Source organism: Rana temporaria, chromosome 5 (assembly GCF_905171775.1).
Source record: "Rana temporaria chromosome 5, aRanTem1.1, whole genome shotgun sequence".
Lineage (NCBI taxonomy): Eukaryota > Metazoa > Chordata > Amphibia > Anura > Ranidae > Rana > Rana temporaria.
Window position 1 is genome coordinate 367,938,584 of NC_053493.1, and position 271,963 is coordinate 368,210,546.

The 271,963-nt window shown below is 44.6% G+C and overlaps 1 protein-coding gene across 1 annotated transcript; it reads left to right on the forward strand.

The window, feature by feature from the left end:
* The first annotated feature begins 117,921 nt into the window (after nt 1-117,921).
* Nucleotides 117,922-240,002, forward strand: GRHL2 (grainyhead like transcription factor 2). The gene is made up of 16 exons (XM_040354795.1): nt 117,922-118,051; nt 158,084-158,270; nt 159,636-159,706; nt 164,498-164,876; nt 167,946-167,998; nt 168,160-168,313; nt 175,276-175,387; nt 180,273-180,367; nt 202,981-203,139; nt 206,434-206,527; nt 209,087-209,226; nt 212,990-213,021; nt 220,872-220,963; nt 223,974-224,059; nt 228,367-228,431; nt 239,155-240,002. The coding sequence occupies exons 1-16, from the start codon at nt 118,032-118,034 to the stop codon at nt 239,270-239,272; spliced, it is 1,857 nt and encodes a 618-aa protein (XP_040210729.1). The 5' UTR covers nt 117,922-118,031; the 3' UTR covers nt 239,273-240,002.
* Nucleotides 240,003-271,963: the final 31,961 nt, after the last annotated feature.

Consider the following 271,963-nt stretch of genomic DNA (forward strand, 5'->3'; position numbering starts at 1 on the left):
GGAATTGCATGGATGCACCGGATATGTTTGGACAGGTTGGGATGCGATCGATATCATCCTTAGTTTGAATGTAGGATGTTAAAGAGAGGAAGAGAGCGTGTTGACCAGTACGGATCACAACCACTAAAGTAGAAGTAAACCCAAACTGAATGATGGCAAGTTTCCTCATGTTTCATAAACAATTGTGTTTTTAACCATTTTCACCCCCTTCCTGCCCAGGCAGATTTTCAGATTTCTTTTGGTGGTATTTAATCACCACTGGGTCTTCTTGTTTCCTAACTATATATATATAAAATTGTATTTATTATATTTTACAAAAAAAAAAAACAACATAAAATGTTGAAAACAAAAGTTTTTTTTTGTTTCTGTTATAAAATTTTGCAAATAATTGTATTTTATTTTTCACTGATGGTACACTGATGGGCACAGATAGGCTGTACTGATGGGCTGTACTGATGGTTACTGATGAGGTTGCACTGATGTGCACTGATGGGCACTGATAGGCTTAACTGATGGGCACTGATGAGGCTGCACTCATATGCACTGATGAGGCTGCATTGGTGGGCACTGAGGAGGTTGCACTGATGCATACCTCCCAACATTTTGAGATGGGAATGAGGGACACCTACTAGAAAACGTATGTAGGCATGGGACACGCCCTCTGCCACACCCCCTTAAAGGAGATTTAACCAAAAAAAAGCTTAATTAAATCCACAAGGGCTTTTTTATACCACTATTATTCCTTTATATTGGCTTTAAAAATGTACAAATGCAGCAATTTCGATTTTGGCTGAAAGGTTTAGCACTGGGAAACACTTTTTGAAAGATAAAAAGTGCATTTTATATACAACTATATAGATCAGACTAGGGCTGCAACTAACGATTATTTTAATAATCGATTAGTTGGCTGATTATTGTTTTGATTAATCGATTAATCGGATAATAGCCTTAAAAAAAAAAAAATTTACATTTTGGGCCAATTTGTTGTTGGGCAGATTACAAAACACAAATTGCCGCAAAAACACATGACATGCTTTTCTGCAGCTTCTCCATTGAAGTATATTGAACCAAAGAAAACAAAATTGCACCATTTTGCATTAAAAAGTCCTTGCCCTTTCCAAATACGCAGCAGCTGAAAAAAAATCACGGATGTGAACGTGTCCCATAGGAAAACATGTAAATGAACTGAAGTGTGTTTCTGCAAAAAGCACCAAAAAACAGGTGTGACCCAGGCCTGAGATGTTTAGTAACATAATGGGGTTAAAAAAACTAAAATAAGTACAAAATGAGCAAATAATCGCTACTGTAAGGGGTTCATTTTTTTTTTACTGTGGGACAGTGAAAGTAATATTTACAGTAGCGATTTGCTTTTTTGTTCTATAAAGGGCTCATTTTTGTTTTTTTAACCCCATTATGTTACTGGACGATTAATCGATTATGAAAATTGTAATCGATTAATTTCATAATCGATTAGTTGTTTCAGCCCTAGATCAGACCAAAATTAGGGACAAAGGAGGGAAGAGGGACATTGCTTCAAATCAGGGACAGTCCCTCGAAATCAGGGACAGTTGGGAGCTATGATAATGAGGCTGTACTGATGGTCACTGAGGATGTTGCACTGATGGGCACCGATGGAGGATCCCCTCACTTTGGAGGGATCTCCCCACTTTCTTCCTGTCTTAGCTATGGGACAGGAAGTGAATAGAAAATCCCCAATAAGACACAGATGTCAAAAAAACTTGACAGGGGTTCTAACTCTCTCTTACTCCAAAATAAAACACGTTTTGCCTTTAGTTTGACTTTAACATGTCAAAAGTAAAAAAAAACACTCAACAATCCACCGACTATAACACATAAAGGCGCTCCAAGATTGCTAACCCCAAGCAAAGACTTGCAAACAAAAGGAAACCATCAATTGGTTGTGCGGGTGGCAGGGGCTTAACCACTTCCATACCATACCTTCCTGCCCAAGCCAATTTTCAGCTTTCAGCACTGTCGCACTTTGAATGACAATTGCGCGGTCGTGCTACACTGTACCCAAACAATTTTTTTATCATTTTGTTCCCACAATTAGAGCTTTCTTTTGGTGGTATTTGATCACCTCTGCGGTTTTTATTTTTTGCGCTATAAACAAAAGAAGAGTGACAATTTAAAAAAAAAACACAATATTTTTTACTTTTTTATTTAATAAATATCACAATTTTTTTTTAAAAAAATATTTTTTTCCTCAGTTTAGGCCGATACGTATTCTTCTACATATTTTTGGTAAAAAAAATCGCAATGATCATATATTGATTGGTTTGCGCAAAAGTTATAGCGTTTACAAAATAGGTGATAGATTTATGGCATTTTTATTTTATTAATTTTTTTACTAGTATTGGCGGCGATTTGCGATTTTTTTACTGTCACCGTGACATTGCGGCGAACACATCGGACACTTTTGACACGTTTTTGGCGCCATTCACATTTATACAGCGATTAATGCGATAAATATGCACTAATTACTGTATAAATGTGACTGGCATTCAAGGGGTTAACACTAGGGGGTGAGGGAGGGGTTAATATGTATACCTGTATTGTGTTCTAACTGTGGGGGAAGGGGGGTGACTGGGGGAGGTGACCGATCTGTGTCCCTATGTACAAGAGACACAGATCGGTCTCCTCTCTCCCCTGACAGGACGTGGAGCTCTGTGTTTACACACAGAGCTCCACGTCCCTGCTGTGTCGTTACCGATCGCGGGTACCTGGCGGACATCGCGACCGCCAGGCACGCGCATCGGCATCTCGGGGACGCGCCGGGCGCGCTCGCGCGCCCCCCAGTGGCCGGAGGAATACAGGACGTCAATAGACGTCCTGTTGACGATGGCCCGGTGCTCAAGTGGTTAATAGAGTACTAAGCACACAGATATACACTTTGGGCTAGATTCAGATAGGTTAGCGGATCTTTAGATCTGCGTAATCTATCTCAATTACGATACGCCGCCACAAGTTTTTGAGGCAAGTGCTTTATTCAGAAAGCATTTGCCTGTAAATTTGTGGCGGCGTATCGTAAATCCCCCCGGCGGAATTCAAATTCCGCGGGAAGGGGGCGTGTAAAATTTAAATCAGGCGTGCGCCGTCCGTAAAATTTCCCAGCGTGCATTGCTCTAAATGATGTCGCTAGGACGTCATTGGTTTCGACGTGAACGTAAATTACGTCCATCCGTATTCTCGAACGACTTATGCAAACGACGTAAAAAATTAAAAATTCAACCCGGGAACGACGGCCTTACTTAACATAGGATACGCCGCATATAGCAGGGGTTACTATACGCTGGAAAAAGCCGAACGCAAACGACGTAAAAAAAAGCACTGGGCGGTCGTTCGTTTCTGAATCGGCGTAACTCCTCATTTGCATATTCATTGCGTATACAAACGGAAGCGCCACCTTGTGGCCAGCGTGAGATTGCAGCCTAAGATCCGACGGTGTAAGTCACTTAAACCTGTCGGATCTTAGGGAGATCTATGCGGAACCTGATTCTATGAATCAGGCGCATAGATACGACGTCCGGACTCAGAGATACGACGGCGTATCAGGAGATACGACGGCGTATCAGGAGATACACCGTCGTATCTTCTTTCTGAATCCGGGCCATAATATATATTTTTTATTGAAAAAGTGCTAAATCATATCCATCAGACCATCTGATTTGACCAACATTAGGCATGTGCAAAAGGGAAAATTTTGTTTCGTTTTAATTCGTTATTTAATTAATTTCGTTAAGTTAGGTTCGTTACATGTGTTAAATTCGTTTTCGGAACTCGTTCGTTTTCGACCGAATTTCGAAAAATCCGGTCGAATTCGAAAATATTTCGACCGTTTTCGGAATTTGTTTGTTTTCGACCGAATTTCGAAAAATCCGGTCGAATTCGAAAGTATTTCGACCGGATTCGACAACAAATAGTCTCTTTTCGAATATAATTTCGAAATTCGATCGGAATTCGAAAAAAAAAAATCGAATTCCAAATCGAAAACCCGCGGACGAAATTCGATCGGAATTTAAAAAAAAAAAAATTTCGAATTCCAAATCGAAAACCCGCGGACGAAATTCGATCGGAATTCGAAAAAAAAAAAAAATTTGAATTCCGATCGAATTTCGTCCGTGGGTTTTCGATTTGGAATCGAAAACGTTCGTTCGGATTCGGTAAATTCATTAATATTGCAATTCGGGAATTCGTATGCATCCGAATGTCCGAATAATGAAAAATTCGTCCGAATTTCGATTCGGAACGAAACGAAATGCACATGCCTAACCAACATTGCATCTCTAAAAACATTTTTATAACAATGGTGTGCATAACCTTTATCATGGGCTGTATTTGCCCCCAACCTTGGGAACCATTTTAAAGCCTTTAACAACCCAGAATCCATTGAGCCCAAAGCAAAATGCATTTCAAAACTTGTTCTTCCTCAGTGGATTTTTTTTTAAACCTTTTAGCAGAACAAAAGAGCAGAAACAAAGAAAAAAGAACTTCTAGGGGACAGAGCTTCACATTTCTTCATGTAGAACGTTTAAGGATGTGTATTTGTCTGTGAGGCAAAACTGGACACTAGTATAAAATTACTTCCACTTTATTGCAAAATAGATACAATTGATGCACAGTAGTTTTCCACATGACAACATAACCTTTAAAATGATCCCACTAACATGTGGGGCACAACATGGTTGTCAATAAATATTGAAAATTGATGGTGATCAGTTTCAACGCGTTTCACAGATTTACTCTGCTTCCTCAGGGAACTTTGATCTCCATCTAAAAAAAAGTCATCATTATTATAATATATAGTGTTGTCCATCGTGCTACATAGGCACCTTGAAGCCACACTTCAACTTTCAAATTTATTTATAAATATATGTAACCTATGTTTTGGAACTAGAAACCCATTAGACAGGTCCTCTTTGCAGATTGGCGCTGTTTAAGCTGCACTTCCTCCCTTGTCTTTAAAACCAGCAGTTAACATTGTATTTGTATATATTAACACATTCACAACATACACAGAGATTTTGTAATGCAATTTATTTTACGGAGTAAAAATATCTTGACAATGTCCAAGCGCAGCGCTGTGTTTCCCTGCCTGATGGCATGCCTGCGCAGTGTAACGGTAGTAGTGTTTTGACATGTTGAAGTGCGGTGGGAAAGGTCTGGTGAATTCCAGACAGAATGTTATCAGATTATGTACTTGTGTCTACTTTGTGGAGTTTACAATGCTGATTGGAACATTTGTATTCTCATATGAAAGGACAAGGAGCTATATCAAGGATGCACATCCATGGCAACTCGCTAACTAGAAGATGCATCTTGTTTGGTGGAGGAGGAATGAGGTGAGAGAGCTTATTATGGGAAAGCAAAACCAGCTGATAGGCCAGTTACACGGGGATGTAATAATTTACTGATGTTTATCCTCGGGATCATGTTGACAGAAAGATCCTGAGAAGAACAATCCTTAAAGTCCTTGTGTAAACGTGCGTTAAAACAAGTCTGCTTATGTACGTGTAAAATGCTTCTTCAATGCCCATGTTGCATTATACGCGTGTTTACATGCGTATACCGTACACGGGTTTAGACACATAAACGCACATATATGTGTAAATTACTGCACGCAGACGTAACATTTTATATTTTTGTTTTACAGCTCTGTACTCATTGCTGTATTACTGATCTATATGCAGCTATGTGCATTGTTTCATAGACAACAATGGGCCAGATTCAGGTAGGAGATACGACGGCGTATCTCCAGATACGCCGTTGTATCTCTGAGTGTGCGGCGTCGTATCTATGCGCCTGATTCTTAGAATCAGTTACGCATAGATTTGACTAAGATACGACCGGCGTAAGTCTCTTACGCCGTCGTATCTTAGTTGCATATTTACGCTGGCCGCTAGGTGGCGCTTCCGTCGATTTACGCGAGGAATATGCAAATTTGGTAGATACGCCGATTCAGAAACGTACGTCCGCCTGGTGCATTTTTTTACGTCGTTTACGTTAGGCTTTTTCCGGCGTAAAGTTACCCCTGCTATATGAGGCGTATCCTATGTTAAGTATAGACGTCGTTCCCGCGTCGAATTTAGAAAATTTTACATCGTTTGCGTAAGTCGTCCGTGAATGGGGCTGTGCGTAATTTATGTTCACGTCGAAAGCATTGGCATAAAAATAAGCCATTCTACCTGAATCTATATTCGAAAACATCTAAGTTATTTAGTGTGCAAGAGGTCCTGTAGTTATCACAGCCTGCAATACCGCTAGCTACCACTAGAGGGACTCTCAACCCAAAATCTAGCTTACTGGACAAATGTAGGCAGATGCAAATCTTGCAAACAATCTGGTGCATGCTAAAGCCCCGAACACACAGGCCGAAAGCCGGCCGACAGTGGATGGTTTTTATTGAACATTTGGCCCGTGTTTAAGGCACTTGGGGCACAAACTAACATCCTCCAAGAGATAAACGGCGACGATCACCCAACCAGCAACACCCCCAACCCTCGGGGGAGACATGCAGCAGCAATAACCCGCCACCCAGCCTCCTCCCACTGCAGGAGACAGACAGCGACGATAGCCCGCCACCCCCCTAGACACTTTAATTGTGCCTTACCTTGCCGTAGAGGGAAGGAAGAGCCGGGTCGTTCCGGCAAGCACACAGTAGAACATCCTCCTCCTGGCCGCACAGGAACAGAAAGTGTGTCCTGAAACATGACTGGCCTAGGGAGTCCTAAGACTCCCTGTCCAATGGGGGCTTCCTGATTGGCGGGGAGGATCAGTGTGTCAATAGCGAATATTCATTCGCTATTGTCACACAACTGGGTGTGCTCAGGGCGCAGTGCTCTGCACCCCGAGCCTACCCTTTTTTTGAAGCCTATTAGAGCCTCTGGCTCTAATCACGTTTACTTTAAAACAGGGGTGCCCAACCTTTTGAAGAGCGAGGGCCACGTAAGTGACTTGGTAACCAGTCATGGGCCACAATGAGCGGAGTGGGTGGATGACAGTTCACTCGGCTCTATAGAGACCATGCTACTCTCTTTTTTTTTTTTGTGTGGCTTGGATTGGAGGCAGGGCTGGACTGGGACAAAAATTCGTCCCTGGACTTCATCCAGATCGGCCCACTTTAATTCAATAAAGCGACTGAAAAACGCTTCCGCTGCAGTCCCAGTGTGAAAGCCTGAGTGCTTTCACACTGGGGCGCTGCCAGGGCATTAAAAAAGTCCTCCAAGCAGCATCTCTGTTTTTAAAAACGGCCCACTGAGCCATCGGCCCACCGGGAAACTCCCTGTAGTCCCTATGGCCAGTCCATCCCTGATTGGAGGTAGGTGTTTGTAAGCGGACACAAGTCCATTAACATCTTCCACTCCTTAGAGGTGAATGGAGGGTCCAATTTGGTCGGACTGACCATGTGAAAGGGGCTTAAGGCTGCTTTGAGGCCCCGTACTCACGACCAAACATGTCTGCTGAAACGTTTCAGCAGACATGTTTGGCCGTGTGTAGGCCCGAGCGGACCATTTTCGGGCGGATCGGACAGGTTTCCAGCGGACAACTGTTTCCTGGACTTGCTTTAAAACAGTCCGCTGGAAACCTGTCCGCCCGGACATGTACGGTCGTCTGTACAGACCTACCGTACATGTCCTGCCGCCCGACATCCCTCGCATGCGTCGAATGACTTCGACGCATGCGTGGAAGCATTCTAAAGGCAGGCCGCCCTCGTCGCCGCGTCATTGTCGCGGCGACACCGCGTCATCGACGCGGCGACACCGCGGACACGCCCCGCGTATTGTTTACGCGCGGACCTCTGTTCGATGGTGTGTACAGCCATCGAACAGAAGTCCCCGGGCAGTCCCCGGCCAGACATGTCCGATGGAAACGGTCCGCGGACCGGTTTCATCGGACATGTCTGCTCGTGAGTACTCGGCCTTACACTGATGCATGGTTGTTTACCCACATCACGGGTGCAGCACAGTTCACCATTGGCTTTCCTGCAGGCTAGCTGCACTTTGCCATAGACTTCTATTATATCCTGTAGGTGTGGTGCACTTTCAGAAAGCTCACAAAACTCGCAGGTAATAACAGAAGTCTATGGCTCAGTGCAGGTAACCCACAGGTGCACTTCTCTGCGCCTGTGGATCAGTTTGAAAGCAGCCCAGTAACCACTGCAGAAGAGAAATGCCCATATATACACTGTGATTTTAGTAATAAACTTACCTTTAATAACAGTCTTCTATTATATTTTATTCCATCCCAGAGCAGGGGGGTCGCGGGCCACATCAGAGGGCTCCGCGGGCCACATGTGGCCCCCAGGCCACTGGTTGAGCACCCCTGCTTTAAAACAACACACTGCCCCCCACTGGAATCCATGGTCTGGCGCCCTGTATGTAGCGGCGGCCATGGAGCGGCTGCCACTGGCCTAAACATCACTAGACCTCTGAAGGTATGCTGTTGGTACCAAGCCATTAGTAGATCCTTCCTGTAAGTTGCAAGATGGGGCCTGCATAGATTGGACTTGTTTTTCCAGCACATCCCACAGATGCTTAATTGGATTGAGATGTGGAGAATTTGGAGGCCACATCAAAACTTGTTGTTGTGTTCTTCAAACCATTTCTAAATTCATCAGACCAGTCCATCTTCTTCCATTGCTCTGTGGTCCAGTTCTTATGCTCACTTGCTCATTGTAGGCGCTTTCGGCTCTAGACCAGGGCCGTCTTTAATATGGTTTGGGCCCTGGGCAAACATTTTTTTGGGCCCCCCTCCAGCTTATTTTGGGCCTTGCTGGTTCACATGTATGTGTTTGGGCGGTCCTCATTTGTGCCGGCACAGCAGCCCATTGATTTGAATGGGCTGCCATGCCTTTGTTTCCTGCAGAAAAAAGGTGCATTCAGCATTTTAAAAATACAGTTGCCTTGAAATCCATTCTGCTTTTGCACCATGCTACTTACCTGCAGTTCTTGCACACACAAACGCACTGGGTTTTTAAAAGCGTGACCTAAACGTCTAAAAATGCAGCAAGTTTGACAGTGCAGGAACTGCAGATAAGTCACAGCAGACAGCAGAATGGACAGACAGTGCTGTATTTCAGTGCTTGATGGGCATAGGTGTGCCATGTGCGCAGCCTATTACATGAGGCATGCGCTTTTCTTTGCAGGAAACGCAGGCATGGCGGCCCATTCAGAAACACATACATGTGAACCAGCCAGGCCCAAAATAAGCCCATCAAGCAGTTAAATACAGACAGTAATGCCATGTGCTCTGAGGCCTTACTCGGCCTGGACTGCAGGTCTGGTCTGTGATTTAAAGAGTTCCTCTATTTTACACATGGCATGGCATGACGGTGCTGTGACCCCCATGCCATGCCATGTGTAAAATAGAGGAACTTTTTAAAAACCTGACCAGACCTGCAGTGAATCATCAAATATTATAAAGACTTTGGGCACACTCTACAGAAAACTTCTATTTACAATATAGATTAGCAAACAGTGACATACCTTGAGGAGAAGGACATGAAGAAGTCAGCCTCGGGAAGAGCAAATTGGGGATGTTATAAAATCACATTCTAATTCACTTTTATATACAAGCAGCACCCAGTGGCAGGAAGGGAGAAGTGCACGTCTAAAGGGAAGCCAGGGGTGCTGTACATTTTAAAACACTAGGAAGGGAAGCAGTACTGTCACTGGCTGCGTGCCGCTGATGATTTGTGGGCAGCACAGGGGCTTAACGGGCAGCAGGGATCAGGAATTATGGGGCCACTTGCACAGCTTCAGGCATGGGCCCCCTGGAGCAGAGAACCGGGGGGGGGGGGGGGTGCTGCCGCCTAAAATTGAGAAGCAGGGGGGGGCTGCCGCGAATTTAGAAGCGGGGGGCTTTTACAAAAAAAGAAATAAAGAAAAATATATATAAAAAAGGGGTGTAGCCATCCGGGGCCCTGGGGACCTCTGGGCCCTTTAATAAAAAGAAATAAAGAAATAAAAAATATATATAAAAAATATATATATATATTTTTTTTAAAAAGGGGGTTGCCATCTTGCCATAATTTGTTTTTATATAAATAAATTACAAAAAAAAGGGGGTTGCCATCCAGGACCTCTGGGCCCTTTAATAAAAAATAAAAAATATATATATAAAAAATAAACATTTATAAAAAAAAGGGGGGGTGCCATCTGGGGCCCTGGTGACCTCTGGGTCCTTTAATAAAAAAAAAATAAAAAAAATATATAAACAAAAAATAAAAAAATAAACATTTATAAAAAAAATAAAAAAGGGTGTTTGCCACATGGGGCCCTGGGGACCTCTGAGCCCTTTAATATATATATATATATATATATATATATATATATATATATATATATATATATATATATATATATATAAAAATAAAAAAAATAATATGAAAAAAAATGATAAAAAAAAGGAGGGTTGCCTGGGTCCTTTAATAATAATAATATTATATATATATATATATATATATATATATATATATATATATATATATAAAAAATAAAAGAAATATATAAAAAAATATTTTTTTTATAAAAAACAGGGGGGTTGTCATCCGGGGGCCCTGGGGAACTACGGGCCCCTGGGGACCCCCAGACCTCTAAAAAAAAATTGGCCCTTTAATAAAAAATAAAATAAAAATATATTAAAAAAAAATATTTTTTTTATTTAAAAATAAATAAAAAAAGGGGGGTTGCCATCTGGGGGCCTCCGGGCTCCTGGGGACCCCTAAAAAAATTGTCCCTTTAATAAAAAATAAAATAAAAATATTAAAAAAATATATATATTTTTTATTTAAAAATAAATAAAAAAAAGGGGGGTTGCCATCTGGGGCCCTGGGGGCCTCCAGGCCCCCGGGACCTCCGGACGCCTAAAAAAAGTGTCCCTTTAATAAAAAATAAAATAAAAATATATTAAAAAAAAATATTTTTTTTTATTTAAAAATAAATATAAAAAGGGGGGTTGCCATCTGGGGCCCTGGGGGCATCCGGGCCCCTGGGAACCTCCAGACCCCTAAAAAAAAAAAAAAAAAAAAAAAAAATTTTTTTTTTTTAAAGGGGGTTGCTTTGGGCCCCCTACAGTGACAGGGCCCTGGGCAGCTTCCCCATTTGCCCTGTGGTAAAGACGGCCCTGCTCTAGACACAGGTAGGCATGGGAACCCTGACCAGTCTGTCTTTATGAAGCCTCAAACGCAACAAACTACAATGCACTGTTTGTTCTGATACCTTTAATTCGGAAACCAGCATTGGCTTTTTCAGCAATTTGGGATACAGTAGTAGCTTTTCAATTGGATCAAATTACATGGGCCAGCCTTTGCTCCCCACGTTCATCAGTGAGTTGGTGGAGTCATGACCCTGTTGGTGGTTTGCCAGTTCCATACCTTGGACCACTTTGAGTAGGTCCTGACCACTGCAGGCCGGGAACATCCCACAAGAGCCACAGTTTTGGAGATGCTCTGACCCAGTCCTCTAGCCATTACAGTTTGGTGATTGTCAAAGTCGCTCAAATCCTTGTGCTTGCCCATTTTTTTCTGCTTCCAACACATTAACTTCAGGCTGTGTTGCCAACCTACCAGACTGAAATTTACTGACAAACCACCCAAAATTGACTGCCACAGCCAAGTTTTTACTGGCATTTCCAAAAGCTTAAACATTTCTGTTTAAAAGTGCAAATTTTAGTATTTAGGCTACAAACAAGTACAATATGCAATTAGCAATATGATTTAAGATACATATTAAAACATAAAAACATATTTCCTATTTTATTTTCGATATAGTAAGTAAGTAGTTCAGGGACAGGAGGGTAAGAAATTAAATTGGGTCAGGCACACATATATGAAACTAACTCTCACAGTGACAATGACAGGAGTGTGCAGCAGCACAAATCATTGACACGGCATGTCTCCTCCTGAGTCACAGCGACAGTCACTCTCCACGCCAGGTGATCCCTCCAGTCCACTCCAGTCTAAACAGCACTGACAGTCCCACTCCCAGCCTGCCTTGCTCCCGACCCACACATGAGGCTCTGGCCGCTCTGCTTGGCTCCCTTGCACCATGACATCACACAACATGCTCAGGTACCGCCTCCGCAAGATCCACCCAAAAAACACTGTAGCAGGCATTTGATGGTCTCGGCTGGCTCCGGACCTAGCCAAGTGTCACAGCCATATTTTTTACTGGCAACCTTTTCCTTTTACTGGCATTTACTGGCAGGAGAAACTGTTTTTGACTGCCAGTAAAAATACTGATGGTTGGTCAGAGGCGTATCTAGTGAAAATAGCTCCTATGGCAAGCACTGAAACTGCGCCCCCTGTGGAAACATTTGAAACCCATCTTTCAGATAACCTTAACAAAAAAACAGCTAACATAACTAGTGATATTTACATCCCTTGTGATACCTTGGGTAGTGACATAATCTCTTTATGGAGAAATCTGCGGTTTATTAGACCCCTGATTCCTCCTCTGCCCTCCAAGGCCAGGTAAATGCAGAACCAATACTGGAAGTGATGAAATCTTAGTCACTTAAGGCCTCAGTTTTCACAGAGGAAAGGGAGAAACTGATGTTCCTCCTTCTTTGTGCGCTGCCAATCCGATCAGATGGAATTGGAGAGCCTGGGAGAACAGGGGAGGGCTGTGGCTGAACGCAGCAGGGATAGCGCTGCCATTGTCCATTAGCAAAGGTGCTGAAAAGGAGATCATGCCTATGCTCGGGAGGAGGGAAGAAGAGACCCTCGGACCCTGGTAAGTGCCTTGCTGCCCAGCCACTCAACAGCGCCCCCTTCATATGACACCTATGGCACTTGCCATGGCTGTCATACCCTAGATACGCCACTGCGGTTGGCAACACTGACTTCAGGGACAACATATTCACTTGCTGCCTAATATATTCCACCCACTTTCAAATGCCATTATAACGAGATAATTAATGTTATTTACTTTTACTTTACCTGTCAGTGGTCATAACGTTATGTCTAATCGGTGTAAATGTTCTTAGTTAGACATTAACTAAAGAGCCATCAAAAGTTTTCAAACCCAAATAGTATTGTAACTTAAGTAGTGTCTGAAGTGTACAAAAGTTCACAAGGGTACCAACACAAAGTCCCATTATCACTTTTAACCACCAGATGGCACAACAACTCTTGTATTTTCCAACCACACAGAAGTGTGAGATATTCTTGGACGAAATGTTTAGCAAAAAGCACAGTATTTTAACATCCTCAAAATTTCTACACATGTTATTCTTAATAGAAGAAATATAATAAGAGGATGGTGATGTGACAACATTGGAACTATATGGATATTTGCATCATTTGAACTCTCCTTGAACATCCTTTTCTTTAAATGCTAGGCCTATGGCATACAAAGAAAGGAAAGCAGATGATACCCATGCCAATGAAAAGTCTTCAGTCTGAGTTGAAGCGTAATTCCAACCAAAACGTGTACTTTTTTTATTTTATATGAAGTAGGGAAAGGAGAAAATCTCTGATCGGTTATGGTCCTTGTCTTTATTGGTAAAAATTTCCCTCAGTTTCTTTTAAGGGGGCAAAAAGCTCTTTGCCAGTTCTTAAACCGGGTACCAATCTGCTGTGAGCTGGAATTAACCACTTGTCTACCGTGCCGTTTATAAATGTACCTTGGTAGACAAGTGGTTAATTAGGGGTGGGGCATTCATTTATGTAGCGCACCCCCTAAGAAATCGCAGATGAACTGGGATTCTCCACCCTGCACAGCCAGACACACCCAATCTAAAGGGGACGTATATATACGCCCATTTGCCTGTCCGTGCCATTCTGCCGACGTAAATGTTCATGCGGCGGTCGGCAATCGATTAAAAGAATCTACACTACAAACCCTATCCTACATTTAGCACACACTAGAGGGTGCTATATTTAAAATGGGCATCATTTTACAAGAGGCATATTATTAGCCCAGTGTATATAGCTGTAGCACCTTCCTAGGTAGGTTGCTATGATAATTGGTACATTTTGTTATTTTTGGCTTCTCTGTAATCACTCGAGAATATAGTGATTTCTCTGGGCTGTTCTACATATCACATCTCACAGCCTGCAGGTTTTATTGCTACCCTCTGCTTACTGGAGCCTTCCAGAACATAGAGGGCTGGAAGAGTCAATGGGCAACTTGACTATGTATGGTGCTGCAGTCAATCCCTGGGGAGGTGTACCCAGTATACAGGCATATCATTAGCATAATGAATATTTTAATTAAAAAAAATACAATATATATATGTAGCACCTTCCCAGGTAAGTTGCTAGGAAGATAGATACATTTAGTTATTTTTGACTCCTCTGTAATTATTTGAGCAGCTATTGATTTTCTCTGGGCTGTTCTACATCTCACAGGCTGCAGGTTTGATTGCTACCCCGGCATTCTGGAGGCTTCCAGAACATAGAGAGCTGGAAGCGTTAATAGGCAATTTGAATATTTATTGTGCTGCAGCCAATCCCCGAGGAGGTGTACCTAGTATGGGAGGAACATAAATAGTCTGGAGCAGCCCTGATCTTGTCACGCTAGAGAGGTTTCCAGCCTCAGGGACTTCTGCCCCTTTGAGTCAGTTCTGCTGGAGTCTTCTGATGTTTATAAGGGTCCCAGCCGCAGGTGTTTTTTTTGTTTGGGGGGGCAGCAAACAACCAACCCCCCCCCCCCCCCCGCAGCAACTCAAACTCCCCCGCTGTCTGCCGGTCGATCCACCGACACTTACCCCATCTAGGCAGCAGTGGGAATCGGATATCTGTGGAGGGGTGGCTCTTCTCCACCTCGCTTCCGCTGTGCGTCTCCTCCCCTCCTCCTAGGCATTCAATAGGATCGCCTGTCCTTTCAGCCAATCTGGTGACGGGTTTTAGACCAGCTTCCTGATTGGCCAGGAGGAGGATCAGTGTTGCAACAGGGAAATATTCATTCGATTTTGCAACACACCTGGGTGGGCTCTGGTCGCACTCTTTGCACCCTGAGCCCACCCTATTATGAAGCCTATTAAAGCCTCTGGCTCTAATCAGGTGCTTAAAAAATGACAGCTGTAATTCATGCTCCTGGTGCCCTGAAAGGGGCCAAACGCATGAATAGGTGGCGGCCATGGATAGATTCATGCTATGCATGAATCTATCCATTGCATATAGGGGGATGGCCTGGAGAGAGGGGGCAGCGCCTGAGTGCCCCTAATGGACGGGCTGCCCCTGGCTATTCTTATCATCTTTGGGGTTAACTAAGCAGTTTCACATAAGGATCTGGTCTGGAGAACTCGTTGAAGAGTGCCTGGGGGAGTCTGGAATGTGTGTAGCTGCATTGTTTGGGGAAGAACCAGTTAAACTCAGCAGCTCCTATCAGGGTAGCTCTACATATCTACTTCAGCCCCGGACCATATTGCTGGTCAATGACCGGGCCACTTTTTGCGATTCGGCACTGCGTCGCTTTAACTGACAATTACGTGGTCGTGCGACGTGGCTCCCAAACAAAATTGGCGTCCTTTTTTTCCCACAAATAGAGCTTTCTTTTGGTGGTATTTGATTACCTCTGCAGTCTTTATTTTTTGCGCTATAAACAAAAATAGAGCGAAAATTTTCAAAGAAAATTAATATTTTTTACTTTTTGCTGTAATAAATATCCCCCAGAAATATATAAAAAAACATTTTTTTTACGTCAGTTTAGGCCGATACGTTTTTTTCTACATATTTTTTGTAAAAAAAAAATGCAATAAGCGTTTATTGATTGGTTTGCGCAAAAGTTATAGCGTCTACAAAATAGGACATAGTTTTATGGCATTTTTATTAATATTGTTTTTTTTACTAGTAATGGCGGCGATTAGCGATTTTCTTCGGTACTGCGGCAGACACTTATGTACCTTATGGCAGACACTTCGGACACTTTTGACACATTTTTGGGACCGTTGGCATTTTTATAGCGATCAGTGCTATAAAAATGCATTGATTACTATAAAAATGCAACTGGCAGGGAAGGGGTTAACACTAGGGGGGTGAGGAAGGGGTTAATTAGGTTCCCTTTGTGTGTTCTAACTGAAGGGGGGGTGGACTGACTTGGGGAAATCACTGATCGCTGTTCATACATTGTATAAACATACGATCAGGCATTTCTCCCCCTGACAGGACCGGGAGCTGTGTGTTTACACACACAGCTCCCGGTTCTCGCTCTGTAACGAGCGATCGCGGGTGCCTGGCGGTGATCGCGCCCGCCGGGCACGCGCGTCGGGACCAGGGGCGAGCGGGGGGAACGCGTGTCTCCGGCGGCGTGCACACGCCCCTATTGGCTGATTTGCGGGATGATGCAAAATGACGTGATCTCGCGCAGCCGAGCCGGCAGGTCGGCAAGCGGATATAGAAACATTTATCATAACTGCCCATGCAGAGTTCCTTCTGAATCAGCTGACATTTGAGCCATAGATGGCCTGGTTCTCACCAGATGCAATCATTGTCCCAGTAACCAGATGGCTGAGGCTGCTGCAGCTATCTGAATACAATAGTCAACAGAGAAGTATCCTCCATACACAGTTGTGGATGGGGGAATCAAGTAATTTCTCTCATTCAGGGCTGAACAAGATACATTTACATATTTATGGCTAGCCTTAAAGGGTCACTAAAGGAAAAAAATGTTTTTGCTGAAATGACTGTTTATTGGATATAGAGACATAAAAGTTAACTGATTCCTTTTAAAAATGATTAAAAATTTAATTTAATCTATCATATAATGTGCCTCTAGTTTCACTTTCGGTTTTAAAGGTACATACATGAAGTTCCGGGTGAGAGGTGAGTCGGGAAGACTCACAGAACAAAAACAAACAAATCCAGGGCAGTGTTTTGTTTTTAAAATGAATCTGTTTGGTTCTGTGGAGTTTTAGACACACAGTAATGACAGCTTAGACCACCGTGAAAATCTCCCAGTATGATGGTTATAAGGAAACAGGCAACCAGGAAGTGTGGAGATCACAGCAGTTTTACAGCTACTTCAAAGCAAAAACGAACAATGAGGACATGAAACCAGTACTGCAGTAAGATAAAGGAAGCTATTTAGCTAAAAAAAAAATTATTTAAAGGGTCACTAAAGGAATTTTTTTTTAGCTAAATAGCTTCCTTTACCTTACTGCAGTACTGGTTTCATGTCCTCATTGTTCGTTTTTGCTTTGAAGTAGCTGTAATTCTGCTGTGATCTCCACACTTCCTGGTTGCCTGTTTCCTTATAACCATCTTACTGGGAGATTTTCACGGTGGTCTAAGCTGTCATTACTGTGTGTCTAAAACTCCTCAGAACCAATCAGATTCATTTTAAAAACAAAACACTGCCCTGGATTTGTTTGTTTTTGTTCTGTGAGTCTTCCCGACTCACCTCTCACCCGGAACTTCATGTATGTACCTTTAAAACCGAAAGTGAACTAGAGGCACATTATATGATAGATTAAATTCAATTTTTATCATTTTTAAAAGGAATCAGTTAACTTTTATGTCTCTATACCCAATAAACAGTCATTTCAGCAAAAAAATGTTTTTCCTTTAGTGACCCTTTAATGACCCTTTAAGTTAGTCATAGAGTAGTAGAATTTTGTTCATTTTTTTTTGTTTTAGGAAACATTCCTTTGATTTCATCCCTCCCAGCATTTTTGCTCACACAGGAGGGACAGCTACAGCAGCCAGCCCCGCTGCAGGCAGCCTGTCACAATCTACAGGAGGCTGTAGCTGGATGGAGCTGAATGCTATACCTGCATCCTGAACAGTTGTCCCTGAATGGAAGGGCCCCTAGATGACTCAGTACAGTTTTTAACTGCAGGTGTCCATCCTGGGCTAGCTCAAACACCAAGAGGGGTGTACTGCACCTGTACAGTCCCACGTGCAAGGGGTGTAAGGTCAGGTGTGGGCTTTATACATACTATTTGACTTTGTCCTGAATAGGCAAGCCCAAACATTTTTCATTGTTTTGGACAGAATGCAGGTTTTTCCTGCTACAGGTACAGTGTCTTGAAAAAGTATTCATACCCCTTGAAAATGTCCACATTTTGTCATGTTACAACCAAAAATTTAAATATATTTTATTGGGATTTTATGTGATAATCCAACACAAATTGGCACATAATTGTGAAGTAGAAGGAAAATTATAATTTCAATTTCAATTTTTTTTACAAATAAATATGTGAAAAGTGTGGTATGCATTTGTATTCAGCCCCCTTTACTCTGATACCTATTGCTTTCAGAAATCAGTTAATTAGTAAATCAAGTGTGTAATTTAAGTACAGCTGTTCTGTGAAGCCTTCAGAGCTTTGTTAGAGAACCTTAGTAAACCATCAGCATCATGAAGGCCAAGGAACACACCAGACAGGTCAGGGATAAAGTTGTGGAGACGTTTAAAGCAGGGTTAGGGTATAAAAAAATATCCCAAGCTTTGAACATCTCACAGAGCTCTGTTCAATCCATCATCCACAGCAACACAAGTTTGAGCCAAAATTCCGTTGGAAAAAAATCCACGGTTTTCTTGTCGGAATTTCCGATCGTGTGTATGCGGCATAAGGCCTCGTACAGACGAGAGGATTTCCGCTGGAGACGGACCGTTTCCAGCGGACATTCCTCCTCCGGATTTTGATCTGATGGCTTGTACACACCATCAGATCAATATCCTCACGGAAAACATCCGTGGTCACGTGTCGCGACGATGACGCGGCGACGTGCGCGACGCTGGAAGGTAAATTCTTCCACGCATGCGTCGAATCATTCCGACGCATGCAAGGGATGGGGATCAGACAGACTTATCCGGTGAGTCTGTACAGACGACCGAATAAGTCCGAGGGACAGGATTCCAGCAGATAGATTTCTTAGCATGCTAAGAAATTTTTATCTGCTGGGAATCCGTCGGCTGGACAAATGTCCGCTGAAAATTGTCCGCTCAGGCCTACACATGACCGGATCTATCCGCTGGAACTGATCCGCGGATAAATCCCAGCAGATAGATCCGGTCGTGTGTACGGGGCCTTAGAGCCTGCAAAATACTTCAGACTGTGACAGAGGTTCAACTTGCAGCAGGACAACGACCCTAAACATGTCCTGCTGGGTCTTTAGCATGTAGTCCCTTATGGTGGCACCTTGGTGGTTCTTACCCTACTCGCATGTTTTGTTTTATGGTGCTCCAATGCACGTGGTATATTTATCTTGTCTATATATTTTGATATATATTGTGTATGTCTATTTAATTCAGATACCAATAATAGTCTGTTTTCTTTCAGAATTATTAATAGCTCCCGAAGAGGCGGTATCCGCGAAACATGTCGAGCTTTTCTGCGTCCTACTATGCACGATAGTCATTACATCTCTTCTGAGATCTGATGCCTTCTTTTGGATCATTATTGGATAATAATTTTGCTGTTAAGCACAGTTGCTACTGTGTTGTTCTTTTGTTTTAATGTTTTAATTTATTTTATTGTTGGTCCAATAACCCCTTTGGGCATTGTATCAATAAACGTATTCATACTTTTACAATTGGTGCCTACTAAGTCCATTTTTGTCCATCCCCAACATCCGTTGTTTCAATATATTTAGGACGTGGCACTGCACTATAAGGCCCCGTACAGACGGGCAAACATGTACGATGAAACCGGTCCGCCGGACCGCTTTCAGCGTACATGTCTGCCCGGAGATTTCTGTATGATGGCTGTACACACCATCATACAGAAATCCGCGCGTACTCGATACGCGGCGATGAGGCCGCGCCATCGCCGCCACGATGACGCGGCGACGTGCGCGGCCCTGGCAGTTCAATGCTTCCACGCATGCGTCAAAGTCATTCGACGCATGCGAGGGATGGCGGCCGCTCGGACATGTACGGTAGGTCTGTACAGACGACCGAACATGTCCGACAGACAGGATTCCAGGGGGCATGTTTCTAAACATGTTTAGAAATATTTGCCCGCTCGAAAAAGGCCCGGCGGGCAAATGTACGCTGGAATCCTGTCCGCTCGGCTATACAGACGACCGAACATGTCTGCTGAAACTGGTCCGCGGACCAGTTTCAGCAGACATGTTCGGTCGTCTGTACAGGGTCTTATAGACACCATAGGTGTGCGCACAGGGTGTGCCTAATCACCTTGTCTGCTGCAAATTCCCCCTGTTTGGACCCATGATATTTCACCAAAGCCCCCTAATGGGGCTCCTAAAAAAGAATCTGGAAAAAAACGAATAAAAAAATTGTAAATAATAATAAAAATATATATATTTAAATAATTAAAAAAATTATTAAAAAAATTAAGTAGTAAAAAATAATAAAAAATTAAATAGTAAAAATAAAAACGACTAACTCTATCCACTGCCCCACTGACACCAAACTCTGCCCTACTGACATTGTCCACTGTTCTACTGACACCAGCAGTATATACTGTATACTCGTATATGTGTTTGAGCTTTGGGGTGCACACCCTAATGCAATAGGCTGCGCACACCTATGATAGACACCCACAGTCCATCCTGTGTGTGGTGTGCTCTTTCTAATAATTTAAAGACCCTAAACATACAGCCAGAGCTACAATGGAATGATTTAGATCAAAACATATTCATGTGTTAGAATGGCACAGTCAAAGTCCAGACCTAAATCCAATTGAAATTGCTGTTCACATACGCTTTCCATCCAATCTGACAGAGCTTGAGCTATTTTTCAAAGAAGACTTGGCAAAAATGTCCCTCTCTAGATGTGCAAAGCTAGTAGAGACATCATCAAAAAGACTTGCAACTGTAATTGTAATTGTTCTACAAAAAATTGACTCAGAGGGGGCTGAATACAAATGCACGCCACACTTTTCACATATTTATTTGTAAAAAAAAATGAAAAACATTTATAATTTTCCTTCCACTTCACAATTTTGTGCCACTTTGTGTTGGTCTATCACATAAAATCCCAATAAAATACAATTATGCTTTTGTTTGTAACATGAGAAAACTTGTAAAATTTTCAAGGGGTGTGAATACTTTTTCAAGGCACCACCTGGAGAGATTCTCCCTGAATATACCTGTCTGTTCTCAGTGAATATGTATTCAAATCATTTTTCTACATGCATAACAATGTCACATATTTCTTTTTTCTGGATGACTGATATTTCTCCTCACTAGTCTGTGCTTGCTTCATCTCTGTGGCAGTTGTTGCCGCTTTTTGCAAATAAAATATACGATGCCTTCATTTGCAAACCTTTCCAGACCCCCGCTGTTCTTTTCACAATATTTTATTTTATATATACACAGGAGCAATATAATGCAAAGCACATACAATGGATTATTGTTGGTCATGTAAATTGTTTATGCAAATGTTTTATACATTAAATGTGGCCATGTCAGGTTGAAACAGATGTTCTCTTTGAAGCCTTTCCCTTCATTCTTTACCCTAAAGCAGAGGCTCACACAAAAAGTGAACCTCCGCTTTTTGGATTCCCCCCCCCCCCCTCCGGTGACACATTTGGCACCTTTCAGGGGGAGGGGGGTGCAGATGCCTGTCTTAGACAAGTATTTGCACCACTTCCGGGTTCTGATCCCCGTGGGGAATCCAGCCTGTTACGTCACCCCCCCCCTGCTGTCTTCTGGGAAACACTGGGCCAGATTCACGTAGAATCGCGGCGGCGTAACGTATCCTCGATACGTTACACCGCCGCAATTTTTCATCGCAAGTGCCTGATTCACCAAGCACCGGCGGCCTCCGGCGCAAGGCGGGCCAATTCAAATGGGCGTGTGCCATTTAAATTAGGCGCACTCCCGCGCCGGACCTACCGCGCATGCTCCGTTTCCGAACTCCCGCCGTGCTTTGCGCGCCGTGATGTCATTTTTTTGAACGGCGACGCGCGTAGCGTACTTCCGTATTCCCGGACAGCTTACGCAAATGACGTTATTTTTTAAATTTCGATGCGGGAACGACGGCCATACTTTACACAGCAATACGATTGCTGTGTAAAGTTAAGGCATCAAAAAAAACGACTAACTTTGCGACGGGAAACTAGACTAGCGACGACGTAGCGAACGCGAAAAACCGCCGGGGATCGCCGTAACTCCTAATTTGCATACCCGACGCTGGTTTACGACGCGAACTCCCCCCAGCGGTGGCCGCGATATTGCATCTTAAGATCCGACAGTGTAAAACAATTACACCTGTCGGATCTTATGGCTATCTATGCGTAACTGATTCTATGAATCAGTCGCATAGATAGAAACAGAGATACGATGGCGTATCAGGAGATACGCCGTCGTATCTCATTTGTGAATCTGGCCCACTGTTCTCAGGAGAGAGCGGGGACCAGTGATCACGCGCCGCGATCCTCGTGCATGCGCAGTAGGGAATCGAGCAGTGAAGCCGCAAGGCTTCACTTCCTGATTCCCTCACCGAGGATGGCGGCGGAAGCAGCCAAGGACCGAACGATTGCTCAGTCTCGGCTGCTGACATCGCGGGCGCGCTGGACAGGTAAGTGTCCATTTAAAAAAAAAAAAAAACATGGAACCTCCGCTTTAACAGGGAAGATTTATATATACAAAATTGCTGGTATGGGATGTTAGCGGTGAATATGGTGAGGTGAAGCAAAGACGGGCAGGAACAGGAAAGAAAACTAGGTACTACTAGGGATGAGCAGAACACTCCCCCGTTTGGTTCGCACCAGAACCTGCGAACAGACCAAAAGTTTGTGTGAACTTTAGAACCCCATTAAAGTCTATGGGACTCGAACGTTTGAAATCTAAAGTGCTCATTTTAAAGGCTAATATGCAAGTTATTGTCCTAAAAAGTGTTTGGGGACCCGGGCCCTGCCCCAGGGGACATGTATCAATGCAAAAAAAAAGTTTTAATAACAACCTTTTTTTTTGGGAGCAGTGATTTTAATAATGTGAAACAATAAAAGTAAAATATTCCTTTAAATTTCATACCTAGGGGGGGGGGGGGTATTATAGTATGCATGTAAAGCAGCGCTTAGAGCTGTCCCTGCACAAAATGTCATTTCTGAAGGAAAAAAAGTCTTTTTTTTTTTTTTTTTTTTTAAAAGTGTATTTTGTGCGTGTACTCGAGAGAGGAGCTGGACTGCAGGAGTTGGGAGTAGGCAGGCCTCCCCCAGAGGCAATCTGCCACCTTTCTCCATGCCCCGGGTGGCAATGGCGGGTGTGTGAGGGGGTCCTCCCACACAGCCCGCCCTACCTGCTCCGCTTTGAAGCCCAACGGGGCAGAGGGACTCCCTATAAGGGAGTGAGAGGATTAGCCCGCTCAACCAGCCCCATTAGTCCTTTGCCTCTCTTTAGAGACCGCGTGGTCAATGTGCGTGTGTTAACCCAATTTAGAGTGCGTGTGTAGGTGTGGTGGTTTTTGTGGGAGGGGGGTGGGCGTACTAAGCACAGGCTTACCTTGCATAGCACACCCACCGGGAGCCGGGCTGAGACCACCAAACTCAATTCACATGAAGCCGAGGCCGGGATCCGAACCTCTAGCTGCAGAGGTGAATGGCTTGTCAGCGCAGTGCCAATCGCGTTGAGCCACCGCAGCTCCCCAAAAAAAAAAAAAAAAGTCATTTAAAATCACTCGCGGCTATAATGAATTGTCGGCTCCCGGCAATAAAGAAAAAAAAACGGCCCCCCAAATATCAACACCGTTGGGAAAGTCCTTTATTAAAAAAAAAATGAAAAAAAAAGAAAAAGATTCCAGCGGTGGTAATCCACTCTCGGTCTACATTTTTTTTATGAATGACTTTTCTCTGTATTGCCGGGAGATGACAATTCAATATAGCCGCGAGTGATTTTAAATGACTTTTTTTTCCTTTATACAGGCACAGTTCTAAGCACGGGAAACAAGTGCTCCTTTACAGGCATACTATAGACACCCCCCAGGTACAAAATTTTAAATATTTTACTTTTATTGTTTCACTTTAAGCATTATTAAATTCACTGCTCCCGATTTTTTTTTAGTTTTTTAAAACTTTTTTTACATTAATACATGTCCCCTGGGGCAGGACCCAGGTCCCCAAACACTTTTTATGACAATAACTTGCATATAAGCCTTTAAAATTAGAACTTTAGATTTCTCCCATAGACTTTTACAGGGTGTTCTGCAGCTTTTCGAATTTGCCGTGAACACCCCAAATTGTTCGGCGAACAGGCAATGTTCGAGTCGAACTCGTGAACTCGAAGCTCATCCCTAGGTACTAATTTTAGTACCAGCTTGAACATCACCCTGTCTCTATTCAATCATTATAAAATGGTTTCCTTGCAAGATAAGGCCACCAGCTCAGAAACTGGTTTCACTTTTGATTAACTTCAGTACGACCAGCCTGTATTTTTTTTTCCGTACGATCACTATAGCCATCAGTAGTAATCACTGTATTTTGACAGTAGGGAAAAATCTTGCTGTCAGAATACAATAGCACCGCAGGAGTGATTTCCCTATCAACACCGACCCGTGGTTGAAGGAAATAAATTTGCATAACCTATGGCCAGCCCAACTCAATGCAATAGAACAGGAACAGGAAATAAAAATTAACAGTTGTAAAGCAGATCAATGAATACATTTGAAGTCGAGAGAAGCCCAAAGTAAAACAAAGAATGGCATAAACGAAGGGCGGAAATCACAGGGTTAAACAGTGGGGCATTGCAGGAGGGTTTATGAGAGAGGGTATGTGATTGGGTGCAGTAGAGAGGGGGAGGAGCTAAGAGGCATGAAGGAAGGTGTGGGCCACTCCCCAGCTCAGTGTTAGCAGGAAGAGCAAGCTTCCCACCCTCCCTCCCCGATTGCGGTAAGTATTGTTATGGTTTTCCATGCTAATGCAAACTGTTTTTTCTATAGAGAAGTTGATGTCGCGGCAGTGGCGGGTGTTGGTCTTTGCAGGTGAAGGAAGAAACCTCAGATACGGAAGAGTTCGGACCCATCGGTGGTATGAGTCCCATTGGTGGTATTTCAGCTAATGATGGATTAGCTGGAATTTGGTTAACGGGTGCACTGCGGTCAGTGTTTTGTTGTCTCCGAGCTAGTGTGTCAGCTGGAGGCCTATTTCAGTTTACGGTACCGCAGTGGCGGATTGGATCGTGTAGCAAGATTGAGGTTTGTTCCTGCAAAGACCAATGCAAGTATTTGACTGATGGGGGTGGTTTTTAAACAGTTAATGTTAATTTACTTGAGTTGTTAATAAAATGGCTTCTACTGCCAATATTTACTCCAGCTTGGTGAGGTCTCCGTTTATGGGTAAAAGGTATGGGGAAGTGGGAGCTGGGGTTGGTCTGGCAGATAGATGGTAAGCGTGTAACATCTGTTATACAATAGTCATGAAATAAAATGCATTTATCCAGTATTAAACTGAAAAAATATTGTATTACAAATTCAAATGTGGATGATTTATTGTCAATCTGGAAGACAAAAGGACTGAAAAGGCCAATGGACTGGCAGAGGTGTTATCTATAAGGAAAACCACAGTGTAAATGAAAGTAGAGAGAGCATTTTTTTTTACTGGGCCACAAAGGCCATCTCTGAAGCTGTAGAGTACCAGTTTATCAAATAAAAAATAATTTAGTGGACCCTCTGTGTTATTTGCATGCTGGAGAGGGCAGGGCGTGAGTCTTAAAAAGAAGGCTCATAGTCTTCGCACACAAACCAGATCTTCACTAGAGCACCCTGCAAGGATTGATGGACTTTAATGGTGGGTATACAAGGTTGCGGCCTTTACACACCAACGCCTAATAGCTGAACAAAAGAAGAACCAGAGCATTGTGCACACATATAATATCTAAAAGACGGACTATCAAAAGGTCAGAGAGGCTGTAAAACAAGCATGGTAAAATTCTAAATGAAGTTCGAAGTTTTTTCTCTTGAGGCTTTCCCTCATAAAACCTTGTAAAGCCAGAAGGGTGGGAGGTTGTCTGTAAATGGAATCCCTTTTGCGGTGCTAGTGCATGGCCTCCTTTTGACACTGCAGATCACAAATTGAAGCTACAGAGCCAATTAAATTATCCCTGTACCATAAGGTGACCAGATTTTTTAAATTAAATCCAGAGACATATTTTTTTTTATTGGCAAACTAGTGAAAAAAAAACACATCTTAGTGATAATCTGAAAATGTATCTACTATAAGATGACCAGATTTTTAAAATGAAATCCGGAGAAATATTTTTTTTTTTGGCAAATGGTAAACTATTTTATAAGCATATTTTCCTCAAATTATATATGCAATATATGTGGTATGTGTTTATGGAATTATTGTATCATATATACGTTATTTCTCACAATTTCATCCATGGGATAAAAAAAAAGATACTTAGAATTTTTGGGGATATGACTACCAAATGTTAAGAAGATAAGATAGAGAAAAAACTTTTCAATGCATATTTTGTATTTTATTTTTACCAAAGAAGTGCAGAGGTGCGCTATGTAGAGAGTGTAAAGTTCAGGGGTGCGCTAAGTGCAGAGTTCAGGGATGCACCCACAGATGGTTTGAATCCTAGCCAGTCCCTGCTGAACCAGGCAGGATTCTAATCATCTATGGCTGGCTTAACTGACTAACTGACACTGACATCAACAGTGACACAAAGATAGGGAGGGTAAAAAAGGGGGAGGGGTATGCCTGTACATCAAGAATGATGTGCAAATGAATGTGAGGGACAATATCACTAATGGAGCTATGGAGGAGGTGGCGTTCTTATGTGTAGAGCTTCAAAGGGAGGAGAAAGTAATACTGGGTGTATAGGCTATAGGCCCCCTAACCAGAGGGAGGAGGGAGAGGAGGACCTCCTATCACAGTTTGGAATGGCGACAAGGATGGGAAGTGTCATTATAATGGGGGATTTTAATTATCCAGATAAAAACTAGGCGGAAGGAACCACGCATTCGTCGAAGGCTCGTCATTACCTAAATATCTTTCAGGACAATTTCATGGGACAGATGGTGAATGCACCAACAAGAAACAATGCGTTACTAGACCTACTGATTACTAACAATACAGACCTGATCGTGGATGTGGAAATATAGGGCAACTTAGGAAACAGTGACCACAGGTCAACTAGTTTCAGTATAAATCACAGAAATAGGAAGCACAAGGGTAATACAAAGACATTGGATTTCAAAAGAGCCAACTTCCCTAAACTGAACTCTTTGCTAGAAGATATTAAATAGAATAATATCCTTAGGAACAAAGAACACGGAGGAAAAATCCCTGAAATTGTAAAAGCCCTAACTTACCAGGAAGAAATAAAATAAAGTGATCTTGCGCTGTATTGTATTCACTATAAACACTGAAATACCCCCAAAGAGGTGTGCAAATGTCCAAAAATAGAATAAGTGCAAGAAAAATGCACAAACTTGGCTAAAAAAAAAAAAAATGTATGAAGAGATAAACGAATGTCCCACAGCATCAATGGATATTGGAAAAATTCTTCCGAAAGATATCAAAGCGAGTGGATGAATCGAAATCCTATAAAAAGTGCTTGGTATCCAAACACTAGTCTCTCAGAACTCAAAATACTGATGCTGGTTCGAAGCCAAATGGCAGTTACACCAAATATTGATTTGATTTTGATTTTTCTTGTGTTTGCTTTTTGTAAATTGATAAAAATAAACAATTACATTTTTAAAAAATATACTTTACAACATTTCTTCACACCTGCCAGAAACTTGTGCACAGTAATATATATTTTACAGTAATACCGTGTTTCCCCGAAAATAAGACCTATTGTAATTTTTGGGAAGGGCTGCAATATAAGCCCTACCCCAAAAATAAGCCCTAGTTTGAAGTGTTGGTGAAATACTAGAGTCCCCTCTATTACAGTGTTATTATAGTGTAGACTGTGGCCCAGATTCATGTAGGAGAGTGTATCTTTGTGCGGGCGTAACGTATCCTATTTACGTTACCCCTCTGCAACTTTGACAGGCAAGTGCAGTATTCTCAAAGCAAAGTTGCGGCGGCGTAGCGTAAATAGGCCAGCGTAAGCCCGCCTAATTCAAATTTGGAAGATGTGGGCGTGTGTTATGTAAATGTATTGTGACCCCACGTAAATGACGCTTTCTCAGAACGGCGAATGCGCCGTCCGTGAAAGTATCCCAGTGCGCATGCTCCAAATTAACCCGCAAAAAGCCAATGCTTTGGACGTGAATGTAAATTACGCACAGCCCTATTCGCGAATGACTTACGCAAACAACGTAATCGACGGGAAATTCGACGCTGGCCCGACGTCCATACTTAACATTGGTACGCCTCATCTACGCCTCATAGAGCAGGTATAACTTTACGCCGGAAAAAGTCTTACGTAAACGGTGTATCTGTACTGCGACGGCCGGGCGTACGTTCGTGAATAGGCGTATCTAGCTGATTTACATATTTCTAGGCGTAAATCAGCGTACACGCCCCTAGCAGCCAGCGTAAATATGCAGTTAAGATACGATGGCGTAGGAGACTTACACTGGTCGTATCTTATACAAATTCTGACGTATCTGATTCTTTGAATCAGGCGCCAAGATACGATGCCTCACACTCCGAGATATGACGGCGTATCTGGAGATACGCCGTCGTATCTCCTACGTGAATCTGGGCCTGTGTGTCTGTGTTTATGTGATCTAGTTGTGCCAAATACCTTCAGTATAGCACTGACCCCTTGCTGCTCTCAGCTGATCTCACGCTACTTACCTCTTCTCCTTTCCTCCCAGCTGTCAGCGGGGGATCTCGGGTTACAGATGCACCCAGCACTATAAGAAGGTATGTGGCACAATTGGATTGCAGAGATATACGTATTTTGCAATATGTGGTGCTGTATGAGTGGATTCTAGGATTTTACAAGCCATTTTACACAATTTCACAGTGGATTTCTGACAGGCAGGGAGAGAGAAGACCGCACATGGCATGATAAGACCTACCTCGAAAATAAGCCCTAGTGTGTTTTTGGTTGCCAAAATTAATATAAGACCCGGGCTTATTTTCGGGGAAACACGGTAGTACAAAAAGGTGTTTACAATAATAAAGGTAACCTCTATGGTTGGGATTATGTAGGCAACAATAGTAAATCAAAAAAATATATAAAAAAAAGATATTTATTATACAAATGTAGAAAAGATAATTATACAATACATATATAGTATATATAGTATATAAACATGAAACAAGGATAATGAACAGCAAAAGATATAATGCCACAATTCTGATTCTCCAGACTGGAGACAATTGAAAGATGGCTCAGCCAAAACAACAATTATGGTTCGTTCTTCTTCAGGGCTTTCAAATTATATCTTTTAGCTATAACAAATCAAAAAGAAGGGCAGAATTTTGTTTATCTTTTAATATTGTTAAAAACTTAAATACATTTTTTTGATTTTTTATAGATAAAAGATATAATTTGACATCCCTGAAAAAGAACAAACCATAATTGTTGTTTGAAACACGTTGGATTCTGCCAGAAGATTTTTTAGAGAAAAACAAAGTACCCCTAACTCCATCACTACCCCTAACTTAATTATGGATGGACCGGTTTGTGGTCATAATGACACAGGGGGAAAACTCAACATTATAAATCTATCTTCTCATATACTAACCCCCATTGAGCACAAGGTATTATCCTTGGGCTTATCTTTCTGTCCCAATTCGAGCACTGATACCTTTGAAATGTCAAAGATATTCACCTATTTGCTCGTAAGTTGTTTTATAGGAGCCTATATGTGAAAAAACAAGAACCAGAAATTGCTCCAAATCAGAAGGCAGCTGATTTTAAGGCCCTTAGGGACCTGAATTCACTGCTGGAAGAAAATGTACCCTTAGATGAAATGTGGGAGGGAAATCTTGAGGAAGACGAAAGTGAGGAGGAAGAGGAGGATTGGATGAATGTCTCTCTTAATTTTTTTTTTTACGAAAATTGCATAATTTCCCTCAATTAAATCGGAATCCAGCATTAGCTTTGTTCATCAGGCAAACTTCCACATAAATTGAAAACTTAGGAAAGTAAAATATCCAGCAAAATCTGAATCCGGAGCAACAATATGCCCTTAAATCCTTAAGGAATAATTCAAATATCACGATTAAAGGGTCGGATAAAGGTGGAAATATCATCCTAATGGACAACTCCAGATATGAGGACATGTGTTTAAGGATGTTAAGGGACACCAAATGCTACCAAAAAATTCCCGCCTCTACAGAAGATAGAATGAATGAGGAATTTTATCAATCGGTCAACGAGTCTTTCCAAGATGGAGCGATTGATCAAGATACTTGAGATTTCATTCATACTCGATATCCACGTACACCTATAATGTATGCTCTCCTGAAAGTGCATAAAAATCTGCACAACCCACCGGGTAGGCCAATCATCTCTGGTAACGGGAGCAAGCCGAGTCATCGGTCGCACGTCTTGGATCTTGCCTCATATACCAAGAATGCAATTAATTTATTACAGATCCTTGAGGACCTGGTAGTTCCCCCTACAGCTTTTTTTTAGTTACAGTGGATGTAGAATCCCTGTACAATAGCATACCACATGATCTAGGTATCCAGGCAGTTATTAGAACACTGCAGAAACGACCTACAACAGATTGGAAACTCAATCGTTTCATTGTGCACATGTTGGAATATATTTTACAACATAATGTTTTCCTCTTTAGGGGCTCCCACTACCTCCAGGTGCAGAGTGTGGCTGTCTATGGGGACGTGCTGCGCACCCTCATACGGCAACCTGTACCTGGGGGAGTGGGAGAAGGATTTCTTATTGGGGGAAGAGGCATCTATGTACGCAAGCCACATTTTGATAATCTGGGATGGATCAGAGGATGATTTAAAGGACAGCTTATGAATACCAACCAGTTAAATCTGTTTTTTACCATGTCCTATGACTTCTGGGAAGTCAGCTTCCTCGATGTTAGTATCTGCAAAGATACTTATGGTATAATCTATAACAAGTTGTACCGAAAAGAAACGGCAGGTAACATTATGTTACATGCAGAGAGTTTCCATCCTGTAACCCTTAAGAAATCCATTCCCTATAGCCAATTCCTTCGTATTAGAATAAATTGTAGCTTGGATACCATTTTCCAGAAGGAATTAGACGAACTCAGTAATCGCCTGTTGGCGAGAGGCTATACCAAAACAAGCCTCAAGAAAGCATTCAACAGAGTATTGGGAATAAAGAGACGTGACCTGATTTTCAAAAATAATAGGAAAAAGAAGAAAGAGGATAATGTTTCTCGCATTATCATGACCTATTCGAATGAGCATTTTAAAATCAGAAGGGTTATCAATAAATATTGGTCTATCCTCACAGAGGATCCTATTCTGAAAGGCTGTGTAACCCCTAAACCCCAAATCACCTTTAGGAAGGCAAGCTCTATTGGAAACATACTTGTACAGAGCGAATACAAGGGGGATGCTAGGGGTGATCCATGTAGAACCTTACTCGTGTGGAAAATACACTCAATGCTCTGTCTTAGGTGGCGGACCCACACTGGCACTCCCCAATGGGGAAACTTTCACATTTCGACACTTTGCCAACTGTAAAACACAGGGAGTAGTGTATATTATGATGTGCCAATGTGGGGCCTTCTATATTGGAAAAACCAGACAGGAACTGAGAAAACGAGTAGAAAAGCAGTATGAAAATAGGAAACCTTTACCTCCCATTAGGGAGGCACGTTTGCGAGGCAGCATAAATACAGGATGCCCAAGGTTACCTTTTCAGTTAGAGAGAGGGTACACATACCCCAAAGAGGTGGAGATTGGAACAAGGTCCTGCTCCAGCGTGGGATGCGCTGGATCAGGCACCTTAAAGCCACCACACATCCAGGCCTGAACTAAATGGAGAGTTTTAGGCCTTTCTTGGAAGGGTTTAGCTCAGGCAAAACTGATTAATACCATCTTTCAATTGATTGCTGGATGATGTATAGCTATATACCTGTATGGGGACCTCTAACATCTTTTTCCTTCGTTTTGATTCTGGCTGACAGTCCCCCCTAAGCTACTTAGCCTACTAGGGGCTGTTTAATGATAAAGATCTTCAAATGTTGATCTGGAGGAATAGAGACTCTGAGAGGCTTTTAGAAGACACAGGCTTATACATACTGGGGTTTTCTATTAATTAAGATTATCATTTATTATTATTGTTGATTTTGATTGTCTATGTATATTGGACAGCTCTGTTAAAGAGCAGCCCAGGTTATAATTTAGATTGCTAACACATTGATACACTTGCATTTATTCCTGCATTTTCTCAGTGATATCGCTGCTTTCTTTATCTAATTTAATTGATTTCCTAAGATTTTGGCTGTTCTGGGTCACTGGGTGCCTTCCTTCCCATCCGGTGCCAAAAAAAGAAGCTGGGTTTTTTTTCAGCTGGTACGCTGATTTCCCCAGTTTTAGTTCTCTCCCAGCTCCAAGATCTGGGAGTTTTTTTTGCACTGCTGGTATATAGTCCCTGGTCATTGGAATCCCTCATCCCCAAGGGGGTTTCTCTATTGATCTTAACCTCCAACTATTCCACTCCATAATTCGGACGATTTACTGCTTTTACACTCAATTCCACTGATCAGGGTTGCTGGTGTAATATAACATCTCTGTTCCCTTTTCCAATATGGCGGCGTCTGCATTTCCGGTTCCGGTCTACGGACGCCGTCTTTTGTCCTAGTGTTATCATCATAGCCGGCTTTTGCGCATCCCTCGATGGTGTTCATGGGCACGCTTTTGCTACGCACGTCCGTGTGGCCTGGGGGACGGGCAAATCTATGGGCTTCCAGCTTTGCCCGTAGGCTCGGTCTGTGGCGTGGCCCACTAGGGGGACGGGCCGCGTCATGACAGATAGGAGTGACACATCTTCCAGCTGATGTGATCACATGACTGATTTCAGCCAATTAGGTAGTGGGGAGGGGTTTAAAAGGATGCCAGAGAGACTAGATGGCGTCATTCCCTCTCCTCTGCGAACCTGCTGAGGAGTGCTATACAGGCTTGCTACATACAGGCTAAATAGAGTCATCGGATGTTTCCTTTTTTTTTTTTTTTGTGGCATTCCAATTTGCTTCTAGACAAGTGATAAGCACTAGAATTGTTACTTACGGTATATACGTGATAGTTAATGCTTGCCTGCTACTTATGAGTTTCTCTTTGAAATTTATTGGTTTACATTATATATATTTTTTATTAGATCTTTCCAAAAAACGCCATCCTTATTGGATAAAAATTCTAGTCTCTGATGGGATTGGTTTGGTACTCTTTGTGACATATGGAAACAGTCCGTAATGAGGAATCTAATATAGCATGCGATCTCTGGGGGAATGCATACACCAGCAAAAGGATTCAATGAAGTGAGTTTTCCTTCCAACCATTCACACCGTATGTGGTGTGAAGGCCGGAATTTCGTTTTTGATATTGTTAAAAACTTTAATTTATTTTTTGATTTGTTATAGATAAAAGATATAATTTAATATCCCTGAAGAAGAACGGACCATAATTGTTGTTTGAAACGCATTGGATGAGCCATCTTTCAATTTGTCTCCAGTTTGGAGGATCAGAATTGTGGCATTATATCTTTTGCTTTTCATTATCCTTGTTTCACGTTTTATACTATATATGTATTGTATAATTATCTTTTCTACAGTTGTATAATAAATATCTTTTTTTTTTTTTGGATTTACTATTGTTGCCTACATAATCCCAATCATAGAAGTTACCTGTATTATTGTAATCATTGAGGGATGATGGGAACTTCATGTCCCAATGCATGAGCTGACCTATTTGTACAAAAAGGTGTTTACTGAAAGTATATAACAATTCATTTCACATAAAAGCTATAAAACTCTTTGTGGTAATACAGTTTCTGCATATATAATTGTATGTGGAACATGGACATCTAGAATTATCTGGGACACTACAGAAGTTTTCTGCAACAGAGTGAGTGTGGGAAGAATGCCCTACAATCCATCTCTGCAACAGCAGTCTAAAAAGTGTTTACTGCTAGAAAAAACAAAGACATTGTAGATTTGCAATTCTTATGGCCCAGCATGAAAAAAAAAAATGCGTCCAAACAAGTTTGTTTTTTTCCCAATGCTTCGTCTTCTGCGCCAGGAAGACACACCCTTATTAAGTCAGTATGATTTGATGGTTCTGTGCTGCTTCTTTCCAAATGAAAGATGAATTGTCAACAGTGACTTGTGCCTGCGGAGTTTGGCTCCAGTTAAAAAGAGGATGTTTGCACTCTCTCTGTCCTGCTCAGCGCTCAAGCTTCAGCCAATCTGCAAACTATGAGAGCAAACTATAGCTCAGCTGTCTTAAAGAGATAGATCCTTGAAAACTGGGTTATTGTAAGAGGTGTAGCTTAACCACTTCAATACCAGACACTTTGGCCCCTTCCTGCCCAGGACAATTTTCAGCTTTCAGCGCTGTCACACTTTGAATGACAATTGCGCGGTCATGCAACACTGTACCCACATTTTTTAATTTTCTTCCCACAAATAGAGATTTCTTTTGGTGGTATTTGATCACCTCTGGGGTTTTTATTTTTTATATAAAATAAAACATTTTGGGCCATATTCCCGTAGAAAGTAGGCGGGCGGCACGTAAGCCATTTACACTACGCCGCCCCAACCTACAGGAGCAAGTGCTGTATTCCCCAAACACTTGCTCCGTAGTTTGGGACAGCGTAGTGTATTTGGCCTGGCGTATCCCCGCGTAAATCCAAGGGGGCGGCTTCTATTTAAATTAAGCGCGCCCCCGATTCTAACGAACTGCGCATGCGCCGGGCTTAAAATAGCCCAGTGCGCATGCTCCAGTTCTCGGTGTAAAACGTCAATGACGCCGACGTGTGTGTCATTGACGTAAAGTCGTATTTGCGGACGACTTAGTAAAACGACGTACCCGACGGGAATACACGACGCGGACCCGACCCCATACTTAACATGGCCTACGTGGGACTGGCGTAAGGTTACCCCTCATATAGCGGGGTAACCTTACGCCTACGCAAACGACGTTAGCGACGGTTACGCAACGCGATTTTGTTCGGGAATCGGCGTATCAGGCTCATTTGCATAAACAAATGAGACCTGAACGTAAACGCCACCTAGCGGCCGGCGGAGTAATTACATTTAAGATCCGACAGTGTAAGTGACTTACACATGTCTGATCTTAAGCGTATCTATGCGAAAATGATTCTAAGAATCACTCGCATAGATACGCGGGCCAAAAAAGAGAGATACGATGGAGTATCCTGAGATACTCCATCGTAACTATACTCAGAATATGGCTCTTTGTTATAATTTTTTCCCCCTTCACTGACGGGCACTAATAAAGTGGCACTGATGAGGCTGCACTGATGGGCACTGATGAGTTGCCACTGATAAGGTGGAACTGATGAGCACTGATAAGGAGGCACTGATATGTAGAATTGATGGGCACTGATATGCAGCACTGATGGGCACTGATATTCAGTACTGATGGGCACTGATATGCAGTACTGATGGGCACTGACAGGCGACACTGATGGGCACTGATAGGCACACTCGCGATCGCCGCGCTGCGCGCCCCCACGGGTGTGCGCCGGCATGTTATCCTGCTGGATGTCATATGACACCCAGTCAGGATAACAGAACCACTTCCCGGCCGTCATTCAGCATATGGCGGGCGGGAAGTGGTTAAAGCTCATAATTTCTCCCCAATGCGTGGCCTCAGTATATGCATGGATGATGGGTTTATCTAATTTCTAAAAATGTTAGAAAATCTCTGCATGCAATAGATTATGTAAATTACTAGTTATAGGGGGCCATATTCTGAGTTAAGTTACGATGGAGTATCTCAGGATACTCCGTTGTATCTCTCTTTTTTGGCCCGCGTATCTATGCGAGTGATTCTTAGAATCATTTTCGCATAGATACGCTGAAGATCCGACATGTGTAAGTCACTTACACTGTCGGATCTTAAATGTAATTACTCCGCCGGCCGCCAGGTGGCGTTTACGTTCAGGTCTCATTTGTTTATGCAAATGAGCCCGATATGCCGATTCCCGAACGAATTCGCGTTGCGTAACCGTCGCTTACGTCGTTTGCGTAGGCGTAAGGTTACCCCTGCTATATGAGGGGGTAACCTTACGCCAGTCCCACGTAGGCCATGTTAAGTATGGCGTCGGGTCCGCGTCGTGTTTTCCCGTCGGGTACGTTGTTTTACTAAGTCGTTCTTGAATACGACTTTACGTCAATGACGCACACGTCGGCGTCATTGACGTTTTACGCCGAGAACTGGAGCATGCGCACTGGGCTATTTTAAGCCCGGCGCATGCGCAGTTCGTTAGAATCGGGGGCGCGCTTAATTTAAATAGAAGCCGCCCCCTTGGATATACGCGGGGATACGCCGGGCCAATTACACTCCGCCGCCCCAAACTACGGAGCAAGTGTTTGGGGAATACAGCACTTGCTCCTGTAGGTTGGGGCGGCGGAGTGTAAATGGCTTACACGCCGCCCGCCTACAATGTAGGAGAATATGGCCCACTAACCATATAAAGCCTGTCACAAGTGGTACTTTAGTCATATTTATTGGGTTGTGTATGGGTATTCTATGGCTCGCTGTATCGTTGGTTGCTAGGACAGCTGAAGAGCACAAAGGGTACACACTGTTCCAAAGCAGCCTGCAAGGAGCCTGCTTCTTTGGGATATTTTCCCATTAATAAATTTAGGCCCACCCGGTCCGCATTCACAACCAATGTCTACGGAGCTCTGATGGGGAACCTGATATAAGGGGGAATCCCATGGGGACACTTATGTAAAGGGGGCTCTGATGGGGACCATAATGTAAAGAGGGACTTTAATGGGAACCCTGATATAAAGGGAGACTTTGCTTTGTTTTACTGAAATTCTTTCTTTTCTTTTTCTTGATTACATCATGCTGATTCCCAAAAAAGATCCAAGTAATATGTATTTATTCCTTTATTTATTTCATTAAATTATAAAAATGGTTTTCTGTTTTTGTAAACTGATTTATTTTTATTTTTTTAATATCTTATTTTTTGTATTCTTTTATCCGCATCTTTATTTATATATTCTTTTTTAACGCTGATTTATTTACTTTATTGGTTTATAAAACAGATTTTCTTTGGCCCTCAAATATTTTTTATAAAATATACAATATGACACTTGTACTGAAACGTTTGGAGACCCCTGGCTTAAAGCATAACAAGCTCCTTTATACAATGCTCAACATAACACCAGACTGTGTCCTTTTCCTTTGAACTTCCTCATATCAATTTAATTTATCTATTAGTGCATCTAAAAACAGAAAGTGGTGTAATAAGCAGACCAATAAAAAAGGTAGCCATAGATCTTAGATAGAATTGAGAAGATAAGACATTTTGGACTAGTTTCTTTCATCTGCTTGGCTCATAAACATGTATGCTGATCATACAAGCATGTCGTTTTGCCCAAAGCTTTGAGGAAGTGGTCGCTCATGTGTGCCCAACCCAACCCATTTCAAGAACAGAAGACTGAGGGTGCCAGTAATTACCATAGGGCAAGCTCACAGATGTGTACCTAAGGCAGCAGAGCAATAGAAACAGACCTGAAGGATTGTAATTATTTTATCTTTTAGGTTTGCCTTTTATCGCCAACTCATGAAGCATGTAATTATTGCTGATGTTGATCAACAGACTGTATAGTCCAGTTGTAGCTCTACAAAAAGACAAATATTGTACAATATCTCTATTGGTGGTTAAAAATACTGTAAATGGAAGGAAGCCATCATCCATTCATATTTAGGGGTGTCGTCTGGACACAGGCCCACTGGGAAAATTTGTGGTACCTCTTTAATTGTCCAAATATCAGTAGAATAATTGAATCTAATATCTAGATTCCAGTGGAGGGGGGGGGTGTGGTTGTTTGCCCTGGTTAGTCGGTGGCACCCCCCTTCCCTCGCACTTATCCTATTTAGGTGGCGGACGGGTCGTGGGCTCCTACGGGCGGTGGTTCCTGTGTCCTCTCCTCCAAAGGCTTTGGTGGCAGACAGGTTGCAGGCAGCGGCTTCTGTGTCCTCTCCTCCTCGGCTTCGGAAGTGGGTAGCAGGCAGGTTGCGGGCAGCGACTCCTGTGTCCTCTCCTCCTAGGCTTCGGCGGCAGGCAGCGGCTCCTGTGTCCTCTCCTCCTCGGATTCGGCGGCGGGCAGGTAGCAGGTAATGGCTCCTGTGTCCTCTCCTCCTCCACTTTGGTGGAGGGCAGCGGGCAGGTTGCAGCTTAGGAGGCGGGCAGCAGGCAGGTTGCAGGCAGCGGCTCCTGTGTGCCTGCCTGCCTGCCGCCGAAGCCTAGGAGGAGAGGACACAGGAGCCGCTGCCCACAACCTGCCTGCTACCCACTTCAGAAGCCGAGGAGGAGAGGACACAACATCTCCAAAATATGCCCCTTTCTAACCAATGACACAACAAAGCTCTTAATTCACTCCCTGGTCATCTCTCGCCTTGACTACTGTAACTCCCTTCTTATTGGCTTACCTCTACATAGTCTACACCCCCCTTCAATTCATCATTAATGCTGCTGCCAGACTCATTCACCTTACCAATCTCTCTGTGTCTGCTATTCCTCTCTGCTAATCCCTCCGCTCACCCAACAAATTTAATTCAAAATACTAACAACTTCTTACAAAGCCATCCACAACTTAGCCCCCAGCTATATCACTAGCCTAGTCTCTAAATACCAACCTATTTGTTCTCTTCGTTCCTCTCAAGACCTCCTGCTCTCCAGCTCCCTCATCTCCCCCTCCCATGCTCACCTCAAGGACTTTTCCAGAGCCTCTCAAATCCTATGGAACTCCTTACCCCAATCTGTCTGATTATCTCCTACTCTATTAGCTTTTAGACGATCCCTGAAAACCCTATTCTTCAGAGAAGCCTATCGTACCCACACCTAACAACTGTATTTTCATTTTCTCCATCACCTCATCCCCCACAGCTATTAGCTTTTGATGCACTTGACCCTCCCTTCTAGATTGTAAGCTCAAATGAGCAGGGCCCGCTGATTCCTCCTGTATTGATTTGTATTGTAACTGTACTTTTTTCCCCCTATGTTGTAAAGCACTGCTTAAAATATTGGCGCTATATAAATCCTGAATAATAATAATAATAATAATAATAATAATAATTGTAAGCTCTAACGAGCAGGGCCCTCTGATTCATACTGTATTAAATTGTTTTGCAATTGTACTGTCTTACCTTATCATTTAAAGTGCTGCATAAACTGTTGGTGCTATATAAATCTTGTATAATAATATAATAGTAATAATATCTATGGCTATTTTAAAGAGCTGATCTGTAAAAAAAAATGTCTACCTAGAATTAAATAGGGAAGTACTGGAGTCATGAAGAAAATGGTAGACCTTGCCATCTTAAACCTTGTGGGTATATTTTATAGCTGCACAATTGCCACCATTGGTCGCTCTGGGGAGAATTGATTCCAAGTACCGATGAGCTATGTTGGTCCGGTTGCACTGGGATATCATTGAGGCTTGGCTCACATATATGCAAATTGGATGTGAATTTCACCGCATCCAATTCATATGACAGGCGAGTATGACCGCTTCTCAATGGAGCCAAGGTGGCCGCAGTCTGAATTGCAAAAGGGTCCTGTGCGTTTTTGGGTCCTGTTCAGGTGCGAATTCAGGCAAAAATTCGGACCTGAATCGCACCTGAACCAGTATACAAAAACACACCAGACCCCATGCTGTGAACCACAGCCACACATATGTGAACCCGGCCCTAAATATTGTTTAGAGCGGACCCAAAGTCAGTAACACATTGGGTTTGATTTACTAAAGGAAAATAGACTGTGCAATTTGCAAAGTAAATGAGCAGAATCTCTGCTGACTTCCATCATCCAATCATGTACAAGCAAAAATACTTTTTTATGTTTTTTCTTGCACGTGATTGGGTTCTCTTTCCAAAGTGAAGCTTTACCTCATTTACTAAGCTCTGGAGCAACTGTACTTGAAGAGTGTAACTGCAGTATATTTGCCTTTAGTAAATCAACCCCATTCTGTGCAATATATACTCAATATATATCTTCCTGCTCCCTGTTTAAACGTGAGATCACAGCATTTAGCAGAAAAAAGTTGTACAGCACCAACTTCCTTTGCAGTCACTAAACTATGTCCTTTAGGAACATTCAACTTTTACCACACTGAGCAATTAATACAACACCATAGCACATTTTGCATGGTACCGTTCAACCCACAGGAATCTGTTCTTACCATGAATTGGCTGGATGATTGGGTCTGATACCTAGATACCTGGATGGGAGTATTATTCAAGTTCTCATTCCTTCCCAACAGCATTCCTCATCCCCATGAATAATGTATAGAGCAATAATCTTAAAAAAATAAAAAATTTAAAAGTCAGCAGCTACAAATACTGCAGCTGCTGACTTTTAAAATTGGCACACTTACCTGTCCTGGAGTCCAGCGCCATCCGCAGCAAAGGACGAGCGATCGCTCGTCACTCTGCTGCCCCCCCACCATCCTCGGTGAGGAAACCAGGAAGTGAAGCGCTCCGGCTTCACTGCCCGGTTCCCTACGGCGCATTCGCGAGTCACGCTGCGCCTGGTGACTGGCTCCCGCTGTGTTCTGGGAGCCGAGTATTCCCAGAACACAACGGGGGGGGGCGGCGGCAAGGTGATGCAGACTGTGTGGCCGGAAGTGGGTGCAAATACCTGTCTTTAGACAGGTATCTGCACCCCCTTCCCCCTGAAAGGTGTCAAATGTGACACCGGAGGGGGGGAAGGTTTCCGATCAGAGGGAGTTCCACTTTAGGGTGGAGCTCCGCTTTAGATTGTATGGAGTGTACATATTCCCTGTGTCGTTTGTTTGCCTTACCTTGCAATGATGGGCTCACGCATTGGGGCTGCAGCTTGTAGTGTCATGGCTGATCGATTTCCCCATGTCCATGCATTCATTTAACTAGCTTGTCCCTATTTGCCAAAGGGACAGGCAGTTTCTTGCCCCAGGTCACAATCCATGTTTCATCATTTCTTCTGTGTTGCATCACAAATGTGGCAGTGCTGATCTAATGAAAACATGTCTCTTCCCACCAATGCTCTGGCTGCTTGTGTCTTTCAGAACTAATTACTGCAGAACACTAGATAAACCTACCATTAAAATTATAGACTGATCATTTCTTTGTCAGTGGGCAAACATACAAAATCAGCAGAGATTTTTTTTTACCCTCACTGTAAGGGGTTAATCCTCTGCGGTGTGTAAAAAGGCTGTTTTATCCTGTCTTCCCTGATCCTCCCCTTCTTCCACTGTCCCAGATATATTTCCTGATAATATAGAGCCTTGGGGAAACACGGCACATACTCAGCTTGATGTGTATTGCTAGAGAGTTTTTTTTTAATTGGGAGAGTGCATGTGATCAGCACAGGACCAATCAGCACTTTCCAGACAGAGGGTCGGGGGTCCTGCAGCCTCATAGGACAATCCGGGGAGAGTGAAAATTCCTCCTACAAGCTTTATCCAGACACTGATAGAAGCCATAAGACTGCTATATACTGCTGATGAGAAAGGGTATTTAGCAGTTTATATTTGTTTACTTGTATTTCCATGTCATTTGTACTGTGGGAGACCAGATATAGTGAATGCAGGGTCCTGGGTTTACTAACACTTTAAATGTCATTAAAAGATATATAAAGCTATCCCCAAAGTTAAAGGGGGAATCTTACCAGGGTGAACTCATTGGAATCCCAGGCTACGTACCTATCAAATTTTGGAGTGTTTACATACTAATGCCGCGTACACACAATCGGAAATTCCGTCAACAAAACCGTGGATTTTCTTCCAACAGAATGTTGGCTCAAACGTGTGTTGCATACACACGGTCACACGAATGTTGTTGCAAATTCCGAATGTCAAGAACGCGGTCATGTACAACAATACGACGAGCCGAGAAAAATTAAGTTCAATGATTCCGAGCATGTGTCGAATTGATTCGGAGCATGCGTAGGATTTTTGTGCGTTGGAATTGCATACAGACGATCGGAATTTCCAACAAGAACTTTTGTTGTCGGAAAATTTGAGAACCAGCTCTCAAATTTTTGCTCTCTGAAATTCAGACAGCAAATGTCCGATGTAAACAAAAAAAACAGAGGGCTGAAGCTGCGCTAGCATAAAATGTTGAATAAATAATGACAAGAAATACAATGAACTGTGAGCTGCTGGCACTAAAAAGTTGTGTACAACAACTCAATAAAGCATAGAAAAAACGAAAAGGAGTGCAGCGCTAGTAAATGATAAATAAAATATATAGTTCATGAAAATATATATAAATATGAGCTCATCCTCAAACTAATAAAGAGAGCAAGGAAAACAAGTGAAACAAAAATTTGGTGTAGTAGAAAGAAAAATCTCCAAAAGCCACTCAGTGATGAAGGGTTAAGTGAAAAAAAGTCCAGCGTTTTATCTTGTGATGAAAACAACAGTCAAGAGAAGTGATCAAGTGAACGCCAATCTTCTACTAATAGGATAGATCTTCACACTGCACCCGTGAGTTAGGACTGCCTGCTTACCAGAAGGAGAGACTGCTTTGCATCAGTCTCATAGCACGTAGGGAAGTCAGGTCTCCCTGGAACCAATCTGTGTGATAGCCGTTGAAGTCCTGTCGTGACGAAACAATCGTAGGGTGCCGTGACGTCATCGCGTTCCGTCCTGAATGTCGGCGGTGTTTTTGTCTGAGTAGCGAGAGGCATCGGAGAGGACACACCACAGCTCTTCAGCACATTTTATGCCACATTTGCATCATCTAATTGTAAGTGCAATACTTATTAAAATCCCTTCGTTTATATACATAATACGCTATGAGAGTCCTTTTCTTTCTATCGTTTTTGCATCTAACCTGGATCCATTGCTGAGTTCCTTCCGGCTATCACACAGATTGGTTTCAGGGAGACCTGACTTCCCTACGTGCTATGAGACTGATGCAAAGCAGTCTCTCCTTCTGGTAAGCAGGCAGTCCTAACTCACGGGTGCAGTGTGAAGATCTATCCTATTAGTAGAAGATTGGCGTTCACTTGATCACTTCTCTTGACTGTTGTTTTCATCACAAGATAAAACGCTGGACTTTTTTTCACTTAACCCTTCATCACTGAGTGGCTTTTGGAGATTTTTCTTTCTACTACACCAACCTTTTTTTCACTTGTTTTCCTTGCTCTCTTTATTAGTTTGAGGATGAGCTCATATTTATATATATTTTCATGAACTATATATTTTATTTATCATTTACTAGTGCTGCACTCCTTTTCGTTTTTTTTTTAAATGTCCGATGTAGCCTACACACGGTCGGAATTTCCGACAAAAAGCTCACATCGAACATTTGTTGTCGGAAATTCTGACCGTGTGTATGCTAATCCCTAATCAACAGAAGGTAACGGTAACTTCATTGTGTGAAATAGATACCTGGTGTCCAAAACCAACAGATACTGTATGTCATAAGCTTCTTTTCCTGTTCTAGACCCATAATGGAACATTCCGATCTGAAACCAAATACAAACATAGTAAAAAAAAAAAATCCCCAGTTTGCATATTTATTACCAGTTAATGAGTTTTGGAGTTCTTTTTTAACAGACGGGAGCTATTTTGTTTTAGGTTCTACTTATATAAAGGATACGGAATACACAGTATATATAGAATGTCATGCGCTTCCTAGGCTTCCACCCAGCCTTTTTCCCTGCAGCTATTCTTGTGTGTTCAGAGACAATTGCTTCTTGGAATGCTATGCATGTATGTACCGATTTCAGCCTTTGTAGCCCACACCTGCCCTCCATGTAAACCAAGTACTGGGTGTTGGGCCTTTGCAAACACATTCCAGCTATTACTCTGTAATTGTTACCTGTCAGACAGGTAAAGGAGCCTTGGTCCTCTGCCACACAGGCTCACATTCCCATGGAACATTATACCCTCCAACCTCTCACCTCTTCACAGCTCTTAGCACAATATCCTTCTTTGATTAACTTGTAAGTGATGATTTTTATTTTTTAGATGAGCCTATAGGAAAATAAAGGTCATTACTTTGATGTTAAATACTGGTTTTATCGCTGCCATAACCCGTTTTTACTATGGCCAATTCTCTGCAAGAAAAAAGTGGTCCCGCAGGCGGATTCGGAGCCCCCGGATTTTAGGAGCCCCCGACACTGCCCAGCCATTCCCGGGCTTACCAGACCCATCGGTAAAGCCCAAGAACAAGCCGATGTGGCCGTTATCTGGACAGGAAGACAAGTGAGGCCAAGATGGGATGTTTACATAGAATAATAATAGAATTAATAATAAAAATAAAAAAAAAGGGGACAGTGAAGGGAGGACTCCCGCTCGCATGCACGGGAGTGATGTCATCCACTCACAGCGGCGAGGGAACATGACCGGGAGGCGGTGTGCTTCATTCTAAGGTAAATATTTCAGAATGAGCTAGTAGACGGTGCCTACTAGCTCATTATGCCTTTGCCTTAAAGGTTTTGTTTTCCCAGGGCATGCAACCGCTTTAACTACTTGCCGCCTGTGCTATAGCTGAAAGATGGCTACAGAGCGGGCCTTAATCACTTTCTTAAAGATAACAATTGAATTTGGGCACAGTGTTGCATGACCGCGCAATTGTCATTCAAAGAGTGACAATACTGAAAGCTGAAAATTGGTCTGGCCGGAAGGGAATTTAAGTTCCCAGTAAGCAAGTGGTTAACATTAGCCGGGATGTTGGTACCATTTTGCATAGATTTCTTAAACAAAAAAAACAACACCTTTAGGTGTACTAGGTGGGATTAAAATCTGGGATATATAAAATTATCATACGGAATCCTCTTCTAATATTACCTTACAGGCTTATTGGTCATTCCATGTGGGATCTAATAAAACCTATGATATAAGTGGACCGCAAGGATTCTGTAGTCTGACAATGTAACATATTTATATGACATATTATGGATTTATTATACAGCATACACATTTTATTCAATTCCTTGCCAATCCCCTGGCAGATAAGTGGACCACTTGATAACGTCCGATTGGACGAAAAAAGCTTATGGGAGCAGACACTTGTGCAGCGGTGAGTCGGTAGAAGCACCGGAGGGCGGCGGGAGGGGGGATGTCCCATTAGCCGCACGCAAGAATGATCAAGCAGCGGAACAGCCGCTATGATCATTCTTATGGTCTAGGGAATCGCTGTCTGAAAATGCCGATATCTGAATGATGCCTGTAGCTGCAGGCATCATTCAGATATAGCCCCACAAAGCCAAGGAAGTTATACATATGATGGCCTCTGGGCGCAAAGTGGTTAAAACAATGTATTCTCATCTCATCGCTGTTCATTTACTTCGGGCTCTACACACTTTTTCTTAAGATTATTTATAAAGTTTGGTATATTAATTATCTTTGCCAGCTGCCACCCCACCACAGCGCAGAGATACATATTTTTTATTTCTAACATTAGGATATGTCATAGGCAAATTAATTAATGAATATGACAGAAGGAAATACGCACCATGATGACAAAGCTCTTAAGATGTACAAAGGCACAAAGCACAACAAAGAAAGCAGCGCCTGTTTTTGCTGTAAAAGGAATGGTCACTTAAAAAAGGACTGTTCTATCTGGAAAGACAAGCAGCAAAAGCTAGAGCTATCCACAAAAGAAAGAGTCAAAGCAATCGCAAAGGAAACTGAAGACACATCATGGAGTGGCACCCTTAAAGTAACACAGAGTGGCAAGCCACGCGGCTGGTAAAGACTCAGGTGCGACAAGTCACATGACTAGCAATGACACCTTCTTCACAAACATTGATTACAGTGCAAAAGACAAAGTTTTCCTATCAAACGGGAAAAGTATCACCACATAAGGTAAAGACCAGGGCTTCCTGAAGGAGGTCACCAGAGTATCCTTGCGAAAAAAGTGCTGTATGTTCCAGAACTAGAAATGCAAGTGCTGTATTGAAGCAAAAGCCATGCATGCTCCCCTTCCACAGGCATCTCAAAGAAAAGCTACGCACCCCCCACAGCTTATACACAGGGATGTATGCGGTCCAATGAAACTCCCACGTCAGGCAGGAAAAGATATCTACTGATTTTCATTGATGACTATTCCAGGTACACAACTACTTATCTAAAGAAACACAAGAATGAAACATCAGAGAAACTTCAAGAGTTCGTTGCCATGTCTAGCAACAAATTCCAATGAAAACCATGAATATTATGCACCGTCAATGGGGGAAAATACGTAAGCAAAAAAGTGGCCTCATACCTGAAGAGACAAGGATTAGTACACCACACAACTGCACCATACACTCCTGAATAAAACAGTGTAGCAGAAAGGAAAAATCACACTCTTATAGAAATGGCCAGGTGCATGTTGTCGTATGCAAACCTACCTCACAAGACAGTGTAGCATGACCGTGCAATTGTCATTTAAAGAGTGACAGCGCTGAAAGCTGAAAACTGGCCTGGGCAGGAAGGGGGTAAAAGTGCAGAGTATTGAAGTGGTTAAAAAAGTAATGTCTGAGGTCTGCAGAGGCATTTGGTGCACACCAAATGGATTTATGTCGTTTGAGGCAATTGAGGAACACATGTGCATTAAAGATGAACCCCAGGAATTTAGCCACTTTCTAAAACTTGCTGGCTTCAGTTCAGTCCAACGGAGTGCATGCCACCTCTTGGACTTGTTTTTTTTTTTTTTTTACAACTGACAGTTTTAGTGAGCAAGGGGAGTACAGCTCTCACTATAATCCCAGTGTTCTGACAAGAGAGATACTGCTTTCTCACACAGCAGCTTCTCTCCCTGTACCTCCCCTTGCTGTTTATTCACAGAATGCTTTGAATTTTGGTGTGACAGGAGTCACTTTGGGTGGGGGGCTTGTCGAGCCCAGCTTACCTTGGAGAGCTCTGGAAACTCTGGCCCAGATTCACATACATCGGCGCATATTTATGCCGCCGTAGCGTATCTTCTTTACACTACGCCGACGCAGTGCAGAGAGGCAAGCCCCGAATTCACAAAGCACTTGCCACCAAATCTGCGCTCGGTTTCTTAGGCGTAAGTCCTCGTAAGTGGAAGTGGGCGTGAGCCATGCAAATGAGGCGTGACCCCATGCAAATGATGGGCCGAGCGCCATAAAGATACGAATAAGGAACGGCGCATGTGCCGTCCCGTGGATGCATCCCAGTGCGCATTCTTAGAATCATGTCGGAACTACTCCCTAAGATACGACGGATCACTGCCTACGACGTTAGCATAACCTACGCCTAGTCATATTCACGTACAACGTAAACAACATAAGATACGACGGCTTGTGTTCCCTGGTCCATACCTTTGCATGGGTTGCGTCTCATCTATGGGGAATAACTTTACGCCGGACCTACGACTTATGCAAACCGCGTATATTATGCGCCGGGCGCAAGTACGTTCGTGAATCGACATATCTCCCTCATTTCCATATTTGAATAGAAAATCAATGGGAGCGCCACTTACGTCCAGCGTAAATATGCGCCCACGATACGCCGGCGTAGGAAAGTTACGTCGGTCGAATGAAGCCTATTTTTAGGCGTATCTTGGTTTCAGAGTCCGGCGCATAGATACGACGGCGCATATTTACACTTACGTGGCGTATCTCGAGATACGTCGGCGTAAGTGCTTTGTGAATCCGGGCCTCTGTGTCCAGCTCCCACGACCCCTCCTATGTGCAAATCACCCTTGTGTCCATTGAGTTACGGCTAATGACTGGGTGCTCTGAGGGATGTTGGATCGTATGGTTTCGGACAGGGGAAGCATTTACGGTGGGCAGACTCATCTTGAGTACGGGGATCCGTCACATTTGGGAATGGGTTCACATATTACAAAGTGCTCTGTGAATTGGCAGGAGGAGGGAAGGGGCAGGCAAAGTGACTCTTTAGCTGCTGGAGTTGTACTTCCGACGCTCAGTAAAAATGTAAAATGTAAATTAAAGAGGTAAGTCCATGAGGTGGATTTAACCCATAATAAACCAACACATTAAGTAAGAGAAAGTGTTTGAATTCCTGGAGTTTGCGTTAAACTTTTTCTGCCCAGAGTTCAGCATGAACATAAAAATGTAAAGCTAATGCTAGGTGCACTTTAAGGCAAGCAACTCAATAGTGACATTTTTGCCTCAACTCCTTGGATAGAGGCGTGGCGGTGGACGTAGTATACTTGGATTTTGCAAAAGAGCTCGATACAGTTTCCCACACATGGCTAATGTGTAGGGTAAAGTCTACAGGCTTGGAAATATCAGTTTGAAAATGGATAAAAAACTGGCTAAAATATAGAATTCAGATAGAGTGGTTAATGACTCTTACACTGAATGGTCTAAGGCAGGGGTGGCAAACACAAGGCCCGCGGGCCGAATCCGGCCCGCCAGACCTTGTAATGTGGCCCGCACAGCAGCCTCCTCATTTTGCCAGCATAGGCATTAACATCTTCCCCTTACTGTGCCGCTCTGCCTCCGCCTCCACCGTCACGTCTCAGGCTGCCACTCTGGTCTCCGCCTCCGCTCTGTCTCCAGCCATGTTGGCTTACAATGCCGCTCTGGTGTCCGCCTCCTCCACGCTGTCTCCGCCTCCACCTCCACTCTTTCTCCAGCCATGTCAGCTTACAATGCAGCTCTGGTCTACACCCTGTCTCCACCTCCACCACCGCCCCGTCTCCACCCCGCCTCCCCAGTCCCTCCAGCCAGCGATGTCGGCTTTTTTGCATGCCACTGACTGTGCATAGTGGCAGAGATTGCTGGCATTTTTGTTCTCCCATCCAGCGGGCTGTGTCCTGTGGCTCTTCTTAATAAAAAGTTTGCTGCTATTTTACAGTTTTAGTGAAAAAAAAAAAAAGCAAAGTACTGATACTTAACACAGGAGATCCGCCCACATAGGGATGGTACCACTGTAGCACCATAAAATAAAAAAGGTACTATAGCCCAATACAAAGGGAGGGAGCCGCCTATACAGGGAGGTACCAGAGCTGGTCCAGGTAGGAAGGTAGGAGAGAGTACAGATGTGAGGAATTTATAGGCGCAATCCTGACCCATGCACTGTATACTTAGCGCAATCCTGACCCATGCACTGTGTACTTAGCTCAATCCTGACCCATGCACTGTATACGTAGCGCAATCCTGACCCCTGCACTGTATACGTAGTGCAATCCTGACCCATGCACTGTATACGTAGCGCAATCCTGACCTATGCACTGTATACGTAGCGCAATCCTGACCCATGCACTGTATACGTATCGCAATCGTGACCCCTGCACTGTATACGTAGCGCAATCCTAACCCATGCACTATATACGTAGCGCACCCGGCCCTTTGAGGGTAACCATACTGCTGATGCAGCCCCCGATGAATTTGAGTTTGCCTCCCCTGGTCTAAGGTTATCAGTGTTGGGACCCTTACTTTTTAATATCTTTATAAATGATATTGGGTCTGGGATCAAAAGTAACATTTCAGTCTTTGCAGGTGACACCAAGCTATGCAGTGGAATAATAATAATCTCCAATTTACAAGCCAACCTCAATGCTCTGTCTAATTGGGCGACTAAGTGGCAGATGAGGTTTAATGTTGATAAATGTAAAGTTATGCACTTGGGGGCTAAGAATATGCATGCATCATACATACTAGGAGGAGTACAACTGGGGGGGGGGGGTCCGTAGTGGAGAAGGATCTGGGGGTTTTGGTAGATCATAAGCTCAATAATAACATGCAATGCCAAGCTGCGGTTTCCAAATCGAACAAAGTCCTTTCTTGTATTAATAGAGGTATGGACTCCACAGAGAGTGATATCATTTTGCCCCTGTTCAAATCATTAGTAAGACCTCATCTGGAATATGCAGTTCAGTTTTTGCCACCGGTTCTCAAAAAGGATATCGAGATACTAGAGAAAGTGCAGAGAAGGGCAACCAAACTGGTAAGAGGCATGGAGGAGCTCAGCTATGAGGAAAGATTAGAGGAACTGAATTTATTCCCTCTTGAGAAGAGGAGAATAAGGGGAGATATAATCAACATGTTCAAATATATAAGGGGTCCATATAGTGAACTTGGTGTTGAGTTATTCACTTTACTGAGGACACAGGGGCACTTTTTACGTCTAGAGGATAAGAGATTTCATCTCCAAATACGGAAAGGTTTCTTCACAGTAAGCGCTGTGAAAATGTGGAACAGACTCCCTCCAGAGGTGGTTCTGGCCAGCTCAGTAGATTGCTTTAAGAAAGGCCTGGATTCTTTCCTAAATGTACAGAATATTAATGGGTACTGACACTTATAGGTAAAGTTGATCCAGGGAAAATCCGATTGCCTCTCGGGGGATCAGGAAGGATTTTTTTTCCCCTGCTGTAGCAAATTGGATCATGCTCTGATGGGGTTATTTGGATCAACTGTGGGTATAGAATTGGATAGATGGGATTGTACGATATATATATATATATATATATATATATATATATATATATATATATATATATATATATATATATATATATATATATATATATATTTTATGGTTGAACTGGATGGACTTGTGTCGTTTTTCAACCTGACTAACTATGTAACTAAGTACAGAAAATGCAGATGTAGTATAAAGTTTCAGCTGTATTTCCACTAAACATTAGAATTGTTGACTATGGACTGATTGTTAGCTCCACATATGGCGGCTACAACATCTCAAAAATTGCTGACTTCCCCACTCATATAAACAAACACATTTTACTTATAGAAAAGGGAAGATGTATAGACAGTACTTCTGCGTGTCTATACATAGAAAGTACGGCACCTGCCCTCATCATCTAAAAGAGCCATAAAACCACATGGTGGCACGTGTGCTGGTTCCTGCTGTTCAACTTCTCCACTTTCAAGGATGTTTGAAAGTAATTAACATGAGAAACAATTAAGCTTGATGAATAGGAAGCTCATTTCCAGTGCTCTGTAGTTAAACGAAGGAATGTGGCTAATGTCTGCTGTCTGGGATAAGTGACTTATTAATCTGTTAATATAACTGGATAATTGGAGGTACTCTGATGCCTTTTGATTTAAGTGTGGAAATTGCACTTTGAGAAAAGCAAAAAAAAAAAAGAAATATAAAATGGAATGAGAAAAAACAGAGTTGTCATGTTATACAGGTTATACCACAAACTATGGGGTAGATCCACATAGAATTGGATCCGCGCAACGTATCAGAGATACGCTACGCCGCCATACCTTACCTGGCTTTCTTTCGAATCCTCAGAGATTTTGCGCCGTAAGTTACGGCGGCATAGTGTATTTATGGCGGCGGAATTCAAATCGGCGATTAGGGGGCGGGTTTCATTTAAATAAAGCGTGTCCCCGTGCCGAATGAACTGCGCATACATCGTCCCGAAATTTCCCGCCGTGCATTGCGCTAAATGACGTCGCTAGGACGTCATTTTTTTAACTTAGACGTGAGTTACGTCCATCCCTATTCACGGACGACTTACGCAAAAAAAAAAAAATTCAAATTTCGACGCGGGAACGACGGCCATACTTTACATGGCAAGTCTATCTATACGCCGCAAAATACCAGCTTTAACTATACGCCAGAAAAAGCCGACTAGAGACGACGTAAGAGAATGTGTCAGCCGCGCGTACGTTCGTGGATCATCGTAAATCGCTAATTTGCATACCCGACGCGGAAAACGACGAGAACGCAACCTAGCGGACGCCGAGGTATTGCATCTAAGATCTGAAGGCGTACGAAGCCGTACGCCTGTCGGATCGGACCCAGATGCCGTTGTATCTTGGTTTGAGGATTCAAACTAAAGATACGACGCGGGAAATTTGAAAGTACGCCGGCGTATCAGTAGATACACCGGCGTACTTGCTCTGTGGATCTGCCCCAGTGTGTTAAACATAAGTGATCATGGTTGACATAGAGGTGTTTATATACAGTCATGGCCGAAATTGTTGGCACCCCAGAAATTTTTCCAGAAAATCAAGTATTTCTCACAGAAAGGTATTGCAGTAACACATGTTTTGCTATACACATGTTTATTCCCTTTGTGTGTATTGGAACAAAACAAAAAAGGGAGGAAAAAAAGTAAATTTGACATAATGTCACACAAAACTCCAAAAATTGTCTAGTCAAAATTCTTGGCACCCTTTCAAAATTGTGGATAAATAAGATTGTTTCAAGCATGTGATGCTCCTTTAAACTCACCTGGGGCAAGTAACAGGTGTGGGCAATTTAAAAATCACACCTGAAAGCAGATAAAAAAAAGAGAAGTTCACGTAGTCTTTGCATTGTGTGTCTGTGTGTGCCACACTAAGCATGGACAACAGAAAGAGGAGACGAGAACTGTCTGAGGACTTGAGAACCAAAATTGTGGAAAAATATTAACAATCTCAAGGTTACAAGTCCATCTCGAGAGATCTAGATTTGCTTTTGTCCACAGTGCGCGACATTATCAAGAAGTTTGCAACCCATGGTACTGTAGTCAATCTCTCTGGGTGTAGACGGAAGAGAAAAATCGATGAAAGGTTGCAACGCAGGATAGTCAGGATGGTGGATAAGCAGCCCCAAACAAGTTCCAAAGAAATTCAAGCTGTCCTGCAGGCCCAGGGAGCATCAGTGTCAGCACGAACTATCCATCGACATTTAAATGAAATGTAACACTATGTCAGGAGATCCAGGAGGACCCCACTGCTGACACAGAGACATAAAAAAAAGTAAAACTACAGTTTGCCAAAATGTATTTGAGTAAGCCAAAATCCTTCTGGGAAAATGTCTTGTGGACAGATGAGACCAAGATAGAGCCTTTTGGTAAAGCACATCATTCTACTGTGATAAAGGGTGAAAACTCCACACCAAGTGAATAAATATATAGTAGCAAATAAAATAAGCTGCTCCCCTCAAAGAGTGAATGCTCCTAGTGATATGGGTAAAGATAGGGGGTGCAAAACATTATCAAACAACATATGATTAAAAAACATTGTGAAATATCAATTAGTGCAAATAATATTCAGTCCCAGTCTTAAGCACAAAAAAATATTATGATAATAAGTCCATAAAACACCAAACGTCCATTCCGTGCTTGCTGTGATATACTGATAGAGAAGTGATCCTTCACCAAACTTGAATAAACACCCAAAGTGACTGGATAAGTAATCTGCTTACCAGAGCACATTGACTCCTTTACTCAAAAAGAGAGTCAATGAGAGCTTATGCAGGATAATGCCTGCTTACATAGGCTGAAATGGAGATATTAGGCGACTTCCTCCTTAAAGGTCTCGGCCGGATATGAAATAACAATGGAAACATCCATAGCGTAATTTCGTTTATTAAAAAATTAGCAAAGATAAAACTTAGCCAAATGGCTACTCACATTTAAAAGTGCTTATCCCGGCACTGGGGCTGCTGGCTCTAATCGGTAGTCTGGGGATCTGCCAAGCTCCCACCGCCTCCCACCGCATTCTGTCCGTGGCGTGCGTTCCACCTCACAGGAACCAACAAACAGCAGGGCCGGAAATGATGTACGTAGCGTGACCAGGTACCGCCACGACGTACGTTTCGTAATAACGTCCCGAGGGCTTTCACACTGGAGTGGTGCACTAGCAGGACAATAAAAAAAGTCCTGCTAGCCGCATCTTTGGAGCCGTTAAGGAGTGGTGTGTATACCGCTCCTCCATCGCTCCTGCTTATTGAAATGAACGTGCACATTGGCTATACCGCCGGCAAAGCACTGCGGCAGCGGTGCTTTGCGGGTGGTTTTAACCCTTTTTCGTCCACTAGCGGGGGTTAAAAGCAGCCCGGTAGCGGGCGAATAGCGCCACAAAATTGACGTTAAAGCGCCTCTAAAAATAGTGGTGCTTTACCGCCGACGCACCCACCACTCCAGTGTGAAAGGGCACTAAGGTGACCAGATTTTTAAAATGAAATCCGGGGACATATTTTTTTTATGGCAAATGGTAAACTATTTTATAAGCATATTTTCCTCAATTATATATGCACTGTATGTGGTATGTGTTTATAGAAAGATTTATGGTATATATACGTTAGTTTTTTGGAATATGACTACCAAATGTTAAGAAGATAAGATAGAGAAAAAAACTTTTCAATGCATATTTTGTATTTTATTCTCACCATGTAGAGAGGTTAGCGTTCAAGGGTGCACCCAGAGATGGTTTGAATCTTAGCCGGTCCCTGCTAAACCAGGCAAGATTCTAATCATCAATGGCTGGCTTAACTGACTAACTGACATTGACATCAACAGTGACATGAATATAATGATCAGCTAAGGGAGAGGAGTTCAGAGTATATGGCAGTGGATAGTATGTGCAGGAGAAGAGTTTGGGGTATATGGTGGTGGGTAGTATGTGCAGGGTGGTGTCAGTAGGGCAGTGAATAATGTCAGTAGAGCAATAGACAGTGTACATTTTTTGTTTATTATTTTATTTTTTATTATTTTTTACAATTTTATTTTTGTATTATTTCTTCTTGTTATTTAAAAAATAAAAAAACTTACAATTTTTTTGGGGGGAGGAGGTGGCAGTGGATCATATCAGTAGGGAAGTGGATGGTGTCAGTAGAGAAGTGGAGGGGGTCAGTAGTTTTTTAGTGGTAGTCGGACTTCATGTCGCAGGGCAAAGTCAGATCCACAGTCATACGAATGTCGTGTCGTACCAGTGTGAACCCAGCCTAAAGGAAAATTCAGCTAGTTTGATCTCTGATCCTCCCCTTCACACGATCATATGTCTTGGTAACTTGAGGTATTGGGCCGATATTCTGTCAATATCTCCAACCCATCAAAAACTCCAACCACATCACTTCCTGTTTATTTAAAACTTAATAATTTTGACGAATTGGTGGTTGGACACAACACCGACAACCGAATAGAGTCCGGTGCAGGAAGACTGAGCTGTTTTGACGGCACAGCGACTAACAAGGACATCGGAGGCGGCCATTTTGTTGGCTAGTATCGGAACAGAGTAAGAATCTCCGGTCATAATATCCTGCACCAGACTCAATTCAGTTGCCAGCGTTGTGTTTAACCACCAATTCATCAAAATCTCCAATTACTGCTGGTTTTAAATAAAGCGGAATTTAAGCGGTTCGAGTTTCTGATGGGTTGGAGAAATTGACAGAACATCACCTTAGGTTCGCAGGGCAGTGGTTTCTGTAACCAAGGACTTTCTTCTTCACAAAAGTAAGATAGGCAGCATGGTGGTTAAAATAGTCTTATTTGGATCATAAAGGCACATAACTAAAAGGGTCAGCAAACTCAGCAATATCAAGAAAAATCTTTCTAAAATAAGCCAAATGTTCAATGAAATAACTATGTGTGTGGCCATGTAGAGAATTATATAGCATACTTTTACATCAGTCGGTGGCTACTCTTTACATACTATCTCTAAAGCCTAAAAACACATTTGGGGGAATGGCATCTGGAGAAAATGAAGGCAGCTTAACACTTTAAACTCTAATCCACCTTAATAGCTCTTCGATGTCAGTCCACAAACCCCCTGTAATGCATTACATTGTCATTGGTCCAAGTTGTTGCAATGGAAGAAAATGCTCTTAATGCCATAATGAAAGGCAATTCCTAGAGGAGATAATAATTCATTTTATCTGCTTGAAAAAAGTGGACTGCACCTTGACTTGATCTTCGTGGAATGGCTTACAAGGATTTAGACAGCTTTAGACCAACCTTACACATATAATGAACAGGCAATGAATACAACAGAAAGTTCTATCCCACTTAATGCCTGCATTGGCTAGCTTGTAGCAACTTGTCAAAGGGTCCTTATCCCATTTCATACGGTGCTCAGAAGACCTGTGATGGTGATTGATACTGTAGCCAAGTTATTTTTTTTAATTAGGCATTTATTATAAATATGTTCATTTACACTGGCCAAGCATGCCTGTTTATGCTTCTCTCCTCTGCTAAAGCTTGCCGCTGTCAATTGTCCTTTAAAAGTGACGTCATGCAGTACATACTAACTTGTGAATGCAATTTAAATGGGTTGTAAAGGTAAAAAAAAAAATTTTGCTTTTAAATGTCCTTATTTCTTCTGAGAAATCCTCACCTCCTGTTCTTCTGTCTGTAACTCCACACAGTAATGCAAGGCTTTCTCCCTGGTGTGGAGAAAGCCTCTTGAGGGGGCGAGCAGGAGTGTCAGGACGCCCACTAACACACAGCTCCTTTCTCTATCTGCAATGTAGAGAGTGTCCTGACTTGCCTGCTCGCCCCCTCCCCCCTTAAGAGGCTTTCTCCACACCAGGGAGGAAGCCTCACATTACTGTGTGGAGTTACAGACAGAAGAGCAGGAAGTGAGGATCTCTCAGAGGAAATAAGGACATTTAAAAGCAAAATCGAAGGATGAAGTACCGTATTTCAGGGGAAAATCGTGGGTGCGCGATATACGCCGATACCCGCTTCCCGCGCTGTGTTTGAACGCTGCCGCCGACATATACCAAGCGCAGTACACTCGGGTAGACTCGGCCAGGCTCGGCTCCGCTCGCAGTCACGCCCTGTGCTGCCTCCTAGCCTTTATGTGAGAGGAGCTGAGCGTGCCCGAGTGTACTGCGCTCGGTATATGTCGGCGGCGGTGTTCAAACACAGCGAGGGGAACGGCTCAAAAACACAGTGGGGAGGACACCACCAAGGCCGCAGACGGACGCCGGACCGGACAAGGCCGCCGATGGACGCCGGGCAAGACACCGATGAGGGGCATTCAAACTGTAAGCATTTTCTTTTTTTTCCTGAAATTTTCCTTCTAGGTTGGGGGTGTGCGCTATACGCCGGTGTGCGCTATAGGAAGATGAATACGGTAAGTGAAGGAGGACTGCACTAAGGTAAAGGAAGCTATTTAGGGATTTTTTTTTTTTTACCTTTACAATCCCTTTAAGCCTGCCATCCGCTGGAGACTGCTAGCCTGCCATCCGCTGCTCAACGGTAAACTAAAATCGTTTTTTATACGGTCTACCAGTATATATTTTTTGTTTAATGCGTGTACAAAATTATAATGCCATGTACACACGATCGGAAATTCCAGAAAGAAAACCGTGGATTTTTTTTCCGACTGAATTTAGGCTCAAACTTGTGTTGCATACACACGGTCACACAAAATTCCGACCGTCAAGATCGCGGTGACGTACAACACTACGACGAACCAAGAAAAATTAAGTTCAATGATTCCGAGCATGTGTCGACTTGATTGTGAGAATGCCTGTTTTTTTGTGCATCGGAATTGCATACAGACGATCGGAATTTCCGACATGAACTTTTCCCGTCGCAAAATGTGAGAGCCAGCTCTCAAATTTTTGCGGTCGGAAAATTCCGACAGAAAAAGTCCATTTGGGCCTACACACGGTCTGAATTTCCGACCAAAAGCTCACATTGAACTTTTCTTGTCGGAAATTCCGATCGTGTGTATGTGGCATTATTCTTCCTATGTCGGTACTTCTGGAGTGAAAGCCAGTTTTTGACAGTGGACCATATTAAAGCAGGGAGTGGCCCATGGTAAAGCAGAGCATGTCCTTTAATAAAGAAGTCATTGGTCCATGGTAGAGCAGACCATGGCCCATGGCAGAGCAGAAAGTGACCCATGGTGGAACAGGGAGTGGCCCATGGCAGAGAAGTAGAGCAGAGGATTACAGAATGCATTTATGAAAAACGTGGTAGAGCAGAGGCCCATTGTAAAGCAGAGTGGCCAATAATAGAGCAGACAATGGCTTATGGTAGAGCAGAGAGTGGCCCATAGTAGAGCAGTGTCTTATGGTAGAACAGATATTGGCACATAGTAGAGAAAAGAGTGGCACATGGTAGAACAGAGCAAGACCTACGGTAGATCACACAGAGGCCCATGGTAAAGCAGAGATCGACCAGTGGTAGAGCAGAAATTATCCCATGGTAGAACAGACAATGGACCTTGATAGACCAGACAGTGGCCCATGGTAGAACCTAGAGTGACTCTATGTACTGCAGACCTTGGCCCATGGTAAAGCAGAGAGTAGCCAATGGAAGAGTGGAGAGTAGCTCACGGTAGAGGTACCAGTTAATGAGGACAGGACAAAACAGGACAAAAGAATATAAACATTTAGCAAAACATTTCAGCATCTTTAGAATGAATTTGGAAAAGGCTAGATGCACAGTTGTTCAGTATCACCTCCATCTCACCTCGTCCAATTAGCAGGAAGCTGACCCCGGATGCAGTAATGTTAAACCAGAAACCAGTCTGGCAGGCAAACAAAACCCCTTGAGGTTACTCCACTATTTGTACTAAAATTACCGTTTTTGAGAGCAGTTAAAAAAAAAAAAAAAAATCCCTATAAATAAATGATAATTCAAACATATATCTCTCAAGCACTTCTTCTTTATTAAACTGTTTAACTGAAAAATAAAATAGCAGGAACACATTTGAGTAAACAATGCTGTGGGGTAATCCTTGTATCCATAGAAAATATGCTTTACAAAAATTACGAAATAACTCTTCCTCCCTTCCCGGAGGCTGTTTGCTAATAAAACAGAGGGTGGGTTAGAGAGAAGGAAATCTTAGCAAATCTCGGCACCACGCCTATGGGCTCACTGAGTAAATACATCAGCCACTGTGTCCTAAAGAAAAGGGCAAGGCACACACTTTTATGGAGCAATGTCACCTTTGTACTAGTGACCCGTCTTCCACTTTTATTTCCCTCAGTGATCAGAACTCCGAGCATTGATTTCCTTCAACAATGGAAGCTGATATGAAAAAGTACTTCAGTATCAATGTAAAAGGTGAAAATAAAGCAAAAAAATATAGATTACGTGCTGAAATCTTGTACTGCTTCACTACTTTAGAAGAGATGTTGGACACAATGAAAACGTTCATAATTATGACTTTAGGCAGACCTTCATCCCCATAAGACAATGTGGGCGTACCTGGCACCAGCTCCTCCCTCTACGACAAATGAATGTTTTTATTTTTTAAGTGCTTTTCAATTTTTTTGTGCTGCAGGGCAGGACTTCCTCCTTTCTCGCCTGGCATACTTAAGCATTCCCAGCGCAATTGCTCACCTTCAATACAAAAATCATGTACAAGCATTTAAGGAAAACTCCCTAATATAATCCTCTCCCCACCCTCCTCCCCCCCTCCCTGTTTTTGCTAAAATAAATATCCCAATTTTTTTTATTATAATTTTTTTTCCTTTAAGGCCGATACGTATTCTTCTACATATTTTTGGTAAAAAAAAATCACAATAAGCGTATATTGATTGGTTTGCGCAAAAGTTATAGGGCCAGATTCACAAAGAGATACGACGGTGTATCTACAGATACACCATCGTATCTCTGACTTACACTGGTCCTATCTATGCGCCTGATTCATAGAATCAGATACGCATAGATAGGGCTAAGATCTGACAGGTGTAACTGTGTTACACTGTCGGATCTTTTTTTCAATTTAAAAATGGCGCCGGGGGCGTTCCCGCTGATTTACCTTGAATAATATGTAAATCAGCGAGATACGCAAATTCACGAACGTACGCGGACCCGACGCAGTCTTCTTACGACGTTTCCGTAGCGTCGTACCCGTCGTATACTTACCCCTGCTTTCATCAGGCGCAGCCAATGTTAAGTATAGCCGGCGTTCCCGCGTCAAATTTGAATTTTCTAACGTCGTTTGCGTGCGCCGATTCACAAACACGCGCGTCGCAAGTCACGCTCACGTCGAAACCACTGACGTCCTAGTGACGTCAGTGGGAGCAATGCACGCCGGGAAATTCCCCGGACGGCGCATGCGCATTTAAATCGGCGCGGGAACGCGCCTGATTTAAATAGTACACTCCCCCTAGCCGCGGAATTTGAATTCCGCCGTGGGATTTAGGATCCGCCGCCGCAAGTTTGGAGGTAAGTGGTTTGTGAATTAGCCACTTGCCTCTCAAACTTGCGGGAGCGGATCTTAAATCACGTAGATCGAGCGGATCTATAGATCCGCTGATCTACGTGAATCTGGCCCATCGCATCTACAAAATTGGGGATAGATTTATGTAATTTTTAATATTATTATTATTACTACTAATGGCGGCGATCTGCGATTTTTATCATCACGGTGACATTGCGGCAGACATATCGGACACTTTTGACACTATTTTGGGACCATTCACATTTATACAGCGATCAGTGCTATAAAAATGCACTAATTACTGTATAAATGTGACTGGCAGGGAAGGGAAAGTTAACACTAGGGGCGATCAAGGGGTTAATTGTGTGTCCTAGGGAGTGATTCTAGTAGAGAAAGGGATATCGCCGCTCCAGGAAAATCAAGCAAAGGTATGACTAAGCACTGTTGGTTAGTGTGAAACGCGCCAGCTCTTCTGTCCGTTCTGTTCTGCTGTGGCATGTATTTTTGATGTCCATTTTTGAATAAAAGGCAAAAACTTTTATTTGGAGTGCGGCTGCCCAGAATTTCTTCCTATTTTGCAGGGATTGATTCTAACTGTGGGAGGAGGGGCCTGAGAGACTCTTCCCTGACAGGACGTGGATCTGTTTGTTTACACACACAGATCCATGTCCCTGCTCTGTAAAGAGCATTTGCGGGTGCCTGGCGGCCATCGCGGCCACCGGGCATGCACATTGGGACCAGAGTGATGCAGCAAGCGCATGCTCGCCACAATGCCGGGAAGACAAAGACATCATATGACGTCTGCCCGGGGGGAGGGAGGGTTCCTGCCGCCGTTATTTCACAATACAGCGGTAGGCAAGTGGTTTAAATTCAGTGATTGATGAGGCAGTTCTCAGACACATATTTTAGTTTCAGGTGGACAGGGCCGATCCTAGGGTCACATGCGCCTGGGTGCAGAAATATTTCTGGCGCCCCCACATGGGGGTGGTCATGTTACTAACTCTTCCCCTTTACAAATGTTTCTGTGGCAATGACTCAACCACAGAGATGCTCCCCCACAAAGTCTCCATTACCCTGGGATCCTAACATGATCTCTTAACAATAAACAAAATACAGAAAGAGAAGCAGAGTACTTTATTGGGACCTGGAGGGGGGCCTCTCTGATGGACACAGAGAGGGCTTCTGTTAGAGCGTCTGTTAGAAAGACCCCCAGACATATTACAGGAGATGGTCAGAGACTGCAGAACTGATACAGGAGACAGTCAGAGACTGCAGATTTGGTACAGGAGATGGTCAGAGACCGCAGACTTGGTACAGGAGACGATCAGTGACTGCAGACATAGTACAGGAGATGGTCAGAGACTGCAGACGTAGTACAGGAGATGGTCAGAGACTGCATACACAGTACAGGAGATGGTCAGAGACTGCATACACAGTACAGGAGATGGTCAGAGACTGCATACACAGTACAGGAGATGATCAGAGACTTCAGACATAGTACAGGAGATGGTCAGAGACTGCAGACATAGTAAAGGAGATGGTCAGAGACCACAGACATAGTACAGGAGTTGGTCAGAGACTGCAGACATAGTACAGGAGTTGGTCAGAGACTGCAGACATAGTACAGGAGATGGGCAGGGGCTGTGTATCCTATGCAATCTATCATGCCATAAAACATCTAGAGCAGGGGCAGCCCAGAGCACGTGTAAAGGGATGCTATCCCCAGCACACAGCACACTGAACACCGTGATTCTCACCTCCGCTCTCTCTGTGCAGCCCAAGATAGAGATTGAAGGGGGAGGCATTCCAACTGGAGTTGGTGGAGACAGTGCAGGATCCAAGACTCCCAGTTTGAGGAATTAATTCCTGCACATCAGCACTCAGCAGCCACTGAAAACTAGAACTCTTGTGTCAGGAAGAGGAGCAGCCCCTCCCCCGAGCACTGGCAGGCTAGACGGGCTCCCCTATGCTCATACATGAGTTCTGGACACACCTATGCTCAAAACACTAGTTCTGGACGGACACAAACAAGGAGGGAAGGAGGGAGGGGAGAACTCTGGCACTTCGGCGCCCCCACCTCTGCAGGCACCTGGGTGAAAAGCACTGCCTAGGATCGGCCCTGCAGGTGGATAACTGCAAGTTGAACTCCCTATTAGCTTCCTTTATCTATTTGAGCTCCAGTGGTTACATCTTTGCTTCTAGACCTGCCAATCATCATGAGGGATCAGCTTTGGGTCATTCCTCATGCTCCCTTCCATGTCCACACATGTGCGCCAGTGCTCCTTTAGGTGTGCTGGCCAATCACCAGGTGCAGATGCAATATGGATACGTCATATTTATAGTCACTTTTCTGGTTTTTGATATGACCTAATAGCCTACACATAAGTGGGCATCAACAAATCACAGAAAGGTGTTTTCTGCGAGTAAAAATGATGCAGCAGTGGTTATGAGGCCTGAGGTAGTGCCCATACTTTACAAATGGCCTGCTCATCCAGTGCCTATGTGTTCAAAGTCTAGAGCTCAGGACAATCAGCATTCTGAAAATGGAGGTGGAGACAATAATTTATCGGTAAAAAGCTCACTACCTGGTCCCCCCATTGTTACTGACACCATTAAAAGCAGTTCACGGTCTATACATCTCATTTGTTGACAGGTTCTACCTAATTAGGTACACATCTCTAAAGGAAAAAGGGATGGTCGGACATAAAGAACTGTTGACTTTACCTGCACTTCAGCAACCACAGTAAATTCAGCCCAAGAGCCATTATAGCACCACTTTATATTTTACTTCATTCTAGTTGGCAAACAAAGTTTATTTGTGCTAGTCATTAGTGACCGAATAAACAGTGTAAACCCATGCATTGAAAATCCAAGGTAATTAACTTCCCAGAATGAGCTTTTCAGAATGAATTTAGAAAAGGCTAGATGCACTGAGCAAGTCCTCGCCTTTTTTCTATTTCAGTCACATTTATGAAATAAAATAAGCACCAAAAAAGTTCAAAGTATACAACAAGGCCAGTACAGTGAAATATCGCCATGAAAATTTTAAGATATAAATAGCTAAAGTACAGGTGTGCCTTCTACAGAACAAATATGCTCAATTTGTTGGCGATATTCACTCAAGGTATTGTAAACCATTGCCTGAAGTAGATTCCAAGCTCAAAGACAAATAAACCTCTATACATCTGCAATTACCGGTATGTGAAGTCATTCCTGGGTTTCCTATACTCCAGACACACTATAGAGCCAACTGGGGCAGCAACTTCTCTGTGATTTGGAACCGACTATTGGTTTGACATAGAAGTCCCATCAGCAATGGCCCTGTAGCCAGGGCCGCTGATAAGGGGTCCGGAGGTCCCTAGGGGCCCGGAGGCCCACATGGTCCCAGATGACAACTCCCCTTTTTTTTTATTTATTTTTTATAAAAAATATATTTTTTTTAATATATTTTTATTTTAATTTTTATTAAAGGGACATTTTTTTTTTTTAGAGGTTCGGGGTCCCCAGGGGTCCGAGGGCCCCCAGGGCCCCGGATGGCAACCCCCCTTTTTTTTATTTATTTTTTATAAAAAAATATATTTTTTCTAATATATATATTTTTTTATTTTTTATTAAAGGGACAATTTTTTTTCTTAGGGGTACGGGGGTCCCCAGGGCCCCAGATGGCAATCCCCCTTTTTTTTATAAATTCTTTTTTTTTTTCATATTATTTTATTTAATTTTTTTTCCTTTTTATTCCATATATTTATATATTAAAGGACTCATGAGGTCTCCATGTGGCAAACCCCCTTTTTATTTTTTTTTTATAAATGTCCCCCCTCCCCTTCTCAATTCCCGGCGCCCCCCCCTCCCGCTTCTCAATTTCAATATCAGACGGCGGCCCCCCCCCCCCCCCCCGGTTCTCTGCTCCAGGTGCCTACCAATGCCGCCAATCCCGTAACGTGCTGCAGAGACAGTTTCAAGGCGGGGTCAGGGGTGGAGCTAAAGGCAGGACCAGGGGTGGAGCTGAAGGGGGCCCCGTCAGGTAGGCTGTACGGGGCCCCATGATTTCTATCAGCGGCCCTGCCTGTAGCAAACCCACTGGAGCACCTCTGCAACTGCTTGACATAGTAGGAAGACTGAAGTCTGACTCTAGTAATAAAATAAATAGCTCCCACGGGGAATTATAGGGGTTGACGTAAAGCAAATCTAAACCGCAAAATAATAATGGTATATATTGCAGCTTACAGTCTTCAGATGTGGTGGTTAACTACTTAAGCCCCGGACCATTTGGCTGGCCAAAGACAGGGCCACTTTTTGCGATTCGGCACAGCTTTGCTTTAACTGACAATTCCGCTGTCGTGCGACGTGGCTCCCAAGCAAAATTGAAGTCCTTTTTTTCCCACAAGTAGAGTTTTCTTTTGGTGGTATTTGATCACCTCTAAGGTTTTTATTTTTTGCGCTATAAACAAAAATCGAGCGAAAATATTGAAAAAAAATCAATCTTTTTGCTATAATAAATATCCACAAAAAATATATAACATTTTTTTTCCTCAATTTAGGCCGATACGTAGTCTTCTACATATGTTTGGCAAAAAAAAATAAGCGTTTATTGATTGGTTTGCGCAAAAGTTATAGCGTCTACAAAATAGGGGATAGTTTTATGTCATTTTTATTAAAACATTTTTTTTACTAGTAATGGTGGCGATTTTTATCATGACTGCGACATTATGGCGGACACATTGGACACTTTTGACACCATTTTGGGACCATTGTAATTTTTACAGCAATCATCAGTGCTATAAAAATACACCGATTACTGTAAAAATTACCCTGGCAGGAAAGGGGTTAACCAGTAGGGGGCGCTGAAGGGGTTAAGTGTGTCCTAGGGAGTGATTCCAACTGTTAGGGGCGGGGCTACGAGTGACACGTCACTGATCGCTGTTCCCGATGTTCCCGCGCTCGACCACACAGCGGCAAATTAAAGGGGACGTACCTGTATGCCCATTTGCCTGTCTGTGCCATTCTGTCGATGTATATGTGTGTATATATTTTTTAGGCTTTTTAGGTAGGATCCTACCAGAAACACACTCACTGTTCTGTATTTATGGTTAGACATGTGCAGAACCAAAAAATGTGTTTTGTTTAATATTGCTATTTACATTAATTTGTTTAGTTAAATTTGTTTAATTATTTTAATTCCTTTTCGAATCAATTTCGAATTTGAATAGTTTTACAATTTCCAAAAAGAATAAAAAAAGAATAGAAAATAAAGGAATAGAAGACAAATTTTATTTTTTATTTTTCTACTCTATTCCTTTATTTTGTATACTATTTTATTCTCTTTGGAAATTGAAAAACTATTTGAATTTGACAAGTATTTTTCGTTATTTCGGATACGTCTGAATTTCTGAATAATGAAAATTCGTCCAAATTTTTATTTCGGAATGAAACAACCCGCACATGTCTATTTATGGTATTGACACCCTAGACTTCTTTTCTGATTTATGCTGCAAATACATCCGCCAACCCTCATTTCCTTTACATAGAAGGGTGTTGCTTTCTAATTCTTTTCCAATCATTTTTATCAAAAGTCCAGCCAAAGTTTGTTTGGCTGCACTTCTCCCTTGGATCACAGGAGTGCAGTTTGTTCTGCACTCCCGTGTCCCGTTTTCAGCAGACAGCGAATTGTAGCCCGCTGTCGGCTGACGTCACAGAGCCGGTCCAGGCTCTGTGACCATATGGTTGGGTTCCACCCACATGCCTGGACCGACAACCGGCTCAGCCTCTCAGTGAGCCACTGAGAGCCTGAGCCAGCCGCTTCCACCCCCTCCACAGCCGCAGACAGTGGTAACTGAAAATCACTGTCTCTCTGCTCAGGGAGCTGGGGGAACCAAGCGATCGGTGGTGTTTGATTTCTCGGTTCTCAGTGTTAGAGCCAGCAGGGGACCGATGCTGTATCCACCTAGGTAAGTATGATTCTGCAAAAAGAACAAACAAAAAAAAATACTTCTCTTTTTGGATTATAAACTGTACAGATTAAAACCCATACAATACAATATAGCGTCTACAACATATGGAATAGATTTATTGCATTTTTATTATTACTTTATTTTTTACTAGTAATGGCGGCGATCTGCGATTTTTTATCGTGACTGCAACATTGTGGCTGACACGTCAGACCCTTTTGACACTATTTTGCGACCATTGTCATTTATACAGCGATCAGTGCTATAAAAATGTGTGACACTAGCAGGGAAGGGGTTAAACACTAGGGGGCAATCAAGGGCTTAAATGGGTTGTAAAGGTTTGTGTTTTTTCACTTTAATGCATCCTATGCATTAAGGTGAAAAAACACCTGGCAATGACGGCCCCCCAGCCCCCCCGTTTACTTACCTGTGCGCGTCCCCCGGTGTCCTCTTCTCCACGGAGTCTGGCCGTTGATTGGCTAGATTGATAGCAGCGCAGCCATTGGCTCGTGCTGCTGTCAATCACATCTAATGGCGCGGTTTCCTGGGGGCGTGACTGAGTCATACACTCCATGTCTATGGACGCTGCATCCATAGACAGTCTGTCGTGTATGACAGGGAGCACGCCCGCAAGCTAACCCCCTCGGCATAGGGCTTCCCAGAGAAGGGGTTAGATATTGCGGGGAGGAGCCGCGAGAACTGCTGAGGGACCCGAGAACAGCAGGATCGGGGCCACTGTGTGCAAAACAAACTGCACAGTGGAGGTAAGTATAACATGTTTGTTATTTAAAAAAAAAAAACTGAACCCATACAATCACTTTGGTTGTGTCCTAGGGAGTCATTCTAACTGTGGGGGGGGGATGGGCTACCACTGACCTGACAGAGATCACTTCTCCTGATGACAGGGAGCAGTAGATCACTGTCATGTCACTAGGCAGAAAAGGGAAATGCCTTATTTACTTAGGCACCTCCCCGTTCTATTCTATCGTGGGCACAGTCATGGAGAACGCGGCGGTGCGCACGCGCCTGCTGCGTGGAAAATTAAGTTAATGAGTGAATATCTTGTATAGCGCTAACAAATGGGAACCGAATCGCCTCAAGGCGCTTTGCATCCATTTCCGTGCTGATCCTTCAGAAGAGGTGGGTCTTTAGTTTTTTCCTGAAAGCCTGATGGTTTTCTTCCATGCGAACGGTCGTGGGTAGAGCATTCCATTGCCGAGGTCCTTGGACTGCAAATCTACGTTCTCCCTTCGATTTGCAGCGGGATTTGGGGATTTGGAGAAGGTTTTGGTTGGTTGACTGGAGCACGCGATTTAGGGTTTAATTTTCTCGCTTAAGTATTGAGGCGCGTTTCCCTGTGCGCATTTGTGGGTGAGGCAGAGTGTCTTGAATGTGATCCGATCCTTTACGGCTAGCTAGTGGAGGGACCTCAAGACCGGGGCGATAGATTCCCCTGGTTTTTTACCTGTTACCAGTCTGGCTGCCGTATTCTGGACGACTTGAAGACGCAAAATCTGGTATTTTCGTAGTCCTAAATAGAGGGAGTTTGCGTAGTCCAGTCAGGAATTGATGATTGTTCCAACCACTACTGCTGTATCCTCTTCCGGGATGAAGGGGATGAGTCTACGTAGCATGCGGAGAAGATGGTGAGAACCGCTGACTACTGCTCCTATTTGTGCGTCCATTGTCATGTCTGAGTTAAAGAAGGCTTTTGACTTTGTTGCTAGGGTTGATGGTTTGTCCAAGGACGGTGGGTGGTGTCCATGTGGTCCTAGTATTAGATTTCCGATTTGCGTGAAGGATAAGGAGTTCCGTTTTGGATCCATTGAGTTTGAGTGAGCTTTCAGTCATCCAATTATCGATTAGAGTAAGGCATTTTCCTAGTTCCTGATATTGGTGTTCTTTGTTGGTGATTCGAAAAAAAAGTTGTGTGGCGTCAGCATAAGAGTGGTAGCGCAGGTCCTGTTTGCTGATGATTTGAAGGAGTGGGCGGATGTAGATGTTGAAGAGTACCGGGGAAAGGGGAGATCCTTGAGGGACTCCCCATGTAATGGTCCGTGTTTCTGACGTGAAGCCTCCTAGTTTCACGGTCTGTGTTCGATTTTCTAGGAAAGATGCGAACTCCGGCTACTTCTTTAAGTCGAGTGAGCAGGGTGTTGTGGTCTACCGTGTCAAAAGCTGCACTGAGGTCCAGCAGCAAATTAAGGGGGATGTACCTGTACCCCCATTTGCCCACCGCTGCCACTGTGCCGACGTACATCGGCATGCATCGATCAGCAAGTGGTTGAGATTTCAGTTCAGTCCACAAGAAGTTGCAAGGACCCAATATTTCTGACAGGCATAACAGGATTTGTTTCTGTATTTTCAGGTTATATAAAGAAAAGAAAACAATTGCAACCACCACAGCCAAGGATTTGTAGATTGCAATAGTGACAGTATCTGTGTAAAGAATCTCCACCCCCTCACTAAACATACTGACACCTTGCCATTGCTTCTCTATCACTCCTTCCGGTGCTGCGGGGTACAGGGAGCATTTTAGCTCTATGTTGGACCTGAGCACTTTCAAATGACAGAAAGGCCTCATGCACACAGGATTTTTTTTTTTATATTAAATGCAGACTTTAATACTTTCCAACATAATATGCCTAAGAATCGATATGAGAATATTAATAATATGTTAAAACTAGGGTTGTCCCGATACCACTTTTTTGAGACCGAGTACAAGTACCGATACTTTTTTTCAAGTACTCGCCGATACCGATTACCGATACTTTTTTTTAAATGTCATGTGACAGTATTTTTTTTTACTTTTTTTTAGTGATTTTTTTTTTTTTTTTTTTTTGGCGTTTTTTAGGGGGGGGGGTGGATTGTCAGTGTGTTTTTTTTACATTTTATTTTTATTTATTTAAAAAAAAAAATAATTATTGCAATTTTTTTTTTAATCAGCCCTGTTGGGGGTCTTTGTAGAGATATCAGGGGTCTTAACAAACTCTGACATCTCCCCTTTAAGACAGAGAAAGGACTAAGGATATAGATTCCCCAGTCCCTTTCTCTGCAGCCTCAGCTGAAATGAATGGAGAGAAGCTTCTTTCCATTCATAAACTAAAGCATCGTAAACACAGGTTACAATGCTCAGTTATATGAATGGACAGAGTCAGTGATCACTGACTCTGTTCATTCTGAAAAGGTAGGAGCCGGGTTTAGCGGCTCCTACCTCCGTTTTCCATCCTGACAGATTGAGGGGGGAGAGAGGACAGCACGGAACACGGGGGGGGGAGAGAGGACAACACTGTACACGGGGGGAAAGAGCACAGCACGGAACACGGGGGAAAGAGCACAGCACGGAACATGGGGGAAAGTACTCGGGGAAATGCTTGGTATCGGTTCCGATATCGATACTAGTATCGGTATCGGGACATCCCTAGTTAAAACTTTGCTATATCCTCTTGTAGGCAGGTTCAGTCTGTTGTCTCAACTGCAGGTGGAGCTCAACCACAGTGGCAATGCAGAAGAAGAGTAGGCCATGAGGAACATGGTCCCTCTATGGTTTCCTAAGGGACTGGGGCAGTGATCCGACTGGATGCTGGTCACTCATGTGACTCTGGTGGCCATCTTGGGTGTAGCAGAGTATATTTAAGTCCCTGTGGGTAGTAATAGTATAGGCACAGGTCACCTGTCTGTCAGGGACAGTATTGGCGGCAGGGAAAGGTTCCAGATGAGTAGGGAAAGCTTAGGGCTCCGCAATCTCCTTTGGCATCTTCCTGTTTGGGCATGGAATGACCAAGCTGCATTTTGCCCCTCCAGACACATGCTGTCAGTTTGGCTTATACCTGCTCCGCTACACGCTGTTGGCATTCGTGAGTGTTCCCGGTTGGGCATTCTCCAACCATGTTTGTTGCCCTATTGCTCTATTTTGCCCTTACTTCAAAACAAATTCTATTCATTATCACCTGGAGTGTGTGTATGTTAATGTCGAAGCACTACGCTGCACTCACCCACACGCTAAAGGGAATTCATTATTTGGAATAATCAAAATTAAAAATTTGGAGCAAAGAAGTGTAGCTCCAGTCCAAACTTTTTTATTAAAGTATGCTTATAGGAGCTTCTCTTTTGAATGCACTGGCGCTGCCTCTGAGGCTGGGTTCACACTACTACACTACTTTCATCCTACTTTGCTCTGCTACATTGGTCCTACATTTATCCTACATTGGTCCTACATCCATCCTACTTTCATGAACAGGATACTACTTTGGTCCGACTTCAATGATATTCAATGGGCCTGAAGTAGGATCAATGTAGGACCAAAAGTAGTACAGGGAGCATTTTCAAAGTCGGACCGACTTGTGTAGGACACTACAAGACCTTCTCATAGGGAAACATTGAACACAGAGCAAAGTAGGATGAAAGTAGTGTAGTAGTGTGAACCCAGCCTAAATGCTTAGAAATGCCAAGGTGTGCAAAGACACAATGGGGAAGATTTATTAGAACTGGTGCACATAGAATCTGGTGCAGCTGTGCATGGTAGCCTATCAGCTTCTAGGTTGTATCGTCAAAGCCTAAGGCTGGGTTCACACTACTACACTACTTTCATCCTACTTTGCTCTGTGTTCAATGTTTCCCTATGAGAGAGTCTTGTAGCGTCCTACACAAGTCGGTCCGACTTTGAAAATGCTCCCTGTACTACTTTTGGTCCTACATTGATCCTACTTCAGGCCCATTGAATATCATTGAAGTCGGACCAAAGTAGTATCCTGTTCATGAAAGTAGGATGGATGTAGGACCAATGTAGGATAAATGTAGGACCAATGTAGCAGAGCAAAGTAGGATGAAAGTAGTGTAGTAGTGTGAACCCAGCCTGAGGCTGGGTTCACACTACTACACTACTTTGATCCTACTTTGCTCTGCTACATTGGTCCTACACTGATCCTACATTGGTCCTACATTGGTCCTACATTGATCCTACATTGGTCCTACATCCATCCTACTTTCATGAACAGGATACTACTTTGATCCGACTTTGTGATAGTCTGACTTGTTCTTTGACCAATCAAAACAATCCCAGAGTGAGATAAATTCCTTTTACTGCTGCTGTAATCACAAGTCGGATGTCAAAAGTTGGATGGTTAGGACAAGGCTCCTACTTTGATCCGACTTTAATGATATTCAATGGGCTGATGTAGGATCAAAGTAGGACCAAAGTAGTACAGGGAGTAGTTTCAAAGTCGGACCGACTTGTGTAGGACCAGTTAAGACAGCTCTCATAGGGAAACATTGATTTTCACACGTCATGCTACATGAGCTCCCAATGTAGGACCGTTGTAGGACAAGTGTGAACCCAGCCTTAAGCTGGGTTCACACTACTACACTACTTTCATCCTACTTTGCTCTGCTACATTGGTCCTACATTTATCCTACATTGGTCCTACATCCATCCTACTTTCATGAACAGGATACTACTTTGGTCCGACTTCAATGATATTCAATGGGCCTGAAGTAGGATCAATGTAGGACCAAAAGTAGTACAGGGAGCATTTTCAAAGTCGGACCGACTTGTGTAGGACGCTACAAGACGCTCTCATAGGGAAACATTGAACACAGAGCAAAGTAGGATGAAAGTAGTGTAGTAGTGTGAACCCAGCCTCATTCAACAAACGGAAGTTAGAAGCTGATTGATTACTATGCACAGCTGCACCAGATTCTGTGTGCACCAGTTTTAGTAAATATTCTCTAGCTATCTAGCTAGCAAATACAGACAGAAACCCTCAAATACCCTGAAGGCCCCTTGCACATGGGCAAAATAATTTGCTGATGTTTTCTCACGAACTTGTTGACAGAAAGTCCCTGAGTAAAAAATATCCGGACCGCCCGCCACATATGTACTGCGGCAGGGCGGCCTGGCTGCGCGAAATCACATACCTGTACGTGATTTAGTTCACAAGGTTTGGGGCGTGCGCTATGACGTTTTTGCGCAAACCAATCAATATACGATTTTTTTTAACCAAAAATATGTAGCAGAATATATTTTGGCCTAAATTAATGAAGAAATTCGATTTTTTACATTTTTGTATTGGATGTGTTTTATAGCAGAAAGTAAAAACAAAATTGTCTGTCCTTTTCTTTTTTTGTTTATAGGGCGAAAAATAAAAACCGCAGAGGTGATCAAATACCACCAAAAGAAAGCTCTATTTGTGGGAAAAAGGGTTAGTAACTCAGTGCCGTATTGCAAAAAATGCTCAGGTCAATAACCACTTACTGCACAGCCTATAGCAGAATGACGGCCGGGAAGTGGTTCAGTTATCCTGACTGGGCGTCATATGACGTCCAGCAGGATAACTGCCGCTGCACGCTCGTGGGAGTGTGCATTGCGGCAATCGGTGGTGTGGTGTGTCAGTCTGACACACCGCTACACTGATCTCTGACGGAGGCTCTTTACCATGGGATCAGCCATGTCCAATCACGGCTGATCACGATGTAAAGAGGAAGAGCCATTGATCGGCTTTTCCTCACTCGCGTTTGACAGATGCAAGTAGAGGAGTGCCGATCAGCGGCTCTCCTGAGAGGGGGAGTCTGCGCTGATTGTTTATCAGCTCAGCTCCCCCCCCCCCCCCCGCGGATGCCCACACTAGACAACCAGGGATGCCGCCAGGCACCATTCATACATAATGCCAGTTTAGTGATGCCCAGCAATGCCACTCATCAGTGTCATCAGTGCCGTCCATCTGTGTCCATCAGTGCCACCTATCAGTGCCCACCTATCAGTGCCCATCCATGCCACCTATCAGTGCCACCCATAAGTACCCCATCAGTGCCGCCTATGAGTGTCAATCAGTGCCGTCTATGAGTGCTAATCAGTGCAGCCTATGAGTGCCAATCAGTGCCACCCATCAGTACCGCCTATCAGTGCCCATAAGTGCCCATCAGTGCAGCCATATCAGTGCCCGTCATTGAAGAAGAAAACTTGCTTATTTACAAAATTTTATAACAGAAACAAAGAAAACATTTTTTTTTGTGCACAAAAAATAAAAACCCCAACAGTGATCAAATACCACCAAAAGAATGCTCTATTTGTGGGAACAAAATGATAAGAAATTGTCAAAGTGCGACAGCGCTGAAAGCTGAAAATTGGCTTGGGCAGGAAGGGGGTGTAAGTGCCTGGTATTGAAGTGGTTAAGGGGGTAAAATCTTCTGGGGCTGAAGTGGTTAAGTAATGTAGAGTATAGGCATGTAAAGGTGCGTAAGTGTATAGACTTGTAAAATTTTCTTCATTGGCATTGTTGTAAAATACTCACTTATAGTCACGTAAACATGCTTTTAGATGCATAAACACGTGTATGCAATGTAAGTTACTGCAATCAAATGTAACATTTTTGTTTTACAGCTATGTATTCAACATTTATTACTGATCTTTACTCCATGCATAGCAGGCGCAGGGGGTGTGCCAGGTGTGCCTAGGCACACCCCAATTATTATGTGTAGTGCCCATTCTCCCAACTTCTTGGGTTTTGCCCCATGTTGCTCTGCAATGCTGCTGGCTTCCCTCCTCTCCTCTCCTCCTGGCTGCTGTGGGGGATGTTTCAGGATGGATAGTAGGTGAAGGGGCTAGTAAATATGTAATTTGCCAGCCCCTTCCTTTTCCAAATAAACACAGCTCACCGTGTCCATTCATAACTGATGACTAGCAAACTGTGTTTAATATGCTTCAGTTTGTAAATGAATGGGAAGCCACAGAGCACTTCCCATTCATTCACTGTACAGTGCAGCTGAAGCTGCAGAGAAAGGCAAGTGTGTTTGAGCTTTGGGGTGCACACCCTAATCCAATAGGCTGCGCACACCTATGATTCCATGTGACTGTGCAATGTTCCATAGACAATAATGCATCTCATTTTAAATTAATAAAAACCGTGGTGTTTTTCTCCCGTATGCAAGACGCCTAAAAGTGGAGTTTTTGACGCCCAGTGTGCATGAGGCCAAAGATTGAATATACCGTTCCCTTTATTGTCCACCACTAGCTGTCACTTGGAATTCTGGTAATGGCTGCAACTGGGGAAGGTGTGACAGCGCTAGCACATCTCCCAACTTTTTGAGATGGGAACGAGGGAAATCTATTAGCAAATGTATGTAGGCATTGGACACACACCCTGCCACGCTCCCTTAAAGGAGAATTATACGTAAAAACAAACATTAGTTAACCCACAAGTGCTTTTTTTTTTACCACTACTATTCCTTTATACTGGTTTTGACATTTACAAAAGCAGCAATTTAGAAATTGGATGAAAGGTTTAGCACTGGGAAACACTTTTTGAAATGTAGCGGGGTCATCCTGTCAGAACTTTACGACAGGTCTTCCCCACTGGAAGTTTATCCATTTTCTGTAAATATGTAAGATTCCTTTAGGGAAGTTATGCATTGTGGGAATGCAAATAGTAGGAGAAACAGACTACACTTCCCACAATGCCCTGTATTATTGGAACATGTGACACCTCTGCACGGACTTATGGGGGAGGTTATTTAAGGAAAGGGAGTGGTTACTTTCGCTCTCTCGGGACCTGCACTTCTCTCCTCTGCGGAGCCGCTAGCAGAGCACAGCAGTGCTGTTAGGCCAGAAGCCTGAGCCTAGCCATTGAGAAGCCAGCCATCCAGACGGAAGCAAGACTCCAGCATCCGGCCCGTTTTCCTGAAGATTGAGGAGACTGCCCAGCTGACACTGAAACAGTGGAGCGACTCCGTCCGGGATCCTGTGTGCCGTGGAGCAGTGCTTGTCAGCGCGCCCTTTCTGAGGAGAACTCAGACGGATCGGCCTGTCGGGTGAGAGAGCACTTGCTCAGCTTCAGACTCTCGGTTTAACACAGACACTTAGTGCCATTTCACAGGCCACAGACACTTGCCCGGCTCCTAGCCGGAACTTAGGGGGCCCATTTAACTGTTGCAGTGTTACACAGAAGTGGTTGACGCTGACGAGCAGTCAATTCACCAACATTCAACTACCCTAGACATTTTGTTGCGCAGGTCCTTTTCTCCCCAATTGCCACCTGTGGATTACAAACTTTAACGTGCACCGACCGGCCGCAACGGGGATATTAACTGTTCTGTAGGACGGCCTGTTAGAGGGCGCTCGTGAGCATGGACTGCCTGCTATTAGATTAAACGAATGGTACCATTCATAGGTTAACTTTCTTTTGATTACATAAGTTGCAGATCCTTGCAAGGGCCCTTGCGGATCATTAAGTCCTAACTTGTTAGTTGTGTTTATGTTTGAACTTATGCTTGCCCGTTAAGTTCTATACAGTAAACTTATCTCTTCTTACATTCAAATATATTTACTGTGTGGAGTGTTTTCTTCATGTTTTCCTTCCTTTGTCTGGAGGGACCGTCTACAACCGCAGGTAATTCCATTGCTATATTGTCACTGTATATTGCATGCTTGCTGTTGTGACCCCAGCTCAGTAGGGGTCACAATATCTCATTCTCCAGACTTCTGATGTGTCAAGGGAGGGTTCGAGCCCGTTAAATAGGGGTGCGCAAAACCAAAAGAGAGTAGATCCCAATTCAAATCAGCGGCTCCTGCGGGGGTATCTCTACAGAAAGATAAAAAGTGCATTTTCTTATACAACTATATAGATCAGACCAAAATGAAGGACAGATTAGGAGGAGAGAAGGACAGAGGGACATTGATGCAAATCAGGGACAGTTGGGAGCTATGAAAACAAATTGTCCTGCGCACGAGAGGATAATCCAAAAATCAATTGTCCATAAGGATAATACCAACAACGGTGCCACCGGCCTTGCTGCCCTTCATGGATGGGGATATCCTATTGGCAAACAAGAGAAAAGAAAACAAAGGCGCACCACACTAGTGTATTACCGTTAAAAGATTTTAATACATTTAAATATATATACAGGGCCTACTCACAAGTGTATTAGAAAGAATCGCAGTAAAGCTTAATCAACATCAGCTGCCGTAAGAAGACCTCAAACCACACTCCGATCGGTCATGGAGAAAGTGAAAAGGGTCACCGCCGTCTGACGCGTTTCGAAGCTCTAAGCTTCTTCATCAGAGCCCAGGAGTCGTTGGGAGCTATGCGCTAGCAAGGTGAGTACCAGTGGATTGAAGAGAATCCTTTACACCAGGGATATGCAATTAGCAGACCTCCAGCTGTTGCAAAACTACAAGTCCCATAAGGCATAGCAAGACTCTGACAGCCACAAGCATGACACCCAGAGGCAGAGGCATGATGGGACTTTTAGTTTTGCAACAGCTGGAGGTCCGCTAATTGCATATCTCTGCTTTACACCGACCCTGTTGTCTGCCTGTAATGGATAAGGCGACAGTGTCTTTTCACCTACCCAGTGACTGTCACATCAACCACGCAGGAGAATGGAAGAAATTGGAGTTTCCCCTGTGATGATTCGATTATTGAAGTAAATTAGTTGGAGCTTGCACAGAGGAGAGGACTTTCTCCATGTACCTATGTGACAACTCTGGGTCAGTTACCAAGCATCAGTATTGTTATTCAAGATATATGGGAGTAAATCGCATGTTTTTCCATACTTGTAAGTTATGGAATTTCCTTTGCTTCTTGTTGGTGGGGGTGAGGGAAAGGTATGTGCTTCTGAGCAGAGGGGGTATTAAGGCAAACCTATCATTCTGCTATGCATGGACACAGGTTTACTTCAAAGCGGTATTAAAGTGGTTTTACACCTTGTACAACCACTTTTACCTACAGGTAAGAATAGATTAAAGTGGAGTTACACCCAAAAATGGAACTTCTGCTTTTCGGAAATCGCCCCCTCCGGTGTCACATTTGGCACCTTTCAGCAGGGAGGGGGGGGGGGGTGGGTGCGGATACCTGTATAATACATGCTTTTGTATCCACTTCCGGGGAGAGTAACTCCAATTCCCATCCCCCCTGCTGCCTTCTAGGAAACACACTGGTCCCAGGAGACAGCGGGGACCACTGGAAAAGCGCATGCGCAGTAGGGAACCGGGCATTCTCACCGAGGATGGCAGCGGGGGCAGCAGAGAGACGAGTGATTGCTTGTCTTCTGCTGCCGACATCGCAGGTGCGCTGGACAGGTAAGTGTCCATTTATTAAAAGTCAGCAGCTGCAGTATTTGTAGCTGGTGGCTTTTAATTTTTTTTTTTCCCAGGACCTCCACTTTAAGGCTTACCTGTAGGTGCTGGAAATATCTCCTAAACCTCCACAGTTTAGGAGATATTTACAATAGAGACGGGTGCCAATGCAGGGCTCAAGTCCTGCGGGAACGCATGGGAACGGAGTTCCTGCACTTTTTTCACAGCAGGAACGCAGTTCCCTTTGGAGGACTAGAGCAGCCGAGCTGCCCGAGCAAATCCTTCACTAAGCGGCGATGCCCAGCTCGAGTCACTGTCAGGGGCAGGCGAACCTTAGTAATCCTTTGTTACTGGCCGCTTCCTGTAAATGGATTCATTGGGTAGTGTGCGAGTATTCCGTCACTTCCTCGATGCCGCAATGTCTCCAGGGAGCTTTTGTCATTGTTCCCAGGAGACATTGCGGAGGTCTGCCGTGAGTTATCGCGGGATATAGAAAGAACTTGCTTCGAAAAAAAAAACATGCGGTTTAGTAATTATGCATATGATCATTTTTTTTTTCGGTGGGGTAGTGGATCTTGGGTGGGAGTTCCCACACTTTTTTCCCCAGGACTTGACCCCTGTGCCAATGTCTACATCGCATGTTCCATAGACAACGGCGCAGGCACACTTTAGAAACAGCGGCACTGTTGACTCTAGTGTCAATGCTTTAGGTATTTTAAAAATATCCTGCATGCATCATTTGCAAAGAATGTTCAAGTGTTCTATCCTTCCATTGTAGTCTATAGAAAGTCACAAAATGCTTATAAAATGCTCATAAAACACATGGAAATAATCATAAAATGCTCAGAGCTGATTGTTACAAGCACGTACAGGAGGATCCAACACTCCAAAAAAACACAATATGCTTTAAAATCCTTGGAAAAAAGTTTGTGAAATGCTTCTAAATCACAAAAAAAACACACACTTTTAGAGGCTTATAAATGTATAAATAATAGTATATGACTGTCATTTGCAAAAGATTTTGTTTTAAACAGGCTCCACAAATAGAATCTGTCACCGACAAAGTAAACTTGGACAGGCAGCAACTTACTAAAAAGACAAAGTAACATAGTGGGGGTTATTTACAAAGGTAAATCCACTTTGCACTACAAGTGCAAAGTGCACTTGAAATTGCACTGAAAGTGCACTTGGAAGTGCAGTTGCTGTAAATCTGAGGGGTAGATCTGAAATGAGGGGAAGCTCTGCTGATTTTATTATCCAATCATGTGCAAGCTAAAACGCTGGTTTTTTTTTCCTTGCATGTCCCCCTCGGATCTACAGCGACTGCACTTCCAAGTGCACTTTCAGTGCAATTTCAAGTGCACTTTGCACTTGTAGTGCAAAGTGGATTTGCCTTTCGTAAATAACCCGCACTGTGTGTTTTATCTATGCTCATCATAAAGATAAGGAGGAGAGGTTTTGTGTAGTCCTAAAATGTTCAATCTTTTGTGTCTTTTCTGCAACAATTATTACCTTTTAACTGCTTTTTTTTAATGCTTTCTAGAAAGACAGGCCGAAGCAAAACATAAAAAAATAAAAAAAAATATAGGCATAGGGCCTCATGACAGGTGGGATAGGGACAAAAGGGAAGGATATGATTAAATGTTAATGAAGTAGTAAACCGCTGAAAAAACCCCCCAAAAAAACACAAAAAAAATGCAAGACAATAGCATCATGTGCTAGTATGCATCGCTGCCATGTTCCCTCTGCATTTCCCTCCGGGATCGCTGGCTCCGAAGCTGTGAGTGGCCGGAGCCGCCATGACGTCACTCCCGCACATGTTGCCCTACTTTCCGGCAAGTTCCGGCAGGATACCCTGAACCTGCAGACTGCATGAGCCCGCTGACGTCAGGTTTAGGAGATATTATTTTAAACTACAGGTAAGTCTTATAGGCTTACCTGAGGTAAAAATCACCAAGTGGGCAATACAACCGCTTTAAGAGAGTGGTTTGGATGGCAACTTATTCTTATTGGCTGGTTTGTAGGGGGTATGCTGGCTTGAGAACCCAAGAACAAATCTCTATGAGCAATGGATGAGCGGGAATCTCCCCCCTCCTGCCCGGTGTGCATTGGTTTACCGGTAGTTGGTCAAGTTTTGGCAGTTGGGGTCTTTGGAGGCGTTTACATTTTTGGAACAGTTCAGGGTGTGACCCATCTAAGGTATGGCGTCCTCTGTTGGATCCCAGTTAATGGTGGATTAACTGGGAAGTGGTAACAAGGAGGTAGTCTTCTGACGCGTTTCGTTCCCTTGAAGGTCATCTGTGCCCCAGATGACGTTCAAGGGAACGAAACGCGTCGGGAGACTACACTGACCCCACTGCCGGACTTACTTAAGCGCTCGCTTTATCCTTCTTAAATGTGAGTGTAAAACCTTTTTATTAAATACCGATAATCATCAAATACAGAATCACGCTATGTGCACCTTTATTTCTCTTTCTCCTATCTGCATTATTTGAAAATTCTGTGGATGTGTTCACATCAATACCTGGAAGCATTTACTAGCACCATTCAACTGGTACCTGTGAAATCGCTACACTATCTATGAAAATATTCCAGGAGACCAACTGATCTTCCATCATTGGAGCCCACTTTGGATTCTTGGCATCACTTAAAGCTTGTATGACCCAATAGGAATATGCTTATTTGGGTCCATTCCCTCTGGTAAGCCTCAAAAGTATCACACTTGGTGGCAGATCTTCTATCAAACACTGTGTATCACATCAATTACCAGCACTTGATATTTTGCAGTCTATCAAGGACTCATATTTATTCACTTTACTGTTCACTTGAACAGTTCATATACTTTATCATATATAAGACTCTTTCATAGGGTTTTTTCACTCTATTTCTTTTTAGCGCTACACTTTATGTATTTTTCGTGTTTATTTTGCAAAATTGATCTATTTTGTGGTGTTGGCTGCTATTGTTTGTTTTGAACAACGCGGTGATTATATATACATCTGTATATATAACTTTTTTGGATTATGTTTATTGTTTCTGTTTTTTGGAATGTTCATTTGTTTATTTGTTAATAAATGGCCAACATGGCCACATTTTTTACCAAATCAGTGTCATTCGTCATTTGCTTATAGTCATAAGTTTGGGAGATTTATGTGGGTAGAACATGCTAATAGTAAGCGGGAGTCCTCGGTGGTACCCTAGTCATGAGAGATAGAGAAGTATAGAGGAAAAAATAAGCAATTTGAGAGGTTTGTACTCTATGAAGTTGAATTGTCACTACATGACACACTCATATTAATCAGTATTAACCACTTAAAGTGGTTGTAAACCCACTTTTGCAAGTTATACCTACAGGTAAGCCTAGATTAAAGCGGTGTTTTACCCTCCAGAACAACTTTTTAGCATAAAATTCGGCATAGTAGCGCGAGCTACAGTATGCCTGTCTTAATTTTTTTCTCCCCGTACTCACAGTGTAATCGTACATAGAAGAATCCGACTGCCTGCGGGGAATGGGCGTTCCTTTCAAGAGGGAGGGTGATTGACGGCCGGCTCTGGCGCGTCACGCTCCCCGAAGACAGCCGGAGTAGGTCTCGGCTCTTCACGGCGCCTGCGCACAGACTATGCGCAGTGAAGAGCCAAGCCTATTTCGGCTATTTCCGGAGAAGCGTGACGCGCCAGAGCCGGCCGTCAATCACCTTCCGTCTGGATTGGAACGCCCATTCCCCGCGGGCAGTCGGAATCTTCTATGTACGATATAACAATGAGTACGGGGAGAAAAAAAATTAAGACAGGCATACTGTACCTCGCGCTACTATGCCGAATTTTATGCTAGAAGAAAAAAAAACATTTTTTTTTTTTTTTATAGGGTGAACCCCCGCTTTAAGGCTTACCTGTAGGTGTTAGCAATATCTCCTAAACCTGCACGGTTTAGGAGATATTCGCCGAATGACAGGACCGCTGTCTACGGCGAATGCGCCGTAGACAACGGCGTGCAGGCGCACTAACAATAGCCATCATAAACACAGCAATGCCGTGTATGACGTCATCGCCGCTCCGGCCAATCACAGCGCCGGAGCCGCGATTACAGGAAGAAGATCGCCGGAGACATGGCGGCGGCGGAGGAGAATTTCGGGGGGCTTCGTTCTCAGGTAAGTCGATCATAATGAGCTAGTATGCTGTGCATACTAGCTCATTATGACTTTATCTTGCAGGGTATTTAAAAAAAAACAAGGGTTTACTTCCTCTTTAAGGACCAGAAGATTTCCCCCTTATCGACCAGGCCATTTTTTGCGATATGGCACTGCATAGCTTTAACTGACAACTGCGCGGTTGTGCGACATTGACATGTTTTTTCCCCACAAATAAAGCTTTCTTTTGGTGGTATTTGATCACCTCTGGGATTTAATTTTTTTGCGCTATAAACAAAAAAAGAGTGACAATTTTGAAAAAAAAAAAACTATTAGCTGGATTCAGAGAGATTTCGGCAGGCGTAGCGTATCTCAGATACACTACGCCGCCGTAAGTTAGAGCAGCAGGTCCTGTATTCACAAAGAAGGTGCGCTCTAACTTACGGCGGCGTAGTGTAACTGGGCCGGCGTTAGCCCGCCTTATTCAAATGTGTAAGATGTGGGCGCGTTGTATGTAAATTCATTGTGACCCCATGTAAATGACGTGTTTTACTAACAGCGCATGTGTCGTCCGTGGACGTATCCCAGTGCGCATGCTCCAAATTACGCCGCATAGACTCATTGGTTTCGACGTGAACATAACTTACGCCCAGCCCCATTCACGGACGACTTACGCAAACGACATAAAACGTGAAAAATTGGACGCGGTCCCGACGTCCATACTTAACATTGGCTGCGCCATCTTTTTGGTGGTTTATCTTTACGCCTGAAAACGCCTTATGTAAATGGCGTATCTTTACTGCGACGGGCAAGCGTACGTTCGTGAATAGGCGTATCTTGCTGATTTACGCATTCTAGGCGTAAATCAGCGTACACGTCCCTAGCGGCCAGCGTAAATAGACAGCTAAGATACGACGGTGCAGGCGGTCGTATCTTAGCAACATTTAAGCGTATCTCAATTTGAGAATACGCTTAAATATACGACGGCGCAGATTCAGAGTTACATACGCCGGCGTAACTCTACCTGAATCTGGCTAAATGTGTGTGCCAATGAAGGCAGAAAATTCACAAAACAACAAACAAACAGTACATAACATAAAAGCACTCTCCAATGGGCGAAGTAGAGTAGCCCGACGCGTTTCTGGTTTTATTCAAAACCCTCATCAGGGGCCACAGGAGCAGAATAGTGCAGGTTACAGTTCTGTATTGTGATATAATGACAGAGAACACATCATAAAACACTACACATAATAAATGGACACTCGGTTAAGAGCATGTTCTCGCTACGTAGCATACGGTAACTGTGTGACATACCACTGGTGGGATGGGAGTAGATCTCACCCAGGATCGTTCAGGCTTAGTTCAAAAAGGTGTGTCAGGGGGAGGATGAAACTATAGTGTCCAACCCAGCCCTAGCTGCCTATTTCTAAAAATAAGAAATAAATGGAATGACTCTACTGGTAATACACTCAGAGAGCTACAGTCAGTAAAATACTACATCTGGGTGGGCAGCAGCAACAACCCACAACTTAGTTGTGAAAAATGAAAGGGCCCAGGACCTGCTGGTATATGTCCTGCCCAAATTTCCAAAACTTTACCTTGGGCAGCTCCCCTCGTTGGTCTAAATAGACCTGAAAAACATCCAATGAAAAAAAAAAGAGGGGTTAACCAAAAACCAGACAAAGAGGAGTGGAACAGTAGGATGTAACCACAAATGGCCCACTTACCGGGAGGATCAAGAAGCCTGTAGTGGCGTTGTCCCAGTGTAGATGGGTGCCTGGCCTCCTGCCCCTTTCAGAGCTCCCTTTATAGTGGAGTCAGGGCTCAAAAAGGGCGCCAAAACCGGTGCAATAACGTCATCAGCAAGCGCGCACTGACGTCATCACGTTCCCGCGATGACGTCATCAATGTGCGCAAATCACGCATATTTATGCCCGAGTGCCGCAAATCGCGAAAAAAAAAGAAAGGGGGGGCGGAGTACAAAGAACCGCCCACGGCACCCGCACACGTGCAAAAACGCCCAGAGAAGAGGCCAGGCCTGAAAATGGAAGCACTGTCCGCAACGAAGGTCTGTGGCCAGAACCAACAAAGCTGGGAAAAGAAAAAAATATATATTTTTACAGAAGGGGCAATACAAAGGGAAAGAAGGTAGAGCTCAGCAAGAACACTTCTAAAATTGGAACTAAGCCGTAACGACTCAGGGGGAACCCACTGATGCCCTGTACAAAGTAGCAGGGTCCCAGGGGGTGTCAACATGAACCATCTTACCGCATGTCACAAGGCAAAGAACACGCCGAAGGTCATCTCATTAAATGATGCCCCCTAACCTGTGCAGGCAAAAAGATCACAGCGTTAAAAAAGAAAATTCATATACAGCAAACGATGCATATAGATTTGGGGAATCTAAGATGGCCCACCCCACAACTGGTGGAGGGGGGTTTGTTTGTTGGGGGATGGGCCCGAATGGATACATGAGAGTAGGGGGGGGCCACAGAATGGGAAGGGCCAAGGTCGGAAGGGTAGGGGATGGAGGAGTGTCGCAACTAGGTGTATTGATATAAATCTCAATAGACTCTACCATGTTACGTAGCCTCCATATCTAAGGTCAACCTACCCCTTCCCAGACCCCTGATTTATAACCCTCTAGAAAAGGCCAATAGCTCACATTACTGTTAAGGCCGGGAGCCAACGTGGCCCTTAGGGCCACTATCCATCGAGTTTCTCGCTGAAGTAGGATCTTGTCCCAATCCCCACCCCTGGGGTTGGGATGTACCCTATCCAACGCCAAGAACCCGATCCTAGGTGCACATCTGTGGTGTGTCGGCCAAGAGGCAGATCAGGATTGCAGGTCTTCATGCTGTGAACATGTCTGCTAATCCGTTTATTGAATTCAAGCTTAGTTTTTCCCACGTAGAAGCATCCACATGAACACGTCAATAAGTACACAACACCAAAGGTACCACAGTTGGCAAAGTGTGTAGGTTTATACGGTGTTCCATTGGGTAGAGTGATGTTTTTAGAGGTGTCCATGAACTGGCATTGTGGGCAACCCCCACAAGTAAAGGTCCCCCAGAGTTTACATGGGTCGCCCCGGAAGGCCCCCGTGTATTCGCTGGTTACCAATTTATCTTTAAGGGAGCGAGCCCTCCTGAAAGTGATCAGCGGGTGATTCGGAATAAATTGGCTTATAACCGGATCAATTCTCAGTATATGCCAATATTTCTTTAGAATGCGTTTAACCTGCTGGTGTTGTTTATTGAACGTTAGAAGGATCCTTCTTGGGGCACTCGAATTCCCTTTACCATTTGGTTCTTTCGGTGTGGGAAAAAGTAAGCCGAGTCTGGACTTGTCTCTGACTCTTTTGAAAGCCTTCTTTAGACACGTAGGGGAATACCCTCTCTGGAGCAGTCGCTCTCTTAGTTTGTTTGCCTCAGTGAGAAACATTGTCTCATCCGAGCAGTTCCTGCGTATACGAAGGTATTGTGTATATGGAATGGATCGGATTAGTGGCGCCGGGTGGAAACTAGATGTGTGTAAAATAGTGTTCCCGGCTGTCTCTTTGCGGAATAGTGTGCTGGAGAGATGACCATCCGGGGTTTTATAGATGGTAACATCAAGGAAGGTAATTTTATCAACATCGTATACTTTCGTGAACCTAAGGTTGAAGTTGTTTGACCCCATATCTGCAATGCATTCCTCTCCTTATACATTTTCAACTGTCAGTCGGTGACCCCTAAAAAGACATACTGGGAGGATTCGCCCTGTTGTTCACAAATTCCAGCACTAGGCCTGTGGCAGAGGTCTCATCCAACATCTCAATTTAATCAGAGCCAAGTCGGTGGCAGAGACTTGTTCCTCCCAGAAGCTTTAAGTGGCGCTCTGGCTGCCAGGTCTGTGAGAGAGGTCTGTCCAGGGGCACTTTACCCACTCTGGCTGTAGGCGACGTGGATGAATACTAATTGCAAAAAGAGGCAGGACTGCCTTGACTATTGTAGTCTGATATTGCAACCCTGTTATTAACCTTCCCCCCTTTTCACCCCAACCCCCCTTTTCCCTTCTCTTGACCCTCTTACCCAGTAATGACACTGACACAGTAAAATTGGAGTAAATTGGCCACAACAGCCATTTTTATTTTGTAACCAAATTAAATTATATTTTTAACCAAACGTGAAATAGGAATTTCCAACAATTCCAACTTTATTATTAACAAATATTTTATCAAAACTCTTTTATTATTTACACCAGTCCCAATTGGTCTTTGACGGTAAACCCCAGTTAACCTTTTCCTTCACCACCACCACTGCGTTCCATTACCATAACCGGCCTCCAGCCGACCCAGCTCTGAGACACCCCTTTAACCTGCAGTGTACCATCACCGTATTACAGCGGACACCATTCCACTGTAATAACCCCGTAAGGGGGGAGCCATCCCACCGATGAGCCCCCCAACCATTTCCATTCCATCCGTTAACTGCCACCATCAAAGACCAAGGACACCGCCACAGCCCGAAAGGGAAACTCCCCTTTTCCTTACGGGCCCCTCCACACCCGCAGGGCCCTCTGAATTCCCTCCTGCACTCCCAGGACCCACAAGTCCGTACCCACGTCGGTTAGGTGAACACCATCCCTGAGCAGGTACAGCCCCAAATTAAGCTCCAATTCTCTGTGTCTCACCACTAACCCCCCATGTTTGGCCACAAACCGCCCTAGCACCTTATTTACCTTTATTCTCCCTTTGTTGACCCGGTCCACTGACCTTGCCATACGCCAGGTAGTTCGCGCGACAATGTCAGACCATACTATCAGCATTCTCGGGAAAGATGCCCGCAACGTCAAGACGTCCGCCTTGACTGCCGTCATCAAGTCCCCTATCGGCCGGATCCCCAAGTCGTTTCCCCCGACGTGCAACAGTAGCACATCAGGAGGTCGGTCGAGCCGAGCATAGCGCTGCACTTCAGACAGCACCCTGCTCCAACCCATCCCGGGGATCCCCAACCACCTGACCGTTGCCTCCCGCCTGGAAATCCCCAACTGCCTACCTTCTGGCCTAGCATCTGCTCTCCTGGCCCCCCTACAAACATATGAATGCCCCATTATCCACACGAGGCCTGGCTTTCCTCCACCTGTAAAACAAAATAAACAATGATCATCCACACCCTAAACATATTGCAATAAACCGGTCCTTTTTTCCTGATCCCACACCTCTCACAAATCCAACGCCAAGTGTGGGCGCACGTAAGAGCGAAATCTCCTAGATTCCCATCTCCCGATTCGTTTTACTGCTGTCTCATCCAGCCCGCACCGGGCCGCCTCGGTCGCCGCCCCAATGCGGAAGGAGTGCGAGGCAAACAGCCGCTCGTCCAAACCCGCCTTTTTCAAACATTTTCTAAACAGGGCCGTAAATTGAAACCGTGAAACAAAAGACCCGTCCCCATGCATCAAAAATGGGCCCCCCAACTTGGGGCGTACCTTAAAAAATTCCCTTACCACCCCTACCGGACAAGCCTCTGAACCCGGCAGCGAATACAAAGATACGTCCACCCCTTTTCCCCCTTGATCCGTTTTTGAGCGCTTAAGGCGAAAAACCACTTTGCCCTCTGCTAAATGAACGTCGTTGACCAATAAACCCCCGGGAACCCGCCTGGAGGGACTTACTAGCTCCCCCACCCGAAACGCACCGAAAAACGCGACCGAAAACCCCGCCCGAAACAACCGTATTTCATATGCGGACGAACAAACCTCCCCCAATACCCCAAAAATTCTGCGTAGTACGGAAAATGTCACCGGCCTCCGCGCATCACTGCTCTGACGTCCCTTCTTGTATCCCTTTACCGCTTGCCTTACCCAAAACGACTTCGTAAAATCCTCCCTCCCCTCCAGTTTAAACAAAAAGGCCAGGGCCGCCAGCTTCTTTTCCAACGCAGAGACTGACCCCACCTTTTCCATGTGTCTAGACACAAAATACACCACTAACCAGCCCATCTCCATGTCTGCCCGCTCCACCTCCGCCAACCGCTTAAAACCAGCCCATTCCGCCCATACCTTAGCATATGCAGTCCACGTCGGCCCACTCACCGACCTCCTGAGCCAGTCTGCTGCGGCTCCAAAGCAAGTCCCCACATCCACCCTGGGCAAGGAACCCCTTCCGCGTCGGCCCCTGGAGCCAGCTCCCTGAACCTGTCCCACTGGAATCGAGACAGGGCGTCAGCAAGCCTATTATCCACCCCCGGAATATGCACTGCATACAGGAAAATATTCCACTGAAGACAACGTAACACCAGGTGCCGCAGCAACCGCACCACCGGAACCGATGAACCGGAGATACGATTGATGACCTGCACCACCCCCATGTTGTCGCAGTTCAACCTGATCTTCAGATCCCTGCATTCTGCCCCCCATAGCTCAATCGCCACCACCACTGGGAATAGCTCCAGTAGCACCAGGTTCTTTTCAAAACCCGCCGCCACCCAGGACTCCGGCCATGCCTCCGCGCTCCACCTTCCCTTAAAGAAGGCCCCGTAACCTGTGGATCCAGCCGCGTCCGTGACCAGATCCAAATCAAAATTGCTGAAGGGGCCGGACATCCAAATGGCCCTCCCGTTGTATGTCTCTAGAAATGTGTCCCACACCTGTAAATCAGCTTTTAGATCCCTTGTCAACCTAATGTAGTGCTTCGGTGCCCGAACACCCGCGGTTGCTGCCGACAGCCGTCGGCAAAAGACCCTGCCCATAGGGATGATGCGGCAGGCGAAGTTCAATTTTCCCAATAACGACTGCAACGTCCGCAACTGAACTTTGTCCTGCCCCACCATCCCCCGAATCTCCATCCGGAGATTCTCAACCTTGTCCCTCGGAAGCCTACACTCCATTTTTTCTGAATCAATCATGATACCTAGAAACATCAATTCCGTGCGCGGGCCCTCCGTCTTGTCGGCCGCCAGCGGCACTCCGAACTTCTCCGCAATGTGCTGCAATGTTGCCAGCAAGACTGCGCACACTTTGGATGACGGGGGTCCCACGCACAGGTAGTCATCAAGATAGTGGATAACTGAATCCACCCCTGCCACGTCCCTGACCACCCACTCCAAGAAGGAACTAAATGTCTCAAACAGTGCGCAGGAAATCGAGCATCCCATAGGCAAACACTGATCCACGTAAAACTCCTCTTGCCACCGGCAACCCAACAGCCTAAAACTGTCCGGGTGAACCGGCAGCAAGCGGAACGCAGCCTCAATGTCCGACTTCGCCATCAGGGCGCCCCTCCCGTAACGCCGCACCCACCGCACCGCCGCGTCAAACGACGCGTACGACACGGAGCATGCTTCTGGATCTATTGCGTCATTCACCGACCCCCCTTTTGGAAAAGACAAGTGGTGAATGAGGCGATACTTGTTTGGTTCCTTCTTGGGCACCACCCCCAGAGGTGACACTACCAAATCCGGCAGTGGCATCTCCGTGAACGGCCCAGCCATCCTGCCCAGTTCCACTTCTTTTGCTAGTTTTTTCGATACCACTGAAGGATTCTCCAAGGCAGACCGCAGATTCTTCGCCAAGGGTGGCACCTTCGACAAAGAACTGGGAATGACAAATCCCTCGGAGAACCCCGATGCGAGCAGCCGAGCTGCCGCCCTATCCGGGTACCTATCTAGAAAAGGTCCCATCTTTTCCACCCTCACTGGCGTTACCCCCTTTGCTAGCAGCGTCCCCCCCCGCTTGCCCTTCTTAAAACACCGTGACAGGGGGTGAGCACCCCCACATCCGGAGCACTCGTGCTTAAAACGACAGGTTCCCCCAAACTTGCAGGAACCTTCGTTGAACTGCCAGCACACCCCCCATTTTTTCCCGGCCGGCGATCCAGAGGTGGGTGTACCCCCGGCCCCCCCCTGAAAAAACGGTGTATTAGACCTGGGAGCGGAAATCATCCTCATCCACAAGCTAATATCCTTATGGTCCCAACGCAGAAACGGGCGAACCGCCCGCCGCTGCCGAAACTGCTCGTCGTACCGCAGCCATCCCGTTCCCCCATAAACCCGCTGTGCTTCCCCTATGGCGTCCATGTAGCAGAAAAGCGCCGAACAATGCTCCGGGCTTTTCTCTCCAATGACGCTGGCCATGATTGCAAACGCTTGCAACCAGTTGCTAAACGTACGGGGAATCAATCCATACCTCCTCTTTTCCTCATCATCCTTTTTTATCCCATCCGTTTTAACCCTGTCAAGATTGAATTTTTCTAAAGGCAACAGGGAAAAAATTTCAACATACTCACCCGGTACTCGCCCGGTAAGCCTGGAGGCCGAAGACCCCAGCCTCTCGGCGGGTCGTCCTCTCCCCCTCAACCCGGTCGTGGACGCATCAAAATGTCCGCTCTGTCCCTGGGATCTACCGGACACCTCCCTCCGCCTTTCAAGTGAATCCGGCCTCCCCGCTGACCTGGAGCCGGTGGTCCCGATCCGTGAGGACCCCCCGGCCGTTCCATTGCTTGTCTCTGGTTGGGGCCCCCCCCTTTTGTTCCCGTCTGCTCCTGAGGGACCCGCTCCTGCTGCTGTCTTCTTTTTGGGCAAGACACGGGCGCCATTACGGCCCGATGCCCCGCCCGCAGGGCCCAAATTGATTGGCGTATTGCGTCTACCTGCACCCCCGGCCGAAGCATGAGAGCGCTTGGCCGGCGGGGGTGACGGATCCTCCCTAGGGCTCCTATTATGGCGCTGGGTCCTGCCAGTTGGTGCGGGGGAATAACGATCCGGCGCTCGCGACCGCCGAGCACGTGGTGTAGCTACCTCTGCGGCCTGCGACCCCCCCCTTCTTCTGGAATAAGGGCCCTGGTTCTCTATTCGCCGCTGCCGCGCGCAGTTTTGCCAAAAATAAGTCAATTTTCTGCATTTTCTTTTGAGTAAAAACGCTGCTGTGCAGATGGGAGAAAAAACTGTCCTCCTTGTCTGCTTCCTTCCCGGGGCTGTGCACGTGGGCCGCCCCCGCCCCCCTTATATACCACTCCTCCCCCTTCTTCCAATTGGTCCCCAGCCTCCTCCCTTGCTACCACCTCCTTCCTTAACCCCTTGGTTGCCTGCATCCACCACCAGTCATGCCCGGCCCTGCATTATATTTCTTTTTGTGTTTGTCATTCCGGGCCTCACTTTACTATCCATAGCCTGATACTGTGAAGTTGCTCTACCTTCACCAACCTATCCTGTCTACCTCAAGTTACCAGGGCTGGACTGGGACAAAAATGTGGCCCTGGACTTCATGCAGACTGGCCCACTTTGATAGGTCTCTCCCATGGCGGCCAGACAACTCCCGCACCCCCCCCGGCCACCCAAGCCCCCTCTCCCCATTCACTAGCCACTAGCCGTTCTACTTTATTAGAGTAGAACGGTTGGTACTGGTACTCTTATAGGCAGTACCAGTGGGGAAGCTAAACATTATTTCACCCGGGGCAAAGAATCAGTTTGGTCCCCCCCCCCTTATGGGACAAGATTAGACAGAAGTGAGAAACTCCCAGGCCATAGCTGTTGAGTCAGCTGTCTGTCCCCTCCCCCATGCTCCTCTGTCGTCCCCCCTGCTCCTCTGGTCCTCCCCCTGCTTCTTTGTCCTCCCAGGTGAGTGCTGCGTGGAGGGAGAGGAGGTGAGCGCTGCGGGAAGGGAGAGACATAGGAGCGGAGGGGGGTGGCGGTCCGCTGTCACTGAAGCCGGCCCACTGAGCCATCGGCCCACCGGGAAACTCCCTGCAGTCCCAATAGCCAGTCCATCCCTGCAAATTACATGTTGGTCGTGTTTGACCGGGAAGAATAAAGCATTTGAAAATGTAATTAACGGTCCTGGACATTCTGTTATTGCTCTCTACACTACCATCACCCCTAGACACAGAATAGAGGTAACTTAAAACACGTCGATCCCAAATCTAATCAGCGGCTCCTCCGGGGGTAGCGCTACACAATTAAGGAAATTAACTTTAACACCTAGAACATACAAAAACCCACTATCTAACTGATAACTGAAGTACCAACTATAATTGGTAAATTAATTCGGGCACAGTGCAACCCAATAGCATGCTGGAAGGACACGGGTGTGCACAGGAGACAAGGAACCAAAGAAAAATTACTGCAGCTAGTAGAAAGGGACACCAGGGGAGAGGCCGCAGGGAGAAAGTGTAAAGCGCAGGAGAGAGGGAGATGCTGAACAACGGTGTAGAAAGATAGAGACTCAGCAAGCTGGAAAGGTTTGCAGGCAAACAACAAGAAACTATGCTGAGAAAGACACACACAGCAACAGGAAATGACAGAAACCAAAGGGAATATAACTGCACAACCAGAGGGAAAACACTGAGAACATTAAACACAAGATCAAACAACACACAGAATATGGGAATACTCTGATGGCGGCAAACACCACAGGAACAATGAGGTCCGACTTCCAGGTGAAGACACCTTGCTGGAACACTAACACACACATGCAAGGGCTTAATAATACTGAGGTTCAGGTTGGATAGGCAGGAACCCAAGAAACTTGGACAGGAGACAAGACCTGGCACTTGATCGATATGTACGGAAGTGTGACGGTGGTGCCACTTGGTAAAAATGGGCAAATGTTGGATATGTTATGAAGGTTAAAGTGGAATTCTTGTCTAACCCTAACTATTCCTATGCCCTCTCCCTCTTCCTGCTACCTGTCCTGCCTACCTGATATAAAAATGTATGTAGTGCATCCCCAAGGGAGCCGCAAATGAGTCAGAGAACAGTCTGTGTCTTTGTTTTTGTTATATATGAGGGTTAATAACTTGAATAGGGATGGGAGGTTATGGGATGCCCACTTGACTTCAGAAAAACTTTGGGGACATCTTCCTATCTACAGTCTATATACAGTCTCCTTTAGGCCCCTTTCACATGAACGGACCGTCTATCCGTTTTTCTTCCATCCGTCAATGGCCGATAATGCATTACTATGGGCAAACGGATGACCATCTGTTACCATCCGTTAACCTCCGCTTCCGATTTTATCCTTCTTTTGCATTTTTTTTTACGTACAATACTCTCCTTCTGAACACACTTGCTTGATGGCTCAATCACGGTTAGTTGATTTGACAGGCTCTCAGTCAGACTTAGAAATTGCCCTTTACAGGCAGGAACTCTCAGCCTCCTCTCCCTTGCATCCGCAGCTCATTGATACAGCAGAGACACAGCTGCAGGATCATGTGACCAGACTGGAACAGCAGAAAGAAGGTAAATACACAGATGTTTTTCACATATGGTAAGCAGGATATGTAGCAGGAGGGGACATTTTTAAGAATAGTTAGTTAATAGAAATTCCACTTTAAGATGGCAACATTAACATAGTTAGGTAGATTCACAAAGAGTTAGGCCGGCTTATCAGTAGATAAGCCGACCTAACTCTGAATCTACGCCGGCGTTTGTTTAAGTGTATTCTCTAATGCCCCGTACACACGACCAAACATGTATGCTGAAACTGGTCCGCGGGCCAGTTTCAGCATACATGTTCGGTCGTGTGTAGGCGCGAGCGGGCCGAATTCCAGCAAACATTTGCCCGCCGGGCCTTTTCCCAGCGGGCAAATATTCCTGGACGTGTTTTAAAACCGTCCGCTGGAATCCTGCCCGCTCGGACATGTACGGTCGTCAGTAAAGACCTACCGTACATGTCCGAGTGCCCGCCGTCCCTCGCATGCGTCGAATGACTTCGACGCATGCGTGGAAGCCTTTAAATGGCAGGCCCGCCCACGTCGCAGCGTCATCGCCGCGGCGACGACGCGGACACGCCCCGCGTAGTGTTTACGCGCGGACTTCTGTACGATGGTTAGTACAACCATCGTACAGAAGCCCTCTGGCAGGCATGTACGGTGAAAACGGTCCGACGGACCGGTTTCACCGTACATGTTTGCTCGTGAGTACCCGGCCTAACAGAGATACACTTAAACATATCTAAGATAGGACGGCTTGCGCCGTCCTATCTTAGATTGCAATGTTTTGGCTGACCGCTAGGTGGCGCTTCCATTGCGGCCGGCGTAGATTATTTAAATGCGCTTTTACGACGATTCCCGAACAAAAGCGAGCCCGCCGCAGTCAATTAGCGTAGTTTCCGTAAGGCCTTAGGCGGCCTAAAGTTATTCCACCTATGAGGTGGAATAACAATGTTAAAGTATGGCCGCCGTTCCCGCCGCGAGGTTCGAATTTTTTACGTTGTTTGCGTAAGTCGTCCGCGAATCGGGAGTTACGTCGTTTACTTCCGCGTCAAAATCAATAGGCCCGTACGGCCTACTTAGCCGCAATGCGCACTGGGAAATGTAGTCGCCCGGCGCATGCGCAGTGTCAAAAAACGTCAAAAAACGTGAGGTCAAGCCTCATTTCCATACAACACGCCCCCCTCCAAGTCGTTTGAATTAGGCGCCCTTACGCCCGCTCGTTTCAGGCTACACCGCCGTAGATTAGCAGGTAAGTAGATTGTGAATCACTACTAGCCTAACTAATTTATGGCGGTGTAGCCTAAAAAGGCTAGGCTAGGCCGCCCTAAAGTTAGGCCAATGTGTGTGAATCTTCCTAAGTGATTCTATCAAAAACTAAGAAAAAAAACCTTCTGACTAGAGTGCCATTTTCATTAACTCCACCATGCGGCTTGTTGTTCCATTCAATGGTCTGACAGCAGCTCTGTTAAACATTGTTCCAGCTCACTGCCATCTCATTTTATAGCGTGTAAAAGACCTTCCCTGCCTCCAGCAGCAATACAAAGAACACAGATATATTCCCATTCATTTACTATGTCAATAGGCCAAATAAAAAACTTTTATAATAGATCAACCATTTAGCAGAGCTTAAATAAACACTCACCTGTTCAGAGAGATGCACAATGAGTTTGCAAAGTGTGAGCTTTTAGAACCATGTGAACCAAGTCCTTCCCCCATAGACACTGATATTCATTAGAACGTGCCGTGATCCAGGACTTTTTATTTATTATTGTACTGGCCATTACCTGAATAAAAATAATAGGTAACTACATGCAAATTAAGATTGTGGCAAAGAAAGTACATAGAAGAAAGTAAAAAGAGGTACAAAGAGAAAAAAGAGATGCAATGAGTATTTAAAGGGAACCTGTCACTAGCATAAAACTGCAATAGGGATGCTATAGTACAGTAGTCCTCAACATTAGTCCTCAAGCACCCTCAACAGGCCATGTTTGCAGGTTTTCCTTTATCTTGCACAGGTCCTTTAACTACTTAAGCCCCGGACCATTATGCAGTTAAAGGACCAGGCCCCTTTTTGTGATTCAGCACTGCGTCGCTTTAACTGACTATTGCGCAGTCGTGCAAGGTGGCTCCCAAACAAAATTGACGTCCTTTTTTTTTACCACAAATAGAGCTTTCTTTTGGTGGTATTTGATCACCTCTGCGGTTTTTATTTTTTGCGCTATAAACAAAAATAGAGCGACAATTTTGAAAAAAAAAACAATATTTTTTACTTTTTGCTATAATAAATATCCCCAAAAATATTTCCTCAGTTTAGGCCGATGCGTATTCTTCTACATTGTTTAGGTAAAAAAAAATGCAATGAGCGTTTATTGATTGCTTTGCGCAAAAGTTATAGCGTCTACAAAATTGGGGATAGTTTTATTTGCATTTTTTATTAATATTTTTTTTTTACTACTAATGGCGGTGATCAGCAATTTATATCGTGACTGCGACATTATGGCGGACACATGGGACACTTTTGACACATTTTTGGGACCATTGTCATTTTTACAGCGATCAGTGCTATAAAAATGCACGGATTACTGTAAAAATGACACTGGCAGTGAAGGGGTTAACCACTAGGTGGCGCTGTAGGGGTTCAGTATGCCCTAGTGTGTGATTCTTACTATAGGGGAGCGTATCTGGGCGTGTGTCATCACTTATCGTCGCTCACGATGACAGGGAACAGACGATCACTGACACCGCCACTAGGAAGAACGGGGAAAGGTTTGTTTACACTTACCTCTCCCCGTTCTTCAGCTTTGTGACCCAATCGTGGGACACCGGCGGCGATCGGGTCCGCGGTCACGTAGCTCAGGACCGGGTCTTGAGCACGCCGGCTGCGTGCGCGTGACCCACTGCTGGGATCTTAAAGGGAACGTATATATACGCCCTTGTACCAAGCCGTGCCATTCTGCCGACGTACATCAGCATGTGGCGGTCCTTAAGTGGTTAAAGGAAACACCTGTACTAGGATATTTTTTTTTGGACTAAAATACAAGAATCAACTGTGAGATAGAAACCGTATTTATCGGGGTATTGCGCGCTCCGGTGTATAGCGTGCACCCCTAAAGTGGACCCGCATTCCTGTAAAAAAAAACATTTTAGTACTTACAGTTTTGGTGTCTTGCGCGGCGTCCATCGGTGGCCTCGTCAGGTCCGGCGTCCGTCTGCAACTTCGGTGGTGTCCTCCTCGTCGGGTCCGGCGTCCTTCTGCAGTGTCCTCCCCGCTCGATCCCCGCTTCCCGCGCAGAGTTTGAACCACTGCGCCGGCATATACCGAGCGCAGTACACTCGGGTATAGTCGGGCAGGCTCGGCTCCTCTCGCGGTCACGTCCTGTACGTCCAGGACGTGAGCCGAGCCTGCCCGACTATACCCGAGTGTACTGCACTCGGTATATGCCGGCGCAGTGGTTCAAACTCGGCGCGGGAAGCGGGTATCGGCGTATATCGCGCACCCACGATTTTGCCCTGATATTCAGGGCAAAAAAGTGCGCGGTATACGCCGATAAATATGGTAGATAGATAGAATTGCACAGCCACTCCAAGGTATATACAGGAAAACAAACTGGTTGACTTCCTAGGGCACATAAAGTGTTAATAGCAGACTCATGAGACTCCTATATGCACACATACACTATAAACGCCAACACTCCTAGCTTAAAAATGTAATTGCGCAACATGTTTGCCATAATATGAGCTGTGTAGCTTTCATGAAGCCTTTAAAAAAAACACGTGACGCAGACTATTGGCTCCCTGCTATTGTCAGTATGCTTCTTATTTACCCAGCCCAAATATTTGACCAATATTCCCGGCTCTTTGGAAATAAAGGAACTCTTTACGAGTCTCTTTTTCTCAATCTGTTGCTCTGCTGAGTATTCATATATTCCATGCACTGTGTATATCTATCTAGGAACCCCGTTCTCTTTTACAGGTATTCTCTTCATTCTCCTTGCACTCGCCTGACTGGTACCAAATAACAGTTCATCCGTCTCCTCTGTCACCCGCCCGGCGTGTAGTACACCTGCTATACCAGTTCTCTGAGTCCTGCCAAGTGAACATGTGTAGCAGGTGGAACTGGTCCTAGATGTCTTCTACAATCACAGGAGGGGAACTATTTTTAGCTCTCAGATAAGCTGTAGTTTCCTGTGTGATATCAATAAGCATTATAAAAGAATGCAGAGCCCTCATCCCTATAGAATAAAAACAATACATTAAAAATGATAAATTCATAAAAAAATACGAAAACGTGAATGAACTCTTTACTGTGTGTTAGGGTGACCAGACATCCCCGGTTTCTGGGGACAGTCCCCGGATTGAGGACACTGTCCCCGCACAGTGGCCCAGATTCCTAAAGGACTTACGACGGCGCAGCGCCATGTACACCGTCGTAAGTCCTAATCCGACCCGTCGTATCTATGCGTCTGAGGCCCCGTACACACGACCAAACATGTATGCTGAAACTGGTCCGCGGGCCAGTTTCAGCATACATGTTCGGTCGTGTGTGGGCGCGAGCGGGCCGAATTCCAGCAAACATTTGCCCGCCGGGCCTTTTCCCAGCAGACAAATATTCCTGGACGTGTTTTAAAACCGTCCGCTGGAATCCTGCCCGCTCGGACATGTACGGTCGTCAGTACAGACCTACCGTACATGTCCAGGCGCCCGCCGTCCCTCGCATGCGTCGAATGACTTCGACGCATGCGTGGAAGCCTTTAAATGGCAGGCCCGCCCACGTCTCCCCGTCATCGCCGCGTCATCGTCGCGGCGACGACGCGGACACGCCCCGCGTATTGTTTACGCGCGGACTTCTGTACGATGGTGTGTACAACCATCGTACAGAAGCCCTCTGGCAGACATGTACGGTGAAAACGGTCCGACGGACCGCTTTCACCGTACATGTTTGTTCGTGTGTACCCCGGCCTGATTCTTAGGCCGGGTACAGACGAGCAAACATGTACGATGAAACCGGGCCGTCGGATACGCGGGGCGTGTCCGCGCTGTCGCCGCGACGATGTGGGCGGCCCTGCCAGTTCAATGCTTCCACGCATGCGTCAAAGTCATTCGACGCATGCGAGGGATGGCGGGCGCTCGGACATGTACGGTAGGTCTGTACAGACGACCGAACATGTCCGAGCGGACAGGATTCCAGCGGGCTGTTTTAAAACAAGCCCGGAAATATTTGCCCGCTGGGAAAAGGCCCGGCAGGCAAATGTATGCTGGAATCCTGTCCGCTCGGGGCCTACACACGACCGAACATGTCTGCTGAAACTGGTCCACGGACCAGTTTCAGCAGACATGTTCGGTCGTGTGTACGGGGCCTTAGAATTAGTAACGCATAGATATCCATTAGATCCGACAGGCATAAGTCTCTTACGCCGTCGGATCTAAACTGCATTTTTTTTTGACCGCTAGGTGGCGCTTCCGCCGAATTCCGCGTCGACTATGCAAATTAGCTAGAGACGCGAATTCCCGAACGTACACGCGGCCGACGCAGTAAAGTTACGACGTTTACATTAGGCTTTTCCCGGCGTATAGATGCCCCTGCTATATGAGGCGCAGCCAATGTTAAGTATGGCCGTCGTTCCCGTGTCAAAATTTAAAAAAGTTACGTTGTTTGCGTAAGTCGTCCGTGAATGGGGCTGGACGTCATTTACGTTCACGTCGAAACCAATGACGTCCTTGCGGCGTACTTTGGAGCAATGCACACTGGGAAATTCCACGGACACGCATGCGCCGTTCCATAAAAACGTCAATCACGTCGGGTCACAGTAGTTTAACATAAAACACGCCCCCCTTCCACATTTGAATTAGGCGGGCTTACGCCGGCCGATTTACGCTACGCCGTCGCAAATTACGGAGCAAGCACTTGCCCGTGTAAGTTGCGGAGGCGGAACGTAAATGAGATACGTTACGCCTGCACAATTTTACGCGGCTGTACGTGAATCTGCCCCTAAGTCTGTCCCCGGTTTTGTCCCTGGATTGGATTTGAACAGGGGCTGGGGCAATTTCAAAAACAGAAAAAAAAATATGAATTACACCCCCCGCTCCGCTGCTCATACTAGCTTAGGGGGGTGTATTTTTTCCATTATCTGTGCCCCTTTCTAATAATCATGTGCTGGTGGGAGCGGAGAGAATATTTTTTCAGTTTCGAGTGCATGTTCTTCTTCCTTGGCTCAAGTCCCGGCCAAAGGGAACACTTTTAACCCCTTGATCGCCCCTTAGTGTTAACCCCTTCTCTGCCAGTCACATTTATACAGTAATCAAGTGCATATTTATAGCACTGTTCGCTGTATAAATCTGAATGGTCCCAAAATGGTATCAAAAGTGTCCGAACTGTCCGCCGCAATATCACAATATCACATGTCCCGATAACTAGTAAAACAAATTTAATTAAAAAAATGTCATAAATCTATCCCCTATTTTGTAGGCGCTATAACTTTTGCGCAAACCAATCAATATACACTTATTGCAATATTTTTTTACCAAAAATATGTAAAAGAATACGTATCGGCCTAAACTGAGGACGATAGTTTTAAAAAAAATTGCGAGCAGGAGCACAATAGCAGCTGAAGGGATCTGGGGCTTCTTTGCATCAAATTCAAGCAACTGTACAAAAAAGTGGCAACAACCCCAACTTGTAACTAACACTTGCAGTAAGGTGCACATGGAAGTCACAGTCAAACAAAAATATCCCAGCACACTTACCAGCTAGCCTGAAAAAAAACGTAAACCATTTATTGTGCTGTGTAATGTGCTGCAATAACAGGCATTATGGGCTTTGCTGTGTCAGAGCTTTTTTTCTCAGAAAAAACAGTAGAAGGGTCTTAAAGGGGCATTAAATACCAGGATTGCATTACATACAGAGTGTAGAGTTCAGGGGGGGGTTACACACATAGTGCAGAGCTGTCACTTGTAAACACAGAAACCAGACTTCTGTGTTTACAAGTGATTGTGGTGAGCAGGCACCAAAGGGTCTGAGCCAGAGGTGGAGGAACTGAGTTCCCCCAAGTTCCCCCTGAAAAAAAAGCGCTGCCTGTGTTAATGCTTCATGATATGAAATTCAAGTGGTTGAATATCTCCTAAACTCGCACAGTTTAGGACAGGGGTCCTCAAACTTTTTAAACAGGGGGCCGGTTCACTGTCCCTCCGACTGTTAGAGGGCTGGACTATAAAAATACAAACAAATACAATATTTAAAATGAAGAACAAGTAAAGTTAAAGTTAAACCAACAAACTTACCAGTATTTCAATGGGAACTATGGGCCTGCTTTTGGCTAATGAGATGGTCAATGTCCGGTTCCATATTTGTCACTGCTAGTCGTAACAAGTGATGCATTTCAAATTCAAGCCATCATTTTAAGCCCCCCCCCTCACCATTGCAAGCCCTTCACGATCATTGCAACCCTCCCCCTTCATCATTATATGCCCCTCATTGCAAGCCCCCGCCTCACAATCATTAATTGCAAACCGATCATGATCATTGCAAGCCCCCCCACCTCACCATCATCATTACATCATCATCCCCTCATTGCAAGCCCCCCCTCGCCATCATCATTGTAAGCCCCCCCTCACAATCATTAATTGCAAACCGATCATGATCATTGCAAGCCCCCCCACCTCACCATCATCATTACATCATCATCATCCCCTCATTGCAAGCCCCCCCTCGCCATTATCATTGTAAGCCCCTCATTGCAAGCCCCCCCCCCCCCCCACAATCATTAATTGCAAGCCGATCAAGATCATTGCAAGCCCCCCCCCATCATCATTACATCATCATCATCATCATCATCAGCCCCTCATTGCAACCCCCCCTCACCATTGCAAGCCCCTCGTTGCAAGCCCCCCCCCACCTTCATCATTAGATCATCAGTCCCTCATTGCAAGCCCCCCCACCACCATCATCATTTCATCATCATCAGCCTCCACCATCATCATTATATCATCATTTCATCATCATCAGCCCCCCTCACCATCGCAAGCCCCCCCTCCCTCCCTCCCTCACTATCGTAAGCCCCTCACAGCCTTACTCCTTACTGTGCCAAACTGCTGTCATGGTCCCGCTGTGTCACGAAGCTCACAGTGTTGGTAACAGTTCTGGCGCGCTATGATAAATGTCCCGCCCTCCTCCCCCTAGACTAGCTCATGTGATAGACAGAACACTGGCTCTATCACACAAGCTAGTCTAGGAGGAGGAGGGCGGGACATTTATCATAGCGCGCCTGAACTGTTAACACTGTGATCTCCGTGACACAGCGGGATTGCTGTGTTACAACCTGCCGTGTAACTGGTGTTGGTTGTCAGGGTGGGGTGGGCCGGTTAAAAGTCCTCCGCGGGCCGTAGTTTGAGGACCCCTGGTTTAGGAGATATTCACTATCACTAAAGGAATGTCTCGCTCTTGATGTTTCATTCAGTAGACCGGCAACTCCCATTCGCATGCGCGGGAGTGACGTCATAGCAGCTCCGGCCAATCAGAGCCCGTGAACCCCAAAATAACTCTGGGAGACATGTCGCCAGTCACAGCGGTGTGCGGGGACCGCTGCAACAGCTTCAATCTAAGGTAAGTATTTCATAATGAGCTAGCCTTTGTCTTGCAGGTTTTTTTTATGACCACTTTAATTCCTTTTGTTTGCAACTGTTTATTGAACAATACCTTTGTACCTGGACCTTGTTCAGAACCATAGACTTTAGCCAACATTTTTAAGTTTGGATCTATTGCGTCTTCTACCATTATTATACAGCTTCACCATTCTGTTCCTCTTCTCTGCACAGTCACGGTTTATAAAGCAAAGCACACAAACAATACAAGCATTCACAATGATAACCAATGAGCAAAAGCCTGCCAAAAGCAGACTTTTTTCTGTGTTGTTGTTTTATTTCATTGGCTAAAACCGGATTAACAGGAAGAATTAAAATCTAAACATATCAGAGTATTTCTCTGACAAAAACAATGATCACCAGGAAAAACAAAGGGAGAATCTTTGCATTACTAGACCCCGGCTTGAGCCCAGGTTCACACAGAGCTGCGGGAATGAAGCGGTGCGAGTTCAGGTGAACTCGCGCGATTTCACTCTCGCATGTCAGTCCCGATTTCCTCTGCGATTTCACAGACATCTGTGTAGGTTTCTGCACAGAATGGAAATCGCCCCCCCGAAATTGCAAAAAGTAGTACAGACTTTTTTAAACTGGTGCGGCGCCGGAAATGTAGCGCCGCACCGATTAGAACGGTGCCATTTCCGGCAATTCCTGCCGATTTGAAATGCGATAAAGTGCATTTGTCCCGGGTTTTCTACTATGAGCCCAGGGTCTCTTTTTTGCAATTTTTCCTGCAATCCTTCCTTCCTGCAGACTTAGGGCCAGATCCACAGAGAGAGTACGCCGGCGTATCTACTGATACACCGGCGTACTTTAAAATTTCCTGCGTCGTATCTTTAGTTTAAATCCTCAAACCAAGATACGACGGCATCTGGGTTCTATCCGACGGGCGTATGGCTTCGTACGCCTTCGGTTTTGTAGATGCAATACTTCGGCGTCCGCTGGGTGGAGTTTGCGCCATTTTCCGCGTCGGGTATGCAAATTAGCTATTTCCGACGCTCTACAAACATACGCGCGGCCGTCGCATTCTCTTACGTCGTCTCTAGTCGGCTTTTTCCGGCGTATAGTTAAAGCTGCTTTTTTGTGGCGTAAAGTTAGACTTGCCATGTTAAGTATGGCCGTCATTCCCGCGTCGAAATTTGATTTTTTTTTTTTTTGCATAAGTCGTCCGTGAATCGGGATGGACGTAATTCACGTCTAAGTTAAAAAAAATTACGTCCTTGCGACGTCATTTAGCGCAATGCACGGCGGGAAATCTAGGGACGGCGCATGCACAGTTCATTCGGCGCGGGAGCGCGCTTCATTTAAATGAAACACGCCCCCTAATCGCCGATTTGAATTCCGCCGCCAGAGATAGACTACGCCGCCGTAACTTACGGCGCAAATTCTTCCAGGATTCGAACTAAAGCCAGGTAAGGTACAGCGGCGTAGTGTATCTCTGTGGATCTGCCCCTTAGGCTGCATTCACACCTGAGCTTTTTGTCGCATGAAGCATGAAGCTTCAAAACACTAGGGGGGAAAAAATACATTATTCTCAATGGAGATGGTTCACATCTCCACTCCAAAACGCCTGACGCCGAACGCCTGATGCTCAAACAAGTTCTGGACCCTTTTTTGCTGCTCGAATTGAGCGTATTTGGGCGTTTTTCTTTTTTTAACATTGGTGACCCTAGACCTGTCCAAAATCGCGGTAAAAAACGCCACAAATATCGCGACAAAACGCGGTAAAAAACGCTGCAAAATCGTGGCAAAACGCTACGCTCAGGTGTGAATGCAGCCTTAAGCTTGATTGATTGAAATTTGGCTGATCGATTGAATGCTTTGTCCGATGGTCCGATGTACTTGTGTACACATGATCAGATAATTCATCAACACACATTTGTTGTCAGAAAATTTTAAAGCATGCTATCCAACATTTGTTGTAAGAAAATCTGACAACAATTGTCAGATGGAGCATACAAATGGTCGGATTTTCCGACAACAGCCTGTCATCACACAATTCCTGTCGTAAAATCCGATCGTGTGTACGAGGCTTAACAGGAATGTTGGAAAATTTTCATTCAATCTTGGACTGCAGCCAATGAGCTGCAGCACTGATCGGTGTATTCTGACAGGGGAGGAGTTCCTGCTGTCAGAATACAATTACACAGCAGGATGGATTCCTTCCTCCACCTCACTTGTGTTCGGGTTCTGAAAAACGGGCACATTTTTTTTCCCGAACATGCTCTATTTTTCACAACGTTTTAACCACTTGAGACCCGCGCTATTGACAAAAGACGTCAACAGCGCGGCTCTCAGGTGCCAACTGGACGTCTTTGGACGTCATTTAAAGTGCATTACCCGCGTGCGCCTCTGGGGGGCGCGCAGCGGGTAAACACTGTCCCGGCGCATAGCTGGGGACCCGATGCGTGTACCTGGAGGCCGCGATGTCCGCCGGGTACACGCGATCGTCAGGAACACAGCAGGGACGTGGAGCTCTGTGTGTAAACACAGAGCTCCACGTGCTGTCAGAGGAGAGGAGACCGATCTGTGTCCCCCAGTCAGTCCCCCCCCCCCCACACAGTAAGAACACACCCAGGATACACATTTAACCCCTTCCTCACCCCCTAGTGTTAACCCCTTCACTGCCAGTCACATTTATACAGTAATTCGTGCATTCTTATAGCACTGATCGCTGTATAAATGTGAATGGTCCCAAATTTGTGTCAAAAGTGTCCGATACGTCTGTCGCAATATCGCAGTCCCCAATAAAAATCGCAGATCGCCGCCATTACTAGTAAAAAAAATAATAATAAAAAAAAATCATAATTCTGTCCCCTATTTTGTAGGCGCTATAACTTTTGTGCAAACCAGTCGCTTATTGCGATTATTTTTTTTACAAAAATACGTCGAAAAATACGTATCGGCCTTAAAGCGGTGGTTCCCCCTTAAAAACAACTTTTTTTTATTCCACTGCCCCCCCACATTACAATCGAATTAAGGCTCTTATTTTTTTTTTGCTGCTGTACATACCTTGATACAGCATCTTCACCCGTGCATCCGGGTTGCGAGTCCCGCGGGAGTGGGCGTTCCTCACATGCTGTTGATTGACGTTTTGCCCAAAAACGAGCTCTCCCCTGTCGCGTAAGCCGCGTCACGGTTGGCGAAAGGAGCCGAACGGCGAGTCGGCGCTATACTGCGCATCGCCGTTCGGCTCCTATCGCCAATCGTGACGCGGCTTACGCGACGGGGGGAGAGCTCGTTTTTGGGCAAAACGTCAATCAACAGCATGTGAGGAACGCCCACTCCCGCGGGACTCGCAACCCGGATGCACGGGTGAAGATGCTGTATCAAGGTATGTACAGCAGCAAAAAAAAATAAGAGCCTTAATTCGATTGTAATGTGGGGGGGCAGTGGAATAAGAAAAAGTTGTTTTTAAGGGGGAACCACCGCTTTAACTGAGAAAAAAAATAGTTTTTTTTTTTTTAAAAATTGGGATATTTATTATAGCAACAAGTAAAAAATATATATATTTTTTTAAAATTTTCGCTCTTTTTTTGTTTATAGCCCAAAAAATAAAAACCGCAGAGGTGATCAAATACCACCAAAATAAAGCTCTATTTGTGGGGAAAAAGGACGCCAATTTTGTTTGGGAGCCACGTCGCACGACCGCGCAAATGTCAGTTAAAGCGATGCAGTGCCGGAAGCTGAAATTTCGCCTGGGCACGAAGGGGGTTTATGTGCCCAGTAAGCAAGTGGTTAAACGTTGTCGTTTTTTCGGGTTGTAAAAAATGGTCATGTGTACGCGGCATTATTCTTCTGCTGACAACTCATGACAACTCATGATGGAAGAATCCAACTAAGCTGGCTTCGCCATGGTCACGCAGGACCCGAAAACCTACAGTCGTTCCCTGATCTGACCACAAATGACCGGATCAGTGTAAAGTTCTCTGCCCACACCTTTAACATCACAATAAAGCAATTTTCTACAGGCCGATTGTAAACTGAGCCCCTCTTCTATTTCATTGTTTCATTTGAAGCTGAACAGAAGTTATGAAATCTCTCCCTTGGCCATTCAGAGGATATTATAATAGGATGATAGGATCTTTAAATCGTAGGGTTATATTGGTAAGGTATACCTAACAAGATTAGGCTCTTGATATCCTGGCAGAGGAGCTAGCAGGACGTTGCCAGCCAATGTCCTAGCCGGTTGCATGACTGTTATTACTGTTTGCTGTTCTCACGCAAGCCGGGCCAGGACGTATTGTGCAGGAAAATGCGAGTAATGTTTCCTTCATTCTTCCAGCAGGTAAGCAGTCTGCAAGAGTCACCAGTAAATAGTGACAGCCTGGAGAAAGGATGGGTGTGTGATAGGATTACAGGTGGGGGAGGGCAAGAATACAAGGACTGATGACTACACAACATCCTATTAAAGCTGCAAGACTCCCAAAGAGTTCAGCCTGCCTGTATCAACGTGCAGAGGCAAAAAAGCCGCGAAAAGGGCGTCCAGATCGTAGAATCTATGAACATTCCATCTGCTTACTAATAACACAAATAAATGGACAGTGGCATTTTCTCTGCTTTACTTTGTTTTCAAGTTGTTTTCTTTTTCCTTCAGATACCTTCCCATATGTGTTGTTTTAGTGTGATTGATATAATATATGCTTTGTAACATTTGAAAACTCTAGGCCTCATGCACATTGGTCCTTAACCACTTCCTTACTGGGCACTTAGGGCCAGATTCACGTAGAATCGCGCAATTTTTCATCGCAAGTGCCTGATTCACCAAGCACTTGCGATGAAAACTACGCCCGCGGCCTCCGGCGCAAGGCGGGCCAATTCAAATGGGCGTGTGCCATTTAAATTAGGCGCGCTCCCGCTCCGGACCTACTGCGCATGCTCCGTTTCCTAACTCCTGCCGTGCTTTGCGCGCGGTGACGTCATTTTTTTGAACGGCGACGCGCGTAGCGTACTTCCGTATTCCCGGTCGGCTTACGCAAACGACGTTAAATTTTGAATTTCGACGCGGGAACGACGGCCATACTTTAGACAGCAATACACTTGCTGACTAAAGTTAAGGCACCAAAAAAAAAGTGTAACTTTGCGACGGGAAACTAGACTAGCGGCGACGTAGCGAACGCGAAAAACCGTCGTGGATCCGCCGTAACTCCTAATTTGCATACCCGACGCTGGTTTATGACGCAAACTCCCCCCAGCGGCAGCCGCGGTATTGCATCCTAAGATCCGACAGTGTAAAACTATTACACCTGTCGGATCTTAGGGATATCTATGCGTAACTGATTCTATGAATCAGTCGCATAGATAGAAACAGGGATACGACGGCGCATCAGGAGAAACGCCGTCGTATCCCTTTTGTGAATCTGGCCCTATATCCCCCTTCCTGCCCAGACCAATTTTCAGCTTTCAGCACTGACGCACTTTGAATGACAATTGCGCGGTCATACAACACTGTATCATTTTTCTCCCACAAATAGAGCTTTCTTTTGGTGGTATTTGATCTCCTCTGCGGTTTTTATTTTTTGCGCTATAAACAAAAAAAGACAGAAAATTGGGAAAAAACACAATATTTTTTTACTTTTTGCTATAATAAATATCCCAATTTAAAAAATAAATAAAAATGTGTTTTCTTAGTTTAGGCCGATACGTATTCTTCCAACGTTTTGGTAAAAAATTGCAATAAGCGTATATTGATTGGTTTGCTTTATAGCGACTACAAAATAGGGGATAGATTTATGATTTTTTTTTACTAGTAATGACGGCGAGCTGCGATTTTTGTCAGGCCTGCGATATTGCAGCGGACACATCGGACACTTTTGACATTATTTTGGGACCATTCACATTTATACAGCGAACAGTGCTATAAATATGCACTGATTACTGTATAAATGTGACTGGCAGGGATGGGGTTGACACTAGGGGGTGAGGAAGGGGCTAAATGTGTTCTCTGGGAGTGATTCTTACTGTGGTGGGGGGGGGGACTGACTGACTGGGGGAAGTGACCAATCTGTGTCTCTATGTACAAGGGACACAGCATCGGTCTCCTCTCCCTGACAGGACGTGGAGCTCTGTGTTTACAACAAAAGAATCTTCAATCTGTGCAAAAGTGAATCCTCAATGCCAAACTCCAGTACTCCACCACCCAGAGCCAGGGCAGCCATCACAAATTTTGGGGCCCCTTACACAGAAGCGGGGGGGGTCCCTCCTCTCTCCTGCTGCAAGATGATAAGCGGAGGGGCTGGGTTGTGGTAACGAAAGTGTCACCTCTTTTCTTCTCTCTCCTGCCGCAAGATGATAAGCGGGATGGGGGGGGGGGGGTTTGGTGCTGGCTCCTGACACGAGTTGCTAAAGTCAGACAAAAAATTAAACGAGGGGGGGGGATGCTGCGGGCCCCTGCTGCGAGTTGCTAAAGGGGGGGGGGTCAGACCAAAAAAAAAATGGGGGAGGGGCGACCGGGCCCCTGGGGACCATCGGGCCCCTTACAGGTGTAATGCCTGTACCCCCTGATGGCGGCCCTGACCAGAGCACACTATAGCAGTTTACCAAAGCTTCAGACCCCAAATATATAAGGATAAAGCCCAATAATGCCTACATACTCCAAGGCTGATAAACAATTGTAGGGAGTATCTCAGGTGACAAAACGCATAGGGCGGAGTCTAGCGACGACGTCATCATGCCTGCCCAGTCGAGTGATATTGTACTTTGATGCACTGTTTTTTACCTATTTCTATGTGAGTACATTACTTTTACCAATAAATGAAGTAATAAAACGTATTACATATGGAGTTTCTCTGCTTTATTCTCTATGATTGTTATTGGCCAGCTTGAGCTCTATAAGGTGGCAAGATACACCCGCAGGTTCTGTGTGTTTGCCTGCATTGGGTCTCATGCAGAGGCGTATCTAGTGAAAATGGCGCCTATGGCAAGCACTGAAACTGCGCTCCTGTCAAAACATTTGAAACTTTTCAGATAACCAGGGACAGGGAGGGACGCAGTGCGACAAGGACAGAGAGGGACACTGGGGACCACTGGCGGCTGGTGCTGAATTTTTTTTGGTGGGGCGCAAACAAACTGAAAAAAAATCAATTGCAGCCACTGTGCCCATCAAAAGCAGCCACTCTGCCATCAATGGCCAGTCATCGGCCATCATAGGGGCACCTGTCACCCCCCTCCCTAGGCCAAGTAGCAATATTACCAATTGCTGTGCCGGCGCCACACTTCAGCAGGCCGGCCGCGATGCTGGGAGTGCGGGAGGCGGCCACAGGACGGGTGGGGTTTTTTTCCGTGCAGGGGGTAGCTTTTCGTCGCCCCCCCTCCCCATGGCACCTACCATGGGGAGGTGCCATGGGGAGGTATCATGCAATCTGGTTGCAGTGCATTTTTTAAAGTAGTGCATGCTCTACTTTTGGTGTGGTGCAGTGCGATTTCAACCCATTCAAATAATTTGTCTGAAAACACACTGCACTCCTGGTGTGAACCGGCCCTTACTCTGATTTCTCTAGTTGCATGCTCTTCCAACTTTAATGCCCGAGAAAGTATCAAGCAGTCAGGTAAGTAGCAATGAAAACGTCTATGTTTTTCCTTGTGCAGGATTACGTTAAAACATTTGTTCAATAAAACCTTCTTATCCACATCTTATCCTGAGAAGAATACTTTCATAGCAGCAAATATTTATGTCCGGTTACACAGTTTTTTTTTACCTTGAAGCTGTATCATATGATGTGACGTTATGTAACCATAATGTCTCGTACACACGACCGGTTTTCCCATCGGAAAAACCTGCGATGAGAGCTTTCAGCCAGGAATCCCGGCCGTGTATATGCTCCATCTTCCATCCGACTGGAAAACTGGCGGACAAAAAAAGAGAGCAGGATCTCTTTCTTCCAATCAGAAAAAAATCCTAGCGGGAAAACCGTTCGTCTGTATGCTTTTCCGACAGGAAAAAAACATGCATGCTCGGAAACTATTCGACGCATGCTCAGAAGCATAGAACTTAATTTTGTCGGCTCATTGTAGTCTATAACGTCACCGCGTTCTTGGCAGTCTAAAGTTCACCGGACTTTTGTGTGACCATGTGTATGCAAGGCGGGCTTGAGAGGAATTCCGTCTGGAGAACTGTCGGTTTTTTTATCCGACGGAAAAAACGGTCGTGTGTAAGATTTGGTACAAATAAAATAATTTCAGGCTCTATTTCCAGTTATCACTACAATATACAAGCCACAGATTCCATGAACAATCACATGTACATAGGATTGCTGGCCCTTCCCAGTTCTAAAGGTGTTAAAGAATACCGGTAAAGGCAGAGAGACTGGTATTAGTCCGTTCACTGCCAATGTGTCTGCTCTTGTGTATTAGGCTCTAATATCAACACCTATGGTGCAAGTATATACAAAGGGACTGTGAAGCATTGTGATATCTTGTTCTCCAAAACACCCAATCAACTTCTAACTGCCATTTCTGCAGTGCGGGGTTCTAAATGAAACAAGGTTTCTGTCTGTGATGGGAAACCATGGCCCGGATTCAGAAAGCCCGGCATTACTTTGTGCGGGCGTAGCGTATCTCAGATACGCTATGCCGCCGTAACCTAGTGAGGCAGGTTCTGTATTCAGAAAGAACCTGCGCCCTAAGTTACGGCGGCGTAGCGTATGAGGGCCAGCGTTAGCCCGCCTAATTCAAAATAGGAAGATGTGGGCGTGTTTTATGGTAATTCAGTGTGACCCCACGTAAATTAAGTTTTTTACGAATGGCGCATGCGCCGTCCGTGGACGTATCCCAGTGCGCATGCTCCAAATTACGCCGCAAAGCCTCATTGGTTTCGACGTGAACGTAACTTACGCAAAGCCCTATTCGCGAACGACTTACGCAAACGACGCAAAATTTCGACGCTGGCCCGACGTCCATACTTAACATTGGCTACGCCTCATATAGCAGGGGTAACTTTACGCCGGAAAAAGCCTTACGTAAACAACGTAAAGAAAATGCACCGGGCGGACGTACGTTTCTGAATCGGCGTATATACCTAATTTGCATATTCTACGCGTAAATCTCCCGAAGCGCCACCTAGCGGCCAGCGTAAATATGCAACCAAGATACGACGGCGTAAGAGACTTACGTCAGTCGTATCTTAGCCAAATTTCGGAGTATTTTGCTTTCTGAATACAGAAAGAAGATACGCTGGCGCATGCTAGAATTTACGCGGCGTATCAATAGATACGCCAACGTAAATTGTTTCTGAATCCGGGCCCAGAACTTTTGTTTGTACACTCTTACATAGTTACATATTTACATAGTTACATAGTTATATAGTTACATAGTCAGGTTGAAAAAAGACACAAGTCCATCTAGTTCAACCATTAAAAAAAAAAAAATATCGTACAATCCCATATACCCAATTCTATACCCACAGTTGATCCAGAAGAAGGCAAAAAAAAGAAAACAGCAGAGCATGCTCCAATTTGCTACAGCAGGGGAAAAAATCCCTTCTTGATCCCCGAGAGGCAATCGGATTTTCCCCGGATCAACTTTACCTATAAATGTTAGTACCCAGTTATATTATGTACATTTAGGAAAGTATCCAGACCTTTCTTACAGCAATCTACTGAGCTTGCCAGAACCACCTCTGGAGGGAGTCTGTTCCACATTTTCACAGCTCTTCGGTCCAAACGGATCGTGTGTGGGCCCCATCGGTTATTTATCCATAGGTTATAAAAAAGCAATCTTGTCTTAAATTTAACCGATGGATTCCTAACCGATAGAAAAAAAAACGATCGTTTGTAGGCACGTCCATCGGTTAAAAATCCACGCATGCTCAGAATCAAGTCGACGCATGCTTGGAAGCATTGAACTTCGTTTTTTTCAGCACGTCATTGTGTTTTACGTCAACGCTTTCTGACACGATCGTTTTTTTAACTGATGGTGTGTAGGCACGACTGACCATCAGTCAGCTTCATCAGACCGTTTTCATCGGATGGACCGATTGTGTGCACAGGGCATTACTGTGAAGAAACCATTCCGTATTTGGAGATGAAATCTTTTTTCCTCTAGACGTAAAGAGTGCCCCCTTGTCCTCAGTGTTGACCGTAAAGTGAATAACTCAACACCAAGTTCACTATATGGACCCCTTATATATTTGTACATGTTGATCATATCCCCCCTTAATCTCTTCTTCTCAAGAGTGAATAAATTTAGTTCTTCTAATCTTTCCTCATAGCTGAGCTCCTCCATTCCTCTTATCAGTTTGGTTGCCCTTCTCTGCACTTTCTCCAGTTCCCTGATATCCTTCTTGAGAACTGGAGCCCAAAACTGAACTGCATATTCCAGATGAGGTCTTACTAATGATTTGTACAGGGGCATATAATATCTCTCTCTCTGGAGTCCATACCTCTCTTAATACAAGAAAGGACTTTGCTCGCTTTGGAAACCGCAGCTTGGCATTGCATGCCATTGTTGAGCTTATGATCTACCAAAACCCCCAGACCCTTCTCCACTACGGACCCCCCCAGTTCTACTCCTCCTAGTATGTAAGATGCATGCATATTCTTAGCTCCCAAGTGCATAACTTTACATTTATCACAATTAAACCTCATCTTACGCTCTTCATACATAAGTCCCAAAGTAATTACTAAGACAAGGAGGCCCATTAATAATGGGTAGTGGAAATTTTAATAAAGGTCCACACCCTGGTCACATTGGGCTTTCCCCCAGGCTATTAATTTTTTTTTCATACGTTGCCTTCATTTTCCAAAATGGCTGAGGGCTAAGAACATCTACAGGGAGTGCAGAATTATTAGGCAAATGAGTATTTTGACCACATCATCCTCTTTATGCATGTTGTCTTACTCCAAGCTGTATAGGCTCGAAAGCCTACTACAATTAAGCATATTAGGTGATGTGCATCTCTGTAATGAGAAGGGGTGTGGTCTAATGACATCAACACCCTATATCAGGTGTGCATAATTATTAGGCAACTTCCTTTCCTTTGGCAAAATGGGTCAAAAGAAGGACTTGACAGGCTCAGAAAAGTCAAAAATAGTGAGATATCTTGCAGAGGGATGCAGCACTCTTAAAATTGCAAAGCTTCTGAAGCGTGATCATCGAACAATCAAGCGTTTCAAGCGTTTCATTCAAAATAGTCAACAGGGTCGCAAGAAGCGTGTGGAAAAACCAAGGCGCAAAATAACTGCCCATGAACTGAGAAAAGTCAAGCGTGCAGCTGCCAAGATGCCACTTGCCACCAGTTTGGCCATATTTCAGAGCTGCAACATCACTGGAGTGCCCAAAAGCACAAGGTGTGCAATACTCAGAGACATGGCCAAGGTAAGATAGGCTGAAAGACGACCACCACTGAACAAGACACACAAGCTGAAACGTCAAGACTGTGCCAAGAAATATCTCAAGACTGATTTTTCTAAGGTTTTATGGACTGCTGAAATGAGAGTGAGTCTTGATGGGCCAGATGGATGGGCCCGTGGCTGGATTGGTAAAGGGCAGAGAGCTCCAGTCCGACTCAGACGCCAGCAAGGTGGAGGTGGAGTACTGGTTTGGGCTGGTATCATCAAAGATGAGCTTGTGGGGCCTTTTCGGGTTGAGGATGGAGTCAAGCTCAACTCCCAGTCCTACTGCCAGTTTCTGGAAGACACCTTCTTCAAGCAGTGGTACAGGAAGAAGTCTGCATCCTTCAAGAAAAACATGATTTTCATGCAGGACAATGCTCCATCACACGCGTCCAAGTACTCCACAGCGTGGCTGGCAAGAAAGGGTATAAAAGAAGAAAAACTAATGACATGGCCTCCTTGTTCACCTGATCTGAACCCCATTGAGAACCTGTGGTCCATCATCAAATGTGAGATTTACAAGGAGGGAAAACAGTACACCTCTCTGAACAGTGTCTGGGAGGCTGCGGTTGCTGCTGCACGAAATGTTGATGGTGAACAGATCAAAACACTGACAGAATCCATGGATGGCAGGCTTTTGAGTGTCCTTGCAAAGAAAGGTGGCTATATTGGTCACTGATTTGTTTTTGTTTTATTTTTGAATGTCAGAAATGTATATTTGTGAATGTTGACATGTTATATTGGTTTCACTGGTAAAAAAAAATAATTGAAATGGGTATATATATTTTTTTTGTTAAGTTGCCTAATAATTATGCACAGTAATAGTCACCTGCACACACAGATATCCCCCTAAAATAGCTAAAACTAAAAACAAACTAAAAACGACTTCCAAAAATATTCAGCTTTGATATTAATGAGTTTTTTGGGTTCATTGAGAACATGGTTGTTGTTCAATAATAAAATTAATCCTCAAAAATACAACTTGCCTAATAATTCTGCACTCCCTGTATAAAGCACATCACTGTGACTCAGGCCTCGTACACATGACTGAGAAACTCGACGGGCAAAACACAACGTTTTCCTCGCCGAGTTCCTTGTTAGGCTGTCGAGAAAATCGACAAGCCAATTTTCTCCATTCCCGTCAAGGAAATAGAGAACTTGCTCTCTTTTTGGCTCGTCGAGTTTCTCGACAGTTTCCTCGCCGAAAATGTACACACGACCGGTTTCCTCGGCAAAAAAATATCTCCCAGCAAGTTTCTTGCTGTTTTTTGCCGAGAAACTCGGCCGTGTGTACGAGGCCTCATAAATGTGCAGTACCTGCATTTTTTTTAATTGGCCCAAAAACTCTCTACAGGTGACATCAGGCTTTGATTAAAGCGGAGGTTCACCCTAAAAACAATTTTCTAACATTACATTGTGCTCACTCTCGACATTGACAGTACGCTGATGTTTTTTTTGTTTTTTTGCCGTACATACCGTTGTATCGCTATTTTCCCCACCGGCTTCCGGGTAGTGGCTCCCGCGGGAGTGGGCATTCCTATGCACAGGCTAAGTGATTGACGTGAAGACAAAAGCTTCCCTCCGGCGCATAAGGCGCGTCACGAGTTGCCGAAAGAAGCCGAAGGTCGGTGCGCAAGCGCCGTATAGCGCCGACTCACAGTTCAGGTTCTTTCGGCAACTCGTGACGCGCCTTAGGCGCCGGGGGGAAGCTTTTGTCATCACGTCAATCACTTAGCCTGTGCATAGGAACGCCCACTCCCGAGGGAGCCACTACCCAGAAGCCGGTGGGGAAAATAGCGATACAACGAGCACAATGTAATGTTAGAAAATTGTTTTTAGGGTGAAATTCATTTTTCAACTGTAATTTTTTTTTACTACAGATCTAGTTGCTTTGGGGGAGGACAGATACGGTACTTATTTTTTCAGACAACAAATGAAATTCACTGTGGACTGAATCAGGACAGGGTAAGATTAAGGGCTAGTTTACACTTGCTTCAAAACATGGCTTCGGACACGCTTTGTTAAAGCTCTCTGAACGCCAGTCAAAGCCCCTGTCACTAAATAAAATCATTCTCAGTGGATGGCCATTAATGAGGATTGTGATCTACTACCTATGTGGTCCATTTCTCTTTCTATTCTTCCCTTATCTTACTGTTTATGGCTCCTTGTGGGGCCATGTACTAAGTTCCTTTGTTCTAGGTTTAGTTATCTCCTTATACCCAGCTACTTTTAGGATTTCCAGGTCCAATAACTGATTCTTCCCGGTTGATGCTGGAAATTATTATACTGTAAAGTACATAATATTTCACTTCTTGTTGTTCCCCTTTTTTGGATATCTCAGTCTTATGAACAGAATTTTTGATACACTCTTTTTTCTTCCAATTTGTGAATACGAATATGTAGGAAGCTCACGTATCTTCCTCTCTCTCATGGTTTGTAACTGTTACTTTAAAGCTGAAGATGGTGCAATAAATGTATCTTGGTAATGAATTTAAAAAAATGTAATAGCCACAAAGGATATACCGTATCTCACAAAAGTAAGTACATCCCTCGCATTTATGTAAATATTTTATTACATCTTTTCATGTGACAACACTGAAGAAATGACCCTTTGCTACAATGTAAAGTAGTGACTGAGTATACAGCTTGTATAACAGTGTAAATTTGCTGTCTTCTCAAAATAACTCAACACACAGCCATTAATGTCTAAACTGCTAGCAACAAAAGTGAGTACACCCCTAAGTGAAATGTCCAAATTAGGCTCCAATTAGACATTTCCCCTCCCCAATGTCATGTGGTTTATTCATGTGAAAAAGGTCTCAGGTGTGAATGGGGAGCAGGGGTGTTAAATTTGGTGTTATCACTCTCACTCTCTCATACTGGTCACTGGAAGTTCAACATGGCACCTCATGGCAAAGAACTCTCTGAGAATCTGAAAACAAGAATTGCTGCTCTACATAAAGATGGTCTGGGCTATAAAAAGATTGCCAAGACCCTGAAACTGAGCTGCAGCACAGTAGCCAAGACCATACAGCGGTTTAACAGGACAGGTTCCACTCAGAACAGGCCTCGCCATGGTCGACTAAAGAAGTACAGTGTACGTGCTCAGCGTCATATCCAGAGGTTGTCTTTGGGAAATAGACGCATTAGTGCTGCCAGCATTGCTGCAGAGGTTGAAGGGGTGGGGGGTCAGCCTGTCAGCGTTTAGACCATATGCCACACACTACATCAAATTGGTCTGCATGGCTATCGTCCTAGAAGGAAGCCTCTTCTAAAGATGATGCACAAGAAAGCCTGCGAACAGTTTGCTGAAGACAAGCAGACTAAGGACATGGATTACTGGAACCATATCCTGTAGTCTGATGAGACCAAGATAAACGTATTTGGTTCAGATGTTGTCAAGCGTGTGTGGCGGCAACCAGGTGAGGAGTACAAAGACAAGTGTGTCTTGCCTACAGGCAAGCATGGTGTTGGAAGTATTATGGTTTGGGGCTGCATGAGTGCTTCCGGCACTAGGGAGCTGCAGTTCATTGAGGGAACCATGAATGCCAACATGTACTGTGACATACTGAAGCAGAGCATGATTCCTTCCCTTAGGGGACTGGGTCACAGGGCAGTATTCCAACATGATAATGACCCCCAACACACCTCCAAGATGACCACTGCCTTGCTAAAGAAGCTGAGGGTAAAGGTGATGGACTGGCCAAGCATGTCTCCAGACCTAAACCCTATTGAGCATCTGTGGGATATTCTCAAATGGAAGGTGGAGGAGAACAAGGTCTCTAACATCCACCAGTTCTGTGATGTCGTCATGGAGGAGTGAAAGAGGACTCCAGTGGCAACCTGTGAAGCTCTGGTGAACTCAATGCCCAAGAGGGTTAAGGCAATGCTGGAAAATAATGGTGACCACACAAAATATTGAAACTTTGGGCCAAATTTGGACATTTCATCTGGGGGTGTACTCACTTTTGTTGCCAGCAGAATAAAGTGAAGGTTCTGGATTGGCCATCTCAGTCTCCTGACCTCAATATCATTCAACCCCTCTGGGGAGATCTCAAACATACAGTTAATGCAAGACAGCCCAAGAATTTACTGGCACTGGAGGCTTTTTGCCAAGAGCAATGGGCAGCTTTACCATCTGAGAAGATAAAGAGCCTCATCCACAAATACCACAAAAGACTTAAAGCTGTCATCGATATTAAAATGGGCAATACACGGTATTAAAAACTGGGGTATGTAAATTTTGATCAGGGTCATTTGGGTTGTTTTATGATTTTAAAAGAGTAAACACAGTTGATTGTTAATAAATGGCTTCAGCCAAACACTAACCATGAGGCCTCGTACACACGACCGAGTTTCTTGCTGGGATTTTTTTTTTTGCAGAGGAAACCGGTCGTGTGTACATTTTTCGACGAGGAAACTGTCGAGGATCCCGTCGAGCCAAAAAGAGAGCGTGTCTTCTTTTTCCTCGACAGGAGTGGAGAAACCTGCCTTGTCGAGTTCCTCGACAGCCTAACAAGGAACTCGATGTGTTTCGCCCGTCGAGTTCCTCGGTCGTGTGTACGAGGCTTCAGAGAAAGAAAACTTTTTGTGTTATCATTCAAAATGGCCAATAAATCATAAATTCTGCCAGGGTATGTAAACTTATGAGCACAACTGTATATATATATTCCGTAAATAGACATGTATTATAATATATACAAAAAAAAAAAAAATTTAATTTTTTTTTTTACATTTTACATTGACCCTGATACATTGTTATATAGTAATATAGGGCCAGATTCACAGAAGAGATATGACGGCGTTTCTCTGAAACGCCGTCGTATCTCTCAGAGTATCTATGCGGCTGATTCATAGAATCAGTTACGCATAGATAGCCCTTAGATCCGACAGGTGTAATTGACTTACACCGTCGGATCTTAGGATGCAGTACCTCGGCCGCCGCTGGGTGGAGTTTGCGTCGTATTCCAGCGTCGGGTATGCAAATTAGCAGTTACGGTGATCCACGAAGGTTTTTCCCGTCATTACGTCGGCGCAAGTCTTAGTTTCCCGTCGCAAAATTAGGGGTACTTTAACATGTTGTAAAATTACTCCACCATGTTAAAGTATGCCCGTCGTTCCCGCGTCGCTTTTGAATTTTTTGTTTTTCCCGGCGTAAGTACGTTACGCACGTCGCGATTCACAAACACGTCGCGCCGCCGTAATTTCGCACAAAGCACGTTGGGAAAATTGCGAGCGGAGCATGCGCAGTACGTCCGGCGCGGGAGCGCGCCTAATTTAAATGGTACCCGCCCCGTTTGAATTGGACGGGCTTGCGCCGGACGTGTTTACGATACACCGCCGCAAGTTTACAGGTAAGTGCTTTGTGGATCGGGCACTTACACTGAAAACTTGCGGCGGTGTAACGTAAACGGGTTACGTTACACGGCCGCAATTCTACGTGAATCTGGCCCATACTGTATAATATATTTATTAATCTTATTGGCCAAAAAAATATATATATTTCTGTGGCCAGACCACATTAAAATCGCCTGTGGATTGCCGCACTCTACACATTATTATTATCGCGCTCTGCTTGACCGGATTAAATAATTCTATCTGTGTAAGAATGTTTGTACACAGGCGTACCCATGTCATTGCTATGCAGTACAGTGGAAGGCTCAGTGCTAGGCTGATAGACTGCAGAAAATAGGTGGAGAATGGGACGGGCGAGCTGGGGGAGTGTCTCTACCTGTCTCGTACCTGTTAGCTGGGCTGGGAAAGAGAAAGAAAAAAAAAAACAAGGGGGGGGGGGGGGAAGGGGTGGAAGGAAAAAAAAAGTAGAATTACCAGTAGCTCTTGTTCTGCCATCTCTTTCCTTTCCACACACCTTTACCTGCACAGACTTGAAAGTCCAGTTCCACCAGAGAGCTAGAGAGAAGATAAAGGGAGAGTTCATTGGATCAAACATGTCACAAGAGACGGACAAGTAAGTGATCATACAGGTTTTAGGATCTTGTGGCAGTCACAAGCCGGGAAAGTTTTTTTTTTTTTTTTCCCCTCATTCCTCTGTGTTGTAGGACCTGATCTGCAGGGAGCCTGAGCCTGCCGACCCCCTGCAGCTCCCCCGATCAGAAACTTTTTTTCTGGAATTATTGGCTTTTGAGAAAGTTTTTTGTCGTCTCCGACTGCGAGTTTGACCTGGACTGTTTTCTACCTGGAGAGCTTTCCGGAGGCCGCTGGGACGGTGTGCACTGCTGGGAAAGGGCCTGGCAAGGCAAAGAGAGAGATTGGCTTTTGTGTTCATGCAACAAAAGGCTTTTTCTTCTGCTGCACAAAACGGCCATCTTCTGGGATGGGATCTTGAGCACTGGGGGGTGCATAGGGCCGGTGGGCTCAGGTGGGCCGAAGAGAAAAAAAAACAGCAATTTATATTACTAGCATTCTTGTCCTGCAAGCTGTACTGTCAATGACCCCCCACTCTGCTGAATACAAGATTTTATTTTATTTCATCGTTTCTAGTTATTTCATATAGAATCGCATCTTCTTTTTTACAAAAACATGAATTGCACTTATACGCCATATGCTTGTGAATTTTATTTATTTGCACTCAATTTATAAAGCTTTTCAACTTTTTAATAATTAATATGCTTATGTTTATTATTCATTTTAATTTTTTTATTTATTTATTTATTTTTATTTTGCATTCAGTTAATTTATTGTGCTGGTGTGTTATAATGTGATTATTCCACAGAAATGCATCAGATTTTGTATTCTATTTCTGACTATTATTTTACCGCTGTGCCATATGTTTCATAATAGAATTACATTAGCTTCAGACTGGTACACCGCAGAAATATTCAGCTTGCGATTTTGCATCTGCAATGGAATTTCTGTCACTGAGGTCCGACAGCTTTTATATGGGAAAGCGTGCTTGAACTTGTAGTTCCACAAATAGAGAGATGAGGGATAACTATTTGGTCTACATGATCCTGCCAGGGGTACTTCCACCAAATTCACAGGGTACTCCTGTCTCATCAACTTATATGAATTATTAGTTAAATATTTTGGCAAGTAATATACGAGAGGGTCTTCAAAAAGTTTAAATATTTAAATTGGTTAAAAAAATGCGGAAACTTTTTAAAGAACCCTCGTACATTATAGAAAATTTTTGCCGATATTGGCAAATTTACTACACCAGAGCACTTGGCATTCACCCAGGGGATACTGATCATTCCAGCTACCAAAGAGACTATGGGCCAGATTCACAGACATTTGCGGCGGCGTAACGTATAGCATTTCCGTTACACCGCCGCAAGTTTTACGGGCAAGTGCTTGATTCACAAAGCACTTGCCTGTAAAGTTGCGGCGGCATAGCGTAAATCCCTCCAGCGTAACCCCGCCTAATTCAAATGGGGCGTGGATCATTTAAATTAGGTGCGTTCCCGCGCCAAACGTACTGCGCATGCTCCGTTTTGAAATTTCCCACCGTGCTTTGCGCGAAATGACGTCGCACCGACGTAATTTTTTGAACGTCGACGTGAGTTAAGTCCTTTCCTATTCACGGACGACTTACGCAAAAAAAAATTGACGCGGGAACGACGGCCATACTTTAACATGGCACGTCTATCTATATGCCACAAAATAGCAGCTTTAACTATACGCCGGGAAAAGCCGACTAGCGACAACGTAAGAGAATGCGACGGGCGCGCGTACCTTTGTGAATCGGCGGAAAAAGCTAATTAGCATACCCGACGCTGAAAACAACGCAAACTCCACCCAGCGGGCGCCAAAGTATTACACCTACGATCCGAAGCCGTACGCCTGTCGGATCGAAGCCAAAAGCCGTCGTATCTTGGTTTGAGGATTCAAACTAAAGATACGATGCAGGAAATTTGAAAATACGCCGGAGTATCAGTAGATACTCCGGCGTATTTCTTCTATGAATCTGGCCCAAAATTGGTAAGAAACACTTGCTGGATAGATATGGTGCACTGTGAAAGTTTCTCACATCCTTGTCAGTAGGGCCAGTGTGGCGTTTTCAGGAAGAGTTATTATTTTGTGTATGGCCTGTGCAGTATAGGAGGTTTGCCTTGTCATCCATACCTGGGTTGGGTCATTAAAATGTCTACAAATGATTCTGTGCCCCAGGCAGAGCGACTGAAAACTCCAAAGACAAGTCAAGACATTCAATCTCCTGAGCCCTGTCCTTCATCTGCTGTTGGGATTGTCTCATCATGCCCTCATTAGCTATTGTTCTTGGCACCAAGAATGCACCATGGACAATAGAAGAGAGCGGACAGTGACTCAGAATTCCAGCCGTGTCCAAACAATTCTTCCTGTTAATCAGATCAACAAAACAAAACAGCCTCATGTTGTCCTATACTATGTAAAGCGAGGTGAAGGACACTTCCCCAAAACATACAATTGGCTTTAATCCAGAGATCGTATTATTGGGTCCACCCAGAGCTGCTATAAAACGCTGCAGGCTTCAGCGTAGATGGAGCCGATATGTTGATTCCCAGCAGCAAGCTCGGGCAAGTCTACTCTCAGATCTGCATCTTGAGCATGACATGGTGCAGGTAAAACACACGGGACCCCCTGTTATTTCACTGTATGAATATGAAGGGGAAAGGCTTGGTAAATTTGAAAGTCGTTGTACATAGAGAGATAATGTCAGATATTACAGATGACCGCTTAAAACATACTGGGCTAGATTCACATAGATTAGCGGATCTTTAGATCCGTGTAATCTATGTGATTTACGATCCGCCGGTGCAATTTAGCGAGGCCAGTGCAGTATTCACAAAGCACTTACCTCGAAAATTGCACCGTCGGAGCGCAACTCCCCCGGCGGAATTCAAATTCCGCGGCTAGGGGGAGTGTACAATTTAAATCAGGCGCGTTCCCGCGCCGATTTAACTGCGCATGCGCCGCCGGCGAAATTACCCAGTGCGCATGCTCCAAATGACGTCGCTAGGACGTCATTGTTTTCAGCGGCAACGTCAATTGTATTGACGTCAATCATCCGTATTCCAGACCGACTTACGCAAACGACGTAAAAATTTGAAACTCGGCGCGGGAACGACGGCCATACTTAACATTAGCTACCCCTCATATAGCAGGGGTAACTATCCGCCGGAAAAAGCCGAACGCAAACGACGTAAAAAAAAGCGACGGGCGGGCGTTCGTTTCTGAATCGGCGGTTCTCCTCATTTGCATATCCGACGCGTAAAAGACCGAGGTGACACCTAGCGGCCGGCAGTAGATTGCAGCCTAAGATCCGACGGTGTAAGTCACTTACACCAGTCGGATCTAAGGGAGATCTATGCGGAACTGATTCTTATGAATTAGTCGCATAGATCCGAGCGTCGGATCTCAGAGATACGACGGCGGATCAGGAGATCCGCCGTCGTATCTCTTTGTGAATCTGGCCCACTCAGTGTATCTGATCCCATCATGGCACTACAGTCTGTGTCCTCAGTGTTGGGTTATGAAGTTTTGCCCAGTTTTCTGTACTGTACATCTGCTGGTAAAGTGGAGGTGCATTGGTGTGGCCTGGCACTAAGCAGTACTTGGTCCTCGTACACACGGCCGAGAAACTCGATGGGCAAAACACATCGTTTTGCTCGTCGAGTTCCTTGTGAAGCCGCCGAGGATCTCGGCGAGCCAACTTTTCCCATTGCCGTCTGGGAAAAAGAAGACATGCTTTCTTTTTGGCCCGACAAGATCCTCGGCGGTTTCCTCGTTGAAAAGTGTACACACGACCGGTTTCCTCGGCAAAAAAAAAAAAAAACAGCAAGCTTCTTGCTGTTTTTTGCCGAGAAACTCGGCCGTGTGTACGAGGCCTCACTCGAAAGCACATGTAATAATAGATTTGTCTGTCCAGTGATCAAGGGTCAAGGGTCTTATTGTTTTGTTAAGGCCTGCTTAAATTCTTGCCTGATGGCTGATAATGAGATAATAGACACATTGAGAAACAATTGTAATCTGATTTTTCTAGACACGTCCTGGCCAAGCAAACTTGGGTGTATAATTGATCATCCAATATGGATGTTCCCATGCAGTTTCTATAGTTCCCCAGGCAAAATGTTGGGACCAGGGATATTTTGTACAGAGCATGTCAGAATGTGTGGTTGTCACACTACCTTATGTCTGTGGGTGGCCTAAAGTTTGCCATAGATAGCGGAGAATTGTCAGATATGTACATGCCATCTGAAGATTGTTGACACGTGTTGACTATTCTGTTTAAGATAATAGAGAAGGAAAAGGGGCTGCACACAGATGACCCCAGTCAGTGTCGTCGCTATGGGGGTGCAGACCGCACCCTGGTGGCACCCCCATCCATGACAGTGCCCAGATCGAAAAGCCTGCGCCGACCTTATCATTTACAGGGGCTAGTTTGAGGTGCACACCATAACCATGCGCCACCGGCCCTCGTGTGGTAAAACTAGGTGACAACCCCTCAACTTACTAGACACAAGAGATCGCAATGGGGGAATGGGGAGTGTCACCTGGTTTTACGGCACCAGGTGGGACCAACCCAAGTGACACCATTGGTCCCAGTGTCAAGAAAAACAAAAGTGTCTGGCCAATATTTGTTATGCATTCTGGATAAGGAGAATATAATTGAATGCCTGTGGTCATCTTTACACTGTTTCTAGTCCTGCTGATACCACCCCTAGTAGATTTGGGTGACCAGACGTCCCCAGTTTCCAGGGACAGTCCCTGGACTGAGTACACTGTGCCCGAACCATGTCTATCCCCTGTTTTGTCCCCGGATTGGATTTGAATTTTGCCACCCCATCCCTCCATACCTCCCTTTTCAGCCTGACCACAGTGGCGCCCACTGTCACAGGGATCGGAGCCTTGCTTGCAGCGCAGGGTCCTGTTTTGCATCAGCGAGCAGGCCCACTGTAGCTTTAAGGGAGGGCAGATGAATCCTGACCTTGACGCACGCTATGTTTCTGCGTGATGATGCTCAGTAGTAGCGGGAAAGTAGTAAGTGAGAGAGTGAAGAAGCTGCCTGTCAAGTGTGTGTCAACCACCGACACATCCCGATTCTAGAGGTTAGTAGTCTGCAGTTATGGCTTAGGCAGTAGCAACTGAATAACTTTAACTTAGGAGCCCTTTCACACTGAGGCAGTTTTCAGGCATTTTGAAATGCCTCCCATGCCGCCCGAGTGTGAAAGCCTGAGTGCTTTCACAATGGGGCAGTGCGCTTGCGGGACGTTAGAAATCAATGTATAAAGGTATCCTACGTGTTGTTACTATGCAATCTTTTACTGTTCTGAATTGTTAATGTATATTGTTATTGTTCAACCAACATTCTTTGGTAAGAATAAAATACAAAATATGCATTGAAAGTTTTTTTCTCTATCTTTTCTTCTTAACATTTAGTAGTCATATCCCCAAAAATTCTAAGAAGTACCTTTTTTTTTTTTTTTTTTTTTATCCCATTTGAAGAAATGTGAGAAATAACAAGTATATCATACAATCATTCCATAAAGATTATCATTAGGATGTTTTTTTTTTCACTACAGTTGCTGAAAGTTGACGACAATTGTCTCCTACAATTTTCATAAAACTAACATTAAAGTGGAGGTTCACCCTAAAAACAAGTATATACCATTCAATACAGCATACTGCCGACATGTACAGTATGCTGTTTTTTTTTTTTTCGGTTTACATACCGTAGTATAGGTATTTTACCCCCGACTGGTGACGCGTCTTTTGCGCCGGGGGTGAAGCTTTTGTCATACGTCAATCACTTAGTCTCTGAATAGGAACGCCCACTCCCGCGGGATTCACTACCAGGAAGCCGGGGGGGAAATACCTATACTACGGTATGTAAACCGAAAACAAAAAACAAAACAGCATACTGTACATGTCGGCAGTATGCTGGATTGAATGGTATATACATGTTTTTAGGGCGAACCTCCGCTTTAAAGAGTTTCCATAGTAGTTGCATGTAAGGTCTTTGGAAAATAATTCAATACCTGTATTTGATGTACGGTTACATTCTCTGTAACTTCCAATATTCACCATACACAGCAGTCCCTGGTTCACAAGTAGACATGTGCGTTCCCGTTCGTAACGAATGGATTTTCGTACGAATTTGTTAGTACATTGGGATCAATTCGAACATCCGAAAAGCTGAAGGAACCAAAATACGAAAATTACGGAATTCCGAATAAGCAAAATAACGAACAAGCAAAAATACGAACGTATGATTGGACAATCTTACTAAAATACGAAACACCGAAAAAGCAAAAGAACGAAAATGACATCTATAATTAACGATTTGCATTCCGTATTTTAAATCCTTTGTCTGTTCGTATTTTCATTCGTATGTTCGTATTTTGATTTGTGTGTTTTGTAAATCCGTTTCTTTGTCTGTTCGTAAATTTGTGTACTTGTATCGTTCTTTCGAATGGGCACTGGGCAGTGTAGTTAGTGAGTGATTACTTAATATCTTAGCCAATCAGCTTATCTCTTTTGTGCTGAGTCACATTGTACAGTGTAAAGCCTTGTACACACGATCGGACCTCAAACAAACTTTTCTGTGGATTTTTGTCTGAAGGGAGTTGGCCAGACTTTTGAAACCAAAAAAGTTTGTCCGATAGAGCGTACACACGGTCAGATTTTTTGGAAAACGCTCATTTTGACGTTTTTTGGCAAAAAGTCAGACCGTGTGGACGGGGCTTAAGAGAAAGTATATCTTAATATGGATTAGCCGCGTGTTGCTATGTATTTACGAAAGCACAAAATTACGAATCCATTAAACGAAAATTATTATCTAACAAAATTACGAATTTAGAATCAACGAAAATAAATTAGACAGAATTACGAATCATTCAGTATAAACGAAAATAAAACTGTTACGAAAATACGAACGGGTCCGAATAGGAAAACTTGAGTCTTACGAAATTACGAATCTTTACGAATCTACGGAACGAGACGAAACGGAACAAAAAAATACAAAAAAAATTGTTGTGCACATGTCTGTTCACAAGATGTTCCAGAGTGGCCTATAAACCTGCAAGCTTTATGATAAAGAAAGGAAAGTGGTTGTGGAGGTAAAGAGGAAGAAGTTGGCATCAGCTTACGAATGGGGGTTTTATTCAAATTTCCTCTGCCAATGAGTTCATTTTGGCAGCAAATTTCGATTTAGTTTTAGTCTAAAACCCTGTACACATGATCGGATATCTGATGGAATCTAATCCGATGGATTTTTTTGTCGGATATCCGATGAAGCTGACTTTCATCAGTCTTGCCTACACACCATCAGTCAAAAAATTGACCGTGCCAAAACGCGGTGACGTAAAACACTACGACGAGCCGAAAAAAATGAAGTTCAATGCTTCCGAGCATGCGTCGACTTGATTCTGAGCATGCGTGTTTTTTTATCCGATAGACTTCAACACAGACGATCGGATTTTTCTATTGTTTTTTTATCCATAGGAAAAATTTAAAACATGTTTTATTTTTTAACACCGATGGAAAAAAGACACATGGGGCCCAAACACGATTGGTTTGTCCGATGAAAACAGTCCATCGGTCTGTTTTCTTTGGATAAACCAATCGCGTGTACACGGCTTTAGTCTTAAGACTAAAATTGCATTTTAGTTTTAGTTCCATTGTAGTCTTCTGCAAGTGTCTTAGTTTTAGTCGTATTTACTGTAGTCGACTAAATCTCCAGTACATTTTAGTAGACTAAAATAATTTCAGTAGACTAATGCCCCATACACACAAGCGGAATTTCCACCAGCAAAAGTCTGATGTGAGCTTTTCATCTGAATTTCCGCCAGCAAAAGTCTGATGTGAGCTTTTCATCGGAATTTCCGCCAGCAAAAGTTTGAGAGCTGATTCTCAATTTTTCAGACGGAAAAAAATCCGTTCGTCTGTATGGAATTCCGACAGGAAAAAAAACATGCATGCTCGGGAAACAATTAGACGCATGTTCGGAAGCATTGAACTTCTTTTTCTCGCCTTGTCGTAGTGTTGTACGTCACTGCATTCTTAATGCTCAAAAGTTCAGAGAACATTTGTGTGACCGTGTGTATGTAAGCCAAGCTTGCAAAACCTTCCAACTTTTTTTCCGATGGAAATTCCGCACGTGTGTACAGGGCATAAAACAAATTTTAGTCGTCTAAAATGTAATGGGTGTAGTTAAATTGTAATGCATTATTTAACCACTTCAGCCTCGGAAGAATTGGCTGCTCAATGACCAGACCGTTTTTTGTGATTTGGCATTGCGTCGCTTTAACTGACAGTTGCACCCAAACAAAATTGATGTCCTTTTTTTCCCACAAATAGAGCTTTCTTTTGGTGGTATTTGAGCATCTCTGCTATTTACATTTTTTGCGCTATAAACAAAAAAAGATTAAGACTATCCCTCTTAAAGGGACCGACGTACAGCAGTTAATGGGATCTTGCCAAACTGCCGCAATACAATGACGGCGGGCGGCGGCTGGTCGGCAAGTGGTTAAGCATTTCTCTACAATCTCCAAACTCATTTTACACAGTGAAAAATCAAATATGTTATTATTTATGGTATTAAAGGGGTTGTAAAGGTTCAGTTTTTTAAAAAACAAACAAACATGTCATACTTACCTCCGCTCTGTAGTTGGTTTTGCACAGAGTGGCCCCCCGATCCTCCTCTTCTGGGGCCCCTCAGCGGCGCTCCTGGCTCCTCTTCTTCTTCTCGAGTGCCCCGTCGGAGAAGCGCTATCCTTCGTGGACACCCATGCGGGCACCCTCCAGTGTCCTGCTTCTGTGTCTATTGACACGGAAAGCAGGACTCAGCCCCGCCCCCGGGTCATTGGATTTGATTGACAGCAGTGGTGCTATCAATCTATCCAATCAGGACACGAGAGACACCAGTTGGAGCTGGTGTGCTCGTTCCCGTCATGGGAAACTACTATAAATACAAAAAAATTGACCTGTAATGCTGCACAGTGCTGGATGGTTGTCTGAGGGTTGGTCTGTAATGCACAGTGCCCTGGATGCCACTGCCAGTTGTCAGAGGAGGCCTGTATTGCTACACAGTGCTCTGGATGGACGGTGGTCTGAGGGGAGGCCTCAGGCCTGCTGTAATTGGCGCCTGGCAGTCATCTCTTAAGTCGGGAATCGGGAGTGGGAATGACTAGACATGTGCACAACAAAAAATTTCGTATTTTTTTTGTTCCGTTTCGTCTGCACAACAAATATTTTCGTATTTTTTTGTTTCGTTTCACCCCTTTCCGTAGATTCGTAATTTCGTAAGACTCAAGTTTTCCTATTCGGACCCGTTCGTATTTTTGTAACAGTTTTATTTTAATTTATACTGAATGATTCGTAATTCTTAGCCAGATTCAGAGAGATTTACGCCGGCGTATCAGTAGATAAGCCGTCGTAACTCTGAATCTGCGCCGTCGTACATTTAAGTGCATTCTCAAGTTGAGATACACTTAAATGTAGCTAAGATACGACTGCCTGCGCCGTCGTATCTTAGCTGTCTAGTTCCGCCGGCCGCTAGGGGTGTTAACGCTGATTTACGCCTAGAATGCGTAAATCAGCGAGATACGCCTATTCACGAACGTACGTTTACGTAAGGCGTTTTCAGGCGTAAAGTTATTCCACCAAAAAGCTGGCCTAGTCAATGTTAAGTATGGACGTCGTTCCCGCGTCGAATTTTGAAAATGTTACGTTGTTTGCGTAAGTCGTCCGTGAATGGGGCTGGACGTAATTTACATTCACGTCGAAACCAATATGTCCTTGCGGCGTACTTTGGAGCAATGCACACTGGGATATGTCCACGGGCGGCGCATGCGCCGTTCGTTCAAAACGTCAATCAAGTCGGGTCACGATTCATTAACATAAAACACGCCCCCCTGTTCCTCATTTGAATTAGGCTCGCTTAGGCCGGCACATTTACGCTACGCCGCCGTAACTTAGGACGCAAGTGCTTTGTGAATACAGCACTTGCCTCTCTAACTTACGGCGGCGTACGATACTCTACGCCGGCTGAAACAGACGCCGCCCTACGTGAATCCAGCTATCTGTCTAATTTATTTTCGCTGATTCGAAATTCGTAATTTTGTTAGATAATCATTTTTGTTTAATGGATTCGTATCTTTGTACTTTCGTAAATACATAGCAACACGCGGCTAATCCATATTAAGATATACTTTCTCTTAAGCCTCGTACACACGGTCTGACTTTTTGCCAACAAACGTCAAAATTAGCGTTTTCCAAAAAATTTGACCGTGTGTACGCTCTATCGGACAAACTTTTTCGGTTTCAAAGGTCCGGCCAACTCCCTTCAGACAAAAATCCACGGAAAAGTTTGTTTGAAGTCCGATCGTGTGTACGAGGCTTTACACTGTACAATGTGACTCAGCACAAAAGAGATAAGCTGATTGGCTAAGATATTAAGTAATCACTCACTAACTACACTGCCCAGTGCCCATTTGAAAATACGATACAAGTACACAAATTTACGAACAGACAAAGAAACGGATTTACAAAACACACAAATGAAAATACGAACATACGAATGGAAATACGAACAGACAAAGGATTTAAAATACGGAATGCAAATTGTTCGTTATAGATGTCATTTTCGTTCTTTTGCTTTTTCGGTGTTTCGTATTTTAGTAAGATTGTCCAATCATACGTTCGTATTTTCGCTTGTTCGTTATTTTGCTTATTCGTAAAAAAATGTGCCGGGCAGACGTACGTTTCTGAATCGGCGTATCTACCTAATTTGCATATTCCTCTCGTAAATCTACGGAAGCGCCACCTAGCGGCCAGCGTAAATATGCAGCCTAAGATACGACGGTGTAAGAGACTTACGCCGGTCGGATCTTAAGGAAATCTATGCATAACTGATTCTATGAATCAGTCGCATAGATACGACCACGCAACTCAGAATTACGACGTAACTGCTATCTGAATCCGGGCCATAGGCTCTAATAGACTTCAAAAAAGGTAAACTACCAGCGCAAACCATTGCGCTCGCAGTGCCCCCAGTGCACCCAGGTGTGAATATTTGCTTTGCTAACACAGAACCACCTCTCAGCCAATCAGGATTCCTGGATGTAATACCGGGCACCTGATTGGCTGAAGGTAGCAAAACAGGGAGGTAAATATGTCATTTACTGGCTCCTTCCTTTTCCGAAAGCACCGAGTCAGTGATAAATAACTATGACTGAGCATCACTGTTTATGATGCTTCAGTTTATGAATGAAAAGGAGCCGCTATCTCCAGTCCATTCATCTTCAGTGCACCTGAGGCTACAGAGAAAGGGACTGGGGAATCTGTGTCCTCAGTCCCTTTCCTTGTTTCAAAAGGGAGATGTCAGGGCTCTGTTAAAATCCCTGATATCTCACCAAAGCCCCCCGCCCAACAGGGCTAATAAAAAAAATAAAAAAAACACACTGGGCCGGATTCAGAAAAGAGATACGGTGGCGTATCTCCTGATATGCCGTTGTATCTCTGAGTGGGGTCGGTCGTATCTATGCGACTGATTCAGAGAATCAGTTACACATAGATATCCCTAAGATCCGACAGGTGTAAGTGTCTTACACCGTCGTATCTTAGGCTGCAATTTCAGGCTGGCCGCTAGGTGGCGCTTCCGTATGTTTACGCAAGGAATATGCTAATTAGGTAGATATGGCGTTTCAGAAACGTACGTCCCGCCGGCGCATTTTTTTACGTCGTTTACTTTCGGCTTTTTTCGGCATATAGTTACCCCTGCTATATGAGGCGTAGCTAATGTTAAGTATGGCCGTCGTTCCCGCGCCGAGTTTTGACATTTTTACGTCGTTTGCGTAAGTCGTTCGCAAATACGGCTTTACGTCATTTACGTTAACGTCGATTCCAATACGTCCTTGCGGCGTACTTTGGCGCAATGCACACTGGGATATTTTACGGACCGCGCATGCGGCGTTAAAAAAAACCGTAAAAAACGGGGGGTCAAGGCAAATTTAAATACAACACGCCCCCAACATCCCCATTTGAATTACGCGGCCTTACGCCGCAACACATACGTTACGCCGCCTTAAATAAGGGAGCAAGTTCTTTCTGAATACAGAACTTGCGCCCAAAGTTACAGCGGCGTGCACGCATCTTTCTGAATCTGGCCCACTGAGTCAGTGCTGCATATATGTGCCACTGTCACAGAACATTAAAAAAAGTATCGGTACTTGTACTCGGTCTTAAAAACGTGGTATCGAGACAACCCTAGTTAAGAGCAATGGATCCTGAAGGGGTTTTTCTACAGAAACTCTGTGCATGCGCAGTAACTTTCCTGTAAGACCTAGGTCTCTTAAAACACAGTTGTCCAGTCAATGTAGGGACCAAGAGGTTCCTGACTGTACCTTAAAGAGACTCTGGGGTAGATTCAGAAAGCAATTGCGTCTGCGTAACCATAGTTACGCAGCGCAATTGCTTAGTTGCGCCGGCGTATCGACTGCTCCTGATTCAGAGAGCTCGATACGCCGACTGCAGCCTAAGATATGACTGGCATAAGGCTCTTATGCCGTCGTATTGTAGGCTGCATTCTTACGCTGGCTGCTAGGTGGCGTTCCTGTAGTGGTCAGCGTAGAGTATGCAAATTGCATACTAATGCCGATTCACAACCGTACGCGCACCCTACGTACGCAGTTTACGTCGTTTACGTTCGTCGGGTTCCGCGTAAGGCTGCTCCTGCTATTAGCAGGGGCAGCCAATGCTAAGCATAACCGTCGTTCCCGCGTTGCGATGTTTGAAAATTACGTTGTTTGCGTAAGTGAATCGTGAATGGCGCTGGACGCCATTTACGTTCACGTTGAAGCAAATGACGTCCTTGTGACGTCATTTGCCGCAATGCACGTCGGAAAATTTTCCCGACGGAGCATGAGCACTACGTTCGGCGCGGGAACGCGCCTAATTTAAATGATCCACGCCCCCTACGGGATCATTTAAATTACGCGCCCTTACGCCGGGCATTTTCAAGGAGCGCCCGCGCAAATTATGTAGCTACTGCTTCATGAATGAAGCGTAGCGCACGTAATTTATGGAGGCGCAGCGTTAAAACGGTACGCTGCGCCTCCGTAAGAGGGCGCAAAAGGTACCTGAATCTACCCCTCTGTCACTTTGCCTTGTCAAATGTTTTTGGAGCGTATACAGGGGTTATGATGTCACCCTTTCTATCATGTGACCTTGAAGTTGGGCCAGGGTGTTGAATCATGGGAGGAGGTCACATGCTCACCACATACCTGGATTCACTGGGAATTTTGCAGCGGCTGTGACAAAGAAAAGAACAGCAGAGGGGCGCTGCAAAGATGAGTCAGGATGGGTGGTCTCTATAAAACATAACTAACCTTAACCACTTGCCTACTGGGCACTTTTACCCCTTTCCTGCCCAGGCCAATTTTCACCTTTCAGCGCTGTTGCACTTAAAATGATAATTGGTAATGATAATTGCACGGTCATGCTACACTGTACTCAAATAATTTTTTTTGCATTTTTATTTCACACAAATAGAGCTTTCCTTTGGCGGTATTTAATCACCACTGGGATTTTTTTTTTCTGCATGAAAAAAAAAAGACAAAAAAAAAATACTTTTTTTTTGTTATAACATTTTGCAAACAGGTAATTTTTCTCCTTCACCGATGGGCACTGATGGGGCTTCATTGATAGGTGGCACTGATGGGCACTGATAGATAGAACTGATGAGCATTGATAGATGGCACTGAAGGGTTTGATAGGAGGTACTGTTGGCCACTTATAGGTGGCACTTATGGGCACTGATAGGTGGCATTGATGAGGAGGCACTGATGAGGTTGCACCGATAGGTGGCACTGATGGGCATTGATAGGTGGCACCGAAGGGCACTAGCAGGTGGTACTGATGGGCACTGATAGGTGACACTGATGGGCACTGATAGGCAGCACTGATAGACTGCACTGATGGGCACTGATAAGGAGACACTGATGAGGTTGCATTGATATGTGGCACTGATGGGCACTGATAGATGACACTGAAGGGCACTGATAGGTGGCACTGATGGGCACTAATAAGTGGTACTGATGGACACTGATAGGAGACACTGATGGACACTGGTAGGCAGCACTGATGGGCACTGGTACACGGCACTGAAAGGTGACACTGATGAGGAGATACTGGTGGGCACTGATTGGCAGCACTGGTGGGCACTTATATGTAGCACTGGCAGGCACTGTTGGGACTGCACTGATAATCAGGACACTGATCATCAGTGTAGATGTCCCTTTGCACAAGTAGTAATCAGCTCTCCACATCTCTCCTCATGTTGCCAGCGTGAGGAAGGGAATGCCAATAACCGGCTTGTGTTTACATTGTGATCAGCTGTGATTAGACACAGCTGATCACGTGGTAAAAGGCCACTGTGATTGGCCCTTTACCCCAATATGTGATCAGCTGTGTGCTAGTGACACACAAATCACAGAGCGCACCACCCGCGTGCCACAGCGGCCGCAATCACAGAAGGACGTCATGCGACACGCCCTACTAGAACTGTCTGGTCGCGCTGTAGCCATCATTCAGCTATAGTATGGTCAGCAAGTGGTTAAGAACAAAAATGTTATATATTCCAGTTTATCAATCCTTAGATGTGGTGTCTGTGTTCATTTTCTTATTTCAGGATAAGAACATTTCAGCAAGTACACAAAATGCATGCTGACCTTGTCAGAAATGAAAGGGGTGGTAAACCCTCACGGTTTTACGTTTTGTGCCGCAGCACCCCCACAGACCCCCCTTTTTCTTACCTAAACCCGATTATTCCAGCGATGGGGAGGAGCACAGCAGCTCTAGCTACTTTCTCGGGTCCTCATTGCATAGATTGATAGCAGCAGGGGTACCAGTGGCTCCCGCTGCTATCAATCAAAACCAGAGACACAGGAGCTGGGGGGCAGGGCCGAGTCCTGCTATCTGTGTCAATGGACTCGGGAGCCCGTGGGAAAGGGGCTCTCTGTGGGAGCACTTGAGAAGAGGAGGAGCCAGGAGCACCACCGGGGGGACCCCAGAAAAGGAGGATCGAGGCCGCTCTGTGCAAAACCCTTGTATGACATGTTTGTTGTTTATAAAAAAAAAACAAAGCTTTACAATGACTTGCCCTTGTCATTTTAGTGAGCTGAACAGAAGATAAAAATATGTTATCTATGATAAGAAATGTTTAGGTGACAACCACGGCTGGCTCCATAGATACAGAGGAGTAAGGACAGGTCATACACTAAAAGAATTTTGTTCAAAATCTATGGGCCAGATCCACAGACAGAGTACGCCGGCGTATATACTGATACGCCGGTGTACTTTCAAATTACCCGCGTTGTATCTTTAGTTTGAATCCTCAAACCAAGATACGACGGCATCTGGTTTCGATCCGACAGGCGTACGGCTTCGTACGCCTTCGGATCTTAGATGCAATACTTCGGCGTCCGCTGGGTGGCGTTCTCGTCGTTTTCCGCGTCGGGTATGCAAATTAGCTATTTCCGACGATCCACGAACGCACGCACGGCCGTCGCATTCTCTTACGTCGTCTCTAGTCGGCTTTTTCCGGCGTATAGTTAACCACTTAACCCCCGGACCATATTGCTGCCCAAAGACCAGAGTACTTTTTGCGATTCAGGACTGCGTCGCTTTAACAGACAATTGCGCGGTCGTGCGACGTGGCTCCCAAACAAAATTGGCGTCCTTTTTTTCCCACAAATAGAGCTTTCTTTTGGTGGTATTTGATCACCTCTGCGGTTTTTATTTTTTGCGCTATAAACAAAAATAGAGAGACAATTTTGAAAAAAATGAATATTTTTTACTTTTTGCTATAATAAATATCCCCCAAAAATATATAAAAAAACATTTTTTTTCCTCAGTTTAGGCCGATACGTATTCTTCTACCTATTTTTCGTAAAAAAAAAATCGCAAAAGGGCGTTTATTGATTGGTTTGCGCAAAAGTTATAGCGTTTACAAAATAGGGGGTATTTTTATGTCATTTTTATTAATATATTTTTTTTACTAGTAATGGCGGCGATCAGCGATTTTTTTTCGGTATTGCGACATTATGGCGGACACTTTCGGACACTTTTGACACATTTTTGGGACCATTGGCATTTTTATAGCGATCAGTGCTATAAAAATGCATTGGATTACTATAAAAATGCCACTGGCAGTGAAGGGGTTAACACTAGGGGGCGGGGAAGGGGTTAAGTATGTCCCTGGGTGTGTTCTTACTGTGGGGGGGGGGGGGGGGGCCTCACTAGGGGAAATGACTGATCCTCTGTTCATACATTGTATGAACAGAAGATCAGCATTTCCCCCGCTGACAGGACCGGGAGCTGGGTGTTTACACACACAGCTCCCGGTCCCCGCTCTGTAACGAGCGATCGCGTGTGCCCGGCGGCGATCGCGCCCGCCGGGCACACGCACGGGAGTCGGGGGCGAGCGGGGGGCACGCGCGCGCGCCCCTAGTGGCGGCTGAGAGAGAGGACGTTATACTACGTGCTCTCGCCCAGCAGAGCCAACTTGCCGACGTAGAATGGCGGTGCGCGGTCGGCAAGTGGTTAAAGCTGGTATTTTGCGGCGTATAGGTAGACTTGCCATGTTAAGATGTTAAGTATAGCCGTCGTTCCCGCGTCGAAATGTGAATTTTTTTTATTTTTTGCGTAAGTCGTCCATGAATCGGGATGGACGTAACTCACGTCTAAGTTAAAAAAAGCGACGTCATTTAGCGCAATGCACGGCGGGAAATTTCGGGACGACGCATGCGCAGTTCATTCGGCGCGGGAACGCGCTTCATTGAAATGAAACCCGCCCATTAATCGCCCATTTGAATTCCGCCGCCAGAGATACACTACGCTGCCGTAACTTACGGCGCGAAATCTTTGAGGATTCAAAATTCCGCCAGGTAAGGTACGGCGGCGTAGCGTATCTCTGATACGCTGCGCCCATCTATTTCTTTGTGGATCTGGCCCTATATTTTGAATGTTTGATTTTTTATTGGTTTGAAGGGTCAAAATGACACTTTTCTGACCGCAGTGATGAGAAAATGTGAACATTACAGAAAATGTTCTCACATTTTGTATATGTGGTTTTCATTCAGTAAAATTGATTTGTTGCAAAATTTAATGCTAAAAGTGAGCAAAATTTTGAAGCACTGTTGAATGTAATGACACTTTTGTTCATCAGTATGATGGACAGCCCTACTGGCAAATAGAAACTCTTATGCCGCGTACACACGATCGGAAATTCCGACAAGAAAACCGTGGATTTTGTTTCCGACAGAATTTTGTCTCAAACTTGTGTTACATACACACGGTCACACAAAATTCCGACCGTCAAGAACGCGGTGACGTACAACACTACGACGACCCGAGAAAAATGAAGTTCAATGATTGCGATCATGCGTCAAATTGATTCTGAGCATGCGTGTTTTTTTTGTGCATCGGAATTGCATACAGACGATCGGAATTTCCGACAAGAACTTTTCCCGTCGGAAAATTTGAGAACCAGCTCTCAAATTTTTGCTGTCGGAAATTCCAACACAAAAAGTTCTGATGGGGCCTACACACAGTCATAATTTCCGACCAAAAGCTTAAATCGAACTTTTCTTGTCGGAAATTCCGTGTGTACGCGGCTATGGCGTTGCAGGAAATAAATTTGCACTGTCTATGGCCCGGCTGCCTTACTGATGCAGTGCATAGATGTGAATAGTTCAATACACGCTTTCAGTGAAATGTCTGACCCCATTGTCTATTGGCATTGATGCTGTAGACCTTATTCAACTTAATACTGTCAAGTCCTCACCACCCCAGCCAATACCTATTGTGTCCTTTTAGATAACACTTACCCTGGGGTATCTGCTAAGATATGCACAGGTCATGCACTGATCTGTTGAAGTAAAATGAGTGCTTGGATTGTTTGTATAGTCGTTTTTTCTCTCCACGTCAGCTTCAATTTACCTGTAGGAGTTACTTCTCTATACTTGGTGATTTATTACTAAATGGTTGCTGCTGTTCAGCTACTGTCTAGATAGAACTGATTTAAAAAAGACCCTTAGGTAGATTCACGTACGGCAGCTTAACTTTGTGCGGGCGTATCGTTTGTTATTTACGTTACGCCGCCGCAAGTTAGAGAGGCAAGTGCAGTATTCACAAAGCACTTGCTCCGTAAGTTGCAGCGGCGTACCGTAAATTGGCCGGCGTAAGCCCGCCTTATTCAAATGTGGAAGAGGTGGGCGTGTTTTATGTAAATTAATCGTGACCTCACGTAAATGATGCTTCGAACGAACGGCGCATGCGCCGTCCGTGGACGTATCCCAGTGCGCATGCTCCAAATCATGTCGCAAAAAGTCAATGCTTTCGATGTGAACGTAACTTACGCCCAGCCCCATTCACGGACGAGTTACGCAAACGACGTAAAACGTGAAAAATTTTATGGCTGTCCGACGCCATCTTTTTGGTGGTTTATCTTTACGCCTGAAAACGCCTTGCGTAAACGGCGTATCTTTACTGCGACGGCCGTGCGTACATTCATGAATAGGCGTATCTTGCTGATTTACATATTCTAGGCGTAAATCAGCGTACACGCTCCTAGCGGCCAGCGTAAATAGGCAGCTAAGATACAACGGCGTAGGAGACTTACGCCGGACGTATCTTAGAAATATTTAAGCGTATCTCAGTTTGAGCATACGCTTAAATATACGACGGCGCGGATTCAGAGTTACGACGGCGGATCTACTGATACGCCGTCGTAACTGTACCTGAATCTGGCTACCTGCCACCATTTAAAAAATTTATAAAAACGTAAATGTATTTCATTGGGATTTTATGTGATAGACCAACACAAAGTGGTACATAATTGTGAAGTGGAAGGAAAATTATAAATGTTTTTCCAAATTTTTTACAAATAAATATGTGAAAAGTGTGGCGTGCATTTGTATTCAGCTCCCTTTACTCTGATACCACTAACTAAAATCTAGTGAATCCAATTGCCTTCAGAAGTCACCTAATTAGTAAATGGAGTCCACCTGTGTGTAATGTAATCTCAGTATAAATACTGCTGTTCTGTGAAGCCCTCAGAGGTTTGTTAGAGAACCTTAGTAAACAAACAGCATCATGAAGCCAAGGAACACACCAGACAGGTCAGGGATAAAGTTGTAGAGAAGTTTAAAGCTGGGTGGGTTAAAACAAAATATCCCAACATTTGAACATCTCACAGAACACTGTTCAATCCATCATCCAAAAATGGAAATAGTATGACACAACTGCAAACCTACCAAGACATGTCCGTCTACCTAAACTGACAGGCCGGGCAAGGAGAGCATTAACCACTTCCCGACCGCCGCATGTATATGTACGTCCACAGAATGGCACGTACAGGCAAATGGGCGTACATGTACGTCCTTGCCTTTCCGCGGGTTGGGGGTCCGATCGGGACCCCCCCCGCTACATGCGGCGGTCGGGTTCCCTCGGGGAGCAATCCGGGACGACGGCGCGGCTATTGGTTTATAGTCGCGACGTCGCGATCGCTCCCCGGAGCTGAAGGCGTGGCGGCGTATCGATCGAGTGATCCCTTAAATAAGGGAGGCTCGATCGATGATGTCAGTCCTACAGCCACACCCCCCTACAGTTGTAAACACACACTAGGTGAACCCTAACTCCTACAGCGCCCCCTGTGGTTAACTCCCAAACTGCAACTGTCATTTTCACAATAAACAATGCAATTTAAATGCATTTTTTGCTGTGAAAATGACAATGGTCCCAAAAATGTGTCAAAATTGTCCGAAGTGTCCGCTATAATGTCGCAGTCACGAAAAAAATCGCTGATCGCCGCTATTAGTAGTAAAAAATTTTTTTTTATAAAAATGCAATAAAACTATCCCCTATTTTGTAAACGCTATAAATTGTGCGCAAACCAATCGATAAACGCTTATTGTAATTTTTTTTACCAAAAATAGGTAGAAGAATACGTATTGGCCTAAACTGAGGGAAAAATAATTTTTTATATATGTTTTTGGGGGATATTTATTATAACAAAAAGTAAAAAATATTGCATTTTTTTCAAAATTGTCGCTTTATTTTTGTTTATAGCGCAAAAAATAAAAACCGCAGAGGTGATCAAATACCACCAAAAGAATGCTCTATTTGTGGGGAAAAAAGGACGCCAATTTTGTTTAAGAGCCACGTCGCACGACCGCGCAATTGTCTGTTAAAGCGACGCAGTGCCCAATCGCAAAACCTGGCCTGGGCATTTAGCTGCCTAAAGGTCCGGGGCTTATTAATCAGAGAAGCAGCCAAAAGGCCCATGGTAACTCTGGAGGAGCTGCAAAGATCCACAGCTCAGGTGGGAGATTCTGTCCACAGGACAACTCTAAGGCCTCGTACACACGACCGAGGAACTCGTCGGAAAAGACACATCGTTTTCCTCGACAAGTTCCTTGTTAGGCTTGTCGAGAAACTGGACAAGCTTTCTTTGCGTACACACTGTCAAGACCAAATCTCGTCGTTTAGGGGAAGTTCGATTCCACTGGCACAACCCTTGGGGCGGCTTTTGCTATTCTCATGTTACTGCGTGTTAAGTAAAAGTTTGGTGAGAGACGATTTGCACTTTTCAGTCTGTTACAGCGTGACAAATGTGTTATCTCCATTACAAACGCTACTTTTACCGAAGGTGCGCTCCCGCCTCATACTTTATTCTGAGCATGCGCGGGTTTCTTAGCATACACACGATCATGTTTCTCTATGAAAACCAGCACGACGAGGAACACGACGAGGAAATTGAGACTCCCGTCGAGGAAAAAGTGAACTTGTTCTCTTTTTTCCTCGTTGAGTTCCTCGACAGTTTTCTTGATGAAAAGCATACACACGACCGTTTTCCTCGGCAAAAAAGCTCTCCCACCAAGTTTCTTGATGGATTCTGTCGAGGAAAACGGTCGTGTGTACGAGGCCTTAGAGTCGGTTCACACAGGGGCAACAGGACTTCCAGCACGACTTTGGGAGGCAACTTGGACACGACTTGAGTATGAATCATCAGGCAACTTACAATAAGGTGACCAGATTTTTTAAATGAAATCCGGTGACATATTTTTTCTTTACTAGTAATGGAAACAATTAGCGACTCTCTGCCCGTCATCGCCCGCCTCACAGCCTCTCAAGTCTTACTCTTCGGGGCCCGGCTACTACTGGATGGTGAGCGGAGGAAGATCACTCCACCAGGGAAGGCAAGGAGATAGGCAGGTGGCTGGTCAGGATTTGAGCCAAGGCAGAATAACATTGAGCAGAGCTAAATGGGCATGCGCCCGAAACTGAAGAAATATTCCCTCCGCTCCGACCAGCACATGATCATCAGAAGGGGGCTCAGATAATTGGTAAAATACAACCCTCCTATGCAAATAGGCACGGCGGAGCAGGGGTGTGTAATTCTAATTTTTTTATTTTAATTCTGCACTGATCGTCTTTGAAATTGCCCCTGCCCCCTATTAAATCCAATCTGAAGACAAAACCAGGGACAGAGTTGGTCTGGGGACAGTGTCCTCAATCAGGGGACTGTCCCCTGAAACTGGGGATGTTTGGTCACCCTAACTTACAAGGCAACTTCAAGTCGCCTCCAGGACAGGAGGCTTTCCAGTGGCCAATCAAACAGCAATCAGCTCTGTGGGAGGGAGGGGGGGGGGAGGGAGGGGTTTGCATGAGAAATGTATGTTATCTTCCTGTATTGTTGCTTAAAGTTGAGGTTAACCTAAAAATAAACCTTTAACATTGTATTTATTGGTTTCGACGTGAACGTAAATTACTTCCAGCCCCATTCACGAACGACTTCCGCAAACGACGTAAATTTTTCAAATTTCGACGCGGGAACGACGGCCATACTTAACATTGACTAGGCCAGCTATTTGTTCGACTAACTTTACGCCAGAAAACGCCTTACGTAAACGGCGTATCTTTACTGCGACGGGCGCATGTACATTCGTGAATCGGCGTATCTTGGCATTTACATATTTTACGCCGAACTCAACGGAATTGCCACCTAGCGGCCAGCCTAAATATTGCACCCTAAGATACGACGACGCAGGCTATCGTATCTTAGCTGAGTTTAAGTGTATCTCAGTTTGAGCATACACTTAAACTTACGACGGCGCAGATTCAGAGTTACGCCGGCGTATCTACTGATACGCCGGCGTAACTCTCTCTGAATCTGGTTATATGTCTATAAAAACAGAGGGTCTAGCTGAGAATTTCTACTTCAGTAAAATAGTTCAGAACTGGTGATTATTCTCGTAGTGTCGTTCTCTATGAAGTCTTGGGTAACTCTGGTAACACAGGTGAACAGCTGGAGGGAGCCAATAACAAAGGGCTGTCCACTTGAACGGGTACTAAGGTACCAATCTGGGGGGAAGTAGCTGGCTCTTCTGGAGAAGCTCTTTGGATGAATCGCATTGAGGATAGGAACATTTTGACTGCTAGCCGTGGAAAATACAAAATGCGGCACAACCGATTCTACAAAGAATTTGCCGCGTTTTACGTTTTCCCGCAAATGTAAATGTAGGCCAGTGTACATGAAGCTTTAATCCTTCCCCACCTCTCCAAAACAAAAAAAGAGTGTTCACCCTGCAGTTGGACGTCTGAGTAAATATTTCCCAGGGTGATTACTCACTGAATATACATACTAGTGCGTTTTATCTCGATGTTTACAAAGTTACCGAAAAGCTCATTATTTGTGGAACACGCAGTAGTAAAATATGTTGTCTTTCCTCGCTGTGTACTTTTGGACAATGTGATAAATGAAGCACCAGCAGAATGTGACCCATGTGGAGGTGAATGACTCCCAGTGTATTTATTCAGTTGGGAAATGTTTGATTTTGGAGTATTTCAGTGTTAACAGCTCTGGAATGCAGGCAATATATTGTGAAGTATTCCAGCGTATTTCTTGTGTTTTTTTTGTTTTTTTTAAGAGAACTGGTCATCAGTGTTCATTTATAAGAATCTAATTCTCCACTCCTAAAATATTTCTAAATTTGAATCTTTTTATTTTTTTCGTTTTGTATGGAATAAGGAATGGTTAAAATTCAAGATTTTTTTTGTCATCTGTGTTTCCCCGGCTCGCTGTCTGCCAGTCACTTACCACATCTAATTGGTGGGTAGCAGGCAGCGGCTCCAGTGTTCTCTCCTTCAGCACGGTGGACCTCATCTAGGTGGCGGGTGGTGGGCAGCGGCTCCGGAGTTCTCTCCTTCAGCACGGTGGACCTCATCTAGGTGGCGGGTGGTGGGCAGCGTCTCCGGTGTTCTCACCTTCAGCACGGTGGACCCCATCTAGTAGGCGGGCGGTGGACAGCGGCTCCGGTGTTCTCTCCTTCAGCGCGGTGGACCTCATCTAGGTGGCGGGTGGTGGGCAGCGTCTCCGGTGTTCTCACCTTCAGCACGGTGGACCCCATCTAGTAGGCGGGCGGTGGACAGCGGCTCCGGTGTTCTCTCCTTCAGCGCGGTGGACCTCATCTAGGTGGCGGGTGGTGGGCAGCGTCTCCGGTGTTCTCACCTTCAGCACGGTGGACCCCATCTAGTAGGCGGGCGGTGGACAGCGGCTCCGGTGTTCTCTCCTTCAGCGCGGTGGACCTCATCTAGGTGGCGGGTGGTGGGCAGCGGCTCAGACCAAAATGAGGGACAAATGAGGAGGAAAGAGGGACAGAGGGACATTGTTCCAAATCGGGGACAGTTGGGAGCTATGGTAACACTTTAATGCAAAACTTAAAGTGAAATTTAATATCTGCCATTTTTTTTTATTGAGCCCCAGTCAATTTAAAAAAAAAATCTATTAGCCAGATTCAGAAAGACTGGCTTAAGTTTGTGGGCGTAGATACACTACGCCACTGTAAGTTAGAGAGGCAGGTACTGCATTCACAAAGAACTTGCGTCCTAAGTTACGGCGGCGTAGTGTAAATGTGCCAGCGTAACCCCGCCTAATTCAAATTAGGCAGGTAGGGGGCTTGCTCCATGTAAAATACCCGTGACCCCATGTAAATGAGAGCCGTTGGAACGACGCATGCGCGCATGCTCAAAATCACGTTGCAAATACTCCTTGCTGTCGACGTGAACGTAACCTACGCCCAGCCCCATTCACCTACGCTTACGCAAACGACGTAAAATACGACGGCTGTTCCGTCGCCTATACCTTGCATGGGCTGCGCCATCTTTTTGGTGGTTTATCTTTACGCCGGAAAAACGCTACTCAGTAGCGTATCGAGCGCAAGTACTTCCAAGTGTACTTTCAGTGCAATTTCAACTGCACTTTGCACTAGTAGTTTGCATTTGTAGTGCAAAGTGGATTTGCCTTTCGTAAATAACCCCCAATGTGTTTGATTTACTGAAGCTGTAAAGTGAAAACTCCGGTGCATGGTAGCCAATCAGCTTCAAACTTCAGCTTGTCCAATTAATCGTTGACCTAAAAAAATAGAAGCTGATTGGTTTGTATGCACAGCTGCACCAAATTTTGCACTCAATGTATAAATGACTACAGACTTATACTGGCATTGTGTTCTGCGAGGCTGCTTTGTGCGACGTGATTCTTGCCCCCTAGGGAGAGAATCTACAAATTTGTATATGCAATATAGTCATTCAAATATGGAAATATAAAAGTTACATCAAACATTACTTGGGTTACACTAAATGTAAATCCCATGTAGTAGAATTGCATGTAGCTTGCTAAAGCGCTATGTACAGTGAAACCTCGGATTGCGAGTAACGCGGTTAACGAGCGTTTCGCAATACAAGCATTGTATTTTTTTAAATTCTGACTCGGTTTGCAAGTGTTGTCTCGCAAAACTAGCAGGATTCAAGCCACAGCTGTGTGCAGTACTGCATTTGGCCTGAGTTGGGGGGCATCGGAGCCGAACGGAGCGCTCAGAAATACTCGGGAAAAACATGGAAATACTCTGTCCCCATGCCTTTATGAGGTTTTCTGAGTTCAGCCAAGTTGTCCCCTTGCCTTTCTGAGTATTTCCAAGGCTCTCCGGCGCCCTCCCACCTCTGGCCACATGTGGTATTGCATGCCATCGAAGTCAATGCGGAACAAATTATTTTCATTTCCATTGACTCCTATGGGAAACTCGCTTTGATATGAGAGTACTTTGGATTACGAGCATTCTCCTGGAACGTATTATGCTCATAATCCAAGGTTCCACTGTATACTGAGCAATTGTAATTTTTTCATTTAAATTATTTTTCACCTTTTTTCATTTAAGTCAGCAATGGTAGCCTCCATATTTCTTTTTTAAGAGGGGGGTTTCATCTATTTATTAAGAGTGCTGCTTACAACTCATGGAAATAGTGTATAGTCCAGGAAACATGTGATGGAGCCAGCTGGCAGCTGCCATATGTGTCTTCCTCCTCCAGGCCGATCGCTTTAGAGCTCCACTGTTCTGAAAACTGCAAACAGTCCATCCAGTTTATAATGAATACACTGCCCTACGTGTTATCTACCTCCCCTGCCTTATCAAAGCACTATCTGCTCTCTAATGTGAGTTTACTTAATTGCTCCAGCTAAACATAACTTGGCATCATCATATGTGGCACACAGAGGCTGGTCTGCTGGACTGGAAAAAAAACATTTGTTTATTCGGAAATAATTATCTCTATTTGCCCACTGTTAAACAACATTAGATGATGACATATAACCTGAGACCAAATTCCTGCCAGATGCCAGAATGTTCTTTTTTTCAAAGCCGAAAATGCATTCAGCACCCAGATGGGCCCTAAGATTTGTTCTCACGGCTTTGGCAGATTAGAGCCGTCCTAAAGGCCCCTTTGGCCCCCTGCATAACTCCAACTGTGTCTCTTTAGGAACCGAATCCTCCCTCTGTCCTCCTTCCTTCTCCCTCTTTTTGGTCTTAAATAAAATTTACCAAAAGTGTTATATACTAAACTTTCTATTCAAAACCTAAATTCTATAAATTTGTCATTACTGGAAGACCAGTAAGAAAGAACAAGAGGGGTTGAAAAAAAGCTTGTTGGTTTTAATCATTTTCTAAAAATTGTAAACCATTTTTTGAATATTAAAGTGTATCTAAACCCCAAAAGTGTAATCGTAAGCAGGGGTGTCTCATCAAAACGAATACTGTCTGGCTGTATCTAACTAGCTCCTGGAGCCTCATACACACGACCGAGAAACTCGACGGGCAAAACTCATCGTTTTGCTCGTCGAGTTCTGTGTGAAGCCGCCGAGGATCTCGGCGAGCCAACTTTCCTCATTGAACAATGAGGCCTCGTACACACGACTGAGTAACTCGTCGGGCGAGACACATCGTCTTCCTCGACGAGTTCCTTGTTAGGCTTGTCGAGGAACTCGACAAGCTTGCTTTGCGTACATACGGTCAAGACAAAATCTCCTCGTTCTCAAACGTGGTGACGTACAACACATACGACGGCAGGGGAAGTTCGATTCCACTTGCACAACTCTTGGGGCTGCTTTTGCTAATCTTATGTGTTTGCGTGTTAAATACAAGTTTGGTAAGAGACGATTTGCCCTTTACAGTCTGTTACAGCTTGAAAAGCGTGTTATCTCCATTACAAACGCTACTTTTACTCCCGTCTCATACTTTAATCTGAGCAAGCGCGGGTTTCTTAGCATACACACGCTCGAGTATCTCGTTGAAAACCAGCCCAACGAGGAAGTTGAGACTCCCGTCGAGGAAAAAGAGAACTTGCTCTCTTTTTTCCTCGTCGAGTTCCTCGACAGTTTCCTCGATGAAAAACGTACACACGACCGTTTTCCTCTGCAAAAAGGCTCTCCCACCAAGTTTCTTGATGGATTCTGTTGAGTTTCTCGGTCGTGTGTACGAGGCCTGAGGAAATAGAGAACATGTTCTCTATTTGGCTCGACGAGGAACTCGTCGGCTTCCTCGGCCGAAAGTGTACACACGACCGAGTTTCTCGGCAGAATTCAGCTCCGATCGAGTTTCTGGCTGAATTCTGCCGAGAAACTCGGTCGTGTGTACGGGGCCAAACACATCGTTTTGCTCGTCGAGTTCCTTGTGGAGCCGTCGGAACTCGACAAGCCAATTTTCTCCATTCCCGTCAAGGAAATAGAGAACATGCTCTCTTTTGGCTCGTCGAGTTTCTCGACAGTTTCCTCAACAAAATGTACACACGACCGGTTTCCTCGGCAAAAAAATATCTCCCAGCAAGTTTCTTGCTGGTTTTTGCAGAGAAACTCGGTCGTGTGTACGAGGCCTGACAGGTGCTGCTTTCCCGTGGTTTCAGGACAGAACATCACTTAATTTATGGCAGGCCTCAGCCTGACAATAGGAAAGAAATGCAACCATCAAATCTAAGGACTCACAAGTTGCAGTTAGTTATTAGTTTTGATGAGACACCCCTGCTTACGATTACACTTTTGGGGTTTAGATATACTTTAATATTTAAAAAATGGTTTAAAACTTTTAGAAAATGATTAAAACCAACAAGCTTTTTTTAACCCACTCTTTTTCTTTCTTACTGGCCTTCCAGTAATGACAAATTTATAGAATTTAGGTTTTGAATAGAAAGTTTAGTATATAACACTTTTGGTAAATTTTTCTTATAGATGTCTTTAGGTAAGACCAAAAAGAGGGACATTACATTTATGTGTAGCATTACCCCCGGAGGGGCTGCTGGTTGTTTGGGTGGCACATTTACCTCATGGCTCCCCTGAATTCCTAGGGGTGAGTGATGCGTATTGCATTAGGCAGTAGTAAAGGAATGTCCGCAACAGGTGTCTTTTGCTGTGCTCTTTACAGTATTACCCAGCCGGGTAAAAACAAATAACTTGTGGTGAGGAAAGTAAAGCTGAAGAAGAGAAGAGAGCAGCAGATTCAGGCGTGATGGTAGGGAAACAGTCCTGCTCCCAAGCGTAACACTTCTCTGCGCCACTCCTGCCGGAGTGGGTTTAGTGCACCCGGACAGGCCTCTCTCACTGACCTGGCAGCTGGAGTATCACTCCGACAATTGTAGGAAAAGTCTTTGCCACAGACCCTCCTTGGTGAGCCTCAGAAAGACACCTCTGCCACAGGCCCTCTCTGGATTGTAATCACGGAGATATCCCTCCTTAGATGAATTACGCCTGGATCTCCTTCAACTTGTCGCCCAGGTACCGACTGACAGGTGATCAATCCCTCAGTGCTCGGCTACCTTGATCCCTGGTGGTTTGTCGAGGCCCTTTTGGATTGCCAGCCTCTCTATGGCGCTCCTCAGATGGACTCTCCACTGAACAGTAGTACAGCTTGGGATCCTCAAAGGTGGGAACCCAGTCACTCACTGGGTCCCTGTTGCTGTTCAGATGCTCCGGGCCAACATGGTCCCGGAAACCAGGAACACCGCGTGGCACGCACGCCCCGGTCAGGTAGGCCATAACGCTGGGGCGCCGTGATGTGGTCACCCTAAAGGTGGGTGCCACACTCAAAGAAGAAGACCCAGAACCAATGGCGTCTGCCTCATAAATACCCCTCCCCAGCATGCACAGCAAGGTCAAACCCTCCTGATTGGCTGCTGGGAAAGAGCACCCAAACCTCGACTCCACTGCTGCCACCTGGAAGATCACCCCAGTGCAACAGAATAAGCCTACAGCACAGCCAAGCTGAGACAGAGACCCTGTTTTGCATTTAGCAATCTGGATCAGAGTTTAACTACACTCTGATCTACCCTTAAATTTAACTAGCACCGGTACCATAAAGTACACAGGTGCTACATATGATTTTGGGTTTAGGTCCATTTTTCTCCTCCTAGAAGGAAGTTGCACTCGCTATTAGAATCTATTGGAATCTAATGCCGCGTATACACTATCGGAATTTTCGACAGCAAATGTTCGATGTGAGCTTTTGGTTGGATATTCTGACCGTGTGTACGCTCCATCGGACATTTGCTGCCGACGCACAAAATCCTACGCATGCTCGAAATCATTGAACTTAATTTTTCTCGGCTCATCGTAGTGTTGTACGTCACCGTGTTCTTGACGTTCGGAATTTCAGACAACATTTGTGTGACCGTGTGTATGCAACACAAGTTTGAGCCAACATTCCGTCGGCAAAAAATCCACGGTTTTGTTGTCGGAAATTCCTATCATGTGAACGCGGCATAAGTCTATGTTAAGGAGGGTCATTGTAGGTGCCATTGCCCCATAATAGTTTTGTACAGTACATGTCAGTGAGTTTGAACATCACCCGAGAACCCTTGTGTATGCATGTTGTTATGACTGATGGGGATCAATTCTTCTATTTCCACTATGTTGTCCATATGACAAAACTTGTCACTGATGTCAGGAGTGTTGGTAGATTATCAGTCTCAGGATCAGAGGTTTTGTTGCGTTAAAGCAGTGGCGGGCCATCCTTTAGGATTTTGACTGGATGTTAGTGATCATAGCTGAATTTAGTGTAAGGAATACACAGGAAAAAATGCATGTTGACAAGGGGAGTGTAGAAGAGGGCGGGGATTCTACTGACATCACGACTCCATCCACTGAGCTCCGGAGAACAGACCCACCCACAGAATCTGCAGTTTTGCAGTTCTTATAACAGACAGAGGGGAGACATTTGACAGGTAAGGATACATGCAGGAGGCATCTATGGGTCAAATCCTCAAAAGAGATACGACGGAGTAACTGCTGTTACTCCGTCGTATCCCTGGTCCTAACTATGGAACTGATCCACAGAATCAGTTTTCCATAGTTAGGGAGAAGATCCGGCATGTGTAATTGAATTACACTGCCGGATCTTAGGATGCAGTACCGCATCCGCCGCTGGGGGCATTTCGTGTCGAAATGCCGCCTCGGGTATGCAAATTAGCACTTACGGAGATCCACAAAGCTTTTCTGCTTCGTTTTTTCTCCGTAAGTATTAAGTTGCATACGCAAAATTAGGGCTGCTTTTACATGGTGTAAAGTTAGTACACCATGTAAAAGCAGACCCTTCTGTCTAGCGACGCGTTTTTTTTCCGAATTTGATTTTTTTTTTTCACGCCATATCTTTTTTTTTTTCCGACGCAACTTTATTGACCCGTCGCAATCCACAAAGCCCGTCGTAACGTAATTTTGCGCTATGCACGTCGGGAAAATGACGTCACGAGCATGCGCAGTACGGCCGGCGCGGGAGCGCGCCTCATTTAAATGGGAATCGCCCCCATGAAATGAGGAACGCCTTGCGCCGGCGGAATTTAAGTTACACGGCCAGAAATTTCTAGGTAAGTGCTTTGTGAATCGGGCACTTAGGTAGAAATTTTAAGGCAGTGTAACTTAAATTAGAATTTCGCCGTTACGCCGGGTCTTTGTGGATTTGGCCCTATATCCTTATAGATCAGCACCATGGCAGTAGTTCAGAAAGGATGAGAGTGGGTTTACATCCACTTTAAGTTATTGCACTCACTCAATAATAAGCTACTATGGCAACTTCTATTTCCATATAAAATGGAAAAACTATACACAGATGCAAAGTTTAAAAGCCGTTGATAAAAATGTATATTACCCCAAAAAAGCTGTTCATATTCAAATATATTCTATACATTAAAAACCTATTTGCTGCATATTTATGAAATAGATTTTCCACTGAATTCCTGTATTATAACATCAAATGTATAAAAAGTAAAAAAAAAAGATTATTCTGTGACAATAGAGTGATCCCGCTCACAGCCCATTATTCTTATGCAAAAACAACCCCTGGGTCAAATAGCGAGCCGTATTATTTTAATCATGAATAATATGAAATCTGTAGTAAGCCTTATTATCATCAAGCTTTCCCCCTCCCAGGATACGAGTTGTCACATTTCACTCAAAATATTCCTACTGGTTTCTTCTACATACAAAAGAGGAATGTTATGGATGGAATAGAAATAAATTGTCTTCAATATTGACATTTTCTTTTCTGGACGGCTTAAACCCCCAGGACACGGGTTCCTCGCTATTTTTAAGCATGATTTTGTTATTTTCCTCCATCAAGGAGCTTTTAGCACCGTCTTTCTGAAAACTTTGTGGGGCAGATCCACAAAGAGAGTACGCCGGCGTATCTAGTGATACGCCGGCGTACTTTCAAATTTCCCGCGTCGTATCTTTGTTTTGAATCCTCAAAACAAGATACGACGGCATCTGGGTTAGATCCGACAGGCGTACGTCTTTGTACGCCTTCGGATCTTAGATGCAATTCTTCGGCGTCCGCTGGGTGGCGTTCCCGTCGTAATCCGCGTTGAGTATGCAAATTAGCTATTTCCGACGATCCACGAACGTACGAGCACCCGTCGCATTCTTTTACGTCGTTTCCGTTAGGCTTTTTTCGGCGTATAGTTAAAGCTGCTATTTGGTGGCGTACGCAATGTTAAGTATGGCCGTGGTTCCCGCGTCGAATTTGAAAATATTTTTTTTTGTTTGCGTAAGTCGTCCGTGAATTTACGTCCACGTCAAAACCAATGACGTCTTTGCGACGTCATTTAGCACAATGCACGGCGGGAAATTTAGGGACGGCGCATGCGCAGTTCGTTCGGCGTGGGGACGCGCTTTATTTAAATGAAACACGCCCCCTACTCGCCGATTTGAATTACGCGCCGTTACGCCGCGAGAGATACGCTACGCCGCCGTAACTTACGGCGCAAATTCGTTGTGGATTTGAAAGTAAGCCAAGTAAGTTACGGCGGCGTAGCGTATCTTAGATATGCTGCGCCGGTGCAGATCTTTGTGAATCTGCCCCTATATATCTAAATACCCAACATATACCATACGGAAGTAAAGATGATAGATCCTCTGTCAGGCCCCGTACACACGGCCGAGGAACTCGACGTGCTTGGCACGTCGAGTTCCTCGTCGAGTTCTGGGATGAAGCCACCGAGGAGCTCGGCGGGCCGCCTTCTCCCATAGAACAACGAGAAAATAGAGAACATGTTCTCTATTTTCTCATCGAGCTCCTCGGCGGCTCCATCGAGCCAAAACTGTACAGACGACAGAGTTTCTCGGCAGAATCCGGGTTTTGACCGAGTTTCTCGGTCAAAAAAAACTCTGAGAAACTCTGTCGTGTGTACGGGGCCTCAGAGAATTGGAAGCCATGTCAGATTGCTAACCCTGTGACAACTTGCAAGTGAAGGGATCACTAATGGACCGTACACACGATACGAAAAGTAACATTTTGTCCGACCGACGATCTGCCGATTTTCTGATCATTAGTACGGTGATTTGACAGTCAATTCCAGTTTTTCATCAGTCAAAAGCTGGATGTGCAGACTACCAAATTTTTGTCGTACATGAACTCAACGTCTGACTTTGTTTCATTAGTACGGTTTTCGTACGAAAAAAAATCGTAAGCGCAAGACTACGCATGCTCAGAAATGAAAGAATACATACAAAACTAATCAACACATTACTTCTGAAGTTGTATTCTGTCGTACGAGAATTTTCGTATGGTGAGTAACCTCTTCACTTTCGACATGAGACTAGCATGCAACAAAAAATGGACGTTCGGTTGTCCAAAAATTTGATTGTGTGTACGAGGCTTAAAGCGGATGTGCCACGGGAAAAAAATATTAAAAGCCAGCAGCTACAAATACTGCAGCTGCTGACTTTTAATATTAGGACACTTACCTGTCCTGGAGTCCAGCGCCGATCGCAGCAGATGACGAGCGATCGCTCGTCTCTCTGCTGCTCCCCCCGCCATCCACGCTGAGGGAACCAGGAAGTGAAGCACTGCGGCTTCACTGCCCGGTTCCCTATGGCGCATTCGCGAGTCACGCCGCGCCCGCCGATTGGCTCCCGCTGTGTGCTGGGAGCCGAGTGTTCCAAGCACACAACGGGGGGCGACGGGATGTGACGGAATGCCCGTCTTTTGCCCGTGAATGCCGGGCCGGAAGTGGGTGCAAATACCTGTCTTTAGACAGGTATCTGCACCCCCCTCCCCCCTGAAAGGTGTCAAATGTGACACCGGAGGGGGGGAGGGTTCCGATCAGCGGGACTCCACTTTAGGGTGGAGAACCGCTTTAAGAGAGCAGTGAGAATAGTCACCCGCTCCTATGACATTGCTTCCTCCCTGGCAGAACCATCTATGGCTGGAATGCACCTGTCAGAACACAATTGCACAGCTGGGGAGATCGCTTCATCAAACAGTGGCCCAGATTCAAGAAGCTATTGCGCCCGCGCAACCATAGGTTGCGCGGCGCAATAGCTGTTTTGCTCCCGCGTAGCGAATGCTCCTGATTCAGGAACATCGATACGCGGACTGCAGCCTAGGATATGACAGGCATAAGCCTCCTTATGCCTTCATATCTCAGGCTGCATTCTTGCGTTGGCCGGTAGGGGGCGCGGCCATTGTGATCGGCGTTTAGTATGCAAATTGCATACTACCACCAATTCACAAAAGTTGCGCGTGCCCTGCGCACGCAAGGTACGGAGTTTCCGTACGGCGACTTTAGCGTAAGGCTGCCCCTTCTCATAGTAGGGGCAGCCAATGCTAAAGTATAGCCGCCCTTCCCGCTCGTGAAATTAAAATTTCACGTCGTTTACGTAAGTGATTCGTGAATGGCGCTGGACGCCATTCACGTTCACTTAGAAGCAAATGACGTCCTTGCGACGTCATTTGCCGCAATGCACGTCGGGAAAGTTTCCCGACGGAGCATGCGCTGTTCGCTCGGCGCGGGAGCGCGCCTAATTTAAATGATTCCCGCCCCCGGCGGGATCATTTACATTAGGCGCCCTTACGCAGGGCTAATTAGCATAGCGCCCGGCGCAATTTACGGAGCTACTGCTCCGTGAATCGCGGGCAAATCCAAATATTTGCGTGGGCGCAGAGCAAAATCTTTGCCCTTTGCCCACGCAAATATTGCGCGGCTCTACCTGAATCTGGGCCATTGTTTGTGTTGGTATGGTGATCTATCATCTTTTCATTCAGCCCGCTGGGTATAATAAAAAAAAAAAAACTGTGCAAACACATGTTCACATCTTTTGAAAGTTGGCAACTCGAAGGTTCATATGACTTACTGTACACATTCCCTTGAAAACCTTCTATACAGCATCACTTTAGAGTAGGGGTCTCCAAACTTTCTAAACAAAGGTCCAGTTTATTGACCTTCAGACTTTAGAGGGGCCGGACTGTTGCCAGTGGTAGTGGAAATTCTCTGGGCATCGGTGGGAGTAAATATCACCATAATTGGCATTGGGGGGGGGGGGGGGAGCAGTGCCCTATCATTGGTATCATTGGGGGGGAATAGTGCCCTGTAATTGGTTTAATTGGAAGGAACAGTGCCCCTTCATTGGTATAATTGAGAGGGGAGGAATAATACCCCATTATCAGTATCATTGGAAGGCAATAATGCCCCATCATTAGTATCAGTGGGAGAAATAGTGTCCCATTAGGGTATTAACCACTTCCCGACCGCTGCACGCCGATATGCATTGACAGAATGGCACGGGCAGGCAAATGGGCGTACCTGTACGTCCCTTTGAATTTGCCGCCCAGCGGGCACGCGCGTGCCGACAGAGGCACTTGCGCGCCACCGGCCGCGTGCATCGTGAGTGCTCCCCTGGTCCCGGGAACTAAGCCACAGTGCTTCATGCTGACCTTTTTCTCTACTCATCCTCACCCAATAAAAGAGTCAGTGAAGTATTTAATGGATCTATTAATATCCGTTGGTGAAGTTTTTCTGTCTTTGAAGAGAACCGAATGTGAGACCATGAATCCCAGAACTATTAGAGATACATTGAGTATTACAAAACACAGTTCCCATTAACATAGAATTTTCACACAGAGCAATTTCTTTTCCTAGAGATGAATATCTGCTGAGATATATAGCAGAACATTCCTCAGTAAACATTGGATGTCCATGTCGTCACCTTGATACATATAAACACTCCACTCTCCTATCTCTATCTACAATACTGCAAATGTATGGTGCATGCCAGAGCTTTGTAACTTGTTCAGGCGCTCTGCCAATAATGACTTCATGGCACATTCTACAAAGATGATCTATTATGTTGTGTTATAATAGGATTCCAAGTTTGAGAAAATGGGAATAACCAATCCCACTGCCGCTCGCGCATGCGCAGTGGGTGCCCGGCCGTGAAGCCGAAAGCTGTCACGGCCGGGTGCCCACAGTGACAATGAAGACGCCGGCCGGGGAGGGGGCAAGAGGAGCGGACCCCCGGCCGGCGCGTCGCTGGAACGCTGGAGCAGGTAAGTGTCAGTTTATTAAAAGCCAGCAGCTACACTTTTTGTAGCTGCTGACTTTTAACCTCCCTGGCGGTATGATTCTTTCAGAAAAAACATGCTAAAAGCGGTACCATTATTTGCAAGGAAATTTGGCGTTTTATATTGTAGGTCTGTAATTTTTAGAAATAACTCACTTAAATCTAACCAAACAAGATTCTAATAGGCATCCCGTGTATTACATTTTTTTAAAAACAAAATTATAAATTATAATATAATAAATAATTATAAATAATTATAACAAATAATAATATAATTATAATAAAAATTATTCAATAATGTAATCAAATCAAAATCACTGAAATTTGCTCAGTTGCAGAATTGTCGCTGTCATTACTTTTATTTTTTTATGACGAATTTCCCCACAAATCGCTATCGCACAATTCTGCAAGTGATTATAATTTATTATCGCTGTTTTTTAGCTGATCTAAAACTATTTTTGACATAAAGGGACACTTTTGGTTGCTATGGACAATCTACAGTTTGCAGGGAGAAAAAAAGGTTTTTATTATATAAAATGACATGCAGGACACTGGGCAGACCACTAGGGACAGGGGGGGTGTGTTTTTTTTACATACAGTACTGTAATCTATAAGATTACAGTATACTGTGTGTATAGTGTTTGTTTACCTTTTTGAATTTGGCGCCGTTCTCCGTCCCCGTGCGTCGTAACGTCGCAGGGAACGGAGATCGGCGTCACACGGAGGCACTATGTGAATCGAGCGAGGTCCTGCTCGCTCACACAGCGCGGTGGCATCGCTGGATCCAGGGACAAGGTAAGTAAACCATGCCTGTGGATCTAGCGAGGCAAGCCCGTGACTGACACGGGGTTACCGATAGTAGCAAGAAAATCTAACCCCGTGTCAGTCTCGGGAAGACCGCCAGGGAGGTTAATAAACTTAAAAAATGGGTGGAAAACCCCTTTAAGCCTCGTACACACGATCGGATTTTCCGACAAGAATTGTGTGATGGCAGGATTTTGTTGGAAAATCCAACCGTTTGTATGCTCCATCGGACAATTGTTTCGGAATTTTCGACAACAAATGTGAAATAGCATGCTTTAAAATTTTCTGACACCAAATGTGTCTTGTCGGATTTTCTGATCGTGTACACAAATCCGTCTGAAAAAAAAATCCAAAGTACAAACATGCATGCTCAGAAGCAATGCTAACTATAAGACAACATAAGCAGAAGTTGCCCAAAGGGTGGCGCTAAAGAGCTGAAAAAACAAGTCGTTTTTTGTGTTTGTTGGACAACAATTCTTTGGCGTTTGTATGCAAGACAAGTTCACGGCCAATGCCCTTCGGACAAAAGTCCTACGCTTTGTCTGATGTAAATGCGATTGTGTGTACCAGGCTTTTTATTGTGCTGGAAATCAGTCTTGCATGCTGCATTTTGCCACTCAGGTCAATAAAGTTCTTTCAAAGCCAGACCAAGCACCAAGTTTAAAACACGTCAATACACATTAGTGCAACTGATATTAAAGTGCAAAATTTGAGGATTTGCTATTGTATAGGGAGCATCTAGATGTTAATTGCTCCCACACAGTACAGGGATACCCCGCTTTAAGTACACTCACTTTACATACACTCGCGAGTAAGGACATACCCCCGAGTGTAAAGTGCCTTACAAGTACTGTACAGACATTTTGCAGCCGCACTAGAAGGAGCTGAAGCTTCGAGAGCATAGTCCGTCCTGTTCCAGTGTGCCCCTGACACCCCCACTACAGCCCCTGACACCCCAAATACAGCCCCTGACCCCCCACTACACCCTAGAAGTGAAAAAAGTTATTGTTTCACTTTAAGTACATTTTCATTTTACATACATGCTCTGGTCCCGTTGTGTACTTAAAAGTGGGGTATGCCTGTACACTGGAAAATATGGAAAATATGTATATATCGCCTTTAATTTCTCATAAGAAATCTACAGTCCTCTTTCTGATGTGACTGTGCCTAGGCACTTCTATAGCCTAATGTTTGTATATTTGCAGTGTGAGCTCATCTAAGGCACTGCTGCCTCTCACTGCAAATCTTAAAGCGGAGGTTCACCCAAAAAATCTATTTTTAACATTACATTCAGCCCGAGTTGTCCTAATGACAATCGTCAGTTTTTTTTTTTTTCGTACATACCGTATTTTTTTACCGCCGCTTCCGGGTATGTCTTCTGCGGGACTGGGCGTTCCTAATTGATTGACAGGCTTCCGACCGTCAATTGTTGCCCAAAAGTTGCCTAAAGAAGCCGAACGTCGGTGCGCAGGCGCCGTATAGAGCCGCACCGACGTTCGACTTCTTTCGGCAACTCGTGACGCGCTGTATGCGACGGTTGGAAGCCTGTCAATCAATTAGGAACACCCAGTCCCACAGAAGACATACCCGGAAGCGGCGGTAAAAATACGGTATGTACGGGGAGGGGGGGAAAAACAGCTGATTGTCATTAGGACAACTCGGCTGAATGTAATGTTAAAAATGTCTTTTTGGGTGAACCCCCGCTTTAAGAGATTTGGCATGAGCTTTGATTATGTCACTACTATGTTGCTCACTGTTCTCCTTGCTGGAGAGGAAGCTGTACCTTAATACCTGCAGTGCAAAGATCTCTCTGCTTCATTCTTCAGTCATTGCGTGGATTTGTGCTTTTATCGCCATTCTTACTGCTTGTTGATTATTACCCCACCAGCCAGCTCTGACATGATGAAGCAAAGCCCCTGCTACTCTTCTAAGATAGCCACCTCCATATAGAAACACAGCGTGAATGAGGGCAATGCTGGTCATACATGATTCGAGTTGTGGGAGGCCTTGCCAGCAACAAAAGGAACGTGGACATTTTTCTGACCAAACAATGACTGTATCCTATCAGAGGAAGTCACCATTCAGGTATCCAAGCAGCCTTGGATGTTGTGGCTACTTCAGTACACTAGCAGGCAGCAGAGGTTCCTCCATCAAAGTTGTTTAGTGTGGATGGATAAATCTAGGGGTGTATAGCTAGCCTGAGATAGTAATTAGTGAAGTATTGCTAATACTAGTGACTAGTCCTTTGCCCTCTGCTTGCCTTCTTTGGGCACAGCTTGAAGTACATGTCCCTCTTATCCCTTGCTCTTAAGCTACAAGATATATTTGAAGTTATTATTGGATTACTTACTTAAAAGGGTTGTAAAGGTACAATTTTTTTTCCCTAAATAGCTTCCTTTACCTTAGTGCAGTCCTCCTTCACTTACCCCATCCTTCCATTTTTGCTTTTAAATGTCCTTATTTTTTCTGAGAAATCCTCACTTCCTGTTCTTCTGTCTGTAACTCCACACAGTAATGCAAAGCTTTCTCCCTGGTGTGGAGTGTCGTGCTCGCCCCCCTCCCTTGGACTACAGGAGAGTCAGGATGCTCTCTACGTTGCAGATAGAGAAATAAACTGTGTGTTAGTGGGCATCCTGACTCTCCTGTAGTCCAAGGGAGGGTGCGTGCACGACACTCCACACCAGGGAAAAACTCTTGCATTACTGTGTTGAGTTACAGACAGAAGAACAGGAAGTGAGGATTTCTCAGAAGAAATAAGGACATTTAAAAGCAAAAATGGAAGGATAAAGTAAGTGAAGGAGGACTGCACTAAGGTAAAGGAAGCTATTTAGGAAAAAAAATTGTACCTTTACAACCCCTTTAAGAGTATTTTTTATTTGACGTTCACATATTTATTTTGTACTTCCAAATTTAATGATGCAATAAATAGAGAGACTTTGGGGTTGATTTAGTAAAACTGGAGAGTGCAAAATCTGGTACAGCTGTACATGGCAGCCAATCAGCTTCTAAATTCAGCTTGTTCAATTAAAGGGGTGTAAAGGAATTTTTTTTTTTTTTCATAATAAGCATCCTTGACCTGCAGACATTCCTCTTTTCACTTCCTCATTGTTCGTTTTTGCTCAGAAGTTGCTGTATTTCTTCTCTGTTCTGTTCACTTCCTGCTTGTCTGATTTTACTGACCACTGTGAAGGGAGGCTTTACTGCGGTGGTCAGTAACATGCTCACCCCCTCCTGGGAACTACATCTGTGCGGCAGGACGCTCTGTACGTGTTAGAGACTTCAAGGAGGTGTGAATTACTGGGCGTGCCGCAATGCATACTGGGAAATGTAGTTCTTACATGAACGAGCGCCGCAAACCAGGAAGTGAATGAGAGAACAGAAACTAGAATGCCGGAGGTGATATAGATGAATGAATTTAATAGGTATTTACTTGTTTTTTAACAGAATCATTACACTATTCTGTCTGTCTACCTTGCAGACATTAATTTTAGGCAAATTTTTTTTTTCCTTTCGTGACCCTTTAAGCTTTGACAATAAAACCCAGAAGCCAATTGGTTTCTATGCAGAGCTGCACCAGATTTTGCACTCTCCAGCTTTATTAAATCAACCACTTTGTGATTAACCACTAGTGATTCAGCCTCATTCAGCCTCATTTAGCCTTCTTGCCTTACAACTGTGTTGATCTATTGTTTAATTTCAGGCACACAGAAAGCATGTTGTTTTCATTGCATTGGTCAGCTCATAGACTTCTACTGTGAGAAAAAGCAGTAAAATACAACCTTTGATTAGCATTGCAAAGCAGGAAGCAGAGACCGCATTTGTAATAAGAATCTATGGTTGCCTTCATGTACATAGTTACAAACTATTTTTAGAAACAATGTTTTTAAAACATTAACACATGGATAATGTTATTTCAATTATGTTACTCTGTTTTACATTGTGTATCATAAAATTATTGAAAATATTATATGTCTTCCCTTTATTCAGTGTTGCGTGTCAGCAATCTGCTACAGTAATTAATAAATACTGTTTTATTTAATTTAGTAAAAGGCTCGTGGTCTTGGTGTCCAATGAAGCAGCTTTTAACTCCCGACGACCGTACACAAGTGAGGATGAAGCCTGGAAGACGTACCTGGAAAATCCATTGACAGCCGCCACAAAGGCAATGATGAGCATAAATGGAGATGAAGACAGTGCTAATGCCCTTGGCCTTTTATATGATTATTATAAGGTAAACGTGAATTTTGCACTCTGTATGCAGTGCACACCTGAACTCTGCATGTAGTGCACCCCTGCACTCTGTGTGTAATTCCCCCCCACACTCTGCACTCTGTGTGTAATTCCCCCCCACACTCTGCACTCTGTGTGTAATTCCCCCCCACACTCTGCACTCTGTGTGTAATTCCGCCCCACACTCTGCACTCTGTGTGTAATTCCCCCCCACACTCTGCACTCTGTGTGTAATTCCCCCCCACACTCTGCACTCTGTGTGTAATTCCCCCCACACTCTGCGTGTAATTCCGCCCCACACTCTGCACTCTGTTTGTAATTCCCCCCCACACTCTGTGTGTAATTCCCCCCACACTCTGCACTCTGTGTGTAATTCCGCCCCACACTCTGCACTCTGTGTGTAATTTCGCCCCACACTCTGCACTCTGTGTGTAATTCCGCCCCACACTCTGCACTCTGTGTGTAATTCCCCCCCACACTCTGCACTCTGTGTGTAATTTCGCCCCACACTCTGCACTCTGTGTGTAATTTCGCCCCACACTCTGCACTCTGTGTGTAATTCCGCCCCACACTCTGCACTCTGTGTGTAATTCCCCCCCCCCCCCCACACACTCTTCATTCTCTACTTACTATGTACTGTACTATGCACTCCTGGTATTTAATGCCCCTTTAAGACCCTCCCACTGTAAGTGAAATTTCACTACACCCACCATTTGATGCAATTTGGAGGGTGTGTGTGTAGGTGGGTTTTGGAGGTTGTGGTTGAGTTCCTGCACCTATTTTATGAAAAAAAAAAAAGCCCTGCGTAAACGGTATGCAATATGGAAGGCCACAATCTTGAGTACATACATTTGGTACAGCTAGTCAGACTTAAAACATATGGCTAATGAATAGTCTTTGGTGATAAACCCATACAAAGGTTTTGCTTTGGTCATTGAGGGGTTACTAGGTGCACATTATAGCGAGTGCGAGGAAGAAGCGACGGGGATCCGACTTGGATCCCCGCCAATACCAGGCAGTGTATTTGGTATGAATCATGAGGCGGAATGCCACTCCAAGAGCATAACAGGCCCTTGGGTCTGGGATGGATTTTAAGTGGAACCTCCTACGCCAACAAAACGGCATGGGGGTCCCCCCAAAATCCATACCAGACCCTTATTATTATTACTTTTTGTCTGTCTGTCTCCCATTGGATAGATTTTCCCTTCACTTTACAGAAAATGAAGGGAAATGTCCCCAGTAGGGAAAAATAAAGTAATACAAATCTTACATTCTACCACTCTATACAAAACAAAATAAAAATAGTTGCCTGGAGTTGGGCTGCTGAATAACAATACAAAATCTCCCTATCTCATTCTGTTTGCAGGTACCAAGGGATAAAAGGACATTGCCTCTAAATAAAATAAATGAACATGTTCACGATGAGCAAGAAAAAAGGTAAAGTGAAGTACAATAAGTATTTTTTTTGTTTTTACTTTCAATTATTGGTTTTAGAGTAGTTTTGGTTCCTTTAGGGCCCCTTCAGATCTGGTCTGTTGCAGTGCATTATGGAATATATATTACCATGTGTTGCATTAAGGCAGTCCATTCATTTGAATTGAGCTACCAATGCACCACCATGGACCTTCAATTAAGCATGCACCATTTTTTCTAATGCAGCACACCGCAACACCCAGTAGGTGTGCAATACGGTTAATGTTCCTAGAGGTGCTTGTACCATGGAAATGGCATTGCTGAATGATTGGTCAATGCAGTGAAAACTGTAGTTCAATGATTATAAATACAAAATACTGAACTAAGGTATGAATTTTGGGGGGACCCCACAGCATTGCTTACATTTTACATTCCTTAACAACCAGTACACATTCCATAAATACCACGTGCCTCGATCACTACTTAATTACCATATGCATTTAATTATTTATTTTCCTCTGTAAATTGAGTGTAACGCCTGTTCATGCCGTATTTACTAAACGTGTTCAGCATTTTGCGGTAAATAACATAGAACGGTATAGTGAATTGACAGTTTTAGGATCGCATGTGATATTGCATACAGTATATGGAAAATGTGTTTCGTCACCTACATACCGCATGCCATCTGGTTCTGTAAATGGAGACCCCACTTACAAAACTTGTGAATTTAAACTTGCTTGGGAGAAACATAGATCTATACTATACTATACATTCTATATTATACTATACAAAAGGGTTAAAAAAAAAACGAAAGAACAAAGAATGGGGCAGACATGATGGATCAAAGGTTTTTCTCTACTGTGAAGCCTCGTACACACGACCGAGGAACTCGACGGGCGAAACACATCGTTTTCCTCGTCGAGTTCCTTGTGAAGCCGTCGAAACTCGACAAGCCAATTTTCTCCATTCCCGTCAAGGAAATAGAGAACATGCTCTCTTTTTGGCTCGTCGAGTTTCTCGACAATTTCCGCAACGAAAATGTACACACGACCGGTTTCCTCGGCAAAAACATATCTCCCAGCAAGTTTCTTGCTGGTTTTTGCCGAGAAACTCGGTCGTGTGTACCAGGCCTCAGGCCTGGTACACACAACCAGTTTTCTCGGCAGAATCCATCAAGAAACTTGGTGGGAGAGCTTGCCGAGGAAACTGGCCGTGTGTACGTTTTTCATCGAGGAAACTGTCGAGGAACTTGACGAGCCAAAAAGAGAGCAAGTTCTCTTTTTCCTCGACGGGAGTCTCAAATTGGCTCGTCGAGTTCCTCGTCGGGCTGGTTTCCGACAAGAAACTCGAGCGTGTGTATGCTAAGAAACCTCCGCTTGCTCAGATTAAAGTATGAGACAAGAGTAAAAGTAGCATTTGTAATGGAGATAACACATTTTTAAAGCTGTAACAGACTGAAAAGTGCAAATCGTCTCTTACCAAACTTTTATTTAACACGCAAACACATAAGATTAGCAAAAGCAGTGTTGTACATCACCGCGTTTGAGAACGAGGAGATTTTGTCTTGACAGTGTGTACGCAAAGCAAGATTGTCGAGTTCCTCGACAAGCCTAACAAGGAACTTGACGAGGAAAATGATGTGTTTCGCACGACGAGTAACTTGGTCGTGTGTACGAGGCCTCACTCTTCTACGCACTATGTCAGTAGTGTGTCACTGTGCCTTGTGTTGCATTGTTAGGCTGGGTTCACACTACGATTTTCCCGTCGGACGGGAAAACGTATAGATAGACAATGCATTGCAAATCGTATGCACTCAGATGCATCCGGGTGCGTACGATTTGCTGGCAAAACGTTTTTTAAACGTACGCAAAACCGTGTTCAACCACGGTTTTGCGGCCGTTTTTGAAACAGTATGGCAAACGCATACGTTTTTTTTTAACATTAATGTCAATGGAAAACGCACATATGTGCGGTTCCATACGTTCACGTCCGTTTCAGCCGCATACGTTTTTTCATATAAATTGTATGCGGCTGACGGACGGGAAAATCGTAGTGTGAACCCAGCCTAATGTAGGTGCATTGGAGCTGCATACCTTTAGTTTGTTGGAGTGCCATAGGATGCGGCTGCCCAATTACACATAATTGATACTGGATAAAATATCCAACTTCTGTACTCCTCTTTTCTGGTTATAGAAAGCAAATTTGGTGATGCCATGCAAGTATAAAATATATGGAAGCAAATCTAATCACCATCTAATCAAAATACAATTTCAGATGTATCTTGGTTTATATTCCAATCACAATGTCCAGGGTGAGCATGAAACTATTTCACCTGTTAGTACCAAAATGTGGAAATGTGATGTCACAATTATGATAATTGCCTATTGATCTCTCTCTATCAATCTTTACTAATGATAAGGACAATCGTAAAACAACTTCAGGTTTTCTGCTACTCATAGATAAGGGACTGTAATGTTATTTGGCATGCTTTATGAGATGCTACTAAAACAGACAATGATATACACAAGTGTGATCACAATTAAAGCTGTTTTTCTATTGTTGTTAGTATTAAAACAAATACATTAGTGCAGTTCAGCAAGTGCACATTTAAGCTATTATGTATAGTTTACATATTTTTTTTATTTTTATGATTGTATTTGATTTGTAGATTAATAGGATTTTTTCTTTGGTGTGTGCCAGACAGCGCAATCAACATAATTGCAGAGAAAACGTATAAAGCTAGTTGCAGGATTATCTACCTCGAGAATATATTATGTATATTAAATATGAGTAGACCAATAGACATACAGGGAGATAATAGGAAGAGTACACTTACATTTTAAAGAATACATTTTTTTTTTAATTATTCAGTTCCTGGTGGTATAAAGTACATGTGGTACCTTTTCCATTCTCCCTAGGTGCCCTGTAACACTAGCTCGTACCTTCCAACTTTTTGAGATGGGAATGAGGGACATCTATCAGCAAAAGTATGCAGGCATAGGACACACCCCTTGTCACGCAACCTTAAAGTGGAGCTCCACCCTTTAGTGGAACTTCCACTCATCGGAACCCTCCCCTCCTCCGGTGTCACATTTGACACCTTTCAGGGGGAGGGGGGTGCAGATATCTGTCAAAGACAGCTATTTGCACCCACTTCCGGGAGTCCTCTCTGCAGGAACTCTGCGGGGAGTACATCACTTCCCGTCCCCGCGGGAAACACACGGCTCCCAGAACACAACGGGGACCAGTGAGCACGGCGCAGCGAGACTCGCGCATGCACCGTAGGGAATCGGGCAGCGAAGCCGGAGCGCTTCACTTCCTGAATCCCTCACAGAGGATGGCGGTGGGGGCAGCAGAGTGACGATCAATCGCTCGTCCTCTGCTGCCGATGTCGCTGGACTCCAAGACAGGTAAGTGCCCTAATATTAAAAGTCAGAAGCTGCAGTATTTGTAGCTGCTGGCTTTTAATATTTTTTTTCCGGTGGAGATCCGCTTTAACCACTTAAGCCCCGGACCATTTTGCATTTTGTTGCTAAATGCCCAGGCCAGGTTTTGCGATTCGGCACTGCGTCGCTTTAACAGACAATTGCGCGGTCGTGCGACGTGGCTCCCAAACAAAATTGGCGTCCTTTTTTCCCCACAAATAGAGCTTTCTTTTGGTGGTATTTGATCACCTCTGCAGTTTTAATTTTTTGCGCTATAAACAAAAATAGAGCGACAATTTTGAAAAAATTGCAATATTTTTTACTTTTTGCTATAATAAATATCCCCCAAAAACATATATACATTTTCCTCAGTTTAGGCCGATACGTATTCTTCTACCTATTTTTGGTACAAAAAATCGCAATAAGCGTTTATCGATTGGTTTGCGCAAAATGTATAGCGTTTACAAAATAGGGGATAGTTTTATTGCATTTTTATAAAAAAAAAAAATGTATACTACTAATGGCGGCGATCAGCGATTTTTGTCATGACTGCGACATTATGGCGGACACTTCGGACAATTTTGACACATTTTTGGGACCATTGTCATTTTCACAGCAAAAAATGCATTTAAATTGCATTGTTTATTGTGAAAATGACAGTTGCAGTTTGGGAGTTAACCACAGGGGGCGCTGTAGGAGTTAGGGTTCACCTAGTGTTTGTTTACAACTGTAGGGGTGTGTGGCTGTAGAACTGACATCATCGATCGAGTCTCCCTATAAAAGGGATCACTCGATCGATGCAGCTGCCACAGTGAAGCGTGGGGAAGCCGTGTTTACATACGGCTCTCCCCGTTCTTCAGCTCCGGGGAGCGATCGCGAGGGAGCGGCTAGAAACTAATAGCCTCGACCTCGTCCCAGATCGCTCACCGCGGGTTACCAACTGCCTCATGTACCGGGGACGTACATGTACGCCCATATGCCTGTACGTGCCATTCTGTGGACGTACATGTACATGCAGCGGTCGGCAACCGGTTAAAGGACAATTGAGTTTTTCATGTGTTTTACATGTGCTTCTATTAAAGTCTATGGAGCTAAATATGTACAAAAAAAGCGCACTAGCATCCCTTTCCAAGTCACACAGAAGTGCATTGCATAGGTGTGAATGGGCCCCATAGACAATAATAGGATTCTTCAAGTGTCGTTTGATGGCCAAAACACAGCAAATCACACAGGTGTGAATTGGGAATAAGAAGGAGGAAGGAAAGCTGTATATCTAGCATATATGGCCACCTATATACATGCTATGTATTAAAACACACCTGTGGGTTACTATTTATCCGCTTTCTTTGCCATCTGTTATAATGAGCTTTTTTACTTCTTGTACATCCAGGAACGGCCTTCAGAATTCTGAATCTTCAGGTAACCTGAGCACTGGAGAGAACAGGGTGCAAGTTCTGAAGACACTTCCAGTGAACCTTTCCTTGAACACAGAGACTGTAGACTCCTCTAAGAGAGAACACTATAACAGCAATTTATCAAACAGTCCCTCTGCCCCCGCGTCCTCTGCCACTGTGGTAAAAGCAGAGGAATTTACACCAGTATTTATGTCACCCTCCGTACCTTATAGAGGTGACAGTGAGGAACCCAGGAGTGTGATTTTTGAGCAAAGCCACTACGGAGGACATATCAGCCAACATACAGACTACCTCAAAGATGATCAGCGGAGTACTCCGGACAGCACATACAATGAAAGCTTCAAAGAAACTGAAGTAAATATTCGAATGACAACAGCATATATTGTACTTTTGGAATTGCCTAAACAGATCACAACAAAATAATGTTTAGACTTCTTATCAGTGACCACTATTGATCCTATTTATTAAAGTCTCAGGTGGAAAACTTGTCCAAGAAGCTCAGTGCAACCAGATTCTGCCCTTCATCTATCTATTCCAACATATGATATTGATATATTGCTTGTGACAACAGCAACATTTTCTTCTTCAAATACTTTGACAAAGAAGGCCTTCTGTATGCCTTAGTATTTTTCTAAATTTATAGGGCAAGAGCGCTCACCGAATCAAAATCTAACCAGGTGTATGAGTGGAAAAGTGTTTTGCCTCCTTAAACAAATTACAGCCACAGTGTGCTTTGTGGTCACAGTAAGATAAATGAACCCCATTGTGACCTTTCTGTTACACAAGTGGGGATCATCTCTAAAGCCTCGTACACACGACCGAGTTTCTCGACAAAAACCAGCAAGAAACTTGCTGGGAGATATTTTCTTGCCGAGGAAACCGGTCATGTGTACATCTTCGTCGAGGAAACTGTCGAGAAACTCGATGAGCCAAAAAGAGAGCAAGTTCTCTATTTCCTCAACGGGAATGGAGAAAATTGCTTTGTCGAGTTCCTCGACAGCCTGACAAGGAGCTTGACGAGGAAAACGATGTGTTTCGCCCATCGAGTTCCTCGGTCGTGTGTACAAGGCTTTAGGGTTCCAGAGATTGCACTTGTTTGAAGTTCCTGAAGACGCAAAGGCTTTTGCTGTCATTTCCAGCCCAACCATTCCTATGACAGTACAGGGAAAGATACATCCACAGCACTTTGACTTCTCCTCTAAGATGTTCAAATATTGCTTGTGTAACTGGACATCCGGAGTTGGTATACACAGCTCCCAACTGTCCTTCATTTGGAACCAATCCCTCTATTCCTATAATTACTTAATATAATAATTAATTCTTTGTGGTCCACATAATTGGGGTTGTGGCAAGGATGCGTCCTTTGCTTACATACTTTGTACTAAAAGGTCTACCTTTTTCTCATCACAGAAAGTTGGAAGGTGTAGGTGTATCAGGAAGCTATGTGGAAGGTCAGGTGGTGTAGATAGAAAAAGACCCTTACTTCCAATTCTCATCATCTTGCCCAGTGGTAATGATAATGTGGTCAGAGCATACAAGTTAGTAAATAGAAACACGTGGCAGACGTGGCGAAAAAAAGTAGGCAAATAGCATTACAATCCAACATATAAGTGCCCTATTTTTAAGGTGACAGTATCTGGGCAAGTGGTGTTGTGGCAAACGATTATGCCCATTGTTGGGGAGATCAGAAGATGAGCTAAAGGTAAAAGCAGAATATTTCTTTTGTACAGGGGTCCTCTGCTGTCACTAATCACAGGAATGCTCATAAAGCTATGGGCCTCTAATATCTTATATACACCGCTGCTCCTGAACGTGAGTTTAGGAGCTTTTGGTGTTTTTTTGCCAAAGCCCCTGAACTCAACTCAATAAAAGCCTATGTGTCAATGCACACATAGGGCCAGATTCTCAAAGGACTTACGACGGCGTATCTCCACGTACGCCGTCGTAAGTCCGAATGCGAGCCGTCGTATCTATGCGACTGATTGTTAGAATCAGTTACGCATAGATTTGGCCAAGATACGAGCGGCGTAAGCCTACTACGCCGTCGTATCTTGGGTGCATATTTACGCTGGCCGCAAGGGGCGCTTCCGTAGATTTACGGGTCGAATATGTAAATTAGGTAGATACGCCGATTCACGAACGTACTTGCGCCCACTACGCCGTTTACGTTAGGCTTACGTCTGGCGTAAATTTACCCCTGCTATATGAGGCGCAGCCAATGCAAAGTATGGACGTCGGCAAGCGTATCTTTTTACGTTGTTTACGTAAGTCAAACGTGAATGGACTGTGCGTAGGTTACGTTTACGTCACAGGCATTGGGCCTGGTGTATCTTAGGGCGTAAATTCGACGTGATACTGAGCATGCGCCGTTCATTAGGCGCGTCATTTACGTGGGGTCACGGCTCATTTGAATGCAACACGCCCACCTCTTCCAAATTTGAATTGCGTGGGCTTACGCTGGGCCATTTACGCTACGCCGCTGCAACTTACGGAGCAAATGCTTTGTGAATACTGCACTTGCCTGTCTAAGTTGCGGAGGCGTAGCGTAAATAGGATACGCTACGCCCGCATAAAGATACGCTCTCCTACGTGAATATGGTCCATAGGCTTTTACCAGAGTTTAGGAGCAACAGAGTTTAGGGCCAGTTAAACATTCCTCTAAACAGTTTGGCCAAAAATGCCAAATGTGTGTAAACGCACCTACGCGCTAACCACATTTATTGCTTGAGTGTTTATTTATTTCAATGGCAAATACTCTGGCCAATAAAATGAATAAATCAAAGAGCTAAACGTAGCGTTTTTCTGCTGCCAGTAGAGTTAATGTTTAAGGACGTTCCTGTGTACATGAAGCCTAAAACATAAACTGCTTACCATTTTCTTTGTTGTGAAGCTGCTACAGAACATACCCTAGGCACCAAATGAAGGCTGGTTATAGGTGAAAGTATATCTATTCATGGTTAAGAATCCAAAACCAATGTGCATGGCCAACTAAGATTATGATTCCCATGAATTTAAGTTCAGTTACCTTTTATGTATTATAAGTCTCAGGGGGTACTCCTTCAAGATATCTTGGCTATATCCCTGCCAAGATAACTTTTCTCACCCAGCCTTGTGATAGACAGTATGGTCCCATAATCAAGCTGTCCTACTGAAGTACATTGTGAAGCTAATATTTCAGAGGGCAATTGGATTCAATTTGGAACTACAGGTCTCAGGTCCAATGCATATCAGTGGACAAGGCTTGGTGTCTAAGCAGATGTTTTCTGCCAGCGTGTGCTGGATCACTGATATATACCATACATAATATTAGGCACTACAGAGATGAATAGAGGCTAGTCACTGCACATATGGGAACCGGGTATATACTGTAACGCAATTAAACAAGCATGAATCTAATTATATGATTATTTCCTGCTGTTTTAGAAATACCGCGGCTCCTCTGTGACGGAGGAATTCTTGTATGATCAAACATCCAGGTAATATAAATGCAAGCATATATGTTTTTTTGCTGTGGCAATGAACTGTAAGAAATGTCAATGCTCTTGCAGGCTCGTAAAGTTTGTTGAATTCAAAGATGTATGTAAGATTGTGGCTGTCAGATATAATCATATAAAAAAAGTTGTTGTTTTTCCCACAGCACTTTTCAGTATACTCTAGAAGCTACGAAATCTCTGCGGCAAAAACAAGGCGAGGGACCAATGACTTACTTGAACAAAGGCCAGTTTTATGCCGTAACCCTAAGCGAAACTGGAGCCAATAAGTGTTTCAGGCACCCTATCTCAAAAGTCCGGGTGAGAAATTTTACGGTTGATTAATATTTATATTATTTTTTAGTGTTCGCAATTTTTCAACGTTATCCCACATTGATAAAGCTACATATATTAGGCTGAAGACATTTAGTACATATTTATCTGTAAAAAAACAAAAAACCTGAAAACACTACATTTTGATCATTAAGCACTATATGGTCAAAGGACTATGTGCTCAAACTATCCCCCCTCCAAATTTTTGAATTCAGGTACATCAAGCCAAGTCCATAAAGACACAGTTTGATAAGTTAGGTATGGAGGAACTGGAGTGGCCTGTGCAGAACCTTGACTTCAGGGCTGGACTGGGACAAAAATTTGTCCCTGGACTTCATCCAGACTGGCCCACTTTGACAGGTTTCTCCCATGGAGGCCGGACAACCCCCGCACCCCCCCCCCCCGGCCACCCAAGCCCCCTCTTCCCCTTCACTAGCTGTTCTACTTTATTAGAGTAGAACGGCTGGTAATGGTACTCTTATAGGCAGTACCAGTGTGGAAGCTAGACATTATTTCCCCCAGGGCAAAGAATCAGTTTGGTGCCCCCCCCCCTTATGGGACAAGATTAGGCAGAAGTGAGAAAATCCCAGGCCATAGCTGTTGAGTCAGCTGTCTGTCCCCTCCCCCATGCTCCCCTGTCGCCCCCCCTGCTCCTCTGGTCCTCCTCCTGCTTCTTTGTTCCCCCAAGGTGAGCGTTGTGGGAAGGAGGGAGAGACAGAGGAGCAGTCACAGAAGCCGGCCCACTGAGCCATCAGCCCACCGGGAAACTCCCTGTAGTCCCAATGGCCAGTCCATCCCTGCTTGACTTCAACCTACTGAACATCTTTTGGGATGAAATGGAAAGTCGATTGTGAACTGGGTCATTTGTCCAACATCATTACCTGACCTCACAAATGCTACTTTGGTTAAATGGGTATATTATGCCACAGACACATTGCAAAGTCTTGTGGAACCCCTTCCCAGATAAATAGAGACTGTTATAGAGTGCTTACATCTTCCAGAAGAATCAATTTATATATTTGTTTTCCTCCTGAGATCAGTTGGGAGGGGGTTGCATGCAGAAGTCATAATGCAAGTTTAAGAAAAAATCTTTTGTTTAACAAAAAAAGTATTTTAAAGCATGTGCAAGAGCAAAAATAAAAATAATATACACAGTACATGCACAACATACCTGTTGTGCAGCTACAAATACACTCAGCCCCTAATTTCCTGCTGTCGACTGAAAGCACATTTTTTCTTGATTAAATATCCCAAGGAATGGTGTCAGCTCTGCCCAGTTGTCTTTTGTTAAAGTACAGGATCTCTCCCACTCTCCTAATCTCCACAATATACAGAAATATTACTATGTAGTCCAAGATAAGCTTCATCAATCAAGTCTGACATTGCAATTATCCAACAGATATAACAATTGCTTCCAACAGTACATTTAATTTAACAGACCAAAACAGATAAAACAAGAGAAGTTCATTGTTAGGGTTTATATATAATTTTATCAACCAGATCTTCAGAGCACCATTGTATATCTATGGCCAGCATATGGGATATGAATCACCTCAGAAGATAATGTTGGGGCATCAACAGGAGAAGCAAAGTTAATTGCCTGGGTTAAGTTTACAGTCACCCCATCCCCCACTGTGTGAGTAGAACTAGGCCTATATTCCCATCTTACAAATTGTGTAAAGATCATACAATATGCATTAAACAGCATACGTGTCTGCCACATGTCCGAAAGATCTTTAGACAGTCTGTTCATTTCATATAAAGCAACAGGTGACAATTGTGTGTGGAAAACAAAGGATCTGTACAGGACTGCATGTAAAGGAAGGATCGCACATAAAGATAATGACAATCAGAATAAAGTTAAATAATCACCTATACTGAATTATGAAAGAAATGTTTTGAGGTTGTTGCTCCAATTTCTCTAGGTACTGGTAGTGGAAAGTTTGCAGTTAAAATTCCCTTTGTAACCTCTGCTGTTACTGGCAGCTACAGATGTTTAAGTTACCCCTCGAGGCGACTTCTTTAGATGAGCTGAATGGACAATGTGTGACAGCCATATATTTCACAGGTAATAGTGTTTCCATTGTCAGACGAAATTATGGGTAGTAGAATAGTAGGAAAAGCATACTGAGTGGCTTCCTAAACTGTACGGCCTCGTACACACGACAGAGTTTCTCGGCAGAATTCAGCGAGAAACTCGGTCAGAGCCGGATTCTGCCGAGAAACTCTGTCATGTGTACACTTTCAGCCCGATGGAGCCACCGAGGACATGTTCTCTATTTTCTCGTTGTTCTATGGGAGAATTCGGCCCGCCGAGCTCCTCGGCGGCTTCAGGGCTGAACTCGCCGAGGAACTCGATGTGTTTGGCACGTCGAGTTCCTCGGCCGTGTGTACGAGGCCTACCTCTTGCTTTCAAGATGGGTGCCTGTAGGCACAGGTTGGCTGTGAAGTAACTGAATAGGTCAATGCCTTTGAACACTGGCATGAACATGGGAAAATGTATTATAGTATCTCAAGCATCAAAAATATTTTTTTTTTGTTGTAAATCTATATATATATTTTTTGAATAGATAGATATATAAAAATAAAAAAAACGACTGCAAACTCCAATGACCTAACCCTTGAGGGGGGGAGTTACTGGTAATACTACACACAGGGAATCTAACAAGGAAAAAACCCTAATGCGATGGCTCAGGAACAAGTCCACAAAACCAAAAAATACAAAAGCTACAGAGCCTCTTCCCTTATGAATACATACAAATGGGCAAAAAAGCCAGGAAGAGATACGCAACTTCCAGGGGTTAGCGAAAACTTCAATTGCTGGGATTATCCGCTGTGGAGGATTCCTTCATCCACCTTGACCAGATAATATGAAACATATTCTTTTTGCCCCTGTAGGTATCTTAATGGTGAGACAGGTTAGCATTAATGAGTTGTAGAGGTAGATTTCTTCCAATGCATGGCAATGGACTTTCGAGCAATGGACAGACCCAGAAAAGTTCTCTCCGCTACACTGGGGGTCATGTCTTCCAGTAAGCCCAGAAGGCACACCCTTGGCTCTAGTGTTTGGGAAGCCTGAGTTACATCAATAATTAGGCCCACCACCCCGGGCCAAAACCAGGAGGTAGAGGGCAGGTCCAGAAAACATGAAGAAAATCTCCATCTGCATGAGCACATCTCCAGCATACAGGCAAAGCAGGATTAAGCCTATAAATTTGTACATTTTAAATAAGGCCTCGTACACACGATAGGATCGCCAGAGGAGACCGGTCTGAAGGACCGTTTTCATCAGTCCAAACCGATCGTGTGAAGGCCCCATAGGTTATTTAACCTTCGATCAAAAAAATTAGAACTTGCTTTAAAATTTAAACGATGGACGCCTAACCGATAGGTCAAAACCGATCGTTAGTATGCAAAAGCATCAGTTAAAAACCCGTACATGCTCAGAATCAAGTCGACGCATGCTTGGAAGCATTGAACTTCGTTTTTTTCAGCACGTCGTTGTGTTTTACGTCACCGTGTTCTGACGCAATCGGTTAATTAACCGATGGTGTGTAGGCGCGACGGACCATCAGTCAGCTTCATCGGTTAACCGATGACAACGGTCTTTCGGACTGTTCTCATCAGATGGACTGATCGTGTGTACGAGGCTTAATTGATATCCATAAAGCTTCAAACAAATAGCTAAATATCCCCATAAAGCTCCAGACACACAATTTAAATAAATATACATTTTCTGCTGTACCTGCCAAAGGATTTTTTTTATTTTAGTACAGTCAGTCTTGTGATTTCTAACTCCATCACTCAGTGAGACTTGCCCCAAAGTGGACACAACTCACTCTTCAGTATCCATACTACTTTAGTGAACATACTATAACTCATATCTCAGTATCCTCACCACTAGTGATATCTGCACATCTGCGCACAAGCATGAATTACTTAATTTTTCCACTGTCGCTTACATTTTTTTTCCCCGACTAAAATCTCCAGTAAATTTTAGTCTAATTTAGTCAAATTGTAATGCATTATTTAAGCATTTCTTTAGAATTGCCAAACTCATTATATATTCCTTTGAATAAAAATAACTTGCTATTATTTATGGTATTAAAGCGGATCTCCACTCTAAAGTGAAGTCGCGCTGATCGGCACCCTCCCCCCTCCGGTGTCACATTTGACACCTTTCAGGGGGAAGGGGGCGCAGATACCTGTTTACAGACAGGTATCTGCACCCACTTCCGGCCACACGATACGGGCAAAAGATGGGTTTTTTCCTTACTTCCCGTCCGTCCCCCGTTGTATGCTGGGAACACTCGGCTCCCAGCACACAGCAGAAGCCAATTGGCGGGCGCAGCGTGACTCGCGCATGCGCCGTAGGAAACCGGGCAGTGAAGCCGGAGCGCTTCACTTCCTGGTTCCCTCACCGTGGATGGAGGGGGGAGCAGCAGGGTGACGAGCGATCGCTCGTCATCTGCTGCGGACGCGCTGGACTCCAGGACAGGTAAGTGTCCTTATATTAAAAGTCAGCAGCTGCAGTATTTGTAGCTGCTGGCTTTTAATATATTTTTTTAGTGGCACATCCGCTTTAAGGTTTGAACATACTACAGACACAGATTTAGTTGTTGTGATATATAAAGTTTTTTATAAATAAGACCAAGTTTCATAAAAAAACTAAAATATTGCTTTTTGACAAACAAAAATGAAACTTTAAAATATATAAAAAAAAAGAATGGTAAGCTTTATTTGCTGTAATGCCATTGCACATTATACCTGAATATACTACCAACAATAAATATTAAGAAAAAAAAATATCATTTTTTGTTTTCTTTCAGCAGCTTAGTAGATTCCCACTATTTATTCTTATGTGGTAGTGCAGTGTTAATTTTGACAAAATTCAATTTAGTTTTAGTTATAGTCTTTTGACTAAAATGTCATTTTAACTTTAGTTGTTTTTTAGTCATCTGGATTGTTTTAGTTTTACTCATATTTTAGTAGACTAAAATAGTGTTAATTTGGTCAGCAAAAATATTTTTGTTAACAAAATTAACATGATGTTTGATAGCCAGATTATGCAGCATGGCACATAATGATACGATTTGTGACTTTGAATGGAGAGTATAACAGTATTTTTCCTTGTCAAGCATATCCAATAGAACCTTGACATTAGGAGACCCGAAGCACCACTTTATGTCTAATCAATTACTCAGAATGCTTCATGCCACCAATACATTCAGCACTCTTTACCTCTCTATTACGCCCCATTTACACCTGAACGTTTTGGTAGCTCGAAACTCCAAAGCACTTGAGGAGAGAAATTCAATGCATCTCTATGGAATCTTTTTAAATCTCCACTCTAGGTCGCCTGAAGCTCAAAAAGTTTGGGAGCTACTTTTGTAGCTTGATTCGGGCAGATTGGTGCATTTTTTGAATAAACGAATACATAAATAAAATAAATACATACATATACAAATATAATAATAATAATAAATTCCCTAAAATAAAATAAGTTTTACCCTTAACCCTAACCCTGGTGTTTATTTATTATTTTTATTCATTTTGTTAGGGTTAAAGGAACACTAAAGGTTCGTTTTATATTAGATCAATTGATTGCTGTAAGCAAGAGCATTTAAATTTCACTTACCTGGTTTTTCCTTTTGACCTCCAAAATACAGTAATCCAGGTTTGAAAATGCCATTTCCTGTCTCTCCTCTTCTTGCTTTCCACCAGCATCTGAGCCGTTTTGCATGGTGGAAAGCAGAATGTGCTCACCCCCTCCCTATGACTACAGCCCTGCGTGAAGATGCTCTCTTATCCCTCACAGGCATGGAGGCTAAGCCTAATGGGAACTGTAGTTCCCATTAGGCCATGATGTAGCAAGAATGCATGCGCACCGCAAACCAGGAAGTCTGTGAGAATAATGATTCAGGAGTGACAGAGGTGAATAAAACAGCTCGATTTCAACAGGTATCAAACTAGTTATAATGCAAAACATTACTTTTTACTTTATCAGCTACTGTCAGACTTTAATTTAAGAGGAAAATATTGTTGTCTTTACAACCCCTTTAACCCCTAACCCTAAAACTGGTGTTTATGTATTTTTTTTCTTTCTTTCTTTATTTTGTTGGGGTTATGGGTTAATCCCTAACCCTAACAAATAACCAATAAATAATAAAAAAAATAAAAAATAAACAGCAGGAAGAATAAGATGCAGTGGATGAAAAAGCTGAAAAACATATGAATAATGAAACAGATGATATTTTTCTCTACTGGCTAATAAAAAAACGCCAAAGCTCAAAAACACTTTAAAAAACCGTGTACAAAAATGTGTGACAAAACGCCCCCAAAAAACACACAAAAACATGATGGTTAAGTGTGAATGCAACCTTACATGCTGAGCTTCTCTCCGCCGTATTTCAGGGTGAAAAATTACAAACTAGCTAGTTAAGATGCCCAGCAAGGAAAGGGTTACAGCAACAAGAACATATTATGAGGAGTTTATCATGCATAAAATGAATTCCAAAGACTCTTTTCAGGAAGCTGAAAAATAGTTAGAATGTTATCTCATCTACAGAAACAGAACAATAGAAATAATGTCCTGTCATCTACACTCGCCAGCCTGTAAACTGAGGATTGATACGATCACTTTTTTTAAAAGCCTTTTTTTTTTATAATCAAAATTGTATTAAATTTTGTATGTAAGACAAAGGAAATACAGAAATACACAGGTACACATGGGGCACATGTCAGGTTCATACAGCAGGAACAAATCTAATATAGTCAATCTGTGATCAAACTATACAGGTCCGGGGCATAACATTCCAGAGAAGACACAAGGGTCCTCCGCCTGCACCCCACGCCATCGTCAGCATCTAAAACCCATTCTGGTACATGCTTCTGATAGTCAGTTATTTTTGTTCTGCCATTCATTGCTTCCATTGGTTTTATCTCTGCAGAGCGTGATCATGGTTGTGTTCAGTGAAGACAAGAACCGTGATGAACAACTGAAGTACTGGAAGTACTGGCACTCGCGGCAACACACTGCAAAGCAACGCGTCCTGGATATTGGTAATTCTCATCAATAACTGTATTTTGTTTTAGTTTACTGCGGTTTTTTCTTTATTTAAGTAAAGAATGCAGGTTTGACAATAAAATACACATATGGCTGCAGTGTACAATGGAATACATATCTAAATAATGAACAATATACAGTGCTTTGAAAAAGTATTCATACCCCTTGACATTTTCCACATTTGTCATATTACAACCCAAAATTTTAATGTATTTTATTGGGATTTTATGTGGTAGACCAACACAAAGTGGCACATAATTGTGAAGTGGAAGGAAAATGATAAATGGTTTTCAATTGTTTTACAAATAAATATGTGAAAAGTGTGGTGTGCATTTGTATTCAGCCCCCCTGAGACAATACTTTGTAGAACTGCCTTTCACTGCAATTACAGCTGCAAGTCTTTTTGGGGATGTCTCTACCAGCTTTGCACATCTAGAGAGTGAAATTGTTGCCCATTCTTCTTTGCAAAATATCTCAAGCTCTGTCAGATTGGATGGAGAGCGTCTATTAACAGCAATTTTCAAGTCTTGCCACAGATTCTCAATTGGATTTTGGTCTGGACTGTGATTGGGCCATTCTAACACATGAATATGCTTTGATCTAAACCATTACATTGTAGCTCTGGCTGTATGTTTAGGGTCATCGTCCTGCTGGAAGGTGAACCTCTGCCCAGTCTCAAGTCTTTTGCACACTCTAACAGGTTTTCTTCTAAGATTGCCCTGTATTTGGCTCCATCCATCTTCCCATCAACTCTGACCAGCTTCCCTGTCCCTGCTGAAGAAAAGCATCCCCGCAACATGATACTGCCACCACCATGTTTCACAGTGGGGATGGTGTGTTCAGGGTGATGTGCAATGTTAGTTTTCCAACACACATTGTTTTTACGAAAGGCAAATCCACTTTGCACTACAAGTGCACTGCAAGTGCACTGAAATTTCACTTGGAAGTGCAGTCGCTGTAGATCTGAGGGGGACATGCAAGAAAAATTAAAAACAACATTTTAGCTTGCACATGATTGAATGATAAAATCAGCAAAGCTTCCCCTCATTTCAGATCTTCCCCTCAGATCCACACCAACTGCAATTACATGTGCACTTGTAGTGCAAAGTGGATTTGCCTTTCGTAAATAACCCCCATAGCGTTTTGCATTTAAGCCAAAAAGTAACATTTTCATCTCATTTGACCAGAGCACCTTCTTCCACATGTTTGCTGTGTCCTCCACATGGCTTCTCACAAACTGCAAATGGGACTTCTTTTTTTGAAAACTGACAATTTTTATTGATTTTGCAAATTTTCCAACAGGAAAAGACCAACAAAATACACAGAAAAAAAAACAACAAAAACAAAAATAAAATAGAAATAAAAAGCACACTTTGTAACAAGTGGTAGGCATCATGTGAGCCAATCCAGATACAATGTGGAATGAAATAGGATACAGGGCCGATGTATAGAAAACAAATATGCATTAAGCCGAGGATGCTCAGAACCGGGCAATGAGATTAACATCAAGGCTCCAATATTACCACTATGTTTTGAGTAGTGGAACATAATAATGGTAAGGAAAAAAAAGGAGCAAAGAAAACCTAGAAAGAGACAAGAAGAAGTAGAAAGAAGGAGGAGGGAGAAGAGCAGAGGGGGTTGAAAGGAAGAAGAGAGGGCAACCAGTTGACCCAGGGCCTCCTCACTGTCCAGGGGCACCAACCATGCGTCAGCTGGCATTAGGGGTTTCCAGCTTGTCCCACAGCTCCCATATTTCGTTGTGCTTATCAAAGGAATTATTCAGAGAGGCAGTCATATATTCCATCTGCTTAACATCCCTAATCCTGGAGTGCAAATGGTACTTCTTATGGGTTTCTTTCAACAATGGCTTTCTTCTTGCCACTCTTTCATAAAGGCCAGATTTGTGGAATGCACGACTAATAATTGTCCTGTGGACAGATTCTGCCATCTGATCCATCCATGGATCTCTGGATCCCAATATAATACATTTAAGTTTTTGTAACATGACAAAATGTGGAAAATTTCAAGGGATATGGATACTTTTTCAAGGCACTGTGTATAGGTATTGATTTACTAAAAGTGGAGAGTGCAATATCTGGTGCAGCTCTGCACTGAAACCAATCAGCTTCTAGGTTGTATTGTCAAAGCTTAATTGAACCAAATGGAGTTAGAAGCTGATTGGCTACCATGCACCACATTTTGCACTCTCCAGTTTTAGTAAATCAACCCAGGGCTGGACTGGGACAGAAATTTGGCCCTAGACTTCATACAGACTGGCTCACTTTGACAGGTCTCTCCCATGGCCGCCGGACAACTCCTGCACCCCCCCGGCCACCCAAGCCCCCTCTCCCCCTTCACTAGCCACTAGCCGTTCTATTTATTAGAGTAGAACGGCTGGTACTGGTATTCTTATAGGCAGTACCAGTGGGAAAGCTAGACATTATTTCACCCGGGACAAAGAATCAGTTCGGTGCCCCCCCCTTATGGCACAAGATTAGGCAGAAGTGAGAAACTCCCAGGCCATAGCTGTTGAGTCAGCTGTCGTCCCCCCTGCTCCTCTGCTCCTCCTTCTGCTTCTTTGTTACCCCCAGATGAGTGCTGTGGGAAGGGAGAGACAGAGGAGCGGAGGGGGGAGGCGGTCCGCTGTCACTGAAGCCGGCCCACTGAGCCATCGGCCCACCGGGAAACTCCCTGTAGTCCCAATGGCCAGTCCATCCCTGAATCAACCCCAATATATATAATGTAAAGGGATGGGCAGCATAGGCACAAAGGAAGGGATTGGGGGTGGAGTATATGTCTGGCTCGCTCATGCTGAATTATGGTCAGTTTGGTAAAAGCATCACTAGGCGTATGTGCTGTCCCCTCCCCAACTCGTAGTGAGAATTGATAAATTGGCCTAAGCATACTGACTATGCACCAATCCCATACAGACCAGGCAGTTGGCTTAGTACACTTGAAAAGAATAAAAAGATGGATCATAAATCAGCGTTCTTTACTTAGACTGGTTCAGTTTGGTTTGTTTCATAAATCCTCCTACATACATAAGACTTGTGTGTTAGGGGTCAGAGCTGTGTTATGTGGTGAACCGCACCTTTATGTGATGTTTTAGAGCAGCCCATGGCTACCGTTCCCAGTTCTCTATTGTCACCCCACCATGTCCCATCAAGTGCATGCTAATTGCAAATCTGTCACATGATCTCCAAAGTGTAAACGCTTCTCTGGTGTCAGAACAACAAATAGCGCAATATACCAAAGGAGGCACTACCAAAGGACCGCTTTTACAGGTTTATTTATTGGTTTAGTGCTGTGACTATGTACATTGTGCAACTAGGAATCGTCTTTTAAAGTGGTTATAAAAAGACATGAAATCTGAACAAAACACATATTTCTATGGTGTTTACTTCTCTCCAAAGCACTAAGTATCATTTCTGTCTGCTGTCTTGTTCCTCTGCTGCAGAGGCATAACTAGAACCTTTAGGACCTCAGTGCAAGAAACGATATAGGGCCCCCCTGGCCCCCAACTGGTGCCCTTTCCTCCCATCGTGGGATCCCTAATTAGGCTCCTACAGCAGGCCCCATTCCTGCTGTCTTGGGGTCCCCCCATGGTGGTGGAATGCCAAGGCCAAGTCACAATTGCAAACTTTGTGACCTCAGTAGTTCCGCCACTGGTGTCAGCAGTTTTTTATTTAATCTCCATCTCTGCAGCCTCAGCGGCACAGAATGAATGGACAAGAATAGCTCTGTACAGAGCTTCCTGTCCATTCATAAACTGAAGCATAGTAAACACAGTTTACTTTGCATCAGCTATGTACGTGAGTAAATATAATATAATATTGATACATCTGTATCAGCATAAACTAAAACTGAACTGAAATGTCATTTTCTAATGGACAATATTCAAATGATAATTATAAGCTGATTAATTGCAATGTGCAGCAGTAATTTGTCTGAGTTTTCTTAAAATAAATGGCCATATAGACCTTCTACTTCTGGGCATCGGCTGAAAGCAATTGTACACAATGGTGTCTAAGGTAGAACCTTGGATTGCGAGCATAATTCATTCGGAAACATGCTTGTAATTCAAAGCACTTGTATATCAAAGCAAATGTTCCCATAAGAAATAATGGAAACTCAAATGATTCTTTCCACAACCATTTATTCATAGGTCCTTCAGTTTACAGTCCGTATAAAATTATTATAGCAATGTGATAGGTTATGTAACCATAAAATGTCCATCCACAAATGGAAGCCTCCACAAGGGGATTAGAAGCAAAATCTATCATGAGCTACAGAGTATAAAAGAGAAGAGAGGCACCTCTAAGTGTAGCAATATGGTTACATTTAATGAAGGTACAACATTTAGCAACTCACATGGTTGATGATTAAAAGAGGCACATCGAAGTATGCAGGCGTATCCGGGGTAAAGCTGTCCACATAGACCATCCTCCTCACCGCTGTCAGTCTGCAATCGTGACCGGGAAGACTACCCTGCAGTAGAGCGATCTGACAGTGAGGCTTGAACCGCTCGAGGAAGGGACGACATCAATGGTGGTGTGGGGGATGGTCTATGTGGACAGCTTTACCCTGGATCCCTGCATACTTAGATGTGCCTGTCTTATTCATCAACCATGTGAGTTTCTAAATGTTGTACCTTCATTAAATGTAACCATATTTCTACACTTAGAGGCGCCTCTCTTCTATTTTATACTCAGTTGTGACATGACGCTACTCTTATATCAAGACATCGCTTGTATATCAAGTCAAAATTTATAAAAAAAAAATAGCTTGTCTTGCAAAACGCTCTCAAACCAAGTTACTCTAAAAACAAGGTTTTACTGTATTGTCATTCTCACTGACCATCATTTTTTATTTTGTTACTAGCTGACTACAAAGAGAGTTTTAACACCATTGGAAACATTGAAGAAATCGCCTATAATGCCGTGTCCTTCACTTGGGATGTGAATGAAGAAGCCAAGGTAACTTTTCAATTTCTAAAAGCGTTAATGTATTCTCACATTCAGGGTCTGGCCAGTTCTAGAATAGATCACTCTGGGAGGGATTTGGTAGGACCTCCTTTGGTTCACCCAAAGCTGATATTTCAGCTATTGTTGGAGGTTGGTGGACCAAATCTCAATTTTTTCTTATCTCTTAGGCCCCTTTCACACGGGCGGAGATCAGTAATCTGCCTCCATATGTCCGTAAGCTCAGCGGGGATCGCTCCGTATATCCCCGCTGAGTCATCGGATGACAGGGCGGTCTCCGCACACTGTGCAGGGACCGCCCTGTCTTTTCTCCGCTCTCCCCTATGGGGGGAGCGGATGAACACGGATTGTATGTCCGTGTTCATCTGATCCGCTCTGCAGACGGAAGAAAAAATAGGATTTTCTTCCGTCTGCAAAATCGGATGTTTGCGGAGGCGGACGATTACGGGTGTCAGCGGATGTTCATCTGCTGACACCCGCAATCACATAGGGACCAATGTATGTCCCTTTTTCATCCGCAAACGGATGGATGAAAAAGTGGACATACCGGTCCGCACATGTGAAAGGGGCCTTAGGGATTGCTTTAATAAGAAGAATTCAGTTTTCTTACGCCCTTTCCTGAGGTGTAAATTACATGAGAAATAAAGGCCCCTTGTATTGGTAACAGCATGTGGACAGAGTTTGGAACTGCGGGACAGAGATGGCACTAATGGAATTCTAGAACAGCAAGCCAATGGAAGAGTAGAGCAGCTGATATATAATATAAAGTGCTGAGAAAATGATAGGGCTCTTATTGCTGACTATCTTCTGAAATTTATAGTTTTCTGGCATCGTCTACGTATCTGTCCACCTCTGTTTTTAGTACTTTCTGAGTTACTGACCCAGGACAAGCATGAAGCATGTAAATTAAAAAAATCTGATTAGCTTGTACCAGGGTTAAAGCGTTAGCGTCGCATGGCATTATCGTCAGGCCTTTTTTTCTCAATAAATAGGTACAGGAACTCCCTTTTGAGTCACCCCTCGTCTCTGTACCCTGCCCAACTCTGCGCACTGTCCCTTGGTTCCACCCCCTACCCACTTCCCAATGCCACCTATTTTAGAGAACACAGAACCAAGTTTCCAATTTGTATGGAATTTGTTAATAATATCAAGAAAATTAGATCCCCTACAGCCACCAACAATGGATCCCTCCCATAGACCCCTCCCATAGACCCCCAAGCAACAATGGACCTCCTGCAACAAAATACCACCCGAACAACAACAGACTCCCCCCCCACACAAAAAAATTGATCCCCTCCAATGCCAATAGATCCCCCAGCATCAACAGACCATTCGGCACACACCATCACCCCTTACCATGACTGGAGGTGCTGGAACTGCGTTCCCCCACGTTCCTACTGAAAAAAAGCCCTGATTATCGTGATAACCATCAGAGTCATTTTCAGAAGGCTAGGCCAGCTAAGGAAGCTTATATATTTTCTAATAACATTTTTAAAATGTTTTATAGACAAGCAGATTACAGCACAACACAAGCACAATTAATTATAGAAGTGCAGAATACAAAACATCGTTCAACAAGAGGTATAGAACCTCAGGAGATGAAGTGACCTCGAAATATGGGGAGTTTTCGGGTGCATATAAAATATGTCCCGGGTGGGCAGGCCACAGGCTCCGAAGGTCCAGCACAGAAGCTTTATGAAAGATGCTAACAATGAATAAGTACACACTTTGGGCCGGATTCACAGACAATTTACGCCGACGTATCTGTTGATACGCCGCGTAAGTTGTAGTATGCGCCGTCGTATCTATGCGCTGTATTCAGGAAACCAGATACGCCTGAATTTCTGCTTGATCCGACCGACGTAAGTCTCCTTACGCGGTCATATCTTGGGTGCATATTTACGCTGGCCGCTAGGGGCGCTTCCGATGATTTACGCGTCGAATATGTAAAAGCTAGATACGCCGATTCACGAACGTACTTGCGCCCGTCGCAGTAAGCTACGTGGTTTACGTAAGGCGTACGTCCGTCGTAAAGTTATCCCACCTAAAGCCGGAGTAAGTCATGATAAGATATGGGCGCGGGAACAGCGTCGTATTTTACATCGTTTACGTAAGTCGTACGTGAATGGGGCTGGTCGTAGGTTACGTTCACGTCGTACGCATTGAGCCGTTGTTTTTTTAGGGAGTATATGCGACGTGATTCTGAGCACGAATTCTGCGTGCGAATGCTCCGTTCGTTCGGTCATTGATTTACATGGGGTCACGGTTAATTATAATAAATCACGCCGACTACCTTCCAAATTTGAATTAGGCGGGCTTACGCCAGCCCATTTACGCTACGCCGCCGTAACTTAGGGAGCAAGTGCTTTGTGAATACTGCTCTTGCCTCTCTATTTTACGTTGGCGTAATGAGATGCGCTACGCCCGCTCAAACATACGCCGCTGACTGTGAATCTGGCCCTTTAACTTTATAGTGGTGTTTTTAAAGAGGGGGTGGGGTTCGCTTTAAGGGCTTCTGTGACTATAGAGATGTCTCTGTAGTGGATCTTTCTGTAGATAATAGGAGATTATGGGCCCCCAGGCAATAGATTATGGGGCCACACAGTATACACACAGTGGGCCAGATCCACAAATAGCGGGCGTAACTTAACTTTTCCCATTTAAGTTACACTGCCGCAAATTGTCCAAGTTAGTGCCCGATCCACAAAGCACTTACCTGGAAATTTGCAGCGGTGTAATTTAAATCTGTCCGGCGCAAGGCGGGCCAAATAGAATGGGGCGAGTCCCATTTAAATTAGGCGCGCTCCCGCACCGGACGTACTGCGCATGCTCCCGACGCTATTTTCCCGACGTGCTTTGCGCGAAGTTACGTTGCGCCGAGTTTTGAGAATCGCGACGGGTGTAAAAGAAAAAAAAAGAGTTGCGGCGGGAAAACAAAAAATTTAAAAAAAAAATTGACAGCGACGCGGGAAAGAAGGGTATACTTTTACATGGTGTACTAAGTTTACACTTTGTAAAAGCAGCCCTAATTTTGCGACGGCAAACTAACACTTACGAAAAAATAACGAAGGGAAAAAGCTTTGTGGATCTCCGTAAGTGCTAATTTGCATACCCGATGCGGAATTTCGACGAGAAATGCCCCCAGCGGCGGCCGCGGTACTGCATCCTAAGATCCGACAGTGTAAAACGATTACACCTGCCGGATCTTAGGAATATCTATGCGTAATTGATTCTATGAATCAGCCGCATAGATAGAAACAGGGATACGATGGCGTATCAGCAGATACGCCTGCGTATTCCTTTTGTGGATCTGGCCCTTTATATCATAAATCCCGCCTCTTGTGTCCAATCACTGTGCTGTGATTCATTACAGCACAAGCTGATTTTTGTGAATGGTAGTTTGGAAATGTGGTCACCCTAGCGTTCACTCATACAATGAAGAGAACAATAATTTGCACTGGAGCTGTGGAGATCTGCTGCTTGCTGAAAGGGTTATTGATGAATAAATAGCATATTACAGTGGCTGGCCAGCACACAACATTGAAAGGCACTATTATTTCAAAAATTACTTGATGGTGAATAGTGCAAAATTTTTAAAAAATATGCCATCCCTGAACATACACCAAACTCATATGCTGGACTACAGAACAACTCTCCCTCTCTTCACCTTCAAAATATGGGGGAGGTGTTCTATAGTTCAAATTGGGCAAGGTTTATAAGGATGTTTGGCATTTCAATGCAGCAGAGATAGTGTGCGCAGGAAGATCAACAGGTGTTTTTCTGTACTTTTTACAGCATTTTTAAAAGGAAAAAAATATTGGCAAAAAAGTATGTAATGCAGTGATGTACTGCCCAGACAAAACACTTTGGGGCTGAACTTTAAGTAGATATACCAATACAAGTGAAGGCAGCACTGTATTCATTGCTACAGCATTAAATGTATTTTTTTAATCCAAAAGAGTTTTTATTAGTATTAAATGGCCAGGGTGTGTTCGGTAAATACACGTATTGAAATTTAGCTGGCAGAAACCAGGTGAAATTTTGGTTTGTGTGTTCTCTTCTTTGTTCTATGTCAACTAGAATTTGATCAGCCAATGGCTGCAGCCCTGGTCAGTGTATTCTGACCCACTGTCATACAGTAGTGCAGTGGGGGAAATCATTCTGGATGCTGGGCATCTGTGAGTTTTTTCTTCTCTCCTGCTGATTGAACGAAAACATTTTTTTACCCATATACCCTGTTTAACATCAATACTGACAAACATGCATGATGTTGTACATCCTTTCCTTTGGTAGGTAAAACGTCTCTGTGATGCAATTGCCTATATGTCTCAGTTTAATTCTCCCTGCTTGCCCTGTGTGATTCTGTCCTCGGCTAACAGGTTATTGAAGTGCTAATGTCCCCTCACTATTTCTAAAGGTTAATTGATCTATTGTGTTGTGTGAAGGAGATCTGTGTTTAAGTGGCTTGTGTTAATTATTCTGATTGCTCCATTGTGGTAATTATCTCTCTATATGCGGGGTCGAGCTGTCTAGTTAATGTATTCAGTACAACTAGTAATCAGCGTCATTGATGTCATTGTCTAAAGAAAATGTGTTTTCAGCATCGGCTCCATCGTGTCTGCCTAATCATCTGTATGGAAGCCCCAGTGTGAGGGGGCGGAGATTTGTCATTGTAACAGTTTTGGAAATTACATATAAGCTGTGTGATATAACATTAAAGTCTGTCTTGTTCTAGCAGTAAGCCTGGACTCATGTGTGGCTTAATGGGCGATCTCAGGAATATTCCTCCTAGTGGAATATTGGGTGATCTTCTTATGGAAGAAGGGAATCTTTGACGGGGATATCATACCGATACCGTCACAGTCTCCTGTATATGTATTTCATCTGGTGCAGTAAGCCGTTTGCCTGGAGTTCACCTTTAAGCATAAAACATGTCAGAGGTTTGAGACCCTGTATTATGCCATACTGTATATTCAACAATAATCATTCCATTAAGTGGTAGATCTATAGCGAGGACCACAGTTCCTTCCAGTTTGAAGCATGGTAAAGCTTTTTCTGCACCAGTCCTCTGGGGTTATCCTTTGCTGACGCAGAGCCTAAGCATTCAGCATTAATGAGAAGGATACGGTTGTTTGATCTATGCATGAGAGAAACAGATTTATACTCAGACAAAAAAAAACCTCAATGGACCACTTGGTCTTTTTTCTGCCATCTCTTTCCTATGATTCTATGATCAGTGGCACTGTGGGTGAATTCTGCATGAACTTTATTCATACTGCACATTCTGTGAACTTTAAGTTGTAAAAACTCTCATCTGGTTCGAACTTGATATAATGGAGAATTCTCGGGTCCCTCGTCTTATCACTTCATCTCATTGTGGGCCATTAAATCCCAGGAGGAGTGCATTCCACCAAAGCAAAACCTTCAATAGACTGCTCTGTTATGATCTGGGTAGATTGTCACATACTTATGCAGAATGTTTTGATGAAAGGCCAGGACCTTAAATCTATTCTCAGTATGTCCGTACATCATTTGTAAGCCAACATTTCCATACCTTGATGCATGACCGATAGAGATCTTTGGTTCATTTCCTTTAATGGGTTTAAAGATAGGATCTGAATGACATAATATGACTGAGAAGCTGTAAGTAGTTCAGCAGCCTTGTATTTGCTTTTTAACGAATGGTAAACAGATGATTGAATGCAGGGGTCAAGAAGAGAGAACCCCACCAGTTTTCACAGAGAATTGGATCCGCGCAGCGTATCAGAGATACGCTACGCCGCCGTACCTTACCTGGTGGAATCTCGAATCCTCAATGATTTTGCGCCGTAAGTTACGGTGGCGTAGTGTATTTCTGGCGGCGGAATTCAAATCGGCGATCAGGGGGCGGGTTTCATTTAAATGAAGCGCGTCCCCGCGCCGAATGAACTGCGCATGCGTCGTCCAGAAATTTCCCGCCGTGCTTTGCGCAAAATGACGTCGCAACAACGTCATTTTTTGAACTTAGACGTGAGTTACGTCCATCCCTATTCACGGACGACTTACGCAAAAAAATTTAAAAATTCAAATTTCGACGCGGGAACGACGGCCATACTTAACCCCCTTGGCGGTAAACCCGAGCGTGACTCGGGGTTGATTTTTTATGCTAGGATAGGTAACCCCGAGTCACGCTCGGGCTGGACGTGCAGAGTGTGCAGCGGCGCGGCTTACCTTTCGCTGGATCCACAGGCAAGTTACTTACCTTGTCCCTGGATCCAGCGATGCCACCCCGCTGTGTGAGCGAGCGGGACCTCGCTCGATTCACAGTCTCCCCGTGTGCCGCCGATCTCCGTTCCCTGCGACGTTTACGACGCACGGGAGCGGAGAACGGCGCCAAATTCAAAAAAGTAAACAAACACATTACATACAGTATACTGTAATCTTATAGATTACAGTACTGTATGTAAAAAATACACCCCCCCCCCTTGTCCCTAGTGGTCTGCCCAGTACCCTACATGTACTTTTATATAATAAAAACGGTTCTTTCTGCCTAAAAACTGTAGATTGTCCAAAAGTGTCCCTTTATGTCAAAAATGGTTTTAGATCAGCTAGAAAACAGCGATAATAAATTATAATCACTTGCAGAAATGTGCGATAGCGATTTGTGGGGAAATTCGTCATAAAAAAAAAAAAATAATGAGAGCGACAATTCTGCAACTGAGCAAAATTCAGTGATTTTGAGTTGATTACATTATTGAATAATTTTTATTATAATTATATTATTATTTGTTATAATTATTTATAATTATTTATTATATTATAATTTATAATTTTGTTTTAAAAAAAAATCATACCCGGGATGCCTACAAGACTCTTGCTTGGTCAGATTTAAGTGAGTTATTTCTAAAAATTACAGGCCTACAGTATAAAACGCCAAATTTCCTTGCAAAATAATTGTACCGCTTTTGGTACGTAATTCCAGACAGAATCATACCGCCAGGGAGGTTAACATGGCAAGTCTATCTATACGCCGCAAAATACCAGCTTTAACTATACGCCGGAAAAAGCCGACTAGAGACGACGTAAGAGAATGCGACGGCTGCGCGTACGTTCGTGGATCGTCGGAAAAAGCTAATTTGCATACCCGACGCAGAAAACGACGCGAACTCCACCCAGCGGACGCCAAAGTATTGCATCTACGATCCGAAGGCGTACGAAGCCGTACGCCTGTCGGATCGAACCCAGATGCCGTTGTATCTTGGTTTGAGGATTCAAACTAAAGATACGACGCGGGAAATTTGAAAGTACGCCGGCGTATCAGTAGATACGCCGGCGTACTCGCTCTGTGGATCTACCCCTCAATGTCTCTTCTGCGATAATGTACACATAATATTTAAATTTCGGCAAATATCAGAAGAAGAAGTAAGTATTGGGCTCCTTAGTTCCACTTTAAAAAATTGCATTCAGGCCCACTACTTGAATGGAATTAGAAAACATATTAAACAGGTTTCTTTTATTGCTTATGAAAGCAACAAAAAGAATAAGGCCCCTTCCACATGCAGTCCACCTGCTCAGTCCACCTGGGGAATCTGTCTGCTGATCCCTGACGGATGGCTGGTCCGTGTCCGCTTCACTTATGCAGAGTAGACACAGACACAGCCTGCTCTTCGCTATGGGCGGTCAGATGTAAACAGAACCACCTGTACATTTACACCAGACTGCCTTCCGATCTGCCAGACGTCTTTTTTTGGCAGATAGGATCGGATCGGACGTCGGCGGGTGTCAATGGACACATGTTTGTTGACACCCATTGCTCCATAGAGGGCAAAGTATGATTCGATCAGGTCCACCTAAAAAACTGACAGGTGCACCTCATCGTCCTGCCCATGTGAAAGGGGCATTATGCAAATCAAAGTTTAAATAATGCACATATATGGTTAATTTTGACCTATGTGTATATGTACATAATATGTTCATCAGCCCATGGGTGCTGTAGTGGATATACTGCAGATGTTTCCAGCAGAGCAGCTATATATCATGTCGGTATCCACATTACATTTCCCAGCCTCCCTCCACATCACAGTTCTCAGCCTCCCCACATCCCACTCCGCAGTGCCCCCAATATAATGTCCTCAGTCCCCCCCCCACATTACAGTCCTCAGCTGCCCCCACTTTAATGTCCTCAGCTCTCCCCCACTTTAATGTCCTCAGGCCCCCACATTATAGTCCTCATCTTCCCCGACTTTAATGTCCTCAGCTCTCCCACATTACAGTCCTCGGGTCCCCTCACTTTACTTTCCTCAGCCCCCTCTCCACATCACTGTCCTCAGCCCCCCATTTTGATGTCCTCAGCCCACAACATCACAGTCCTCAGCTCCCCACTTCCATGTCCTCAGCCCCCCCACACTAAAGTCCTCAGGCTCCTCCAACTTTAATGTTCTCAGTCCTCCACATAACTGTCCTCAGCCCCTCACCACTTTAATATTTTCAGATCACCATATTACATTCCTCAGCCACATGCCCCCCCCCCCCCCCCCAACATTCAGTCCTCAGCTCCTTTTTCAGCCGCCCTTCACACTAGTGTCCTCACCTACTTTAACTTCGTTCCCCCCTCTCCCAACTGTCTTACCTTATACAGACGGATCTGAGGGAGGCACAGCATGTCTGGTTCGAGGGCAGGAGTTGCAAGATAGTAATTGGTTGCAAGGACTGTTCTTCATCCTAGAAGCCAATCACCTGCTTGTTAACCTCAGGCAGCTGCCGCCTTCCATTCAGAACTGTCCTGCCTCCCGCTGTCGGCTCTGTGAGGATTACAAAGCAACGGCAGGGGGTAGAAAAGGCTCTGAATCAAATAAGTGACGCGGTCCACATTAGGACCGCGGTTCATCATTTCGTGATGCCTGTTCTAGAATCTACTTAAAAATTTAATAAAATAAAAATAAAATACAATTTTGCATACGCTATACAGAAACCTTGTTTGTATTGTTCTTACTTTTGTATGTATTGTTCATTCATACATAATAATTTCAAAGTACAAATGTTCGAGACCTTGTCAGTGTTGTCACTGGAAGGAAAAAATGCATCAGTGTCAGTTGGGAAAAGATGACACTGTCAGTCTGAGAAGAACTATCAGTGGGATGACATATTGCCTCCTCACTGCCTGTCAAACAACCCTCTGAAATGAGATCCAATGCGAATTGCTCTTCAGAGGGCTTCTGCAAGTGTAAGCTAGCTCTAAGGCTCCGTTCATGCCTATGCTAGTGTGAAGGACATTGGGCCAGATTCCCGTACATCCTGCGGCGGCGTCGCGTAAGCTATTTACACTACGCCGCCACAACTTACAAGAGCAAGTGCCGTATTCCCCAAACACTTGCTCCGTAAGTTGCGGCGGCGTAGTGTAAATGGCCCGGCGTATGGCCGCGTAATTCAAAGGGGGCGGCTTGTATTCAAATTAAGCGCGCCCCCGCGCCGATCGAACTGCGCATGCGCCGGGTGGAAAAAAAGCCCAGTGCGCATGCTCCAGCTCACGACGAAAAACGTCAATGACGCCGACGTGAGCGTCATTGATGTAAAGTCGTATTCGCGGACGACTTAGTAAAACGACGTAACCGACGGAAAAAGACGACGCTGACCCGACGCCATACTTAACATGGCATACGGCGGACTGGCGTAAGGTTACCCCTCATATAGCAGGGGTAACCTTACGCTTACGGAAACGACGTAAATGACGACTACGCGGCGCGAATTCGTTCGGGAATCGGCGTATCAGGCTCATTTGCATAGTCAAATGAGAACTGAACGTAAACGCCACCTAGCGGCCAGCGTCGAATTACATCTAAGATCCGACGGTGTAAGTGACTTACACCTGTCGGATCTTGGCCGTATCTATGCGAAAATGATTCTAGGAATCACTCGCATAGATACCCGGGGCCAAAAACAGAGATACGACGGTGTATCAGTAGATACGCCGTCGTAACTCTTTTGAGAATCTGGCCCATTGTGTTTTGTGTAATGGCTTGTTTAGGGCCGCCTATTCATTTTAAAGTGCTCTCTACGCATGAAAAATGCACAAAAGAAGTGCATGACCTTTTTTGCAATTGTACCAATTGTACCAGAGCAAAACGCATGGTACTTTCTTACCATGCGTTTTAGCGCAGGCGGATGGGGGAAAAAGCATGCATGTTAGTGAGGCATAGGGGGTGCCATTAAGAATTAAGGCCTGTGTGTTTTTGTGTGTGGCAATAATGATTGTGCGCACATTCCTGCAAAACAAGTGTGAACCTAGTGTAAGAGAGGGAGGAGAGGGCCTGATGAGGAGAGGGTTGGCCCCTCCTCCATCGCACTCAGTGCAGCCTGCAATAAAGGCAGCGTCTCCTTCCCCCTCCCAGTTGTGTGGCATGTCACATGACAAGGGGAGAGATGACGAAGGGCACATGTCCCCCATGCCCCCCCCCCCCTTTGTTCCAGCTCTGATTATTTGCCCCCATTGACCATTATAAAAATACAACACATGTTTAAAATATAAACATATTCAAATAAAATTCTAATCATGTATTTACAGCTTTACAGCTGACCTCATAAATATGTTCAATAGCCAGGATAGATGTAAGGACAAAGGTAGAGAGATGGGATCCAGCACTGTATGTATGTGTCCCAGTGCTGTACATTAGTACTGATACATTACGTCTATGAGCCTTGTAGTAACCCATTAGGAGAATAGTTCATTCCACTGAGGGTTATCACACATCATTTGTAGTCGGTGAGTAAACTGAGCATGTTTTTACTTGGTTGGAAGGCACTCCACCCCCCCACAGATATGCAGCTTCATTATTGTATAAACATACATAATGATGTTTACCCAACACAAATGCACCACTCGTTGTATTCTTTCCTTTCAGGTCCCTTGTGCTTTTCTTGGAAGTAAGATGAGGCTCTGTGAATTATTCAAATACATTAACCAGAGTGGGATTAGACACACAGATATATAAGAACACGTTGTAGTTGGAATGATGAGATATACGTAATTGCAGCTTCCCAAATTTCTGGATCGAACGATCCCGACAGCGCTTTATAGATGACATCTGATTGTGTATTGTTCTCATTTTATTCTCAGCTTCACTTGAGTCAGGTTTACTCAACCACTTGTCTACCAGACACCCGGCCCCCTTCCTGCCCAGGCCAGTTTGCTGCTTTTAGCGCTGTGGCACTTTGAATGACAATTGCACGGTCATGCAACAATTTTTTTACATATTTTTGAGACTCATAGGGCCAGATTCACAGAAGAGATACGACGGCGTATCTCCTGATACACCGTCGTATCTCTGTGATCCGCCCGTCCTAACTATGCGGCTGATTCATAGAATCAGTTACGCATAGATATCCCTAAGATCCGACAGGTGTAATTGACTTACACCATCGGATCTTAGGCTGCAATACTTCGGCCGCCGCTGGGTGGAGTTTGCGTCGTTTTCCAGCGTCGGGTATGCAAATTAGCAGTTACGGCGATCCACGAAGCTACTCGCGTGCGTAACGTAGTTTTTTCCCGTCGCAAAGTTAAGCAATCTTTTTCATTGCTTAACTTTACACAAGCCATGTTAAAGTATGGCCGTCGTTCCCGCGTCGAATTTGAATTATTTTTTTCGGCGTAAGTACGGCGTTTACAAACACGTCGGGGAGCCGTAATTTTCGCGCAAAGCACGTCAGGAAATTTAGGGACGGAGCATGCGCAGAACGTTCGGCGCCCCATTTGAATTAGGCTGGCTTGCGCCGGACGTCTTTACGATACACCGCCGCAAGTTTACAGGTAAGTGCTTTGTGGATCAGGCACTTACGCTGAAAACTTGCGGCGGTGTAACGTAAACGGGATACGTTACGCCGCGGCGCAGGTACCTGAATCTGGCCCATAGACCATTCTTTTGGTGGTATTTAATCACCACTTGATTTCTTATTATTTGCTAAACAAACAAAGAACAACATTTTGAAGAAGAAAAAAAATGTTTTCTTTGTTTGTTATACATTTTTTAAAGTCATTTTTCTACTTCACTGATGTGAAGTGATGAGGCTCACTGATGGGCACTAATTGGCTGCAATGATGGACAATGATGAAGCTTCACTAATGAGGCAACGCTGATGGGCACTGATAAGGCAGCACTGATGAGGTGGCACCAATGGGCGCTTATAAGCTGCACTGATGGGCACTGATGAGGCTGCACTGGTAAGGCGGCACTGATAGACATCACTGATGTGCTACACAGATGGCCACGGATATGCTGCACTGATAGACACTGATTGGCAATGATGGGGCTGCACTGATGATCAGTGCCCTGATTATCGGTGTAAATGGGCACTGTCACAGGATAGACAGTGACAGCGCTGGGGAAAGAAAATGCCAATAACCGGAATTTGTGATTAGCTGTGATTGGCCCTTTACCTCGATCTGTGATCACTGTGTCCTTTGTAGAGAGCAGGCCTCGGGGCACATGCGGAGAGACAGGGTTCTATTGATAGATGCCCTCCTGGAAATGTGCAACCGCGCTGTAGCCGTCATTTGGCTATAGTGCAAAAGGTTAAAGTAAAAACTGAGACTCAGTAACAGGAGGAGCTCTAAAGCTATAGGTGCTTTAGCTTGAGATAAACACAGCATCCACGTTGATCTTGGGACCATCTTGATTCTGCCTTCCAGACTGCCTGACTTCAAGGTTGATTTACAACAGACATTTTCCCCAGAGCTTAGTGAATGAGGTGAAGCTCTGTTGATTTCCATCATCCAATCATGTGCAAGCTAAAAAATGTATTTATTTTTTCTTGCACCTGATTGGGTATTCTTTACAAACTGAAGCTTCATAACATTTACTAAGCTCTTTGATTCTCTAATGGGTGTGCAAGGAGGAAAGTTCCACAAGCAAGCGCAGTTCCAAAGACGGTCCACTGACTTATTTTTTACGGGCGGCTGCTGTCCGTAACAGACGTTTACAAACAGTCTGTAAATTGATAGAAATTTACAGACAGTTGGTAACCCTGCCCAGCACCCCATGTCTTTCCTTTTTTTTAAAATACAGATATTGTTTTTATGTTGATTAGGCAATGCAAATACACTATAGGGCAGTGGTTCTCAACCTGGGGGTCGGGACCCCCTCAGGGGTCAAATGATGATTTGCCAGAGGTCACCAAATCCTGGGCTGTTCCTGAAGCCCGCACCACGCTCCCAGCCTTCTTGTGGCTGCTCAGCAGGGCCGTCTCTGGAGCCGGTGGCCACCCAGCTGGACTGTTCCTGGAGCACACGGCTGCCCACTTAGCCTCTTCGCAGCCGCCCATTCAGTTCACGGCATGGGTTGGGGGCAGAGATAGAGGTCTGCTGACTGGTGAGGATTGTGAGATGGGTGGGGCTGGAGGAGACCCTATCTCCTGATTTTAGCATAGGTGTCACTGCTACGAGACACCACAAACTCGGAGACACACTGGGTAACACTACCTATGATTATAGTTGCAGGAAAAAGAAATCTCGCGCCAAATGAATTACACTAAATTATATACTTGATAAATCAAGTGACTAACTGAGTGAAGCTGCTCCCAAATAAAATCAGGTGACTGACTTGCATATATTGTATAGTGAGGTGAGGGGCGCTATATCAAAATAGTGGATGCGTGTCACAATGTGCGTTTGAGTAGTACACAGTGTAACTGTGTACCCAAATCTATGTGAAAAACCAAACAGATTATAGTCTAAACTCTATAAGTACAATAGTGCCAAATGCTGTGGAAAATAAATAAAATATAAAAAAAAAAAAAAAAAAAAAATGTTTTAAAAGAATGTCCAGCAAATAAATAGTTAAGTGCAAAATGGATCCAGTGTTGTATCAAGTCCAGGTGCAAAATGCAAATAATCCAATCCCAAATTGCAGGGAAAAGTGCAAATGCTAAAGTGCTTGTGAATCTTCAAAATAGCCAAAGTGCGAGAAAGAAGTGATCCGCCTTCACCTATAGGTCACCAGAATAATAATGGATGGCTCCTTACCACACGGTGTTGACCAGATTACTTAAAATATGGTCGATCAGGCTTGTTTTAAATGAGGATCAGCAGGGTCTCATTGGGTTCCAATGTCAGCGATTGCAGCAAATGGTGTACCAAGAAAGGAGAAGAGATACCACCATAGTGTAAAACCATTTAATATACAAAAGTTAAAATTACAATGCCAAATGGCCTCTTACTGTTGCTGGTGCCCGTTCCCGGCACTGAGGCTGTAGGTGGTGGGGATAGTAAGACAAGATAAGAGATGGCCGCGTCCTGGTCCACTAGCGTGCGTTCCTGAGGCGGTATCCGAGCGCACACGCATAGCCACGCACTTCCGGTCTCACTGGTTGATGGACAACTAGCGTTGGAACGCACGCTAGTGGACCAGGACGCGGCCATCTCTTATCTTGTCTTACTATCCCCACCACCTACAGCCTCAGTGCCGGGAACGGGCACCAGCAACAGTAAGAGGCCATTTGGCATTGTAATTTTAACTTTTGTATATTAAATGGTTTTACACTATGGTGGTATCTCTTCTCCTTTCTTGGTACACCATTTGCTGCAATCGCTGACATTGGAACCCAATGAGACCCTGCTGATCCTCATTTAAAACAAGCCTGATCGACCATATTTTAAGTAATCTGGTCAACACCGTGTGGTAAGGAGCCATCCATTATTATTCTGGTGACCTATAGGTGAAGGCGGATCACTTCTTTCTCGCACTTTGGCTATTTTGAAGATTCACAAGCACTTTAGCATTTGCACTTTTCCCTGCAATTTGGGATTGGATTATTTGCATTTTGCACCTGGACTTGATACAACACTGGATCCATTTTGCACTTAACTATTTATTTGCTGGACATTCTTTTAAAACATTTTTTTTTTTTTTTTTATATTTTATTTATTTTCCACAGCATTTGGCACTATTGTACTTATAGAGTTTAGACTATAATCTGTTTGGTTTTTCACATAGATTTGGGTACACAGTTACACTGTGTACTACTCAAACGCACATTGTGACACGCATCCACTATTTTGATATAGCGCCCCTCACCTCACTATACAATATATGATTATAGTTGCCATTAAAAGTCCCCACTACAGTTCTCAGATCAGCAGATGACCTTGATCAAGAGCACCTAGGTTGGCTGATCAGAACTCCCCCCAGCATTGCCACTTATCCCATTCCCCCTCCACCAAGGCGTAAGAGAAGGAATTAAAATAGAGAATACATGGAAGGGAGAGGAAAAGAGAGGAAGGAAGAAAGAAAAAGGGAGAGAAAGAATAAGAGAAAAAACAAGAAAGACGGCTAGAGAGAGGGATGGGGAAAAAAAACAAGAAATTAGGATAGCAAGAGATAAAAGGGAAAAAGAGGAGAACAAAGAGAAAGAGTGGTACATCCTAAAATGTACCATATGAGGTTTTAATTCTGTACGAGTGGAGAGGACTCGGGGAGCACTACATTTCTGTGGGTTAGGGGCGCAAATTACTTGTCTTGCCTTGGGTGCTGACAACCCACGCTACGAAAATAATTTTACTGTTAGGGGTCCCCACAACTTGGGAAATTTTATCAAGGGGGCACTAAAAGGTTGAGAACCACTGCTATATGGGGTCCTTTATTAACCATTGGTTTCCCAAAACAATAGGAAGGTCAATGGGCTTTGCAGACCTTTCTTCAGAGACTGTCTGTTGCACCTACATTGACACATGTGGAAGCTCTTAGGCTCCATTCACACCAATGCGTTTTTTCATGCTTTTTGCAGAAGCACAGGATATTTTATTAACATAGGTAGCTATGGAACCTGTTCACGTCAATGCATTTTTGTGCCGCTACATTGTTGGAAATGACCATGGATTTTTTTAAACAAGCAAAATGGTGCTTTTTTGGAATTTTTGGTTCAATCGACATCAATGTAGAAGCTGAAGAAAAGCATGCAATGTGTTTTTTTACCGAAAATTTGCCACAATTTGCATCTTTAAATCTGCCCTACAAATTTGCCAATATAAAAAATGCAAATCATGGCAAAATCGTGGTAAAAGAAATGAAAAAAGAAACGCTCAAAAGCAAACTGCATAAATGTGAATGGAGTCTAATGGTGGAATTTCACAATCAGCAATCTCTTCGGTGTGCACAACGTCCTTACAGCCAGTAGATGGTGCTTTCAGATTTGCAATCAATGGAAAAAATATATCTAGCAGGTTGATGAGGTCTGTACACTTTGCTGTGTTTTGTACAGGTCGTATTGGTCATCCCAGTTATTTAAAAATTACTTTAGAAAGAGTTTTAAATGAGAGACTGGCAATGGGCCAGAATAGAGGTGCTTTGTGAGTTTTCCCAGGTCTGAGCCCACAACTGAATAATAGACGTAGGGCATGTACATACTGCATCTATTCTAAAAATACACACCAGCCTTTTCCATATTGGTACACAAGTTTAAAGCGATCTAAAAGCAAAACTTTTTTTTTTGCTTTGGATAGAGCGGAGAGAGATTAACACATAAGAACCCTTTCACACTGAGCTGCCCCTAATGCCGGGTGTAAAACGCTGCTATTTTTACCGCCGACACTATGGGCGGATTTTCGGCGCATTTCGGCTGCTAGCGGGGAACTTTTAACCCCCGCTAGTGGCCGACAAAGGGTTAAAACCGCCCGCAATGTGCTGGTTCAGTATAGCCGCGCTGTCCCATTGATTTCAATGGGCAGCATCGGTGGAGGAGCGGTAAACACACCGCTCCTTCACCGCTTCAAAGATGCGGCTAGCAGGACTTTTTTTACCATCTTGCTAGGGCTTTCACACTGGAGACAATGGAGCAGCTGTTTGAAGGTGGATTGAGGGCGGATTGCAGGCACTATTTTTAACACTATAGTGCCTGCAATACGCCCTCAGTGTGAAAGGGGTCTAAAAGTGATAGACAATCCCAAATTTTGGGTTGTCACCAGAGCAGGAATAGAGGGAAAATCTTCCAATAGGGACAACCAGGGATCCCCCCACTTTGAAGAGATTTCCTCCCTCTTCCTGCTGTGGCTATGAGACAGGAAGTGAAAGGAATTCTCCCCAATTGGACACAAAATAAAAATGCATAGAATGCATTAAGGTGAAAAACACTGAGGGCCAAATTCACAAAAGAGATACGCCGGCGTATCTCTGTTTTAGGGTCTTCCTAACTATGCGACTGATTCATAGAATCAGTTACGCATAGTTAGCCCTAAGATCCGACAGGTGTAATTGAATTACACTGTCGGATCTTAGGATGCAATACCTCGGCCGCCGCTGGGGGGAGTTTGCGTCGTAAACCAGCATCGGGTATGCAAATTAGTAGTTATGGCGATCCACGACGGTTTTTCGCGTTCGTTACGATGCTGCTAGTCTAGTTTCTGGTCGCAAAGTTAGTCGTCGTTTTAGCTGCCCTAACTTTACACAGCCCACGTATGTGCTGTATAAAGTATGGCCGTCGTTCCTGCGTCGAAATTTTAAAATGTTTTTTTCTTGCGTAAGACGTCCGGGAATACGAAAGTACGCTACGCACGTCACCGTTCGAAAAAATGACGTCACTTCGTGCAAAGCACGGCGGGAATTTCAAAACGGAGCATGCGCAGTAGGTCCGGCGCGGGAGCGCGCCTAATTTAAATGGCACACGCCCCTTTGAATTACGCGGGCGTAAGTTTTCACGCAAGTGCTTTGTGAATCAGGCACTTGCGATGAAAACTTGCGGCGGTGTAACGTATCTACGATACGTTACGATACGTACGATACGATATCTACGATACGTTACGCCGCCGCGATTCTACATGAATCTGGCCCTGAGACTTTGCAAACTAACTAAATATGTATGCCAAGTGGGATGCCAAAATGTATTTAAAATTTACATACACATAAATGAAATTTATACCTTAGTGTTTTTTTTTTTTTTATATTTATTTATTTCTAAAATGAAACCCTGCATTGGGCATGTAATGGTCAAGTTTAGTTACACTATATTGTGAAAAGTATTGGGACGCTTGCCTTTACACACACATGATCGTTTAATGCATCCCAGTCTTAGTCATTAGGGTTCAATATTGAGTTAGCCCACCCTTTGCAGCTATAACAGCTTCAACTCTTCTGGGAAGGCTGTCCACAAGGTATAGGAGTGTCTATGGGAATGTTTGACCATTCTTCCAGAAGCACATTTGTGAGGTCAGGCGCTGATATTGGACGAGAAGGCCTGGCTCACAGGCTCCGCTCTTATTCATCCCTAAGGCCTCGTACACACGGCCGAGGAACTCGACGTGCCAAACACATCGAGTTCCTCGGCCAGTTCAGCACTGAAGCCGCCGAGGAGCTCGGCGGGACGAGAGCTCCCATAGAACAACGAGGAAATAGAGAACATGTTCTCTATTTCCTCGCCGAGCTCCTCGTCGGCTTCCTCGGCCGAAAGTGTACACACGGCCGGGTTTCTCGGCAGAATTCAGCGAGAAACTCGGTCGGAAGCTGAATTCTGCCGAGGAAACTGGTCGTGTGTACGGGGCCTAAGGCGTTCTATCGGGTTGAGGTCAGGATTGTGCAGGCCAGTCAAGTTCCTCCACCCCAAACTTGCTCAGTCATGTCTTTATGGACCCTGCTTTGTGCACTGGTCCAAATCACTTGGTGGAGTGGAAATTATGGTGTGGGATTATTTTTCAGGGGTTGGGCTTGGCCCTCTTTTTGCAGTGAATGGAACTCCTAAGGTGTCAACATACCAAGACATTTTGTTCCAACATGACTGCACATCAGTGCACAAAGCAAGATCCATAAAGACATGGATAAGCAGGTTTGGGGTGAAGTAACTTGACCAGCCTGCAACCTGACCTCAACCTGATGGAAGATCTTTGGGATGAATTAGAGCCAGTGCCAATGCCGTCCAACATTCAGCTCATGTGTACTAGACTTAAGACAGGAAGTGTATAGCTGACCAGATCACCAGGTGGAAGCAAGGAAAAAAAGAACAATAATACAGCTACCACATCTAAGGATAGGTCATTTGCAATATATAACTTTTTTGTTTAATACCACTTTATGGAATGTTTTTGTTCATGCCCCATAACATAGATTTCTCATCACTTTCTGTCAAGAGAGGAAGTGGGAGTGCGTTTCTCCAAGAGGAACAAAGAGGAACAGAAGGCAGTTAAAACCTGACCGAGACTCTAAGGCCACGTACACACGATCAGTCCATCCGACGAGAACAGTCCGAAGCAAGTTCTAAATTTTTGGACCGAAGGATAACTGACCGATGGGGCCCTCACACGGTCGGTTTGGACCGATGAAACGGACCTTCAGTCCATTTCCATCAGTTTTGACCGACCGTGTGTACGCTGCCTAACTCTTCCCCACGCTATATAAAACAGATTAAAAAGCTTTGGCTGGAGTTGGAGTTTACATAATAACATGAGTAACAATTACAGTATTCGTTTTATAATAATATTTAACAAAATATAGTTTAAAGCAGACCTTCACTCAAAAGTAAAAGTACAGCTCATCCCCCAACCCCCTAACACATTTGAGTTTTCTTTTTCTTTTTTTTTTGTTCATGGAGCGGGTACCCTTTTGACAGGTACTCACTCTCACTTCCTCAGTTCTCACCTAGACAAGAATGACACAGTTCATTCCGTCCCTCTCCCTACTCTCAGCCTCCTGGGACCAGTCACACATCCCAGGGGGCTGCAGTACCAATCTTAATGCTCTACCTGATCTCGCTAATGTGCAAAAGGGGGCTGGCTGCCCACTCCTACATTCAAGGCAGCAGTGTCTAGTGGTGAGAAGAATAGGCTCCAGAAAGACAGCTAGCCTCTATAGACTTGTATCTGATTTTAAGTTCTTCTTTAAGGGTATTGGGGCAGTTCTCACTTATGCCCTAATTATATTATTTAAATATTGAAAAATATTGTAATCTTCATTGATTGGGCTCGTCCTGTTGACACATCGGTCTCTATACTATTTGCTGAGGCATATATCATGCTGTGGTCATAAATCTTCTAAATCATTCTTATAAGAGTTAGTTCTACACCTAACATCCTGACTATTTCGACTGGGCTGCCAAAGTGTGGCGTTGTAGATGAAACAATTCAGTAAAGTACAATAAACATCTGCCACAGTCTTTATCATTGCTATAATTCTATAATAGGCCTTTCTTCTCCTGGGTGACTTTTATAGACAGTCGCTAGTGTGCTCATAAAATTTCATGAATGACGCAGGAGGAAAGAGGAGGAAAGGTGGCACTATTCCCCGAAGATGTATTTTCATTTGAATAATAAGGAAATGATTTTTCAAGTAGCATGTGCATCAGGGCTCAAGTCATGCGGGAACGCGTGGGAACGGAGTCCCTGCACTTTTTTCACAGCAGGAACGCAGTTCCCTTTGCAGGACTAGAGCAGCCGAGAGGAGCCGAGCCGCCCGAGCCAATCCTTCACTAAGCGGCAATGCCCAGCTCGAGTCACTCTCAGGGGCAGGCGAACCTTAGTAATCCTTTATGTTACTGGCCGCTTCCTGTATATGGATTCATCGAGTAGTTTGCGGGTATTCCGTCACTTCCTCGATGCCTCAATGTCTCCTGGGAGCTTTTGTCATTGTTCCCAGGAGACATTGCGGAGGTCTGCCGCGAGTTATGGCGGGATTTAGAAAGAACTTACTTAAAGTTCTTTCTAAATCCCGCGATAACTCGCGGCAGACCTTCCGCCAAGAAAAGTCCGATGTGAGCTTTTGGTCGGAAATTTTCGACCGTGTGTAGGCTCCAACTGAGTTTTTCTGTCGGAATTTCCACCAAGAAAAATTTGAAAGCTGGTTCTCAAATTTTCTGACGGGAAAAGTTCTTGTTGGAAATTTCGATCGTCTGTATGCAATTCCAACGGAGACAAATCCTACGCATGCTCAGAATCAAGTCGATGCATGCTCGGAAGTATTGAACTTAATTTTTCTCGGCTCGTCGTAGTGTTGTACGTCACCGCGTTCTTGGCGGTCGGAATTGGTGTGACCGTGTGTATGCAAAACAAGTTTGAACCAAAATTCCGTCAGAAAAAAATCCATGTTTTTCTTGTCCGAATTTCCAATCGTGTGTATGCACCAAAACTCGCTTAATCATGTCTTTATGGACCTTGCTTTGTGCACTGGTGCGCAGTCTTGTTGGAACAGGAAGGGACCATCCCCAAACTCTTCCCACAAAGTTGGGAGCATGAAATTATCCAAAATGTCTTGGTATGCTGTTCCCTTCACTGGGACTAAGGGGCTAAGCCCAACCCCTGAAAAACAACTCTGCACCATAATTTCCCCTCCACCAAATGATTTGGACCAGTGCAATAAGCAATGTCTATAAAGACATGGATGAGTGAGTTTTGGGTGGAGAAACTGGACTGGCCTACACAGTGTCCTGACCTAAACCCATTTGAACACCTTTGGCGCTGGACACATGCTGTGACAGCGGCACAGTGGGTCACAGCAGGACAACACTGGATCTACTGGGCAGGTGGGTATCTTGAGGACAACCTTCAATTACAGGTAAGAGGGGGGAAAATGGAGCAGTGGGGTGGGAGAGGGCTTTGTTTATAAAGCTTTCCTCAAGCTGACTGGGTGCAGATAGTTATCATATTTACCACTTTAAGGAGTGCCTGGTCTTAGCTGGGGATGCATCGGTTTGACTGTGTGACACCCTGTCAGTTTATGCTGTACATATCCAATAATCCTTTTTATGAGTGTCTGAGCAGCTTGATTTAAACAGAATAAATTCTGATTTGTATGTTTTACATGAGTCATACATGCTAATGTTGTCCATTAAGGGTAAGGACCAGGGGCGGACTGACAATTCATGGGGCCCCCGGGCAATAGAAGATTATGGGGCCCCCTGGCTTACAGATGGCCACCATGCCAGGAGGCAGTGCAGAGGCGGGGCAGCTAAAATCTCGTAATTTTCACATCAAAAGCATGTCGGTTTCGGACATATCAGGGACAGATGTAAAAAAACACAGATTTTTACATACTGTCCCTGGTTTTACTGAGCCTGGCAACCCTGATGGGGCCCCCTAGTGGCATGGGGCCCTCGAGCAGTGCCCCAAGACCCTCAATGGTCAGTCCGCTCCTGGTAAGGAATCTTCAAATAGTCCTTTTGTAGGTTCTGTAGCCAACACTGACTCTCCAGGTTTGGCTAATGACTCGTACACATGATCGGAATTTTCGATGGAAAAAGTCAGACGGACTTTTTCCATCGGAAATTCCGACCGTGTGTATGCCCATCTGAGTTTTTCCATCGGATATTCAGAGGAATTCCGTCTGAGTTTACATAGAGAACATGTTCTCTTCTACTCCAATGGAATACCGTCGGAATTCCGATGTGAGTTTGGCCCGGCAAAAGCCTGATCGTGTGTACGCGGCATTACATGTTCTATATAGAAGATGACACGTGGTGGTCTATTTGTAAATGTTTTCACATACCTTTAACTCAGGATTCATAAAGGTTTCCAAGTCAATTGGAGAAAAGTGTGAATCTTGTTTAAACAAATGTATAAATAACACCCCTGGGATCTAACGTGCTCACTTTAATTGGATTCACTCTTTTCGCACATCTTTGTAGACTCAATTTTCATAGATCTCTATGTTTTGCTTCCTCCTCAGATTTTCATCACCGTGAACTGTCTCAGTACTGATTTCTCCTCTCAGAAAGGGGTGAAAGGTCTTCCTCTCATGATTCAGATCGACACATACAGCTATAATAACCGCAGCAACAAGCCAATCCATCGGGCCTACTGCCAGATCAAGGTCTTCTGTGATAAGGTAACAATGGACATACTGTGGTAGAAGATAATGCAATATTCTTCCATTCAGTCAATAGCTAATAGTATCATTGATAGATTTCTGAGAAGTTACAATTAGATAGTTGTCAGAGTAAAACACGCTTTAATAATATGAAATGTTTATGCTGCCAGCACAGTACCCTTTATATGTCCCTTTAAAATCCAAAATCTTAGCATTGTTATCAAGGGGTTAATGAGATCTCCCCCAATGGGGACATCTATTCTGTTGACAGCTGTCAAAAAGGTTAATTAGCCAAACTTTTTAGAGATTTCCTCTCAATTCCTGTTGCATCTACAGGATAGAAGGTGAAGGGAATTTCTCCCTAATCAGACACAAACCGCAAAAAAAAAAAAAATGGCTACTGCGAAATTGACGTATGCAGTAGAGTCCCCCCACCCCACTTCACACTGAATGCGTTAAATGTTTGTTTGGCTAGGAGGGAAAGAAAGAACTTAAAGAAGAATTCCAGGTACAGATACTTTATTCATAGTTTCATTGGTCTGCCATGGACCATTATAACTATACATGTACCATGCCTTCTTCCTGGAAGTTGGAAATCACAGAAGTAAACACTCTGGGCCAGATCCACAAACGAGTTACGCTGGCGTATCTATTGATACGGCGCGTAACTTCTATTTTGCTCCGGCGTATCTTTGTTTTGTATCCACAAAACAAGATACGCCTGAAACTGTGCTAGATCTGACTGGCGTACGTCTTAGTACGCCGTTGGATCTAAGGTGTATATTTACGCTGGCCGCTAGGTGGCGTTTCCGTCGATTTACACGTCGAGTATGCAAATTAGCTAGATACGGCGATCCACGAACGTACGTCCGGCCACCGCATTTTTTTACGTTGTTTATGCAAGGCTTTTTTCGGCGTATAGTTACCCTTGCTATATGAGGCGTACTCAATGTTAAGTATGGCCATTGTTCCCGCGTCGAATTTTGAATTTTTTACGTCGTTTGCTTAAGTCGTTCGTGAATACGGCTTTGCGTAGAATGACGTTCACGTCGTAAGCATTGGCTTGTTGCGGTTTAATTTCAAGCATGCGCACTGGGATACCCCCACGGACGGCGCATGCGCCGTTAAAAAAAACTTAATTTACGTCGGGTCAAGACGTATTAACATAAAACACTCCCCCATCTCATACATTTGAATTGCACGCCCTTACGCCGACAAAGATACACTACGCCGCCGTAACTTACGGCGCAAATTCTTTGAGAATACTGAAAATACACTGTAAGTTACGGCGGCGTAGTGTATCTGAGATACACTACGCCGGACGGAAAGAAGCGCCGTGCTTTGTGGATCTGGCCCTCTGGCTACTCCAGTGATCTCAACTTGCTTCTGGATCACCACCACACCTCTCCACTTGTCCAATCTACGAACACTTTGCATTTATTCGGAAAACTAAAAACATTCTGTGATTGGTGCTGGTGCAGAACAGCCAACTTCCTGTGTTCAGAATGCAGCAGTTCAGCTGCTCAGCACGGGACCACAAAACAAGTGGAGATCGCTGGAGTAGTGGTATCTACTACAGTGATTTCCAGCGTTCAGGGGCATTAGCCAGGTATAGTATATGCATAGTTACACTGGTAGAAGCTGGACCAATGTAACTATGTATAAAATGCCTAGAATTCTTCTTTAAAAAGACTTAAAGCAGGGGTGTCCAAACTTTTTTCAAAGAGGGCCAGATTTAATGAAGTGAACATGCGTGATCATTTTGCCTGATATTCTTTGAACCATTAAAATTAAATGCAAATTAACTTACACTGCCCAACAAGAATTCTCTTACCTTTGTGGCTGTGTTGAAGAGTCCAAGGCCCCATGCACACGAGAAGCAATTACAAACACCTCTAAACTCACGTTTTCAAAGGCAAAAACCGGCGTTTAAAACGCCCGTTTTTGCCGCAAATTGCGCAGCGTTTTGCCGCGATTTGCGGCATTTTACCGCGTTTGCGGCTGTCAGTGCTTATCTCAAAGACATTGTAGACCCTCCCAATGTTTAAAAAGCAAAAATAAAACGCTTCTGAACCCAAAATGTTGCGTCTGAAAAAACGGACATAAACCCAACTGCTTTAAAATGCCAAAAAACTTGATTGTGTGCATGGACACATAGGATAACATTAAATGTGTTCAGGGGCAGTTGAAAAAAATGCCCAAATGCCTCTGAACTCGAGTTTAGCAGCGTCTCGTGTGCATGGGGCCTAAGGATGAGCTTGGGCATTATATTTGGATATACCGTATTTTGAAAAAATATTGTTTTTTTTTTCAAAATTGTCGCTCTATTTTTGTTTATAGCGCAAACAATAAAAAACGCAGAGGTGATCAAATACCACCAAAAGAAAGCTCTATTTGTGGGAAAAAAGGACGTCAATTTTGTTTGGGAGCCACGTCGCACGACCGCGCAATTGTCAGTTAAAGCGACGTAGTGCCGAATCGCAAAAAGTGGCCTGGTCTTTGACCAGCCAAATGGTCCGGGGCTGAAGTGGTTAACTAATTCCTTACTCCTGCAAGTTTTCTCCTTTCTGTGTGATCAGTTCATCAGACTGCTAGTATTTAATGCTTGGCTGATTGCAGCTCTCTGATGTCACCACATACAATGCAGCACCAGCAGTCCTGCATTGTACATGAGGACAATGAGGTCCCACCTACATTTGGTAAGGTGTGGACTATTTGTTGTATTTTTTATCTGTAACACCAGATACACACACATGATATTTTCCAGTATTATTTCTTGTGGATGAAAAACCTAGTGAAAACGTTCTCAAACATCAATTGTCTTAAAGCGGAGTTCCAACCACAATTAGCATTTTTTTAATGTATGTCCTTTCATCCTGCATTTTTATAATATAAATCCGGTCACTTACTATGTTACAATCCGCCGCCGCTCCGCATAGTTATTCAAAAAAGATAGTTTATAAACTATGTCCACACCGTTGTCATTTTGCTTGTGGGCATTGTGAAGCCTACAAGGACTTACTTCCTGGAAGTCTTGGATGGGGAGTGATAATTGGACAGCGCACTGCATCCTGGGAAATGATGACACACATTTCCCAGGAGCATTAGAGGGAGATGATGTCAGAATCCTAGGTGGTTTCAAAGGCAGATTTTGTGGGACCGCATAGCAACAGGCATTTCCAGATGAGTAAAAAAAACAAATTTCTTTTTTTTTTCTTTTTTAGTCATAAGCTACAGTTTAAAGCAAAATTGTTTTTTTGATGGAACCTCCACTTTAAGTATTATATTTTTCTTTTTGCTTTTGATTTCTAGGGAGCAGAGAGAAAAATCCGGGATGAAGAAAGAAAACAGAACAGAAAAAAAGGAAAAACACAAACATCGGCGCAAACACCATGCACAAATAATTGTAAGTCTTTATTTATGGATTTACTTAAGGCGGAGTTCCACCCAAAAGCGGAACTTCCGCTTAATCCACTCCTCGCCCCCTTACATGCCACATTTGGCATGTAATTTTTTTGGGGGGGGAGTGGGGGCTTCAGGAGGAGTGGGACTTCCTGTCCCACTTCCTCCATCCGCCCAGGGACCGCTAAGGCGATACGTCATATCGCCTTTTGGTGGCCCCTCCCTGTTGGTGATCGCCTGGGACACGTGACAGGTCCCAGGCGATTGAGTGCCCGGCAGGTAAGTGCATGTTTATAAAAAAAGCCAGCAGCTATGCTTTTTGTAGCTGCTTACTTTTAATAAACATCAAAAAAGGATGGAACTCCACTTTAAAGAAGATTCTGTTGACCAAGATTTTAAAACTTAAAGTAATACTAAAGTTTCATTTTTAAAACAAAAGATATGTTCTTTGTGCCTCCCTGGCAGTTTGTGGCACAGGGTTAAATTTCAGTACCATTAATGGTAACCCCCAAGCCACACTCGGGATTGCATTGCAGGATCCTGGTTACTTACCTTGTCCCCAGGATCCTGCGATGTCCCCCTGCTATGTCCGTGGGCTGTGTCATCCGCCCAATGCCTCTGTGTGCCGCGTTTCGTTCCCTGCAAGGGTCGTGATGCATGGGGGGGGCGGAGCCTGGCGGCAAACTCAAAAAGTACACAAAACATAACACATACAGTACACTGTGTGATCTTACAGATCACATTACTGTATGAAATCATTTCACCTCCCTTTTGTCCCTAGTGCTTTGTCCAGTGCCCTGCATGCATTTTTATATTATGCATACTGGGCCAGATTCACGTAGAAGTGCGGCGGCGTAACGTATCGTAGATACGTTACACCGCCTCAAGTTTTCATCGCAAGTGCCTGATTCACAAAGCACTTGCAATGAAAACCTACGCCGGCGGCCTCCGGCGTAAGCCCGCGTAATTCAAAGGGGCGTGTGCCATTTAAATTAGGCGCGCTCCTGCGCCGGACCTACTGCGCATGCTCCGTTTCGAAATTCCCGCCGTGCTTTGCGCGAAGTGACGTCATTTTTTCGAACGGCGACGTGCGTAGCGTACTTCCGTATTCCCGGACGTCTTACGCAAGAATTTTTTTTTTTGAATTTCGACGCGGGAACGACGGCCATACTTTAACATGGGCTCTGTAAAGTTAGGGCAGCTAAAACGACGACTAACTTTGCGACGGGAAACTAGACTAGCAGCGACGTAGCAAACGCGAAAAACCGTCCTGGATCGCCGTAAGTACTAATTTGCATACCCGACGCTGGTTTACGACGCAAAATCCCCCCAGCGGCGGCCGCGGTATTGCATCCTAAGATCCGACAGTGTAAAACAATTACACCTGTCGGATCTTAGGGCAAACTATGCTTAACTGATTCTATGAATCAGTCGCATAGATAGGAAGCCCTTAAAACAGAGATACGACGGCGTATCAGGAGATAAGCCGTCGTATCTCTTTTGTGAATCTGGCCCACTGTTCTTTCTGCCTGGAAACTTAAGATTGTCCATGGCAACCAAAAAGTGTCCCTGGTCTAAAAGTGGTTTTAGACCAGCTAGAAAACAGCAATATTAATTAGAACACTTGCAGAAATGAGCGATAGTAAATTGTGGGGAAATTTATTTTATTATTATTATATTATTATTTTTTATAATTATTTATAGTTATTTATTATATTATAATTTATGATTTAGTGCTTCAAACTTTATCATACCCAGGGTGTCTACTAGTCTCTTGTTTGGACAGATTTAAGTGTGTTATTACTAATGCCCTCACGGTCGGAATTTCCGATGGAAAAAGTCAGATGGGAGCTTTTCATCAGATATTCCGACTGTGTGTATGCCTAATCAGACTTTTTCCATCCGAAATTCCGACTGACTTAGATAGAGAACATGTTCAATCGGAAAATACGTTCGTCTGTATGGAATTCCGACGGGAAAAAAAAACACGCATGCTCGGAAACAATTCGACGCATGCTCGGGAGCATTGAACTTCATTTTTCTCGGCATGTCGTAGTGTTGTACGTCACCGCGTTCTTGACGGTCTGAATTTGGTGTGACCGTGTGTATGCAAGACGGCTTGAGCGGAATTCCGTCGGAATTCTGTCAGAAAAAACATCCGAGTTTATTCCGACGGAAAAAACGGTCGCGTGTACAGGGTATAAGAATTACAGGCCTAAAATATAAAACGCCAAGTTTCTATGCAAAACAATTGTACCGCTTTGAATCGCAAAAATCTGACATAATTATACCGCCAGGGTGGCTATTAAAAACTAAATTTAAGCTTTAAGGCCAGGTTAATACCAGCTTAACACGCAGTCATTGATGCGTCACTTTGCTGTGCCATTCATTTTGAATGACATCCCAAGGCACCTTGCAAACAGACCTCAACGCATGTTCATACTCTCATTTATGGGAAGACTTTCAGTGCCCAAAGCAACATACAGGAATATCAGAAAAATACAACATAAAGAAGAAATGAGTTTGTTTTAACAAAAAACCTGTTTGCTTATTTTAATTGTAGCACCGGATGCAAAAATGGCAGCCATACCTCTACAGAAAAAGAGTGACATCACCTTCTTCAAAACCATGTCTGACCTGGACTCCCAGCCCGTCCTCTTCATCCCTGATGTTCACTTTGGAAATTTACAAAGAACTGGACAGGTATTCCAAATATAGCACTTTAATCAAGAAACAATTTTCAGCATGCACAGTAACAAGAATATAGCCAGTTAACACCTACAGCATGTGTGATCAACAAAAGGCCTGCAGGCCAGATCCAGCCTGCCAGTCTGTTTCATGTGGCCCTCACACCCAGGGCCTTTTTCAGCCAGAACGTGGCAGAACTCTGTTCCACCACCACCACCACCGACTCTCAGGCCTCGTACACATGACAGAGTTTCTCGGCCGAATTCGGCGAGAAACTCGGTCAGAGCCGGATTCTGCCGAGAAACTCTGTCGTGTGTACACTTTCGGCCCGATGGAGCCGCCGAGGAACTCGTCGAGAAAATAGAGAACATGTTCTCTATTTTCTCGTTGTTCTATGGGAGCTCTCGGCCCGCCGAGCTCCTCGGCGGCTTCAGGGCTGAACTGGCCGAGGAACTCGATGTGTTTGGCACGTCGAGTTCCTCGGCCGTGTGTACGAGGCCTCACACGGACTCCCCGCTCACCTCTGTCACTTGTAAGCAAAGAAGCCCTCTGTGTTTACAAGGACAACTTTCCTCTCGTGGCTCTCGCAGATCTCTGCCTTCCCTGCACTCACAGTGGGGGCAATCGAGATTTAGGTGCAGTGTGGTCTTGGAGCATCACAGTATAAGCTGCTCTGTAAACCCCATCTGTGCCCAGATGCACAGATGGTAACCAATGATATCTCTGCAAATCAGAGGGGGAGCTGTCTACAATGTTGAGATGTACTAGAGCCAGGCCAGGTAGGTGAAATGCATGGTGAGAGGCACTTTTTTTGGAAGAAATATACTTAGGGGTAGATTCAGATAGAATGATCTATCTGTCCGCCCGGCGTAACGTATCTCAGATACATTATGCCGCCGTAATGTAGGGCGCAAGTTCTGTATTCAGAAACAACTTGCGCCCTTAGTTACGGTGGCGTAACGTATCTGTGTCGGCGTAAGCCTGCCTAACTCAAATGTGGATGATGTGGGCGTGTTTTATGTATATTAACTGTGACCCCGCGCATTTGACGTTTTTTACGAACGGCGCATGCACCGTTCGTGAAAAAATCCCAGTGCGCATGCTCGAAATTCCACCGCAAATCGCCATTGCTTTCGACGTGAACGTAAATTCCGTCCAGCCGTATTCGCGAAAAGACTTACGCAAACGACGTAAAATTTTCAAAACTCGACGCGGGAACGACGGCCATACTTAACATAGGATACGCCTCATATAGCAGGGGTAACTATACGCCAAAAAAAGCGCAACATAAACGACGTAAAAAAATGCGCCGGCCAGACGTACGTTTCTGAATCGGCGTATCTAGCTCATTTGCATATTCCTCGCGTAAATCTATGGAAGCGCCACCTAGCTGCCAGCGTAAATATGCAGCCTAAGATACGACGGTGTAAAACACTTACGCCGGTCGGATCTTAGGAAAATCTATGCGTAACTGATTCTATGAATCAGGCACATAGATACGATCGGCCGGACTCAGAGATACGACGGCGTATCTGGAGATATGCCGTCGTATCTTCTCTCTGAATCTACCCCTTTGTTGAATTAAAAAATAAGACCACAGTAAAGTTAGCCCAATTTTTTTCTATATTGTGAAAGATGTTACGATGAATAAATTGATACCCAACATGTCACGCTTCAAAATTGTGCCCACACGTGGAATGGCGACAAACCTTTACCCTTAAAAATCTCCATATTCTACAGGTTGCAAGTTTTGAGTTACAGAGGAGGTCTAGGGCTATAATTATTGCTCTCGCTCTAACGATCGCGGTGATACCTCACATGTGTGGTTTTAACACCGCTTACATATGTGGGCGCTACTCACGTTTGCGTTTGCTTCCGCATGCAAGCTCAGCGGGACAGGGCGCGTTAATTTTTTTTTTCTTATTTATTTTACTTTTTATTTTTTATTTTTACACTGTTCTTTTTTTTTTTATTCATTTTTTTAATGTGTCACTTTAACCACTTAAGGACCGCCTAACGCCGATATACGTCGGCAGAATGGCGCGGCTGGGCGCGCGCTGGAGTCCCGCGATCGGTCCCCGGAGCTGAAGAACGGGGAGAGCTGTGTGTAAACACAGCTTCTCCGTTCTTCACTGTGGCGCCGTCATCGATCGTGTGTTCCCTAATATAGGGACACACAATCAATGACGTCAGACCTACAGCCACACCCCCCTACAGTTAGAAACACAGATGAGGTCACACTTAACCCCTTCAGCGCCCCCTTGTGGTTAACTCCCAAACTGCAATTGTCATTTTCACAGTAAACAATGCATTTTTAATGCATTGTTTGCTGTGAAAATGACAATGGTCCCAAAAATGTGTAAAAATTGTCCGATGTGTCCGCCATAATGTCACGAAAAAAATCGCTGATCGCCGCCATTAGTAATAACATTTTTTTTTTTTATAAAGATGCAATAAAACTATTCCCTATTTTGTAAACGCTATAAATCGATAAACGCTTATTGCCATTTTTTTTTACCAAAAACAGGTAGAAGAATACGTATCGGCCTAAACTGTGGGAAAAAATAGTTTTTTTTATATATTTTTGTTGGATATTTATTATAGCAACAAGTAAAAAATATTGAATTTTTTTCAAATTTGTCGCTCTATTTTTGTTTATAGCGCAAAAAATAAAAACCACAGAGGTGATCAAATACCACCAAAAGAAAGCTCTATTTGTGGGAAAAAAAGGACGCCAATTTTGTTTAGGAAGCCACGTCGCATGACCGCGCAATTGTCAGTTAAAGCAACGCAGTGCCGAATCGCAAAAAGGGGCCTGGTCCATTACCTGCATTTTGGTCCGGGTCTTAAGTGGTTAATTCCTATTGCATCCAATTTAATATAAAAAGAACATGACAGGGCATCTTAAATATAAGATCTGGCATCAAAAGACCTCAGATCTCATATTAACACTAAAATGTTTTAAAAAAAAATGTCTCTTTAAGAGCTTTGGGCGGAAGTGATGTTTTGACGTCGCTTCCGCCCTGCAATAGTACGGAGCTGGGTGGGAGCCATCTTCCCCTCAGTCGGCAGCCAGCCGAGCAGGGGACAGGATCCGATCGCCTCCGTTGCTGGTGGCGGCCCCTCTTCCACTACTGATAAAAGTGATCTTGCGGCGAATCCGCCGCTGAGACCACTTTTATCTGAAAGCGAACTGATGGCTGATGGCAGGCAGTCCATAAATGGTTAAAGTAATGTTTACAGGTAAAAAAGAAAATAAATTGCACATATATATGTTCTTTTTTTTCCTGGGGAAGATGGCTACTTTTTTTTTCTAGCATCAAGAGCGTTAAGATTTATTAGATAGCATTAAACATCTAAATAGAATCAATAAAAGTAATTCTAGGAAAGCGCAGCCGTCTCTTTGCAATAATGCGTACCACTTTTGTAATTTATAAGATGTGATAAGACTGCATAATGAAAGCAATATCATTGTCACTTTCTAGAATGATCTCTTTCCTTGTAACGACCCGCCAACTAACAGCTCCTCTGTTTTATTCCATCCATCTCCGCAACAAAAAAAAACCTGATAAAGCCTTTTCTGTTACACGCTAATCAAGTTACTGTTGTTGTAATGAGGATAAGGATGGCGTTTTATCAATGTTTATTACATTCTGGTTTATATCTAAATCAGGATAATAGTCTGATCCATCATGCCTTAGCCAGCTACAGTAATGGAAATATATGCCCTGGATTATAACTGTTTTGTAACACTTGTGTACACTTGTTTCTCAAACAGGTTTTCTACAATACAGATGATGACATAGAAGGGTAAGAAGCAATATTTAAATCTATGTATATATGTATGAATGATGTATTAACCACTTCCCGACTGCGCTATAGCCAAAAGACGGCCACGGCACGGTCGTTTAGTTCTGGAAGGGCGTCCATGGATGACTTTACAGAACCACGCCCCTCACGTGCCTGCTGGGGCGGGCAGCCGGCATGCTCTGTGATCGCTGTGTCTTTAGGATACAGCAGGCGGGCCCTTTCCCATGTGATCAGCTGTGTCCAATCACACTTGCTGGTTATCGATATTCCTCGCATGAGGAGAGGAGAGGCAATAACCAGCAATTGTGACAGGGGACTGATCATCTCTGTCCTGATTATCAGTGCAGCCCCAACAGTGCCGCCTGTCAGTGTCCATCAGTGCTCCCTATCAATGCCCATCGTTGCCGTCGTTCAATGCCACCTATCAGTTCTGCCTTTGGTGCCCATCAGTGCCTCATATCAGTCCCTCCTCATCAGTGCCCATCAGTCCTGTACATCAGTGCCGCCTTCGTTGCCCATTGGTGCTTAATATCAGTGCAGCCTCATCAGTGCCGCCTTTGGTATCCATCAGTGCCTCATATCAGTGCTCCCTATCAGTGCCTCCTTATCAGTGCCCATCAGTCCTGTCTCTCAGTGCCGCCTATCAGTGCCCATCGGTGCCTCATATCAGTGTAGCCTCATCAGTGCCCACCAGCACAGCCTATCAGTTCCCATCGGTGCACATCAATGAAGGAGAAAAAATACTTATTTGATAAATTGTATAACAGAATCTAAGAAAAATTATAAAAAAATAAAAATTCCGGGCTTTTTTGTGTCCCAATTGTCATTCAAAGTGCGACAGCGCAGAAAATTGGCCTGGGCAGGAAGGGGGTAAAAGTACCCAGTAGGCAAGTGGTTAAAGGGACAGTCCACAGTAAAATTACCTTGCACTGCAGCAAAACATTTCTCAATCCTCCTGCAATTGTCATTTCCCAAAATAACACAAAGGCAGCAGGGAAATAAAATACTAAATGTAAAAAATAAATAAAAAAAAAGTCACTTGAAATAACTGGTGGTCAGAAGTTACATTTAGACTCTACGGGCCAGATTCACAAAGAGATACGACGGTGTATCTACAGATACACCATCGTATCTCTGACGTAAACTGGTCCTATCTATGCGCCTGATTCATAGAATCAGTTACGCATAGATAGGGCTAGATCCGACAGTGTTACAATGTGTTACACTGTCGGATCTTTTTTTCAATTTAAAAATGGCGCCGGGGGCGTTCCCGCTGATTTACGATAAATAATATGTAAATCAGCGAGATACGCAAATTCACAAACGTACGCGGACCCGTCGCAGTGTTCTTACGTCGTTTCCGTAGCGGTTTTCCGTCGTATAATTACCACTTCTTTTATCAGGCGCAGCCAATGTTAAGTATAGCCGGCGTTCCCGCGTCGAATTTGAATTTTCCTACGTCGTTTGCGTACGCCGATTCACGAACACGTCAGTGGGAGCAATGCACGCCGGGAAATTCCCCGGACGACGCATGCGCATTTAAATCGGCGCGGGAACGCGCCTGATTTAAATATGACACTCCCCTAGCCACGGAATTTGAATTCCGCTGGGGGATTTAGGATCCTCCGTCGCAAGTTTGGAGGTAAGTGGTTTGTGAATTAGCCACTTGCCTCCTAAACTTGCGGGAGCGGATCTTAATTCACGTAGAACGAGCGGATCTATAGATCCGCTGCGCTACGTGAATCTGGCCCTACGGCTACCGCGGATTTATTGACCTAAAACAAATTGTCAGGTAGAGAGTCTTAGCTAGATTCAGTAAGAGTTAGGTCGGCATATCAGTAGATACGCCGACCTAACTCGGAATCTGCGCCGACCTAAGTTTAAGGGCCAGATTCACAAAGAGATACGACGGTGTATCTACAGATACACCATCGTATCTCTGACTTACACTGGTCCTATCTATGCGCCTGATTCATAGAATCAGTTACGCATAGATAGGGCTAGATCCGACAGTGTTACAATGTGTTACACTGTCGGATCTTTTTTTCAATTTAAAAATGGCGCCGGGGGCGTTCCCGCTGATTTACGATAAATAATATGTAAATCAGCGAGATACGCAAATTCACGAACGTACGCGGACCCGACGCAGTCTTCTTACGACGTTTCCGTAGCGGCGTACCCGTCGTATACTTACCCCTGCTTTCATCAGGCGCAGCCAATGTTAAGTATAGCCGACGTTCCCGCGTCAAATTTAAATTTTTGAACGTCGTTTGCGTAAGTCGTTCTCGAATACGGACGGACGTCGTTTACGTAAGCGTCGCAACCACTGACGTCCTAGCGACGTCAGTGGGAGCAATGCACGCCGGGAAATTTTGCGGACGCCGCCTGCGCATTTAAATCGGCGCGGGAACGCGCCTGATTTAAATAGTACACTCACCTAGCCGCGGAATTTGAATTCCGCCGGGGGATTTAGGGTCCGCCGTCGCAAGTTTGGAGGTAAGTTGTTTGTGAATTAGCCACTTGCCTCCTAAACTTGCGGGAGCGGATCTTAATTTACGTAGAACGAGCGGATCTATAGATCTGCTGCGCTACGTGAATCTGGCCCATAGTGTATTCTCAAACAGAGATACACTTAAACCTATCTAAGATACGACGGCTTGCGACGTCCTATCTTAGGGTGCAATATTTAGGCTGGCCGCTAGGTGCCGCTTCCATTGCGGTCGGCGTAGAATATGTAAATCAATAGATACGCCTATTCACGAACGTACGCCCGGCCGACGCACTACGGATACGCCGTTTCCGTAAGAGATACAGTAGGCCGCCTAAAGATAAAGATGCCCCCTAGGTGGCGGCCGTTCCCGCTTCGAAATTCGAAAATTTTACGACGTTTGCGTAAGTCGTTCGTGAATAGGGATTAACGTCATTTACGTCCACGTCGAAATCAATAGGACCGTGCGGCGTACTTAGCCGCAATGCACACTGGGAAATGTAGGCGGACGGCGCATGCGCCGTTCCAAAAAAACATCAATCACGTCAGGTCAAAGCAAATTATCATAAAACACGCCCCCTCAGCCTATTTTGAATTAGGCGTGCTTGCGCCCGCCGCATTTACGCTACGCCGCCGTAAGTTAGGAGGCAACTACTTTGAGAATACAGTACTTGTCTCTCTGACTTAAGGCGGCGTAGCGTAAATACAATACGCTACGCCGCCTTAAAGTTGCGCGGGGCTACCTGAATCTAGCTATCTGACTTCTTTGCTTGTTCCAGGTCAGTAAGGTACTGAATCCAATGAGCCAGGAAGATAATTAATACAGCCCGGCCATTAGGATCGTCAGAGGAATGATAGGAATGGCAACACAAATATTTTTCTAATCTTAGGTTCCCTAATTTCATATCACAAATTTTATTTTGATGTGCAAAATAGTGAAAGGCTTTATTTCTGCACACTACTGTCTTCCTCCACAACAGCCCCGGTTTCTCATGGAAAAATAAATTGCCCACCCATGCCCCAGAGGAAGCTATCTTGCCTAGCTTCAATACAGAATATGATGCCAGCATCTATCCAAGCTTTAGTTTTGAGTTGGCTCATCTATTAAAGAATAAATAATAATACATAAAGTGTGTGACATAGACACAATACAACATCATATCTCATCGAACTTGTGCTGCAATATTGACAGAATCTGAAAGGATGATAGGGGTAAATCCTTTTGTTTCTTCTGCATTTATAGTCTCACTTTCTACCCATTCTATTACAGAAAACCAGTTAAAAATTGATTGCATGTAATCAGCATAACCAGCAGGCCATGGGACACATTGAGGATTGCCATTTGATAATGATTTCCATTTTTGTGCAAATGAGATCTCAATCTGAATAATTTATTTTTGTCAGTCCTAGCTCTTTAGTTTAATCATTTTGTTCAGATTTTTACCTTTGGCCATCTAGAGCCCAGGATGTGCTGTGCTTGTCCAAGTCACTATGCCCGGAGGATACAGCTTAACTGCATCTTTTTGTGTGGACTGTTATCTTGCCCCTTAATCAGGCAACTTGCAAAGAAAATCATAATATGGAAAATCAATACTTATATTTACTTTTATGTTCAGGTTAAGCCATTTAATCAAGAAATATCTGCAGATCTGCCAGAGAGGACCTATTGTCATAGCTCCCAACTGTCCCTGATTTGGAGGAACTGTCCCTGATTTGGAGGAACTGTCCCTGAATTGGAGGGGCTGTCCCTGATTTGGAGGAACTGTCCCTGATTTGGAGGGGCTGTCCCTGATTTGGAGGAACTGTCCCTGATTTGGAGGAACTGTCCCTGATTTGGAGGGGCTGTCCCTGATTTGGAGGAACTGTCCTTGATTTGGAGGGGCTGTCCCTGATTTGGAGGAACTGTCCTTGATTTGGAGGGGCTGTCCCTGATTTGGAGGAACTGTCCCTGATTTGGAGGAACTGTCCCTGATTTAGAGGGGCTGTCCCTGATTTGGAGGAACTGTCCTTGATTTGGAGGGGCTGTCCCTGATTTGGAGGAACTGTCCTTGATTTGGAGGGGCTGTCCCTGATTTGGAGGAACTGTCCTTGATTTGGAGGGGCTGTCCCTGATTTGGAGGAACTGTCCTTGATTTGGAGGGGCTGTCCCTGATTTGGAGGAACTGTCCCTGATTTGGAGGAACTGTCCCTGATTTGGAGGGGCTGTCCCTGATTTGGAGGAACTGTCCTTGATTTGGAGGGGCTGTCCCTGATTTGGAGGAACTGTCCTTGATTTGGAGGGGCTGTCCCTGATTTGGAGGAACTGTCCTTGATTTGGAGGGGCTGTCCCTGATTTGGAGGAACTGTCCTTGATTTGGATGGGCTGTCCCTGATTTGGAGGAACTGTCCTTGATTTGGAGGGGCTGTCCCTGATTTGGAGGAACTGTCCTTGATTTGGAGGGGCTGTCCCTGATTTGGAGGAACTGTCCCTGATTTGGAGGAACTGTCCCTGATTTGGGGGGGCTGTCCCTGATTTGGAGCAATGTCCCTCTGTCTCTCATTCCTCCTCATTTGTCCCTCATTTTGGTCTGATCTATATAGATGTATATAAAATGCACTTTTTTTCTATCAAACCGTGTTTCCGAGTGCTAAACCTTTCATCTGATTTCTAAAATGCTTCAATTGTAAATTCCAAAAGCCAATATAAAGGAATAGTAGTGGTAAAAAAAGCACTCGTGGGTTTAAACAATCTTGTTTTTTTGTACAATTCTCCTTTAAGGGGGCATGGCAAGGGGTGTGTCCTATGCCTGCATGCTTTTGCTGGTAGGTGTCCCTCATTCCAATCTCAGAAAGTTGGGAGGTATGCCTATTGCGTAAACCTTAACCAGGGACTGACTGACAACTCATGGGGCCCCCGGGCAATAGGAGATTATGGGGCCCCCGGGCAATAGGAGATTATGGGGCCCCCAGGCAATAGATTATGGGGCTACACAGTATACAAACACAGTATACATACACAGTATACACACATACACACACACAGTATACACGCACAGTATACATACACACAGAATACACATACACACACTGAAAAGGCACTGGAGAGGTGGGGCAGCTATAATCTTGGGATTTTAAAAAAAATAACAGATTTTTACATACTTTCCCTGGTTTTACGGAGGCTGGCAACCCTGGTGGGGCCCCCTAGTGGCATGGGGCCCTCGGGCAGTGCCTGAATGGTCAGTCCGCCCCTGACCTTAACCAAGTGTTCGGCTTCTGCCTCTTTCACGCTATTATTGGTCCACATCTTTTAATCGTGACCTGGCTGACCAATGACATGGGAGGAGAGGAGGTGCTGGACCCCCAGTTTGTGCAGATTTGCATAATAGAGCTTCCTAAGTTTTGGATCTTCTGAAGTACTCTACAGCAGTGGTTCTCAACCCTCCGTCCTCAAGCACCCCTAACAGGCCCTGTTTTGGGAATTTCTCTTAGATAAAATAGCTGTCCAAAATACCAAGCCATTGACTCTGAGATAAAGAAAACCTACAAACATGGCCTGTTCGGGGTACTTGAGGACAGGGTTGAGAAGCACTGCTCTTTAGGATGTATGACTGTTCATGGAGGCACCTCTCATTGACTGCTTTTTATGGCTGCTACTGCTAACAATTGGTTATTAGGTTAAGGTTCGGTTCACACCGTAGCCACATGTGGCTCACAGCAGGGGTCCAGTGCGTGCTGGTTCACCGTTTAAGGTTAGATTTCAGCCCGAATTTTGGGCTGAAATCGAACCTGAAACGCACCAAAAAAGGCACACATTTTTCCGGCACACCGTACTGGACCAATTGCAAAATATGTGAACCGGCTCTATAGAGAGCCAGTCACATTCTCCTGCTATGCAAATTGAATGTGGGGAAATGCATTCAATTCACATAGGTATGAACCCAGCCTTAAGCCCAGTAAAAGTTGTTTTAAATGTACTAAACAGGCTTCAGCATTAATTTGCAGACACCACTGCCTTTATATGACCTCTCCAGTGCCAGTGGTGCTCCAAAACCAGTGCAATGGCCAGTTATAACACTTCCTGGTTGTCATGATCGATGGCCAACCTTCACCTTCCTCTTGGCCAGTAAGCACTCCATCATAGCAGGGGGCCAAAAGGAACTGGCATGGGGGTAGGTGCTCTGAAACCTGTCATGAAGTGTTGATTGGCCATCCTACAGTGGCTTGGGATTTGTGGCCCCTCCAGGAAATGGGGGGGTCATGTAGGTACTGCTATTAGCCCATAGCTATGGTAGGCAGTCTCAATGGACACACATTTCTAGGCTCCTGCTTAATACTGCTGCAAGCTACTACACTACCTTTATGGTACCGACAGGTTTGCTTCAAAGTGACCTTTGTTAATGTCAACTTTGTATGTTAAAGCATGTCTGTAGTAGAAAAAACAATTTACTTACTTTTCAGCGGCTGTTTGCTGGCATGCCACCTCTTTGCTTCTCCTTAGCCACTTCAGATTGTCAACACACTGTATGGGTCTTAATCGCTGTATCCCCACCACACGCAGTAGTCATAGTCCTGTAATGATGTATGGGCCAGTTGTGGAAACTACAGCATGCAGATGGGAAGCAGGTATTCCACACACCCAGAAATCTGGAATACTTGCAGTGGTCAGGACAAGGGCGGACTGACAACTCATGGGGCCCCCGGGCAATAGGAGATTATGGGGCCCCCGGGAAATAGGAGATTATGGGGACCCCAGGCAATAGATTATGGGGCCCCCGGGAAATAGGAGATTATGGGGCCCCCAGGCAATAGATTATGGGGCCACACAGTATACACACATACAGTATACATACACAGTATACACACACTGAAAAGGTTCTTGTTGAGATCTTGCGATTTTATTTAAAACACAAATTTTACTGGCTTACACTGGTTTTACTGAGGCTGGCAACCCTGATGGGGCCCCCTAGTGGCATGTAGCCCTCGGGCAGTGCCCGAATGGTCAGTCCGCCCCTGGGTCAGGAAGAATCAAAGAAGCGACATATGAACAAAAAGCTAATTTTAGAGCCCCTTCTCTTACAGATATACTTTACCATACACATTTTTTTTTTTTTCATAATTGGCAAGGTAATCTGCAAAGCGCTGTAGTATTTTAGTAATTGGGTGTGCACAGCCTTCAATAATACAATGGTGGCTTCTACACATACTTTCTTGCTGTACTCTGTTCTATGTATGTGTTGTAGAATAACCAATATAGAGGCATAGAAGGCAGCCTACTAGGCACAGAGAAAGCCAACTCCTAGGAGCACAGCAGCCCAAGACCTAGCACTTTTATATTACACCAGCTATAATATCTACTAAACCTTCTGCTTTTTTTCTCATACAGGAACAGTGTGCTTGTGAAAAGGATGCTCCGTCCTGTCGAGGAAGAATTTGGTCCACCTGCACCAAAGCAAATGAAAGAAGCAGCTAAAAAAGGTAAAATTGAATGTAATTACTATAGTCCGGCTGCAAAATAAAAAAATAAAAAAAGTTATAACAAAGTTTTGAGGCTAAAATATTCATATTTATGCTTCAAAATTATAGCTGGTGAAAGAGGTTCTTAATGCAAACAGCCCTATCTGAGCAGAGAAAATACTTCTGGGTAAAGACATTATTTTTTGAAGGCCTGTAGGCGGCCGGCTCAGGCTCTCAGCAGCTCACTGAGAGGCTGAGCCGGGTGCCAGTCCAGGCTCGTGGGTGGCTCTGTGACATCTGTGGGCTTCAGCCCGCTGTCTACTGAAAATGGGTCACAGGAGTGCAGAACGAACTGCACTCCTGTGATCCAAAGAAGTACCGCCAAACAAGCTTTGGCTGTACTTGTTTAATACCTTAACCACTTAAGCCCCGGACCAATATGCTGGCTAAAGACCCAAGGGGTTTTTACAGTTCGGGACTGCGTCGCTTTAACAGACAATTGCGCGGTCGTGCAAACAAAATTGGCGTCCTTTTTTCCCCACACATAGAGCTTTCTTTTGGTGGTATTTGATCACCTCTGCGGTTTTTATTTTTTGCACTATAAACAAAAATAGAGCGACAATTTAAAAAAAAATGCAATATTTTTTACTTTTTGCTGTAATAAATATCCCCCAAAAACATATATACATTTTTTCTTCCCTCAGTTTAGGCCGATACGTATTTTTCTACCTATTTTTGGTAAAAAAAATCACAATAATCGTTTATCGGTTGGTTTGCGCAAAATTTATAGCGTTTACAAAATAGGGGATAGTTTTTTTGCATTTTTTTTTTTTACTAGTAATGGCGGCGATCAGCGATTTTTTTCGTGACTGCAACATTATGGCGGACACTTCGGACAATTTTGACACATTTTTGGGACCATTGTCATTTTCACAGCAAAAAATGCATTTAAATTGCATTCTTTATTGTGAAAATGACAGTTGCAGTTTGGGAGTTAAACACAGGGGGCGCTGTAACATTTAGGGATCACTGTGTATGTGTTTACTAGTGTAGGGGGGTGTGGCTGTAGGACTGACACCATCGATCGAGTCTTCCCTATAAAAGGGATCACTCGATCGATGCGCCGCCACAGTGAAGCACGGGGAAGCCGTGTTTACACACGGCTCTCCCCGTTCTTCAGCTCCGGGGAGCGATCGCGACGGAGCGGCTATAAACAAATAGCCACGCCGTCGTCCCGGATCGCTCCCCGAGCGGACCCGACCTCCGCATGTACCGGGGGGGGGGTCCCGATCGGACCCCCGACCCACGTCTAGCAGAGGACGTACAGGTACGTTGATGTGCCATTCTGCTGACGTAAATGTACATGAGGAGGTCGGGAAGTGGTTAAAAAAGGGGGATAGGGTTGGGACTTTACATGAGGCATATGATAGAACTACCACATGCCTCCATCCCTGTAAATGGATAGAAGGGGGGGAGGTTTTGGGACTTTAAATGAGATGTGTTTTTAGCAGTATGTGGAATATAAAAAATGTTTCCATAATAGCCAGGCTAAAAGTTACCAACCAAAGAAGCACTAAACCAAATTAGCCTGTCTAGCTGTATGCATTAAAAACAGAGGTTTAGTTGCATGTATTTGCAAATACCTGTGTGAGCTGCAAGCCCCATCAAGGCACTCTGTGTACTGCAGTCCTAACTATGAATTTTAAAGTCTCCTAAATAGGAGCACAGGAGTGCTAATCAATAGATAGGGGGCGGGTGATCACCTGACCATGCCCCTACCTATAGTTGGTCTAGCAAAAAAGAGCACTGGAAAAACAAAAGAAATGCAAGAGTGGAAGCAAACATGCCTACCAAACCAAAATACCACCAAACTAAAGGCGGACCACATCAACCTGGGTCAGCTAGTCAAAAAATGACAATGCATAGATTAACTGTCGGTGGTAGATCTGTGGAGGCACTCTATTCCACTCCTAAAACGCATCTCCATCCCTGGATAGTGTTTTTTAATTAGCTTTAGCTTTTTGACTAGCTGACCCAGGTTGATGTGGTCCGCCTTTAGTTTGGTGGTATTTTATATATATATACTGGGCCGGATTCAGAAAAGAGATACGACGGCGTATCTCCTGATACGCCGTCGTATCTCTGAGTGCGGTCGGTCGTATCTATGCGCCTGATTCAGAGAATCAGTTACGCATAGATATCCCTAAGATCCGACTGGTGTAAGTGTCTTACACCGTCGTATCTTAGGCTGCATAATCACGCTGGCCGCTAGGTGGCGCTTCCGTATAGTTAAGCGAGGAATATGCAAATGCGCTAGATACACAAATTCAGAAACGTACGTCCCGCCGGCGCATTTTTGTACGTCGTTTACGTTCGGCTTTTTTCGGCGTATAGTTACCCCTGCTATATGAGGCGTAGCTAATGTTAAGTATGGCCGTCGTTCGCGCGCCGAGTTTTGAAATTTTTACGTCGTTTGCATAAGTCGTTCGCGAATAGGGCTGGATGTCATTTACGTTCACGTCGATTCCAATACGTCCTTGCGGCGTACTTTGGCGCAAATGCACACTGGGATATTTTACGGACGGCCCATGCGCCGTTTAAAAAAACGTAAAAAATGCGGGGTCAAGACAAATTTAAATACTACACGCCCCCAACATCCCCATTTGAATTACGCGGCCTTACGCCGCAACACATACGTTACGCCGCCGTAAATAAGGGCGCAAGTTCTTTCTGAATACAGAACTCGCGCCCAAAGTTACAGCGGCGTAACGTATCGGAGATACGTTACACCGGAGTTACAGCGGCGTAACGTATCGGAGATACGTTACACCGGAGGAAAGATACACTCAGGTTTTCCGAATCCGGCCCACTGTATATAGTGCTATATATATATATATATATATATATATATATATATATATATATATATATATATATATATATATATATATATATATATAAATTATTCTTGAAAAAACACATGGAAAATAAACATATATTCAAAAACATCTGCTCTGTATTTTCATTACAGTTCTTCTTTATGTAAGGAAAGAAACAGATGAAGTATTTGATGCGCTCATGTTAAAGAATCCTACAGTGAAGGGGCTAATAGATGCTGTAAGTATATGTAATGAATCTTGGAAGACATATAAGAAAGGCTGATATGCTCTTTTTGTGTTGCTTACACTTGCCAAGCACAACACTTGACACTACAAAAAAAACACATTCATGGATGGAAATATATAAGTTGCCGGTTGAGCGGTCGTGCAGTGTTGCACCCAAACAAAATTGGCGTCCTTTTTTCCCCACAAATAACGCTTTCTTTTGGTGGTATTTGATCACCTCTGCGGTTTTTATTTTTTGCTCTGTAAACAAAAATAGAACGACAATTTTGAAAAAAATATATATTTTTTACTTTTTGCAATAATAAAAATCCCCAAAAATATATATTTTCCCTCAGTTTAGGCTGATACGTATTCTTCTACATATTTTTGGTAAAAAAAAATCGCAATAAGCGTTTATTGATTGGTTTGCGCATAATGTATAGCGTTTACAAAATAGGGGAAAGTTTTATTGCATTTTTATTAATAATTTTTTTTTTACTACTAATGGCGGCGATTAGTGTTTTTTTTTTTTTGTGACTACGGCATTATGGTGGACACATCGGACACTTTTGACACATTTTTGGGACCATTGTCATTTTCACAGCGAAAAGTGCTATAAAAATGCACTGATTACTGTGAAAATGACAATGGCAGTGAAGGGGTTAACCAGTAGGGGGCGCTAAAGGGTTAAATGTGACCTAATGTATTTTTTCTAACTGTAGGGGGACGTGGCTGGACATGTGATGTCACTGATCGTCGTTCCCTATGACAGGGAACGGACGATCAGTGACGAGCCACAGAGAAGAACGGGGAAAGGTTTGTTTACACTCTCCCCGTTCTTCAGCTCCTGTGACCCAATTGCGGGACACTGGCGGCGATCAGATCCGGGGGGCGCAGTCACGGAGCTTCGAACTGAGTCGCGAGCTGCTCGCGATCCATGGCTTGGCTCTTAAAGGGGACGTGCCCTGCTGTGCCATTCTGTCCACGTATATCGTCGTGTGGCGGTCCTTAAAGCGGTGGTTCACCCTCAGTGACACGATTTTACCATCGAGACAGGCATAGTAGCGCGAGCTACAGTATGCCTGTCCCGATTTTTTTACCCCCGTACTCACTGTGTACTCGTACATTATAGATTTCGGCTCCCGCGGGGAATGGGCGTGCCTATGGAGAGGGAGGATGATTGGCGGCCGGCCCTGGCACGTCACTCTCCCCGAAGACAGCCGGAGTAGGTCTCGGCTCTTCACGGCGCCTGCGCACAGGCTATGCGCAGGCGCCGTGAAGAGCCAAGCCTATTTCGGCTATTTCCAGAGAAGCATGACGCGCCAGAGCCGGCCGTCAATCATTCTCCGTCTCCATAGGCACGCCCATTCCCCGCGGGGAGTCGGTATCTTCGATGTACGAGTACACGGTGAGTACGGGGATAAAAAAATCGGGACAGGCATACTGTAGCTCGCGCTACAATGCCTGATTTTATGGTAGAAGAAAATTTTTTTTTTTTTTTGGGGGTTTATAGGGTGAACCCCCGCTTTAAGTGGTTAAAGGAACCTATTTAGAAAATAAAAAACAAACCTTTACAACCCCTTAAATACCAAGTATAGCAGCACCTGCAGCAGACTCAGAGCTGTCACTTGAGAGTTTTCTGCTTCACTCCTCCCCCTGGCTGCTACATAAAAGATTATGTAGGGAGGTAAGGGGCGGGGCCAAGGATCTGGGCTAGCACAGACAGTAATCAAACACTCCCAGATGAGAAGAGAGCTATGACACACAAGAAAGGAGGGAATTGGCACTTCCTGGAGCAGCCAAATTTTCTAGCAAGTGAATAATAAAATCAATAACTGGAAGAGGAAAACACTGAAAGTAAGAATTTAAAATACCAAATTTTCTCTGGTTTTGCCTGCAGTTGTTTTCATTTTGTTAGGCTCTAGGGCTGTCTTTAAGGCAGGGCAAAAGGGGAAGCTGCCCTGGGCCCTATCGCAATTGCTGTCTGATCTGATTCAGTAAACTGATTTTGGGCCAGATTCACAGACAATTACGTTACGCCGCGGCGGCGTAACGTATCCCATTTATGTTACACCGCCGCAAGTTTACAGCGTAAGTGCCTGATTCACAAAGCTCTTACCTGTAAACTTGCGGCGGTGTAACGTAAATCCGTTTGGCGCAAGCCCGCCTAATTCAAATGGGGCAGGCACCATTTAAATTAGGCGCGTTCCCGCGCCGAACGTACTGCGCATGCTCCGTCTGGAAAATTACCCGACGTGCATTGCGCTAAATGACGTCGCAAGGACGTCATTGGTTTCGACGTTAACGTAAATGGCGTCCAGCGGCATTCACAGACGACTTACGCAAACGATGTGATTTTTCAAATTTCGACGCGGGAACGACGGCCATACTTAACATTGGCTAGTCCACCTAGAGGGCAGCCTTAGTTTTACGCGGCGTATCTCGGAAACGACGTAAAGTTAGAGCGACAGGTAAAGCGGACGTTCGTGAATCGCCGTAACTAGTCATTTGCATATTCTACGCCGACCGCAATGCAATCGCCACCTAGCGACCGGCCTAGAATTGCATCCTAAGATCCGACGGTGTAAGTCAATTACACCTGTCGGATCTTAGGGCTATCTATGCGTAACTGATTCTATGAATCAGCCGCATAGATACGACGGGCGGATCACAGAGATACGACGGCGTATCAGGAGATACGCCGTCGTATCTCTTTTGTGAATCTGGCCCATTGAGTCTAGCGGAATTGCATTGGGGGGGGGGGGGGGGCAAGAAAATGTTTGCCATGGGTCCAATCAATATTAAAGACAGCCCTGTGAGGGTTTTATTAAGTGCTTGTTCACAGTGACGCAGTTCCGTCCAGTTAGTTTTCTGCACTAAAAATGTATGCCGTTTTTTTCCATGTATTCCAATGGCTCTAGTCCACACCAATGCAGTCAGTTCCAGTCCGTTTCTGGTCAGTTTCCGGTGCAGTAACAGACCGGAACTGACTGTATAGGCATATGTAGCCGGATTCAGGTAGAGAGGCGTATATTTGAGCGGGCGTACCGCAGCTCATATGCGCTACGCCAACGTAAAATAGAGAGGCAAGGCCAGTATTCACAAAGCACTTGCTCCCTAAGTTACGGCGGCGTAGCGTAAATGGGCCGGCGTAAGCCTGCCTAATTCAAAGTAGGCAGGTAGTGGGCGTGTTGTATTAAAATGAATCGTGACCCCATGTAACTGAAGTGCCGAACGAACGGCGCATGCTCAGAATCACGTCAAATTTACGCCCTAAGATACGACGGCTCAATGGCAACGACGTGAACGTAACCTACGCCCAGCCCCATTCACGTACGACTTACGTAAACGACGTAAAATCCGACGGCAGTTCCGACGTCCATACCCTAACATACTTAGACCAGCTTTTTGGTGGTTTATCTTTACGCCGGACGTACGCCTTACGTAAACGGCGTAGCAAGTACGTTTGTGAATCGGCGTATCCCACTCATTTACATATTCGACGCAAAATCAATGGAAGCGCCCCTAGTGGCCAGCGTAAATATGCACCCAAGATACGATGGCGTAGGAGACTTACGTCGGTCGTAGGAAGTCAAAATTCAGGCGTATCTTGTACTGTGAATTAGGCGCATAGATACGACGGCGCATCCGTGGACTTACGCGGCGTATCATTAGATACGTTGGCGTAAGTCTTTCTGAATCTGGCCCATAGGGTTTAGAAGAGTATGCACATAAACTAATTTTATTGGTTAGAATATTCATTCATTCTGCCCACTGGACTTAACTTACACCTATCTATACACATGCATTTATTTGCATATGTGCACAAATTATGCAGAAAGCTCCTCTCTAAATAAAGGTTGGAGACATTTTTGTGCCCCTGAGCGGTGATCTCCAATACAAACTTAAACGCGACAATGTTGCTAAAATATTAGAGCTGAGCTCAGATTCATACAAAACAAAAAAAGAATGACGCATGCCTTCAACAGAAGTAGTTTTTCTGCCCGTGTGCAAAGGGTCAGTCTACTGAAAACCAGTATTTAATTTTCCTTTATTCACTTGTTTGGTTTAGAGTTGTGTCTGTATACCGCCAACAGAGGGCAGTAGAGCTCAGCAAACACTTAATAATATGAAGTGCAGTGATGACAACAGGGATACATTATACTAATGACTAATTATATTTCCAGACCTAAGAAGACTTTACATAACATTTTGGAAAAAACGCTAAAGGAATAACATTTATGCCTGCTGTCAATACGCTTGAAGCAAATTATATTTACAGCGTGTAACATGTTCTCTTTTCTTACTTCTGTGTTCCAGATCTCAGAGAAATATGGCATCCCTGTTGAAAAAATTGTGAAAATTTATAAGAAAAGCAAAAAAGGGTAAGAGGATGAAAAGTGATGTACTATATGGGATGAATATGGAAGAGCCGACCTCAGAGGCGGTGCTACAATTTTAATTGATTTGTAAGGCCCCTCCCCATGACCCCAAGATAGCAGAGAAGAAGAGTGGGTGTGGCCAATATGTGGAGAGGGGGGGGGGACTTAGATGTGTGGATAAAAGAATCATGTGTTGAGAAAAATATAGAGCCTGGTATCACTCCTTCTACACTGCTATATGCCATGCTGATCCTGCTAGATGTCCAGTTTCCAATCCAGTTCTCCATGGTAAAGGGGGATGACCAGTCACAGACCACAATTTCGCTAGTATACAGCACTCCCCTCCCCCACATACACACCCCTTTATACAGCACATCCTCCTCCCCATACACATCTCTTCTTATAGCACCTCAAAACACACCCCTTCTTACTGCACCCCCTCCCCATACACATCCCTTCTTACTGCACCCCCTCCCCCATACACATCCCTTCTTACTGCACCCCCTCCCCATACACATCCCTTCTTACTGCACCCCCTCCCCATACACATCCCTTCTTACTGCACCCCCTCCCCATACACATCCCTTCTTACTGCACCCCCTCCCCCTACACCTCCCTTCTTACTGCACCCCCTCCCCATACACCTCCCTTCTTACTGCACCCCCTCCCCATACACATCCCTTCTTACTGCACCCCCTCCCCATACACATCCCTGCTTACTGCACCCCCTCCCCATACACATCCCTTCTTTCTGCCCCCCCCTCCCCATACACATCCCTTCTTACTGCACCCCCCTCCCCATACACATCCCTTCTTACTGCACCCCCTCCCCATACACATCCCTGCTTACTGCACCCCCTCCCCATACACATCCCTTCTTTCTGCCCCCCCTCCCCATACACATCCCTTCTTACTGCACCCCCCTCCCCATACACATCCCTTCTTACTGCACCCCCCTCCCCATACACATCCCTTCTTACTGCACCCCCTCCCCATACACATCCCTTTATACAGCACATCCTCCTCCCCATACACATCTCTTCTTATAGCACCTCAAAACACACCCCTTCTTACTGCACCCCCTCCCCATACACATCCCTTCTTACTGCACCCCCTCCCCATACACCTCCCTTCTTACTGCACCCCCTCCCCATACACCTCCCTTCTTACTGCACCCCCTCCCCATACACATCCCTTCTTTCTGCCCCCCCTCCCCATACACACCCCTTTATACAGCACATCCTCCTCCCCATACACATCTCTTCTTATAGCACCTCAAAACACACCCCTTCTTACTGCACCCCCTCCCCATACACATCCCTTCTTACTGCACCCCCTCCCCATACACCTCCCTTCTTACTGCACCCCCTCCCCATACACCTCCCTTCTTACTGCACCCCCTCCCCATACACATCCCTTCTTACTGCACCCCCTCCCCATACACATCCCTTCTTACTGCACCCCCTCCCCCTACACCTCCCTTCTTACTGCACCCCCTCCCCATACACCTCCCTTCTTACTGCACCCCCTCCCCATACACATCCCTTCTTTCTGCCCCCCCTCCCCATACACATCCCTTCTTACTGCACCCCCTCCCCATACACCTCCCTTCTTACTGCACCCCCTCCCCATACACCTCCCTTCTTACTGCACCCCCTCCCCATACACATCCCTTCTTACTGCACCCCCTCCCCATACACATCCCTTCTTACTGCACCCCCTCCCCCTACACCTCCCTTCTTACTGCACCCCCTCCCCATACACCTCCCTTCTTACTGCACCCCCTCCCCATACACATCCCTTCTTTCTGCCCCCCCTCCCCATACACATCCCTTCTTACTGCACCCCCTCCCCATACACATCCCTTCTTACTGCACCCCCTCCCCATACACATCCCTTCTTACTGCACCCCCTCCCCATACACATCCCTTCTTACTGCACCCCTTCCCCATACACATCCCTTCTTACTGCACCCCCTCCCCATACACATCCCTTCTTTCTGCCCCCCCTCCCCATACACATCCCTTCTTACTGCACCCCCTCCCCATACACATCCCTTCTTTCTGCCCCCCCTCCCCATACACATCCCTTCTTACTGCACCCCCTCCCCATACACATCCCTTCTTACTGCACCCCCTCCCCATACACATCCCTTCTTACTGCACCCCCTCCCCATACACATTCCTGCTTATTGCACCCCCTCCCCATACACCTCCCTTCTTACTGCACCCCCTCCCCATACACATCCCTTCTTACTGCACCCCCTCCCCATACACATCCCTTCTTACTGCACCCCCTCCCCATACACATCCCTTCTTACTGCACCCCCTCCCCATACACATTCCTGCTTACTGCACCCCCTCCCCATACACATCCCTTCTTACTGCACCCCCTCCCCATACACATCCCTTCTTACTGCACCCCCTCCCCATACACATCCCTTCTTACTGCACCCCCTCCCCATACACCTCCCTTCTTACTGCACCCCCTCCCCATACACATCCCTTCTTACTGCACCCCCTCCCCATACACATCCCTTCTTACTGCACCCCTTCCCCATACACATCCCTTCTTACTGCACCCCCTCCCCATACACATCCCTTCTTACTGCACCCCCTCCCCATACACATCCCTTCTTACTGCACCCCCTCCCCATACACATCCCTTCTTACTGCACCCCCTCCCCATACACATCCCTTCTTTCTGCCCCCCCTCCCCATACACATCCCTTCTTACTGCACCCCCTCCCCATACACATCCCTTCTTACTGCACCCCCTCCCCATACACATTCCTGATTACTGCACCCCCTCCCCATACACCTCCCTTCTTACTGCACCCCCTCCCCATACACATCCCTTCTTACTGCACCCCCTCCCCATACACATCCCTTCTTACTGCACCCCCTCCCCATACACATCCCTTCTTACTGCACCCCCTCCCCATACACATTCCTGCTTACTGCACCCCCTCCCCATACACCTCCCTTCTTACTGCACCCCCTCCCCATACACATCCCTTCTTACTGCACCCCCTCCCCATACACCTCCCTTCTTACTGCACCCCCTCCCCATACACATCCCTTCTTTCTGCCCCCCCTCCCCATACACATCCCTTCTTACTGCACCCCCTCCCCATACACATCCCTTCTTACTGCACCCCCTCCCCATACACATCCCTTCTTACTGCACCCCTTCCCCATACACATCCCTTCTTACTGCACCCCCTCCCCATACACATCCCTTCTTTCTGCCCCCCCTCCCCATACACATCCCTTCTTACTGCACCCCCTCCCCATACACATCCCTTCTTTCTGCCCCCCCTCCCCATACACATCCCTTCTTACTGCACCCCCTCCCCATACACATCCCTTCTTACTGCACCCCCTCCCCATACACATCCCTTCTTACTGCACCCCCTCCCCATACACATTCCTGCTTACTGCACCCCCTCCCCATACACCTCCCTTCTTACTGCACCCCCTCCCCATACACATTCCTGCTTACTGCACCCCCTCCCCATACACATCCCTTCTTACTGCACACCCTCCCCATACACATCCCTTCTTACTGCACCCCCTCCCCATACACATCCCTTCTTACTGCACCCCCTCCCCATACACATCCCTGCTTACTGCACCCCCTCCCCATACACCTCCCTTCTTACTGCACCCCCTCCCCATACACATCCCTTCTTACTGCACCCCCTCCCCATACACATCCCTTCTTTCTGCCCCCCCTCCCCATACACATCCCTTCTTACTGCACCCCCTCCCCATACACATCCCTTCTTACTGCACCCCCTCCCCATACACATCCCTTCTTACTGCACCCCCTCCCCATACACATTCCTGCTTACTGCACCCCCTCCCCATACACCTCCCTTCTTACTGCACCCCCTCCCCATACACATCCCTGCTTACTGCACCCCCTCCCCATACACATCCCTGCTTACTGCACCCCCTCCCCATACACATCCCTTCTTTCTGCCCCCCCTCCCATACACATCCCTTCTTACTGCACCCCCCTCCCCATACACATCCCTTCTTACTGCACCCCCCTCCCCATACACATCCCTTCTTACTGCACCCCCTCCCCATACACATCCCTTCTTACTGCACCCCCTCCCCATACACATCCCTTCTTACTGCACCCCCTCCCCATACACCTCCCTTCTTACTGCACCCCCTCCCCATACACATCCCTTCTTACTGCCCCCCCTCCCCATACACATCCCTTCTTACTGCACCCCCTCCCCATACACATCCCTTCTTACTGCACCCCCTCCCCATACACCTCCCTTCTTACTGCACCCCCTCCCCATACACATCCCTTCTTTCTGCCCCCCCTCCCCATACACATCCCTTCTTACTGCACCCCCCTCCCCATACACATCCCTTCTTACTGCACCCCCTCCCCATACACATCCCTTCTTACTGCACCCCCCTCCCCGTACACATTCCTTCATGTAGCACCCCCCCCCCCCCATACAGCACTTCCCATACAAACCACTTCTTACAGCAGCCCCCCCCATATACACCATTTCATACAGCACACCCCCATACACACCCTTTCATACAGCACTCCCCATACACACCCCTATTTGCAGTACCCCCATACCTTCCTATACACATCTCTTCATACAGCACCCCTTCCCCATACAGACTCCTTTTTTACAGCACCCCCCTACACACCCCTTCATGCAGCACCCCCCTCCCCATACAGACTCCTTTTTTACAGCACCCCCCTACACACCCCTTCATACAGCACCCCCTCCCCATACATGCTCTTTTTCCAGCACCCCTCTCTGGGCACCCACACAGGGAGTAATATGGCAGTGGGGGTACAGGAATATGGTCTGACTTCCTCCTGTGAAGTAAAGGGAATGCAGTGCCCACTGTGACTCAGGGCATCTTTTTACCCCCAGAGGAAGTGGTGGTGTTTCTACAAGAGGGGACTAATACCCATTGTCCTCCACAAATGCCCAAAGCAAAGGTAGCGTGCATACGGCCAGCCAGGCTGCTCAATAAAATAATCAGCAGCAGTGCATGAATGGCGATTATGTTAACCTGTTGATTTGTACTTTTGTCTTTAACGATTTAACACCTACATAAAATTTAGCCAGGGTTGAAACCATTGATTTTCCTGCTCTGAGTCATACATTAGAGGAGATGGAGCTCGGTGCTTTGTTAGGCAACGTGTCTATTTACACAGCAGTACAATGTTTTGGTCATATCGGTGCTGGGAGTATAAATAATGAGTCACGGAATAGAAATATCTCCTAATAGTGCGCTCGTCTTTTCTCTAGTACGAGTTCTGCACAGCTGTGTCACCCGTTCAGATAAATACCGCAATGTGTATCCTCGTCTCCTGCGCCGTACGCTCTGTGATCTGATGAGCGCAATGATCATTCAGATTGTGAACCGGGGCAACACACCAGCTTTGAAGATCCATGTCTACCTAACTAGCAAGCTGAAGAGCCTAGCAAGAAAAAAAATTAGTCCAAATGAATGACAGATCCGCAGTGAGAAAGGCGCAGCAACACGCTAAAGCCAACATATCAGGATAAGGATCCTTGTTATTTTCAAAAAAGTGACAGATATTTTTCACTGAATCCAATGAGATGTGAAAATTGCTCACAGGGCTGAAAATAAAGATTCTTATCCTTGTGTTAAAGCTTTGCATATGGAGGCTAGTGCTACTGTGTTCATACAAAGTAAACCATATGGTAGAGTCCAGGGTGCTCCAAACTACGGCCCTCCAGCTGTTGTGGAACTACACGTCCCATGAGGCATTATAAAACTCTGAGGCCCCGTACACACGACCGAGTTTCTCGGCAGAATTCAGCCAGAAACTCAATCGGAGCTGAATTCTGCCGAGAAACCCGGCGTGTGTACACTTTTGGCTGAGGAAGCCGACGAGTTCCTCGTCGAGCCAAATAGAGAACATGTTCTCTATTTCCTCGTTGTTCAATGAGGAAAGTTGGCTCGCCGAGATCCTCGGCGGCTTCACACAGAACTCGACGAGCAGAACGATGAGTTTTGCCCGTCGAGTTCCTCGGACGTGTGTACGGGGCCTGACATTCACAGACATGACTATTCAAGATGGGAATTTTAGTTCTTGAACAACTGGAGGGCCATAGTTTGGAGACCCCTTTAGGCAAAGGGCTTATATTATAAAGAAAAGGCATGGTAAAAGTCTTTGCTTAGGGCCCAATGCAGAATTATGTTAAAGTGGTTGTAAACCCGTTACAACCACTTTTACCTACAGATAAGCCTAGATTAAGGCTTACCCGTAGGTGCTTGAAATATCTCCCAAACCTCCACGGTTTAGGAGATATTTACAAAAGAGACGGGCGCTGATGTCTACGGTGCATGTGCCGTAGACAGCGGCGCAGGCGCACTTTAGAGACCTTTAGAAACGGTAACCGTGGCGTTTCTAAAGGAGATTGCGCCGTGACTGGCGGCTCCTGCGTGCAAGTGTGGGAGTGACGTCATCGCGGCTTCGGCCAATCACAGCGCCGGAAGGAAGATGAACACTTTGTGGAAGAGGGGACAGCGGTGACATCGCAGGCTTCGGTTTCAGGTAAGTGACACATAATGGGCTACTGTGCAATGCATAGTAGCCCATTATGCTTTACCTTTGCAGGTAAACAAAAATGAAAATGGACTTGGAACATTTGGCCTGCAGAGTTAACACAACCAACTAGTCTTTTTCATAGTAGGGACAGACATCTATGGTCTAAAGCAGGGGTCTCCAAACTGCGGCCCGAGGGCCCGATGTGGCCCTTTGCTAGCCTTTATGCGGCCCTTGGGGCTCTATTCCTCCAACTGATATGAGGCACTATTCCTTCCACTGACACCAACAAGGGGGCACTATTTCTTCTACTGATATCAATGATGGGATACTATTCCTCCTACTGATAGGGGCACTCCTTCTCCTACTGACCACCAACCCGGAGGCCATATTTATTCTCACTGGTGCTGGGCCCGGGACATTTTCTGCCCTCGCTGGACATAATCCAGCCCTCCTAAAGTCTGAAGGACAATAAACTGGCCCTTTGTTTGAAAAGTTTGGAGACCCCTGGTCTAAAGAACTGTAGCACCCTCCTAGTTACAATAGACTGCTAAGCCAAATTTAGATTTAGCTCCTCTGCAATCAGAGGAGCAGGTGGTCGATTAATTTGGGCTGCTCGGGGTTTCACAGGCTGCTGCTCTGCTACTTCTCCCTGTCTTCTAGATATTTCGAGAACTTAGTAGGAGGTAAGGCTGAGACTGCAGCCTGAATATTTATAGCACTTCAGCCAATCCCTGGGGAGGTGTGGCCAAAAGGCAGGGAAGAATCCATAAATAGTCTGAGTCCTGTGCAGCAAGGGCAGCTTGCAGTATGTGGGTGTAGGGCAATGTTTCTGTGTCCAGCCTGCCAGAGGAGACCCCTTTTGAGGGGCCTTTCCCTCCTGGGAAGAAGGCGAGGGAAGGAAGCGAGCCTGAAGACAAAGAGGTCCTAGCTAGGCTTAGCTGGGGGGCCTATTGCAAAGCAACCCAAGAATCCAGAAGGTCAGGAGAGAGCTTGCGGGATAGAGCCAGTGGGTAGCCGTGGGAGAGAGCCCAAGTTGTCCAAGAGGTGATCTGAGTTTACATCTCCATCACTATAAAGAGCCAGTGGGGTGTCCCCAGATTTCATTTTCAAAATCTAGTCACCCTAGTGTATCACTGACTACCAGTCCCACTCTGAATGGTGAATTATCTCCACTGAAGGCCACCGACCCAACATATCTTATAAGTGCAGGCCCAGGTGGCAATTTTTTGACAGTTTTAGGAAAGCATAACTGTCCACCACTGTAATAAAATAGTGTTCTTTATAAACCGACTCATGTAGAAAAAAAAAATACAACCCCATAAGTGAATATTAATTGGTTTGTGTGAAAATGATAGCGTCTACAAATAATAATATATATACTGGAATTTATGCAGGTATAGATGCTATACTTGTAATGGCGGTGATCAGCGACTTGTAGTGGGACTGTGATCGTGTGAAGGGCAGTCTGGCGCTAGCTTACGCTGACTGGGAGTGTCACTAACTGACACTGATGTTGCTAGTGACACTAATACAGTGATCAGTGATGAAACTGTGCACTGTACTAATGACACTGTCTGGGAAGGGGTTAACATCAAGAAGCAAGCAAAGGGTTAACTGTGTAATGTGTGCTGTTTTTACTTACCGACCTGGCTGTTTTTTCTTCCATCTTTTCAGGGAGAAGAAACAGCCAGATCAATTTTCTCTGTACACAGAGGCCCAGATTCAGGAACATTTGCGCGATATTTGCGGGGGAGCAGGGCAACGATTTTGCCCTGCGCCCCCGCAAATATTTTGCGCTGCCCTCGATTCACGGAGCAGTAGCGGAGGGCGGAGGGCGCACCGGCAAAATTGCCCGGCGTAAGCGCGCGCAATGTAAATGGGGCGGGAATCATTTAAATTAGGCGCGCTCCCGACGTGCATTGCGGCAAATGATGTCGCAAGGACGTCATTTGCTTCAAAGTGAACGTGAATGGCGTCCAGCGCCATTAACGAATCACTTACGCAAACGACGTGAAATTCGAATTTCACGTCGCGGGAGCGGCGGCTATACTTTAGCATTGGCTGCCCCTACTATTAGAAGGGGCAGCCTTGCGCTAAAGTTGCCGTACGGAAACTCCGTACCTGGCTTGCGCAGGGCCCGCGCAAGTTTGTGAATCAGTGGTAGTATGCAATTTGCATACTACACGCTGATCACAATGGCAGCGCCCCCTAGCGGCACACGCAAGAATGCAGCCTAAAATCTGCGAGGCATAAGAGCCTTATGCCGCGCAGATTTTAGGCTGCAGTCGGTGTAACGAGGTTCCTGAATCAGGAGCACTCGTTACACCGGAGCAAGTAAGCAATTGCGCTGCGTAACTTATGGTTACACGGGCGCAATTGCTTCTTGAATCTGGGCCAGAGTTCTTTGTGTTTGTAAACACAGACCTCTGTGTGTGATTGGACATAGGCGATCAGCAGGATTCAGCTGAAATTATTAGCTGAAATCTGCTGCCAAACTCATGCTGTGTCCAATCAAAGCACAGGTCACCTGGGGGGCTCAAGCATGCACAACCCAAACCCAGAAGAAAGCCGGCAATGTACATGCACATTGCCATGCCTGCACCTGCCTGCTGCTCAAAGTATATTTACTGTGAGGGGTTGACAGGTTAATGACCGCCCTAAAACAGATTTACTGCTACAGGGAAGCTGTTTTATGCAGGGGGTACATCGCTTCTGCTGTGATTAGTCTCAGCAGAAGCCGATCAGCAGGTTCCGGTCAATGTATTTCTGTGCTCTGATTATCGAGGAGAGAGGCTGGATGAAGCTTTGCATATGCACACAATTAGAGCTCCGTCCTGAAAGTGGGGATGTGCTGCATTTTCTTTCCCTGCTTTATAGAAAAAGGAACTGGATTTTAAAGCCAAACGATCCACTTGCCGACTGCCCCATAGCAGATTTACTGCTGCAGGATGGGTGATTCTGCACTTCCGCATAGGGGGCGCTCCACTTCTGCTGTGATTAGTCACAGCAAAAGTCGATCAGCAGGTGCCGGCGATTTGTATATTCTACAAATATTCATGGACCGAAAAACGTTTTTTTTTTAAGTGAATGGATAAAATTTAAATTAATAACTCTATTTAGATCTTTTTTCAATCAGCATCAGCAGCGGTGCATCCATAGTGGGCGCAGGAGCGCCGCCCCCTCTCCCCTGCGCCGTCACTCAAGTCTACAATACATAGATTCATGCATTACATGAATCTATGTATTGTCGCCGGTGCCGCTGCTGCTCATTATTCAGATGGCGGCCCCCCTGGTGAGCGCCGGCCATCTGAATAACAGCAGTTTGGTGGTTTTTGGAAGTGTCTATCAGAGCCTGTTGGCTCTAATCGGCTTCCAAATAGTTAACCAGGGGACGCACATGCTGTGCATTCCCTGGTTAACACTGACACGCGTCTTAGCCAATCAGGTTCACCTGGTCTGGTTACCAGTAACCTGATTGGCTGAAGCGACATTGAAGGCGGGACTCAGGGGAAGACATAGAGGGAGCGTGGAGGGAGGATGGCTGACCCGAGAAAGGTAAGTGCTGGGCGACAGGGGGGCAATCTGGCAGTTTTTGAGGGGGCAAACTGGCGGCAATTGATGGGCAAAGTGGCGACAATTGATGGGCACAGTGGCAACAATTGATGGGCACAGTGGCAACAATTGATGGCACGGCACAGTGGCGACAATTGATGGCATGGCACAGTGGCTGCGTTTAATGGCACAGTGGTGACAATTGATGGCACAGTGGTGACAATTGATGGCATGGCACAGTGGCGACAATTGCTGGCACAGTGGTGACAATTGATGGGCACAGTGGCTGCGTTTGATGGCACAGTGGCAGCAATTGATGAGCACAGTGGTGACAATTGATGGGCACAGTGGCTGCGTTTGATGGGCACAGTGGCAGCAATTGATGGGCACAGTGCCTGAGTTTGATGGGCACAGTGGTGGCAATTCTTGTAGAGGGCAGGATCTAGCAGGATATAGCCGTAGGTTGTAGTTTGAAGACCCCCCTGCCCTAGGTTATTTGTTACAAACCTGTATGTTATGTGCAATTTCATTATGCAAATATTTATGTAAATTGTGAAATTTAGTGCCCCTAATCCATTGCTTTCATTTCATTTCTTAGCATCTTAGTTAACATGGATGACAACATCATTGAGCATTACTCCAACGAGGACACCTTCATACTGAACGTGGAAAGCATGGTGGACCAAGGCTTCAAGATCACACTGACGGAAATCTAACTAAAGTCACACCAATGCCTGATGGGAAGGAATGTTCCAGCATGGAACAGAGGGTACCAGACGTTCTCTTGTCACCCCGACCTCATCAGAGACATTATTCTAGGACTTGTTTATAGGCATCTGGACAAAGAATTCCCCAGCTACTTCATTTTCCATACAAAGAAGAAAATGCAAGACAAAAGACTGATTATCATTTATTTATTGTGTCACTCCACATTGAGGTATATTAATAAGAGGACATGCTGGATTCTGGTCGGAATAATTGGTTATCTTGTTCCCATTCTGTAATATGTGTTTTTTCCTCCTTGGGAGTCCGTATTCCCTGTGGTCATGCTGGATGTGTCAATGGGAGGCTTCAGAACAAAGTAGAGGTATGGCCGGGCCGATTGTGGCCTGAACTGTGGTCTATTCTGTGTCTCCATTCTGGAAATTATAAATCTATCTCTGACTATAGGACCAAACGTTTCCAAGCCTACTGGAACCATAACCATTATATATTTGTACAATTACTGACACATATGACACGTACAAATATGGTGGCCAAACCCAGAATGTGTACAGACTGGCTACATTTTTGCTACTTAAGTTGTATGTAAACCCTGACCTTACTTATTTGGTCCCTTTCCTAACAAACATAGACATAGCAGACGCACAACGCAACGCTGTATCCTGGCCTTGGCCAACAAGGCCCAGGCCTAGGGCAGCACTTTGCAGGGGGGCAGCACGGAAAGAGTCCCTGCTGGCTTGCGCTACACTGTTAGTGTAGTGCCAGTCTTATGGGGCGGACTGGGCTGAGAGGCAAATTAGTCTAGTGCCCCCATAAAGTGGCCACACTGCTTCTGGTATGCAGGTGGCCGGCATTTAGCAACAGTAGGGGGGGGGGGGGCGCTTCTAATTTTGACTGTGCTATCATCCTTGACCACACAGCTTCCTCACTGTGCTATATGTTTTCTGCTGCACCATTGGCATGGTTATATCTTCTTAGTCCTCTTCATAAAATTATCGGAAATTGTGCTTAAGGCTCCATTCACATTTCCGCGACAAGCAACGCCGCGTACGCGGCGTATTTTGCCGCGGATAGTGTATCTTTTTTTTTTTTTTTTTTATTCTTCCCATTGCTGTCAATGGGCGAACGCCAATGTCGCCTGAAAAAAAGGGTCCGGGGCTTTTTTTCAGGCGACAGGCGTACGTCGTCTATGAGATGTGAACCATCTCCATAGACAGCAATGGGAATTTCCCCCTCTAGCGGCACAAGCGTCCGGCGTCGGGCGTTTTGTCGCCTAGATGTGAATGGAGACTAAAGTAGAACTATAGGCAACACTTTTTTTTCCTTTTGGATAGAGTAAGGGAGGGTTATAGCCCCTGTCAGTTTATTTTTGATCATCCCTGTCCCATTGCAGAGATTCCTCTTCATTTCCTGCCCCATAGCCAAACAGGAAGTGAAAGGAAATCTATGCAAATTAAGGGAATCCATTGCCCCCTGCCCCATGCCCTCAGCACTAGTGTCCCCACTCAAAAATTTTAGGGTGGGTCTTAAACGGCAAGGGGTGTGGCCTTGCCAGGAAGGGGTGTGTCATATTTAAATTAGGGGGGCACGAGTTTAGTCAAGCCTAGGGCAGCACAAAACCTAAATACACTACTGGCACAGCGGTGTCAATAATTGTTAATGGCACACCTCCCAACATTTTGAGATGGGAATGAGGGACAGCTACTAGCAAACATATTTAGGCATAGGACACACCCCCTGCCACACCCCCTTAAAGGAGAATGAACAAAGAAAAAAGGTTAATTAAATCCTCAAGGGCTCTTTTTTGCCACTACGATTCCTTTATATTGCCTTAGGATTAGCACTGGGAAACACTTTAAAAGATAAAAAGTGCATTTTATATACAACTATATAGATCAGACCAACATGAGGGACAAATGAGGGGGAAAGAGGGACTTTGCTCGAAATCAGGGACAGTGCCTCGAAATCAGGGACAGTTCCTCGAAATCAGGGACAGTTGGGAGCTTTGTCAATGGCACCCTCTCTGCTAATGTGCCCATTTTCACAAGTGCCAAACTGCATGGTGCCGCAGCACTATACGGTTCGATGCGGCACAATTTTGAAGGGTCAGTGATTTTTTTTTTTGTATGTTTTTTGTGCATAGGGCACCCCATTGAAATGAATGGGCTACCCTACAGGCGGAGCTCGGAAACGCGCATACGCTCCATCACACCTGCATGGTGCAAACAGAGCCTACAGACAGATAAGCTGCAACATATACACTTTAATGCATTGATACACTTTAATACAAAGATCGAATTAATAAGAAGCAGCTCACAACTGCCCCTAGCAACCCGCATGTCCTCCCAAACACACAAGTCTTCTGGCTAACGCTAGATTTGCCAAAGTGCCAGTCCAGGCATACCAATATATCATTTATTAAGCACTCCATACTGGAAATAACCAATAAAAGCCGATCTATGCAACTCCAAGAGGTCTAAATTTTGTACAGAATATGTGTAGCCAAATGTGCGTTTTTTTTTTGTTTTTTTTTAGCATGATCAGTCATCTCCTTTGAAAACTGAATGTATAAAGAGAAATGATCGCTTTTTAAAGTATTTTGTAAGTAATCTTAAAATAAGGCAGATTTTTTTTTTTTTTTTTAAAACAATGTACAAATTTTTTGTAAAGTGCAATATAATATGTCTATTTTTTATTTCCCTTGTCTTGCCTTGTTTACTGCCACTGCGGTGACTAATTGTTTGTATCAGCTTTTTAAATATCTAAATTGCGGTCATGCATGTTTAATCAGCGAGTGCAAAGAGCAACGGTTATGTGCAAATGTAGTAACCTTTCCTCACCCCACTTACACCATTGCGGAGCATTAGCATGCATTAACATTCAATCTGCATTAGGTCATGCTCAAAGGAACGGGCTGCCTAATGGACCAAAATGGACCAAAGAAAAGGTGTATGTACTGTTTCTGGCAGCGCAACACGTATTATTGCATTGCTGAGCATTCTGTTATGCTGCAACGCATTTCCGTCAGCAAAGGCACACTGGGGAGCTATTCAGCATTAGTGGCATCAGATCACCCTAACGTATGGAACATGCTGCGCTGTACGTTACTGCAACACAATGGTGTGAATGGGCCTTTACCATCAGAAATCATCACCAGTGAACTGAAAGCAGATTGGTCACTATGGGTATCCGCACCTTCGTTGCTGTTTGCAGTGGTTGTTATGAAAAAACTATACATTGTTATCTCTCTATAAGTAATTATTTCCTATGAAATGCAACTCAGTGGCCATAATGCGGTATTTTCCCAAACCACTCTATTATTTTTTTTAATGAATGAGTAGCATTCGACCTGTAGAGAAAATAGGAGAACATTTGATTTTGCCTTATTTGCACAGAACGAATGTAGCAGCAGTTTGCCCTGGTTCACACTGGGTACGATTTGGAACGATTTGAGATGCGATTTGACATGTCAAATCGCATCTCAAATCGGCGGCAATTGTCGGCAATGGCACTGTCCTAATCAGTGCGACGCCGCATCTGCGATTTCAAAAAGTAGTTCCTGTACTACTTTTTGCGATTTCGGGCCGCGATTTACATTAAATTGCGGCCGAAATCGCGGCAAAATCACAGCCGCGAAATCGCAGTAAAATCGCGCATTTTACCGCGATTTTGAATTCGCAGCAGTGTAAACCTAGGCTATCACTGAAAAAATAGCTATGCAATTGTTTTTCTTTATGTACCGGTATACACCCTTTGTAGTGCTCCAATACTCCCAGGCCAGTTTAAAAAAAACATAGGGCTAGATTCATAAAGCCCGCCGTAAGTTTGTGCGGGCGTAGCGTATCTGAGATACGCTACGCCGCTGTAACATAGTGAGGCTGGAGCTGGATTCACAAAGAATCTGCGCCCTAAGTTACGGCGGCGTATCGTACATCTGCCCGCGTAAGCGTGCCAAATTCAAATTCTGAAGAGGTGGGCGTGTTTTATGGAAATAAAACATGACCCCACGTAAATGACGTCTCTAACGAACGGCGCATGCGCCGTTCGCGAAAGAACCCCAGTGCGCATTCTCGAAATTCCGCCGCAAATCGTCAATGCTTTAGACATGAACGTAATTTACGCAAAGCCCTAATCGCGAACGACTTACGCAAACGACGTAAACAACGCAAAATTTGACGCTGGCCCGACGTCCATACTTAACATTGGTTGCTCCTCATATAGCAGGAGCAACGTTACGCCGGAAAAAGCCTTACGCAAACAATGTAAAAAATACCGCCAGGCGCACATACGTTTCTGAATCGGTGTATCCAGCTCATTTGCATATTCTACGCTGAAATCGATGGAAGCGCCACCTAGCGGCCAGCGTAAATATGCAACTAAGATACGACGGCGTAAGAGACTTATGCCAGTCGGGTCTTAGGCAAATTTCGGCGTATCTTGCTTTCTGAATACAGAAAGAAGATACGTTGGCGCAGATTTGAATTTACGCGGCGTATCAATAGATACGCCGGCGTAAATTCTTTATGAATCTAGCCCATACTGTGGAAGGTCAGTGGGAGGTAACCAGCACTGAGCAATATTTCCAATTGTTTTCTTTGAAAGTGAAACATTCCTTTAAATATTAATTAATTATTAATACAGTGGCAAGCATGTAAATAGATATGTAGTAATGAACTGGAAGTACTTTAAAAAAAAAAATCTTACTACGGTGGCAAGTATGTAAATAGTATATGTAGTAATGAACTGGAAGTACTCAAATTTTTTTCATACTGTTGTATTTGTATTTTTGTGTTAAATGTGAAATAATTGGTCAAGCGTATACTATATTTCAATATATATATATGCTAACTTTGTCATCTGTGCTTCCCAAACAAAATGCTTCATACTCTGTAGATTGTCAGAGTACATTTCATATTTTCAGCAAGTAACGTCATCTACAAACTAACTTTTTGTAGGTTAAAGAAACACCTAAAAACATACCGTCTTGGTCTGGTGACCATCCTGATGGTGTAACCTTGGATGGTATTCGGTTTCATATTATGTGTTTATATATTATGTCCTTTATAAAACATTCCAAAAATTAAGAGGTTTTTTTTTTATTATTTAATAGAAATGGAACGAAGATCATTGGTCTCAAGCAACCAACAATATGGTATAATAGTAACATCCAGTTTTCCGTTACAAATAAAGCTCAGTTTTTCATTTATTTGTGTCAATATTCTTTTTTTTTTTTTTTTTATGACAGTTATTTCATGGCAAGAGCAGTTTCTGATAATATAAACTGCAAATATTCTGGTATATGCGAGGATGGTAACAATTAAAAAAATACTATTATCATAGACTTATTTGGACTTAAAGGGGTTGTAAAGGCACAATTTTTTCCCTAAATAGCTTCCTTTACCTTGGTGCAGGCCTCCTTCACTTACCTTATCCTTCCATTTTGCTTGTAAATGTCCTTATTTCTTCTGAGAATTCCTCACTTCCTGTTCTTCTGTCTGTAACTCCACACAGTAATGCAAGGCTTTTTCCCTGGTGTGGAGTGTTGTGCTCGCCCACTCCCTTGGATTACAGGAGAGTCAGGACGCTCTCTACGTTGCAGATAGAGAAAAGAGCTGTGCATTAGTGGGCGTCCTGACAAGTTTGGTGTGAAACTCCTCAAGATACTTGCCTCCATATTCCAGCAAGGCAGTGGTTATATCCCTTGCTGGCCACTGTCATCTCCTACCTGGGCTACTCCAAGTAGAGCGTAAAACGCCTCTTGATTGACCAGCAGGGGAAACCGGGAGGCTGCGCATGCACACAGGAGTCAGACATTTTGGCACAGTGTTTCGAGAATGCACGCTGTACATGCACAGCTCAGTGTACATACAATAGAAGACTATGACCAGGCAGGTAAGTGTGTCTAATGGCAGAAGAGACATAGCCTGTCTCTTCTGCAATAAATAGCTGCCTGCACGCAATTTTTAAATAACAATTTTAGCTCCACTCTAAGTAAGAGTGCACCTTAACCACTTAACCCCCGGACCATATTGCTGCCCAAAGACCAGAGGACTTTTTGCGATTCAGGACTGCGCCGCTTTAACTGACAATTGCGCGGTCGTGCGACGTGGCTCCCAAACAAAATTGGCGTCCTTTTTTCCCACAAATAGAGCTTTCTTTTGGTGGTATTTGATCACCTCTGCGGTTTTTATTTTTTGCGCTATAAACAAAAATAGAGCGACAATTTTGAAAAAAATTCATATTTTTTACTTTTTGCTATAATAAATATCCCCCAAAAATATATAAAAAAACATTTTTTTTCCTCAGTTTAGGCCGATACGTATTCGTCTACATATTTTTCGTAAAAAAAAAATCGCAATAAGCGTTTATTGATTGGTTTGTGCAAAAGTTATAGCGTTTACAAAATAGGGGGTATTTTTATGGTATTTTTATTAATATATTTTTTTACTAGTAATGGCGGCGATCAGCAATTTTTTTTCGGTACTGCGACATTATGGCGGACACTTCGGACACTTTTGACACATTTTTGGGACCATTGGCATTTTTATAGCGATCTGTGCTATAAAAATGCATTGGATTACTATAAAAATGGCACTGGCAGTGAAGGGGTTAACACTAGGGGGCGGGGAAGGGGTTAAGTATGTCCCTGGGTGTTATCTTACTGTGGGGGGGAGGGGGTGGCCTCACTAGGGGAAACACTGATCCTCTGTTCATACATTGTATGAACAGAAGATCAGCATTTCCCCCGCTGACAGGACCGAGAGCTGTGTGTTTACACACACAGCTCCCGGTCCCCGCTCTGTAATGAGCGATCGCGTGTGCCCGGCGGCGTTCGAGCCCGCCGAGCACACGCATGGGAGTCGGGGGCGAGCAGGGGCGGGAGTCGGGGGCGAGCGGGGGCTTTGTATATTATACACAAATGTATTTTAAAGTGCAAATTGAGTAACATAATTATGCCTGTGCCTCTGAAGCCTCGTACACACGTCCGAGGAACTCGACGGGCAAAACACATCGTTTTGCTCGTCGAGTTCCTTGTGAAGCCGCCGAGGATCTCGGCGAGCCAAATTTTCCCATTGCCCAACGAGGAAATAGAGAACATGCTCTCTATTTGGCCCGACGAGATCTTCGGCGGTTTCCTCGTTGAAAAGTGTACACACGACCGGTTTCCTCTGCAAAAAAAAAAACCCAGCAAGCTTCTTTACAAAGCCAGAATAACTAGCTTTTCTATCTTTCTACAGCTTGGGGAATGTAGCTTTAAATGGTTGCCATGGGAACGAGAAACAGTATGCAAAAGAAAAATGGCTTTTCCTGAAATCACAAAGCGAAATAAGATCTTTCCCCATGCAGGTCACATACACGGTGCTTCATAAGAAAACAAGAGCTAAAAATATTAGTCATTGTTTCGTGTCTGTGCGTATGCTGAAGGTTTTCATATTTATGAAAAACACATTATCTCTCCCTTAACCCGTCTCTGGGAGTTTGCGGCAAGTGATTCAATGTTATGTATGGCTGCAATAACCACTCCAGGCACGCCGCTCAATGAGAATATATCATTTCAATTACTGGAACAATGACTAATAATTGGAAGGATGGTGCAGCCTCCGCCATCCTGGTAAAGCCATTAATAGAAGTGTGCCATGTACCCTGTAAACACACTTGTGTATAGAATGGATCCATTTTACATCCCCCATTTTTAGAGACATCTCTACCAATGGCTCGCAGTTTGCTAATAAAAATAATATATTTAATGATATAAGGTAGCCGCTTGAATAGCAAGGCACTTTGAAAAATGGGATGATGGAGTTTTGTTGGCCTTCTCCCTCTGGTTTATGAGGTTCTACAATGTTTCTTCTCATCTAGGGTGTAACTACATCATAAATGAAAATGGAGCTACTTTCCATTATTTATTAGTTGTGTGCTATTATTGTACTGTTTTACTTTTTAGTATTTTTTTTGTTATTGTCACATTTTGACTATGCTCTTAGCCTGACCAGGTGAGTGGTTACATGTAAATAGAGCCTCCAAAGGTGTCCAGACTCCAGAGGCAGTATTTGGCTAACCTCTGAGTGGAGCAAGGTATCTGCTCCACACCTTTGCTCAAGTGAATGTAAAAGAGCACACAGGAGGGCGCACACACCTAGTGCATTATCGAAGACTCACAAAAAATAGATTTATACAGGCAATATATGACACTGAATCTTAATCCATTGCAGGAATAGTGGGGTCAAACACACCGTGACACTGTGCTGGCTAGCTGACACGTTTCCAGGGGCGTACCTCATTCTTCGGCGCTAGCTGATGCATTTCAGGGGTGTTACGTCTCTGATGTGAGGCTGGGTGGCAGAGAGGGCTACCTTGCGGCTGAGTGCAGAGCTCCCCTGGGAGTGATACAGGGGATACGGTGACCAAAGGTGAACAGATTGCCAGTAATGTTGCAACAGACTGGTAAGCAGAACGTGGCTGGGGTGCGCTGGGTAGCGATGTCGGTAGCCGTGCAAGTCCTGAGGTGGGAGCTGTGGTGGCTCAACGCGATTGGCACTGCGCTGACAAGCCATTCACCTCTGCAGCTAGGGGTTTGGATCCCGGTCTCGACTACATGTGAATTGAGTTTGGTGGTCTCAGCCCGGCTCCCGGTGGGTGTGCTATGCGAGGTAAGCCTGCGCTTAGTACACCCACCCCCTCCCACAAAAAAAACAACCACACTTACACGCACTCGAAATTGGGCTAACATGCACGCACTTTGACCACGCGGTCTCTAAAAAAGAGAGGCGAAGGACTAACGGGGGTGGTTGAGCGGTCAAATCCTCTCACTCCCTTATAGGGAGTCCCTCTGCCCCGTTGGGCTTCAAAGCGGAGCAGGTAGGGCGGGCTGTGTGGCAGGACCCCCTCGCACACCCGTCATTGCCACCCGGGGCATGGAGAAAGGTGGCAGATTGCCTCTGAGGAGGCCTGCCAACTCCTGCAGTCCGGCTTCTCTCTCGAGTTCACGCACAAAATACACTTTAGAAAAAAAAAGAAGAAGTCCTGAGTAGCCGGTTGCAGGATAAACAGGGAGCAGGGTTCGCAGCCAGGCCAGAGGTCATATACCGGGAGACAGTCCAAGAGAATACAGGAACAAGCCGGGTCATAAACAGTGGGCAGCAAATTGAAGAATAGTCAGCCAAGCTATGGTCAGAGCAAGGAGATAATCAGGATCACAGGCCAAGCCTGAAGCAGAGGTCAAGCCAGGGGTTTCAGGGTATACAGGCACAGGAACACAGGAAGCTGACAATAATCCAGCAAGCTTGCAATGTCAGAGGCAGGTTTAAATAATCCAGGGGGTGTGTGTACAATTGTCACAGTGTGCACGTGTGCCTCCGCACGCCTGGATCGGCGTGTCGCGCACACACATGCGCGCATGCGCATGGAAACACGTCTGGCGCCAACATGATGGTTTCTGACGGAATTACCCACACCACGGCCATTTCCCTGACAAGGGGATTCACCCCCCATCATCAGAGCTAGATCTTCAGAGCTAGCTCTGTTTTCAATCTCTTTTTTATTAAAATTATAAGCATACACAAAATAAATACACATATACATTTTATTTTTGTTTTACATTATGCGTCTTATCCTGCTTTCAGTTTGCCATCTACAATTTTCTTACTGCATTTACCCATAACATTCATACTATCCTTCTCCCGATTCATATTTTCCTACCATTCAAACAATCACATCCCAAAAAAAAGAAAAACAAGTTTTAAATAATTGTTGGGGGGGACTCCTATTCATAAGTACTTCATTAAGCTTTTTGGGAGCCGAAATTCATGCCATAGTTGCCATATTTTGGGCATTTGATTATTTGTAAGCCCTTCCTCCCTGATCTGTTTTTCCATAAATTGCGTTTCATTCATTTCATTTACCCATTCCGCTCTTGTGGGACTGTTTTCCGCCATTTACAGGCTATTGTTGTTCTACCTGCTGTTATCATACGGTGAAGTATATCTGTCTTTATAGTTTTTAGTGTCCCTGGGATTATGGATAATATTACAGTATCTATATTTATTTGTATCTCGGATTCTAATACCCTCCGAATATCTCCAATATCTTATTCCGTAGATCCCCCAACACTTGACACCCGTACCATATATGAACCGTTGTTTACCCAGAGCTAGCTCTGAAGAATGGAGTGTGCCCCCCAAAACACATCACTTGCCATTGCAGTGTCATGGTGCTTTTGATCACGCTATTCCTGCACTGGATAGAGATATGTGTCATACAATGCCTGTATACATCAATTTTTTATGAGTACCTATTTGGCTGTAGGTTTTATTTTTTTACAATACACCTTTAGTAATGCACTAGGCATGTGCACCCTCCTGTGTGCTCTTTTACAGTGTTCTACTAGATTCCCCGATCTGAGGAGGGCTGCATCAATTAAGCTTACAAGAAGGATACCATTCTGTTTCTTTTGATGATCCACTGTACAAGTAGACTTTAAGGCAGAACTCTATGCGCTGGAAGTGTTTGTGTCATGTGAATGTAGCCTAAGGGACATTACTCTTTTAAAGGCTGACCTATTGGAGGTGCAGTGGTAACCGGAGCACAGGACCAGAGGTGGCCTTATGCCACTTCCTAATTCTTATCACAAGAAGAACCAAGTTCAGCATCCACCCCCTACCCCATTCATGCTCTTTGATCTGATTAATTAGATACAGTATACAATTGCTAATGAAATGTGTTGGAGAGGCAGTGGTATTTGCCAGATGCTTTGTTGGGTTATGGATGGAAGGCACAAGAGAATTCAAAATTGAAGTGAATGCTTGTTTTTGTCTAGGGTACTTTTTCTTCTTTTACCTTAGCCTTCGCTCCTCCTGCAGGCTCCCTCCTCTCCATGCAATCATTTCCTCAAAACCCTTTCTCATCGGCACTCTGTTCGTCAGTCACACTGTAATATTCTCACAGACAATTCAGGGCCAGCAGTCCTACTTTGTAAGGGAGGACCCCGAGGGTCTGCCTGAAACCTAGAACTTTAGGGAGAACAGAAGGGCTCCAGCTGCCACGGGAGCCAGATGTAAGGTGCATAATCTTGAACGCCTGGTCTACAACCGAGTGACCATCTCATTAAAGCGGGGGTTCACCCTAAAATTAACTTTTTCGCTAACCGATCTCTAGCCTTAATAAAGGCTTGTAGTGTTGTCATTTTTTTAAGGTGTACACTTGCCTGTCTTCAGCCGCACTTCCTGGTCTTCTTCCTTGCGGGGAGTGGGCGTGTCATCCTTTTCCCCGACGGGGAGCTCTGCGCAATGTCTCCTGGGAGTGAGTGTAGATCCTCCCAGGAGATGATTGACGTGCGGGTCAAGCGCGTCATCGCCTTCCGAAAATATCCGACGGGGACTCTGCTCTTTACGTCGCTATACGGCGCCTGCCGTGTAGAGCTGACTGCGCGGGTGCCGTAAAGTGCCGAGTCCCCCTCGGATATTTTCGGAAGGCGATGACGCGCTTGACCCGCCCATCAATCATCTCCTGGGTCGTCTTAGGAACGCCTACTCCCCGGGGGAGCGAGAACCCGGAAGCCGGATAAAAACGATGAAAAAATGTAAGTACAGCCCGAAAAAAAAAAAATCCAGAATACTGTTGATGTCAGCAGTATGCTGGATATAACAGTCTATAGATATTTTAGGGTGAACCCCCGCTTTAAGGATAACCTTCTTGATCCCCTTCAGTCTGGATTTCATCCTCAACACTCCAAAGAAACTGCTCTCCTAAAACTCACAAACAGCAAAAATCAATGGACACTATACTGTACTCCTACTTTTAGACCTTTCGGCTGCCTTTGATATGGTTGATTACCCTCTCCTCCTCAAAAAACGTTGCTCCTTTGGTCTCCGTTGGGTGTGCTCTTCACTGGCTCTCATCCTACCTATCCCATCACACATTCAGTGTTAAAATTCTACTTCCTCCTCTCCTCTTCCTTTCTCTGTCTGGGTTTCCCAAGGAAAACTTGAAAAGGAAGGTATGGACAGCCGCACACCAATAAGCCTAAAAAGGTTTCCCAAGGGTTCTGTTCTTGAACATCTCCTAGTCTCAATCTACACCTCCTCCTTGGGTCAGTTGATTGCCTTCCATGGCTTTCAATATAATTTCTCTGCTGACGATACCCAAATCTATTTCTCTACTCCTCTGCTCACTCCTTCGGGCTCCTCACTCGTCACTAATTTACTAACAGACATATCTGTCGATGTCATACCACTTCCACTCAATCTATCCAAAACTGAGCTCATAATATTTCCTCCCCCACGTGCCTCTTCGCCTGACTTCTCTGTCAAAATCAATGGCACAACCATCAACCCATCCTCGCATACAAGAGTGCTAGGTGTTATCCTGGTTTCTGAACCCTCCTTTCGGCCCCACGTCCAATCACTTTCCAAAGCTTGCTGCCTCAACCTTAGCAACCTCTCTAAAATACACCTCATTTCTAACCAATGACTCCACAAAGCTCCTAATTCACTCCCTCGTCATCTCTCATCTCGACTACTGCAACTCCCTCCTCATTGGCTTACTTTAAAAAAAACTTTCATGCTGAAGGTGCTTTTCAGGCGTTTTAGCGCTAAAAATAGTGCGTGTAAAGTGCCTGAAAAGCGCCTCTCAAGCCTCCCCAGTGTGAAAGCCCAAGTGCTGTGACAATGGGCGGTGCGCTTGCAGGATGGAAAAAAAGGCCTGCAAGCAGTGTCCGTGCAAGAGCGGTGTATACACAGCTCCTAAACCGCCTCTGCCATTGAAATCAATCAAAGGGCTTCAGCAGCGGTGCTTCTTAGGCGCTTTTAACCTCTTATTAACCCCTTCTTTGAGTTTAAAAGCTTCCCACTCCCGCTTGCACAGCGCTGGTAAAGCGCAGCTATAACCGCTAACGTGGCTGTGCTATCAGTGTGAAAAGGGGTCTTAAATAGACTATCCCTCCTTCAGTTCATCATGAATGCTGCTGCCAGGCTCATGCACCTTATAAACCGCTCATCGTCTGCTACCCCTCTCTGCTAATCCCTCCATTGGTTACCATCACCCAATGAGTTAAATTCAAAGTACTAACGATGACTTACAAAGCCATCCACAACTGGGCCCTCAGATACATCACATAGTCTCAGAATATCAACCAAATCATTCTCTTCGCTCCTCCCAATACCTCCTGCTCTCTAGTTCTCTTGTCACCTCCTCCAATGTTTGCCTCCAGGACTTCTCCAGAGCTTTTCCAATCCTATGGAACTCCATACCCCAATCTGTCCAACGATCTCCTAGTCTGTCTTTGAGACCACTTTCACACTGGAGCGTATTGCAGGCGCCAGGGCCATCTTAATAGCATCATGGGCTCCTGGCAAAGTAATGCTCTGGGGCCCCTACAATGGAGACAGTGCAGTTAAACAGACATCAAGTAGGTAGGAGGCAGTCAAGCGGAGCTTCCCCTTTTGGATGGAGCTCCGCATTAAAGTGGTTGTAAACCCTTACAGACCACTTTATGCTACAGGTAAGCCTATAATAACCTGCACGGTTTAGGAGATATCCCCTGTCCCCTGCATGTGTCGATGTCATTGGTACAGGCAGGGCCAGATTAAGAACATCATGGGCCTGGTGCTGAGGATTTTGGTGGGGCCTTTTAGGCTGCATTCACACCTCCGCGACAAGTAACGCCGCGTATGTGGCGTATTTTTCCGCGAATAGTGTAACTTTTTTTTTACAAATCCTTCCTATTGCTTTGTATGGCCGAATGCCAATGCCGGACTTTTTTTCATACCGCAGGTGTACGGCGTCTATGAGATGTGAACCATCTCATAGACAGCAATGGGAATTCTCCCCTCCAGCGGCACGAGCGTCCGGCGTCGGGCGTTTTGTCGCGGAGGTGTGAATGGGATGTAATAAATGTGTGGGAATGACATGAACGCAGCCCAGCCAAGGCAAGTGACCAAAGGCACAGAACCCAAAAGGAAGACCGGGTGAAGATGGAAGTGTCCAGGCCCCACCTGATTCATCACAGCGCAGCACTGGAGGGCTCAGTCTGAAAATTGAAGTGTACACTAATGTGCTAATATGCTGTGCATACTTGTACGTTGTGGCATAACCTACCCCAGGGCCTCTAAAAAGTAGTAATGTCAGGAAAGTTTACTACCGCTTTATTATCACAGGATCCCAGGAGCCTCTCATGGGGCCCCCTACTGACCCGGTGGACGGTGGCCCTTGGGCAGTGCCTAAGTGCACAGTTGCCAACATTTAAAAAATATTTTCAGGGCCACTTTTTTATATAAGTGTTATATTTAGAGTAGCTGAGATCCCCGATGTTCCTCTATACATCATAGTAGTAATCACAAAATTAAATAAGTACTAATAATGGGGCAGAACAAATATGAGAACGGAGAACGGAGATTTCCTTTAGTTGAACTAACAAAAGTGTGTCCATTCTATAGCTGGTAACATTGAGGATATTCAGTATAATTTTAAAGAACTGTTTTTGTGGGTAAGGGGAGGAGTATGGACGGTATATAAGTGGGAAGTATGTGCAGGTGAGGGAGAGGAATGTGGAGGGTCTAACAGTGGGCACTATGTACAGGAGAGGAGTACAAAGGGTACGGAAAAAAGCACTATGTACAGGAGAGGAGTGTGAAGGGTATGACAATGGGCAGTATGTACAGGAAGAGTGAGGGGGTATGACAGAGGGTAGTACGTACCAGAGAGAAGTGTGGAGGGTATGATGGGGCAGTATGTACAGGAGAGGAGTGTGGAGGGTATGACAGTGGGCAGTATGTACAGGAGAGGAATGTAGACGGTATGATAGTGGGCTCTATGTATAGGAGAGGAGTGTGGAGGGTATGACAGTGAACAGTATGTATAGGAGAGGAGTGTGGAGGGTATGACAGTGGGCACTATGTATAGGAGAGGAGTGTGGAGGGTATGACAGTAAGCAGTATGTACAGGAGAGGAGTGTGGAGGGTGCGACAGTGGGCACTAAGTACAGGAGAGAAGTGTATGACAGCAGGCACTATGTACAGGAGAGGAGTGTGAAGGGTATGACAGTGGGCGCTATGTATAGGAGAGAAGTGTGGAGGGTATGACAGTGGGCACTATGTACAGGAGAGGAATGTAGACGGTATGATAGTGGGCTCTATGTATAGGAGAGGAGTGTGGAGGGTATGACAGTGAACAGTATGTATAGGAGAGGAGTGTGGAGGGTATGACAGTGGGCACTATGTATAGGAGAGGAGTGTGGAGGGTATGACAGTAAGCAGTATGTACAGGAGAGGAGTGTGGAGGGTGCGACAGTGGGTAGTACGTACCAGAGAGAAGTGTGGAGGGTATGATGGGGCAGTATGTACAGGAGAGGAGTGTGGAGGGTATGACAGTGGGCAGTATGTACAGGAGAGGAATGTAGACGGTATGATAGTGGGCTCTATGTATAGGAGAGGAGTGTGGAGGGTATGACAGTGAACAGTATGTATAGGAGAGGAGTGTGGAGGGTATGACAGTGGGCACTATGTATAGGAGAGGAGTGTGGAGGGTATGACAGTAAGCAGTATGTACAGGAGAGGAGTGTGGAGGGTGCGACAGTGGGCACTAAGTACAGGAGAGAAGTGTATGACAGCAGGCACTATGTACAGGAGAGGAGTGTGAAGGGTATGACAGTGGGCGCTATGTATAGGAGAGAAGTGTGGAGGGTATGACAGTGGGCACTATGTACAGGAGAGGAGTGTGTAGGGTATGACAGTGGGTACTATGTATAGGAGAGAAGTGTGGAGAGTATGACAGTGGGCACTATGTACAGGAGAGGAGTGTGTAGGGTATGACAGTGGGTACTATGTATAGGAGAGAAGTGTGGAGAGTATGACAGTGAGCACTATGTACAGGAGTGGAGTGTGTAGGGTATGACAGTGGGTACTATGTATAGGAGAGAAGTGTGGAGAGTATGACAGTGGGCACTATGTACAGGAGAGGAGTGTGGAGAGTATGACAGTGAGCACTATGTACAGGAGTGGAAGGATATTTAGGGACTGAGTAGTGGTTAAGCGAGTCATACATGGATTGAAATTACGCCAATTATCGTTAGAGCGAGAACAATAATTCTAGTACTAGACCTCCTCTGTAACTCTAAACATGTAACCTAAAAAAATGTAAAGCATCGCTTAGGATACCAAAAAAAATTGTGCTAACTTAACTAACTAACTGTTTTTTTAATGAATGAAACATTTTTTTCCAAAAAAACATGTTTGAAGAATTGCTGCGCAAATACCGTGCTAGAGCTGCACAATTAATCGTTAAAAAAAATCGTGATCTCGATTCAACCCCCCTGACGATCTTCAATGCAGAGTTTGCTGATTCTTTCATATAACAAGTGGAGAGACTTTCAGCTGTCAAAAGAAAATATCTGGAGAGTCTGCCAAGTTTTTAACAGGAAACATTGTAACTGACACTTCCTTCTTAGATCAAAGGGATACACTTCTGTGTGTAAAGAACAAATCCGGGCAGTCTGCGAAGTTTGTAAACAAAATGAAACATTGTAACTAACTAACATTGTAACTAAATTTAACCACTTAAAGTCCAACACTTGTTTCTTAAGTTAGAAAGCAATATTATTTGCTAGAAAATTACTTGGAACTGTCAAACATTATATATATTTTAGCAGAGACTCTAGGGAATACAATGGCTATTGCTGCAATATTTTATGTCACACTGCATTTGCCCATTTCAATGAATAATAAAAACCATAAAAACAAAACAGTGAAGTTAGCCCATTTTTTTTTTGTTTTTGTTTTTTTTTTTTTTTTTTTTTTTCTCTTTTTTTTTTTTTTTTTTTTTATATATATATATAAGTGTAAATATATCGTGTATGCTTCCACTATCTGCTTAAGCATAACAGAGTAATGAAGACCTCACAAAGTATATCCTTCTCAATTTTTACCCCCCCTTCCCCTCCCCCCCCCCCCCCCCTCCCCCCCCCGTCTCACCCTAGACGTGCTCGAAGACCTCTAATTCTTTCTGATTTCTTCTAGAGATTCTTTTAGGCTTCTTCCCTTAACTTTTCTGCATAACTCCATGATCTCTTAAAGGTCCTCCAGTTATCCCATTTTATACTTTGTAGTATGTTATTTCCCTCTAAGCTTTCTTTCAGTTCTTCCATTTTGTATGTTTCTTCGACCGCATCGATCCATTCCCAGGTTTGGGGGCACTCTGTATCCTGCCATCTCCTTGGGATTAATCTCTTGGCGGCGTTTAAGAGATGCGGTGTAAGTGTTTCCCTATACCTTTTTATGCCTTCTTCTCCCCCATGGAATAGGACCACCCATGGGTCTCTCTTTATCTTTTCCATTGTAATCTCTTCCACACAGCCCAGTATGTTTTCCCAATACTTTTTTATCTTTGGGCATTCCCACCAAAGGTGAGCCATATTTCCTAGTGATCCACATCCCCTCCAGCATTCCCCTGTCTGCTCTTCATCAAATTTTTTTAATTTGTCTGGTGTCATGTACCACCCCGCGATACATTTAAAACTCATTTCAGCCGTGCGGCTATCTACCGCGGAGGAGTGTGTCAGAGTCAACATTCTCTCTATTGTAGCCTTATCTCTCTGTGAGCCTAATTCCCTTTCCCACTTTTCAATGAAAGGAGGTATACTTCGCTCTCCAATTTTCAGTAGGATCTTGTATAGTGTAGAAATGGTTCCTTTAGTTCTTTCTGTCGTACAGATTTTTTCCAAATCCGACAACTGATCCTCTGATCTCAATGGATGTGGGAGATCTTGAATGAAATGGTTTAGCTGCTGATACCTCCATTCATTAATTTCCATTAAATTTTTATTGAATTTTAACTCCTGCAGTGTTTTAATGTGATCCCCATTCATTATATCCCTTAATTGTGCCGTGTCTTTTTTAATCCAGTACCCCCCTATTTGTGTCTTACCCGGTGCGAAGTAATCGTTATCTTTCAGTGCTAAAAGGGGTGAATTATATTCCTTCACCGTTTTTTTATAGACTATATCCCATATTTTGAGTGCATTTTTTGTTATCTCATGTGCATTAATATCTAGTGTCCTATATTGGGGAGGGTTCCATATAATCTTATCCAACCTTACCTGTGTTATTTCGTTTTCTAAGCTTACCCACCTCTTTTCTGTGTTGACTCTGGCCCACTCCACCACTCTTGTTAACATAACCGCCTCGTAGTATCTCCTAACATCCGGAGCAGCAAGCCCTCCCTTTTTTTTTGGTTGTCTTAATGTCTGAAGTGATATCCTATGTTTCCTATTTTTCCATATATAATTCATAATTAATTTATTGAGGGCTGACAGCAGCGTTCTTGGTAGAGCTATAGGAATCATCTGAAATTTGTATAAAATCTTGGGCATGATAACCATTTTACAGTAATTAATTCGTCCTATCCACGATATTGCTCTGTTTTCCACCCTTTTTGTTTCTTTCCTAACTTCATTTAACAATGGGATAAAGTTTATCGCATAAGTTTTTTTAATTGATTTAGCTAGTAGAATCCCCAGATACTTCAGTTCCCTTACCCAAGCAAAGCGATAATTCTCTTTCAAGAGTTTTTCTTCTGTCTTTCTTATGTTTATACTCATGATCTCTGTTTTAGTGATATTTAATTTAAAATTTGAGAATTCCCCGTATTCATTACATAAATTCAATAGGTTAGGGATTGATGTTTTGGGTTCAGTTAGAAAGAAGAGGACATCGTCCGCGAATGCTGCGAGCTTATGTTCCTCCGCTCCTATTTTAGTCCCTTTTATTGTTTGGCAATTTCGGACCTTAGCTAGAAATGGTTCCATTGATATCACGAACAGTAGTGGTGACAGGGGACACCCCTGCCTCGTTCCATTTCTCATTTGGAATGCTTGCGAAAGGCTACCGTTTATTTTTATTTTGGCCCTAGGGGACTGATATAGGGTATCCACCCAGTTCCTCATCCCCTGGCCAAACCCCATGTCCTTTAGGGTAGCTAGCATAAATCCCCAGTCTACCCTGTCGAACGCTTTCTCTGCGTCTATCGACAGGAGTAGACCTGGGGATCTCATTTCTCTCAGTCTCCGGATTATCAAAAGTGTTCTTACTCCGTTGTCTCTCCCCTCTCGCCCTTGGACAAAACCCGTCTGATCTGGGTGTACCAGTTTAGTCATTACCTCCCTGACTCTCCCGGCCAATACCCTTGCAAACAATTTTATGTCCGTATTAAGCAAGGATATCGGTCGGTAGCCCGAGCAGCTCTCAATGTCCTTGCCTTCTTTTGGGATCACAGTGATAGTTGCTTCAGAGGCCTCCTTACTTAGTTTGTATTTTTTCCCTAGGCCATTAAAGTACTGGCATATCCTTGGTAGTAATATCTCCTTACATTTTTTGTAATACATTATTGTAAAGCCATCTGGGCCTGGGCTTTTGCCTGAGGCTGAGCTTGTCAATGCTCTTTTAATTTCGTTTTCCGTGATTGGTCTATCTATCTCCTCGGCCTCTAATTGACTAATTTTTGGAAGTTTTGCCTCTTTTAAAAAAGTTTCAATCTTTTTTTCTTTCTCTCCTTTCTGCCAGTTCTTTTGTTTTACTGAGTATAATTTTTCGTAATATAGTCTAAATGTTTCGGCGATATCTTTTGTTGTATGTAATACCTCCCCTTTATCATTTTTAATTTTGTCAATATAATTCCTTGATTTTTTTTTTTTTACCATCCGAGCCAGATGTTTGCTCGTTTTGTTTCCCCATCTGTATCTCTCCCTTGCTATTAAATTGAATTCCTTTCTTGTTTCTTGATCTATGAGATCTTTAAGTTCGTTTCGTTTATTGACCAGGCGCAGGTATAGGTCTTGTTGCTTTCCATCTTTCTTATGCTTCTGCTCTAAGTTAAAGATCTCATCTAATAGTTTTATTTTTTTGCTAATCGCTTCCTTTTTTCTCCTTGCTCCTTCCGAAATCAAGATCCCTCTAATCACTGCCTTGTGGGCATCCCATAGGGTTGCTGCCGAGATTTCTTCTGTCTCATTTATCTTAAAATATTCTTCAAGTTCTTTTTTAACCCTAGTTATACTTTTCTCTTCAATCAGCAGATCTTCGTTTAATCTCCAGTTTTGGTAGGACCTATGATTGCATGCTATGTTTATCGATATACTAATGGGCGCGTGGTCAGAAATCGTCAAAGGTTCTATTCTCGTCTCGACCACGTCCTCAAGCATTCTATGGTCAACCAAGATGTGGTCGATTCGGGAATAGCTGCCATGTACCTGGGAAAAAAAGGTGTAGTCTCGCTGGTTTGGATTGAAGATCCTCCATGTGTCTACTAACTGACTTCTATGTAGACTTTCTTTAACTTTTCTTAATTGTGTACCCTGCGTTTCTAATGTTATATGTGACTTATCGACTTTCGGATCCATGCCGAAATTTAGGTCTCCTCCTAATATTATCTTTCCCCTACTGAAATCTTTTAATTTCTCCAATATTCCCAAAAAGTATTTCAATGGGGAAGTGTTGGGCGCATAGAGGTTTGCGAGGGTATACTCTTCCTCCTCCAACTTCCCCCTCAAAAAGAGGAATCTCCCATCCGGATCTGTTAGTCTATCCGTTGGTACAAATCTAGTTCCTTTAGCTAGCCCGATTGCTACTCCTCTAGCCCTCTTGGATATGGTATCTCCATAGAACCAGATAGGGAAGTCAGGTGAGTATATTCTTACACTAGATCCCAATGTAAGATGGGTTTCTTGTAGGAAAGCGATATCTGTCCTATAGTATTTTAACTCCTTTAACACTTTATGTCTCTTAGAAGGGCTATTTAAACCTTTTACATTGTATGAGAGGCATTTTATTACTGGCATCTTCGTGGATTATAATATCTCCTTATAATGTCCCAAGAACTGAGTCTACAATTTTCTTTTCTATTAGTTACACTTTCTTCTGGTTGTCTGGGTGAGACGGGGTATCGACCTTTCCTCCCCCCCCTTCCCCCCCCCTTCTCCCCTCCCCCTCCCCTCCCCCCTCCCCCCCCCCCCCCTTCCCCCTTCCCCATTTGGCCTATAAAAGGCCCCTGAACCAACTACTATGTCTTGGTTCAAAACACTCTGGGTGAGGTTTTTTGGGGATTTTCCTCCCCCTCCCCTATCTTTTAGACAGAGGGGGCGGAGGGTCGGTTACCCTCCTCTCCCCCCCCCACTCCCGGGAACCCTCTCGGGGCCCGAAGGCAGAAAGGGGGAGAAAAGAGAAGAAGGAAAAAAAAGATGAACAAGAGAGAACCAAAAAGAAGGACAGACATAATGCCTGACCGGGGGGGCCATCTGGCACTAAGCGAAATAGGGTCTGAAAGGAAAAAAAAAAAAAAAAAAAAAGAAAAGAACAAGAAAGTATTGTTGTACCGAAAGACCGGCCAGGCCGGAAGAAGTAAGGGGGAGAGTGGGAGAGGAGCTCTAAGTAGAGCCCACTCTTTCGCTCCACTCCCCTCCTTAACTCCAGCCCGGAAGGTCGGGCACCCGAATATCCAGTTTCCTACAGAACTCATGTAAATCTTCGGGGAATCTCAGTGTTGCGGTTCTTCCCTCCCTTGTCCCAATTAAACAGGCGGGGAACCCCCAAGTGTATTTGATATCCAGGTCTATCATCTGTTTCAAGAGCGGTTTTAACAGCCATCTTCTAGCCAGAGTTTCAGGGGCCACGTCAGTGAAGATCTGAAGATTAACCCCTTCAAACACTAAAGGGGGATATCCCCTCAGCTTCTTCCAGATTTCTTCCCTGTCTTCATAATATCGGAACCTTATTATGACATCTCTACTCCGCTCTGGGGGCGTTCTTTTCGGGTTTCCAACTCGGTGGATCCTTTCGATCATAAGTGGGTTGTCTGCCGGTCTTCCCAATAGTAAATTAAATATCGTCTGGAGTATTGTCTTGAGGTCCTCTCCTTTCTTCTCTGGTAGTGATCTTATCCTCAGATTTTGCCTCCGATTTCTGTTCTCCTGGTCTTCCAGTTTATAGAGCGTTTGCCTCTGTTGTAGCTGTATCTGTGTGATCTGATCTTTTAATAAGTTTAAATCTTGCTCTTGTTTCTCTACTTGTTCCTCTACTGATTCAAGTCTGGAGAGCATGTGGCCGAGGTCAGTCCGCAGGTTCTGTATTTCGCCCGTTATTATGTTTTCCATTTTTTTCAGCATCTCTGCCATGTCTCCCCTTGAGAGAGGCCGAGCGTCTGACCTTTGTTCCTCCCTCTCACTGTCCTCTAGTCCTCCTCCTGGGGACCCTTCGTCTCTAATCTCCAGAGATGTTTCTCTTGAGGTTTCACTCTGGGGCTTCTTATTTTCATTTTTTTTCGCTTTGTTTACTTGTTGTTGTTGTTTTGTTGCCCCCTGAGCTCCAAGGGCTCGTGGGCTTTCCCCTTTAGTCATGAATGGTCTTATTGAACTTGTTGCTGTTGTATTGCTTGGGGTGACGGGGGGTCCCCCTTTTGTAGATCTACTTGTCATTCTGCTCATGTCAGTTTTTTTCCTTCTGATTCTCTTCCCCAGCTTGACCCTTTGTTTCCCCGCATAAAGACAGCGGTCTTAATGTGTATGAGGGTAACCCATATGGGATCCTGGGTGCTAGGTCCAATCTCCCCTGAGAGTTTTGTGAAGTAATTTTCCCCTCTCTCTCCTCTCCCTCCTCTCCCTCCCTCCTCTTCCTTCTCACCCCCCTTCAATGTGTCTTTCTTTCCCTTTAAGAGGCGGGAAGGCAGGGAGAAAGAAAAGAAAAAAAAAAAACAGATTATGAACTCTTGGTCCTGCTTCGAGGGGGGGGAGGGGACCCCTGGGTCTCTCTGGGGGCGGGATATTTGAGGGAGTTCTTCGGTCAACAGCTTCTTGGGGTGTGCAACAGGGGACTCCCACTCTAAAGCGTGATATATGGGTTGATATATAGTATAGGGCAGTAGAAACAAGATATATTGAGAAAAAAAAAAAAAAAAGATTTAAGGCACTGAGAATTTTCAATGATAGGACCCCGTGTGTCTCCCCTTTGTCACACGGCTCCCAGGGAAGAAAAAAAAAAAAAAAGGAACATTTGCATATAGCCCCTCCAAGTCTTCACACCGCATTTTTAGTCACCATTCTAATAGTATACCTCATGTCTCTCATACCTCTTATATCCTTCGGAGGAGGTGCAGGCGTTTTACCAGAGCTCAGCAGGCTACTGCTGGCTCTCCATACTCACGTCCATTCTTTAAGGTATAGTATAGCCTGGCGGGGGGTGTGTAATCGGTGGGTGCCTTCCTCCCTGCGTCCTCCGCTGTCCTTCTCCGTTTGCTGCTCTGTCTTACATTTCCCCATCAGCTGCAGTACAGCACCGGATGACGACCAGCTGTTCTCGGCTCTCCATGTGGCAGGGGTTGAGCGATCCCAACTGCTCCCGGGTCTCAGCAGGTCAGCTGTACGGCGCGTACGAAAGCCTGTGGGTAACGCTCCGCTGGTCAGCTGTGCAGCGTGTGTAGCAGCCTGGGGATGACACTCGGCGGGTCAGCTGTGCGGCGTGTGCGGAAGCCTGGGGGGGTGACGCCGCCACCTCACCTGTCCTGGGCCGTCCCTCCTCTCGACTCTCCCATAGCTCTCTCACCTCACCCGAGAGCGCACCGCGACCTCACGTTCTCACGTGCGCGCGCACGCAAGCATCGCGCACGACAGCGCCCCCGATGTTTGTTTTTGTTTTAATGTGAAAGATGATGTTACGCCGCAACAATCGTGAGAGAATCGTGATCTATCTTCTAAGCAAAAAAATTGCAATTCTCATTTTAGCCAGAATCGTGCAGCTCTATACCGTGCAACATAAAAAGTGCAAAGACCACCATAGAGTAATTTTCTAGCAAAAAACAAATGATGATTTTTACATGTAGTAGAGAAGTGTCAGAATTGGCCTGGGTGGCAAGGGGTTAATTACCATGAGAAATATACAAATAATTATTATAAGCCCTGTGATCCTATCAGTCTGCTGTAGTGTGTCAGCTTGTATTTATATTGGCCGCTCTGAATGTAGCTTCTGACAGGCTGTGCAAGCAGGCCCGTATCTCTGGAACCATAAATGATAGCCGTCCCATATTTTAACCAGTTGTGGGGTAGCTCTTCCCATGCCTACCCCCAAATGTGGGGTTTCTGTGACCTCTGGTCATCGAGCTACAACCCCCCAAATTCGATCTTAAAAAAAAAAAAAAAAATCTTAAAAAAAAAAAAATGTTTTTTTTTTTTTTTTTTTTGGGCAAATGGGCCTATCTTGAGAAAGGGGCCTGGAGCTGCAGCTCCATCAGCCCCATTGTTAATCCGGCCCTGGGTACAGGTGCAGTGGGGAAAACTGAAGCAATGGCACGTACATGCAGTTAGATCACTGCGGCTCCGGTCAATCACAGCGCCGGAGCTGCGATACCTGGAAGTAACCCCCGGGAGAGATGTCGGCCACCAGAGTGGTGTACGAGGACAGCTGCAGGGGCTTCGATCCGAGGTAAGTAATTCATAATGAGCTAGTATGCTATTTTCAGGGCAGCATGGGCTCATGGAACAGCTGCTTTGGGGAAAGTGCAGGGGCCCCACATGCTGCTGGGGCCCCTGGGCAGTGCCCAGGTGTGCCCTCTCATTAAGACAGTCCTGGCAGGCGCTATAGCGTTAAAAATAGCACCTGCAATAAGCCCTTAAAAATCTGTCCCCATTCACTCCAGTGTGAAAGCCCGAAGGGGCTTTCACACTGGAGCGGTGCGCTAGCAGGACGGTAAAAAAAAAAAAAGTCCTGCTAGCCGCTTCTTTTGAGCGGAGAAGGAGCGGTGTGTTTACCGCTCCTCTTCCGCTGCTGTCCATTGAAATCAATGGGACAGCGCGGCTATACCACCCTTCAGCAATGCATTGTGGGCAGTTTTAACCCTTTCTCGGCTGCTAGCGGGGGGTAAATGCACCCTGCTAGCGGCCGAAATGCGCCGCAAATTCGCCCATAACATCAGCAGTAAAAATAGCGGTATTTTACCACACAGTGTAAAAGGGCTCTTAGGTGATCCCTAACAAGAGAAGCCTATCCTGCCTCCACCTAACAACTGTACTTTTATTTTCTCCATTAGCTCATTCCTTTTAGATTGTAACTGTACTGTTTGCCCTAACGTTATATAAATCCTGTATAATAACAATATTAACAGCATCCTAGGCAAAAGTTTGCTCCTTCCAGTACAGGAAAAACACCAAAGTGGGGGTAGCTTTGAATATTCCCAGGTATTCGGCTTTAAGGTACAGTGCATTGATAATCCAGGAGTCATCTACAGAAACAATGTTTGTTGAACAGAAAATATGCAAAAAATATGTAAAAAAAGTTAGCTATATGCTGTAGCCCATTGTGATGCCTTACAGCACATTGGTACACATTGCACAAGCATAGAAGATGCACACATCATTGCAGCAGGTTGATGTGAACTGAATCTATGTGAGAAAAGGCAAATCGCATTGTTATTGTCTTGGGGTTATATTGGGCAATGCTGCCCAAGAGACCAGTGCAGTATCTTTTCTTATCAGATAGGAAATTGACATTGTGCTTTTTTTTTATTGAAGATGATTTGTATAAGTACAGAACATAGCCTTTGGGCATTCCCCCGGGTAACAAATACAGAGAACACAAACTGCTAAATAATACAACTTATCAAAAACAAAGAACATAACATTCCATACACTGAGCTCGGCCGTTCTAATAATTTATTTCAAGGATTCATGAATTTACATTGTGCTTGTTGATATAAGGAATGAAGACCTACAACAATGCTGTGCCTCTAAATATAAACCATTTAAAGCGGTTCTCCACCCTAAAGTGGAGTCCCGCTGATCGGAACCCTCCCCCCCTCCGGTGTCACATTTGACACCTTTCAGGGGGAGGGGGGTGCAGATACCTGTCTAAAGACAGGTATTTGCACCCACTTCCGGCCCGGCATTCACGGGCAAAAGACGGGCATTGCGTCACATCCCGTCGCCCCCCCCGTTGTGTGCTGGGAACACTCGGCTCCCAGCACACAGCGGGAGCCAATCGGCGGGTGCAGCTCGACTCGCGCATGCGCCGTAGGGAACCGGGCAGTGAAGCCGCAGCGCTTCACTTCCTGGTTCCCTCAGCGTTGATGGAGGGGGAGCAGCAGGGTGACGAGCGATCGCTCGTGCTCTGCTGCGGACGGCGCTGGACTCCAGGACAGGTAAGTGTCCTAATATTAAAAGTCAGCAGCTGCAGTATTTGTAGCTGCTGGCTTTTAATATATTTTTGGGGTGGAACATCCGCTTTAAAGTATAGTGGAACCTTGTTTAACGAGTAACATGGTTAATGAGCGTTTTGATAGACAAGCAACTTTTTTTTTTAAATCCTGACTCGGTTTGCAAGGGGTTGTGTCACAAACCGAGCAGGATTCAAGCCAATGGGGTGTGCAGTACAGAATTTGGCCGGTAAAGCCCTGTACACACAATCGGTTTGTCTGATGAAAACATACATGTTTTAAAATGTTCCTATGGATAAAAAGCCGATAGAAAAAAACAATCCGATAGGAAAAAACAATCGTCTGTGTGACGGTCAAAAATCCATGCATGCTCAGAATTAAATCGGCGCATGCTCGGAAGCATTGAACTTCATTTTTCTCAGCACGTTGTAGTGTTTTACGTCACCGCGTTTGGACACGGTCGGATTTTTGACTGATGGTGTATAGGCAAGACTGATGAAAGTCAGCTTCATCGGATATCCGACGAAAAAATCCATCCGAGTAGATTCCATCAGATATCCGATCGTGTGTACAGGGCTTTACACTCGGAACTGTTCGGAGCTGTTTGGAAATGCTCAGTTATCTTCATTTCCATTGACTACACATGCATGTAACAAGGTCTTTTTTTCTTAGAGAATAGGTGCAGGAACTTCCCCATTTCGAATCCCCTCTTGTCTCTGCCCCCTACCCACCTCTGAGCAACGCTCCTTGGTTCCACCCCCTACCCACCTCCCAGTATCGCCCCTTTTAGAGAATACAGAACCAAGTATAATTTTGTGGTGCTAAGTTATTTGTATGGAATTTGTTAATGGTAGCAAGAAAGCACGTAAAATAGATACAATAGACCCCCCCACAACAATAGAGAACCTATCCCCCAGCAACAATAGACTCCCAACAGCCAGCATCAATAGACCCCCCCCCCCCCAGCAGGCGGCAACAATAAACCCCTCCGCCAACAGTAGATCCCCTTCAGCAATAATTTTCCCCTAGCAACAATAGATATCCCACTTGCAACCAGCAAAAATAGATTCCCCAGCAGCCAGCATCAATAGACCCTCCAGCACACCCCAGCACCCCTTGCCATTACATACATTCAATGTTTCAGAATGCCTGAACTGCCTTCCCCCCGCGTTCCCGCTGAAAAAAGCCCTGCATGTACCACTGTAATGGCTACATATAATTTCTCTAGCGACGGCAGTGAATAATGCCTACAATCATGCCTGTGGGTTGGACTGGATAGACTTGTGTCTTTTTTTTAACCAGGTTAACTATATAATGTGGGTGTGGGTGTTCATATCATTTAAAGCTGATTACAATTTCTCAGAATTGTTTGTCAAGGGAAGCACACCAGATAAACAGTATTACAGGATACTAGATAATCTTTGACCCATCCCATTATCCCCCAAACCATACACAACGCATTAATAGATTCTTCTGCTACCTTTCAAGAGAGCTTGTTTCTTCACACAGAAAAAAAAACATGATAAATTACCATTGGTTATAAGGTTTACAATGAGCCTAAATATGTAGCTTTGTTAAAAGGGTTCAATTAATTGCCATGTTTTGTTTGTTTTGCATGTTAGTGAGTTTAATTACACTTTAAAGGTCAGCATAGCATAGACACAGGCTCATTTTTTTACTTTTTACTTGAAAAAAGTCCGGCTTTGGACCTGGCAGCCAACATGAAAGGGGTAAATAGGATGGGTCTTGTAAATCTGGGGCAGTAGCAACTTTTCTTATGTAGCACCCACTACCATAGGTAGGTGCTAGAGGTGTGGATTTTTGTGTGGTAGCTGCCAGGCAGGTAAATTTAGGCAGGCCTATGCTGCACACTAGGCCTGCTTGTTTTGATCTGGGGGCAGGGAGTGGTTAGTGTAGCAGTGGGTGTGACCACCTGTGCTTCGGTTCTTGGGCGCCTTCCCTGCTTCCAGGGAGAATGTTCTGGAAGAGGGGCAGGGCTGGGAGCCGGAGTGACAGGGAGCTCTTGTGGGGAGCCCTGACCAATCCCTAACTGGAATTGGCAGGGGGCAGGCCTCCTTCATAAGCTCAGGTCCAGCCTACTGGAGGGGAGTTGTCAGCTCGGAGACCCGAAGAATGGAGTGCTAGATCACAGCAGGAGGCCACCCCCATCTGGGGGGGGGGTGCGTACCTCAGTGGAGGAGCCCAGGAGCTGGGAGGGAGTCTCGTCCTTACACGGTCATGGAAGAGGTGTCCTAGAACAGAGGGGCTGGAGAAGTGATTGTAACGCATGTCCGGTTAAGTTCTTTCTAATGAACTCAGGGCAGGAGAAGGTTGGTGAGTGTGACAAAGTGGATATATGGAAGAGGCATGCAGGGGGAGCTGGGTGCAAGGCCAGAGGAGTGACTGTGGGGTTTTGTGTCAAATCGATGCAGCCTGCGGGCACAGGATTTGCAAATCGGGCTATCTGGGATCAGTAGTCCACCAACCAACTCGAGCTGCTAACCAACTAGGCCAACAGTAGGGGGTACTACAGCCCCCCGGCTTATTAACAAGTCAGCCAGTACAGCGAGCATCTGGGATTATTCAGAGTGATTCCTTGTGTAAAGTGAAGATGATAGGACAAGAGGACACACCATCACTTTATGTGATGAAAAAAAATGAAGTTTTTAAAAACGTCAATTTAAATGACTGTGTGTGGGGGAAAACGTTGTTTTATGTCATGTGAAAAACGACAAAAAAAAATTGAAGCATGCTTACATTTTTTGTGTCGTTTTTCAAAACGTTGTTTTTTGTTTCACAAAAAATAACCGTGTGTAGCAAAAACGACGTTTAAAACAACGTTTTTAAACCCGCGCATGCCCAGAAGCTAGTTATGAAGCGAGCATCAATGGAAAAAAGTGCTGAGCGTAACCTTGCTTTGCTAGAGCATTGTGAAAAAACGATGGTGTGTAGGCAACGTCGTTTTTGAAAATTGAAGTTTCAAAAACGTTGTTTTTTACTTCACAAAAAATGACGTTTTTTTTTATCACATAAAGTGATGGTGTGTACGCGGCATAATAGTTTACAGTGGAAGTTTTGTGCAGGAGGAGAGGAGTCCTGGGAGTAACAGTCTGCAGGAGTTGATGTAGAGGAGGAGCAACAGACTGCATGACTGGGGGCAGTGACTGAATATTAGGGTCCGTCAGTTCTCAAGGCTCAGTTCATTTAATCTATTCCGTAACCATGATGGTAAAGTAATCGTATCTATGGGCATGCCATATCCCCTTCCCCAACCAAGTTATATCCCCCAATAAACAAAAACAAGACAACGCAAATGACTATTACTTGTCTCTGAGGTGATATATGGAGGTCTGGCAGCAGGGTGATATGGTGGATAATAGTAACTAGTAGCAACCATCCGCTACACTTAAATGTACTTGTTGTCTGGACTTGCTCTTTAACGTGCCAATATAATAAAAGTATATCTGTGATAAACTTATATAAATGACTTTTTTGATTTCTTGTCATATTCCGATAGATATGAAGAAGAGTAATGAGGTCATCTTAAGGATAAATGGCACAATGAGGACACTTCACTGCTTGCATTAAACACGGTGTGTAGTTGTCCATGGAGGAACAGATAAATGAAATACATAATTTTAAATGACATCCAAGATAGCTGGGCTCCCGGGATGACAGACATCAAGTGAAGCCACACTTAGAGCGTTGTCACATAAATCAATACAGACATACACTGTGATCTCCGGCCTTACAATAGCAGTGCAGGAGGTCACAGAAGTTCTTCTTCCATAAGAGCTTCTGAGTAGCCGATAAAGGAAAGTTTATTGCTGATGATTTGAGGATGACAAGCATAAAACATTTAATATTACGGATCTTTATACAGAAATATTATCAGGGTGAAGAATTTGGATACACATTATTGTTCATAATTCTGATCCAGCACAAAGCCCCTTCTGACTGTTTCCTCCAGCAGGGCTTGCTGACCAACCTGAGGACTTGTCCAATTTTCTTTATACCGTTCCTGTCACAATGTGAAGACATGCATATCGTGTAAGTCCGCCATTTTACTAAACTTTGTTCATTCTAGTGGTAGCAAGAATCCCTTTTACATGTTTCACTTTATACTAAAGCTTAACCACTTCCCGCCCGGCCTATGGCCGATTTACGTCCGGGAAGTGGTTCTGAAATCCTGACAGGACGTTCCAGAAGGTCCTGCAGGATTTCATGCCGCGCGCGCCCGTGGGGGCGCGCAGCGCGGTGATCGGTGATGCGGGGTGTCAGTCTGACACCCTGCATCTCCAATCTCGGTAAAGAGCCTCCGGCGGAGACTCTTTACCACGTGATCAGCCGTGTCCAATGACGGCTGATCATGATGTAAACAGGAAGAGCCGTTGATGGCTCTTCCTCACTCGCGTCTGACAGACGCGAGTAGAGGAGAGCCGATCGGCGGCTCTCCTGACAGGGGGGTTCACGCTAATTGTTTATTAGCACAGCCCCCCCTCGGATCGCCACACTGGACCACCAGGGATGCCCACCCTGGACCACCAGGGTGGGCAAAAAAATAAAAAAGCCTGCAAAAAAATAAAAATAAAAAGTCTGAAAAAAAATAAAAAAAAGCATTCAAAAAAATAAAAAAAGATGCCAATCAGTGCCCACAAATGGGCACTGACTGGCAACCTGGGAAAATCAGTGCTGCCCCACAGTGTCCATCAGTGCCACCCCAGTGTCCATCAGTGCCACCCCACAGTGTCCATCAGTGCCACCCCACAGTGCCCATCCATGCCCAGTGCCCACCTATCAGTGCCCATCTGTGCCACCCATAAGTATCCATCAGTGCCACCCATAAGTGCCGCCCATGAGTGCCCATCTGTGCCGCCTATGAGTGCCCAGTGCCGCCCATGAGTGCCCATCAATGCCGCCTATGTGTGCCCATCTGTGCTGCCTATGTGTGCCCATCAGTGCCGCCTATGTGTGCCCATCAGTGCCGCCTATGTGTGCCCATCAGTGCCGCCTATGTGTGCCCATCAGTGCCGCATACCAGCGCCGCCAATCAGTGCCACCTCATCTGTGCCCGTTAGTACTACCTCATCGGTGTCCAAAAAAAAACATTTAGCAGGGAAATTGAAGGAAAAGGTAAGTAAACCAACAATGCACTAGCTTAAAGGAACCTATTTAGAGAATAAAAGACGAACCTTTACAACCCCTTTAAACCTAAACTCCAGGTAAAATATAAATAAAAAAATGCAGCCTTAGGTGCTCATCCTTTAAGGCTGCTTCCACACTGCGGCAGGCAGATGTTGACGGTAAAACGCTGCTAGTTTCAGCGGCCTTTAACGTTGTTTTATCGGTGTTATTCGCCCGCTAGCATGGCACTTTTAACCCACGCTAACATGCACATGTTTTAGGGTGAATGGGCCCCTTACAGGTACACCCAGGGAAAAAGTGTTGTTTCCATTCCATTTAGAGATTATAATTATACATGTTTATTCCCTAATTAAAGTTAATAGAATTTATTTTAGTTTAAAAACAACAGTTTAATCCAGTGTTTGTGTGCACACACCTGGCTGCTTACATTCCCATGTAAGTCCCTATTTTCCCCCTTGATTATTTTGTAGCTCAAAACATACAGAAGATTCTTTTCAAGGGAATTTGGGCATTGCAGCCCCATAGACTTCAATGGGAGTGCCTGCAAAGAAAATATATATATATATATATATATATATATATATATATATATATATATATATATATATATATATATATATACATATATATATATATATATATGTTACGCACACTTTTCAGGCATTCCTCTATATCAAGCTTTCTTAACCATTTAACCCTAAAGCAGCGATGGTGAACCTTGGCACCCCAGATGTTTTGGAACCTCATTTCCCAGGATGCTCAACTACACTGCAGAATGCATGAGCATCATGGGAAATGTAGTTCCAAAACATCTGGGGTGCCAAGGTTTGCCACCACTGCACTAGAGGAACCTAAAAAATAATTTTCAAGTCTCAAGGAACCCTTACTAAAACCAATTCATCAGGGCTCAATAGGAACAATGCTCCTTATATTAGTGGTCAATAGGAAGAATGCCCCCCTTAAAGTGGTGCGCAGAATGCGGTTGTATAGGCAAAATCTTTTATTTATTTTCCTGGCACCTGTAAAGGAAAAAGCATAATGAGCTAGTATACCTGAAGACGTTCACAACGAAACGTACGTCGAGGCGGTAACCATCCACGCACGGCATCTCGTCACTTCCTGTCCCGCTGGTTCCGATCGCAACTGAGGTGGAACGCATGCCGGAGACTCGCTCGAGACACGAGTCTAACACCCAGGATATGCCATCTGCATTTTGCCTTTGAGCCTCAGTGCCGGGTTTGAAGCACCTCAACCAGTAAGCGGCCACTTAGCTCCTTCTTTTATACATTTTTAGTAGTTTAATAAACAAGTTACACTATGTTCGGCATCATTCTATTTTTCATGCATCAACTGGGATA

Bases quoted from the DNA above. Each gene is read 5' to 3' on its own strand.
- GRHL2 (XM_040354795.1), top strand. From the start codon at position 118,032: ATGTCACAAGAGACGGACAA. The intron at 118,052-158,083 runs GTAAGTGATCAT...TATTTAATTTAG, and splicing joins ATGTCACAAGAGACGGACAA to TAAAAGGCTCGTGGTCTTGG. The intron at 220,964-223,973 runs GTAAAATTGAAT...TTTTCATTACAG, and splicing joins GAAAGAAGCAGCTAAAAAAG to TTCTTCTTTATGTAAGGAAA.